Below are 288,358 nucleotides of genomic sequence, written 5' to 3' on the forward strand. Positions count from 1 at the left end.
GGCCGCTAACACGATGTAGGGACACGGCATTTCACGCATCGTCGCCGAACGCAATCTCGCCCGAATTAATGTTTTGTTCGCTCGAAACACGAATTCCGATTGGAGGTTTCCAATAACGTATTGGAATAGTTACTATAAATATAAAGTTTGTTTAAAATATACCAACCGACGGACCGGACGAGCGGTGGTAGCTCAGTCGGGTAAGCACCCGCTTCTCACGCCAGAGATGCGGGTTCGAATGGCGCAGACATGTACCAATGAGTTCTTTGAATTTAAGTACAATGTATACCATCGCTCTTACGGAGAAGGAAAACATCGTGAGGAAACCTGTATATCACATTTGGCACATCTAGATATGTGAACCCACCAACCCGCAGTGGACCAGCGTGGTGGGAAATGGTCCAAGCTTAGGAAGGCAGTTTAGACCTTGGAAATATGCACAAAGGTTCCACTCGAGAGAGCCAGGTGCAGGTACTTACACCCCAACAGAGAATAGAATAGAATATACCAACTGATGGAGCAGTTAAACAAAAAAGTAGGTACGTGGGTTTACGATTTTCAGTTTATTTCCTCTACAAACCTAACCTGGCTTTCTTCATACTGTCCTCATTGATTTCAACTCTGGGACCCTTTTAACTACAACTGCTCCTAATACCTAAGTCATCATCTCATCATCATCACCATCATCATCATCAGCCTATAGCAGTCCACTGCCTCTCCGAAAGCACGCCACTGGATGCGATCTTTAGCTTTCCGCATCCAATCATCAATCATGGTCATCTCATCATCATCACCGAAATTACGCTCTGTATCAATACGTTCGGAGTATGGTTTACTCTACAACTGAAGGGAGCCGGGAAAAACCCTCTTCGAGTGACGTATCAATATTTATACGTCTGACGCTTCTCGTTAGAGAAGTACTTAAATGTTCCTTGGTCTGACGTACCCTGGGCAGACAGCGATTGACTCCAATCTGACTGTCGGCCCTAACGCCATGGAGACAAAATACAGCTCTAATCTACCTATTATTACAAGGATGCACATAGACACATCAGTGCAACTTTCATAGTGAATCATCCGTAACTACAATGTTATACCTTCATCAAAAAACTTCTCTTATATTAATTTAGTTTTAATATTACAAAGATAAATATTTTTAATATTTACGACAGGTCCTGAAGATCTTGTTACTCTTGTTAGCACAATGTTTTGGTAGTTTTGTACACAATAATGCCTCCATCACTGGTCTAGAGATCCATATGCAACAAAACAGGAATTTCACAATAAAAACGTGAGTATCTTTAACTCTATAGCTCTGGGCAAAGTCGCTCGGTACTCGTTGTATCGTACTCACTGTATTTTGGTTCTAAACCAGTATGTGCTGGAGTTGTACCGACTGGACTGTGGGGTTTAACCCTGCCCGGTGACCTTTGAAGAGTTGGAGATATCTTATTGGAGTAATAATGGCGGTTTGTAACATTTTATATCTATTGAGTGTTCTGGGGTTACCTTATTGTTTCTGATCCTTTAAAACAACACACATGTCAAAAAATGATACTTATATAAATATGGGTTTACTGACAAGTAGTTAAAATTAATATTGAAATATAAATAATTAGCATTTCATTAGCATTTTTTATTTTTCTCATAATAAGTGGGCTATACAAAAAGTTATTTAAGTGTTTATTTATTATCTTCATCACTTCATCATGATTTTCATCTTTGTTAGTATTGCAAGATTCCTTACATTGTCAGCATGTGAACTTTACATAAACAACATAAACCTAATTCCAATAAGATAAGCTCCAAAACGACGTAAAAATGCACATTAATACTCCATCATGAAGAAAATTCATCATCAATAAAAAAAATTGAAGATATTTTCTAGACCTCAATAAGTCCCTTAAACCCAAGGTCCACCTCCTCAGCCCAAATCGGTCTCGAGCTCGAGCCCCGAGCGTTCACCCCTGACCTCTAACTCCCGTTGGTCATCTCGAAGCAGGTCCTCTCCCTCCCACACACCGGCCAGGGTATGATGCTGTCCCTCTCTCCTTACGGTGCACGATTCGATCGCGGCCGTAGGATCAGCCTGTGTAGAATGGCAATATGGAATGGCACAAAAATCGGGGTCACCCTAGTTGTAATTATTTTCTAGTTGGCTTCTGATTGCGCTAATCTGCGCTGGAGTGTCTTTGGATTTATTTGATATCTCCATTGTTTTCTTATTGTATTCTAATTGGTTTCACATAGGAATATATCGAATAAGTGGATTGGTGGATGAAAATACTTAAGTATATTCCTTTTGTCATGAAGTCATGATCATCATCATCATCATCGGCCAATAATCATCCACTGCTGGACATAGGCCTCTCCCAAGGAGCGCCACAACACTCGGTCCTCGGCCTTCCTCATCCAACCACTATCCGCCACCCGCCTAAGGTCGTCAGTCCAGCGGGCAGGAGGGCGTCCCACGCTGCGTTTGCCTCTTCGTGGTCTCCACTCGAGAACTCGTCTACCCCAACGGTTATCGGTTCTTCGGCAGATATGACCAGCCCACTGCCACTTCAGCTTGCATATTTTGACAGCTATGTCGGTAACCTTAGTTCTCTGACGGATAACCTCATTTCTGATACGATCCATCAGAGAAACCCCAAGCATAGCTCTCTCCATAGCACGCTGAGCGACTTTAAATCGGTGATGAAGTCATGATATGTTATTAATTATTATAGCATGGCTGCACTAAGACGTGTAAAATATGCACAGAAGTTCCAACGTTTACTTAAGTATCTATGGAAATACTCATTGATTAGACAGAATTATGATTGCGGTAGGTTATATCGGTTTCGTAAGTATAAGGCCACTTTATAGTATTAAGTTCACAAAGGGTACTAAGTTAGCATCTTATTCCACTGAACCTACAGGGTGTACAGGTTACCAGTCTAAGTTCTACCTGCTTTTATGCGCAGGCGCAACACTCACCTGTCACACAGCTCGCGCCATAGACACTATAGATTCAGATAAGCCCGGATACCCAGTTACTTATAGCCCTACACTAACTTTGTAAACCGTTGACCGGGAGTCTAGTCGGGCAGAGCGGCGTTGACTGTAGTGCCGAGGACTCCAGATTCAAATCCCGGCCGGGGCAGATATTTGTTTACACGCAGATATTTTTTCTCTAGATGTTCATGTTTGTGTCGTGTCAGTCGTGTGAATGTAAAAGAGTTCTTCATGTTCCACATTTTGCGAATGTTAATTTATTTATAAGCGAAGATTTGAGGCATGGCTTTTTCCAGTAAACTCAGCCGTCTGAAGGAACAATGTATACTTAGATAAATTGTTTCGCCTCAGAAACTGTTATCTTGCATTACCAGTTAGTTTAGATGTAAACCTAATCTCAAGAAATATATTCCTATAATTTAATGTAACCGCTAATTGGGTTTTAGATTTAAAAGTGCGTTTGAATACTAATAAACTACATAACATAACCATATAAATTATAACTTTGGTGTATTCCGAACGCATGAAAATAATAAGTTCCTTTTTAAATAAGGGTTGTGAAACAAGAGGGTGCCTACAAAAGGGTTTTATTATGATTTTTATGTGATTTTTCACGCACCAACGCTTTAGGACAACGGCAGATTATTATGTGATACTGTTTTAGACCATTTTAATGGACTTAGGCCTGTTTATTTAGTGGTAAACTTGGCGTTTTTTAATGTCCAACCGTAAACGTTATGAAAGCTTATAAAAAGAGGAATAAATAATATGAAAACTCATCCTTTCCCTAAGTAGATCTAAAAATATGGTAAGTACCTATTTGTACCAATAATGTTAGCTTTCGTATGGATTAACAGCTGTGATATAAAGTATAAGTACAGAGTTTTGAAAATTGTGTAGGTTAGATAGATCGAAAGGAGCTGACTCAGGAGGTCATACTGGAGAACTTTTGTTCCACCACTTTACAAAAATCACGAAAATAAATTATAAGTAATTACTTTCTTGCTATGGAGAGCCGAGTTTAATTTTCATGGCATGACGGAGAGTACCTACGTAATACAAGTATGTAAGTACATAGGAAAAATTCTATGGTAAAATTACCTACTTAGTACTTAAGTACATAAAAAATACTAATTGAAATTCCGGCATTGAACCTCAACTATTTTTTAAGCCGAATGTATTTGTATAGACGTCACTAAAGAGACTGTCGACAAGATTCCATCGAATGATCAAACCGACTGACCCCGCCCACTCCCACTCGCCTAGCCGCTGACGTCACGATAGCGACGACCAAACGTAAATTTCGCTGTCTCGTTCAACCGGGGATGTAACTCAGTGGTAGAGTGTCTGCTTCGCATGCTGAAAGTCCTGGGTTCAAATCCCAGCATCTCCAAATGGTATTTTTTTTACTTTTTGTTTTTTAATTCTGATAATAATTTAGTGAGTAGGTAATGTCAAAATATATTTATTTCATCTTATCTGAGTGGTTCGTATCGTAGTGATAGCTACATTTTAGTTCTATCCGAGTAGTGGTGTAGGTAGGCAAGGTAGTCAAGGTACTGTGAGTTGAATTATTATTATTAGGGCGGTATCAGATTTTTGTAAGTAGATTGATAATGATTACTTAAAGGTTCCTAATTATCAATAAGTACTTTATTATATCATTCACACCGTAATTTTCCACTTAAATCTATTCCCCCTCAGCAATAATATTTCAAGCAAACATCTTAATTAATTAAGGCTGGCCGCACACTGGCGCACTTGAGCGCCTGATGTCCGTGAGTTATGGCGCCTGTCACGCGATTTATAGTCGCCGGTGTGTTGCTGCCCTTACGATTAGCCGTATTAAGATAACGTTAATGCATTATGAATTATGAGTGGTTTGGCAAATTAGGATGCACTTACACTTAGAAAATTATCGCCGTGAAAGAGGCTACTTTCTCAAATAGAAAAGAAGACCTAAGTCACACACAATACAAGTTAAGAACGCTTCTTCTTAGCTTGACCGAACTTGTTACCTTTTCGAAATTAAGTCCCTGTACTTATTTAAACTTACACAGTTTCTAAAAGGAATATATATATATAGGTTAGTACTTAAGTAGGTAAGTACCTAGGCTACCTAAATAACTAGATACTTTCCTTTCATATGAAATCCAGAGTGATGATAATTCCATAAATATCACACAACAATCAAATCAGTCATGAAGTCATGGCGAGTCTTACAACATCCTAACACGAATTAGCCGAACTAGGACCAAAGAGCAAGCGACTGCGTCAAATAGTCTTAAATGAACCGAGCGTGCGCCCTTAATTGTTGCCCCAAATGTGCCCTGCACCTGCTCGCAGCACGATAGTACTTCGCCTTAACTAGCTCACTCTGTTGGTAATAGGTGTAATGGAGTAATGAGATGTTTCTATGAAGTGGCTTGATGATTGCACCCAGGAAATTATAAATTATCCTGTGGGTCATTTTAAATTATCATTGCGTTTAGGTAATTAAGTACTTATAAGTATTTGTAATCCGATAAAATTTCTTATTTTTTACATGACCGATAGTGAAAATAAGAAGTTCTAAGTACCTAACAAGAGTACCCATTTGATTACAAATGTTATGTCCTCTCTAGGCACTTTAGCTATGTTTTTATATTCAGGCGCTACTAATAATATTTATGTAAAAAAGTTACGCACACATAGATGCACAGATATTTTAAAATTATGTTATAGTTGTGCACTCGAGTGCGCGTTTTTCTATGTATTTAATGTATTAGACTAGCCTGAAATACTAATGGCCAGAAATAAAACACCGTAGGTAATACAATTCAATCTAAACAAGTTGATAATTCTGAAATAAGCTTTTCTGCTTGGTCAAAATAGCCGTCAATCTTTATAAGAATGAGTAGGTGGTTCGATAGTTTTACAAGGTACTTACTAACAAAAGGGTGAATTTCCCGCGGCCAAAATTTGCGTGGCATCAATGAAATCGGTACTAAAAAACAAAGTTCTAATTTTCTAATATTTTTTTCCGGTTATGTGGAATAGTAATCTATATGAAGCACTAAATATTTTATCAATAGGATTAATGGATACTTTACAAAAAAATATTAAACCTCCAAATCTTTCATTGCCGTGTTTGTCCCCAGGTCATCTCGTTTTGTATTATTCTTCATTGATGAAAAAATATTGAGTGTTTAGATTTAAACTTAGTTTCATTTGATACATTAATAGTTAAAGTATTGTTACGAAATACATTTATTCAAATAAATAAAGAATATAACGAACGGTAAGTGAAAATTCATGTGTCCCAGAACTACATTTCATCGCCGTGACCTAAACATGATCAAGGATATTGTTTTATCTATGAACTTGGGTCCCCCCCTCGGTGCGCTAATCGTTTTTTACAATTGTTGCCTAACTACTCGACGTGGAAAGAGGTACACAGGTGTCCACGTTTTCGCGCTATAGTGAAAATTATATTTGTTTTTGGTCACTGGACATTTTTTCTTTCATCGCCGTGGATAGATATAACTTCTATAAAATTAAGTTTGTCTTCTTGAGTAAGCATCCAAAAGAAAGCATTTTGAAAATATTCATCTTATAAAGTGTTTGTTTCTTCGAATAGTAAATACATTTTTTGTTATTTATATTTAATGGCTTGATTTTCATCGCCATGCTTTAATTTCCGTGGTTTCCGTGGCCAAAATTTGCTATGGCAATGAAAAAAAAGTCACGGCAATGAAAAAAATTTCATCGCCATGTCTTGTAAAATAATATGTATTCATTGCCGTGGCCTGGTTATTCATTTCCGTGGCCAGGTTATTCATTTCCGTGGCCAGGTTATTCATTTCCGTGACATATGTTTTTATCGCCATGGTATGTACGATTAGGCAAATAAAAATATATTTACCATCTTTTGTAATACAGTTAATAATATCGATCACTGAAATTACCTACAGGACTTGTCAAATTACCTTTTTTTGCAGTTCGATAAAACGGGCGCGTATCGCGATGTATAAAAACTAAATGTATAATTTATCATTAATAACAATCACAAAATAAGTATTATTATCGTCACAGGACTAAGGTTACCGACATAGCTGTCAAAATGTGCAAGCTTAGGCAGGTAGCCGGTAGTAGCTGGATTAGGAAGGCTGAGGACCGAGTGTTGTGGCGCTCCTTGGGAGAGACATATGTCCAGCAGTGGATGATTATAGGCTGATGATGATAAAATACATTTCATATTATTATATCAATTAAAATATACTTTCATTTAGCATAGAGCTCATAAAATATTATATCATATCACGTAATCTGTGTAAAATCCATCAACATCCACAACACCATCAAAACCCCTAGCACCAAAACCTTAAGATAGGTGCGATAACAAGGAAAGCGAGGAGGAGCGGTTAAGTGCACATGCTGCGCCCCACTTCGCTGTTGACGAACATGTGCACCTAACTGCACCTATCTTTAGGTTTTCGTGCTTTTGGTGGTTTGTTCGGTGATTTGTAATTCAGCACAGATCATGTCACATCATAATATATTTTAAAATTAACAGTTCGTATACTGTATAATATTATCATCATCATCATCCTCTCAGCCATAGGACGTCCACTGCTGAACATAGGCCTCCCCCAATGATTTCCACCTTGTCCGATCGGAGGCAGCCCGCATCCAGTGCTTCCCCGCGGCCGGTACGTGGTCTCCACTTGAGGACTCTTCTGCTCCACTGACCATCAGTCCTTCGAGCAATGTGTCCGGCCCACTGCCATTTCTGCCATTTGACTCGATAGGCCATGTCGGTTACTTTGGTTCTTCTACGGATCTCTTCATTTCTGATTCGATCACGTAGAGATACTCCGAGCATAGCCCTTTCCATAGCTCGCTGGGTGACTCCGAGCCTATTTAAGAGGCCTAAAGACCACGTCTCGGCACCGTAGGTCATCACTGGCAACATGTATAATATTATACTTTATGAAAATATAGATGTTATACTAGGTAAGGTTAATTATATGTTGTGAACGATATTAATGTGAAATTAAACATTTCGTTTTTATAAGTTGCAATACGAACCTCATAATACTACTTAAAGAATTCCATACTACATTCTTTATTATTTTATACATACTGTCGTTCTTTCTTTCGTTTCAATATCTATCCAAATATTTCTACCATACATAATCTGTCTACGTTTGCGTTTCCCTCACAGTTTTTTTTTTTATTGCAGTGGATTGATTCTTTCATATCCATAGCACAGTTCTTTCATTGCCGTGGACGTTAGTTTCATTGCCTTGGATGTTTTTTTCATTGCCGTGGACGCTTATTTCATTTCCGTGAACGCATGTGTCATCGCCGTGGCACGAAATTTTTGATCATCTGTATCTCGTAAAGTTTTTAACTTATCTGATAGCCATTAAGTAAGAACACTAACATTAACAAAAACTTTAATAAAAGCGCTTTTTCAATATAAAAAACCTAAAGATAAAAAAGTCCTCGGAAATGAAGATTTTTTAGGACTTGTTGAAATCCACCCAAAAGTGTAATCGCTGCCAACTTCTGAAGCAGAACAACGAAATTGTCTGAACCAAGCTGTACCTACCTTCTCAAGTATTTTTAATGTCTCTATCATAAAAATCATCGCTAAGCCGCGAATTTGACACGATTTGAAATAGTGTTCGCGGTTTGGGGGACAAATTGTGTGGACTCCGGGGAAATCTTCGGTTATTAGCTGTCAATCATGAGTGGCGCCCCCGCGCGGGGGATCGCGCAAACAAGAGTGGAGATTGCTGTACTATCGACAGATGCTGTCGAGAAATGAAGATGATGATTTTGGGGATAGAATACCTATATAAAATCTACCTACCGGAAAAAACTAAAGAACAGCATTAAACTAAAAGACTTTATTATTTTTCGAGAGTCTGCGGTGGATTTGGTTTAAAACAAATCTTAATTCATAAATACTAATAAGTAGTACTACGAATTAAGATAAAATTTAACCAAATCGACGACCGAATGGCGCAGTGGTTAGTGACCCTGACTACTGAGCCGAAGGTTCGATTCCCGGCTGGGGCAGATATTTGTTTAAAGACAAATATTTGTACTCGGGTCTTGGGTGTTGATATTTATATTTAATATGTATCTATCTATGTATTTGTGTAGATATATCAGCTGTCCGATACCCATAACACAGGCTCTGCCTAGCTTGGGGTCGGATGGCCGTGTGTGAAGATGTCCCCACATATTATTATTATTATTATAAATCCATCACAAGACAGAAGCTCAAAATGATGAACTTTTTTCTTCCACAATATTTTTCCTACTCGAATTTACCCTTCGGTGGTCATATGAAATATTGAGTAGTGCCTAATTCGTTGGAATAAAGTCGTGTTTCCGAGCTTCATTAAGTATTCGATTTGGCCTGACATTTTGGGCCGTTCCGTCCGATGCTGATCAACTATTCATTTGGCCCGACCGCCGTCTAATGGGGATTCTGGCTTTAAAAATACTAGTGCCCTTTTTGGGCACTATTAGTCTTCAATTATTACTAATTGTAGGCCTGTTGGCCTGAAAAATTATTACGTATGGCATCATGACTTTTCAATATAGGTTGTATAGCTGGGATATTATATTTCCCTAGTCAAGTAGCTGTAATGTACCTACATACCTACTTACTGTATGTGTAATGTGTATTCTGGCTACAGCAGATTTGTTGCCTATATCACGACTTCAGATCTCAACCTATTAAAAAAGGCACTTACAGTCTCAAAGGGCATTTGACAGCTCCCCGCATCTCGCTCCTGATTGGTCGGGAAATGAAGAGCCGGCTCCATTTCCACCAGACCCGAGAGTGGCGGAAATCTAAACAGATACGGGATCTTAAAACTCGAGTTTATTTTAAAGCTGAGCCTGAAAGGAGTAGTCGGTCTAGCGCTATGCGGTTTTTGTGTACTTACAGAGAGGAACATTGCACACTTGTGTGGTATAGGCCTTAGATACCGAATTCAATTTAAAGTACTTAGGTACCTCTTACCCCTTAGGTAAGTAATATAAAGTACCCCTTAGGTAGTAATATAAAATAAATAGTAAGTAATAAAGTAACTAATAAGGAGTTTAATTTAACTACAAACAAGTAGGACTTCAAACAAATTGATTGAAGTTAAACCCCATTACACCTATCGTGAAAAATACTCAGAGTTTGAGCTTTTTAAGTTTTGCAACCACATATCACAGAATAATAACTAGTACCATTAGTTACAATTCGTAGTACTTATGTCTTAGGGGGGTCACTCTATATCAAGAAAAACAAAGTTTCGGAGCGCTGCTGTGCCTCGACTATCTCGTTATATACTTATTAAGTACTAACTGTTCCCGCGCGCTTCGCTTCGCCTTAAAAAGTTTTCCCTTGGGAATTCCGGGATAAAAAGTAGCCTATGTTCTTTCTCAGGGTCTAGACCATATGAATACCAAATTTCATTCAAATCCGTTCAGTAGTTTTGTCGTGAAAGAGTAACAGACAGACAGACAGACACAGTTACTTTCGCATTTATAATATTAGTTAGCATATCGATTGAACGACCGACGCATTGCCAATTGCATGACACCTCTTGTTCGTTAGAGAAACCCCCCAGTTCTATATCAACCCAACATCGTCGTCAGGTAACAAACAATGCCGTGAAACGCTACCCTCTAACCGTGCGCTAATCATTACAACATATTAATTGGTGGCGTAATAACAAACCCCATAAAGCGGTAACATTTGATTGATGTTGGCGATACGCCTCCGGCTGACAATGTGTAAACGTATTGCCTTACACAAGCCATTAGGGATGGATGTTAGAATTTTAGGTAAGTACCTACACAATATTACGATATCATTGCACCAGACTCATAATTTTGCTGAACAAATTAGAGTGCTTGAATTTTGTAAATGGGCTTAAAAGATGGATACTCGCGGTTTTATCAGAAGCGAATAAGTTTAAAAAATAAGTTTGAATAAGGATTAAGAACTAAAAAACACACGTTAGAAAAAAAAATTGGCCACCCGAAAACTTCATGTACAGCTGTCTGGGTTCCGCTCATCTCGCATAATCTTTATTGACCAAAACTCATTTCGCATAACTCGTATGGTCTAAACTTTTTTGGCCGAACCATCACTTTGCCAAGACTTATGTGGCATAAGGCTCGTTTGGTCTAAAACTTTTTAGGCACAATCTTTAAACACCTAAGTTTCGTTTGCTCAAATTTATGTTCGTCTATACCTATGTATAATCTTGTTTCTCCTAATGTTATCTTAATAAATAATATATTAAGTATGTAGTAAATGTACAAATTGTGGTATTTTTCTCCTACATCCCGAAAATCACGATATTGTATGATCAAAAAATCGAAAGTTAAAGACCAATATCATTATTACAAACCCCATGAGATCGAAACCTAAAAATAGGTGCGACGACGAGCAAAGCGAGGAGGAGCGTGTTAGGTGCACGTGTTCATCAAACAAAACCAAAGCGGAGCGCAGCGAAGCGGAGCGGAGCGTTTTCCAAACAGCGGAAACAATACCGCATACACACTTTCCGGCACACACACACACACACACACACACACACACACACACACACACAAACACACTTTTTTATTTTATTTTCTAACATAATTATATCAAATTTATCCAAGATTGCACTGTATAAGTTTTATGTTCTTGTAAAGCCGTATTTAAATGGGTTAATTATGTGAGCCCCTTCGACACGACTCACAACTATTACGACTGCCGGATGGTACGAACTTAAAAGAAAACACCAATATTACTATCACTATTCACTTCGAGGATCTCTGGAGTTGTTCACTGTTCGAGCTTTCTTGATGTTTACTCTTCGAGTCTTACTATTAAACTGAACTTAATGTGCGCCGGACACTTCGCTTTATATAGGCCGGCGGGCGATCTTCCCGAAAGTTCCAGAGATACTCGAGGTCACACTATTTATTATTATTATTACTAAGTAGGTATAAACAATCCATACTTATCTGCTAACTATAAGTACCTAACTTAGCATCTAGAAAGTTCGCGGACGTTGTGGAACATTCCGTAACTATTGTTCTAGAAGCTTCCAGACTATTGTAGATCTATAGAATCCATACTAATCCTTCTAGAATTTTATCGAAACTACTGGAAAGTGATAGAATGTTCCAGAACCTTCGCGAGTTATCTACTCTATCTATCGATTGTCGCGAACATTACTCCCGCCGCAGCTCTTGTAGCTGAACTATCCGCGGTCGCGACATCTTCGTCGATGGGCAGCTCCTCGGTCATCTCCGTGGCAGGCAGCTGCAGGATTCATGACTCCGTCACGTCGCTGAGAGTCTCGCAGATATTTATTCATCCAACGTGTCCATAAGTTTCCTGTCAATCTCTTCTCTAGGAGATCCAGTCGTCTTACTGCTGAGTCACACTTGCTGTTGGACACTACTTTCCACAGCAGTTCGGTCTCTCCCGCCGGTATACCCTTGAGTTTGTCCGCCAGAAACGGCAGCGCATGCCGATCTATCTCACTATCTATCGGACTATCGAATTCTGTAGGGAGATGAACCGTTTTTATGGCACTCACACTCATCCTACGATTCTCTAGACTACGATCTTTGATCGTGTCTATGGATGGTGTGAGTGCTCCGACAACTTCAGCTGAGGGCGGCAGTGTAGGACCCTCACTTTCAGCACTGACTGGCTCACTTGTCGATGTTACACTATTTTCAGGAGCCACTCTATTTCCCTGCAGCGGTTTGTTCCGCTGTGGCTCCCGCCGGTTTTCACCGGCGACGACTACTTCCGCAGGTTCAGGCGTAACTCCGCTTGCAACGACATTTCCCACAGCTTCAGGCGGTAGAAGGCAGGGCAAGATTTCCACCACAGGTTGGCTGACGACAACTTCTTTCGCTTCAGGGTCAAAGGATAAGTCTCTTGACACATGGTTCACTTTTTCTCTCGTCGCCACTACTCTAACTGCGTTTACTTGCGATGTTACACTGTATGTTGTCTTCGCAGTGTCCGTGTGTAACATTGGGTGATGTGATGACTGGCACCCATTTTCATCACATTGCTTAAACTTGCATACGTGGCCGAACCGTCGAACTTTAAGACAGCGGAAGCAAAGCTTATGTGCTTTCGCCAGTTCCCATCTTTCTTGTACGCTGGCTTTCTTCATCATGTAACAATCTGTGATACTGTGTTCACGTTTGCAGACCGGACACAAAGTGTGCGCGTTAGACGCCGTTGACGTGTTTGTGACATGATGAATTCGCTGTGGTTTTCTTGAATGTAACTCCCGCCGGTCTTCCGCAGTAACAATTTCAGCTGAAGCAAATTCACCAACTTCAATGGATACAACTTTAAAGAAGTTGGTTAGCGTGATGAGGTTCGGCTGGTCTTTTGGTTGTTCTTTGTTGAACCTGTAGTATTGAAACTGTAAAGCAGACGGCATCTTTTCGACGACTGCTCGCACGACTTCCGCGTTATACAAATGATGAGGCTTTTCAAGTGCTCGTATAGTTGCCGTCACGTTCATAATTTTCGAGGCGAACACACAGATATCACTAGGGTTTGCGGATAACTTCGGTAAACTGCGCAACTTATTTAATTCAGCCATGGCGATTGCTTCTGGACGGCCGAATCTAAGTTCTAAAAGCTCCATGACTTCACGCGCAGTTGTTGCTCCAACAAAGAGACAATGCACTGCCTCTTTAGCAAGGCCTCGCAAACTCCTTCGCAATCTTGCCAGGTTCTCCTGTTCACTGAGTTGGTGCTCAGATTCCTCAAAGGCTCTTTTAAATGGCAACCAATCTGTTGACGCACCATTAAAGTATGGCAGTTCCACTATTCTCGAACTTGTATGCTGCATGGAACGTGCAACAGCAGAGCCTATGGCAGCAGCGAGCTCCTCGTAGTCGTGCTTCATGACAACAGGATCATTAGCCTTCACGCTAGTGGGCATCTCTGGCGCATGATATACGCTTCTTGATTCTTCTATCATGGCTGCTTGGGCAGCATGGAATCCTGGTCCCGCAGGTTCAGGCAGGACTTGGCACGCGACGACGTCTTGCGGTGAGAGTGCGGGTGTACTTCTCCGCACCCACTCGGATGTGCGCGCCACTTTGATGTTTTCATCCTCTTCTTCTATCTGCTCCTCTTCCGATTCCTCTTCTAGCACGGCCACCTTGGCTGCAGCCAATTCAACATCTAACATAGCTGCCTCAGCTTTAGCTATGGCCGCCTGTTTTCGTCGCTCGAGAAGTTCCAATCGAGCCTGGGCCAATTCTCTTCGCCGTGCACGAGAAGCAGTGGAGTGCGATGAACATGGAAGACGTGATCTTCCCGGATTTGTCGATGTTGACTCGACACTATCTATTGCAGCGCTGACTGCGGCGGTGGGGGCAACGGCAGTTGTGACACCGGCAACTATAGCGCAGGGTGGCAACAATGGAGGGGACAGCGTCTCCGTCGTCGGCTCTGACGGCGGTTGTGGACCTGGTGTACCTCCTGTGGTTGCACCCGATGCCGATGCGTACTGCGTTGCATCTGCAGACCTCGTCGTGGAGACGGCAGATTTCTCGTCCGTAGTCCTCTTCACTGCGTACGACTTCTGAGACCTCGTTACAGGCATCTTCTTTTCTTCCAATCCGGATGCACGAATGACCATAAATGTAAGGTCACTTCACGAACGAATGCCGGTTCGACTATAACTATCCGGCTCGAAGGACCATAAATGTGAGCCCCTTCGACACGACTCACAACTAACACGAATGCCGGGTGGTACTATATTCAAAAGAAAACACCAATATTACTATCACTATTCACTTCGAGGATCTCTGGAGTTGTTCACTGTTCGAGCTTTCTTGATGTTTACTCTTCGAGTCTTACTATTAAACTGAACTTAATGTGCGCCGGACACTTCGCTTTATATAGGCCGGCGGGCGATCTTCCCGAAAGTTCCAGAGATACTCGAGGTCACACTATTTATTATTATTATTACTAAGTAGGTATAAACAATCCATACTTATCTACTAACTATAAGTACCTAACTTAGCATCTAGAAAGTTCGCGGACGTTGTGGAACATTCCGTAACTATTGTTCTAGAAGCTTCCAGACTATTGTAGATCTATTGAATCCATACTAATCCTTCTAGAATTTTATCGAAACTACTGGAAAGTGATAGAATGTACCAGAACCTTCGCGAGTTATCTACTCTATCTATCGATTGTCGCGAACAAATTATTATCTCTATCCTCCACGGGACAGGCATTGCCTAGTGTGGGGGTCAGTACATTCACCATCTCTTGTATATTTTTAAAGGAAATAAACTTTTTTACTTTTACTTTACTTACTTTACTTCACCAGTTTGCGCTATGTAGGGAGACGCTCCGTCAAAGTTAAAGCCAAACGAATATTATTACTTTGTATAAACCTATGCCATAGCATTATTAGGCTATTCAACATTTGGCAATACCATTATTAGGCTAAACAATGTTATGCGAAATAACTTTTTACTAAACGAGATTTATGCCATACGATTTTCGGCGTAACGAGACTTTGACCAAACGTTACTATGCAATACGAGATTAGGCAAATAAATCTTATGCCAAAAAAGGTAGAACCACAGCTGTCTATTTAACCGACTTAAAAAAGTAGGAGGTTCCCATTTCGTCCTTATACCTACCTATTATGTAATAGGAAATTCAGTCTATAAGTCTTAGAGCGTTAGACAATACGTACAAATTAAGACCTCTCCGAAACACAAAGTATGACGACCCCCAGTGAGGGACTTTCCTAGAGTTAGAGTACACACCTGCCGGAGCGGGTGATGAATATGTGAGATATACCGATAAATTATTGCACGTATGATTACATCACCCTGTAGCTGGTGGTCGGCTAGGGTGGAACAGGACTTTTCAATTTAACCAAGGCCTGAAAAGAATGGGGATGTATTCGTCGTCTATAAGATAGAAAATACTTGATATTCAGCGCCATTATTTTGAGTTTTGCTACTTTTTCTGTGTCTGTGTATAATCTATGTAATTCTGTCTTTGCCACATCTTGGTGTCAATCGACTGTCAACACACTTTTCAGTTTTTGCGATCAAAATACCAAATCAAAACACAAAGTAATTTACTTTCACGTGCATTTTTAGATATCTATTTATTTTATAAGCGACTTTTCCTGTTAATATTAATACGTATAAATGAAAGCATACAGTTTGATATTTGTTCTTGTATGCGAAACGTTAGCTTTAGCGCCGTACCACCCAGTTCCTTATGGCACTGTTTTATTCTCTGCTCAAGACGTGAAGAAGACCAAGTGGCACAAGAAAGATCTGGGGATGTTGATCTCACGCTGGTACTTCCACCACATGATCCCCCCAACCAGCGTGGACATCCTGGCTGATGAAGATTACGTAAATAGACATGTGACCTTCTTTCAAAATGCTTTTCTAACCATCAACCGCGAGGCGAGGCGCGCTGAAGACGAGAAACTGATGACTGACGCCCTTTCAGATACAGTCGGCAGTTACCTGAAAGCGAAAGCACTACCAGCAGTAAAGTGCTCCTTCTACGCCGGCGCTCTCAAACATGCATCAGCTGTGAAACTCTTCAACCTTTACAATGATATAAAGCATTATCTGGGAACAAGCGGCCACAATTGGAAAAAAGTTTCAGTGGATTGCTCAGCATACAAAAACCTCACACCGAAAAGTCTAACTATTAGACAAGATTTAAGTGATCCATGCCAACAACTGGCTTCTATTCACAAGTTACCTGATGGGCAGATGGCTGTGCCAACACCAAAAATCCGATGGAAAGGACGAAACAGTGTGATAAGGCTGCCGCTTAGGAACCATTCGGTATACCCTCTGGGCTCGCCGAGATCGGCTGATGATCTCGTTCATTATTATGCTCTTGTACACGACTGCTTAGGACCACAACCAGCTGCTTTTCAAAGATTCAACAGAAAGTTTTCTAAGTGGTTTTACAGAGAAGTACAGCCGCACTTCAACGATGACAGATTGTACCCCGGCCTGAATGGCGTGCTTTATCTCGTAAACGGTGGACATAATATTAAACCTAGATATAAACCTATAATGATTTCTAAAAATAAAATCCCTCAAGCCGGCCTGTTAGCGAATCCGTTTCAAACCTCTGCTAACACCAACCTGATTGAAGACGACAAGTCTTGCCACTGGCTTTCGATGAGTATGGTTGTGATATTGATACTATTTTTAGAACTTGTATGGTGTATTCCTACTTGCATATGCATGTGGTGTTGCAGGTACAAAAAGAAAAACAAAAGAGAGGCAGGACCAACAGATACTAGCAGTGGAAGCGTTCTAGATGATCGTCCACGGAGACTACTCAGACTGAAACAACACTCCGAAGAAGCTGAGGCGGGTGCTTTAGAGTCCATTGAACAAATCATGAGCAATGTTGAAAGCCAACACACGAAAGGCTCGGAAACAGAGACAGAATTAAAACTAAAAAGAAGAAGATCTCAAAGAAGACGATCCCGTCAGAGGTACAGCAATGACCACATAAGTAAAATCAAATTTCTTACCATTTCCGAATCTAGTGGTAAGCTATATAAAGATTCAACAGTTCAAATGAATAGCGACATAATAAAACTAGCCAGAACCACAGATCGAGCTACTTGTGCAGATTATGAATGTGGAGATTGTGGCACGATCACTGAAGTCAAGGAGTTTATGACGGACAATGAGACTCACGTCAGTGAAGACTTTATTGAAGCTTCTAGTCGTGCAACAGCGATGGAAACATCTCCTAATGTATGCAGCAACGCTACACACATTGACAAAGAATTTTTATGTGATAATCCAATATCTACATATTTGTACAATAAAAAGGAAATTTACTTCAGCCAGGCTCCTGAAAAATCACATGCCGACACGAAAGCAGAACAAGTATCGATGGTTATTAGTAACTATGTAACTGATTCAAAGTCATGTGATTGTTCATTAGATTATGAAATGCCACAAATATTTGCTGTCGCAACTGCTGCATCTCAGCCGATCCCGTGTGAGCCCAAAACAGATGATATGGACTTGAACGTTTTATTTAGCTCGAAAGGATTAAATAAAAAAACGAACGAAGAAATTATTAGTTATAGCGAGGATCAATATTACATGGATGAAAAGCAATTAGATGCCTTTACGTTAGACATTTCTGACCATTTAATTAAAAAGACCTCCTCACATACCTCATCAAGTTTATCCCATAATACTTCAACGCCAAGAAATAAACACTGTGCTTACGAATCCCCACGAGTCAGTGTAGATTCTGCGAAATCGAAGTTGTCAGAGAAATCCGCTATCATCGAGAGAAGCGACTCCGGAGGTGCAGACATCAGAACTTGCAAAAGTTCCTATGAAATAGCTACAGTAGACATGTCAGCTTCGTGCACGTCGTACAAGACTACAGCCATGAAAACCTTCTCGGAGAAGTCGATGGTGATACAGGAACGTGGGACGTCAGCCGACACCATGTCACAAGAGACCGGCTACGAATGTACTCAACCACGGTCATCTACATTTTTATCTGAAGTCGGATCTCTTACACTAGATCTAGGAGACTTATCTGATCATCAAGATCCTCTCCCTGAAGCGAAAGCAGTTATTCCTGAAGATTTAGGGCATGTTGTTCCAGATTTAAGTGCCAAACACCGAGATAAGAGGAACATAGCTTGCCTTGAGATCCAGCTAGATGTCCCGACTAGCACAGAGGTTGTAGTTGAAGTAGCAAGTAAGAAGAATAGGCCTAGTAGAATACCGAAATTGAATTCAAAAGCGGCAAGGACCAAATCTTTAGATTTAAGAAGCACGAGCAATATTAGCAGCGGTGATACAGCCAGTGTGAAAAGTCATATTCCGATCTTAACGTCGAAGCCTAGGGACGATATTGCAGTGAATACGGCAACTACTGAAACAGATAGTAAAATTAACGTTACACTATGATAACATGTAGGTCGTTAATTAGGTATTCCTTGTATCACATACGTAGTTTCAATAAATGTTTAAATAATTTTACTTAATCTTCTTTCATTATGTGACCAACCCTGAAATTTCTGATTCTGAGTAGTTAAGTATTTTCGCGTATTCTCAGTTAAAAATATAATGAAAATGGGTCAGTATTGGTCAGGAGAACACAGCCTCTGCACCAATAGCTTCGCACTGCATTGCAGTAGATGCTAAAATGAAATTATTGAGGAGCTTGGTCCTCACAGTTCTCAGATATCTAAGGCGCTCCTCCCACTGCTTCATTCGAGGTGGCGTCGCGGTGACGTCACTTTAAGACGGAGGTAATTATGGCTCAATTACAATGTCTACCAATGTCGACTTCTCGCCTCGCCTGCAGCTCGGAAGCCTCGACTTCTTCAGTGTCCTTTGTAGCCGCCACTCTTGTGCAGTGAGCGGACCGCCTAAAGTCTGTTCCACACTAGTACCCGCTCCTGACTCGTCTAATCACTCTTGACGAATTTATTGGGGCCGAAACGTAGTGAATTATAAGCGGGGAGTTTCGGTGAGTTATGGCGGGCCGGCGCAGGTGGGAGAGCGGGAACCGCTAATCTGACATTACCAGAATATGCGACGGGTCAGAAACTGTAGGACAACGGGAACGTAGGTGGACTGAGTGGATGTAAAGTTGGTCAGAAAGATATGTATAATGTAAGATTAAGTAAGTATTCATGTCCCCTAGCATTAAAATCGTTTTCAGACTCCCAGGTTATATATGTATGTAGGTATACCTCAATATTCAAGTGAATCTCATGCATAATTTATTCTTCTTCTTCTTCTTTCGTGTAAATGCACTAAGCTAACTTCCTCCAGTGTTTTGCTACTCTTATTGCGAGATCATTAAAATTAATAAAATGCATAACCTCAACTTCAACCTGAAACAGAGCTGATTTTATCCATTTTAGTAGGTACTGGCTTTTCCGCGATCTTCGCTCCTCCTTATAAGGTTTTTTTGAGGGAATTCTGGGACTCATTTCACTAATTATGATCTCTCTATTAAAGAAACCGCATCAACATGCGTTTTTTTATTTGAAAAACCTAAGCATAAATACATAGATGATTTGGAAAGCGCTTTTGCTTTATACTTTGTAGTGAAAGTAATTTATACAAAATCTCCACCGAAATTAGCGGACAAATCCAACAGATGCTTTCAAAGTGAGGATGACCATAAATTGTGTAACTCTCGGGACAGTTAGGACCGCAATCTCTCTTCTAATCCCGTGTCAATCGCGGATTATCGGCACAATTGCTACTAATACCCGCAACAGACTGCCGAATTAGGACTGTCCACTATTTAGTGGGGCGTGGACGCCCTACTGATTAATTGAATCAGTTGTGTCTTGTATCTGAACTTCAATTGCTGTAAGTGATTTATTACCGTGATCTTCTGAAATGATTAAATTAAAAAAAAAAATCATTTTTTAATCAGTAACTTTCATATTTTATACTTATTTTTATCTCTTGTAGGTATATCTTCCTAGCTTTGCAATTAATTAATTAAAGCAAATTTTGTCTGATGATTACTAAATTTATAATTAAAATACAGGGTAAGTATTGCAAAAAGCCTATACTAAGCTGAAACCTACATGTGCAGCATGGTATATCTAAGCCTGAAAATGAAATCTGATTCTGTATAAAATTTCATAATTTCCTGCAAATAACATACTTACTAATTAATCAATTATTTCCACGGGTAACTTATTCAATTACAAAATTCCAAGACCAAACGAACCAATTTTTTAACACAAGTAATTTAAAATTTGAACAAAGTATATCATTATCGCTTTTAGTTGGTAATATCCTGATGCACTGTTCAATGTACTTCAATGTTGCAGAAAGCGTCATTAAAATTAAAAAACATCTAAATTTTCTCAGTGGAACCATTTCATAGCCCGTGAGTGTACTATATTATATTATTATGTTATAAGTACATAATATAATACAATACAATAGAACCCACGTAAAACCGCCACATAAGTACAGTCACGAAGACATGTGCACAGTGGCCGCACGGGGTCGGAGTTCGTGCATAATTTATTGGCCGCGACGGTACCCAGATTACTGCCAGAACCCCTGACAAATTGCTAGGACTGTCCGCCCATTTACATTTTTATGCTCACCCTACTTAGTTTACTAAATTGATAGCGAAATTACTGTAGACATTTATGAACAAATATTCGGCGTTGGCCTTTTTGATTGCACTATTCATCATTACAGTAAATTATGTTTAAAATAGCTAACAACAATATAAATAATGTGTAACGTTGTAGCTAGAACTGCTAGTACAATTTGCAAAAGGTGTCCAAAACGCCCATAAAATCCCTAGATAACCCTTAATATTACTAAAATCTACTTTAACTGTGTCGTCAACTTGTAAGAGTATAATTTAAACAATCTCCCCCTATTTGCATTGAAACCCAAGATTGTCTCCAGCTATCCAGCGGTGGAACCCTATCACACTAACTCCACAGCCTCAGCCAGCCAAATTAGTGAGAACGGTAAGTTTCCTCGCTTTGATAAGGTTCTAAGTGGGTGTTGAACAAATAGTCGGGTTTTCTTAATTGCGTCAGATAGGTGTGTAAGTAATTAAAGGAATATAACAAGGTCCCTGAGGATGTAATTTGTTCAACTGATATCTTCGTTCGTGGTACCTATCTATCTCTATACCTATACCCTTGCTTGTATAGATAGTTATTATCCCTGATTAAAATCGCAAGAACAAAATTGAGTAAGTATAACTTATGAAATTATGACATTAGAGCATTAGACGATCTTAGGTACACTAGGGATAAACCTACGATAAAAACAACGTTAAAAACCCCACAAAACGGAAATAACAGACAGATACCTACACAGAGAGACGTAACACTTATAACAACCAACCAACCCAACATGTCGTGGGTTAAAAAGTGAATAGACCAATGCACCACTGATTACCCCACAACCCGCAATGTTTTCTTAATTAATGAATGATGATAACAATTTTATTATTAGGAATATTATTTATTTTAGTAGGAAAAAAACACGACCTGGTAGGTCTGTTATCATTATTTATCAAAACAACATTAGTTTAAAGTTTGTTATTCGTAACGTACAATATTGCATCATTGTGAAGTAATCTTCACTAAATAAGAATCGTTGTTGTAGTAGCATTCACTATCGAATGACCGAATGTAAATATTTGCGCAACAAACGCTGCACGTACTTAAACAAAACTAAGTAATAAAAATATTTATAAAAATACTTTACCAAACTGTACAGAGGGCTGGAAAGAAATATAACCCCGTCTCGGTTGCAATGTCACTCTAAAAGCGTTAGGTTTCTGTGCAGGCCACAATAGGCAGTACAGTCAACATAGTATATTATAGCACTTTGACACAGTACCTACTTACTAGTATCTGGATATAATGACGAACAAAATATGTATACTCACTTACCATGGTATAAAAGATAAGTACACGAATAGCACTCATTTCATATAATTATATTTGTATAACAATCATTTCATTTCTGTCAATCAATAATTTAATGTAAGATAAACCGATTCGCTCAGCAAATACAGTAAAATAAACATCTTCAGTTAAAACCTCCAATATTGACTAACCCACCAATGTCACTAACTTAACAAGCTCGAATAAATCCAAGTCCATCATAACTTGACTCCCGCACCCACCCGTCGTCACTCCCACTGGTTCTGAAAAAGAATCTAAAGACAGATCTTTAAACTCTGGTTGTTGTTCAGCATTGTCACCACTGTACTTGGCCTCTGATTGGGTTGAGTTTTGTATGTATCCAGGGGTCATTAGGTGGTCGGTCTTAGTTACAAATTGTTCGTAAGGGGGATTAAACAAATTAATCTTGTGGTCCAATTTTGTGGAAAACAATGCGGTGAGGGGAGAGGGGTAAGGGTAGGGGGGAAGTATGCATCAGATTCCGCAACAATAGTGATACATGTATTATGTAAATTAAATAAATTATTTATACTCATGTCGTGTTGAAATTCAGGCAAATATAGTAAAGTTAAATGCATTTTTGTACATATTTATGTATGGAACAGCTGCTTTAAAATTTCTCGAAATTTCAGATTTAGACCCATAATTTTATTGTGACAAAAGCAAAGTTATCGTTTATATATACACATGATAAAATATATAATACACATGTAACTAGGTAGATATTTATCATTCTATGGCATAGAAGAAAGATAGTGTCCTTTAACCTGTCTTTTGAAGGATGTGTAAGGGCAGTGAGTTCTAAAGGCGTATGGCTTTAACAGTAAAGGAGTTGCTGTAGAATTCGGAACTGTGTGAAGGGAACTCTGATATAAATCTTTGTGAGGATCTCATCGGCCGACCATCTACATGGGCTTTAAAGATTAAACGTTCCTTCATGTAGGCCGGGATTGACGGATTGAATAGCACGGAGTAGAGAAGAAAAAAAAAGAATATGAGCTTTCCGGCAGATTTCTGCAAAATTGCTACCATCACGCACAAATAACTCTTAGTCACATCACATCACATGTTAACTAACAAACAAATCGACGACATCCTGCCTCGAACCCCTTCAATTTAAACTATTTGAGTTAACAAGAATGTTTGCCAACAAAAGATTTGGATCTAAACTTCAACACTCACGTTAACCGTTTACCCCGCACTTCATCTTCACCAACAAGCAACAAGGTACTTCCGCCTAGCAGTGGAGGTACAGTTACATATGTACATTTAATTTGTACATTAACACTACATTGTAGAAGTAAAATTTCATATTTACTTACCAACCACAACCAATGATCTGAATTTATAATTTGACAAATACCTAAGTTGAGTCGAGAGAATGATGTGATGGCGATGAGTTGATGACTGTACATCTACTATGTTTAACTACCGTAAAAGTCTAATTTACTTAATTTAAAGAATCATACCAATCGGTTCTTAGGGCTTCTTCAAATTAGTTGCAAATAGAAGCTTGAGTTAAATTGAAGGCGCCCGCCCTAATGTTAAAATGCTAAGGTGTGCCAATGTGACATATACTATATGTACACAAATACACCGAAAGCCGCTATATTTTGCTAACTCGGAACGTAGCCTAAAGCATAACATTATAAAATCTGTCAAAAGGACCTAATATTCCACTGTACGGTCCAACAAGCAACACCGGAACAACTGCAGCTGGGCACACAACACAGACCAATTTCGATTAAAAAATAACCAGACCGGAAGCTACGCACTATTTCCCTTCACTTCCGGCGTATTGCACCCCCATTGGTCAGCTCACCTTTGACCCCACCCTGTGTGAATACACCCTGTATATAGGATAGACAGGTATATGGGAGTGCGGGGTATGTTATGTACCCTTTGATGTGACTTCCCTTATGTGTTCGAGCGTGCGTGATTGTTTGGAACTCGATCTGATTGCTATAAGAATAAGTTGGAAGTGTTCATAGGTGTATTATGATATAATCATTAGATCTACGCTCTAGCTGTCGTCCCGGGTTCGATTTCCGGTCGAGTTTGATCCGGATTCGTAGTATAATTATTATGTTAGTGAAACTTAGACATGCAATCTTTAGGATTCATACAGGATTCACATAATTATGTTCGTAAGGATTCTAAATGCAGCTCGTGAGACATACGTAAGTACATCATACATAAATATTACTTACAGAATACTCTCCGCAACTGCTTCATCTAAATAAAATGAAAAATGGACATAAAACCATATCTTAGAAAACAGATTCAAAAGTGACCCCCTTGAAGTTGTAATTAGAAGATAAAGATAACGACAAAGCGAGATATCTTTAAAGCACTGATAATGTTGGTCTGGTACAACGAAGTGGCTATAAATTATGTATTCTTGTTCTTGAGGGTTGATAAACAAATTAGTAAAACACTGATAGTTGGGGGACCTGAAAATAGACGTTGAAACGTGCGCTCTACTTCTTAAAAGATTAATATTTTTAAGGGTCGTTGAATATTTTTTCATGCTTATTGTTGATTCCATAGTTAAGGCTTGTAATAATTATTCAATATGTGTGGATAGTATGATATTAATAAATTTTATAATTGATTCTTACTTACTTATTTTTTTGCTTCCATAGTTAGGGCTGTCGGTTTTAATCATTAAATATATGTGGATAGTATTATATTAATAAATCTTATAATTGATTCATGTTGATGAATAATGATTTAGATTAAACTAAAGTTTATTTGGATGGACGCAGAGAAGACGTTTGGATATTATTTTAATCAATTCGCTTCAAGAGTATCGTTATTTAGACACTTTACTTAAATAAACGCTACAAATAGTATAAGTACACCTCCATTTTACACCACCTCACCCACCCACAAAAAAGCACTTTTAAATTTCAAAACAACACAACGTTGAAACTTTTACGAAAAGCGGCAGTTTATTCCCAAACAGCTAACTTTTCTCATTTCCTAATTATTCATTTGTTCGGTCTCCGCTAGAGGGCGGTATTAAGTGATTCTCTCAGCGCGGACAATGGCAGGTGTAGCGGGCCCAGACGCGGATCTGCATACTGGTTTTAAGTAATTGGCCTCGAACAAGGGCTGTGTTTAATTTTATGAGGAATTTCAGAAAACTGACAGTGGAGGTCGCCTTTGCTACATAGTAAGTACTTATTTGATTTTGTAATTGCTTGACTACTGCTGAAGAACTGTACTGAACTGAACCGTAACGTAAATGAGTCGTCGGTGGAGTCTGCAGGCATGCAAAAGTAACACGGGACGCCCGAGAGCACTGAACATCAACACTCAACTAAGCAGCAGCAGTAACGTTGATAAAAACACTAGGACCTAGGAGTATGTTACTACGACAGCTCGAAAAGCTTTTTGTTTGAAGTACAGGAGATACTATTATTGAACAGTTGTTACGAAACACTACACGATAAACCCCATGTGGAAGGCTGGCAACCCTGGGTCGACCCGGGCGGGGAGGTCGTCCTCAATGGGAGGCTCGTCGCGAAGAGTGGCGCCTGCATTATTTACAAATGAACGCATAAATCTCTCGCGAAACGATTCTGTCGCCTTAATACGAGGTCGCTTCCTGTGCGACGCTGCTGAGCTTTGGTGCAGACGAGATTACCTATGGCACCAAGGCCGCGACTAGGCAAACGTGTGTGGGACGCCCTCCGGCTAGATGGGGTGACGACTTTCGAAAGGTGGCTGGTAATGATTGGATGCCGAAAGCCGCCCAATAGCTAAAGATCGCAACAAGTGGCGTGCTTTGGGAGATGCCAGCCTATAGCAGTGGACTGCTATAGGCTGATGATTACCAAGCCAGTATTGAAGATGAAAGAATAGTAGAATTATTGTCTTTATGTCGTGTCGGTGATAAACATAAAAGTTAGTATTAGCATTTGGTCACCGTGATGAAAGGTCAGTCAGGTTAGCGTCTGTCACTGACTGCACAGAGTACATAACTGGTGGCTAAAGAGTCTCAATTCTCACAAAATAAGTCTTGCGATTTTAATTATGGTATATTATGTGCCCCTGATAGGTAGATGTATCTAGAGGTAGGCACAAAATATTTCCTATGATAGCTTTCTTAACAAAGTAATTTCGAATTTAATGGAATCCGCTGTCCAAACCAATATTTTTGAGGATTTCTAGATCAGTTAGGAAACTCCTATCTAATCAAGACTGCAAATTATAGACTTATACATTCCTCTCCCTCCCATCCCATCTTTCACAGATTGGGAAGAAAGGGACAAAGCAAACGTATTGTTTTATAGCCGCTTCAATTACAGTATCAAGGCAGTATGTGTTTAAAGAAATTATTGGTCTTCAACATTTATGAGACAATTTAACCGTTACTGAAATGACTGTATTTCTGTTCAGTACTTGGCACAATGTGAATTTATTATGAATTAATGTGTCAGAATGTGTAATGGTACTTAATTGTAGTCTACGTTTAAGCTATTTTAAATACGTAGCCATGTGTGTATTAAGTGGCACTTATTAAAAACGAATATACTTACCTACTCCGGAGGAAATATTTATATGTTTAAACATTAATATAGTAACTTTCCTGCCAGGTTTTTCCTTCCTTTTCTTTACCGTTACTCCTCCGAGGTTTGGGACTGACACCAGGTTCTTCCATCCTTCTCTGCCGGTGGACAAGAAGTGGTCCTCTGGCCATAAATTTCCTTACTCTCGGACCTCGTTGTGTAACACTTCCAGGTGTTAATTTAATTGGTAGCCTTGAACCACCTGGGGTTTACATTCTTAGGCCACTTTCTGACTATGGATACCAGGTCTTCGAAACTTGTGGCCTAGTCATTGCCATTTTCGCTCTTGGATGGTGCGTAGTCATTCGAAGACCAGCAGTATGTGTGATATAAAGTGAAGTTTTTCCTGAAATACACATAGATAAGATGGTGTACTATTTGAAAACTTAGCAAATCACCTCACAAAGAATCATAATTTCGGTTCTTCATTTTCGCAGAAATGATCTGGTTATCCTAAGGAGGCTTTTATAGTAAGGTGCTCATAGACTTTTGAGCTGTATACTGTATAGAATTAAATAACAACAATAACTGCTGAACGGATCATGGGTGAATTTGAAATATATTCAGTAGGTAATGTAGGTATGTTCTCAAAATAATGCCATAGTTGAACCGCACTGGCCAACTGAAACCATTGAAACCATTGAAACCATATATTTATTGCGATTGTGGTCACAGGTGAGTTGCAGGTGTTAGACAAGTATACAATGTATAAAGTATACAAAAGATGAACAGGCACAATCTGCTTTAAACAAAGCGTACAATATCAAAATTTAAAAATCATAATATTAAAAGAAAATATAAATAAACATAAAGATGGTTACATTATTAATTTCAAATGACATTATTCTTCAAACAATAACATGCAAAAAAAAAATAGCTTAAATAATTATAATGGCACAAATAAAACAAAACAAATATATTATATTATTATACATTGCATCTGGCATCAAAAAATAGTAGGAATAAAACTTAAAATTAAAACATGTCAAAATATTATTTATCATTAAAAAATTCATCTAGATTATAATAGCATTTATTTATTAACCATGTGGACAGTGCCTGTTTGAATCGTCCCACTGCTAAAGACGTAATTTCCTTTGGTAGAGCATTATAAATCTTAACAGCCATTAGATATACACTCTTGTGTGTGGTAGCATTGCGAACAAAAGGGAGATCTAATTTGTTCTTGAATCTGTCTCTTAGTCGCCGGCTATAAGATTCCGGTTTTGGATTGAAAAGGCCAGTGTTCTTTTTTATAAATAACGTTATGTCTAATATGTACAATGAACACAAAGTGAGAAGTTTTAGCTTTTTAAAATATGGTCTACATGATACGGTAGAGTCGTTTATTCCACATAATGCTCTTAAGGCTTTTTTTTGTGCTACAAATACTAGATTTATATTAGTTGAATTGCCCCACAAAATTAATCCATAGCGCAGATTGGAGCATACATAACTATGGTAAGCCATTTTTCCTGCTTCTAGTGTGGAAATATTAACAATCCTTCTCAGGACAAACACATATTTATCAATTTTCGTGCACACCATTTGACAGTGTGCCTTCCAATTAACATGTTGGTCTAGTATTATACCCAAGAAAGAGATCTTTTCAACTCGTTCAATGAGTTGCCCCTCGTATACTATTTCTAATGGTTGTGCAGTCCCTTGTGGATAGAAAAACTGTACATACTTGGTTTTCTCTACATTTATATTTAAATTATTCATTTTTAGCCAAGTTCCCATCTGTACTAAATCTTTATTAACCTTGTCGGTAAAAGATGAAGCGTTTCCCTGTATAACTGCGACGCTGTCATCCGCAAACAAAATCATTGGATCTTCAATTGAATCAGGGAAGTCGTTAATGTAGAGCAAAAAGAGAAGGGGGCCCAGTATGCTGCCCTGGGGCACACCAAATAGATTTTTCCTGAAAGATGATCTACATTCTGTCAAAACTTTTGATTTTGCGTCTATGGTAGAGACGACCGCACACTGTAGCCTATCACTCAGGTAAGAATGTAACCACTGGTGGGCATTACCTCTTATTCCATACTTGTAGAGCTTATCCAGTAATATGCTATGCTCTACAAAGTCAAATGCCTTTGACATGTCCATGAAAAGCGCGCAAACGGGAATTTTACGGTCCATTGAATCCGTAACATACTTTATTAAGTTATATGCTGCTAATGTGGTAGATTTTTTATTTCTAAAGCCATATTGCTCAGGTTTCAAAATGTTATTACTCTCTAAAAAGTTAGAGAGCCTGGAGTACATAATTTTTTCGAAGATTTTTGATATTATCGGTATTAGTACTATTGGGCGGTATTTATTCATTTCTTTCTTATCTCCTTTTTTATGTAGAGGTTTCACCAAGGAAATCTTTAATTGCGTTGGGAAAATGCCCTGTTCAAGTGATAAGTTAATTATGTGGCAAAGTGGACTAGATATGTAGCACGCGCAAAGTTTCAAAATATTAGTAGATATGTTATCAATTCCTACTGCATTGGTATTATTCAAAGTGGCTATAGTTTTGATAACTTCAGTTACGCTGACTGGTTTTAGAAACATAGATTTGGAAATTTGAGTTTTTAGTGTTGATGTTGAACTGGCCGCAATAACTCACGGCCGACAATGGCCGCGACATTCTAATCAGACCCCTAATGAAATTCCCGGGAATCCCACGAGGCTATTTCATCCGGGGCTAGATCCCAAATAGCCATTCAAAAACAAACGAACTTAAACAGTCTAACGAAACCGTATTTCTAATAGATAGAGAGGTGATAATGAAATGGCAAGAGTGAGGGGCATCGGTGGTGCAGTGGTTGAACTAGGAATTTAATTGTAACAATTAACAGGTTTGTTTGGGAATCACCCGATGAATTAATTTGGGTTTTAGGATTTATGGATGTTTGGTTTTAGGTAGGAAGGTACCAATAGTGTGTGATAGAAAATTATATGGTAGGTAGATACTTGTACTTAAGTAAAGTAATACTTAAAAAAACATTTAGAGTTTTATGAGTTGCGTATTTACGTGAGTGAAAACCCCTTTTATGCTAAATCTATTAAAAACGCATACCGACAGATTGTTACATTACAATTCACAGTAAAAAATAAATAAAAAAGAACAAGATTTTTCGCTTTCCTTCTTTAAAAAAAATGGTGACAAGTCAACAGTGCCTAGCGATTACCTGCTGATTTGACTGGGAACGTTTACACTTTTTTATATATAAAATAAGTCATGGTTAGGTTGTAAAATGAAAATGTTGGCTGTGGGTAAACAAATTGAGATGAAAAAAATTATGAAGAGTCAAAAATGTGTAGAGAAAGTTAAGATGTAGGTATGTTTTGAAATTAAAATCTAATTTACTTAATTAAAAAAAAACTTGTTTTGTAGTTTTAAAGATCTAAGAATACATAGGTACAGACAGACGCAGGAAGCGACTTTGCATACTGAGTTTGTAGTGATTATAATTAATTCCACTATAATTTTCACCGCGAACATTGTTCGCTTATTTATCCGAGCATTCGATTCGTTGGTATGTTCGCAGGCTACATACTCCGCTAAGATGTTAAGGGGAGTGGGTACACGTAAACCGCATTAGATATGTTAAACCAGTCCCCCGGGCCGCCCCGACTTTTTACATTTTTATATTTTTTTATGCGTATCGCTTACTTCCCTGATTATTATTGTGCTGAGGTATTTGCATGAGATTTTGGGTGTTGCTGGATCGGGCGGTGTTGATACTTTCTATTGTTATTGTTATTACTGGAGAGCAATGCATTTATGTATTATGAGGTAATATTGTTATGATTTTACAGAGTACTTAAAACCTAACTAAAGTACATTTTATTAGTTGTTACTCCCAGTTTCATAGAGACTAATGTAATTTAATGAACCTAAATGGTTGTTATTCGGTACTCAAAATGCTACAATTATATACATTAGTAAGTAAATAGCTTTGTACCTATAATCTATAATCGTTAAGCTTAACCAGACAATTTATAAATACAAAAAAAGGTACAGATTAAACGTCATCTCCATATAAAATTCATGACAGATGTGTCAAAAGTCAACCACTACTCCCTGGTTATGCTCTAACCGACTATGGAGAAATTGGCACTAAAACGTCAGGCGTCCTGAAAAAAATACATCTAGGTAAATAAGGGAAGAATTAAGGCATTTGATAATAAAACAAAAACAACTTAAATGTATCAAAATCCTGTGGGATCACTGTAAGGGGAATTGATACACTTACCTCACTGCATTTCCTGAATTCAAATAGAAATGTGACACTTTAGTTGTAAGTAAAAGCACAGATTACATGAGCATGTAAGCACCCACGAGTTCTATGTAATGTCTTGGGTACCACGAGTCACTTTGCATACTATCTACCTACTGAACTTTGGAAAATGTTTATGTACTGACCTATTTCGATATGATATGTGACTGTGCCTTAACAAATAATCTTTCTGATATAAGTATTATACATGTGTAGATGTATTAGGTATTATCCGATCGTCTTGGTAAGGAGGGCGTTATTATTCTGAGCATTGTAGGGATTTCATAATCGTCGTACGCCCAGAGCCCCCAGAGGGCTTAGCTGTTCTTTTTACAATTTGAAATTACCTACAACTAACATATAAAACCATACATAATATACCTATTACTTATACATCTTCACAACAAACTCGCTCAGTATCTCCCATTCCTTTTCAAACAAACACGAGTCGCCATTCTGAATACAAACGCATTTCTAATCAGACAATCGTACAAAAAGACATTTGCCCTCCCCTCTCCCCTCCCCTGAACTCCTCAGGTTTTTGTGACGAGGTATCCGACCGCATAGATATTCACAGCTGAGTTGGTACTAGTGCAGGGTATGGGACGTACAGAGGGTTTTGTTCGTCTTCTGCCTTTCATTATCCTCTTTTTTTATTTATGTAAGACTGTAAGTATAGCATTCATATATTAAATGAGCTAGATTTCGAGCTTTCCGTGAAAAAGCTGGATCCTATGCCGCATGATAATAGTTCAATAAAATTTAACAACCCCTTTTCAAAAACCATAATAAAAATAAATTGAAAGTCAAATACAACAAGTCCCTTTTTCACTTTTTGAAACAAAAACCATTATAAAATTAGAAATTGAATTTGAATTGATTTCTGAAAATCTGTTTCATACTTAATTGGACCCCTCAAACTTAGATTTTATTTTGATCTGTCTATATAATATAATATTTATATTTAACATACACAGCAGCCCAGCTGCCATAACCTCACTGTATTTAAACTGCAGTACTCGTGTCACTCGCTGTGTTTCCCCAACTTACCCCTTTGTGGCGCAATCAGACCTGAGTGACTGCCAATTTGTTGAGCTACTCGCTTTATTAAACTCACTTCCAAAGGAAGAAGAATATCTTTAGTACTTAAGTAAAACAATAGCCTTTTAAAAATGACCAACTCTGAAAAGCGAAAAATACAGGATTAAGTAACACCTAAGAGTCAATAGCTGTTAGGACAGTAATGGAATACTTACCTGATGATTTTTGGCGATTTCAGAGTTGGCAAGATTATAAATTATGCTCAGTGTGTCGCTGAAAAAAGACCTGAAAATGGGAGAGGCACAGATCAAATTCCACCCTGTATAATGTAGGAAGTTTAGAAATCTGGAGGTCTCGGATCCGCTAAAGGGTTGGAGCGAAGTTGTAAATTAGATACGATAAGACCGCCTTGACATGGTCACAAAAACCTACATGGGGTCTTGTTACAGTTACGAAAAACCAATGATTAAGTACCTACTTAATTTAATTATAATTCAGTTTCTATAAGCTTAATAGAACTGGGTGTCATTCTAGACCTTCCCAATAAGTATTGGACCTAGAAGTAGTGGTCTAGACCAGCCTGCGCACTGCCAGCCATTGAACTAATATTATTATTTTTTGGTGCGGAGTTTCTACAGTACTTAATTAGATAGATAGATAGATAAAGCGTTTATTTGATCCACTTTCTTACATACACAACAAATCACAATGACAGATATACACATTTGTACTTATAAGTCTTATAACTAAATAGTAGCTATGATAAAGACAGGTTTGTACTTAGCAGGTTGTGTGTTGAAGCGGACCAAAAGGGTGAAGTAACTCAGCGTGGATGTTTACTCCAGGAGCAAACCGCTGATTTTCAGTTACCTCCCATTTAATTGTTCCAAGGGTGCCGAATTACATAAATTGTGAGCAAAATACTACTTAAAATATATTGTCTTGAAGAAAATTACCTATGTTAGTTTGATAATGTTGTAAAGGTGTGCAGCTAACCAGCAAGACACACAGGGTTGTACTCAGTGGATGACAGAGCACCCACCATAGTATTAATATTGCATGAATATATTTATTGTTAGACGATCTGCGCCGGATGTAACAGAAATATAGAAAATATGTAATGAATAAATAGTTACTGTAGATGGGTGAATTTCCCGCGGCCAAAAATTGCGTGGCATCAATGAAATCGGTACTAAAAAACCAAGTTATAATTTTCTAATATTTTTTTCCGGTTAAGTGAAATAGTTATCTATGTGTAGCACTAAATATTGTATTAATAGGATTAATGGATATTTTTGAATAAAATATTAAACCTCCAAATCTTTCATTGCCGTGTCTGTCCCCACGTAACCACGTTTTGTATTATTCTTCATTGATGAAAAAATATTGAGTATTGATAGTTAAACTTAGTTTCATTTGATACATTAATAGTTAAAGTATTGTCACGGAATACATTTATTGAAATATATAAAGAATATAACGAACGGTAAGTGAAAATTCATGTGTCCCAGAACTTCTATTCATCGCCGTGTCCTAAACATGATCAAGGATATTGTTTTACCTATGAACTTGGGTGCCCCTCTGAGTGCGCTAATCGTTTCTTACAAGTGTCGCCTAACTGCTAGACGTGGCAGGAGGTTCATCGGTGCCCGCGTTTTTGCGCAATAGTAAAAATCAGTAAAATTTTTGGGGACTGGACAATTTTTCTTTCATTGCCGTGGATAGATATAACTTCTATAAAATTAAGTTTGTCTTCTAGAATAAGCATTCAAAAGAAAGCTTTTTGAAAATATTTACCTTATAAAGTGTTTATTTCTTCGAATAGTTGTTACTTTTTTAGTTATTTATATTTAATGCCTTGGTTTTCATCGCCATGCTTTCATTTCCGTGGCTTCCGTGGCCAATATTTGCTATGGAAATGAAAAAAAAGCCACGGCAATGAAATAAATTTCATTGCCATGTCTTGTTAAATAATTTGTATTCATTGCCGTGGTTAGGTTATTCATTTCCGTGGCCAGGTTATTCATTTCCGTGACTTATGTTTTCATCGCCGTGGTATGTATGATTAGGCAAAGTAACATATCTTTACCATCTTTTACCTGTAATACAGGTAATACCGATCACTGACATTACCTACAGGACTAGTCAAATTACCTCTTTTTGCAGTGCGTTAAAACGGGTGCGTATCGCGATGTATAAAAACGAAATATATAATATTACATTAATAATAACAATCACAACATAATTATAATGAACGTTATGTATAAATAATATCGGTGGTAGCTCAGTCGGGTAAGCGCCCGCTCCCCACGCCAATGATGCGGGTGCAAATTCCGGCACTGACATGTATGTGTTCCTTTGAATTTAAATACAATGTATACCATCACTCTTACGGTGAAGGAAAACATCGTCAAGAATCCTGCATATATACCTATAGATTTAGCACATCTAGATAATATGTGAACCCACCAACCCGCTGTGGACCAGCGTGGTGGGAAATAGTCCAAGCTTAGAAAGGCAGCTTAGACCTTGGGGATATGCACATTGCACAAAGGTCCCATTCGAGAGCCAGGTGAAGGTACTTACACCTCCCACAGATAGTAGAATAGAATATAATAGAATAAACATCTCTGCAGGAACTCAGCTGGATGCTAAGTGGCCTTAATGCTGCTTGCACCGTGTAGGCCTCCGTATGAACTTGGGCAAGACAAAAGTCATGTAGAATGTTCACATAAAACCGGAGCCGGTGATCGTTCGTGAGACAACTATCGAAGTTGTGCAATAATATGACAACCTGAGGCAGACTATTCGGCTAGGCAGAAGCAACTTCGACAAGAAGGCTGAAAGGCGCATCCAACAGTCTTCAACCATTGCGCCCTGCCAGTTATGACATATGGTGCATATACGTGGACACTGATGGTGGGACTGGTCCACCGATTTAAAGTCACTCAGCGTGCTATGGAGAGAGCTATGCTTGTGGTTTCTCTAATGGATGGTATCAGAAAAGAGGTTATACGTCAGAGGACTAAGGTTACCAACATAGCTGTCAAAATATGCAAGCTTAGGCAGGTAGCCGGTAGTGGCTGGATTCGGAAGACCGAGGACCGAGTATTGTGGCGCTCCTTGGGAGAGGCCTATGTCCAGCATTGGATGAGTCAAAGTCAAAGTCAAAAAATTTTATTCATCGTACAAATATAAAATTTTCTGATGAACGTCAATTTTTACAAATTACTCTCCGTTCGGATAAGGGGGGGCTCTTTCTGTATGGATGATTATAGGCTGATGATGATAACATGTACATTTCATATTATTATACCAATTAAAATATACTATGATTAAGCATAAAGTTCATAAAATATTCTATCATATCACATAATCTGTTAAATTACACAACACCATCAAAACCTATAGCACCACAACCTAAAGATAGGTGCGATGACGAGAAAAGCGAGGAGGAGCGGTTAAGTGTACATGTTCACCAAAAGCGAAGCGGGGCTACATGGGGAGACGCTCTATGTTTAGGTTTTGGTGCAAGGAGTTTTGACTGCGTTATTATTATTGGCGCTATGTAGGGAGACGCTTAGCTGACCAACATGTGCACCTAACCGCACCTATCTTTATATTTTGGTGCTAGGTGTTTTGCCGGTGTTGTGTTATTCAGCACAGATTATGTCATATTATAGTATATTTTATGAATTTTACATAAAATGAACAGTATACGAATTGGATATTATACCTTATGAAAATATAGATGTTATAGATAAGGTTTATCATATGTTGTGATAGTTATTAGTGTGAAATGAAACATTTTGTTTTATACGTCGCAATACGGACCCTACTACTTAGAGAATTCCATACTATATTCTTATTTTTTTATACATACTGTCGTTCTTTCTTTCGTTCCAATATCTATCCAAATATTTCTGCCATACATACCTGTCTAAGTTTGCGTTTCCCACACAGTCTTTTTAAAAAATTGCAGTGGATTGATTCTTTCATTTCCATTGTATGCAGTTCTTTCATTGCCGTGGAAGTTTATTTCATTGCCGTGGGCCTTTGTTTCATTGCCGTGGACGCTTGTTTCATTGCCGTGAACGCATGTTTCATCGCCGTGGCGCGAAATTTTTAATCATCTGTATCTCATTCAGTTTCTAACTTATCTGCTACCCATTTAGTAAGAACACTAACATTAACAAAAACTTTAATAAAAGCGTTTTACTAATATAAAAAACCTTAAGATAAAAAAGTCCACGGAAATGAAGATTTTTTAGGACTTGTTGAAATCCACCCAGATAACTAAATTTACTTACATAGGTAGGTACTTAAGTAATATCATTCCTCATAAGCACATCGTCATTAATACTATAATAATGAAAGCTTTGTTGTAAAAAATAACTTAGAATTCTGAAACTATAAATATATGTATAGCCACTATTTATCCCTCAATAACTTAGTACCTACGCACGCACGGTGAAAAGCTCACGTGGAAAAGCTAAATATAGTACTATATTCAGCTTTTCCACAAACTCAAATTACAAAATCAATTCGACATGCAATACAATTTTGAAAGGACGCCGTATTTTCTGTCCTCAAGAACTAGGGATGGGCCGAAATCCGGTAGACATTCGGTTTAACCGAACTTCGGCACGTTTAACCGAACTTCGGTATTCGGCCGAAATTCGGTGTAAAATGCCGAACATTCGGCACACCTATTTCTATAATTTTGTATGAAATAAGTACAATGTACAATGTGGAATTTGGTCAGAGACGTTTTTGTTGTCTGGTACCGAGTCTACCTGTAAAGATTCGCACATATCAGTTTTGCTTCAGTGCCGGCGCAGTTCAGTGTCAGTGTTTCAGAGTTGCTTCAATGATAATTTTACGACCCTTCGGTGAAAACTTTTACGTCAACTAATTTTAATTTGTTTAAATAGAATTTCAAACCAATTGTTTATTTTTTTAAATACAAATAGCTTTGCATGCAATCATTTAGAAAAAAGTTTTTTTTGTTTTTAATTAAATTTCAAATAATTCGTATTCATATTTCTAGTCAATGTATACTTTGCGTGCGACAAACCATATAAAATACCACATTTTTACGAACCAATTCCATCAAACCATCATCCTCCATTTATGGATGGCGGATAGACATGTATGAAAGAATACTTATCACTGACACAGAAAATCGCCGCACCAGTGCGGGCCCTGAAGCAACACTGATCTGTGGAAATTGGCCTTAATGCTTTTTGAATGGCTCTGAAATCGCGAAAAAAACTACTGTTTCATAGTAAAGTTAAATACGTCATTAACAAACTTAAATTTATAGAACAACTGTATTCGTATTTTCGGGGTTTCATTGACAATTTATGAACCTGTTCAGTATTTATCGGCTACATTTCCTTGCCTTCGGGAGCTTTACTGCGGAAATTCCACCATGTATAATAGAATTACAAAGGCAACAAATTAAACCGAATGTTCGGCCGAAGCCGAACTTCAGTTCAATCCACATTCGGCCCATCACTATCAAGAACTGTATCACAGGTGCTCATAATTATCTGATGCCTGCCCCCACCAGAAGGGTTCTTTCAAGAACCATTCTCTAAGAAACACTCATACTTTTACCGACTCACTTACACAACCGCACTCTTATTACTGCACTTTAAAGTCCCTTTTCCCGTTCCCACCAATAAATGAAACCAATTGTGATCTTAAGACGCAACCAGCGTTGAGAGGTCTTCGGAAAGAGGAACAGTTTCATAGATACGATCTGGATTAGAAAGGGTTAACAGGGGGTGGCGGGTCATGGTATGGTGGTTGTTTTATGTGGCTTCTTACAGAGAATTAAAGTTAATGGCTGGAAGCGATGGTTCTAGCAATAATTGCGACACGATTTATAGAGATAATCCGGCTTTATTAGCAACCCAATAAAAGACTAAGAAACGTAGCGGTGGAACGCGAATTTGATATCATTAAGCTTTGAGGTTTAGAGATGGATTTTAATTTCCACTTCTGTTTTACTGGCATTTGAAGTAGGCTTTATGCTACGTTCAGTAATAAAAGTATATTTTATTTACACTTGATTCTCCTAATAAAATTTGTCTTAGAAACGCACATCTTTATTACAGGACCACCCTGCGCACCGACCATCAATGGCATCAATCAATGTCTGGCAGTTGTTAAGGTAAGCTGAAAACCCCTTATTTCACCAGCTATCGCATTTGGTCACCGCGCTGCGAGTTCTTGAGTTCTTCTCTTGTCCGTTCTTCAACGGTAACCTCATTACATATTACAGGTACCATAGACAACTAGATCATGCATGCAACACCAAGCCACTCCCGAGGGAGCAGCTACAAATACAAAGGTCATGGCATTTTGGTTATGAGTTCGCGACCTTTGCTTCGCCCCGATCCCTGCAAAGGGCATAGCATCCATAAAACTAGCTCGACTAACACTGGTGACATTTTTTTATAGACTTAGATGTCTTTAGGCTATCTTCACTAACATTATAAGTTGTGTATTATGTCTTTGCAGGTGAAAGAACATTGGTAAATGACTACAATAACTACATGGATGGATTTCAAACTTAAAAACATCACAAGAAGTACCTGATTGGTACCAAAACCAATGGCAACATTAAAAGACAAGACTGTAGTGAGCACCTATGTGGTTTCAAAATGGATTATGTGTATAATTCGAAATTTAAACTGTCCAATGACATCCCCCTCCGATGACGTATTGCCCCCGCGGGTGTGATCTGCCCCCGAAAGTTTAGCAAAAATCATACCGCCGCTGTTGGCGAGGGTTAGTCGCTGTGTGGCTATCTCATCCTGTACCTAATGCGGAGTTGACATTACTCACAGTAAATAAAAACTGAAATCAATAATTAGGTAAGTACCTACTTACCAAAAATTCAGGCAAGCCATTATTCTTCTTATTCTTATTTAGGTGCCTCTCCATTGACTGAGCCATTATTAGTGTCCTCAAATTGCATCCATTGGGAGGTCTGGTAATCTAAGTTTTACCAATTTTCCCTGACTTTGCAATGGTATATAATCATTCATCATCCTCATAGTCATATCCAAACTATTGTAAACAACCACATTCCAAACAAATGCGAAGCTAAGTGCCATTAGCAATCAGATGAAAAGTGGTCATTTCTAAACACCCCTGCTGGTTTACAGTATTCATCCTATTCCCTTCACTTAAGAGTGAATATTACCAGCTCGCAGGCATCTATATTAATGAATGTGTAAAGTGCAATAATAGTAATTAGAACGGGCACAATAATTGGATGGGTCGAAGCGGCAGATGAGTTCAGAGGGTCGTAATTCAATAAAACGTTTTGAGGTTATGATGGATCGCGCCAAAACAGACAAACATGGCGCGGAATGGGTTCGGAAATTACAACGATGGTGAAATGTGTTGCATAACATACCTATAATAGTCTATTTTCCCATGGTTTAGTAGTTCCAAAAAATATTATGCGCTAAAATGAATTCCGTCAACAGATTTTTCGTATTCCGCTCCGTTTCCGCAATGTCAAAATTTTTTAAACGATAAAAAGTGTTCGACAAAAACTCGTCCGACATTTGCCCGTTTTTTTACCCTCCATTTATAGTTCTTATGTGTGGGTGTTACAGTTTTAATTTAATTGTGCGACTGGAATCGTGAAAGTGGTGAAATAATACAGAATGTGTTCATGTGTGGGAGCGCCCTAGGTCTCTATTGTAAGCCCCCACGTGACAACTAAAGGGTTTTTTGGAGTGAGCTTTTCAATTTGCGACCGCAGAGTGGAATAGGGAAAACTGTGGTACAGTTTTGCGATGAGAAATATTTGGACGCAGTTTATTAAGATGTTTTTTAAAGTTGCTGTTTTCTATAGCTCAACAGATTATACGGAGAACTCTAGACTTTATAAAACTGTCGCGGCTATATTATGATGTCCATGGCCGATAGGGGATGATAGAGATACTAATGAGGCTACGGTGCGCGGTAAACTTATTTATTTATATTCGATCCTACTGAGTAATTACAGCATTTTGGTAATCTAGTAAGTATATTATGTATCTGTAGCAGTAAGCTAGTTAAATCTCTTTTTTGATTGAATCACTAGTTCGTTCATTGAATGACACTATACAATTGTATGACCAGACTACTTAGATTAAACAAGCCTCACTAAACTATCGACCAGATGACTGCGACATATCCATGATGAGTTGATGAGTTTTGTCGCTCAATCCAACGTACCAACTTAAACATTTTTTTTGAGGACTAAGTACTCCATTCATTTCACAGTTCCCGGTCAAATCAAGTCCGTGTAATAGTGAGACATTTTTCAATGTATGGTCTGTAAAAAAAGTTGGATCTCGAACGGAGGCGGAAATGAATCCGCACATATGTCGATGTCGATCCAATCACATTGAGCACTATTGTCACTCTCGTCTCTCATCCTAGTGGGTTGATAGATCTTTCCAAATGATTTAGAAAAGTGACTGGTAGACACCTAATCAGATAATAACGAGTCTTGAATGAAAATTTTAGATTTTCTCTGCCTAGAGAAATGCTTTATACCTATACAGGGTGTTGCTTAAAGGTTTTTTTTTTTAGCGAATTTCCAAATTCTGATTTCAGTTTCGGGCTTAGATATAACATGCTGCACATGTAGGTTTCGGCTTAGTATACCAATTTTGCAACACCCTGTATAGTAGGTAAGGTATTCAATTCTGAATATAGGTAAGGTCTTCAACCAATGTGTCCTACCGGTGAAGGAAGGAGTACTTACCACCGATCCACCGATGAAATAATTAAGTATGCTTGCGTTTTCAGTTCGTAAGAGAAGTAAGAGAACTACTAAGGTTACCGAAAAAGCTCTGACAATCTGCAAGTAGAGTCGAGTGGCAATGGGATGATAAGGTATAAGTAATAAACCGAGGTCTCGAGTCAAGTGAGAGTACACACAGGCAAACGTAGCGTGGGACGCCATGCAGCCCCCTGAACCGAGGACCTCTGGCATTGAAAAGGCCGATGACAGAGTGCTAGATATTGAGATGATGATGATGATAGTAAAACAAGGTAGATAATGTTTCCATATTTTCAGTTTCAGTTTCGTAGATAAATACGTAGGTAAATATTGTGCGTATCATAGAGGTAGGTATTCATAAAGGTAGGTAAATACGAAACTTTGTTCGCAATATTGAAACGAAAATATAAAAGTGCAAAACCCTTTTGCGAATTTGTTCCGTGTACGTGTTCGATTTTTATGAGCACAATTTTGTTTTGGTCTGATACTGCACGTGTCGTTTGAATATGTTGAGGTTTTTTTATTGGCTCAGGGTGCGTCCATGCGTGAAGTTAGCTGTCGCTTATAAAAGTTATAAAATTCAGCCCGACTGCGTATGAAAAGGTTCGTAGTTTATGCTAAAATTGTGTTGCTACAGAAGGAGTATGCATTCTGGTACTTAATGTTTACAGGGTGTTTGCCAATTGGGTATATTACCTGGATTACCTACCTAATCTACAAAACAAATGATTTAAGATGAATTGATGTATGCTTACATACATTAATGTAAAACTATTTCTTTATAATGTTATGAAATCCCGTTTATATATGATTTAGGGAGATAGGTAGGGACTTACAAAGCTTTTTAATAAAAACAACAAAGCAAATATACCTATCTTATAATTATTACTTACTTACTCAAAACATAGCTTGCTAAATTATGAGGCCTGGGGCACATCCAAGTTAAATGAGAAATTAGTAGAAAAAATTGGAACCGTCGACCGTAAATGAAAAATTAAAATCTACCGACTCCGGAAAAGGAAATGCCTCCATGTTTCTTATAAAACCAGCTTAATTACAAACGATGAGAAACAAACTGACAAAAATAATAAAGTTAACTCGGAGGGGTAAGATTTTGGTGATCAATAAAAGATTCTTTGTTTTCTCACGGCAAAGCAATTTAGTTGGAAACAAAAGCATAGGGGCGCCTAAAGCAAAGCATTAATTATAATTTTGTAATGTTAGTTAGGTATTAACTAATAGGTAACTTTGTTTGGGAAAACTGTGAGAATGTGACTAAAACTGTAGGCACTTATGTTATTCAACCATGTTCCTATTTGTCACGACACGACTGTAACCCAGGGCATAGTCAGAGGTAATTTATTATAAAAAAATAATTTAAATAAGTACCTAGGTATAGCAGCTTACAAGATTTGATGCATAACAATGTCATGAATATTTTTTCGGAACTTTAAATACTTTAATGTAGCAGTAATAAATAATACTTATAAGTACCTACCTACTTACTTACTATTTCTATAGTTTCCGCAACACTATGACTTCCGGTGCTTGGCACAACCCCGTCCTGCACTCAGCCATATCGCATCATGCCATAATGGATGTCACGGGCAACAACCCTAGAAGAGAACTGACTTCAGCACCAACTCACCTCTTCACCACTCACCTATAAAAACCTACTCTATAACCACGGCAGTAAGGGTGTCAAGAACGGCAAGAATATGTTGGTAGTTCGTAGATGGCGTGACACTGAAGAGTGCAGATACATTAGTGACACCTCTCGGAGAGCAACGAAATTACTGTCAAATTGCACGGCTCTTCGCAATTTGTAGTGCTGTGGATCCTCGACAGATATAGGGGGAAAGGAGATGATAGTTTCGAAAAAGACCCTGTAAAATATTGGAATGTTGTTAAATAGTAAGTACTCTTTGATTGGAATAATAATAAATAATAATAATAGTTTAAGAGCGATGTTACGCTAACCTTACGTTTGTAGTGAGTTAGTGACCCTCTAGTCTAGAGCTAATGTATCATAGATTTATAAATCTACCGTTCTATGAAGATCGTATAAAAAGGTAAAATATAAAATACTTAGTGGTTTATCGAAATACTGAATCTGGCAACTACCTAATTATTTTATCACAAACTATTTGTATAATCTATCATGGCAATGTACTAAACAGTGTGTTAATGGGCTTAATTTGGTCATAGACTAATACACTAATTTGGTCTATGATTTAGTGAATAAATATAGGTAGTTACTTAAGTACTTAATAGGTAGGTACATGCCATATCCTGCGAATGCACCTACTCAGCAGTATAGTAAGATTCAGCTAAGTACCTAAGTATACCTAGTTAACTCTTATTTGATCTGTGCCATAGGTGCAAGGTAGTATAATAGTACTTAGTATACTAACCCAACACATTCCTCCACGTACATTCTTACAACCTACCTGGTGCATCAGTAGACTGGCAGCATACATTTACTTGGGTACACAGATACTTACATAAACATAGCAGTTAAATATTTAGCAAATTAGAATCCAATCTAGGAGTGGCAGATCTAGGTACCATACCTGCATATTTTAAGTTTAATTAACTAACATAGAAATTGTATAAAGTAGGTATTAACTATGCTTAATTATATTTTAAACATATGTATGTAGGATTGATGTGTACTAGTTATGTATATGAGGTAATTTATATAAAAACACAGTCATTTCATTCAGTACTTTACTTTTATAGAGAGCAATAAAAATACAATTATCGTATAGGTAAGTAATTAATAACATAATTAAATTAAATTTAGTAGCGACTTATCCTACAACAGAATCTAATGGAAGTGAGTTTTACTTTCCGTCCTTCTCGTGAACGACTTGCGGCTTATAGTCCAGCTCGACGACCTTGCTCAGGCTCTCCACGTACATGGGCAGTCTCTGCGTCATGTAGTAGCAGCGCCGGTCGCGGATCTGCCGGTTCTGGTTGAGGTCCAGCACCCCGATCAGAAGGCCATCCTTGTTCCTCGACAGCCCCGGACACCGCACTCCGTCCGGGCCACAGAAGTAGCTCGACCCGTAGAATAAACCCAAGTCTTTGTGAGCTGGTTGACCATCCGCTGACGTGAATTCGTTCGGGAACTGCTCGTAGCCAACGCGGTTGATCGCGGCCGTGAAGTAGCAGTTGGTGATAGCGGCGTTTCTCGCTTCTATGTTCCACATGTACTCACTGCCGGCATCAGCAGCGATGGTCGCAGACGGGTTGAAGACGATATCGGCGCCGTTCAGCCCAAACATCATCCAGTTGAGCGGGTGGTGCCGGCCGAAGCAAATATTGACAGCGATCTTACCGTAGCGCGTAGCGAACACCGGGTGACCCGTGTTGCCCTCCATGTAGTAGTTCGACTCGTTGAAGTCGCCGACCCTGGGAATGTGGTTCTTGCGGTGCTTGCCGATAACGTTGCCGGTGTCGCTGATAACAACTGCAGTGTTCCACAGGATGTCTGCGTGCGCCTCGTCCCTCTCTAGAATAGAGGACACGATGACCATGGCGTACTTGACAGCGAGCTCACGTAAGAACCTGGTGGTCTGCCCCTCCTCAGCCGATTCAGCGAACTCGCACCATGGCTGCTTCTCCCGAGTGCAGAAGGCGAACGGCATGTTCCACAGCTCCTGGAAGCAGAGGATGTTGACGCCTTCTTGACCCGCCACGTCGATGATCTTCTTCACTTTCTCCAAGATAGCCGTCTTCTGTTCGTTGATTGGAAGGTCGGTCGGCGCGGGGATCGAGTGCTGGATGATGCCCACTTTGACTATCCTCGGTGGGCGGGTGTGTTCCTTCTTGGCGGGGAAGGCGTAGGCGGCGATCTCGAAGTTGGCCTCGCGAGCCGCGGCTGCTGAAGACTCCTTGACTCTGACCTCATGGTTGTCGCGTCTTCCGAAGTATATTCTGTTGAACTCTTCCAAATCTCTGCCGGACAGATTGTTGCTGATTAGCGTCTCAAAACTTTGAGTCTCCGAATCCATTTTTAGGTAAGTAATTTGTTAACTATGAGCAATTAGTTCAAAGTTTCGTCCTCTTCCGAAGACCTGTCGTTCGAGACTGGAGCTTCTGGAATGCTCGGGCGCTTAAATACTTTTCGTATTTACATAAATGCAATGACTTGTATTTATAATTGATTTATCTATGCGGCCCATGTCGCACAGACACACCGCACCGCAACCGGGCGGCCTTCGACCTACGATGATGATAAAATTTAAGAACAATCAGAGGGGGTAGGACACAAATAAGTGACTATTAGTTTTTGGGACTGACGATTCTGACGAAATATGAAAAAAGTATTATAAGCTGCCGATGCTATGTAGTTTGCTACCCTGTTCCTTTTGTAAGCTAGCAGAAATATTTAAAAGAAGTACTTACCTACTCAAGTAACTACCTACCTATTATTTATTAAGGTTTTTAGTGTTTATTTATAATACCTTTATGTAACTTAATGGTTTTAGAATTTAAAGGTACTTAAGTAGTTATATTTATTTATTTACCTATCCTCAGAATTATAAATGATCGATAAAGCCAAGTGCGAGTAGAATCTCGTGTCAAAAGTTTCAAAAAGCGCAAAAAAGCCACTACATCGAACGTTACGTCTTTGCTATGTGTTCCATACAAATAGGTAAGCCGGCTTGAATATTAACATGGTAATTCTACCCGTCGTACTTCTGACTTGTTACTTGACTTACCATATTTATCAAGCTGGGCGCTATATATGTTTACTAATACAACATTAACGTTACGTAACCAAACAAGGCAGCTGTATTCATTTAAATTCATTAATAACACATTGACAAACAACGTTATCTCGGGCTAATGTACTGAGGCGCGATATCTTCAACCAAGAACATGGAAAACAGAGAGCGCTCGATAAAAAATATTATTGAAGACAAACTAACTGGAGATCAGCTAAAGGAATTCAACCGCATTTACTACGGCAGAGAAGACCATTGTACGTTGAAACTAAACGATGAAGCTATTCGGAAAAGTGAAGAGGATGGCATCCAACTGGCCGGCTACTCCTTCAAGGCCGCAAATGAAGATACCAGACCACCGAGAGTCGTCAAACTTGGGTTAGTGCAACATTCAATTGTTTTAACAACCGATAATCCTGTGCACAGTCAACGCAACGCCATTTTCTACAAAGTGAAGAACCTCATAGAAATCGCTGCTTCAGAAGGCGTCAATATTTTGTGTTTGCAAGAGACATGGGCTATGCCGTTCTTCCTATGCACAGGAGATAAAGAAGCCTGGTCACAATTCGCTGAATCACCTACGAACGGCCCTAGCGTTTTATTCTTAGCTGAGTTGGCCAAAAAGCACGGGATGGTTATAATTTCACCCATTTTGGAAGACGATAATGGCACTTGGTGGAACACCGCAGTAGTTATCAACGAAGAAGGCAGAATCCTTGGGAAACATAGGAAGAACCATCTTCCTAGCGTAGGAAGCTTTAGTGAAACGGCATATTACTCTCCTGGGGACCTCGGCCATGCTGTGTTTGATACCAAATATGGCAGAATCGCTGTGAACATTTGCTACGGAAGACATCACGCCTTAAACTGGCTTATGTTTGGACTGAATGGTGCTGAGATGGTGTTCAATCCTTCCGCCACAGTTGCTGAATTTGGAGAGTCTTTTTGGGGGATAGAGGCAAGAAACGCTGCTGTAGCAAATGGCTATTTCACTTGCAGCATCAACAGAGTTGGCACTGAAGAATTTACTATAAAAACAGAGCCAGGGAAGTCAATATCACGGAACTTTTATGGTTCTAGCTACGTGACTGCACCTAATGGGTGTAGAACTCCAAGCTTATCAAGAGTTACTGATGGAATTCTGGTAGCCGAAGTTGATTTGAACTTATGCCGCCAGGTGAAGGACCAGTGGGGATTCAACATGACCTCTCGCCTGAATGAATATGCTGAAGAGCTTAATCAAGTGCTATTGCAAAAATAAATAAATACTTTTTCCAATTTTAATAAGTTATTTTATTTTTAAAACCTACCTATAGAACCTCCTCCTTCTTTTTTTTAGAAGTTATTTAACAAAAAGTTAACCAAATAGTAGTTGCGTGAATTGTAACGTATTAAACTTCACGTTTCGTTTCACGTATATTTTTGCCTGTTTAATAAAAACTTTGTATTACCAATTTATGTTTGAAGTTAATGAGGCACCTGTTTAAATTGATTCATTTGATTTAATCTACATAAAAGAAAAAAGTTACTGAAACTAAACCATCTAAATATTAAATTAAATGTTAAATTAAATTAATGTTTAATCCATTCCATTCGTCTGTTCAAATATCTAGAAATTGTAGAATGGAACGTCAAATCGCCGAATGATATGTCATTTTTGGCTTTTCGTGAAGTGTAATTTTAAAATATTTTCAGTGTTTCTTTCTGAAAGTATAATATAATACAGTTTTATAATTCAACAATATGGTAAGCTTTATACAATCCTTTCGTTTTACAACATAACCACCACCCAAATTTTAGTTTTGGTTATTTACCAAACAGGTTTGGTTATATTGGCGTCCCGAACATTACAAAGCAAAATTTCATGTTTTTCTTTATTTTCTATGATGTTTCTACTAATGTATCATTAGATTAAGATTTAGATTACACACTAAATCCTCGAATAATGCACGGAAAAGCCCAATGTCCTTGTCCTCTCATACCATCATTTAAACTAATTTACTTACATTTCAGTCGATCTTAGCGTACAATGGAGGTGCGGTAGTAGCTATGAAAGGGAAGGACTGCGTGGCCATCGCCACCGACAAGCGGTTCGGTATCCAGGCACAGACCGTGTCCACCAACTTCCCCAAAGTGTATCAAATGAGCCCCACCCTCTATGTGGGACTCCCGGGGCTCGCTACCGACACACAAACTGTGTTTCAAAGACTTAAGTTCAGGTATGTTAATCGAATATTACAGTTCATCTAACTATTTCTGTAGATAATGTGATAAAGGAATTATTCAGAGAACATGGCAAAGCTCTTCAGTTTGCGAACATAGTTATGGGGTACTATTACAATTTGTAGTATTGGAACTTATAACATTGCTTTGTGCTTTTTCAAACAGCAATACATTATTTACTCTGGTCACTAGTTCTGTGCTTTCTAATAAATTCTTTGTGCTTTCTTAACAAACAATATCTTACTTCCAGAATGAACCTGTATGAGCTAAAAGAGAACCGCACCATGACACCTAAAACCTTCTCAGCAATGTTATCCAATCTGTTGTATGAGAGGCGCTTTGGACCATACTTTGTGGAGCCAGTCATTGCGGGCTTGGACCCCATCACTGAGAAACCCTATGTCTGCAATATGGATCTGGTATGTTGATTGTGGGTGTAAGCCCCAAAGCTGTTGAAGATGCTATGGTGCCTGACTGATATTGTTCACCGCAAGCCATAAATACTATTATCAATGTATTCTTTGCTATGTCTAGATGACAAAATTTTCAAAGTTAACTTCAGGAGCATTAGCTATTTGCAAAATGGCCTGCCTTATGGACACACTAAATTTGTAACTCTAAAATAATATCCTTTAAAATGTCAACATACAGGGGGTTAATTTTTTTTTAGTTGGCTCTCTAAGTACACCTTGTCAAGCAAATTTTTGTTCACTATAGTACAATGTTATTGTAGTTTATAAAGAGCTTTCCTGTGATAATATTATGAGATGCCCATCTACAAATGTACATTACTGGTCGATAAATAAGATGATTCTAGTGCTGATTTCTTTGATATTATTATTATTATTAAACATTTATTTTCAGATATAACATCCTATATGTTACATATATTTAACCTAAAATTTAATAATAATATTACTTGAATGACTTTCCAGATTGGCTGCCCCAATGAGCCAGAAGACTTTGTTGTCTCTGGCACGTGTTCGGAACAGCTGTATGGAATGTGTGAGGCGCTGTGGGAGCCCAACCTAGGCCCTGATGACCTGTTTGAGACCATTTCACAGGTAAAACTTACACCTACAGAATTGTTAATTTTATCAATTTGTTATGAGCAAGCATAATTTTACTCTTCTGGTGCCTAAATTATGTTGAACTCACACTTTCTTAAAACTAACCATAAATTATAAAATTAAATCAGTTTACTTATTATAACGTTTTTAAACTAGGCTTGGGAGGTAAATGATCATCATCATAATCATCGCAATGGCGAATGGACAATCGACACTCTATTGTTCTAGTTGCCCTCCCCTATTTTATACCTTTAGATACCGAACACCCTGTATATCTCTAACTCGGTGTACACCCCCAGGCGCTGGTGAACGCGGCCGACCGCGACGCGATCTCCGGGTGGGGCGCCGTGGTCTACATCATAGAGAAGGACAAGATCACCGAGAAACACGTCAAGACACGGATGGACTAGGTTAACGTTATTATTTTATGTATTCGGCATTTTGTATTAAAAGTGGTTTAAGTATTTGGGTGTTTGTCTTTGTAGTATATTCCTACACTCGCGAATCACGAATGTTGTCGACTCAAGTCGATAGCAAGCCCCTGTCGGTAACGTTATAAACTAATAAAAGCATACAAACTCCAGTGACCCGACTAAATTCGTGATACGCATACTTACTGTCCTTTATCTCCATCATATAGACGACTATAGGCCAGGAATTATGAAGTTAGAAAGAGAAAGGGGCTCGGAATAAAAAACATAATTGCAGAAACTTTATAAACCAAATATTTAAAAAATTAAGTTTTATTTTATTTCCATACACATTTTTGTCTTTACAAGAGTAGGAGACTAGAGGATAACGTTTCAATCGTGTAGTTTATATGCCAATTTATTTATTTTCGTAGCGAAGCTATCTTATCATAGGTATTACTTATTACAAGTTAGTGGCGTGATTGGAAATATAGGCGGTGTGCTAATTCACACAAACCATCAGAACTTTACCTACTTACTATTTAAATATAATCTAGTATCCTAATTTATTATTGAAATAGTAAGGCAGTACAACCATTGCTCTTAGTAATGAGGCATTATAAGCCATAAAAGGCGCTAGAATCTCTCGCTTTGTAAAGATGGTCTAGTAATGACTCCACACAATTTCATCCGCATTTTTCCAGTCAAGCCGCCATCTTTTAAACTCATGGTGTCCATCACCGTTTAACAATAAAAAACTAAAATCAAAAGTAACACAATTAAAAATACACTACCCACCTAAACAATGGCAACACAGTATGACAAACTCGAATCATTTCATGACTAACATTGTTCAGATACACATGCGTACATCATCTTGGTAGCATTGTCACTCTGAAAAGGGGTCAGGTTTCTTTGCCCAGACTGTATATAATTCTTCAGGGATTGCAAGAAGCGCCCTTGTTAGTAGTTAACTTAGCCCGGGTATTGTGTGATCACTCTATTCTACCACTCACACCCTTTGTGCCCATTCATATTAACTAAACGCAACGTATAGGACGACGATAAAGAGTTTAGAAATCATGTATCTGACATCCAACATGTTCCTAAGAAGATTACGCTTGTTATGATGGTATCAACTAGTAGCCCGTTATTTGCACATGCAGATGGCAAAAATAGAGTGATCGAAGATTACAATAAATAAAAATCTTAATCCAAAAAAATATATTCTAAAAGTAAACAATATCTATCACAAAATGTATCCTTCGAAAGAAACATGAACTAATTAGAGATGGGCTGAACGAAATACTGTTTATTTATGAAATTTTGGCAAATAAGTAACCAATCAGCAATTTATTTAAGCCTCGCTTTGAGCCGAGTAGTTTTTTAACAGTTTTTTCTTCATAAAATAGTATATGATAAAAGTTGTCTCATTGCCACCCTGAGCTTCATGACTGAATGTATGGCCACTGTTCGTCATTCAATTTATAACTCCTGTTCCGTTCTGAGGGGTCAAAAATCAACTCAGCCTAGTTTATCTTACACAATTCACTGAGCATTGCTGAACTATTTCACTGAAAAGTGACAAGTTCAACTACATTCAATCCAAGGATTAAGAAACTAAAATATAAAATAGCTATAATCATAAGAAATTCGTCAAGTAATGTTCCCAATTATTTGCATCAACACATTCTTTTACCGGAAAAGATCACAAGACTTCATAACAATCCATGTCTTAGTCAATATAGAGAATAAATAACAAAATCTTACACCATAGATACTATAGTAAAATACTAATCTAGACAGAGACTAAGCAAATGATTTGGTTAGGCGCACATTAGGGAATATTGCGCATTTTAAATAAGTCCATTATTCATATTAATACATTTCCAATGACATCGCATTCCAATACATCTTTCGTAGAAGCAACGGATCTTGTAAGTAGTGTACACTGATTATTCGCCTACAAATTAATTTATTTTGGTCTCACGTTCCAATACCACATACAGTGCTCCAAAATTGATAATGCGCATAGAAATCTTTGACAGATCGGTTGTTTTCGATTATGTGACACATGATATTGACTCTTATTTCTTTCGAATAAGGTGCAAAATGCAAGTGTTTTTTTAAGGCTCTTACGATTTAATGATTCGGGTGTGAAGATCTGCATGTGCATTATTAATTTTGGACAAGTGTACATTGTGTTTGTATGGGGAAAGATGATATTGAAGAGTACCTAAGTCGGATGGCAGTCAATGGACGCATATTATCACTCGGTGCTCCCATGGAGAACAATAGCAATTAGTATTTCAGTATTTCTATTACCTAATGAACACCTAATCCGAAACTGTCCAAACGGCAATAAATGTTTTGCTTAGCTTAGTACCAACTGCACATTGGATATTATAACTAGAAAGATTATAATTTGTTAAAGTGTACTCTATCAATCTTAGTATACAACAGCCAAAACCCGTCATTCGACTTAAAATCGTATTTTTAATGTTTTAAACTTAAATTTTACAGTCAATTTCCACTTCTAATTGTGTTTATGCTAATTCAATGATATTTAAATTCAGTAACAATTTCCAATCAGTTTTAATCTAGACAGTAGCTGAACTTTATAAAAGCTAATAACGAGTTATCATGGAAATTATTGCAAAAATGTGCTCTTAAATAGTTTGTCAGTTCGAAAATGTGATAAGAAATGTGAAACTTAGTAGCTGGAAGTGTGCTTTAGTCATAAAAATAGCCCAAATTGTTACAAACATTATTTCGATTCACTGATGCGAGAACTTTCTAATAATTGAACATTGAATACATTCCAAACCTTAGGAGATCAAAACCGCCGGTCTACAGAAAGCCGAAAACTTATAAGCGCTTTCTTTTTCATACTTTTGCGAACCAGCGCTGATAAGCGCTAAATATCCATAGTAAAGTAAGCTGTAATAAGTTTCCAGCTTTATTTCTGTATAGTTGTACACGGCCCAAGACTGTAACTCCACGAGAAAAGATATCGAACGGGTTTTATACTTTGCAAAATCAAAAAAGTTTATCATCTGTCATAATTATTTAATTAAACTGTTTCTGTCAAAAGTTTCATGGTAGTTACCGATAGAGGCGCCACCAGAGAATGAGAATAGTTTAACTTTATTCTATAAAAAACTGTAGGTACTATTGGTAAGTACTGTTTTCTTCCATACAAAGTATCGCCTCAAGTAGTAAATTGAAATATTATTTTTTATGACAGAAATAAATTTTTTTTTTGACTACATATCATCGAGAGTAGCTTGCTGTACTAAGGGTACAGGATAGCTGAAAATTATATTAAAGAAAATTAAGATACAATATACTTATATCTCTTCTCATGTTATTCAGTATAGCGAGCCTGAAATTATAAAGTAAACGTATGGCCTTCGAATGAAAATGTTTAGCATTTTTAGTTCCTTGGACACAACGGCGTTGGTTAAATTTCCCAAAATTCTCGATGGCAATACGATAACTTTACGAAGTCAACCCGTGCTCCCACTACAGCATAATATTTTGGTTCACGCTACATTCAACACACGAATTAATTATTTGCATTTTAAGCTTTAATTCAAACTTACAATTTAAGGATTTCATGAACTTTTGTCTATGACAAGAATAACAACGACGATGCGGACGCGTCCCTCAGTTGTTCCGGTCGAGGTCTTAAATAGATATCACAAGATTCCAACTTCATAATACCAACCATAATACTAGGAAATGTCCAACTGGACTAAGATCAGAATAGAACCGCTAGAACGATATCTCGATACGAAAACTACTTTGGTACACCCCAACATTAAGTATTTTGAACAATTTAACGGCAACATCGTGAAATAGATTAATAAACCGACCTCTTTTCGAGTTCGCTCCAGGCGACTCCAACCTCTCGCTTTAACAACTGAAAGAGGCGTCGCTTCGTCTCTTTCCCGCTTAGTTTCCCTCGATGGCTTTGGCTACGAACTCTATGAATCGTTTTCCGTACTGTTCGGGGTCGCAGGTGGATATCCCGTCGACGTTGCTTCCGTACTTGACTGTTTTCGCTGCCTTTGCGGCCTGGAAGTCAGAGAAAATATTTTTATATGAGTGACTAAATAAGTTATAGATGGCGTCACCGTACAGCGGTGATAAAAACACAGCTATAACACATACACATACATAACCCGTAACAAATCTACTGTGGGACACTTGCCTCCTCGAAATTGGAGGGTTATCCCATAATCTGTACGCTTGGCTGACGGGTTGGTGATAGAAGAAACAAGTTTCTTAAATAAATAGACAAAAACAATAAATTGAATGAAATAAATAAGACGAATTTAAATGAATTACCTGTTTCTTGACTCCATAATGGGTTAGGACATCGATCAGTGCGACAAAGTAGATTTCTTTCTTGGGTGCACCTGTAAATTACACGGTTCGGTTAAATTAACTTCTACTAACAAATATTTATCTCTATTTAATTCTACATCTCACCCATAAGTCACCTAAAATTGTTTTGTACCCGAATTAATTTAAATCACCTTGTTGACAAAACCGAAAAGTCACCTAAAATGTTTTATACCTTGAATTAATTTAATACAGCTTATTGGCAAAATTCATCATCATCAGGCCGTATTTTTCTACTGCTGTGCATAGGAACAAAGAGCGCAACAATATTCTGAGGCCGTATCACGAAAAAAAATACATAAATTTGTCTATAGGTAACTCGATCGCAGTTCACCGGGATGCATTTTATTATTTATTTTTGAACATTACGGACACGTTGATCAAAATGTCATACGAATTCAGGTGAACCATTTATCGGCAAGTGATATAATTAGTTTCTAGATAAAAAAACAAATCAACTCACTGTCCTGGCTCGGTATGGCGTAGATGTCCAAGTCGGGGATGATGCCCTCGTAGCTGCGCTCGCTCTGCCGCGGGAAGCCGCGCGGGCTGTCCGGCGGCGTGTTGTAGCCCCACCTGTACATGTTGAAGCTGAACACTTATACTGACGTAGTGTAGGAATAGGGCCGACTGTACCGGAGGTCCGGATAAGTCAATGTAGGAATACGGTTCTGTCTGTACCGGAGGTGTCATTGTTGGAATAAGGTCCTGTACATGTGCGTCGTCGTTGTAAGAATACAGCTCTGACTATCCGGGTAAGTAATTATAGGAATATTTAGGCGGTTAAGTTTGTATTGCCTCGCTTCGCTCGGTTCTCTAAGCTTCAGCTCTGACTATCCGGGTAAGTAATTATAGGAATATTTAGGCGGTTAAGTTTGTATTGCCTCGCTTCGCTCGGTTCTCTAAGCTTCAGGGTATGTAGGGTTGAGATGAATGGCCTCGCTCCGCTCGGCTTTTTACGCTTTAGGGAATCCCGGTTAGGTTTGTGCTGCCTCGCTTCGCTCGGCACTCTAGGTTTTAGGAAATAAGGGATCGGGTTCAATGGCCTCGCTTCGCTCGGCTCTTTACGGTTTAGGAAATACCTGTTAAGTTTGTATTGCCTCACTTCGCGCGGCTCTCAAGGGTTTAGGAAATCGGGGTTGGTTTATATTAATATGGCGCTGATTGTACAGCATGAGAGGGTGTAATAATAGGGTTCAGTCTGTACATGTTTAAGGTCACTGTAGAAATATGGCGATGACTGTACCGGAGATCCTATTATAAGGTAAGCCCAACTTTGTGTACTTACTATCTCTAACTTTGTATTTTTTTTAAAATAATTTTGCTTTATTTTAAAATAGGAATACAGCCCTGAAAGTACACTTTGAAGGTGATGACTCTGTATACACAGCGAAGCTGATGCGTCATTGCCGGCTGCCTGGCGAGGCAATACCTTGTACAGTGCTCCAAAATTGATAATGCGCATAGAAATCATTGACAGATCGGTTGTTTTCGATTATGTGACACATGATATTGAGTCCTATTTCTTTCGAACAAGGTGCAAAATGCATGTGTTATTTTTAAGGCTCTTACGATTTAATGATTCGCATGTGAAGATCTGCATGTGCATTATTAATTTTGGACAAGTGTAATAGTGTATTCAGTAAAACAGTAGATGTGTCACCTCTCCGCGTGTCGGTTATCGGTGTCACTATCAGTGTCAGTATCTCCGCCTCGACCGGCTGCCTCGCGAGGCAATACCTAGTAATAAGCTTATAGTGATGTGGCGTGTGTCATGTCACCTCTGTGTATTGCCTTGCAAGCGAACATTTAGTCAATATTTTTTTACCACTATTTAAATATAGATATGTCACCTCTCAGCATGGTGTCGGTTGTCCGTGTCTCTGTCAGTGTCAGTATCCTCGCTCTCTGCCTCGGCCTCCGCCTCGCGAGGCAATACATGTGCCGTGTGTATTTATGTAACTGTAGATATGTCACCTCTCAGCATGGTGTCGGTTGTCAGTGTCACTCAATGCCTCAGTCTGGTGCCTCGCGAGGCAGTATCTATTAATATAGTATGAGCGTCACCTCTCAGCATGGTGTCGGTTGTCCGTATCACTATCAGTGTCAGTATCTTCGCTCTCTGCCTCGGCCGCCTGCCGCGCTGCCTCGGCCTCCGCCTCGCGAGGCAATATCTAGTAATAGTGTAAAACAGTAGATAGATATGTCACCTCTCAGCATGGTGTCGGTTGTCGGTGTCACTATCAGTGTCAGTAACCTGCTGCCTCGCGAGGCAATTCATATGGCGTTTGTCTACTGAAGGGGACTGCCTTTAGTCATAGTTTAATGTGCGCTAGTTAAATATAGATATGTCACCTCTCAGCATGGTGTCGATTATCAGTATCACTATCAGTGTCAGTATCCTCGCTTTCTGCCTCGGCCTGTTGCCTTACCACCTCGACCTGCTGCCTCGCGAGGCAATACATGTGGCGTGTGTCTACTGAAGCCACCCCTTTCTATTGCCTTGCAATGCAAGCCAATATTTAGTCGTAGTTTTTGGGGCACTATTTAAGCTGTATTTAAATTATAAATATAGATATGTCACCTCTCAGCATGGTGTCGGTTGTCCGTATCACTGTCAGTGTCAGTATCTTCGCTCTCTGCCTCGGCCGCTTGCCGCGCCGCCTCGGCCTCCGCCTCGCCGCGCCCGCACTCGTGTAGCCCGAGGAGTAAGGAGTAGTCCATGAGGTGGAGCTTTGTTAGGAACTGTTGGCGGAGAATAAAATATTTTTATACATAGTAATGCATAATTGTGTGGACTAAACAAATTTATCTAGCCTTACTTTGCCCAGCAGTTCGACATCATATAGGTAACATAAAAATACAGACTTTGTTAAATGTATTGAATATGCCGTAGGTATACCTAATTTAAGAGGTGTCCAAACATAGAGCGTCATGTCACATCCGGTTTTTTTTGGCAATAATTAGTCAATGAGCATACGAAAACGTGGGAGCCGCGTTATAATGCCGTGCTATGTTAAGACACGCCCTTAGAGTCATCGTTTCCATTGACCAACTTACAGTAAAATATGAAACCATACCTCAACATCAGCAGTAAGAGTCTCAAGCAGTTTCTCTTTAGCAGCATCCCCAATATCAATGCGCACTCCTTGCTTGATGAAGTCGTTGTCTTTGAGCGTCGGTAGCTCCTTCTCTAGCTCTTTCTCTGACGCCTCCCGGTCGACTGTTGAGCCTTTCAAGTCGTATTTCCTGAGGGGTAAGGGTTATAGTTAGTAAGTTATGTTTATTAAATACTTATACCTATTTGTTTGCCTCAAATACCTCACTCAGTGAGGCACCTCACAAATGCCTCATTATTTATTTATTTATCGTATGGCTTTACTGGTTACATAAAATAATTGCCTGTTTCACAATGTCTGGATAATGGCTAACTGTGGGATTTAATACATGTTACAGAGAGTTAGATCATAATTATCTTCTAGATAATCTAAATAGACAGGCCCTTAATAATTATATACAGGGTGATTGGTAAGTCGATGTATTCCTTTAAATGGGTTGTAGTCGAAGGCATTTCCAGTCGATTGAACCCCATAATGCGTTATCCGAAAGTCAACCATTTCTGAGTTATTTAAGTTTTAATTTTTTTAATAATTTTGCTGAAATTTATGTTTAAAAGCAAAATATTTCAAAAACTAACGATTTTTTAAATACTTTTTTGATTGTTTTGCATTGGTCAACTAATCATAATCATCAATTGCGAAATATTTAACTTAATTTAGACACCGTGCTTCAAAATAGATGAAACATTAAGAAAATGTTACGAAAGATGAAAACAAAAAAGCTAATTTAAAAAGCTTTAAAATGACATATTCCAATCTAAAATCGATTAAGGTATCGCCAAGATATAGCCAAATAACCGCATAGGCGGACAAATCTCAGTAGGGAAACAACCAAGATTTTGTTCCAATTTTAAGGTAAAAAGTATTGTTACTGGACTTTGTAGAGCTCCGAACCGTTTGCTAATTATTGTTCTCCGATAGTGCGGTTCCATAAAGGCACAGATCGACTACAAGGTTGCTTCACCGAAATAATGCTTGTCCGATAACACGGTTAGCCAAAAGTAATTTTCGATGATGATAGGTTCAACGATAGAATGCTTTTTCGACTGCCCAGTTTGTCAAATTGTTTAACCACCAAATTGCATCTCATGTCGCCACCATTGCTGTGCCTCATCGTTTAGCTAGCGAGATTCTTTCCGCCTTTTTTATACCCCTATCTTAAGAGTCGCACTCACTTGTGTATATTGAGATGGTTGGAGAACACGTTCCTGGTGGCCACCAGGTAGTGCTCGATGCCGTCCACCGTGAGCCGGTACATGCCGAGGTACTGCGGCAGGAGCGTCTTGCCGTGCCGCTCCACTATGTACTGGAATGAGATGGGTGTATGTTATGTTTGTGTGCTGGAAAGAGATGGGTATATAAGCAGGGTCTTGCCGTGGCGCTACACTATGTACTGGAATGAGAAAGTTATACATGAACATAAATGTTGTGTAGTGTAGTATTAAAAACGGCGATACGGATCGCGGCTTATAGTACACAGTACAGTCCAGCAATACGCACTAGGCCAGCGTGGTGGACTAGGCCTAGAACTCTTCCTTCATTGAAAGGAGACCCGAGCCCTAGCAGTAACCTAGTAATGGGTTGTGATATGTTTTACAGTTGCTGTTTTAGGAGGTAGAAAGATATAGGTTTGCTGTTGTTGTAGATAAGATGAGGAAAAATTATAGTAGGTGTTATTTCTGAATTGCTGTTTTACTCATTATGTGTATATGCTGCAAAAGAGACATCAATGAGTTTCACGGTTACAAAAAGAAATAGTGCGATTAATTTTCTCGTAATTTATCCAAGTAGGTATAGCTATGTATAGATTGTATAAGTATGTGTACTGAACAAAAATTCTAGGAATATTGGGAACCTATTTATCTTTGTGAAAACAATGTAGATCTTTCTGAGAAAGTATATGTACAGATATCATCATTTTTATTAATATTAAAGATAGAAATATCTTTTTATCAGACATTTACACGATAACATTTGATAAAATATTTCCATATTGTTATAATGACTCAGTTTCAACTTAACTTTTACTTCCTTTGTTCAAGTTTATCATGAAAATACATAAATGTTTACAGGATGGCATTTATCAGTGATCTCCCCGTAAGCAGCGGAAAGGTAGGTAGGATCGTTAAGCCTAGTCAGAGGCCTTCAGGCAGCTTGAAAACCTCTGTACCCGTATCACGAAAATTCGAGCTAACGAATAGAATCGAATGCGAGTGCGACTATTGTCAACTTGACAGCACTTTCGAACACTTTTTACCTTTCGAATGAGTCTCGAAAAGAATGACCACAGAGTACATAATATTATTCTGACAATGACCTATGGAATGATAGCTGTCAAACTTTCGCAAATCTATACACCGCCATTTTGTTGTTGACAGGTTGACAGCACTTTCGAATAGACTATCGAATAGAATATGCTGCGTTTTTTCCGGATCGCTCTACTGATATCAGCACAAGCTTGCTTGTGTTGGGGTCCACTAACCCGCTCTAGGCCCGCGTGGTGGACTAGGCCTAAAGCCTTCCTTCATTGGAACGAGACCCGTGCCCCAGCAGTGGGGACGTAATGGGTCGTGATGGATAAACTGTCCAGATTTAGTTCCACCGCGGCCGAAGGGCGTCCCACCAACTCACCGGATGATAATGCTTGAGGAACGAGTGCATCCGCTCCACCTCCTCCGACGTCAGGGTCTTCAGTATGAACAGGCGGTCGTAGCTCTGGTAGAACTTCGCGCCCGACTTGCCTGACGAGTCGTCGGGGATCGGCTGGGATCTGCGGACAATGTATGGTATTGTATGTTTGTAGGTGAAGATGTTGGTTGGTTGTGGGAAGTTTTCTTACGGGAAAAGATTTATTTATACCTATTTATTTATTGAGTGAGTATTTTAGTATTAGGTATACACTCAGGAGCAATGAACAATTTCGCTGTTTCAATCAATAACTCACTTATAATAAATAAATAAATAAATAAATTATCTTTATTTCCAGACCATAGGTCCAATAAAAAAAAAAAAAATGCACATCACAAAAAAAAAAAATATTACAAATAATTCACACACTAAAGATTAATAATAATAATAATACAATAAAAATAAAATTTAATTAAAAACAAGCACTCGGACACAAGTTATCAAAGGAATGACACATGATATTTCCTCCATGTATCGTGTAGTGGGCTCTCCGGCCACTGCCGGACCGCGCACAGTATGGGGTTGTCGGACGCGAAGATGACGGCGCGCGTGGACGCGGAGCGCCGGCGCAGCAGCGCGGCCCAGCCCGGCGCGCGCCCCGCCGCGAACATGCCGCTGGCGCTGCAGTGGTACGGCAGGCGGAACAGCGCGCGCCACGCGTGGTTGTACTGCACGCGCATGCGCCGCATCGTCTCCACCGTGTGCGAGCTCCACAGCTCCACCGTGTACACGCTGGTGCAGTACGTGAGGAACAGCTGGCGCTTCACCTCCCCGCTGCAGCGCTGGAAGCGCCGCGCCAGCATGTTAGCACGCACCGTCACGGCTCTTCGTTGGCGTTCAATGTCGGCATCATCTGAAAGTCTAGAATTAATAATGTGGCCTAGATATTTCACTTCTTCAGCCCGCCGTAATGTTTCTCCTTTCAGTATTAATGGGAGATCAGTTGTAGGTGTGTTCTCTGACTGGAAGATCATATACTCCGATTTGTCCGCGTTGTACTGCATATTGTGATCGTCTGCATACTTCTCACACACCGACAGAAGCTCGCGCATCGCGGAGATGGAGGGGGCCAGCAGGACCATGTCGTCCGCGTAACAGATATTGTTTACCATGGTCCCGTGCATGGAGCATCCGACTTGGGTCTGTGTGAGCTGCTTGTTCAGATCGTCCATGTACAGGTTGAACAGGACCGGGGACATGCTACCACCCTGTCTCACGCCGCAGCTCAATCCCACTGGCTCCGACAGTACACCATTCCATCGCACAACGTTTCTCTGTGCTTTATACCAGGCGCTTAGCACCTTTACAATGGCGGTAGGAGCGCCTCGATTTTCAATTTTATTCCATAGCTGTTCATGTGCTACACCAGTGTTTTTCAACCTTTTTCATGATGCGACCCCCCTGGTATAAAAAATTATTTCGCGACCCCCTTGACCCTTCGGTTTTTTATCATGTATGTGTTTGTTACAATATTACCAATATTCATTCCATACCACGTATTTATGGTCTCCATGATTAGGATTAGAATATAAGTTTTATCAAAATCCGTTTAGTTTTGGCTTAAAATGTTACAAGAAACCTACTTACAAACTTTCACGGAATATAATTTATCGTTATATAAGACGCTGCGAGATTGAAGTGCCAAAAGTACGGTCCGCTAATGGGCAGTTACATTTTTGCCCCCCTTGCTCTGGAGACCACGGGTGTGTGGGGAGTACAGGGCAAGGCCTTTGTAAAGGAAATAGGACGCCGCTTGAGGAACCGTGGTCTTGACTTCCGGTCTGGGGCATATCTCATGCAGAGGATCTCCTTGGCGGTTCAGCGTGGAAACGCTGCAAGCGTCTTGGGGACCTTTGGGTCGGATATGGCCCGAGTCGGATTGCTAGTGTAGGAATTTCATTGAAGAAATGACATTTAATCATATTTTTAAATTATTATTTTAGGTTAATGTTGACATTTATTTTAATTGTTTTTGTGACTTAGATTTAATATTATTTTTTGTTTTTATTTTGATGTATAATAAGTTTTAATTTGATTTTATTTAATTTTAATGTATTATTATTATCTTTTGCATGAATCAAATAAATAAATAAAGTATATGACAAAAAAAAAAAAAAAGAAAAAAAAAAAAATATCGTTATTTCACACATATGTTTTTCCCTGCAAACTCCCGTTCCCATGGAAATTTTGCAATATCCTATTGTAACTAAGCTTCAAGTTTACTAAGGTACCGGCATGCCAAATATTAATAGATTTTTCATAAAAAAGGATTTTACGCCTATAAATCTCCGTTCCCGTGACATTATTAACTAAAATCGATAATATTTTGTTCAAAATTTAAATGAGGGCATTTTGTGAATGGAACTTTTTCATTGCCCGTGAGTGTATTAAAACTATAGAAGTTTCATACAAACTTTGACACCCTTTGAACCATCTTAGAGGTTGAATTCCGAAAAATTTCGTCTTAGTTAGACTCCTACCACTTGTAGTTTCTCAGATTTCATGATGAGTCAGTGTATACGTGACCTTTCGCTTTTATAATTTTATAATTGTAAATATTTGAGTAAATTGTAATTAGTGTAATGTAAAATTTGCATGCAAAAGTTACTTTGCAAAACATGTGAAACCAAGCTTGTGTAACATCTTTATACCATGTTTTTTCGCAAATAAAGATTTATCTTATCTTATCTTATCTTATCTTATCTTATCTATAAAAAATATAGGAGATAGATTATCCTTTTGTTAAAATTCACCTATTAAGATATTTTACAGAAAGAGCCCATTATCCGAATGGAGAGTAGTTTGTAAAAATACGTTTATCAGAAAATTTTATATTTAGGTATACGATGAATAAAAACATTTGACTTTGACTTTTTAAGATACATAGAGCGGTGGTAGCTCAGTCGGGTAGAGCGGTGGTAGCTCAGTCGGGTAAGCGCCCGCTTCTCACGCCAGAGATGCGGGTTCGAATCCCGGCGCTGACATGTACCAATGAGTTCTTTTCTGAATTTAAGTACAATGTATACCATTGCTCTTACGGTGAAGGAAAACATCGTGAGGAAACCTGCATATCTAGATTTAGCACATCTAGATATGTGAACCCACCAACCCGCAGTGGACCAGCGTGGTGGGAAATGGTCCAAGCTTAGGAAGGCAGTTTAGACCTTGGGGATATGCACAAAGGTTCCATTCGAGAGAGCCAGGTGTAGGTACTGACACCCCCACAGAAAATAGAAATAGAAATAGAAATAGACTTTTTGAGATTAATTTTAAAATTTTCTTTATTGTTTTTTTTCTAAAGTATACCCAGTTTTTTCGACCTTTGGCGACCCCCCCACAGAAGCCTCGCGACCCCCCAGGGGGTCGCGACCCACAGGTTGAAAAACACTGTGCTACACGATCGAAAGCCTTGCTAAGATCTAAAAAGCAGGCGTAGATTGAGGTTTTTCGTTTTTTGTAGTAGCTGGCTATCTGTTTTAGCGTATACACACACGTTACAGTAGAGTGACTGTGTTTGAACCCCATTTGATTTGGCTCGGAAGTTAAGTATACCTCAGCCATAGAGTGCAATACCTTTTCTAGTAGTCGAGCGATGATGGAGGCCAGTGCTATAGGTCGATAATTGCCGGAGCTCGATTTATCCTTCTTTGCATTTTTGAGGATTGACACTTAAACTACACTAAAATGGGGACACCAAATGGCCCACATTTTTTAATAATCATATATACAGATGACTCTTGTGAGCGTGTTATACGTAATCGAAAGAGAGAAGCCGTAGCTATAAAAATCATAACCCTCCTTTTTACTTCGCCGTAGTCGGGTAAAAACAAGAAGTGATAGAACGCGTTACGTATAAATAACGCGCACTCCCATCAAAGGTGAGCGCGACGTAAAACTCATCACGTCTTGTCTTTAAGCTTTTTGACCAAAACAAAAAAAGCCGTAGCTATAAAAATCATAACCCTCCTTTTTACTTCGCCGTAGTCGGGTAAAAACAAGAAGTGATAGAACGCGTTACGTTCTCAAAATAATAAACTCCTAACTCTGATGTTACACTTTGACTACATCATGTAGGAATTAATTGTAATAGAAAACTCCATCTTGGGTATGTACAAAGTAGACAGACGGTAATAATGTGTGGTACTGTCATCTCATCATCGAAGAAACTGAGGTTGTCTTCGCCGACGCCCGTTTGTATTCTCTTCTACAGTTTGTCTACAAGACTATTCAGCATTGCATCGGCCCAATTTTTGCTCGTGACGAGATTTTCTTTTACTTATATATATAAATTATGTCTCAGTAAGGTTTCATATCATAACAATAATTACCTAATGTAAATAATATTGTGATGGTCTTATTTACAAAGTACTTATGTTAATTCAGTTTTGAGGATCTTTGTTCGCAAATAAAGAGTAATCTTGTGAATCAGCCATTTTCTATTGTTGAAGAATAATAGGTTAATAATAGTATACCTAGATAGACTAAAGATACTATACCTAGATACCATCAGCCAAGGTGCATAATACGGGTTAGTGTCGAGTCAATACAACTAATGAATGTACACAGTATAATAGACTATTAATAATGTTAATAGTGCTTAGTAAAGTGTTAAATTGTAGTGGCGATAGCGTGCGAGCTGCGTACCTATTAGGTAGTAGGTACAAAGTAACATTTACATATTAGAATATAATATGTAAGTAGATAGATACCCTGCACCAACCAATTACCTTTACTCCATAGAAATAATAGTTGACTGTTTATGATCAGTTTATTTTATACGAGTTTTAGCAGCGAGCTTCGAAGGTCTTTCTGTGGGAACTAAACTAAGGGATAAAAGTGGCCTAGATGGATTAATCCATGGTGTCAGCTTAATACATGCTAAACTTCGTAAAAAATGGTGCAACCGTTTTCCCGTGAAAGAGTAATGATCTTCCACCATCCGTCAATCCGTACATTACAAATTTCATGTAAGTATTTAATATTAGTAGGATGTGCGTGTTAGGTAGATGTAATTTATTTTTGGAGGTAATAAGGACATAACTAAGCAGTATACATAAACACCCATGCGTCTAGTAATGCGAGCTAAGTAGATAACATGAATAAGTAGGTATGTACACCATTTTTGCCGGTCTTATAATAGGTACGGTCATAGATAGGATCGATATATGTACTTCTCATTACATGTATTTAACACTTACGTTTTATGACGATTGTAATAATAATATACACCTACCTACATAATTAAATTATTACAAAACATATTTAATTATGTAAGTACGTATAACATATAGACATGTAAATTATATTATGTATATAATACTTATGTAGAAATAGTGCATTATTTTAATAGAGCGTAGCTGTGTAACTAGATTTAACATAAGTAAATATATCAAGTAGGTATTACAGTACCTATTATTGTTACTAGAAATTTCCACTTTTTATCTTAGATGACTTCATTTTGAAACGCACAAAATTAGATCTAGGTATTAACTTAAACCCTAAACAAACGTTCCAGTCATCATTTCAATTACTGTGACTGCCTCAATTAAGTATAACAGACGTGAGAATTGCTAATACTATACAAATAATGAATAATAATGATAAGATTATTTCATCTCACGCTATCTTCCGTAGCAACTAATACAATGGTCTTTAAATAATGTCGCAGATTACATTTTATTATTAATTATGATGAGGCAAGTTTTTTGGATCTATCCAGGTTCGGAAACGATCACGATTCTTTATACATTATTTCAAATCGCATTCGCATCTATACGTGTAAAGCTAATGTCGACTTATCTTAAAATAAGCATGACAGGAGTCATAAAATTTTATGAATTCTGTTAATAAACTGAGGCGCTGATGAATCATCAGTGTAAGTCACTGAAGTCACTTACAAGGCTGTAGTATTTCGTTCATCAATCATCATCAGCCAATAATTGTTCACGAAAGTAGTTCTACTCTCGCACTGTCCTTGGCTTTCTTATGAAGCCACTAAGTTTCCTGTCGGTGTTTCTGTATTTCTTAGATTACTGTTATGTTTGCATAGATATTTAAAAATCAGTCTTTATCCAGTAAAGTAGTAGAGCCAGTTTATATTAATATAAAAACCATACCAATCACCTTTTATGTAGTACAAATTCAGGTGCTAAGTTTGGATTGCATATAAGTTTTATTACAGTGTTGAATTTCATATGCGTGCATGAAAACCATAAAATAAATTGTTAGTGAAAAATAAAAAAATAAAATACAAAACAAAGGCGTTAGTGATATGAATGCGAAAGAAATATTTTACATAAACATAATACAAAATATGTAGATCCCAAAACGCAATTGCAGAGGTCAAGGATTTTGAGCACGATGGGCCAAGGCAAGGCCAAGGCCAACAAACTGTTTCAAACAAAGGAATAAAACTGATCGAATCCACGCAGCAAGTGTCTTAATGGGTGTTGAGGTGATGAGAATGTCCCATTAATTCTATTATTGCTTCAAACTGCCAACGAACATTAACACAAGAGACACACACTCAAAATATATTACGGCAAACAACACATCTGTGACCTTGACATTCACAGACCAATAAAAACAACTCACTTCCAATAGTCTTTTCAACAAGGGAGTACAATGGATGTGGAAACCATACAGCCAGGTGAACTGTGGGTGTGATGGTAATGAGAAATAAAAATGCTCAATACTGCAGTGTCAGTTGGGAGGCGCACTACAATACTGTTATAGAAATCTGCTGCTCTCACATCTGACCTCAGGCGTTTGATAGTCAGCCCCCGTTTGACGAACGCACTCGCATCGTGGAAGATGCTGTCCTGATGCTCATGTTTCATGTTGCCGACACCAGACGGCGCTGTCGCAGACCTCCGGAGCTTAGACTTCTCCCTCTTCTGTGCACATAGGTAGTTATCTGGCTTTCGAAACCTAAGGGCCGGGAAGGGAAGGGACCCCAGACCAAAAGTTTAGGGAAGAAAAATAAATGTAAATAAAATATTGGCTATGCTAAATAGATTTAAGAGAGAAATAAACATAATTAGCGTTTCACACGTGAGTTGAAGGATTGTAATAGCTATGTAATAGGTATTGGATTATGTATTCCTTAGGGTTTTCTAGGACTTACCTTGTGAGTGACTCCTTGTAGTCAAGGTCGTCAATTCCGAACCTTTCACGCAGATTCCTGAACACAAGGGGGCAGTATTCTTTCACCTTGAAATGTGACGGCATGTTTTCCCTGAAAGAGGATATTTTGCATTAGCAAAGACCCTACAACATGTGAATATCGTAAATGTTAGTGTGTTTTTGTTATGTAATTGTTATTAGCTATTATAATGGGATCTGCTACATTTTCCGAGTTACTTGATGATAGGGGTAGGTGAAAACCTAAAATTTTTGGAAGGCTTCTTAATGTTTTTGTGACTTATAGGTCTGTTGCAGACATATTGAATTGTAACCAAATTAACCATTATTGATGGCCAAAGTGCAAATACTCATTATATCAGTATTTTGTCATCATGAAACTAAAACTGAAAAGGAAATAGACAGGGGAAAACCGAGACAAATAGAATGTGTCAGAGTTAAATATAGAGTAAGTATGAATAATAATTACTTGTTGAACAAGTGATTGTCGACTTTGAGTTTGGAATATGCTCGGAAGTCATCGGGGAGCAGCATCACGGGGATAGACACATGACTTAGCTCATTTATCTGAAAACATAAATAAATTAAGACACATTTACATTATTCATAAAAAACATGATATATTTATTTATTAATTTATTGTACAAATATGGACACCACATTATTGTGGTGTCTTTATTGAAAAAATATACAAATTGTAAATTATATATCTTGTGTGAATTTGCCTTTAGTCTTTAGACTATATTTATTGACATTTAAGTTTCCACTTAGTTTTTTTTTGTTCAGGCAAAGTCACTGAGCTTAAATCCATACTTTCATATACTTCTTTTATATTATGTAGTTCAAAGTGAGTTAAATAAATATTCTTAGAGAGTACAATAAACAGGCAGCTCTCAAAATATTGATCCATGTACTTTTTCTATACATTTCTTTGTATTGATTTATACATACTGTTATTGGCAGAAGAAAAAGTTGATTGCAATAGGTATATGAATAGAATATTTAAATTAACAATTTAGTATTATAGGAATTTGTCTCTTGTTGCTTAAATTTATTGGGATTTGTATTGCCTTTACTGAATATCCAATACATGTAAGTAATAACTATTATCTGTCTTTTTAATCTCAGATAGGTACTTAATTGACAGATATAATGAGACATCACATAATTGCAGGACTGCAATGCTGAGTGCTGAAGCTGAAGAACTGTTTAGAATCTGTCAATTTAGTATCTGAGATTAAAAAACAGACTTTAACTAAATCATATTTTTTTTAAATAAGGAAGTAACAAAGTTTCCAGTCAGAAATTTTGGCATTGAAAAATGAGGTATAAAGAAACACTCATAGAGTTGATTTTTTAAGAAAATATTTAGGTATTTACATAGTCAAATTTATAATTGGTGTCTTCAGAATTGCTACCAATACCACAGTTAATTGCCAATGCTAGTGTGGCCCTTGAATAATATTGAGTATTATTTTTAGATTATTTGTGTAAGCTCAATGACAACAATGGCTGTGAAAACCATAACACATTGACAATGTGCCAGAAAAAACTACTACAAAGATAAATATTGAAAACTTGTAAACAGCACTTAAACAGACAACAACCTGAAGCACTGATAATGTATTATGTATAATCGTTATAGCAATGACATAATTGTAGGTTAATGCATCTATGAAATCCTATTAGACCAAAGCTTACAGTTAACATACAAAACCTACTATGAGAAAGAAATATTTGTATATTTACCGTGTGATTCACCCCCCACATGAACACCGACAGCAGCGGCTCATTTGCACGAAATAATTTAACTTTTTGGTGTTTCACACGAATATGTTTCTTTTTCAATTTGCTCAGTCCTGTGCTAGGAACGGACATTTTGGATCTGTTTACTAGAGTTCGGGGGAAAACAACTTGAAATTGTTCTAATCACAGTTACCGTATCAAACCATTTTCACCATACGAATAACCTTTATTGGCGGACAACGCCTATTGAATTTAAAAACTTGTATTATTTTAGAACGACACACGAACTGAATCAATTCATCAATAAAGCAAAACGGAGTTTTTTGGATTTTTGACAGCTTGAACACAGATTAAAAGTAAGTAAAACATAGAGCAAAGCATTAGTCAAGGCGCCGACACATTAGCGATGCGGTTGACAGCCGCGACTGATAGTGTGCACGGTCTTTTGGGACGAAAACTACCCTTATTCGAATGTAATAAGGGTCTTGGGCACGCTCTGTCCCAAAAGACCGTGCACACTATCAGTTGCGGCTGTCAGCCGCGTCCGCTAATGTGTGCGCCTTGAGCGTTGTTGAATTTTTTCGGACATAGCCCATTCTACAATAATAATCTGTGCTCTTTCCGTCATGTGGCTAAAATGGCAGTTGACATTAACAGCACACTTCACACTGACAGTTAAATGAAATGTTAAATTTTGTTTGTATTTGATAATTTTTTTGAAATATTAAACGTGGTTCCTGGTTTCTTTAACAATGAGGAACCTAGCAATATTTCAAACAAAAGTGACTAGATTTCAAGGAAGCCATGAAGAAAACTTCTTGGTGTGCCGCGGCAATAATTCGCGAACCGTCACGACCAGCGTAATTTCACATAACCTCTCTGTTAGTAACTTCGATGAGAATGGTGTGTTTAACTGGAGCAAGGATCTTTCCGAGTTGGTTTCCTCGGACAATAGTCCAGTGAACGTGACATATTTATCGCTGTCGGCGGGATGGTGCGCGGGCTTTGGCAATGGCGAGTTGTTTTATGTCAGTGAAGATGGTAGCAGCTGTGACTTAGTTGGTGCCTGTGAGGATGGCTTACTGGTGAGTAATATAGTATATTTCCGACTCTTCACAGCTGAGTATAACTATAAAAAGCATTTGCCAAGTCCAAAAAAGTTCATAATTTAAGTACCTAACTTAGTGTGAGGTGACCATTATCATGGCCACTGGGCCAGTGACTTTAGATGAGTTGTTTGTAGGTAAGGTGAGGACAGAGTATCTCTTTTGGAGATGCCTTTGTGCAGCAGTGGATTACTATTCTGTGATATTGAAGAATTATCAATAACTTGGTATTTGAAATAAATTATATTAATAAATCTGCAAATCTAACTATTTATTTTATTAAAATTTTCAGGCAATGGAATGGAGTCCAGATCAAGAGCTTCTAGTATTGGTGACAAAATCATTTAACACAATTCTGATGTCTTGTACCTATGATCCAATCAATGAAGTGAATCTACTTGACCAAGGATTTGGGGAAAAACAATTTATAACTGTAGGCTGGGGAAAGAAGGAAACACAGTTCCATGGATCCGAGGGGAAACAGGCTGCCAAAGCTAAAACTGAAGTTAATGCTGGTAAGAACTTTGTTTTAGACACTACACTTAGACATAAACATGTTTAGTTACCCAAAAGCTTGATCAATTTTCTTCTGTTGAAATGAATTCAACAAAAAAAATTTAGTAAATAATATGAAAATTGAGTCTGTTTCAAACACACAGTAAATTAATTATAATACATTTTACAGATCCCAATGCAGCTGACGAAATTGTAAAGATCACCTGGCGAGGAGACGGCCAATTATATGCTGTGGGATTCACTCAGGATGGTCTACGAAGGTTTAAAGTATTTGACAGAGAGGGACAGCTACAGTACACAAGTGAGAAACAACCCGGACTCCAGTCACAGCTCTGTTGGAGGCCCAGCGGTAATGTAATCACCACAACACAAAAGTTCCCTGATAAGTATGACATTTCTTTCTTTGAAAAGAATGGTTTGAAGCATGGAGGATTCACACTACCAATCAGTAACACTACTGAAGTAGAGGATATTACTTGGAATTCTGACTCAGAGATCTTGGCCATACAATGCTTTGACACAACAGATAATACACAGAGAATAATGCTGTACACAACTGGCAATTATCACTGGTACTTGAAACAAGTGCTGACATTCAACCCTGGGCAAAAAGTGTCCAAGATTATTTGGGATAATGACTTTGATGTGAATCATAATAAAACCTTGCATGTGTACCTTACATCTGGAGAACACTACTCATATTCTTGGATGTGGACCATTGATCACAGTGTTGGAACCAGTATTGATGACAATGCAGTTGTAGCAGTCATAGATGGAAACAAAATACTTGTAACTGGCTTCAGACAAACAGTTGTGCCTCCACCAATGGCAGCCTTTGAAATTGAATTAGACACTTTTGTCAATTCAATACATTTTGCGCCAAAACTGGGAGATACAGATCCTAATAGTTTTTTTGCCTGTACATGTGACAATAAGCTGGTATTTTACCAGCTGACTAATAAATTTCCCCTGCAATATAAAGTGAGCAAAACTATTGCAATAGACAAGTACAATTTTCCATTCCAAAAATATAGTTGGTTTTGGATGGCAGATGATACTGTTATGTGTGCAAGCTTAGACTATGCAGAAGATTTTACAAACAAACATAATTTGATAGAGTTTAAACTCTCGGACAGTCTTACTGTAACTAATACACAGGACTACTCTGCTGTTTCAATCACAGGAATACAATCGCATCCAACTGATAAGAAAGTTGTTTATGTTAATACAGATTCAAATGAAGTATTTACATACGTTTGTGGATTAGAAAAAAACTGTAATGAAATAGGAATTCAGTTATCCAATGAATTGTGTCCAAAATTCTCAGTGCTTGCTGTAGATGATGACCTACAATTTATTGGCCTTTCACTCAAAGGTAACCTGTACATAAATGACACAAAAGTCTTGAGCAATATCAGCTCATACTTTGTTCATAGCCATTTCCTTTTACTGACTACAACTCTGAAACACTTGCTACTTTGTGTTGAATTAAGTAAAGATGGTTTGGACGCTCTCAAGGACTATCAGAAAAATGATTCGCCTAAAGTATACAAAAGGAAAATTGAAACAGGAGCTAAATTAGTGATTGCAGTAGCACAAGACACGAGAACCGTTTTCCAATTACCTAGAGGTAATCTAGAAGCGATACAACCACGTCCGCTGTCTTTGAAGATCATTGGTGACTATTTGAGTGATTTGAAATACTTTGAAGCTTTTGACCTAATGAGGAAGCAAAGGATAAACTTGAATCTGATTTACGACCATGACCCTGAGAAATTCCTGAATAACATTCATGTATTCTTAAACAGCATAAAGAATAATTCTTGGTTGAGCCTCTTCTTATCAGACTTGGAAAATCTTGATGTAACCAAAACCATGTATGCTACTAGTTACAATAACGGCAAAACTACAAACGGATCTGATACCAAAATTCAAAGAATTTGTGATATTATTAGAACACATCTAGAAAACATACAAGATAAAGAGAACAAAATATTACCACTGATTACAACCTACGTTAAGAAAAACACTGTGGTAGATTTGGAGAATGCATTGTCAGTTGTAAAAAAGCTGAAGGAACAAGAATCAGCTGGTTCTAAACTACCAGTGGGTTCAGATGAAGCGCTCAAGTACCTACTATACATGGTTGATGTTAGTAATCTGTTTGACATTGCTCTCGGAATGTATGACTTCGACTTGGTGTTGTTAGTAGCCAACAAGTCTCAGAAAGACCCAAAAGAGTATATACCTATGCTTAACGAGCTTAATGAAATGGAAGAAAATTATAAAAGGTTTACTATTAATAAACGACTCAAGCGATTCGATAGAGCAGTAGATTGCTTAGCCGCCTGTGGACCAGACAAACACGAAGAATTAAGAAGTTTTGTAAAGTATCATAGCTTGTACAGAAAATGCTTAGAACTTTTCAAGCCAGAGGATGAGATATACAAGCAAGTGTCTGATGATTATGGATTATTCTTAAAACTAGAAAAACAATATACGGAAGCTGGCATAATTTATAGAAGATCGAAAAACTATGAGAAAGCAATTGAATGTTTCAAAGAAGATTTAGAATGGGAATTGGCAATCGAATTGACTGAAGACTGGCCTAAAGAACAGCGACTACAGTTGTGTCGGTATGTAATGTATATTTTTTGAGAAAGATAATCTTAAATATTGATTGATGACCCTATTAAAAACATCCATGAGTATATGCTAATAATTTCCTTTTATTTCAGTGAACTTTTTGAAGGATTGAAGGATAACAATAGAAGTCAAGAAGCACTAACTGTGCTAGAGCGATACACTGACGACCCTGAAGATACAATAAAACATGCAGTAACGTTTGGTTGTTACAAGACCGCTCTAAGGCTATGCTCTCAATTCGGAAAAGATAATTTGAAAAGTATGTATTTACTTTAGTATAGTTTATAAAATATATAAGTAAGCCTTTCTTCCTTCTATTTCTTAGCTTCTTAATTTGTTTCGAGGTTGTTAGCCTAAATTATTTTTAATTTTGATGACCATATTTTAGGCTCTTTATTCAACTTACCTATAGTATGTACTTACACGGTAACTTTAAACGGTAATTTAAACCATTTCAGACGAACTAATACTACCGGCAATAATGGCTGAATTCAACAATACGCAACAACAAATAGAATCCTACAAGACAACTTTTATAAAGCAAAGGGACAGGCTCCAAGTGGTTCGGGAGACAAAGAAACAAACGCCTTTCGAAGATTACGATGCCTCATACGCGAATAAGGACAGTGATTTGTATTCTGATGCGGGAAGCACTTTAGCATCGACTACATCTAGGAGTTCTAGGTAATTGCAGTTCCAAATGTTTATTAGATCTAGACAGTGGGTTTTATCAAATAGGTATTGTTATGATGATAATTTAGTTAAAATATACATTACATTAGCTAGTCAGTTCCTTCACAATAACTCGCTTGAAAATATAATAGAAAAGTAACAACAATCTCATCGTTTTTACAGTAATAAACAGCAAAACATACGACACATATTTTAACTGTACCTATACTTAGATGACATCACTATAATTTATTCTCATCTCACCAGTATTTGACATGCAGCATATAATATTGAATGAAATTGCATTTCAGTCGCACATTCCGATCCAGTAAGAACCGAAGGAAGCACGAAAGAAAAGTAGCCTCTTGCAAGGAAGGATCTCAGTATGAAGACGTGGGCTTGGTGATAGCTCTCCACAATCTGGTGAAATCTGCCTTCGACTTGAGACTTCAAGTGAGGGAGCTCTGCCTAGCACTCAGCTGTTTCGAGTGTGACAAGGAAACTTTTGTATTGCAGGTTAGTTTTTCAAAGTCTACTTTGAAATTCGAGACATAATCTTACCATCGTTTGCATTTGTATGCACCTTATATCATTACTTGCCTGTTAGCCAGTAGCTGCTCGAGACTAACAAATATTCTGCCTATAGTAATAGATATTCTTACACATCTCCTATTCCAGCCTCACCAATGATAACCAGATCTAGTTCAAACCCTGTATTTTTACATTTTCCACTTTTTATTTTCCAGAGAAGCTTGCAGAACCTCCTGAAAGACATGAAGGATAGTTTCAAGGACATATGGACGAGTGATCTGGTGCTGGAGGCCACGAATGCCGAGATAGCGGCGCGGAATGTTCCAGAGGGCTTCAGTGTTACGCCTCAAGGAATTGCTTCACTTGGTAAGAAACATTCTTAATTTTTTCCAACTGCTGTCGAAAAACTCTTCTTTTGATTATCCAACCATCGCGATTCAAAGCATTTCATTCTGGCAGATATTTGATATATAATAGTACATAGTTTATAGAATATTGCGTTTCGAATGTCCATAAATGGCCATGAAATAGAAAATAAACTTTAGGTACTTAGTACATATAAGAAACTACGGAAAACACCATGAAAAAAGAAACGTTTCTAAATGGTTATCTCATCTTCATTTTTATATTTTATATCAATATCGTAGTATGGAATTGAAAAGCTAATATGCGAAAGTAGTTAGATTATAATGCATTTTTTTTCTTTCAGATGCTCATCTCAGAATAGCGCCGGTGATCCCGGACGTCAAATGGGAATTGAAGGGCTTCAATTAATTTACTTATAAGAGCAATGTATATCGCAATAAATTTTATAAAATAAAGGTTTTATGTACATAAATAGCAGTCTTTATTTCATTTAACATATCACAAAACACACACTATACACCTTTAATAATTTTCGAATAACACTTCTGTGAGCAAAGGTAACATTCGAAGCTAACAGTGCTATTCCTATTGTTATCAAACACAACCATCCTAAAATAGTCTTTCAATTCAAATGACTTCCTTATAGATAAAATATCATTCACGACCGGGGCCCCACAAACGCACATATTCGCATTATCTAGAAACTCTACTAGAGTCCATGGGATTATATTTGGAGCATAGTAAAGTTTGTTTTTCAAAACCACTTTTGAAGAGACATGCACAAGGCTGTTAACGTAAAAGTCCCATGGGGAATGTTTGATGGCAGTTGGTATTTGTTCCTGATGATGAAAGTTGTTTGTGGAGAGGTCCAGGGATTCCAGTCTGCACTGGAGCAGGCTGCATGGAAGAGTTTCCAGCTCATTCCGAGATATTGTTAGGTATCTGAAATTATACAGTTAATGGGTTTGAGCTTCATCTTCTTCAAATATTTTGTATTGTAACCAAGATAATAGACAAACAATATAATTACTTTATGCCAGTAGAGACAAAAGAATTTAAGAATAACTAATTATGCAAGAAGGGAATTCATTTTGATCTAATGTTCCTTTTCTTTGCTATATAATCTGTCTGTACAACATGTTATACTTTGTGTATAAGCATTTTTTTTAATTACTTATTTACCTCAATGTATTTAAGCGACCCAGTGTAGCTGGCAGCTTTTTCAAAACATTATTATCCAGTTTCAGAGTTACTAATTTCTGTAGCTTCCATATAGCTTTTGGAAGGTGTCCTAATTTGTTTCCACTTATATCAAGCAGTTTCAGTGTCTTTGTTATCTGGAAAATAGAAGTTAGAACTATGTGATTAGTAATGAAGTGTTGAAGATTTTTTTCAAGCAGCCAAAACTAAATGTAGAGCTATTAAAAGTTAGTTAAATTAAGTATGACTGACTTAAGTAAAAACCCTTACCTATGTGCAAATATGGATTTGAATTAAAATTCTGTAATAACACAGCTCATGCAGTTCCAGCTAATAACTAAAATTTATATTTACCTGTGGACCCAACAGCCACTTCCAATCAACTTCTCCTTTGTTTCCAATTTGGTTGTTTGCCAAATACAATTCAGATAATCTGGGCATCCGGCCTGAAAGTAAGATAAGTAAACAAAATTAGGAATTATTTTAATAATCTAATTGATCATGCTCAGGTAAATGAAGCTGGACGGAGGCATATAAACAATAAACATAAAGACACCTCGACAGTGTTGTGTTGCTCTAGGGGCCTATGTGCAGAAGTAGACAATTGTGAGCTGGTGATGATGATATGCAGCACCAGAACTCAGACTTTCACCATTTATTATAAAATTAATTTCACCAAGCCTGGCTAACATGTTTCATATTTACAATCATGTGATTCTTACCAAATTCTGGAGGTATTTTCTCTATCTCATTGTTGCTGAGATCCAACACAACTAGCTGTCGCAGCAGCAGTATATCTCTCCTGAAGTTGCACAGCTTCAGATCACTCAGGTAGAGAGACTCCAGGGTCCGTGGGAGGCCCTTAGCGGGGAACTCACTCCGGTCTCGGACCACCAGTTTCGTCGGCGCCACATCTTTACCCGTCACGCTGATGTTCGACAAATTCGTTAGCTGCAAACCCTTTGTGTCTCCCGTGATACAAGACTTCAGTAACCTCATAAAACATTTCAACTGTATCACTTCACACTTGATACACAAGTCATGCGTTGGATCCTCGAAGCGGATAGTCGCTTTACCTTCATTCAAACACTTCACGAACACTTGCTTTATGCTTTTAACTTTGTATTTGAGCCCTGACTTGTTTACCGTTGAGAAGTGTATGATGAAATAGTCGGTCGCACATTTCGGTTCCTTTCCAAGAGCTAACGTGGATTTTAAGTACTTCCCACTGGATCGTATGTTTAAAGCTGTGTGTTGCCTATTCACTACTTCAACTAAACATTGCAATTTCATTGTTTTAAAATAAAATAAGAAATTTGTTTACGCTTTACGGACTACGGTTATACTTATAAGTTAGTTGCGCGCCAAAATAACGTAACAGCTGTTTTTGACAACTTCAGTCCATCGAGCTCGGGCCCGTTCATTGCCATTGAAAAACCACGCTAATGACATCATCATACCGATACTTCTTTGCCAGGCTGTTTTACTGTACTTACTACTTGCCTCTAAATGAGGCACTGGTAGTAGACACAGAATAGTCCGGCATTGATTGATTGCTGTCATTCAATTGAGTTTCCGGTTGCCATATTAGATTATCATTCGTTCATCAGTGTTTTCAAGTTTTCTACCGCTATCGTAAACGCAAACAAAAATAAAGGTTTTCGTGCTGTAAGAACTGAAACAACTCATAATAACAAGTTCCTGTTAGTATCTAAATTATTCCAATTATATTTTAGGTAGTTTGGCTGTATTATATCAACCAAAAGAAACAATTACTATCGTAACATACGGAACATTGCATTTTGTTTCCGATTAGTTTCTGATTATATTCTAACGAATTTCTTTTGTTCCGTCGCCCCTAAATTAATCGGATTCATCAAAGAATATGCATTATTTACTTACACAAAGTAATTTATCTACAGGTGATTTTACAGTTACAAAGTATCGAAAATGGCTGCTCTTGTGGTTCAGTCGAGGTTTGCCGGCTTGGTGATCGAGGATGACATTGAAGATCAGCCGCCGCAGGCCCAGAAATCTAAGAAAGCCAAGCCCAAAGCCGCCGCCGGCGCCTCCAAGAAGCCGGAAGCTAATGCTAAAAAGGCCAACACCGGCAATAAAGCTCCGGTAAGTTTACTCCTGTGTATGTAAACACTTCTTTTGTTGCCTTTTCTTATGAAAAAGTGCACATACATAAAAATGAAAATTTTGTTGCCTTCCCTCAAAACATAACACTTCGGACTTACATGAAATGCAAATGTGAATATTTCAAATGTAAAACTGTACAAAAGGCTATAGGTAGCCCTACAAACATAATTATGATTGAGGTAAAATGAGTGTGAGCCTTAACATAGGCATACAAGAGCTTGTGGGACTCTAACAAGGATCACTACCTACTATCTACCCTCTGGATTCTCTGATGGTCATTATTTGTTCATGCCTGAAGAGTGAACTGTGTTCTAGCTGGTCAACTACTTTGCAAACTCTACTTTAGACAAAGCTGAAGTGCTGTCATCAGGCAATTATTATCAGCAAGATACCATTTAACAATTTTTTTATTATCAATCATTTATTTATTTGTAGACTGCTGGTGCAAGCAAGAAGAAGAAGGGTAAGGGAAACCAGAAGCCCGCCGAGCAGTGGGAGCAGTGGAGACAGAAGGATGAACAACTGGTGGATGGTCACTACGAGGATGAACTGCAACAGGTGAGATATCTTTAGACCACCCACTAAACTTCTACTCTTTATTAGTCTCTAGACACTCTCAACACACCTCTGACCACCCATTTCACATGAGACTTAAATAATTTCATGTCATATTTGAAAGGTTTTCAACCTGATCGGCATATTTGTTTAGGACATTATTTTTTTTTTTAATATGATTTTGCAAACATGCGATCAGTACGTGTACTATGAGCAGTTGTGTTGAGAGAGTTATTTAAATTTCTAGGCTATACTGCTCTCCAAGCTTGATTTTGAGCAGAAGAAAGAAGTTTACAAGTTGTTTAAGAAGGAGGCTGAAACTCAGAAGAAAGATCAAGATAAGGCCGGCAACAAGAAGCAGAAGAAGAAGAATGTCATGAGTTTGGACCAGTTCAATGACATGGTGTCCGGAGAAGAGCCTAAAAGTGAGTCATTTTATTTAGATTAATAATTCAGATGAGTAAAGGTGCAGGCTGTAAAGAAAGTTGTATGTAATTAAAGAGTTTTAATCAAGAAATTGTTAATCTTTCAGTAAACCATGTGAATGAAAAGGACCCCACGGACACACCAAAATCTCCCGACAAAGACACAGAATTCTTTGAGAGAGTCAAGGATGAGACTAAGAATGAACTTTTGAAAGACAAAATTAATGACAGAGTGAGGAATTGCAAACCCCTGTCCAATGAAATAATCACAAGGGTACAATATGCTGAGGCCTTGGAGAAAAAAGACAAAGAAATAGCTGATCTGCATGAAGAAATTACCGTGCTGAAAACAGAACTTTTTACAGTTAAATCTAGGAATAAAAAACTCTGCAACATCTTAGGGCAAGGAGAAAGTAAGTTATACCTTCATATTTGTAATTTATATGTAGAGTTATTTATGCACTTACTGATTAACATGAGAACAAAGATAACAATTTATGTTAATATGTAATACCGGTAACTACCATTATGATTTAAATTTATGTTCAAAGTAGAATAGAAGGAAGATTCTTTGTAATGATTAACATTTAAGAGACTGGTGTAAGTTCAGCTCATACTTCTCAAAAACTGTGTCAGTTTATTGCACTACCCATCACTTTCTCCACAACGCTTTAGGTTTACTGGATGCTCATTTCATTCCTCTTCTACAACTTCACCATCTGGTTCCAGTGAAAGACATATGTCCCAGTAGGGTCCCTGTTCCGTAATTTCACCAATCTGCCTCCGCAATGGGGAGAAAAACTAAAAGCTAATTACAGATGGCGCCTTAGGCGACTGTGCCTAATTCCCCAGCTCTAATTGGTTGGTTCAGTCGCCATTTTTTCTCCCCCGTAATGTAATAGGTCAGAACCAAAAAGGCACACTGGTGCTGCCAAAGTTTCACTTGGTTTTCTTCCTCAATTCCAGTGAAAGACAAGGCGGAGGTGCTGATCGAGGTGGAGCGGCTGCGCGCAGTGCAAGGCGAGCTGACGGCCGAGCTGGCCGCGCTGCACACGGAGCTCGAGAAGTCGCGCTCCAAGAACGGAGACCACAGGAGCAAGGATAATAAGGTGGGTGGAGCGATTTTAGAACGGCTGCGAAAGTCCCTCTTAACGTCATGAAAAGGAAATGTCCTGCGCTGCTGCATTAAATGTCCTGCGACCGCTACACGGGTTCGTTATCGACGTCGATAAACACTTTTAATGTGCGTTCCACCAATCACAGCGCCGTATTTATGGCGAATAGAATATAGTGACTATCTATGTCGATAACGAACCCGTGTAACGGCAGCTTATTGCGTGACAGCTCTCGGCAACTTCGTACTCAGTAGCCCACATGGTGCGTATGACGATTAGCACGTTATGGTTAGACGTTCAATGCTGTGCATTTGTTTTATAAAAATATAATATTATCCATCCATTTAGCTATTGAATTACAGTTCTAATGTAATATTTCGCTACCGAAAAGACTTCTTACGCAAGCTAAGCAACTGAAAATAGTACATGAACTTTATATAACACTAACTATTGCATGTTTCATATTAATTACAGAAGAAAAAAGGCGCTAATGGTGAAAAAGAAAAGTAGTTTAGAACCTAAATAAGAATTAGCAGTTACAAGTAAGTTTAAGTTCATTAATTTTATATTTTTTTATTTTTATTCTATGAAGAAGAATTACTAAACGTGCGTTAACGCAATGAAAAGGTAAACTACCTATGTATACTTATTGTCGTCTCTATGTGATATATTTTTTATGTTCATTTGTGATGGAACTGTGAATGCGTTTTTGCAAACGCAAGGGGTTTAATTTAGATTTAAATCGGTCTATTTTAGCATGAATATATTGGACAAGATACATGGTGTCTGAGTATTTGGCCATTGCAGAAACAAACTGCATTTTAAATACATTTGGTGTCTATTGTGTAATGGTGATTAATTATAGTGATGTTGTGTAATTAAAATTAATGGCAGTATTATGTGAATCTCAAATTTTTGGCCCTTTTTGGTTTTATAAATTGGTCTCATTATTTTCTATGTGTCGAAGGAACTAGCATTTATATTGTCTAAGTCATACTTGTGCAATTTAAGAAAAACAATATATAACTTTAAATACCTATTTATGCATTTACTTTCAGTCCAGGATAACGTTTAGTACTTATAACAATCGAAATATTAGTTTGCTAAGAAAATTCCCACCTAGGTACATACATTCATAAAATATATATACTATAATGGGTGAGTATATGTGTTATTTGATAAGGTAAAATAAAACAGTATTTTTAAACAATGCACGATTTTATTGCCATATCGAATTTCATACACAATTTTATGCATAGTCACAATATTATACGAAGATTAAATATTTTTATACATATAAGCGAGGATAGAACTTAAAATTGTGTATCAATTGATTGACCCTATCTATCTGATGAGTCTTAGAACGGATTCATCAGTGAAGTTTATTTTACAAAATATTATTTTATAATATAAAAATAGGCATAAAAAATAATTTAAAATTATGCGTAATCACTTGTAGAACTATCAGAATCTTCAAATATATAAATTAAAACCAAACTTTGTTCCGGTTTCCCTCATTTTGAAAGTTGAGTGAGTAAAAAGAAAGTATATTTTTAAGTTTTCTACAGTAATATGTACGACAAATTTAATACCACGCTACAATACCACTAAATCTAATACTACATTGTTAGGTTTTGTCTAGCACTTGCTTTCTGAAGATTAAACAGTCAGAAATACAGAATTTATCGCACTATTTCATACCAAATGCAGATAATTAAAAGCAGGCTTAAACATAATTACGTTAGCCTATGGTCAGAACTGAGAACGTTATGTTAAACCATTCTTATTATACAAAGTGCTTCATTTTAACATACCATTGACTAGCTGATTTAATTGCAGTAAATAATAGTCTATACGTATTTAATGTTGATACAAATTTATACCTATTGGATAATAAATAGGATCTTTATTAAAGATCTTGTGTGTGCTCGAAATACAATTTATGTATAATTAAAAATGAGTTGTATATAAAAATGTTACGTAACTCTAGTGTGAATATTTTAAATTACTTACATAATACATGTCATATTGGCAGTAGTAATTATGGCAACGCGAATTTGAATTCTAAACATATTTTTGGTCCAAATTTTATTAGTACTTACAACGTAACTGCAGAGTTGCACATTTTCCAATAATTACATACACCGTACAGTAAAGTTAAAGTTAGATATTTGTGTTAAAAGCTAAGCGGGAACTACAGATACTAGGCATTACTTAATTATATGGCAGTATGTGGTAATAAAGAGCATTGAATTATGTATTTTGCGAGATTCGCGTATCACCACCGATTTACAATCGCCATGGACCAATGTTATGGTACTTTACTGGCAACCAACAAACTTATAACCATGGAAGTAATAATACAACAGGAATGCGCACTCACCAAAATGATGCAAACAAAAATAGACCTAACGAATTCACCTTAAGATTTATATTTGAAGTGAAAGAGGCCGCGAGCCGATAGAGAGGGTTACCACAGAGCCCTTCCTCTCTTTCTAACAATTGCCAGGATTTAGTTGTGTAATCTTTAGTAGATTTTGTACGAAGAGAGCTATGCAAAAAAATTATTAAATTAACTCATAGACTACTGTATATCATATCATTTTCAAAAACAAATTTATAATAAATCATTATAAACATGTAATTTTAATGAAATATTTGGTATTTGATTGAATAATAATTTCATAAAAAATATTGGTAGTTTTTCTAAATACTTTACGACAAGACCGAAGTTGTCAAGATGACGGATGACGTTTATACTGTTGTGAGAGACGTTATGGTTAGGGTGACCATTCATTCGTACTTTTGAATCACTTTCCATTAATTAGGACCTGTTTCATTCAACTTTTTGTTTTATTTTATACCTAAGTATCATTAGGTATTATTGTGGCTGTTATCTTATAAGGCTGGTAAAGAGTTATGAGCTGTTGATTTTTTTGGTGATAGATATGAGTATTATAAGATAATTTATCAAGCTTAAAACCGGCGGAAGCACTTAGGGTGAGATATTTTTTTTGAAATCTTATGATTTTCATCAACTAGACTATGTAAACGGAACACCCACAGAGTAAACACGTTTTAGGAACATAGTTGCGTTTAATGTTAAATACATTGTAGGTATTATACTTATTATAATAATGTGTGTTGTTTGATTTCGCTCATCTTATTATTTATGTCAATCCTAACTCTCTAATTATAACCAGTCCATCTTAGTAGAATTTGGTAAAAAGACAGATTGTTGTTGCTAGTTCAAACCTTGGGAATATCTAATTGATATGGGAAAAAAACATATCAATATTACATTGCAGTTTGCGCTGCAACAACACATCTATACAAGTTTTACCCTCACCCCATTTGTTTACTCAATTGTCATATCACCAAAATACATTCGTACCTACATTGCAATCGAATTATTCGAATAATAGTTGACTTGGAGACCATCGACACCTATTCGCGACATGATAGATTAGAAGTGATGTCTCATGAATTACCTAAAATTATGGTCACCAAAAATAAAAAGAGATGGAGGGCTCCGTGCTGACTATCTCTGTCGGCTCGTTTTTTTGGTGCAGTGCGCATTCCTGTTGTATTATTACTTCCATGCTTATAACATTCTAACAATGATTCGCATTGTCATCTGACACATCAATACCATTCCTAAAGAACCACCAGTAAATAGTGTACGTATATTGTAATGTATCTCTTTAAACCAGTAACATCTATCGATGGGTTATTTTTATTTCAAACAAACGACAATACAAAACAACACTTGCTCAATGCAGTCTCACATACATTCTTAATCGTCCGATTTCACAAAATGAGTGTCCGTATCACTTGAAATTCACTATCCGATCCACGTTCGATATAATCTTTTTGTGTTCTCCAGAGGGCTGTAGGTTTTTCTTAACCGATCGAGCAGTAAAAATCGATTTAAATTTGTATGGCGCGGAGCTAGTGCAGCTACGTACCGCTAGATGGCGACTCTCCCGCACCATATAAATTAGCGTTTACTCGCCTTCTTTTTTTCGAAGTCGGTTAAAAAATACACTCTCCATGCAGGAAGCTATAGATTCGAACGAATCGCGTAAGAAAGAGTGCTTAGTTCCTTCTATTGGTAACTTTTCCATATTGTAGGTTGATGGTTTGGTTGTCCTTAGCAAGGCGGGACGTCGGCACACTTGATGTTGGCGACTGGTCGCGTCTGTGCGTCGCATTCAGCGTCGTTGATGATCTTGTTCATACGTTTGTCTACGCAGTAAACGTTTCGTTGTTTCGTGGGCTCTTCTCCCTGGAAGGAAAAAATAGGTATGTAGTTAATAAAGTAAAATTCTATGATGGGGTGGAATTTATGTAATATATATTTATGTGTCCTTTATGTTATGGTAGCCCAATTATTTATTACACCGTAGAGTAAATAAACTATGTTTTAATACGAAGGTGGCCAGAAAGTTGTTGTCGAGGAACATAGATTTTGGAAAAAAAAATGCACAATGACCAGTCGAAATTTAGCTGTCAGTTCATCAGTGATAGTTTTTCATTATATTTAAATAAAATTCATAAAATCTAGTCATAAATCCTTGACACATACCGGCATCCGACAAGCCCTCGAGCACGCACTCCACGGCCCCACCCACCAGTAGCTGCCTCTAGTCTCCGGACACGCCGGCAGATGGCACTGCTCCATCATCGCCTCGTAGCGCGGAGGCTCCATGTGGTAGCATTGGGACTGGTCTACTACACCTGGGGATGGGAAATTGTGGTTAGTTATGTGAAGGTTTAGGGTCAAAGAGTATTGAGGCTATATATAAACTGCTGGATACAAGTCTTTCACGGAGCGCTAGGGAGCCGCCATTTTGTTTGTTAATCAAGTTTAACAAATAAAATGGCGACGAATGAACGAATCTTGTTGCACGAATGAACGAATGATAGGAGGATTTGGAGCTCGTTGCAGCAATAGACCAATAGCAGCCGAGCGGCATAGTGGCGACCAATGACGGCACTCGATATTGACCCTTTCCATCCGCACCTTCTAGGTGACCTTCAGTGACCTTGTTAGGTGTCTTCTGCACGGTCTTTTACTTGGCATGGGTTGAGTTCCATGATTTGTGGCGTAGCTTGTCTTTTGCCGGAATCCTATATAATGATATAAGAAACTAGTTCACATTCCACTCACGGTCATGCATATCGACGCACAGCAGATGCCTGGTGACCTTCCCCGTGCCGCAGGAGACTGAGCACGGCGACCAATCAGAGACCTTGTAGCGGTGCCGGCTGCGGCGCGGCTGCCGGTCCACCGTGTACTTGTACTGGACCACCGGGTTGCGGTTCTTGCCGCGGTATATGTGTTGCTGCGAGGAGAATGAAGGGTTATTTATAATGTTACGATGAAATTAGTCGGGTAGCCGGTAGTGGCTGGATGAGGATCGAGTGTTGTGGCGCTCCTGGGAGAGGCATATACAGGGTGTTGCAAAAAGGGTATACTAAGCCTATATGTCCAGTATGGCATGGTTTCGGCTTAGTATACCCTGTTGCAACACCCTGTATGTCCAGCAGTGGATGATTGTTGGTTGATGATGATGATAGGTTGACTTTTGGATCTAAAAACGTTGTTGGATTAAAAACGTATTAACTTTTCGAAAGCATGGACGTGGGTGATCATGGTGGAGGAAGGAGGGATGTTGTTGAATGAAAAGGATGTTAGTATTCTTGGCACTCAATTAATAGTTAAGAGTTCACATGGATGCCCTTGGGAGGATGCCTGCTTTATTAGTCCCCGAGGCATAAAAGTATTCTGTAGGATATATTTGTTGGATGTTTTACACAAATAACTTCAATCATAATGCTCACTGGATGCGTTACATACAGGTATTCAGGATACTAAATAAATAGTATATAATTAATTAGTGGTCGAACTTACATAAACTCTAAGGTCTTCCTTGATAGGTCCAAGTATTTTAACTTTTTCCCAATCTCTATCTCGCTCGTAGATGGCTTGTGAACCGGCCACGAAGTATTCCGTCACTGCTTGATTTCTGGAAATACCACAAAAGCTTTTAATCATTCTAAGAATAAATTGCGTTTTTTGGTACATGCCGCCATCGCTAATCTATATTTCCACCTATAATAGATGGCGCCACTAGTCATTATTGCACAAAGCTTAGTTGTCATTAATTGTTTATTTCCCTTAGCTCTCGAATAAAAGTATCAGTATCTTTATCGTAATTAGAGCCTTAAATATTTTAGTATGCAAATGCTGTTTTTACCTTGCTCCATTGATGTACAGTTTTTTCGTCTTCGCGCTTCTGATTGAGATGAAGTTTCCTGGGTTGACCTTCTCCTTGATATTGACATTTCTGGAGCCAGCCGGTATAACAGCTACCTGAGGGGCACAAAAACTATCAGGTCCTCTATTGCCAACACTACTAATTAGAAAAACAAAGGCTGTATGGACTTTAAAATGTACCTATAAGTACTTTTTACGTAAGTCCTATAACAGTTGGTTCAATATGGAGACTTGGAATCATGGCGGTTGATAAAATAATTATATTAAATTCATAGCCACAGGTATACCGATGACTGTTACTTAGTTTCATTACATTTTGGCACAATCTGTATAAAAGTATCTGCCAGATTCTAGACATCGATAGATAGCCATTGAAAGTAGTAATACATGAACACTAGCAAATAAAGAACGCATTCAGTACACTGCACAAACAAAAATTCACAAAAAACATAACCTCCAGTACTAACCTCACTAAACCCGTCCTGCTTGGTAGTCCCCTTATTATAAATCCCCTGCACGGTAGAACAAGCGGACCCGTTGCCTCCACACACGCCGCACACGTCCTCCTCAGTCTCCGAGTCCACCACCCAGTCGCAGCCCACCTTGTGGCATACACCTGTAGGGAGAAATGTGTTGGTTACTTACAAGAGGTTGGTACATATACACTCACGTGGACTGAAGAGGTTCCACCTGCCGTCACAATGTCGTTCCATATGTCACTGGAACTTTTTCATTGTTCGTGCGTGAATATATTAATGATGTTAAGGGGGAGCATGTAAGGAGCCTCTTTGAATGGTCGTGTCATCTATACCTTTGTATATCTACGTCAAGCTCAGGGCTAAACCTTTTAAGAACAAGTTGGTAGGTATAGTAAAGTGCGAATTAATCCATGCCAGTAAATAAATAAAACAATCAGTTAACAAGGTATCAACTATCAATTATTTGAATAGAGATGATGATTGAAGAGTGATTATAATCATTATTTACCCCTACCGGCGACGAATCTCATAGATTGTTATGACAACTAGTCAAAAATATTTGTACGCAAACTACATTCAACATAACATTCGCAGCTTTGTCACCAAGACTCCCCTGCAGACAGAACCCTTATTCAGCGTCACTCTACTCGTATCATTATCACTTTCACTTTATAAGGGGTCTTTACTATTATTTGGTTGGTGTTGTGTTGCTGTATCTTTGTACATATATCAGCTGTCGGACACCCATATTACATGCTCTGTTTAGTTTGGAGTTGTATAGCCGTGTGTGAGATGTCCTTACATGTTAATTTATTTATTTAAATTAAATTAAATATCTCCAAGTGACTTACCAGAAATGCACATATCTCTAGCGCCGTCGGTCTGTCGACACGGGGTGCCGTCGGCGACAAACCCGTCGTACTCCAGACGACTGTTGATGAGTGCACACATCAACTCGCACGGCTTGTCTGGAAGTGGGGTGTTGATGTTAGATGACTTGTTGAAGTCTATCTATCTATGCTGAATGTTGTATAGTGTGGAACGAAGATAGCTGACCCTTGAGTCAGACCCAGAACAGACCCAGAGTGACAAGGCTGCCTCAGAGGGATCAGGTTTCTTTCCAAGACTGTACATAAAGAGGAACGATTTGTTTGATTCTTTGTATTGAATAGGCTCTGAACCTTCTGGATAAATTTCTAACATATTTCCACCATTTAAAAGCTACATTATTCCTGAGTAGAGGAAACAATTTATCCCGAAATTCCAATTAGGGCGAAGCGATACTCGCAGGCATAGCTAATTATTAAATTATACCTAACGTAATAAATATCCTCATTTGTCTACAAATAGTAGAATCATAATTATTGATTGATAATAATTAACTGCCGGTCAAAGGGCACAGCAATAAATGTCTGTCTGAATCCATTCATTCACAACTTCAATGGCTGGTTAGTGATATTATTTTATTATGCGTGAATGTAACATATAAGATGCATGAATGAATTAACGCTAGCTACTTTAAGTGCCTCAACCATGAGATATACTACGCTACAACATTAGACTCACAATCCTTGAGCCTTTTAGTCATTGAATAAGTGGTAATTAATAGATTCACACATCATATTAAAATGCCCAGCCCTTTGACCTGTTATAATAATAAACGTGATCTTATGAGACAGTTCAAAGTGTAAAGGTGGGTACTGACCAACGTAACGAGGTGTAATGAAACATGTTACACAGCGAGCATTCGTGCAGCCAATACGTAGTGTTACAGGGAAACCAGCGAGCAAAGAGCCGCATTTAGAACACAGCGTTGCGTAACATGCTTGCTGGGAATGTTACATTACACCTCGTAACGTTGGCCAGTACCCACCTTAAAAGACTAATCATTATGATGTATTTAATTACCCTGATCGAAGTACGGCAACCACTCCTCGGACTCGTTCCTCGCGTACTTGCGGCACTGCACCTCCCTGAAGCTGGGCTCGCCGATCGGACACGGGTCTGTGTTGCAGATTTTGTATCTGTGGACGAAGATGATTTACCGTTTATTAGATACTTTTACCAACGGTGAGCAACGCTACAAGAGCTCTAGTGTTAGCCACTGACACGTTTAGAAGATGATACTAATCAGCAAACCTAGCAAGGCGCACATGACAAGAGGTGATAAAAGTTTGTCTGATTTAGGTGATAAGTATAAATTTTATGAATTAGTCAGATATACAGCGCTTTTATACATTACATGTTTCTCGCTAGTAGGAGATTTATTATTTTTTGTTTAATAACATCTTTTGTCACACCAAATCTACTGCTTCCATTTATGTACGTAGATAAATTGTTACATTAATCCATATACATTAACAGAGCCATCATAAATACGCTAGCTATAACTCACCGACTCCGCTCCCCAATGCAGTACCGCCCGTTGTTCTCTGGCGCGGGACTATCACACTCCCTCGTAGTCACTGACACCCCAGCGCCACAAGACCGCGAGCACTCGCTCCAGGGGCCCCAAGCGCCCCAGCCCCCGTGCACGGCGACTGGGCGAGGTTGCCGGTCCACGCAGCGCTGGTTTTGGCACCACTGTGGGGGGAAAACTGGGGGTCAATCTCTATTTGGTGTCATCAAATTATTGAATGGCGCTAAATATGTAATACACTGTGCTGTTACTAGTGATAATGAACTGCAGCGTTGAGGTGTAAGGCACTGTAAGGGAACAGGGCACGATTTGAGGTGGACCATTGATTCTGGACTAGGCATCGCATCATTTAAAATGAGAACGTTACCGCTGCAACGTAGAGCTTTGTGTAGCAGTTGGATGGGGAATGCGGACAGAGTGTTATGGAGATCTATGTCCATAAGCGGACGATTGGTGGCTGATGATGATGAGTAAAAAGTAGTAAAAACTCAATTGATTACAGATTCGGGAAGATCTCTTCTGTCGAATACTTGAAACCCAGCCAAGCAGAGCCAACAAGACCTACCAACCCTCCCTCCAACAGCAAAACCTCCTCACCTTATTCTCCCCACAAGTGGTCCCAGGCGCGGCCGGCCTCAACGTAGTCTTGCACGTATTATTCGAGTAGCACCACAGATGGTTGCACAGCTCGGCAGGGTCAGCACACACTGATGCGTCACTCCCAAACTGCAGGTGACACTGGGCGGCCGCGTCGAAGGTCACCCCGGCCGGGACCAGAGGGTACTCGTAGTCTTGGGATGGAGTGTCGCCGAGGCATTCGCCGGAACCCGTGCTGAAAAGTTGCGTGTTGTTAGAGAAGTGATAAGAGCACAAAATTAATGTGTATTGGCAAAGAGGTTGGTGACTTAATCGTCGTGGATTATATGCTGGCTATGGCTACAGATTGCATTTGGCTTGAGTTCTGTAGTTCTAAAAAAATGTTAATGATGTCTGTTTATGATAAGGACTAATGAATGGAACTAGTAGGCTTTAAAAGTTTAGGTACAATACTCGTAGTGTTACATGAGTCCTTATGCATTTCGGGAATGGAGAAATAGTGTTAGGATACGGCCATCATCGCCATCGGTTGATTTAAGGCACATTAACTGCCAATAGGTACTGCTGCTTCCGATCGAATTCCAATCTAAATAAACCTTGTATGGGTTGTAAACTTGTAAGGATTTTCAGATTACACTGTTCGCGTGTAATGTCTTGCGTAATACTCACTACAAAAATATAGTAACATTTGTAATTTTTGCAACGTTTCGTCTCGCCATTGAATTACAAATGCCTTATTTGTGCCATACGTAAAGGTAGTGAGTCTTTGTCAGGCGCAAGCGTCACAAATCAGCATTTGTATTATACAATATTATTGAGCATATTCAAAAAGTATACGTGCTTAGACTGCGTGAAGCTTCCTAGTTTTTAAATTACCTTATTATCTTAAAATATTTTATGAATGGGTCTCTGATAAGAATACCTATACGATACCAAGAAACAACTACAAGCCTTTGCGTGTGTTGCATAAGTTCTCACAATTTTACCTACCTTAGTACCTACCTACTAGTACCTTTGTACCACACATACTTAGATATAGATTTTATCTTCAAAAGGCAGCATACTCGTGGGAGATAAATTAATCTACGCAAGTTAATCTAGTCTTAAATAAAAACCTATAAGTACGTATGGTACCAACAACTAAATCAACATTTTAATTGGATTCCCCCTTAAATAATCGCCTAAAGTTCAAATCACTGTAGGCTCCAAACCTCCATATCCCCAACCAATAAGAGTTCCACTACGTCCAAAAGCCCACTTTTACTCCCAGAATATTGGTATCACCATGGCCCTTATTAACTGCCAATTAAAGCCCAATTAAACCCCACTTACTCCAAGAATATAGTAACATCCCGCTTGCTGCACCGCGACCAGGCGACCTGCACAGTATCCGCCTCGAAGATGGGCGTCATGATGTGCAGAGTGGAGCCCTCGCGCCGGTGGCAGCCGATCTTCTCCGTGTCGTGGTAGAGCCCGAAACTGTAAGGGGAATTGGGGATGTGAAAGAAGATAGAGAATACTTAGGACATATGGAAAACAACACACAAAATTGTATGTAATTTATGATATTTGTAATATGTAAGTAATTTATGATATTTGCGTAGGCAAGGGCGGTTATTATATTGTATAATAGTCAGTTTTCTTTGGCCCAGATTGTACGATATAAGAAATCTCTAACAGTTGGGTAGCTGCTCGCCAAGCCAAAACAACCTGTCTTGGTCGGACGATGCTCACTTTGCAGTGGGGATGCGCTACCTAAAATTACAATAAGTATTTCAGGGAGTTAAGGCTGTGTTATTTATACCTAAATTTATTAATATATAACTATTATATTGCCTAGCCTAAATGGATTTCAATACTAGATGGTATATATCTACATTCATCCAAATATAAAACAAAATTTAATTATTAATACTGCAGCATGCAAACAAATGAATAATGTGCCTAATCTGTAATCAATTAGCCAGATAACAATCATGTTACCTTATAAACTGCCTTTGTTCAACCATAACAACATTATTATAAAGAAACAATGGCGCTAACGAGTAGGAATAGATACATTTATCTAATTTATCTCACGATTATCTTGTCCATATGCATATGAATTATGGTAAAATAATACTTTATCTATGGTAAAATTACTACCTTGTCAATAACATGGAGCGTGGAAATATTATATGTAGGAACATACATATTATATCTGAGCATACTTACATAAATAATTATTTTATTTATCATGCTATTCTGTTATTATTTATTAGCTTATTTTGCCATCTACATAGGTAAATTTATTAAACTACCGTTAAATACCCGTGTATTAACCTTATGAATAATTAATAAACTGCAAGTAAACACTAACTAAATTTTGAAGATTGGCTTTTTAAACTTAGGTTCTTACTTCCTAAACGTACAGTAGTTAAGTACTTAGATTGCTTATGTGTAGGTTGTAGGTTATACGAGTTTATTATATACCAACCTACTTTATTTTGTGAAATGTAGGTAAATAGGTAGGAACTTAATGGGAAGAAAATTTAATATTCCAGATAATTAAGTTTCAAGAAACGAGCCAGTCAACTCAACAACACCTATTTAATATGTCCATATAAGTTTATAAGTACAGTACTTGTGTATAAAATAGATGCTTATCATAGGAGCGACGTTCTAATCTTAATAGCTTTATTACTGCGTGCAAAAATCACGATCTTATCTGTATGTTTTTAATATCTGCCTTTTCTAATTATATCATAACTCCATTAGCATAGGGGAGGATAGCCTGAAACTATAGATATATCGATGCCATTAGTACGGACGTATTGGACATTGATTTACGAGTTAAACGGTTGGTCTATGATTTAATAACACCAGACAAAGTAAGGTAGGTAGGTTTTCCTAAAACTGAAAGAGCTAATGGTTGTTTGTATGCAATATTAAATTAAATTTAATATCTATCTATATATTTGTGTCAATGAGTTTGATTCAAAAAATTCTACTAAGTATAAAAGTCGTAAAACTTTTGTCACATTCCCCCACATATGTAACCGATTATCATGGCTCGTAAAAGTCTGCACAAAAATGTCGTAAATTTTCGGCTAATTGATAAACACGCGCCATAAAATAGTTCGAATTTTAATTTTAACGAGCTGTTTGAACTAAAACTTATCTGTTGGCTGAATACAATTAGACCATTGTCTCTCGTGATATGTTCTTGAAAAAAAGTAAAAAGAAAATGGCGCGTGTGGGTGTAGTACCTAGTGAGACTGAAATAGTGGGTGGGATGATAATGAAAGATGAAAGTCAATGCACTTTGAGTATTGTACTATGGCTGGTTGTTGCATTCATTCATAAGGAGGTGAATGAAGGCCTTTGCTAGCGACCGACGCTGTAGGTATGAGTTATGTAAACTTGCGTTGTTTGTTTTGCGAAACCTCTGGTGAAATGTAAACAATGTTTTTTTAATAGTTAGTGTCGTCTATTGATGGTCTGTGTAGGTCGAGGTCAACGCAAGTGGTTATCATATGGTTACAACCTCAGTATCCTCCCTGTTTCTAATTCTGATTCTCTGTATCTGTACAAGTAGACACTCAAAATGAAGCTTTTTATAAAAAAAAAACTACTGATAAATAGGTTTAGCAAAGTAAGGTTCCCCAACAAACTATCAAGCTTTCAACACTTTTAGCAGTGTCTGGCCTGGCCACAGTTACTACCGTAAGTCTGGCGGCCTTGTAAAATACCTACCTGCCTAATCTACAAGGATGACTCACTTGACGAAAGGGTTAGCAATAAAGTTTGAGCCAAATCTTTATGAACTTGTTAGGCAAGTACCTATCTACTATTACAATACAATACAGTAAATCATTCGTTTATTTTCAAACGATAGTTACCTACTTTCCACTTATAAGAATATCTATAGCTTGTTAACGTATGTCACGTATGTGTTTTCTTTGATGAAAACAAAGTGTTAAGATGTGTAATATTACATTAGTAAAATTTATGATTTGGTTTGTTTAAAATAGATTTCTATCTAACGCAAAATGTTTGAATCGGTTGCCGCGCACACCAAATTTAAATTGTACAGTTTTCTTTCAGTTTCAGATAAGTACCTATTATCTTACGTACATGACGTACCTACAACTGGTGATATAGGTAGGTAATCGTAATTAGCGTTTTGCATAATTTAAATAGTATATAATCATAAGTTTGACGATCATGGTTACCTAAATTCCTGTAAAAAAGGTTAATTTAAATCAAAGTAACAACCTAACATTATTCTTCTCTGATGACTGAAGATAATGCTTGATCGTCAATCGAACCTTTCTCATTTGATCGCCTATTAAATCGTTCATGGGTCGTTAAATCTTTTATTATTATGTATTTCCTATGTAGATTTATAGATTTTATAGTTATACTACAAAGGTTTCTATTTTGGGAGGTACGGCATAATCTGCATATTAGATACATTTTGATTTATGATTAAGTAAAAATATTAACCTTAATTGCAATTGTACTTCCTGTAATAAAGGAGCTTCAGTGCTACACGTTTCGTTGCATTGCATTTACAACGCGGCACCGCAAAGATTTCGCCTTGTGATTTTGCAAAATCACTTTTTTCACTGCTCCCGGGAAACTACAGCAACTAAGATGCTTGCTGATACATAGTAAAATGGTGGTCTTCCAACAGGGGTAGGTACACACACTCTTTTTCATACACTCGAAATTCTGTAGCACACGAGATATCTCAGTAGATTTAGAGAAATATTTTAAGTAATATGTCGTGTGTTGACATGATGTAGAGAGAGCGAAATTCAAGGTGCAGGGCTATTAACGCTCTCTTGACATCATCATCACAATACCTCTACATTCGTGAGTTACATAAACAAAAAAAAAGCATTTATAAGTAGGTAAGACTCACTTGTGTCCCAGCTCGTGCGTGATGGTGTGCGCCAGCATGATGCCGTTGTCTTCGTTGACGGAGCAGGACCGGTCCGGCTTGCACATGCCGGCCACGTGCGCCACGCCCAATGTGCTGCGGACAGACGAGGGGTTAGTTAGGACTAATTATAACTATCTACATAGGATACGCCTAGTGTGCTGTGGGCAGACGAGGGGTTACTTAGAACCAGGGTTGGCAATCTGTGGGAAATTCCCCAAACTGCGGGGAATCTCAAGTTTTTTGGGGATTGGCATTATGTGGGGAAAATGCGGGGATTTTAATATCATAATCATTTCTCTATTATATCTGTTTTAAATCCATTAGAAGCTCAATAGATCTAACTTAGAACAGTACAGGATAACGCCCAGGGTACTGCTTAAAAATGTGACAAAAGTTTTGCATCGTGCTCACTCACATCGCGCGGCTTCGAGGGCGAGCGTGTCGGAGAACTTTTGTCACATCTTGCGCCCTGTGCTAGGTCTTTAAGAAGAGGACGGGATAATAATATACAGTAGATGTCTCTAACGCGTATCCTATATCACAGCCAGCTTTACAACGATGTTGTTAGAAATTAGTGCAGACTTATGAGCGATTGCCTCTTTAGATCATTTTGTCTAACTTTACCTAAGTATAATACTGATAATGTACACGGTTGGTATTGGGGAGTTAATGTACTTAGAGGGAATGTAAGGCTTATTGTTGGTCACTTCTTAAGCCTATCAGCTATTATTAATTAAGTTCCTATCAACGCATTAATTTTGGTAATTGCCCATTTATTTAACTTTGTATAAAAATATTTTTATAAGGTCGTGCGTGGTACAAGAATAATGAAGATGATTATAGGATTCCGACATTAATTTGTGTTTAAGCATTAACTTTTTACACCTCCACATGTAGGTACCAGTGAATAATAATTTAATAGCATGAATACACTCCCATTATTCTATTATAACTAAATTATGAGCCATCAATAACGTTGGTAATAATCCTAATAATGATATTAAACCTTTATCAACTCGTTTCCTTATCCTCATAACAAGTTATGATTTTGTATTGACAGCTCGACAGAGTAAGCAGTTAAGCCCCTATAATACCTAATACCCATAGGTATAAGAAATAGAATTTGCTTCTGATATATGCATTTTGCTATTAAACTATAAAGTTTATTACCTTACCTTACCTACATATATCGGAATATTCGGAATCTAATCGACCAAGTTAATCTTTTTAAGACGACTTGGTGTTGGTACGTACCTAATAAATATATAAGTCTTACTTAATATCTTACAGGTAGGTATATACGCACACGAGAAATAAAAATGTCCCACTTGCCAAATGTCGGCACCAAATGACCCCAATTTTGTAAGGGAATATTAGCTGATTAAAGGGGCACATCTACAAAGGTTCCTCTCGACAGAGCGAAGTCAACTTCTCTCCCTCCAAGAAAAATAGAATAAAAATCCAATAGGAACTTCGATTATCCACGCACCATGCCCAATACCTATAGTACGGTGAGTACTTCGCGAGTATCGCAGACGCTTACAGGAATAGTGTTCTATAAATAGTGGGGCGCTGCCGGCAGCTGACTCACGCCTCTACCGTCTGTTTCCATGTCTACCGGCCACAGAGTAGCTAACTATGTTGTACCTACCGGTCACAGAGTAGCTTAACTACAGAGTAGCTGACGCACAGATAAGAAGTTAAAAAGTCCGCGGTAAAATTTTGATGTTGACGACAAACATCGTTGTTTTGCTATCTCTAAATAGCGTTTTATTCTTAATTCTTTGATTGGTGGAGTGGTGGAATCTTCAGTCTTGGTTTCTACTTAGATTAAGCCTTCTGATTCGTGAGTGTGTGGATTTTCACGGGCATAACTATGGAAGTAAAAAGTTAAGTACTTATATCGCTAGCCTCACTTATATTTCCAATAGTTGAATCTCAACAGTAATTAATATACGAGTAAAAGTTATTGAATGTTTAATAAACGAGATCAATTATTAAAATTGGATAACGGCTTGTTGACATGCATAAATCTTAATTTGCATGATGTCATCGATATGTTAACAAAAAATATTAATTTAACTATGGTACCTAAAGGTTGCTCTCAACATTTTTATTCTGTAAAAAAATGACTGAAAATATTGAAATAGGTTTTAAATCACTGCAGAAGCAAGAACACTTCCTGGAAATTTTCCCTTCTTCATATAATAATACCAAAGTTCGAGCATGCCGTATTTACGATTATGTTTGAAAGCTACAAAAAGAGTATTAAGTTTCAATTTTATTTACGACGTAGACAACTAAAAGTGGTGTTAAAAATCCGGGTCGAGAACTGTACCCGAGACAATAATTATTTCCGAAGGATTTATTCACTGTCACCTCTGTTATGAAAGGACAAAATTGGGCAGTTCTTCTTTTTAACCTACATAATGGATAAAAAATTATCCCGAATTTGAAAAAAATAACTTTAGCTTTTTGGTGAACTCTTATAATTTTTATGATAGCTACATTTCTATTCTATCGAAAAAGGTGGTTGGCCGCGAAGTTTAAGTATTTTTTCAAGATTTTCAGAACATAATACGTGGATAAGGCAAAGAAAATTACACCTTCGTCACAGAATCTTTTATTTTATTTTAACGAAATAGTCTTCGTCGATTAAAATGAAACTTTTTTGATACGTTAATAAACAGAATACCATTTTAGAAAACATATGAAAGAATGGATTTTTAGTTATAACAAAATATGTATTAAGTAGTTATTACCACTCTGTCACAATTTCAGCTAAAATGAAGCTTGTTTTTGCTATAAAAATTTTTTCGCTACTAATTACAGTAAAAAATTAACAGCATAGACGTTAACATCAATGACTAAATTTAATATGATTTTTCCAAAGTTGAACTATTTATAACATAACATATAAACGACAAAAAATAAGTTGACTACCAGGAGACACCAATCGTTACAGAGTGGTAAACGATGTGACATAGTTGTTATTCTATTAAATATGCGGCAGCGTTTTGGAATAAAACAGTTTTATTTAAAAATATTAATTTAGTAAGTTACATATAAATCATTATGGTTTCAAGTTAGTCAAAAAATTTACTGGAGATATCTTTATTATTAGTATAACTAATGAAATCACGCTTGAGAACCTCTGGAGAGTGAAATATCCGTATTTCAGGAACTTAAAGGACAAATTTGTTCCAACTACATAAAATAATGTTTTTCTGCACAATTAATATTTTCGGCAACCTAAAATTTAAGTAACATAATGAAAATTACGTAATTTGTTAAAGTTTTAATCAGCCATATTTCGAAAATACAGCAGTGGCTCTTAGAACTTGAAAAAAATACTCTTTCCTTTTTTAATTACCTTAGAAGCTGGAAGGACTTTAATGTTATCATCAAACATCCGATAAATCATTCTCCACCATATTAAACAGTCTACCACATTCATCGTCTGTTCTTGAGAACAATAGCACGAAATTAGCTTTTTCACTAACGAAACTTTTTATTAATGAAGCGCAAGTGTATTGGACGTTCTTTTCGCTTCGTACTTTAACCAAAACGTGTAGTTTCTCTTCAATTTTTCTTTGATGAATATTCTCAGGTTAGAGTGTTTGGTAAGAATGTGACAGATTTGTCGTGTGACAGAGGGGTAAAATGTGTTGCAAAGTCGATTAGCATTTAAACAGTAACATAAAGTGTAATATTCACATGTTGATTTCAAAGTAATTGTTATTACCAATGAGTAAATAACAAAATAATAATTTCATTGTATTTTATTTTAACAATTACCTACGTGACGAAGCTGTCGCCGAATAAACACACGCACCTCCTGTCACACTTTGCGGGTGGCCGATACGCGGTGTCTGGATCTCAAAGGGGAAATCTTACCAAGGGGAAAAGGAGACCTTAAACTCAGATCGATGGCAATAAGGACGAGTGGCTCAAACAAATATTTTAAATGGCAACCTACGTGACAGAATGTTACTACTAAAACATTAGGTAGTAAGAGACAAATTTTCAACAATTTTTTTAAATATTTCAGAAATCATTTAAAAATATATATTTTGTTTTACTAAATAGGTAATATCTTCTGGAGTTTAAATAAATTTTTATATTTTATGTTGTCATATATATTTTTTGTAACATTATCGAATATGCGCAGGATGAAGTGGCGGGAGACAGCCAAGATTCGTATGAAATACTCCTCTGTCACGCGGATTTACCACTCTGTAACGTAATTTTAAATACAAAAATATAAATTTATATTTTTGTAAACGTGCACAGCCGTAGTGTTTTTTGTACAATGCACGCTGAAATATAAATAAATAAATAAATATTTGTAAAACTCATGATTTTTTCTTCACAACTGATGGAGACTAAGTTATGTAGGTTAAAAAGAAGAACTGCCCAATTAATGGCGATTTATTGATTGAAAAATAAATGAGGTTCGTCGCGAGGCGGCTACGCGTTGATGTCTTTTGTATGGTGATAAAATGCACGTTAAAGTGAATCGAGCTTTCGGTTTAAATTTACATGTAAATCTGCAGTTTAAATGACATATTGGCGGATTAACGTTCTTTTTAACATAACGTCGGACACCTCTAGATTTCATCGTCGGAATGAGGCGCGGTCGCGGTGGTCCTGAGAATTTATTGTTCGAATTTTGAATTTGGTCCGAAAAATGTCCATTAGCCGCGCTTGGCCCACTGCCGCCGGCGCCGTGGCGAATATCCAGTGAAATTATTATGACTTCGGACGTAATGCCGTTTAGAGTTGCCGCGGCACGCCTTCATTTCAAGCCACTTAAATGAAAGTAGGCACATTTCTTTATGGTCCTTCGCTTATAATATTGTGGCTCATGAAGGAAAATAACAAATATTTTTTGTAATCAACCGTAACCAATAAAATTATAGTTGATGTTTTAGTATCTGCACCAGGTAATTTCATATTGAACCTTTTTGCATCTCTCCACAGGTTTAAAGTGCCTTCCTTAACTTTGACCATTTCCCTCTACTCGAACATCACACATCTCTAGTAGCTGTACTGAAGCTGACCTTGAATTGAACCTATTTAACCCTTCTAAGATACCTACCGTCCTCTATCCCTGTTAATGGACTCACAAGTTCAAATCGCGAAGCTTGTAAAAGCCGCCTCTCCCGTCACAACACACTTGATAATTGCATTCCTCTGCAGAGCAGTCAAAGAACACATTTAAATACCGGAACTGATAACAGTCGCGCGACACTCGAGCCCGAGACGGCTTGGCGACCACGACAAAATTAATCGCTCTTTTTATTTTCATTATCTGCGTTATTACAACCCAACCTTTTTAACGAGCCGCCTTGATCGAGCCGCTTGCTGTAATGATAATGTTTTTGCTCACGACAAAAAGTAGGGTGTGAAGCGCGGTCGTTAATTAATGGCGCTTATTATTTATTCCAGGAACAAATTTTATTTTGAATCGAAAGTCATATTAAGGCGGATTGCTGTTGCAGTTCCCACAGACTCATTATCGAGGTCACGAGGTCGCTGGCTGGAAAATGTAACTCTACGTTTTTAAAAACTTCAGCGTTTTATGGTTCACTATGATCTTTATGTTATAAGGAGACTGTTTATTATATTCTATTCTGTATCTAAGCAGCTTCGTTATAAAACCTACATCTTACTTACATCTTTTTTATTTCTTTATTTTGATATATCTAGATGTGCTGATTTATTCTCCTTCATCTTAGTCGAGAGCAATACGTAATACATTAGTTAAATAAATTCCAAATAAATAATTATTAGGTACTTATCACGAAGGCCGGCATTTAAACCCTGAATTTTAGTTACCGTCGCTCTATATGGAGACCGTTATAAGAAATCAAAAATCGAATGTTCCAAAATTATGATGCAATGCATCACATACGGCCTGCGCCGTGCACCGTTGGCTCAGAGGTCTTCCTTATTAAAGTTTTTCTCACGTTCGCCTTCAAGGGCCGTGTATTTTCAGTGCGGTCCGTTAAGCTCATTGTTTTCCATCTCTTCTCAGAAGTGTCGCTAGGGATGGGTGGTCGAAAGTTATCGATATCGGTGTTCAGGTTGATTATACTCGTCGAAATATAATAGGCCCGTTTGGACAGCTCGAAAATGTATGGGATGACAGCTGCTGGTGTCAAATCTAAATCATAAAAAATCTAAACAATAAGTAACTTTTAGTGCTTCAATAGTTCTTTTTTCTTTCAGCCGTAAAAAAATAAGCCAGATTATGTGTCTTTTTATGTATTTCATCAAGTAAATAGGAAATTTGTGTAGCTGTCCAAACGGGCCTATTATATTTCGACGACTATAAGAACAAATTTTCTTCAATATATGCATTATGCACCTAAGTTTATGTGTCAGAGGCAAAAAAGTATTTGTAAACGTGACTACCGAGGTCTGCTTGATTCATAAGTAAAATTAGAGAATGGGCAAATATTTCCGTTCTTAAAAATCATATTTGCAATCGTATTTTTTGACGGGAAATATTTTTGGAAAGGAAGAATTACATATTTAGTCGCATCCCTACGAGTCGCCCGACTACCCGTTTGTACCGTTCCGTAAACAGTGAGCTTCTTAGTGGCAATTATTATTGATTTTCGGAAGAGTTAGTGCATTTTATGTGCATTGAACGTTAGTTGACCATCTGTTTTAATGTGGTTTATAATTTGCTGCTTAGTTAATTATATTCATTCAGCCAAAATATTGATTTAGGATTTCCCGCATATGGACAAGTACATCATACAAATAACACGCCCTCCAAGTTTTGGATATCTACAATCAGCGGTTTATACTTTGCAGTAAAGTTTCCTGGTAGGTATCATTATTAGACTTTTGATTATATTCTGTGGTCAAGCCTATAAATACAATACACCAATTAGTATAATAGCAGGTTATAAAAACTTATATTAAGAGACCAGGAAGTACGCAGTAAAAAGATAAAGTCGGATGCGTAAAAAGCTAGGCCGTTGCTTGGAACGTTCGTTCCTTTGAAACGTGCAGTTTTGTGTAAATAACCCCAAATTATACCTGTAATGTACCTACCTATCGTGTTGCGTAAGATGTGACGTTGACCAGGTGCGGTGTATATTTATACTATTAAGGATATTGATAGTTGTTGCCGTGTAGCCATTACGTAGCCGGGCGGGACGAAAGAAAAAATCTGTTTAATTTTCTTCAATGCACACCGCGTAATTAATAACGCGCCGAAAACGAGATTTGCCGCGTAATAATACGACGCTTTATGGGCACATGTTTTTTTAAATAATTCTCGACAAAAACTCGCATAATACAGTGCTACGTACGAGTTCATACACGGCATCTTTGATGAGCCTGCTTGAGCATATTGCCGTTAGCGCTTTGCAAATATTGAGCAAAAATTATAATGAGGAGTCAACCTTAAATGGCAATTTTATTCAAGACCCGCTTTGGGGAAACTTGCCCATAATGCGTTGACTGAAAGTAGGTACATTTTCGAGTGTAATTGCGAACAAATTAGCATTTGCGAATCTGGCGTGTTGCGTAGGAGATAAAGCACGCAATTAGCGCATATCGGCGCGAGTACATGATGCGATGCGGCATGCTCCGAGGGTCGAGATTCGGTTGCGCGCGCGCAGACGCGCGGGAGCCAGTCAGACACGTAATTCTGATAATTTGTTTTGACATATTGCTTCATCGGTCGGCGAAAATGTTTATAGTTAACCTAGCTAGGTGAAGTTAACAAAAAATGCAGGCATTTCTAATTTAATGAAATGCTGTTAGTGTTAAAATATATCGCTGAAATATGCATATTTTAGCATCCAAAAAATACTAGTCGTATAACCGATAGAGTTTCGTAATGCTATGTTTAATGCCTACCCGCCTAATACAAAAGGTAAAAATATTCCATGCGTGACTGTTTAACTAAGGTGCTTGCACCCAAATGAATTTCATGTAAAATTACCTAAGCACTTATTTGCTCGCCTGTAATGGCCACTTAGCCACTGCAGAAAAAAACAAACACGGCCGTTTGTTCGATATTCAAATACGGACGCAGCTCACAGACTAAATAAATACAGAACCTTCTGTTCTGCGTATGTCGAGTACCTAAGTATTTGTTTCTACATTGTTTAAACTTGTGTCCATTTCGATTGCAACATTTGCAACCTGAAACGGCTGCGTTTGTTTACTAAACCTAATTGTTTATGAAGAGGTGCCGTTAAATATTGACTAGCAAATGTTTTCAATGTGTGCAAACGAGTTAAGTAACCAGCGTGTATAGAGTACCTATGTGTATCTAGAAATCGAGAGCGAATGCATTAAAGTCTGGCCAGTTATAGTGGTTATCTTTGGACAGTTCTCCTAGGATCCAGTCTGGAAGAGATCTATTTTAGAATATATTGCTCATCTCGCCATTTTGTTTATACTCACTGCTCAGGTACTTGGAATAGTAGCAAGCTGAAAAGCTTCAGCCATTGACCTAACATCTTAAAATCTGGTGTTCGTGAAAATTTTACAGGTCATCTAAAATCTAAGCAAACAGACTTCCTTGAACTTTCATATTAGATGTTATTATTACAAATACTTAGGTACATAATGGCCAGACGATATAATAATATTATTAGGCAGCCATAACTTACGAAACGTTTATAAAGATACCGAATATGTCAAGATTCCTCTCAACATTTTAAACCGCGACTGCCAATTCGATGAAATATGTTTTCCGATCTGCGGCCGGCCGTGATCCAAAAGATTCCGAATTGATTCGTTTACATGGTCCCCGGTAAATTACGACCTGTCAAAATGCGATTGACGTTTGAAGAGTGCAATGATTAATCGGACCTCATCTAAATTGAGTCGGTTATTCTCGGTCGGCACGCCTACTGTTAAACGTGGTCCAATTTGTGGGAATATGGGTCAGATTGCTTCGTAAATTAACAGTCCGATTTCGGATTTGATTGGTTTTGTAACCTGTAAGGCGTTGTCTTATTTGTTTAGGCTAATTGATTCTTCGACCTTCACGATACTATTGTTAAATACTACTGATACTAAGATCAAAATTAAATAAGTAATCTATGGATGTCTTGTATTAAGCAGGCATAGCCTGCATTTCTCATCAAATCGATACATTATCACAGTATATCCAGATATGCGGATTTCTGATCTTGGCCAATCTTAATCTACGAAAGGCTGTATAATTTTAAAAAGCCAAAAATATAGTAAAATATACATTGCGTACCTACAAGGAGTGTCGTTCTGGCTGCAGATATTCTCTCTGGTCACCAAGATGGCGACGTCATGGTGGTGAGGATTCGCATCGTCATCGGGATTCAGCTGGTGTTGCCACTTGCAGAACGAAGCCAGCGTTGTATCCGCATTCGTAGATACATCCAGCTCTGGACTCAGGTTGTGCATGTCTTCCACTAACGTTATCTTGACCACCACCACTTTGATGTAGTTCCCGATCGAAGGGTCCATATAGAGTGATGACACCTGCGTGGAGAGAATCCTGGTTTAACAAATGAAGGTGATAGGCAATTGCCGAAGATGAAGATGGCTTGAATCCTCCCGTACAAGCGTTTATAAAGAGGATCTTGGAAAGACTTACCATATTCATAATGGTCAGCAGATAGGTCTCGATGCTGCCCTTGTCGTGGAAGTCTGTCATGGACTTGTCGGCCACGAGCAAGACCTCCACGTGGCGGGGCTTGCTCACGGACCTGGTCGAGCGCCGCGGCTCCTCGAACTCTGGTCGGTGCGATAGCACGTGGTGATGTGGACGATGGTGCGTCTGGAAGAAGAAGAGGCCTTTAGAGCTTACTACTATTGGTACCTAACCTAAAGGCATTGCACTTCAGAAGATCTTCTTACCTTATCTAAAGTTCTATTGTGAAGTCTTTCATATTCTCTCTCGTGTAAGATTTTCTCTATCGGGTAAGGAGGCTGCTTGGTCGCGCAGTTCTTCGACCTCCTTCGTCTCCTCCTTCGTAATCGGTTTCGCCGTCTCTGTTCTTTCGTTAGTCTCTTTCTATTTCTTCTTCTGTTCTCTAAAGATTTGCTGCCTTCTATCGAATTGCTCGTCGACGTTGACACTGATGAGTTGGTGTGTACTCTTCTTTGTGCTAAAATTTGTTTCATTCTTAATTGTTGCTGTATGCGTCTGTACTCAGCAGGGTTGTGCCGCAGCTCCTTCCTTCTAGCCTCTAAATGCTCTCGTCGTTGTCTGTCGATCATCTCTTTGTTGTCTCGGTTTCGTCTGTTGTTTAGCCTCCTTGAGTTTTGTTTGTCATTGTAGCTCCTTCTCTCCGGTGCGTTCTGGTTGGTCCGCTCAGCCACCGACCGCTTCGCTCTGTGCCACGCCGCCACCTTGTCCACTGCCGATCGCTTGAACACAACATGTGGTCTCCCCTGAGACTTGTCTTCAGGTATTTGATCGGAGGGCTCGATCCAGTACTCACCGTGCTCCGTCCGCAACAATCCCGCCTGCGAACAAAAAGGAAAAATGAAGCCGGACAAGCTACAACAAAACTTATTCACGATGTGTTTGGAATCGAATACAAAGAAATAACAAGGGCCGGGTCGGGCCATAAAACGAACACAACAGTGTTCCAGGACATTCGCGGAACTTTATGGGACGTGTGAGATGCAGGAACTAGTTATTCTATAGTTTTACCGAGAATATTGTGTTACACGTAGGTGGCTCGCTAGTGTAGGGTTACAACAGAGCTAGGCTCGTTATGTCGCTGATTTACTTTGCGTAGTTCAGGCGCGTTGACTATAACTAGGTTGGATTCCGTTTACGTTTGATGGAAATCGCGCTCATATTTTACTGTTAGTGAAACGGCACGGTCATAAAACGTAGTCAAAGTCAAAAGTCAAAGTCAAAATTTTTTATTCATCGTACAAATATAAAATTTTCTGATGAACGTCAATTTTTACAAATTACTCTCCGTTCGGATAAGGGGGGGCTCTTTCTGTCTAAGGGCGGATTCGGCCAACGTCGAGTAAATTTTACTCTCGAGTAAAGTACCAGTTACTCGCGAGTAAGCAGGATTTTGCATTCTACCAAACCTGAAACCAAGATAACTAGCTTATCCCAAGAATAAAATGTTATACCGCCAAAATTGACCGTGTAACGAGCTTATCCGAGAGTAATTTTGTAATGGCGGCAGCACATCAGCTGATTAGAAAACCGTCATAATGACATTTAAACACATCTGTCAAAACATAAACAAAAGTACGTTAAAAGGCAAAGTCTCAGAATAACAACAGCGAATAAAATATTAAAACATAAACAATTTCATACTTTTATAATCCATTCAAACTAAGTTGGCATGTCATTTCTATTGCATGCTTTGAAACGCAGCTATTTTTATTTTAGTTGCATTACAGTTTCGTTCCTCGTTCATTCAATTTAATCATGGTATAACTTGGTAGAATGCAAATGTACTTATCCTAGATATTTACTCGCGTATAATTTTAATTCCGGTATAGTTATTCTCGTGTAACGTGATGTTTGGACGAATCCACTCTAAGGAGAAGAACGGAGGCAAGAAACTCCTGAGCCATCTTTTCAAAAAAAGACTTAAAACTAGTTGGTATACAATACATATAAGCTTAATTATTATTATTATAATAATATAATGTAGCTCTATGATAGTGTTGGGACACCGGCTAGCTCGTTAGGCGGTGCGATGTGGTCTGGGCTATGGTTAATTGGCCTCAGCTCGCTGTCTGGTCGCGACACGCACAGGATATCTCCGCCGCTATCGGGGAGATCGTCCGATCGCTTGTTAGTTATGTTTCCTGCCCACCCTCGCAGTGATCGCTTCCTATCTGATCTATCGGTTGACAGATATTATAACCACGATTTACGATGTTGTTGCAATATCTCCTGTGCGTGGAGGTATCTGGAGTACTCGAGGAGATAGCGCCGTGAGTCATTCGGCAACTATTTATTTTCTACTTTTACAAATAGAATTTGAATGAATGACTTTCTTCGAATCTAACTGATTTTATAGCCGTACGATATAGCGTTTATTTTTGTTGTATGGTCTTTTTATAGCTGTGATTATAAAAATGTTTTTACTTATCCAATTAGCAGTCTTTACCGAGGCATTAGAAAATGTTCAGTTTCTAAACTAACATCACTTAAGTGTACCGGTTTTTTGGACTCAGCATAGGCTCTAAAAATAAGTATACTTTTATGTTTACTTGTACTACATATACCTACTTGTTAGACGGAAGGTGATTGATAATCCGGATATAATCTATAGATTTAAGTTATATTTATCTTATTTTATCGCTAAATGTTCCTTTCGTTTAAATAACCGGTAAAAGGAGATTAACCTTCAAGTGTTTTAATTCGATAAAACGTATTTACAGTTTCAATATTTGTTTTGGTTATAACAATACTTGCATGGTTTGTTTTACCTACTAATTCATTAACGTTTTAAGCAAACGTTAGTCGTATGCTATTGGAATATAAATTATCTGGTAATTGCATAAATAACAAATATTATTGCTCAGTTATTTTTTTAAATAACAACAACCTTAACCAATGAATCTTGTATGTTGTACGTAAGTGCAAACTTGGTATATTTTAGCGAAATACCACATGGAACGAAATCGTCGGTAAACTTTGGCTTACTAATTCAATAAGCACTGTGATATTTAAACCAACTCATCAAATGTGTACACAAGGTCGATAATTGAGAATACCCACCTAAATACTCGTACAGACTGTCGAACCAGTCGGTCTGTCGCCTCATGACTTGGTATGGTGGATTTATAATATCTTAAAGAACCAATAAATTTATTTAAAAATAAACTCATATTAAATACATTTCGCATAGGAATAATTAGTTATTACGTAAAGGGTGGGAAAGTAAAGGTGCGTACCTATTGAACATTTTCTTATGATTTGATTGCACCATTCTTACTAAAGCATTGGTCCTCTATTACGCTTCCCTGATAATCCCAGTAGCCCCTAGCATTTATATTGATAGACTAAATCAGAACCTAGTGCTTTTCATGTTAAAATTCTTCAGTAATGGAATCTTAGTAAAAAGTCAACTAAAGCTAACGAAACTATAAGCGAAGCCAACATAAGCATAAGCAAACCACACAACATTAAACTTCCATCCATCGGTAATCGTAAAATCTTTATTGAAATTACATAAACATTTCTCATCCGAACATATTACGCCCTTGAACTATCTTGCTGGGTTCGTGATCCCATTAAGTATTGTCAGTGAGGATTTGTCTTATGATTATGACTATTATGTACTGTGGAAGACGCAACCGTAGCAATTTGAACCGTCTCTATTTCGAGAGTTGTACGAGTTAATTTTGACTGTAACTAAAGGGTCAAGCCAGTGTATGACTGTACTCAGGCAACTACATTTCGAGATAGATTGAAACGCGAGATACATTAATTGACGATGTTATCGCGGTGCTTTGTAACTCTGTTCAATGGCTTCAGAATCCATTAAGATATATGGTCGGTAAACTAAAATGGACACCATAAAAACAACTTTGACCTATGAGGTAGGTTTGCGTAGATGAGATTGGGATGAGTAGGTATGTGTTTTTTGTTATTTTATGTTGTCACTGTAATTTGATTTAAATAATGTCCTCCTAGCCGAATTTCGACTACGGCGGCCAATCTCAATTGAGATCAGCCATCTACGCAGGAGTAGATTATAGTGCCCAAGTGTGTGCGCAGTACACAGGAGCACTCTCTGTTCCATCACTCTCATAGCCCAATGGGACGGATTGACCGACACGACTGGAGAGAGCTAGGCGCAGGACCGACTGCTTTACATGCCCATCCGACAGCATGGATCGTTTCACTGTTTCGGACAACAGGTGATCAGCCTTCTATGTCCTAACCAAACTTAGAACCACAATTTAGAAACACAAATTGATGGTCCCACCCGGGAATCGAACCCGGGACCTCTGGGTCATGAAGCGAAGCTTCTACCACTAGACCACAGAGGCAGTTTGATTTAAAGTCAACATACGACATTAAATTTTTAATAATGTGTGGCACTATAACGAAAATATGAGTATTGAGACTTCGTTTACGGCTAAGGTCGTCGTTCATACAGTTTGAAATCGTCAAAATGACGAAAACCTTTTTGTTTTGATGATGATGCACGGTTGACTACAAAAGTCATTTTTTTACTATCTTTCGGTATCGGTTCCAATTTCCTGTCATTTTTTTATTACATTTGTTTTCCTAATATTTTACTTTTTATTATTAGTAATAATTTATTACTTTCCTAATATTTGTTTTGGTAAAATGATGCATAGCTCCTGCATAAAGTTCTCCCGTAGAAAGTGAGTGTGTTTAATCTCTCGAGGTGAAGATGTAGTCAAGTGACTGTTTACATTAGACGAAGGAGTCAACTGGGGGGTCACTCTATATGACGAAAAATTAAGCTTAAGAGAGTTTCTGCGTGATCTACGACTCTATTGGTGGTATTAAAACGTCAATCATCACGACAGCTCTCGTTCGTTAATTTTTCGAATGTATACAGGTTGTTGCAAAAAGGGTATACTAAGCCGAAACCTACATGTGCAGCATGGTATATCTAAGCCCAAAACTGAAATCAGAATTTGGAAATTCGCAAAAAAATAAATAATTTTCCATAGTAAAAAGTCACGTGACCAACAAAGTTTCTATGGAAAATGAATTTTTTCTTCGCGAATTTTCAAATTCTGATTTCAGTTTCGGGCTTAGATATACCATGCTGCACATGCTGGTTTCGGCTTAGCATACCAATTTTGCAACACCCTGTAGAGTAAACCTCCTGGATCTCCTCCGTGTCAACTGCTAGGAGACTATTAGCTTATCGATGGGATGTATATTTTTTTGCGAAAGTTCGATTGTTTAGAATTTTCTAGTTCCGGACATAGTTCTGAGCTCTTCGTCTTTCACTTGCAGTAATTGATAAATAATTGATTGCCCGCATATTTGTGTTTTGCGAATATTGTTTAGGAGTTAGATCCTACTGTTTTATTTAGAATATTGACTTTTTTACAGCGTTTTTAAGCTAACACAGCATCTAGGTAGGTACTCCTATATGTATACAATCATATTTATTAGTAGTTATATCTACGCACAAATCTCTACTTATTTTTAGTTCCACTCTTGGATGCCCACCAGACTTCACCAACATAAAATATTTATTTGTGATTAATGCGTAAGATAATTTTCATTTAGTCTCGACATGGCTTTTAGCTACGGCAAGTAAATGAAAAATATAGAGTATTTATAACATATTAAAGACTAGTTGATTGCTTTTGAATTTTTAATGGAATATTGATCATCGCGGTATGGGGAATATTGGGGCTATAAAGTTACGCCGCAAAGCTTGTAATTACGTACCTATAACATTAATTAAGATTTGACTGTCATACGTAATAGAGAATATTAATAGAGAAACTACAGTTTTATGACGGCAATTTATATTTTATCAACATATCATAGGTATAACGTATGCAGTATAGTATAGGTATGTACGTACTTAGTTTTTTGGTAAGCACTATATATATTATGAAAAATATGCTGATAAGAAATGAATGCTGGAAGCTTTCGACCGCATCCAGTGGACTATGATGCAGATATTGTATATTATAGGACTGTACGAAACTTTATGACCTAAGTATCTATGGCCTATTTGAAAATGATTCTTAGAACTTAAATATCGTTTCATATTGGTTTCGAATTTACAGCAAAAAACTAAACATCGTCCGCCCACAAGCCAAGCCTATAGCAATATTTTGTAACAACTGCCATGTAAAAGCGTAACATATGAATTATAATAGTAACTGTTTGATTGATTGTGACTATAAAAATGTCTTCGGTCGGCTACCACTAATTAGTACATGTAGACCAAAACAAACAAGTTTGGTACTTGCTCTGACCATAGCTCACACCCACACCAAGTGTGCTTTTGGCATTATCTTATCTAACTATGTTAATTTTTGCAATATATCGCACCCGTGGCTTGAGCTATAGTTATAACTAGATGTCTTTTGTTCTTTTAACCATTTTTAATTAACAATTTTTTTGTCCTTGGAACAACTAACTAATCGCAAAAAAATGCATGAAGTTGCCTCTTTCGGCATAATAACACAACATTACAGGAATGATGTCCCATCATCATCAGCCCGTAATCATCTAATGCTGGACCTCTAAGGAGCGCCACAACACCAAAGCGCTCGCTATCGTTGTGGTCGGACGTGTTGCTGTTTCTTCGTCAATAATTCATTAACTTTAAAATAATTTTATAAAATACCTTCAATCAGTTTTGAGTCTTAATCTGTGCAAACTAAAGTGCAATCTCGCGTGAGATCTTTGTGATACGTTTTTCGTTCAACCATAGACCTATAAATCTCGTAGATACGCTACATCGGCAACATGATGCATTCTCCGAAAAAACACAGCTGCTCTGAAGCGGATCTGTTGAAGAAGCTGGCTGACCCGGAGAACACTAACCTGCGTAAACGAAAGCACGGAGATGATTTTTCTGAAGCTTTTAAAGATTTCTCGAAGGATCTAATGAACTCCCTTAACAGCTGGAAGACGGAATTGGAAATTAAGTTTGGTGAACTGAATAATAACGTCACTGATGTGCTGCAAAGAGATCTCTCGAAACTTACTGAGACAACGATGGAGTTAAAAAACGATCTGAACAGTGTTCGTGGTGAGTTCTCTTCAATTAAATCGTCGATTTATGAGCTAACCACAAAACACCATGAACTATCCAAGGAGGTCACCACTCTAAAACACTCTGTACAATTTAATGGCGATCAAATTGACACTTTTGATAAAAAAATAGTAGAATTGTCTCAAGATGTCAAGAAAACCACCAATATGAATGATGAACTTCAAGAGTTAAAGCACCAGAACAGGCTTATGAAGCTAGAAATCAATGATAACAATCAAAGAGACCGCCTACTTAATCTGGAAATAGTCGGTATCCCAGAGAATACAGGAGAAAACCTACCGAAGCTTACAATTGACTTGCTCACAAAAGTTGGCGCTGAAATCGGGACGAACGATATCATTCATGTGCATAGAGTGACACCTAGAATTAAAGTTCAAGGTCGCCCCAGGGTCGTCATCGCTAGACTAAGCTCACGTCTTTTGAAGGACACAATAATATCTAAGTCACGTAATCAATACTTTACTACCAAAGACCTGGGTATGCACGGTGAGCCTAAGCAGATCTTCATCAACGAGCAACTAACACATTCAAACAAACTTCTTCTTAAACAATGCAAAGAAATCGCGAAAAAGAACAAGTACCAATTTGCTTGGGCAAAAAACGGAATTATTCGTGTAAGAAAAAACGAAACTTCTCCTGCTATTACTATCAGGGACGAAGAGGACTTGAAGAAGTTAAAGTAAATCATATTGTACTATATAACTATTTCAGTTTATTGTTCACTTATGTTAACATTTCAACTTTATTAATGGGCAAGGAAATCGAAACAGGTATTTATTATAACATTGTAGTCATCAATTCTACACACCTTCTTAACTCTGTGCTATCTTATCTATTCCCCATACGCGACATACGGGTGCGAGTAGCTTGCAATCTTTTATCAAATTATCTCAACATATTACTTCCTATTATTAACTTGTTTGGCAAATATTTATCGTATACTAACATATTACTCAGTACATACATACATATACTGTGTTCACAAAATTTTAAAATACTACTTTAGGACACCTCACTCTGACAGAACTTACACATATGTACTCGTATACATCTACTTAAAGGAGATGCCTACTTGTTATCAGTTTGAAAGTAAATCTTATCAACCTGCATACGGTTACGCTATTTACTATATTGAGTTTAATCTCGTAACATCTACAAATATCGCACCCTTTTTTGCTGAACTGCTTTTAAAACATGATTCACTTGGCTGCGACCAGTGTCCGTCGTCAACAACTACCCGCCGTTATCAATGTGCGGAACACCTACTGTGGACATTGATTCGTTGCTTCCAATTTTATTTAACAAAATATTTTAGTATGGATGTTATTTATGTACCTATTATTCTGTTAGTGGCAATAAGTGATGTAGCTCACAATAAATTAACTATGGTACACTCACCAAGCGTGTTTTGTTACAATGACGGTTTTAGTTTAAGTTATCTTCATTTACTCTTTTATGTACGTTTTAGCTGTTTACATGAAAGGACGATCCTTACCACTATATTGTTATTATTACCTTTTAATATGCTTTATCGATATATAGAATTGTCCGGTACTTGTAACTACAAGATAATAACTGTTTACCTATTGCACGTATTACTATGTTATCAAATAAACACGCCAGGCACACACAAGTTGATTCTTTATTTCTGTTTATTTGTCTGCTACACCGAAATATTTTATGGCACTGACACTGCGAACATTTTCACTAACCTAATTAATTCTTACCTACTGCTCATTTTAGAAGTGATAGTAATCTTTAGGTGTTTTTATTCTGAATATAACTATACCCAAACAGATTTGCTCTGGTGTAATATAACTCCTAAACTATGACTCACAATAGTTTAACACTGTATTATCAAAACGTATGCAGCTTAAGATCTAAATGCCTACAGCTTCGTCTAAACATAATTAGTAACTCCTATGATATAATAGTACTGACTGAGAGCTGGCTGCATAGCGGGATCCTGGACAGTGAACTGTGCGATGATAGGTACGATGTGTTTCGGGCCGACCGCGACTTGGTGAACAGCGGCAAGTCGACGGGCGGCGGAGTGGTGATCCTCGCGCGGCGCGAGCTCGCGGCCGCACCGAGCGCCCCCCCCGCGCCCGCGCGCCTGCCGCCCGCCGCCCCCGACATGGAGATGCTGTGGGTGACCGTGCCGGCTCGAGCGCTCAGTTCTTCACAAAATCTACATATTGGCGTGGTTTACATGCCACCGGAAACACGTACTTTACCCAACAACATTAACAACTTATTAGATTCTACAAACGTCTTACTAAATTCCCATCCCAATGACAACTTCGTCTTACTCGGTGACTTCAATCTACCTTGCTTGCGTTGGCTTCCTGACGGACCATTATGTATTAAGCGTGGCCCGGTTGAAATACAGCAAACAGCTATACAGTTAATTGATGAAATGAGTTTCTTAGGCCTGTCTCAATATAACACCTTAACCAACCACGCAGGCAACACGCTAGACTTAACTTTTTCCAACCTGCCTCAGCTAGTTGACGTTTGTACCTCCCCACTTATTAAGGTAGACCGAGCGCACCCGGCTTTCACTTCGCAGATACAAGACGTATCCCTGAAATATCTTAAGGAAGCGGCTAAAGCAACTCCTTATTTCCGCAAAGGTAACTATACTTCCATAAATAATTATTTAAATGAAATCAACTGGTCTGATCAGTTATTGTCTTGCGACTTGGATGAAGCCGTTGGTAGGTTTTATGAGCATATTAATTATTGTATACAGGAATATATACCTATCAGAAACAATTCATTTAAAAATAAATTTCCCGTTTGGTACAGTCCAGCACTTCTAAAAATTATTAATGAAAAAAGAAAGGCCCATAAAAAATGGAAACGATATAATAATCCAAGAGATTACGACGAGTTTAGCCTACTACGCGCAAGGCAGACTCGAGTCCACAATCAGCTGTTCAAAGCCTACACATCTAAAATGGAGAACGCCATTAAACACAAACCTGCAGCCTTTTGGTCTTATGTAAAGTCGCTTAGAGGAGTATCCAGTTGCCCTAAGTCTGTCACATATGGTGATAATAGGTATACAGACGGTAAAGAAATATGTGACGCATTTAATAACTTTTTTCAAAGCGTATTCGGCGTGCCTTCTAGTAATGTCGCATCTCATGATGTTAGCTTGAGCCCTGATTGCCTCTCCGGTCTACAATTCTCCATGAGTACTATATCTGATACCCTCAAAAATCTAAATGACCAAAAAGGAGCCGGCAGTGATGGTATCCCTCCATTCTTTTGGAAGCATTGTGCAGACTCAATCTCGAATCCTATTACTTTAGTTTTTAACCGATCACTTAAAGAGGGTAAATTCCCTGCTATATGGAAAGTAGCTCTCATAGTTCCAGTGCACAAGAAGGGTACTAAAATCAAGGTAGAACATTATAGAGGCATTTCTATACTTAATACACTAGGTAAATTATTTGAGAAAATGGTATATAATCATCTTTACCCAGTTATTAGTAAAAGTCTCTCGGATAAACAGCACGGTTTCCTGCGTAAGCGTTCTACCACTACTAATTTGTCATCTTTCCTTGACTACACTCTTACTAATATGGATGGTGGAGGGCAGGTTGATGTGGTCTACACGGATTTCGAAAAAGCTTTCGACCGTGTGGACCACACCATCCTGCTCACTAAGCTCGAAAGACTGGGCATACACGGTGATTTGCTGCGCTGGATCAAATCCTATCTAACGAAGCGCTCTCAGGCAGTCGTACTGGGAGGTTACCGTTCCGACTACATAACCATACCGACCGGCGTCCCACAGGGTTCCCACTTAGGCCCACTTTTCTATTGCGCATATATATATGACATTACAGAATGCTTTAAATTTTCCAAACATCTTCTATATGCCGATGACAAAAAAGTTTTTTTCAAGGTTTCTAATGAACTTGATTGCTCGTTGATTCAGTCTGATCTGGATAGATTGTCTACATACTATAAAAACAACAACATAACGGTCAATATCTCTAAGTGCGAATGTATAAGCTTTACACGTAAACGGAATCCTATTCAGTACTCTTATAATTTCAACAACACACCAATAAAGAGGGTTGATGTTGTAAGAGACCTGGGTGTTTTGCTTGACAGTAAACTACTGTTTGATCAGCACATCGACGCTATCGCTGTTAAAGCTTTTAAAAATCTGGGCTTCGTACTGCGTACATGCCAACCGTTCAGTAACCCTCACACTATTAAAATAGTATATTACGCGTATGTGCGAAGCTTACTTGAATATGCGTGCCCCGTTTGGTCACCCCAGTACATAATCTATAAAAACAGACTTGAGCACATTCAACGGGTCTTTGTTAATCATTTAAATTACCGCTTCAGGAAATCTGTAAAATCTTACAACGACGGATGTAGACAAAATGGGCTACTAACTCTAAATCAACGACGTACAGTTCTCGACATGAGTCTGCTGTATGACATAGTTCGCAACGTGGTGGACAGCCCCGACCTGGTGCGTCGTGTGGCATACTGCACGCCGCGTCGCCGCACCCGACACACGCCTCTGTTTCAGGTCTCGTCTTGCTCCACTAACTACGCGGCCAACTCTGTGCTGACTAGGTTAACTCGAACGTACAACAAACTGTTTGCTAATATAGACATTTTCAACTGTTCCAAAACTACTTTCAAAAGTCTAATAATTAAATTGCTTGCTGAGGAAGATGAGTATGTGTGAGAGTTTTGTCGGAGCTGAGATGTCCTATTACAATTATCATTGTGTATATATGTATCAGTATTTATGTATTTCTACATATATGTACTTCATATTTATATATAGATATATTTATGAATAATTGTATAACCCACATCAAAGTGATTTATTTTTTAATTACGCCAAACAATCGCTTTATTATTCTTATCTCAATAGTTTTACACCTACTTCTATAACAAATAAGTTCTAAGTTACCTATGTTTAATATGTATCATGGTATTGGGTCGCTTATTAATTATTAATTTAACATACAGTTATGTACAATTACGGACATGCTTAATAAATCTTTTCGATTACTTTGCTCATCTTAATCTTAATTTAACTTAAATTTTCAGTTTGAATAATTATGTGCGGTCTTTGGCAATAGCTTATGGTGTGGCGTGTTACCTTGTTACAATGTGAACTATTCACCTATTAATTTATAGTAATCAGCTTCTGTTTATGATGTAAGTTGTGATGTAATTGTGACGGGGTGCTAAGCTGATGGTATGCTGATGCTTGTGCTTGAGTCTGCACTTATTTTTTATTTTGTTTTTATTTTTTGTTTGTATTTTTTTTATTATGTGTTAAAAGAAACAGCTGTATCTGACCTAAATGTATACTACAGTTTAAAATGTAAATCCTATTAGTGGCCTTATTATAACTAGCTATAAACATATTTATAAAAACTTGTAACGCTGTTGGATTTAAATAAATAAAAATAAAAAAAATAAAAAAACACCCTGCCGTCCTCATCCAGCCACTACCGCTGTCTAACGTCAGCATCAACCGGCCCAAGGGCGTCCCACAGTTATAAATCTGTCCACTGCAGCACGGGACGACCGGTTTTATAAACGGCTAAATAATATATTTGATAACTTTTTTGCTTGAACAAGTAAAAGTAAAACCATCCAGCCAGAACATTAGAAAGCGATAGTATTGTCTGCGAGTCCCCTGTAATTAATGAGGATTAGAAAATGAAACCAAAATCTAACGAATATAGTATTCATTGACTGCGTCTAATAAATCAGGCTTTGATAAATTGATTTGGTCGTTATCATAATCGATCGTGAATCCGATATTTATTAATTGCAATCGTGCAGGAGGAAGATATTACAGACGAGACAGTCTGTTAATAAAAGTTGTGTGCTTAAATGATAGAAAGTGAATGTGGTTAGACGGTAGGTAAACATTTAAGCTTACAAAAGCTGCTGTCACCATTTTTTTGAGGATATAGATTGAAAAAATTATCACTATTAGGTATCAATGACGGTAAGAACTTTTATGCCTTAACCTTTAATGTCGAGCTAACTAAACCTAACTAGGTAAATGGATATTCACATTATATTTAGTAGGTATTAGGTACTAGCAATTTGTAGAATGACTAGTAGGGAGTATTTTTTTTTTTATCCTGCATAAATTCGCCTATTCTGTTTGTTGCAAATATCAATAATCCCAATCACACGAATCCTAAATAAATAACTAATCCGAAAAACCCACCTACCTAATTAAACGCTATAAAGGACATAAATTGAAACCCCATACACGAATGCTGCCCATTTCCACTCGTGCGCACTCCGATAACCATCTCGACTCGAGAGGGTCGAAATAAACTCATTTACGGCCTAAGGACCACTGATGCTCGCCGTTTATGATGCAAAAAAGAGAAAAAAGTCCTGTAGAAACATGCGAGAGGAGGCTATTAATTTTTAATACAATAATTAAAACTGCGTTTGGTTTCTGCCTCGTTTTGTAATTAAAAGCGAATCGTGAGTTTGTCGAATGAATGGAGGATTTAGTTTGCGGGTTTTCCTATATTTATCTATGTCAATTAACTGTACGAAATTAATAGGCTCACCTTTTATGAATTTATTGTTATTACGGTCATATCCTTAATTATTACAGGTACAGTTCTAAATTGGATCTAAATGTCAGTATAACGTCTGTATCCATAATATTTGTTTTGCATAATTAGGACATAATTATGAAATGTCAGCCTAATTAACACATCATGACCATTTAAGTTAAATAATACCAGGGTTTACATAATGTTGATATCTTAAAACTGTAGTAGTATTATGAAACTAGTTCTCCTGCCTTTATAAACTTCCGTGAATTTTCGTGATCCGTATGTGGCGGACTCCTAGCCACTAGTTAAGACGAAGATCAACAGATGGCGCTCGAAACGCAATACAGAGAAGATGTATGGGAACTACGCAAATTACTATGAAAATCCTACATCGCGCATTCGAAGTTTCTCACCTACTCTGCAATATATAGAAATCCCCAACGCTAACCGTTGGGCAGCTGCCCGCCAGGCCACACCACCCGGCCTGGTCGGAGGATCCTCCCTTTGCATGGGGATGCTCTACCACCTCCAGCATCTCCATAGTGGTGACCCCGTGAAGAACATCAGCGCAGCCTTCTGAAGACCCGCAGAGCAGCCTCCACGCCATCTTCCATCGACTTTCTCTCCTCACCTCAACAGCCGTGCAGCAGAACTCTCAGCAAGCAGCCCCTGGAGCCAACCAGCCAGCATCCGGTCTCAAAGGGCATCATGACCACCAGCATGCAGCGAACGCGCAGGCCTGGTCACACCCTCGACCCACACCAGCAACTTGGCACAGCACACTGCACTTCGGCCGGTCAGCAAGCAGAGCCATCCTCTCCTGGTCGACGCAGCACTCTGCCACCATGCTCCACTGCAGGCTCATCCCGACTCACCGTGGACATCGCCACTGCAGCATCACCCCGACTCACTGGGGACTCCTCACCGCACTCACAGTCCCGACTCACTGCGGACTACGCGGCACTGGCTGGCAATCAAGACTCTCGGCTGCACTGAAGACTATCGCCCTCCGGTCTCGGTGGGGGAGTGATGTGGCGGACTCCTAGCCACTAGTTAAGACGAAGATCAACAGATGGCGCTCGAAACGCAATACAGAGAAGATGTATGGGAACTACGCAAATTACTATGAAAATCCTACACCGCGCATTCGAAGTTTCTCACCTACTCTGCAATATATAGAAATCCCCAACGCTAACCGTTGGGCAGCTGCCCGCCAGGCCACACCACCCGGCCTGGTCGGAGGATCCTCCCTTTGAATTCTACCACCTCCAGCATCTCCATACGTATATTCGAAGTATACCCTCTCCCTATTCGGATGACCTTGCGAGTGCTAAAATCCCAGATTTATCCGCACCTTCCTTTAGAACTGACAGTGACGGGTGGCGATCGCTGAACCAGAACGTACACTAGCAACCACGTAACTTGACCAACACTCCGTGTAAATTGATTTCAAGTCAGTGCAGTGCTCCAGTCACTGACCCTGCCTAAATCTGTATTATATCTTGCCAACGAATGATAAGGGATGATTAGGAGGTCGTCCTTGCCAAAAATCGCAATACTGTTTTGACACATTCCAGCCACGCCTTACCCCGCACCTCCGAGGAGATGTCTAAACGTTATTCCCGTGCAATAGTCAAGTTCCATAGTTCTTACTGTACACAGAACACGTACAGATACAGAAAACACATAAATTACATTTGCAGACGGTCAAGGTTATGCCGAGTGGCGCTTCAAATCCGCGTGTTTAGAGTTTGGAGAATGTTTGTACCGTTCTGTGTTGGAAGTCTACTCGTCTCGTACATATACATATGCTACTATTGTGAATCATGCGAAAGTGTGTTTGTTAGTCCTTCTTTTAAATTGTGACGGAACGACGACGCCGACATAAGGTATGATTTTCTCTCAAAAAATCATTTATTGACACTCAAAATACTTCTTTCGATAAGCCACTACCTAACATAAGGTGAACTAAGAGTTCGGCAACAGCCTTCCAAGCCACAACATTCGGCTTGGTTGGAGGAACCTCTCTTTTGACTGGCACTATACCTCTTCCTCCTTCGAACTTGTAACTTATTTTAAGGTTACAATATCTTACCAGTCCATCGCAAGCGGAGAGCGCGACGCGGGACGCGGGCTGGCCGCGCACGGCGCCGGTGTAATGGCACGCCGTGGCGCGCGCCCCGGCCCGGTGTCTGGTCCGACCGGCAGCCGTGTGGCGCTCCACTATCATGGCTGGTGTTATGAACGTCACTGACGGCCTGTGGACAAGGGGTGCATGATGATATATGAGGAGTAATATTGTAAAGGGGAATGTACATACATATAAAATGGTACAGGTAGAAAGGCGATTCGAAGGTCGTGCGGTAAAATAAAGTTTGAACCGCTGACGACCTTTAGATAGCTGGTTCTTAGGATGTTGGTGACAATACAAAAAATGGGCTAATACGGCGTCAAGCCGTAGTTAATAGATTGTCCAGTCATATTATTTACTAATATTGTACAACATTACAATCAGGTTCTGATATTTATACGATTGATGATTCACTTGCAGATGAATTAAAAATCTCTGGTCTACAAAATGTTTGCCTAGTAGGAGGAAAATGTTTACCATTAAATATACTCGATCTATCCTTTTGAAATTCCTACCAAAGTACTTGAAAAACGCGAATCCATAAACTATTGGTATTCTTTCGTCGGGGTCACTAACAAAGCGCATATTACAAAGAACCGCACATAAATCTACCAGCGTGCAGCAATTTATCCCTTCAGCTCCTCGCAACGACATGAGTGGGATTCCTCAGGGCATAACTCGACTGTCCCCATATATTACGGATAAATGGAGGAGCTAGGATTCTTGGAGAGGCTCGTAATTTAATTTGCTTGACATTCGACAAAAAGAATGATAATTGCAGATCGTCTCAGTGTGTGAGGATCGTTAATACGCATTTGCGAGCCTTTGCAAATAGCTAAACCTAGATAAAATATGTTCAGTTCAGTTAAATATATTTATTAATAATAAATCACACATTATATACACTGCCGGGCAATGAAATAGTTCCACTGATATATCATCAAATTACTCCTAAACGGAAAATGCTAGCTTAATAACGCCTTCTGCAATATTGAAGAATATTTAATTGCGCATCAGAATATTCCCATGTAAAAACTTAAATATTGTAATAAAAATTTAAATTAAATGTTTTTCAAAAAATGGGGCATTTGGCAAATAAAACAAAATCTGTAATTTATTTATTTATTTATTTATACTTTTATTGCACAATATACAGAAGTAAATATGTACAATGAGGTGGACTTAATGCTAAAAGCATTTTCTACCAGTCAACCTGCAGGAGGTACCGGGAGCAAATTGTATGGGAGTGCAAAAAAAAAAGAAAAAAGAACTTTACACGATTTTAGAGAGAAAAAAAAAAACAAATAAGTGCAACAAATAAATATAAAATCCTGCAACAATTTATACTTATGGAGTTTACTAATAGATAATATATAATCCTATATGCCTAATATATATATATATATATATAATACATAAATACATAAATAATATTATTATATAAACACACAACAATAGAGGTGCAAGAAAAGATGATCTTTCTTCTATCCTATCCTGCTGAGATAATGAGCCCGAACCAGTGATTTAAATACTGCTCGGCTGGGAGCCTTCCTGATAGACTCAGGGAGGTCATTCCACAGTCGGACAGCTGTAACGGAGAAGGAATTAAGCATAAAACCTGAATGATGTAGTGGTAAGGACAACAAAAGATTATGGGAGGAGCGGAGGTGCCTGTTATGCGTATCTGATAGAAAGTTGAACATAGATTTAAGGTAAGAAGGGGAATTAGGTTCAAAGAGGACAGAAAAAAGAAGGCAGAGAATACGTACATTCCTCCTATCTCGAATAGGAAGCCACTTTAGCTTAGCACGATAACTGGACACGTGATCATATTTTCGGAGACCGAAAATAAAACGTATACAGGTGTTCTGCAAGCGTTCCAGTTTATTAAGCAATGCCTCCGTCAGATCCAAGTAGCACACATCAGCATAGTCAAGAATGGGCAAGAGAAGAGAGGTTGCCAGAGAAAGTTTTGTCTTGAAAGGTAGAAAGTTTTTAAGGCGAATAAGAGAATGCATAGAGGCATAGATCCGACGAGACACATTGTCAATTTGTGGCACCCAACTCAGATGATCGTCGATAATCAATCCAAGATCTTTGACCGTGGACGAAAATGGAATACTGCAACCATCGAACACCAATGGCACCGAAGTTAGGTCATGGTTAGACATTAATTGAGAGCTGCCGACGATGATCGCTTGACATTTCGTAGGGTTTACCAAAATACCAAAGCTTTTTGACCACTCAAGGATACGTGTTAGGTCTTCATTAAGTTTATTGATAATCAAAGCCAAGTCATCAGGATGACCCTGACTGTAAAGTTGCAGATCATCAGCGTACAGATGGTAGGAACTGAGAAGATTAAATGAGACTAAATGAATAAACATAGAGAAAAGTAAAGGAGACAGAATACCGCCCTGAGGAACGCCAGCAGACAAATCGGACCAGTCAGATAATACCGAGCAGCTTCGGATCGCCTGCTGACGACCCCGAAGATAGGAAGAAAACCAGTTGACAGCAGGGAGGGAGATCTTGGATTTTTCCAAAACGGCTAATAGTAGGTCATGGTCCACAGCGTTAAACGCATTGCTAAAATCAATGAGGACAAGCACAGTAATCATTCTGTTCTCCATACCACACCTTATGTCCTCAGTGACTTTCAGCAAGGCAGTCGTAGTACTGTGCCCAGCCCGAAAACCCGACTGGTATGGATTGAGGAGACCACCATTTGATAAAAACGCGGTAAGCTGGCGGTGAACAATCGACTCGAGGACCTTGGACAGGAAGGGTAAAATTGAGATGGGACGGTAATGGTTGAGAGATGAGGGATTTGATATTTTAGGAAGTGGAATGACATAGGCTTTACGCCAGAGATCAGGAAAATGTCCAGAGGTAAGGGAATGGTTGATGATATGGGTGATGGCAGGGAGAAGGATGTCGAGAAGATTGTTCACCATAATGCGACCTATATTATCATGGCCTACCGCCTTCGATTTGATGGACAGGATAGTTTTCCTAATCTCCTCCGCTGATGCTGGTGCGAAATTAAAGGAGTCTATCTCTGTATCTGGCGTGGGTATATTTTGAATTTGATTGAGAGTAGAATTTTTTGTAAAAGAGTCGAGAGTAGAGGAAGAAGTGAAGTGTTTGTTGAGAGAATTAAGATCGAAAGGAATTTTATCGTCTTGTTTAGGTGGCTTACCCACGCCAAGAGACCTAAGGAATTTCCAAATGCCTGCAGGTGAAGATAGTTCAAGTTGCTCTGTGATGTATTGGCGTTTGGCGTTCCTACACATCTAATTATGCGTTTATTAGGTGTAAACCACGTCTCCACGTGCTCTCAATACAGCTTCTACGCGATTAGGCATGCTGAATACCAGATTCCTCAGCATATGCTGAGGAATGTTCTCCCATTCTTTGATGAGCGCGTCTTTCAAACCACGAAGTGTAATTGGAGGTGGAACTCGGTCTCTCACAGGTCTGTCAAGCTCGTCCCAAGCATGCTCAATGGGATTCAAACCGGGGCTCCTTGCTGGCCACTCCATTTTGTGGATTCCTACGTCATGAAGATACTCATTTACAACTTGAGCAGTGTGCGCCCGTGTATTATCGTGCATGAACATTGCATTCTCGCCCATATTGGCCAAAAACGGACCAGCATGTTCATTGAGGACCTCATTGGTGTATCTCACAGTAGTTTGGTTCCCGTTCTCGATTGGAACTAACGCTGTTCGACCATCTGCAGAGATGCCCGCCCGCACGCGAAAGCTGCCTCCGACGTGTGCCACTTTTTCTTCAAAACATACTTATGAAAAATGTTCTGCTGGTTGTCGGTATACTCTTTTCCTCCCATCACGATGGTACAGCATGAATTATGACTCATCTGAGAACATCACTCTGCCCCATTCGTCCTCACCCCATTCTGTATGATTATGGGCGTATCGCAATCGGACAACTTTATGATGCCGTTCCAGTTTTGAGGCATTTGCTGGCTTGTAATGCTTTAATCTTCTTTCGGCAAGACGTCTCCTGACTGTCCGCTCGCTTATTGGCTCCCTTCGAACTTGTAGAAGTTGTTGTTGAACGGCTACTCCCGTCTGATGTCGATTTCTTGAATCGTGAATCGATCTTTTCATACTGTTGTGCACCTTGGCTTGCCAGTACCTGGTCTTCTCAGGTTTAATCCAGTCTCCCTAAACCTTTAGATCACTCGTCGTACAGTAGTATGAGTCACGCCCATTATTCTGGCCGCATTTCTTTGGCTGGTTCCCATGTCCACCATGGTGATGATTCTCGCACAATCCTCGCGTGATACAGGCATGATTTATGGGTACGGGATCCGCAAGACTTTACAATTTCATAATTATTTCACAACGACAAAAAAAAAATAATGAAATAAAAAGCAAAACTAAAAACGAAGCAAATGTTTTCCTAAACTTTCAAACCCGAAAACTTTGCTTCTTATCTTTTTTTATCCATGGCTTCGAAAAAAACACTATTAAAAAGAGTACCTATACATTTAAAAATGTTTGCATAATAAACTATATTTCATTAAACTTTTTAATTCATGAAGCTAAGTTCTATATCTTAGGCGATATTAAGGTGTTTGTCGGCATTTTGTGGGTGGAACTATTTCATTGCCCGGCAGTGTATTAAGTAAAAATATTTTAGAACTGAATTTATTATATTATACAATACATGATAAAATTATAATTATTAATCCCTAACTAAAACTAACTAATATAAAATTTAAGTAAATTAAAATGTATTCTAGACATTCTTTGGCAGTAGCAGAAAAGGCCAGATTTGATCTCGAGGATTAAAGGATTGATTTCATTTAAATAGGTATATTTTTCAATAAGGAAATTTAGGTGAATTGTTACTTGACAGATTAATTTAAAGATGGTTCCCGTAATTTAGTTTAGGTTTTTGGTTTCTAAATGCCCATTCATTCGCCAAAACCTTCATTATATAGGTATTGTACACATAAGTACAGCTAACAGCTTCTAAAAATATAAAACTAGAAATTCAAGCCTACACGCATGATAATTATTTAAATCTAATTTTACACTATCATTGATCGGAACTTAGATCAAATATACAGTAAGTAATTAAAATATATATTTATGCAAACATAGAACAATATTATTGCATTTTAATATTCGCTGAACAGGTTAGTTCGCAGCAACTTACTGCAATAAAACTATGAAAGTAGTTAAAATTCTAGATAGCTCAGTACATAGACTATATAAATATATAGCTACTAATTTAATGTATTTATTTACTGTTAATACTAGATACCTTGGTTTTAGAAAATAGGGTTTATAATTTCGATTGGGAGACAAAAAAGTTACACATCCTTATTACCTATTTTCGAAGTATAAGTAATCAATAGATGTCAACAATTTAAGAAAAAAATGCTTTATCTCCTTACCACAATATTTAATAGGATTTTTTTGTCTAAACCAAAATTATATTTAGTTAATTTCGTAGAATACCTACCTACTCTAAATCATTACAATTATTTGCAAAACAAGCTGGCAATATTTTACTCTTTCTAATCTATGGCGGCCGATCAGTGTGATTTCGAGAAACTAACAAGGAAAAATCAACGATTGAATTATTTGTCAGCTGATGCTAATAAATCCAAGCTTCGACTTTAGTACATATCGGCCAAGGAATCGGGCCGGTATGGTGACGACCATAAAAAGTTAATTCCGACCGAGCAAAGAGATTTATTCACTATCAGACAACCTTAGACGATGCGACAAGTTGATTCAATTTATTGAATCGGCGAAATTGTTTATGGTCCAATACTGCAAACTTTGTTAGAACGAATTTAAATAAAAGTTAAATTTAGAAGTCGAATAATCAACTGAGCATTACAATTATCGTTTTTCATTCAGCCAGTATTATAATTATGGCAAAGAGGCCAAAACAGTTTCAACCAAAAAGGTTAGTTTAGTAACCTCGGTGTTGGGGCACTCGGTGCGCTTCCGTAAAACAATAAATCACGCCTTATCGAAGATGTCACTGGCCAGTGAAGATTTAGAATAAATTAATGTATGTTAAAAGGCCTTTTAGGTTTTTATAAAAGGAACGGCAGGCTAACCTCCTTGACATTACATTAGTAGCAGTATTTGTTCCGTCGCAGCGTGTTTGTTTAGTGTAAATGCTAAGAAGGTAGGCGCGTGCGCCGTTTAGGGTTGCCCACTCTGGATAAGAGACATATTATTTTATAAAACCTTCTACTTCTTTATCTTCTTTATATTAGCTATTTATATTTTTTCCATTAAAAATGGATTAAGTACACTTATTATTATTTCCCACTACATACTCTTTATACACGTATAAAGCTTATACAATGTCAAATAAATTATTATTTTATGCCCTGTTTCTCATTTGAGTAAATCTACCAAAGCACGAAATTCAGTACTGCTTATGCAGTGACAATCCAAATCCAGCCAAACAGCGCTGTATATTCAAGTTTTGCTCATCTTGACATCCTCAATTGTTACAGTGGGAATCAGACTTCTAAGCTGGCAACACTATTCATAAGCCCATTGATAGATTGTCGACAGTGTGTAACGAGTAACACTAGTAGAGTCTACCTAACACGTAGCGATAAAGCTCATTACACGTACAAGTGGGTGGGCAAGGCATTAGGTAGTAGATACTAGGCAGCCGTCCTACACTGTCCCAGTTGTATGGTTAGTGACTAGGCACCGGTACTTGACCTGATAGCATTATTGGTAGTAACTACCTAGTTTCATGATAATAAGTAGGTAGGTATGTACTAGGTACATAATTAGGTAAATATACAATAAATAAAAATATATTCACAGTCATGTTTTCTTCATCCAGAAATACTAAAACCAGACATTTTAAAGTGGGTTACTTTCCTATGCAATATCATCACTGCATAAAGCAAAGTAGTTTTTCGCATCTGTCTTTATACATAATTATATAATTATGTATGCTTAAAGGCGAAGCAAAGCTCTAAGGAAAAGCTAGTATTTGTACAATTTACTAGGTCTAGCCGGCGTTTTCGTGACATGTTTAGCTATAAACAATATTAGATTCTAATTAGCGAATAAACGCCATTCAACTTATCAGATTGTGGCATGAACATCTGTCTATCTTATACAGGAATTTAATGCCATTTTGTCTCAAGCTTCAGATAGGTAAACTTAATTGCCTACAATAAGCACTTTAGCTACCTAAGTATATGTATACCTACTTATTTATTATTATCTGTCTTCGGTTAACTTCGTAGGTTGTGGCGATTACGATATTTGTATTAAATAGTTACCAAAAGGTGGTATCTAGCGAGCTGTAACACTATGGACTAACTAAGTTCTGCTTTCAGAGTATTGTTTGCTTTAGTTTTGTCCGCTATAGACGCTATACATACTTTACTATACATTTTATGATTACGATTAAAACAGCTAAACTAGACTTAATTCGCGATGGCGGTCGTCGGATGTTCTTACCATCAACACCCTAACAATGACAGGAACGCGAGTGAAAATGGCATACGATCGCCAACGCCATGGAATCCACCAGTAAGTAATAAGGACAAATTGCTTCATTAAATGGCAATGGCAATCTCCGTTTACTATGTCAGGCTCAATAAGCCCGTGTTATTCGCGATTATAACACCACAAGTTGTTAGTACGAGTATGTTATTAGCTAACCACTTTGGTGGTGTTATAATTTTACACGGCGATAGACCACTTACAGCCATATTTGGTGCCAGACTTGTAGAGTTGTGTGATTGAGCGTTTGACCTGTGCAGTATTTATTCTTTGATAACTGTGCTATTTAATCGATTCTAGAGAGTATGACAGTCAAATGCGGCAATGTGGGTACTTATTAAATAATTTATAGTCCTGTTTCTGTCGTATAAATGGTATTGAATGGCTTAATTAAATACCGTAGGAGTTCTTGAGAGCGAAAATATTTAACCTCTTTATAGGGAATTTTTATGAAGCTGTAAATATTTCCTACGCAAAAGTAATATTCCGGGCTTTACTAGTTCGTGAAGAAAGACCATGAGAAAAGAAAGTTGGAAACTGAAAACTCATAATTCCCTCTTTACTTGTGAAAAATTGTTTTCGGCGATAGGGCTCGCGTGACTCGCGTCCTACCATGCCATGTTAGCAAAAATGTATAGTGAAAAGCGGGTAGTTCGCTTGCACGTCACCTCTGACTATCCTTTCAGGGATTATACTTAGTAATTATAGATAGAATTTGTACGTAGGTAATTTTAATGGTTTTTTTACCTGTATATGATATGTCCCGGGAAGACTACATTGTATGTAAACTCGAAGTAAATCATCCAACAAGATGTAATTCAGTGGTGGCTGAACGACAGGCCTTCCGTTTTATTGTTATTGTTCGAATGAGCTTTACGGGGCTTTTGAACTTACGCCTTTACATCTTTAAAACTTTTCCTGTTTTGAAACTGTCATTCTGTCACTGATAACTGGGATGAAATGAAATGAAAAGCTACGTTTTTTAAAGGAAGCGATTAGGTACCTACCTTTTTAGGGTTCCGTAGCCAAAATGGCAAAAACGGAACCCTTATAGTTTCGTCATGTCCGTCTGTCAGTCTGTCCGTCTGTCCGTCTGTCACAGCCGATTTACTCGGAAACTATAAGTACTACAGTGATGAAATTTGATGGGAATATGTGTTGTATGAACCGCTACAAAAATATGACACTAAATAGTAAAAAAAAGAATTGGGGGTGGGGCCCCCCATACATGTAACTGAGGGATGAAATTTTTTTTTTCGATGTACATACCCGTGTGGGGTATCAATGGAAAGGTCTTTTAAAATGATATAAAGTTTTCTAAAAAACATTTTTCTTAAAGTGAACGGTTTTTGAGATATCAGCTCTCAAAGTCGTAAAAAGTATGTCCCCCCCCCTCTATTTTTATAACTACGTAGTATAAAATTCTAAAAAAAATAGAAGTGATGCATGCTAATTAACTCTTTCAACGATTTTTGGTTTGATCAAAGTATCTCTTATAGTTTTTGAGATAGGTTGATTTAACTGTAATATTATATTTGCTGCTACGGAACCCTTTGTGCGCGAGCCCGACTCGCACTTGGCCGGTTTTTTCCTACTGCTGTGACTTCGATACTTATCAGAAGATTTTGAGATCATTATGTCAATGCGTTCTTTTTTGGCCATAATCGTTTTATTATTGTGCAATTTGTGCACCCACCTCTAGTGATACCAAAGCCTTTAAAAAGCCAAAGGACCAATTTTAATATCATTAGAGCTCGCAAATTGCCGCGTATTTTATTCAATAACCAATTTGGATATCATTAGTGCATTTTGGTGCGAATTTTATCGCACTTAGGTTTCAGGTTAAATCGTAAAACATGTAATTACATGGAGGTTGTCTTAATAAGTGAATGGTCAAGAATTTAACAGGCCAATGGTGCAATGGTCATCTTGCGACCAGCTGGGATGCCAACGTTGGAATGAGAAATATGTTGGTTCTAACTAGTGCTCGGTACGCTATTCCTTAATAAGACTAAAACAACTATAAACTAGGAAAACTCTTGTAAGAACAATTAAAGTTTCGTGAAGCTTTCAAAAAATTGATTGAAATTTTTCGAAAGAATATCAATATTTTTCGTTCATCGAGTACATAATAGAACCGGTTTCCATAGGAATTCAGATTTCGACCTATGCGTTAAAAAATAATTTCGGATAGCTGTGAAAATCAATGTGTTTTTCAGAACTGATAGTTATAACATTGAGACTTATCTGTATAATTTTTACTTGTCGTATTCAATAAACATGAAGTTATTCCAATTACGTAATACAATACTGCTTACATCTTCATATCATCATCTCTGTATATGGCGCACCGGAAACACTGGGGCATTAAGAAATTAATTTTCCAAAACAAAAAAAAGTATGAAGGATTTCTGTGTTCCATATTCAGGTATACCGCTATGGGGCTGGGTATGATGCCTGCAATATTCATCGTTCATTGTATTACAATAAATTGCCCATACATATGTATGAGGTATGAGTATGCGAGGTCCATACTTTCGTGTTTCGAGTTTTTGTCCCGAGTGTCCTAGTTTCTTGAAGGGAATCAGGGGGGTTACTCCATACTGACGAAAATCGAACGAACGAGAGCTACATCGAGATAAAGTCGTGGCTCATGCAACAGCGCTCCGAAACTTAGTTTTTCGTGTTATAGAGTGACCCCTCTGAAACTGTGGGGCGGCGTCTTTCGTCTCTCGATACGTGAAGTAACTGTTAACTGCAAGTGTCTTTGCCATGGTCTTGGGCAATTTCGGAATATCTTTTTTATCAACTAAGATAAGTTTGTACCTACCTACCTACACCTAGTAGTGACAATATAGGTAGCTCTGCTCATGCCCACATGATTTAATTTTACTTATAGACCATGTCAAGAATAATTTGAATTAGCGCTCTTATTTCAGGATAGTTAATTCCGTAAGGCAAGAATAGCAGTGAATTTTCACTTTCAGTCTCACACATAAAGCATATTCCCTGCACACGTCGGTATAAAGTTGTGAATCCAATAATATGCAGAACACATGTGAGCACAATTTGTTTTCAGTGACGGAAACTGTTGCCGACGTGCCGTCTGATGCAGTATGTATGATACATCTAATTAGATAAAACGAGTTTTAGCAACGTAGCGTAGGTATGTGTGTGAAGTATTACACAACCTCTTTTAACTGAAGTTGACAAACTCGGTATTTATAAGATCATCACTTTTAAAAGGCAGTATCGATTTGGATAAAACAATAAAGGTAGGTATTATAATTATTTGGTTTGTAAGTAAGTAGGTATTTTCGTTTTATTGTGTAGATGAAAAATAAAGATGTTGCTAAATATAGTAAATATATTTCTTACAATGGAAAGAGGCCTACGTAGTTACATACAAAAGTCAGAGGATGATGATGTTGATAATTACAAAGTTTTACTGTCAATTTCCCTCGGTTTACTGAGGTACATACAACAGGAGAATCACTATTAGCATTTTAGGTGCCTCATGATTCCCTACTAGAACGGATCTAGTTGTAAAATAATACTTTGCTCTAGAGCAACCACAATCACAAATTGCAAACATCTAATAATAATGAAGTGGCGCTAAAATTGCCGAGCGTACGCAAGCAATCGACAACTCATAATAATACAATAACGCAAGCACGTTCCGAAACCTCGGCGCCTATTATCAGAACCGTTCGTTCGCCTACAAAGAGTGCACGAGTGGCTTCCCGGTACGTGCGTCCGATGTTCACACGAGGGAGATAGCGATTCTTCCGAGAAACGATTGCAGCGCGAAACTTCCGCGGTGTAACTTTGATCAACTGCAGCGAGTGCCCACAGACAAGGCAGACGTAAACAAGCTGTTCCATTTATGAAATTTCACTGGCTGAATAATTGTGTCGGACAAAAAAACAAAAAGCGATCGTAAAAGGTTGTGAGAAAAACGCGGCGAACGACCGTGCGTTTTGAAAGCTTTTCTTTCAGCGAATGTAGAGTAAAAGCTGGCCTGAAAGCTCATAAAAACTGTAGTTCTTGGCAGATGGCTTAGTATGTTAATTTGCACTCAACCAATATTTTCTTATGAACACCATTTTGAGTCCGGATATGATCTACCACAAACGTGTAATGTTTCTGTGTTGATTCTGATTGTACTGACGTCTGTGTCTAGATAAAGTTTACTATACTTTAACTTACATAAAGTAATTGCAAAACTTTAATTCCTTAGTTTAATAAGATGTAAAACACCACGAACCTTGTACTTAAGTAAAAGTTACTGCCTAGTATACTATTTAGAAAGTTTCCTTTTAAGCCACATTGCGTAAAGATATCTTAAACATTTAGCGAGACCAATAATGGTGTTATACTATCAGCAGTACGGAGTTATCTACAAAGGCAGCCATTGTTAAATTAATGAACACTAATTCATGTTGATACAAATCGTAGTTTCGGTATGTTTACATCTAATCGTTGGAGTTGATCAAATTCCTTAGCTCAGGTTTATCTTAATTAAATTAACTAGTATTGTTGTAACATGTATAGAATAGAATAGTATAGAATAGTCAACATATTCCTATACATTTATAACCGACTTCCTAAAATATAGGAACCGTATTAATAACGCCCGCAATAGTTTGCTTGGCATCTTGGCAACCTAAAGTTATTTAAGTCCTATCAAGCTACCTGAAAAATACTCATGAAAGTTGTAACTTGGATAGTTATTTTATTTTATCTACAAATGTTTCTAATTATTTTATTTATAAATTACATTTCCTATATTATTATTATGTATTCTGAAAGTCTTTTATACATTGTAGAATTTTAACAATGGCATTCTTGACAACCGGTGAATTAACCCATCATACTGATAAAAACATTAGCTGTTTCATAGTTGAGTTAAACACCTACCGATCCGAAATGTATGGGACAGCTTTTACTTCAGAGTTTGTTTCATAAAGAAAGTGGCTTAGTATGATGGGTACATTCACCATCCAACGAGAATGCCACTGCAAAATCTCCACCCTGTATAGGTAGATTAGGTAGCCTAAGCAAGACCTATCGATAATGTCCAGTGTTTAGATAAGTTATTCGCGCCATTCGGTCCAGGAATGCAGCTACAACAACCGATCAGCTGTTTGCTGATTCATTAAATTACTAGCTCCACAAACGCTAGTAAAGCTAAATAGATGTTTTGTAATCTGGGAGTTTAGTTGCAGTAAGGATATATAAATGAGTTTTGGGGAAGTTTTGGTCAATCAATTCCATTTTGGATTACAGTAGGTACCTTGGTAGGTTTAATTAAATACTATGTTTAGTCTTGTCTGTAAATCAAATAAAAACAATCCACTTGAAATAAGTTCGCATGTTTGAGGTCCTGAGAAATGACTAGATAGCGCACTGGTTAGTAAAGCTAACTGATCGATCCGGAACTCGATCCTGACCGAGACAAATACACAGGTAAGTGGTTCTTGGCCAAAGGATAGCAATAAGGCTAACTTGGGTGCTAAAAGTCGGTGCAACAATGTCCTTCTGCCTACCTCATAGGGGCAACAGTAGTACAACGCGTGAGTATGTGCTTTATACGTGTAGTATAGTAAGTTGCTGAATTAGCTACTCATAACGGCACGCGCCTTATTAATTTATAAGGCAAACATAATTTTATTACTTAAATATTATTATCCAGCAAATTGCCTAGGAACGGGTCTAGATGTTCTTGTGCTTGTGCACTAAAAAGTCTATATCGGACGCTATTTGATATAAAATAGAACTTACAGGATAAGTGCTAACGTGAATCACGAACGTATAGTGGTGGAAAATGTAGAGAATGTCCATAGTACTGTAAAATGGTTCTGTAGCCTAAAGCTTAACAGTCGATTTATAATTTCCTCCCTGCATCCATAAGCTTACCTTGTTTTGTTTTCATAATATTTTTTGCGCAGAATATACTTTCATAATTTATTTTTCATTTTTGAACTTACATTGGCGAATATGATAAACTAATTCTAATTGACTGTATACTTGTAAGTATATTTATAAGTAGTCACAGAATCCGTGCTATAAATCAACCTGGTGCAAATAAATAACAGCAAATGAACATGGAATATAGCAGGAAATAGCTTTCCCGGTGTTTCGACGGAACCCTAGCGACTACGGAAATATACTTGGAAATTTATTAGCTAAAGTAAGTAGTGTGTGTAGTTTTAGGCGCTCGGCCAAACTCTTGTCGGGATTAATATCGTCTTGTGTATCTGAAAAAATAATGGACGACATAAATGGCTGCTCCTGTTTGTTTTTTTTTTGTTTGTTAAGTAATAGTCTGTTTTGCAATATATCGCTGTTTATTTTATTTTTTCATCTATGTATCTGGGTACCTGGTAGTACGAGTAGTATGTAATACCAAATTTTAATTAATATAGCGAATTTTATTTTCCGTAAGTAATTCCGCAGCTTTGCCACACAGGTAAGAATAAAACTTTTTAATCCAAACTACGGAACCATAAACTCTCAGCTCTACTTTTATATCTGTATAGCTCTACATTAGGCGTGGCCGACTCTATTTTTTCTCTGCGTAGCTCTACATTAGACTCTATTTGTGTCCGGAAACGAAATGTCCGACCTTGGTTGAGTTGTTGAGGACGAGAATAGGTACACTTGTGAGTAGGGTAGGTACAATTTGGCGTGGAGAGTGCGTAGGTAATTAAAAGGGAGAGTTTTGCTAATTAGGTACGAGACACTGACGTAAATTGCCTGGTGGAAAATGCTAGATATTTATGGATTGCTATTTCTGGATTTGAGTGCCACCCTAACAGCCAGTTTCAATAACTCTATCTACTGATGACTGGTAGTTACTTTCATACGATTTTGACACATCAAAAGTTACAATCTGTCAAAATCGTATGAAAGTATCTACCAGTCATCGGTAGATAGAGTATTGAAACTGGCAGTTGATCAACGTTACACACGATCATTATAATAATTGTGTTTAGCTCGACAGACGTGGCACATACACCTCACATCTTGGAGTAGCACTATAACATTAATATTCATCGATGAGCCTTCGATGATTTTTTACAGAATGACCTAGCAATTCTGTTTTATTTTGAATAGAATAAAACCTCCGTGCAAATTGAATAAAATATAGGTGGCTGAGTTATTTTATGGCTATTCTGCGTACTGGCTTTTATGACGACTGCACTCGATAAAATATGTAACCTATGTACGTAATAATATATTCAGCATCTCGCTGGCTGCTGGGAGGATATCAATCGTCAATCACATTACTCACTCATAATGTGTAATCCTTTGAACTGCTTTATGGAAATCATAAAACGAATAATATTAAAATGATGAACTTTGAAGTACAAACAAATTGTTGAAATAAGTAAGTAAGTATACTTATACAAAAAATAAAAATTGGTCCTCTATTTTTTTTGTAATATTTCCAAAAAAATAAATCAATGATAGACAGGGAAAAATAAATAAATGATATCCATCGAATACTTCCATAATTTTGCTACCCCAGTTTTTATAAACATGAAATAAGAAACAGAAGCCTAATAAAAAAAAATACTTATTTCGATGCTAACTTCTCGATACATAAGTATTACGTTCCTTTGATACTAAACAACAAAACCAAAATGAACCGGAAAATTAAACTACCTTGACAAGACTGACAAATGAACATCATAATCTGTGTACATTTAACTGTAGATTTATTTGCTCCTAATTCTCGGAAAACGGACGGATAAATCAGACAGCACAGAATAGCTGATGTGCGTCTGTCATGATACAGTTTGTTTACGATCGAAGACGCGGTTGATGCAACTGTATCATCTATGCATCACTGGTTCAAAAATAAAATCAAGCAAGCAAATCATACAACTTTCGGAAGAATTATGTCATTTGATGTAAAAATCAGTTATCAGAAAACATAATTAAAGAGACTGTGGTTGTTGACAGTACTGTGATACATTATTTATCCCAAATAGGTATTATTAGATAAGTGAAGACATTAAAACATCACTAATGCCATTTCTTCTAACATTGTAACGTAACGACCACAGTAACGACGTCGCTGAATGATATCTAACAAAAAGAGTTTACACTATTAGCGATAACACTCACAGATGTCTGAGAAACGTTAAAAATAAAACTAAATTTTGTATGCTTAATTACAGCGACATAGTAGATAATGATGCCAAGTTCAAATATTAGCTAAGGTCGGTGGCGCCACTGGCTGATAGTAAAACATTGATAAAATTATGTCAGGCGGCGGAGAAAACGTAATTTGGTAGATCACCTTTTTCCTGAACTGAAAGTTGACTTTGAATATCATCGTCGTCATCATTATCAGTTCGTAGCTTCAATGTGCTGTCGTCAGAATTGTTTCATTGTGCTGGATATAGGCCTTTCTCAAACTATTTCATTACTCCAGGTGATGCCCTTTTTAACTTTATTACTTCTTAACATTACCGGCGCTGGATTTCAAATAGATATGACCTAAAGCTTTTGCACTTGTACCTACATAGAAAACTTCCGAATAAAAAAAAACTTGTTACTAACTTGACAAAAAACAACATTTGATCAACCGTGTCGTAACGCATTCAAAACCAGTCAAAATACTTTCGCTTCGCAATGTTTACACAGAATTGAGTGGATAAGTGTGAATCACAGTTAGCTAGATCATTGGCCGACTAACACAGAGATTTTGCACGCACTTGTGACGAGCGTAGGACTTACAAATTGAAAGTATTTCTGTACGCTAGACGTTCTTTGTTTATGAGCATCTGATATTTAACACGTTGCAGGAGTCAGTACAGCTAACGTACCACCACCGACACTATTCTATTCTATTCTATTCTGGTAGGGGGTGAAGTTCCTGTACGTGGCTCTCTCGAGTGGAACCTTTGTAGGTACATACCACCGACACTAATGCCACCGCTAATGTTCGGTGGTGGTAACTACCCCCAGGAGACTGCAGCAAAATTAAAATTCTCTCCTTTTAGGCATCGGTAGCAACACGCATTGGCTGATTTAGAGGGTGTAGTCAGGTACAATTTTTCTGCTAGATATTCTGTACATAGAACTTGTGGATAGTCTTGGTAATGAATGGGCTATCGCATTCTATTATGTCTATCTCTTGTCGCTACTATAGTTACTTAACTAGTAAGTACTTAGATAACGGGTAAGTATTATCTTTAAGGTCTGGGTCGAGCATAAATCGTGATAAATTTGTGGAACTAGCGCCATTTAATGTACGGTTTTATGTTATCGTTATCGCGCGATGGTAGTTCAAAGTGTTATTTCCGTTTTGTTGCAGTGTAATGATCATTCAGATCAATGATACCTTCTTTCCTGCATAGGGTCATTCAGAGGTACTTGTGAACTTCAGAATAAATAATACTTCAGTAGGCAGGTGGCACTTAATTTATAATGGTTAAATAGCTTCCTTCCCACGTGCGTTATTTATATCCGGCGCATCCTGGGCAGACAGTGGATGATGCTATTATGACTGCCCAATATACTCGCAACCGCAACCCTAATACTTAACGTGACCAACTCTAGAGCGCACCTACCGAGTAGAGTGGCCGAGACAGTATCCTCGGCCGATACTCGGCCAATGAGCTGCTAGCAATTGACCGAGTACACGGCCGAGGGTACTGTCTCGGCCACTCTACTCGGTAGGTGTAATCTGGATATAAGGAGAAGGGTTGCAGAGGGTTCTAATAATGGGGAAGAAAACCAAGTGAAATTTTGGCAGCACAATCGAGTATGCATTTAATGTTCTGACCAATGACATTGTTGGGGAGAAAAAATGGCGACTGAAGCAACCAATTAGGACTTGGAAATAAGGCACAGTCACCTAAGGCGCCATCTGTAATTAGCTTTTAGTTTTTCTCCCAATTATATCATTATAGAAAGCCACTCACCGCAGATCCAGCCGCAACTCCCTGCCATCCACCGTCAAGTTATAATGCACGACGTGGTCCAGCTCGTGCTCTCGCCCGTGCAAGTCTCTCCTTGCGCGCGCGTGACCGTGCGCGTGCTCGTGCGCCACCTCGCGTGAGATCAGCGCGCCGCGTGACGTCACCTTCACCGGGTACGCGACCTGCGCGCGCGACGGGTCCAGGTGCTTGTGCGAGTAGATGCCTGTTGGGGGGGATGGGGGTTAATGGGGTGGTCAAAAGAAGCTAATGAAAACTTATTCAAACAGGACTAAGTTCACAGTTCATAATCATGATTAGTCAGTATCCTCCGAATGCTGGCCTCACGCTCGCCCGTGTGACTTATATAACTATAACTAAGCAATTAAAATAGTGAAGCCAGCCTACGTTGTAAGGACCAAGAGGGCTACACTTTCTTGCTGGAATAGGTACTAAGATTGCCGCTACGCCACGACTCAATCACTAAACGTACCGGCTATGTCCAAAGCTCCTTTATTTATATTATCCTAATTCAATTTTGATCTTATTACCTATGCCACAAAAATAATTAAAACTAATTTGCTGCCTGCCCCTTGGCTCACAGATGACATAAAGAGGCTCATGTCCAAACGTGATCACGCCAGATTTCGCTACAAGAAGCAACCCACTGAGGAGCACGAGCGGATGTACAAGGAGCTGAGAAATCGATGCAATAGAGTGTGTAGGGATGCGAAACGCCGACATATCCACAATACTATAGAAAACTGTGATAATTCACAGTTATGGAACTTCCTCAAATCTTTGGGCATAGGGAAAACCAAGGCAACTTCAAACATCAATACTGACCTTTCTGCTCTCAACAAGCATTTTTCAACTCCCCCTCTGGTTCTAAATGATCACATTAAAGCCACAACTCTAAATCATCTTTCTGCTATGCCTTTCCCTGACTGCCCTTCGTTCAACTTCAAACTTGTTTCTGGCCGTGACGTTAAGAGATGTATTTCGGCGATAACCAGCAAAGCAGTAGGCATTGATGACATCAGTGCCTCCATGGTAATTCCAATATTGGACGTTATTTTGCCCCACATAACCAATCTCATGAACCTTTCTCTCCTGTCCAAATCCTTTCCAAGCTTATGGAAGAATGCATTTATTCTTCCACTGCCAAAAGTCCCAAATCCTACGTCTTTGTCACAATTTCGACCAATTTCTATTTTACCTTTCCTCTCAAAAGTCCTCGAACGTCTCGTCTTTGAACAGTTTTCCAGTTTCCTTTCCAACAACGATCTCCTTAACCCTCTCCAATCCGGCTTTCGTCCAGGCCACAGTACAGTTAGCGCCCTAATCAAAGTGACCGATGATATTCGTAGTAACATAGACAAGCAAAACGTTACTGTCCTCGCGTTGCTGGACTTTAGTAACGCATTTAATACGGTCGACTTTGATCTACTCCTCGGTATTTTACACACTCTTAACGTATCTCCGGCAGTCACTAGTTGGTTCGAGTCTTATCTCAAGGGACGCAAGCAGTGTGTACGTACCGACAGTGAGAGTTCCACTTGGTGTCCATTACTTGCGGGCGTCCCTCAAGGCGGCGTTCTTTCTCCTTTGCTTTTTTCCTTGTTTATTAACATCTTAGCCAATAAACTCACTTCTCTCTACCATCTATACGCGGATGATCTCCAGCTCTACACTAGTGCACCTTCCGAAAATCTCAACTCTGCTGTTAGTCTCATCAACACCAACTTAGAGATTATCTCCAAGTGGGTGAAATCTTTTGGTCTGCTGCTAAACCCCACAAAGTCTCAAGCGATCGTTTTTGGCAGCTCCAGAATGCTACGCAAGATTGACTTTGCAACAGCGATGAGAGTCAGGTATGACCAATCGGACATACAATATGTGGCTTCAGTCAAAAATCTCGGCGTGATCATGGACAGCACTCTCTCTTGGGTTCCCCAAGTTGATGCTGTGAGCAGGAAGCTTTTTGCATCTTTCCACTCTCTTAAACGCTTGCAGTATTTCCTACCGCTTAATACTAAAATTACGTTGGCACAGTCTCTACTGCTCCCAATTCTCGATTACGCTGACGTAAGCTATCTTGACCTCACTGAAGAGCTACTCAATAAACTCGAACGTCTCCAGAACTTATGTATCCGATTCATTTTTGGATTACGTAAGTATGATCACATTTCAGAGTATCGTGCTCAATTGAAGTGGCTCCCAATTCGCCTTCGCCGGAATACTCACATTCTTAACATGTTATTCAATGTTTTGAATAACCCTTCTTCCCCACAATATCTTAAATCTAAGTTTTCATTTCTCTGCTCCCACGGCCGAGCGTTGAGATCTACAGAGAACAAGATGTTGAGTGTGCCTGACCGCAACGCTGCTTCATATAGCGACTCGTTCGCTGTGAAGGCGGCGTGCCTGTGGAACACCTTGCCCGTGAACGTGCGACTATCACCTTCGCTTGCTACTTTTAAAAAGAGCGTAAAGGATCATTATCATCAAACCTTAGGTTGGTAAATTATATTTATTTATGTATATAATATATTATATATGTATGTATTAACATAGTTAGTCGGTATATATTAAGTAGGTATTTTTTGTCTTTTAGTTTTTTTTTTTTATATGTGTATCTGTATGTATTATTATTATTTAAGTAGGTTAAATAAATAGGCATTAGTCATTCTAATTTATAGGTATATTTTGGACATGTTAGTCGTTAGTATAGTTCTATGTCTAGTTTAAATTGTTTTTTATTTTATTTTTATTATTGTATAAAAGAGTTTCGTGTGAATATCACTTTAGTTTTCCACCAACCAAGGGTTGGCTGGAAGAAATTGCTTCTTGGCAATAAGCCCGCCTTTGTGTACTTCTTACTTTTTCTGTCTTCATGTTTTTGTCTTTGTTTTGTGTATACAATAAAGTGTCTATAAATAAATAAATAAATAATTTGCTCTACATTTTTATGCTGATTGTCCAAACCATTTCCTTTACAGTTTCCGAGAATTTTCTCCATTTTAATGACTTACCTAGTAGGTAAGTAGTAAGGTAGTATAAATCGCTTTAAATTCTGTATAATTTCTTATTGTTTTCGTATCATACAACACATAATTCTCAGAATGGCGGAAACAGCGTTACAACCACCGCGTCTGCGCTTTGTGTGGACTCATAGAAATGCTGTCGCTGCAAATACTCTGTGATTATGATAACATTGTTAGCACGTGGTTCTATTGTATAATATATATAATATATAGGAATTAAATTTAACTAATTGATAATATGCTATATAATTGATAGCTGTCACCTGATGAGACTGTGTAATAAAGTCTAGTCACTTTTCTGTAGAGATAATATTTCAAATATGCTGCAGTCGAAAATAACAAAAGAACCTTCTTAAAAATCTTAGATGTTAACTTAAACCAGGGATGCACAGACCGCGGCCCGCGGGCCGCATGCGGCCCGCCGATCGAATACTAGTGGCCCGCCAACAGCAAAAATAATACTCTCGTACATTCGAAAAATATTTGATTCTAAATAGATATGTTCGAAAAGTACTCAATCACAGGTAATTCAAACCACTCCTTGATGACATCGAAAGCGAATATTGTATTATACAGTAAGTATAGTATGTATTATACTATAAGTCCTGAATTGACACTGGAACGATCTCTTAATTTAATAAGTACATATATTAGTTATTTGATTTTTTCTGACAGAAAAGCAAAGGGATGTCCAGGAACTTAAAAGTCCTGATAATGCAGTTAAAAATTATCAACATTCAAAACGACCAAGATTTACGCAACAAATTTCACGAAAGAAAAATGCTGAACTAAAAATACGTACAAAGAGTTGGGTATAAACTCTGCTCTGAAAATGTGCCAGCTTATTTGGTTGTACCTATAATATGTGACTAAACTACTAAATTTTCAATACGAAATCGTCAAAAAATCGAAAACGCCTTGCAAACGAATGTTCGGAAGCAGTTTTACATGAAAATTTAAGCCGAATAAATAAAAAAAAGATTGTAAGCACTATGCCACGCTTCAAAATAAATCAATTATTTTTCAATTTTAACATTATTATCAATTATTTTTTGTCTTTAATTACCTATACTTCTGGCGGCCCGCCATCAGTTCATAATTTGTCCGAGCGGCCCCTAGTCTTGATAAGTCTGTGCATCCCTGACTTAAACCATCTCCGTTTACCATAACCAAATTAAGATGCCTATCTAACCCCATCCCAGCCTTCTTTTGAAATTCTAATCTGTGTTCCCATCGCCCAAACGGCGGGATAACAAGGCGTAATCTGTGACCGAGCGTAGGTCAAACCAGGCGACGCGACCGGCGCCGCTCACTTGACGCCTGGCGCCATACCACAGATAATTTTAGGCCGTGCCTGCCTACTAAGAAATAAAAATCCATCAGGTGCCCATATCTATGTAAAGGAGAACACAAAACAAGGTCTAATCATTTCTACAAGTCAGTTGCCAACAAGTGTTATCTATGCCTATGATAATATCGACATCAAATGACAGATATTCTGCGAAACGGCGTTAGTTATTATAATATGATGCTAGATTCCTAGACTGACATTAGCAATCAACTATGGCTAACGCTAGGCAATAGACAGATCATGAAAGTGATAAAATGTTCCTTCATCGATTTATATGACAGCTCCCATGTTTTCGCACTCCTTATTGGTTGAAAGTCTTCCATCAAAGAGGGCCACTAGTCTGACCATCCGTCCTCCATAGTCGAAGAGGCATTAATGGGAGTAAAAAGCGAAGTAAGTGAACCTATCAGTCGCTGTCGTTCGCACTAAATAAGGTGGAATTTTATAAGGGAATTACTCGATGGAAGTGCAATGTACAACCGTCATTATGAATATGAGGTGGTAGACAAACTTCAATGGTGAGCAATTAATATTTTAAATGATTTTTATAATTAATTTTTAGTAAATTTATCGATTGGTATTTAATAACCTCCTTTCGTGTTAGTCTCAAATGAAATCCCACTCAGTATTTACGCCCGATAGATTTAGTATGTGGGATTTTTTACAGTGTAGGAGTTCATGGAACATTTTTACCACTCTGTTTATTTGCGGGTCGTTACGGGTTATGGACGACTGTAAATATTTGAACCTCCCTGTGAATTATGATTATTTATAATACCCACTATAGCTCTTACCGTTTCTAGACGTTCAAATATGTATTTGATTTACCCGGCTAGGTTTTTAGTTATCTTTACACTGCCACACAGTTCATCTATTTTTTTTTATTTTATTGGGAATACTTTTATCAATACCTACTTATAAAAGATCAAATATGATTGCTTATTTTTTGTAGGTCGTTATTAATTCTACTCATTCAAGGGCGTTAGGTCATGGTTCAAATAATTAGGTACCTACCTCAATCATTAGACTTTGTGATTAGACTTTGCCTTTGACATTTGATTACCAGAAAAATCTATCAAAATGAGTTTCGCACCGCAGGGTGTCTGTCTGAAGTAACTATGTATAAATAAATAATAGGTTCTAGGAATTAAAGTTACGTATTTTGAATTAATAAGATTATAATTGAATTTATTAGGTATTTTGATTGGCGATGGAGGTTTAGCCCAAAGATCCGTGTTATTATTTAGGCTCTACAAAGTATCAAAAAAATATGCTCATACATTTTTTTTGCGTAGTTACTTAACTATGAAACAGCGGTTTTTCCTAACCCATAACCTATGAAAGTTACTTAATATGTCGGGTATATTGACCTATTGGCGGAAAGATCACTCATCAAATTCGACTCTGATCGAATGTAAACTAAATCATTACATAGATTATTAAATTTTATAACTCATTAATACGACGTGGTACTATAGAGGTAGATACAAGTATGGGCTACTTCATTTCTCAAAAACTACCTTTAGAATATCCTTAACTCCTACACCACAGAAGTTACTTTAGAATCTCAAACCTTAAGTGCTCTTACGAAGACTAGTTTCTCTTTATTAAGGCTCCCCGTGGCTTAAGTAAATTAACCAGATTAAATTATTCATCAATTATTTATTCTCAATAATAGGTTACCACCTACTGTAAAGTTACGTAGTAGCCATGTCTTTCGATATTATTGCTTCATTTACTATTAATAATTGCCGTCGTAGTTAGGTCTTAGTTGTCGAATACAGCGTGATTTAGTTTTCATAATCTATACGTATGCCTGCCTTTGGAGCTTTTCAGTGGGCTGAAATTCAGCGGTGTGCTGAGTTAAATGGTGATTATTAACTTAGGTATTAAAAAAAAGAACTGTACCTTATAAAACGTGTCATAATATGTAGAGGGTACCTATCTATTTTTAAACATGTCCCTGACAAACACTAGAGCAAAAGAAGATGGTTAATAAGCGTATTTGATTTGATAGTCTACCTAAGAAAGATTTAAATGTGTATTGTATAATGTCCATAAAGTTTTTAACGTTTGCAAGTCATTTTAAATTCAAGATAAGATTATAAAATATAACACTTGTACCTAGACCTACCTATAAGGAAAGCAACCGCCGTCATTATTTAGTTTTCATATAACACATGTGAAGTCATAAGTAAATAGCCGTATCTCCACTATCACAGAACCGTAAGTCAAACTCTGATGTAACAAGAAACTACGGCGGATGTTTTGAGTGGATTCGTGACTATTATGTGCTGTTTATAACACCCATGACAACTAGGTAAATGGTATGCCTATTATTATGAATCACCCATTCATTGCACTAAGAGCCTAGGTAGGTATATGAGTTTTAAGTGGTCTCTCCTAAACCAAGGTTCACGTGTGGAACTATGACTAAATTGGATTAAATTTTTCAATAAGTTTGCATTGGCTGGCTCATCACGCACACTTTATAGTACGTTAGTAATTTTGTATCTACTTATATGATCATCACGAATCTAATCTAACTGTATCTCAGACGAAGTAAAACCCTTATGTAAAAGTTTCCATTTAACCCAGTTAAATATAGTTTCTTATATGTATACTTAGATATTATTACATATAAGTACATACTACTTACAGTGGTTTTTGAATATGATAATCATCGTTAGACTATAGCCAAATAATTGTCCATTACTGGATATAACATATCCTATGTTTCATAGGTTTCTCTCTCCCAAGGAGCATGAATAGCATGATAGCACTTTTACTATACTACGTTTTTTTGAGATTTCAGCAGAATATCAGCGCTCAGTTAACATTATTTGGTGCAGCATGTAAAGCTGGGCAAAACAACTTTTTCTATACCAGTTTGTTGTGTATACTTTGTGTGTACTTGGTGAAATTTTGGTATGGAAATAATGAATGACTATACTGTACTTTAACATTACTTTGTCCACGCCTCTCCTACTCCAACCACTACCGGCTACCAGCCAAAGGTCGTCGACTGCGACTGCTGCCTATAGGCTATCCATCATCAGCCAATAATCATCCACTGCTGGACATAGGGCTCTCCCAAGGAGCGCCACAACACTCGGTTCTCGGCCTTTCTCATCCAACCACTACCGGCTACCCGCCCAAGGTCGTCAGTCCAGCGGGCAGGAGGGCGTCCCATGCTGCGTTTGCCTGTTCGTAGTCTCCACTCGAGAACTCGTCTACCATAGGCTATCCATAACTAGATAATTTATAAATAATTATAACCCAAATCTGTTCAATCGTGACGTCACAGCGCGCGTCACACGTCACGATAAGCCTACTTTTTGCACGAAACCTCGAGATTGGCACAGTCAATATTGTCCCAGCGATAACGGAATAAGATCATTACACTTTCCCGCGATAACGTGTTGATAAGGCCTCCGTTACTCTAATTTAATTTGGAGGATGTGAGATGATAACGTTGCGGTGTCAGGTAACGATTGTTGAGCCGTTGTTCCGTTTTAGTGCAGCTTCCTGCCAGCTTGTTTCAGCCTAGGGTTTGCGAAGTATTGATGTAGTAGGTACTTAGTTGTTTTTTTGGCTTCTTATGTGTACCACTGACTGCTGGTCGAATGATTTATTTTATATTTGGTTAATCGCTACAAAATAACATGTATACCTATATTATGTATTTAAATAAAATATTAATATTCCTAAAATCAAAATACATGCGCCATTGTCATTTCCTCTATTCAATAAAATTTAGCAGACTTCGTTTATAAAATTAATTAATTACGCAATTAATAACTTGTGGGACCTAAGCAAGCAAACCGAACGTCGGTTCATTGACTTGTGTAAATCAAGTTCGAAAAATACACACAACAAAACAAAACACAACACAAACTCTTGTTTCATAAATCCCGTCAACACACATCGATTGGAATTTAACGACTAACCGAATGATTTAGAGGTGCGGACACACTGGCAGGAAATAATTGCATTCACAAAACGTAATTGCATTTACATTGATATTTAACAAATTCGCAGTGTTTATTACACTACTACAGAGAAACAGCACGGAGAGCTATGAATTTGAGCCTCATTTATTCTATGCTTGTCCTTTGAACATCATTAACTGTAAATTGATCCTATTATCTCCTGCTTATTTAATAGGTGATATCTTTAAAAAAGTTATGGTTTGAAATTTTATCTTTTTTATATTTTATTTTATTTAAATTCTTACTTGTGTACGAGTAGTCACAAACAATAATCGAGCGGCTCTGAAGTTGCTAAATAACGCTATGAACAACGCTATGCTAAATAACGTTTATTGAATATTTTATGGAAAATGTCTGAAATGCAAAATAGACGGCTTATTTACGGTGCGAATTTAAACCTATGTGGCCTATAAATTGTATATAGACGTATCTGAACTACCTACACTACATAACAGTTCAAACTGAGCTTACATTACACCCCGCTATTTTCGGATCTTTATTGAAATTACAAGTCGTTCTGAACTCGATCACTTCATAGTTTAACACACCTGCCTTGCAAAAATAGATTTTCATGTTTAATAGATCAATATTTAGTCTGCCATGCATATACATGATCCTCTTTTTGTACAGGATAAATATACTGTTCGATTATAATGATAACATTGATAACCATGAGACATGCTGTCACTGTTTAAAACCTAAAAACAGTAACAGCATGTCTTTTTATCCCACAGGTAGCCATTATCCAGACAATGTGAAACATGCCCTTAGGAATACAATCTCTAGGAAGTCATGAAGAATTCCCGACATAGCATTTACTGGCGGCCAAAAAAAGCCTTACAATACCTGGCCGCATCGGAATTTTGCCTTCAGACCGGTGAAACATAACACCAAAAAGAACGCAATCTGAAATACAACGCCTAAGGGGTTAAATTACTCGGATATCTTTTTTTATTTATGCAACAGTAGCATTGAGACTTTGAGACTAAACTTATTGCTCCTCAACATTACAGTGTGTTTGTTTTCTTTACTTATATAGTAATTGAAATGCACACCAATTCGTTTAGTTATTTATATTGAAACTTTTTTGAATGGTATTCATGAACTAATTAATATTTTTAATAAAATATTCTACACGAAACGACTGGATTTTATTAAACCAACCGTGTGTATAAAATATATTTTAATACAAAATTAGTTATACCATTCTGCTATGAAGATGAACTGAGACGTATCATAAAGGCATGTATCCAATTATCTAAAGCTCGAATTCAGAGTGACAAGCTTGACAAATAAGTGACAAGTGCAAAACAACAGTCGTTGCATCTGCGAGAGATTGCACTTTGAAATCTCACAATAGACCCTTGTCATATGTCGAATTAATTGTTTTTGTCGTGATCCCATTTTTATTAATTTAAACCTGACAGGTCTGGGAATTATCATTCATATTTCTTTTACACTTTGATGATCCGGGCGCGGACGGCCGAATGCATTCGTTTCGTTTTTGCAATGCTAATGCTATTTTAATTTAACATGATTCACGTTAGACTGCATAATTATTTTTTAAGTTCGGACCTGTTTCACCTTACATAAAAAAAACAAAAAAAAACGAAAATGGACTTACCATTGTGCACAAGTTGTCTGATGCTATTCTGGATATCTTCCTCCACATCGGCAGGATATTGGACGTGGACGTTGTCAATGCTCATGCCGCCACACCACGTCACAAACATTTGAAATAGTAACAGTTTGAATATAGAACACCTCACATCCATTTTTCGCAGCACCCGAATGTCACTTCCACAAATTGTCACCATTTTAACTAATTGTAAAACCGCCCTTATTATGCTACGGATATTGTTGTTGCATAGCAACTACTACCGATTCATTTTAGATAATTAATCCTATGATTATAAGTACTTGATTATATGTTCAAGCAACGAATAAACACTGTTACGATATTTTGTGCTTGTAATTTGATATTGATAACGAATATATTTGTCTTCGGCTCTGATGAATTCTCATGTTAGTGGACCTGCAACAAAGAAAAAAATGTTAATAGGACTAAATTAAAAATAAACAAAAAACTACGGAATTGTTAACATGATTATTACCTTCACATTTTATCCAATTAATTGTTAAATAAGAGCAAATTTAAAAATAACTAACTTAATTCTAATAATATGAAATTTATAACTTAAATAAATAACTAATCACTAAAAGACACTGGCCGTTCAGAAGTTAAAACCTCAGGCATGAATAAAAATAGATTAAAAAGTTAAAACTCTTTTCACGACCCGCAAGGAGCAATGGTTTCCCGCCAACAGTCGACCATCGTCTGGCGAAAGCACAGACTCCTCTCCTCATTACGTAATTCCCATCTTTAATCTGTGCCCAAATAGACGCATCCAAGTACCTTATCGCCAAGTTTTATTTCCTCTCTGATAACGCCTTTTTGACAAGGTGTAATAATAATTACTGGGTAGAACGTTTAACTTTTGTTCTGTTGCCTGAAAGGTGGTATAAAAAATAATAATATGCTCTAATACAATGAAATTAAACCACGTTTAACGGTTTTTTTTTACGAAGTTTGGCGCATTGATTTGTTATCGTCAGCCTCTTGACAGCGTTTAGCATGTGTATGCTGTTAAAAAATTACCTACAGTGCTACGTACATAGCTACGTTTGTACTAGACCATTATATGGACATTCGAAGTACTTACTACAGTCATACAGTTGTGCTTAATGGGTGGCTTTGATTGTCCGCGCTATAAATTCATTGAAATTTAGGTTTGTGCGTTTGATACGGTACAGACATGACTGTTTACCTGGTAATGCACTTGACTGTACCTACTGCATGTACTGCAGGGCACAAGTCACTAACTCGTTATCGAACAGTCGGCGACATTCTCAGTGGCGGATTTACCTATAGGCCAAAAAGGCCAGTGCCTAGGGCGGCAGATTTAGAGGGGCGGCAAATTTAGCATTTTTTATTTTACAGATTTTTTAAATATAAATTTACGTGTACACAATCTACATATAAATATACACACTGTCATATAATCAGTATGTACCTATATTTTTTGAATTTAGTGGCAACTGAGGCTGCTGAATCATGCTCAGAAGGGCTAGTACGGGGCGCATTTAAGTCGTGACAAAAGTTCTACGTCGTCGCGCTCGCTCTTGAGGCTGCGCGATGTGAGTGAGCGCGATGCATAACTTATGTCACGTCTTAAACTAGCCAAGATTGACGCTTTTTCATGCTGCTTCAGGAATTTTTTTTTGTAAACTCGACACAACGCTGGCTTAAATAAATGAGTGAAATCGGGAAAGGCAAAACCCGGAATAGAGTGAATTTGAGACGATGGTCAGAAGAAAAGAAGCATGTAAGAGATTCTTGGCATATTCTTTGAAATCAATCAAATATGATATTACTAAAAAGCCTGTAACGCGACAAGAAGCGGCGGGAATACTTTCAAATTTGGAGAAACTGGAAACGGCTGTAATGGTAGTTATAATATGTGGATAATGTGGAAATTTGTCATATGTACTAAGTACATCAGTGATATTTTTGGACCATACAGTCACTTGAGTCTACCAAGAATTCGCAGTTTCAAGCTTAATATTTCGCAAACCAACTGAATAAAAAAATGGTTTGAGAAGACCTTTGATATTTTTGAAAGACCTTTACAATACCTTACACCAACGAAAAAAATCATCCCCATTTTACATGTATGGAAGGTAACTTTTTTTTTTCATTAATTTATTTTACCAGTTTGTCGATGCCGTACATTTGTACAAGGTCAAATCAAAAGAAGTCATCCTATATTGATTGGCTCAAATTTTTTTCTAAATGAAAAACTTCGATTCTGTTTTTTTATTAACTATGTTTATTTGAACATTTAAAATTTTATTGGTAAAGTCTAGAAGATGATATTGGCCAAATGGGCGCCGTCACAATTGATTGCCCTATGGGCTCCTTTTATGGCATTTCTCATCAATTCAGCGAGACCTTCGGGCGAGAGATTCTCGCACTCGTGTCGAATGTTGTCCTTAAGGGCTTCCAGAGACACGGGCTTATTCACATTAACACGGGTCTTGAAAAAACACCCACAAAAACTGTCTGAAACGTTAAATCGGGCGATATTGCGGGGAAAAATGACATATAAAACGAAAAAAAGGCGACCCGAAAACTGAATATACAAAATTATTTGGCGTTCTTGGGAAGTGTGGCTTCCATGGCTTGTCAACTTGTATTCTGCATTTGTCTAGTCCACCAATATCAAAACAAATTTGAAATTGGCGGCCATTTGTACAAATGAGAGCAATTTCCAATAGGGTGATTACTTTTGGCCCACCTTGTATATCTTTGCGAAATGTCAGCTTTGATATTTTTACCCGTTTCTGAGAAAAAGACAGCCGGACAACAAAGTGATCCTATAAGGGTTTCTTTTTCCTTTTGAGGTACGGAACCTTAAATAAGATTTGATGAAACATTTGAAGTTGGTGACAGATAGACATAGAAATATCCACATCATTAAGTTCACAATCATACTAATAACGGGATTAAACTAACAAATTGAATTTCGGAAGTCAGTAGGGGCGGCAAAAATTGAATGGCCTACGGGCGGCAAATTTGTAAATCCGCCACTGGACATTCTTCTTTAAATGGAGACGCTTTCTTCTGTAGATTTGCGCCAAATCGGGCTTTGATTGACAGCTGCGTTCAAGAACGTCAATTTGCCATAAAAGACGCGTTTCCATATAAAATCGTATTATTTAAAACGTGGCACCGATTCTCTACAGTTGTTTATTGTTTACATAACCGTGCGTAGTAAATTAAGGTTCGATAAAAGGAAAGTAGACAGGAACGTAACGGTAAGGTCGCCTGCCCTTTAGGACACATTAGGAATAATCAACATGATTAGAAAATTTGTACTTACATTAATATCACAGTTTGTATTATTGTCCTGTATTGTATATGTATAGTCTATCCAGAAAGTCGCTTAGGCAAGCGTAAGCTTCAGATATTATGTACACTGTACAGCATGTTTTTTGTGTACCTACTACTACTCATGTCCTTACCCTATTTCCTCCATCAAAAGTCAACGTCCGACCACAGCCTATTCTGACGGATGTCAGTCAAAAGTCCGGGAATCCCTCCCTACAAGATTACATCACGGGAAGCTATACCTGCTTGGGAGTGAGACACCTAAAACCCCCACGTGCCACGGCGGTGATAAGGCTGGCGCCACCCGAGGCACGTCGATTATTCTGTTTGTTTTTTTATTTGTCTATGGTCCCTTTCTGGCGCCGTATCATTAAATTTAATGCCTGTTAACATTTATGAACTCCCTGTAAACGTTTTATGAGCGGGAACCAAAGAGGCTGCCCCATTATCTTGAGTAATTGTTAACGAGCGAAGGCAACAGGCTTTGAGACTTACATATAGTTTTTTTTTCTCATTCTTGTCTGTGATTCTCTGTAAAAAGGTATTTAGCATTTCATTGGCTGAATTTAAACGTTGTTCTACGATTTAAACGTGTGTGGTGGTATCGGTCCTGAGTCCTGACTTAAGCATGCCGATTGCATGATAGCTTTCGTAAGTACCTACCTATGATTAAAAACAAAATGAAACGGTAAGTTAAAGTTTCAATAAGGTAAAATAAATATCACAAGATCATGTCAAGATGTTGAAAATATATGTCAAAATTAAATACGCCTACGCTAATTAGGCTATGTGCATAATTATAATAATTCTGTACATGTACGTAATAATAATAACTCCGTATGTCAACACTGTAAAAGTTGATCAAGAACTTGACAAATTATAGTGCTCGGTTCTTTTGCTACAGAGGGTCACTTTAGCTAACGAAAAATTGAGTTTCGCAGCGCTCTATCTCGAACCACGACTCTATGTGGTTGTATTAAACGTGTCGATTGCATGACAGCTCTCGTTCGTTTGTTTTTGTAAAGCTAAAATGACCCTTCAGTGGCTGGTTTGCCAAAATTTCATATCGACTACTAGGTAGGCATTTTACGGTATCTACTTATTGAAAGTGTGACCGAGTGCCGAATACACTTGAGCAAATACAAACTGTATCTGCCGATATTATTGACACACTTGTGCAAATTATAATTACATGTGAATGAAAATTAAAACTATTAAAGATCGAATGTAAGGAAGAAGTCAAAGATCTATGAGTGGGTTGGTGGATATACCTAGATCTGGAGTGTTTCTTTGTGAGTGATCCTTTCGGGCTCAAATCTATTTTTTACCATCCTGTATATTTATGGACAATCATCAACATCTTTAATCTTTACGGCCTATGCAGATTGGCCGATAAAACACAAACTTTTATCTAATATTCTGACATGATAAGTGTAAAATTAAGATTAATCCTCCAACCGATCTTATAACACCTCAAACTATCGCTACAAATGGATGGCGATACCTTTCTCTCTCTAGTCGTAGAGAAGAAAAGAGACACATGTAGCTGTAAAGTCTTACTTTTTCACTGTGTTAATAAGATGATGTATGACCTAGACTTCACTACGGTCTTATTCAAACATAAGATAATGAAGATTTAGAGCATTAAGGCTATCCAACTATCCATATAACAAACTCCTAGTCTAGTACATGGCATTGAATAATTAGGTATTATGTAGATACTAGTTTAATGAATCGATTTTGAAGCATAAGTCGTAGATTCAAATTCTGAAATAAATTTTACGATAAAATTAAAAGTATTCTTGGATCTAGACAGCTGCCAACATCTTGATAAAACTATATTTTTGATGTTAACCCATATAGTTAATCTTTGCTACGATATCTTTATGAGATATGCACTGATTTATTGCGGTTATGTAAACATGAAAATAATCAATATTCTGTGTTGATATTATGAAATGCATCCGGATATAAAGATTATCATTTACATGGGAACGCAGAGTAAATTCATCCTACACCTATCCTATCATCCTTCACAGAAATGCCAATAAGGTTAAAAGGTTTGACGCGCGATTTTCAACTGTTATTTAACAGGGCGCCTACACACATAGGTGTGCAACTCTACACACTGCACAGTGCGTCGGAGGCCGCTCACCCGGCCTACCGGTCCACACAATGCGCCGCACACAATGCCCCCGCGGCCCGCACCCGACAGTAAACGCCACTAACTACTACATAATGACGGGGAATAGCTCGGCCTCATTGTGAAAGAGGAACCTAGCAACGCAATATTCAAAAAAGTTCCACCAAAGAGTATGTAATCGCTAGCCCATAAAAGCGGACTTTCAAATCGAGATGATGAGACTGGCCAGCAATAAAAGAAAAAGAAGATGATTACTACAATACGATCAATCTTCCGAGAACTACAGATATCTTAAGCGTTCTCTTTTTGGATCTATTTGCAGTGCGTGTTCCTTCTTCTGAGACCATAAATCCAGTTTCCTTCGCAACATCGTAAGTATTTCTGGTACTTGTTAAAGAGCTATTTTCATAACAGAGAAATACGTTTGTTTTTACACGGTTCGTACGTTCGTAGTATGAATAATTGCAGTTGGCGCCACCTATATTAAGAGTACAATGTAAATATCTGACCACTTTTTATGTCACAGCAATTTGTCTTTGCGATGATAGGCGCGAATTGTTCTGTGAAAATAATTACACGCAGTCCAGAGCGAGTTGGAGGCGCAATTTTATCTTCGTAGTCGTCTTAGTTTAGCCAATGCATGCTATAAATCCGCAAGTGTGTTGGACTGTCCTTTTATGGTCGCTATGGTGACATGGGCTAGATACCTACTCTTCACTCTGGCTAAAAAAGGTGGAGACGATAGCTCGCTGTCAGAAGCTATAGCGTTCAATAACTATGGATAGAAGATGAACAACTAAACGAATGGTCATCGTACAAAAACCATCCACCTCCATAAGGAAATCCATATTATGATACACACTATAGTAGGTCTACCTAGTAAGGTAGCTGGATATGCCTGGTCACGAACCAAGGACCTAATTCGGAGGCTCAGCTCCTCAACTGGGCTTGCTCATTATGAATATCTCCCGACTAACTTTGTCAAATACTTCGTTTCATTATTATGTGGTTTCATTTACCTTTACTCATGGTTATTCAAGTGTTCCCTTGCGTTGCGACCCTTCGGTCAATGAATGCAAGGCAAGAATGCGTGGGCGCCTATATTCTGTATTCTAACCATTACCTATACCATAGTTTTCTTCGTTCTTTCTTACTTTCTAGTATAAAGCTGAAGCGATCTTCTATGGTCGAAGCAAGCTTATTTTCTTAGGTTTCTAGCCTTAGGTTTTCCATAGAAATTCAGGGATACACCTACAATCTGACCCTCCGCTCGCAAAAACAAGGATTTGTACAAGTTAATCTTTTTCAGTACTCAACCCATTGTGTAACACCATTCGCCACCTTTCCTTCACCTTCATTCTATATTTAGTGGGTGCTGAAAGTATCACGTACAGTTTCCGGCTCCGCCTAGGGAATCCCTGGTATGTCGCGAACGCAGACGCGTCCGTCTATATTTAGCCGGTATTGTCTCTGGTTTGCGCGGCAACTTTGACAGCTGTCATTAGTAATGGCGGGAGACTAATCGCTCTGTCTCTCTGAGCTATTGAAGTGATTTGGATGAAATGGATCGGCACGTCACTATTTTGAAGGTTGGGCGCACGCGGTTAACTTGCCATTTGTTACGAGATTGGATAATAATAGAAAAAATAGCTATATAAGTATACATATTATCTGCTGTAACTTTCAGATAAGTACGTTTATTTTCTGGCAGTATCATTTTCAATGGTGATGTAACTGAAAAAGCGTAAACGTAATTTAATATGTAGGTATAAAATAAATTTTACATAATGTGAATACAGGTGTTTTGTTAAAACTGAATTTGAGTGAAGTCTTTCTATGTCACGATCAAGCTCAATGTCACTGAATTGAGATTATCTTTTTCACTGTATGAAACTGTTGATACTTAATACATAATTATTTCAAAATAAAGTATTGTACTGTACACATTACATAAATAATTAAGTAAATAAATACGTAAGTAATGTTTTCATAAGCGAAAGTGCACAAACGAAATGACACGTGTACTCTAATGAATCACTATGTTTCCAATAACGTAACACCGACGACTATAGGACGTATACTATAACACTAACATAACATTTTATAAATAAAACATGTGAAACTCACTTGTCTCGGACTTAGCATTAGCAGAGTTTAATGACCCGCGAAATATGATGAATTGGTGTATAAAAAACTTGTTTGTTCAGTAATATTGATGGACAGATGAATGAAACTCGATGCCAAAGGTATTCTGTGACACCCAAATAAGTGAGAGGCTCTTCTTAGATTTGAGGCTTCGCAGAAATACGGCTTGTTCTCTAACAGTGAATTGAGTGCAGCTTCAAGCTATCCTTGCAAGAGTAGAACCTCAATTTATAAACATTTGTTAGAAATTAACAGTGGATTGTTAAAAAACAAAATATTCGCATTTTATGAGATATTTAATCCATATACGACGAGATGTAAAAAATTTGGTGCTTTACATTGTTTTGGTTAGTAAGTATGTATAACCACTAACCACGTCACAACAGAATTTTACTAAGCAAGGTAAGTGAACCAAAATCATAAGATTCTTACCAGTTTCCGTGAATCTTTTTCGTTATTTTACATTGCGTAAGTAATTGTGTAATATCTTGTTTTCAATTCGTACTTTTATTGAGGAAAATCGTTTTCCCCCTGCGTTTACCCAAAATAGCGTAATTTAAGCAGTTCCAAATTTAAATCTGTCGAAGTTTGATACTAACAAAAGTATATTTTAAACAAAATAATGAGAACGACCAACTTACAATATTGAGTTGTTGAAATAAACAGACCATTTCGATAATTTTATGTTGGAGTTTCGAAGCATGACCCATAAAGTTTGGGTTTTACTACTAGATTTCATTATTCCGGCATAAATTCTAGAAGACTTCGTTAATAAAAAATAACTACTTTTTTGTTCTTTAAAATAGTAACAGTAACTGAAAATAAGTTTACCTAAGTAACATATTTTATATGATAAATATTTCAAGCAAGAACCAAAGTCGATAATTATGATCTCTATTTTTTCCCAATATACTTATCTTTATTGCTTGTACATTAGAGTTAAGCAGACAAATGGCACGCGTCCACCGTCCAGTCACTTATCTCTGCTTATTATAATGCCAGATTCATCTATATTCTAATGAGCCAGACACTTGGTGATTTGACTGCGTTTATCAGTGGAATGACCACTGAGATTAACTTTATGTATTTACTGAGGTGACATGATCCGGCTCCCTATCGCGAACTTGTTATGGCAACGATTTTTGGATTCAAATTGTATTGAATTTGACTTCAAGATATGTCCCAGGATCAGAATCCATACTTTCTTATAATTATGTTGCGTAGGCAGCAAAATAGACACTAACTGGCTAAATGGTATGTAGGAGGTACATACTATATAATTTATAATTTTAGAATCTTATTGTATATATGCTTAAGTTTGCTGCATGTTCATATCTTACTTATGTACAAATGTCTCAGTAGTTAAAACTAATTCGATATAACTAACTCTTTCTTAAAGGGGCCTTGAATTGAAACTCTTTTATAAATCACCACATTAGAAGCTGTCGCACAAAATTAATCACCTCAAACCTGCTAACGGCTAATTAAGACAAGTGGGCCTCAAAACTCTTACAAGTCGTGGGCAGCCGAGCCAGAATAGACACGAGACTATATTAATTAAAGGTGTTAATACCCAAGTAGCAAAAATATGTGCAATAAAGGTAACGGCCACGTTCCTGTTTTGCTAATATGTGCTGTAAAAGTCCCGTAATTAGTCGAATAATGGTCACGGCAGCGCTGTCTCGACGCGAAAAGGGCACAAATTATACAGCAATTCAGTGCTATGAAAGTCGAGTGATTGTAACCAAGAAGCTTATATAGTAGGTTAAAAGTCGAGTAAAAGTAAACTGTACCCAATTTAGGGTTGTCATAGCAATTTTGTTGCAGCTTCTACACTAAGGGTGCAGTAACAGCGATGTGGTGCTCATTAATCGACTAATAAGTAGAATAATAGCTGTCGAGTTGCTACAACTCTTCATTTTTGTGGGATAAATGCAACAAAATTACTTTTTCCCCACTATTTAGCTGAATTTTAGTCACACTGTTGCAGAAAAATATATGGAAGAAAATCTGTGGATTATTGTGACTGATCTATCGTAATGACTGATTACAAAAGCATAAAGGTAAGTAAGTCTCCATTAATAACTAAATGAGTTATTACTAGTGCAATTTCTATTGTTGCATTTTACACATTCGTATACGAAAAATCTTAGGCGCATTTAACCTTATCGATAAAGTAATAGGAATTCTTTAACATATGTTTAAGGGCTACGTTAAATCTTTCTTAAAAAATAGTAAATATGGTCAAAATTAATTAAATAAATTATAAAAATAAAATAATAGCCATGTTTGTTCGTATATCGCTATTACAGCACTATTAATCGATTTTTGATGCAATAATAGTTACAATGTTGCACTAATAGCAAAACCAGCGGCCATCATGAAATAAATTTAGGGTTCCTCAATGCAAAATCCTTAGCTTGACTAACCCGAGTTGGGGTGAATGTCATTTGATGTATTTTATTAAATGTAATTAATTAACGATTGGTTCATATTTGCTTCATTTCATACTTAATGATAAATTAGCAACTATATAATTATAAAAAAAAACTTCATTTTCTTCACACGATGAAAAATTTATTACATTGATTTTCAGAATAGAATATAGCAAACATTTAAAAGTGATTGATTGATTGCAAAGCAAGCAAGTATACAACTTGAATAAAGCAGAAAAGATACTAATCACGCTTTTTTTCCAGAATGGTTTTCAAGATTGTGCAGACAATTGAGAAGGGAGGATATGTTTTATGGACCGAGACACCAGGCCCACGATTTCTTCAGTTGTTTTCTGTGGAACAACGGAACCACTTGACGTTTCGGCCATCGCACTTGACGAATTTTGAGACAAATACTTTGTTTGAACCTTAGTTTGAATTTTTCCGTATCTTTGTTTTAATTTTCTTTTTTAATTTCCATGACTTGTAATCCATTTTATCACGTAATAAAAAAATGAATGTGCAATAGAATTATTTATTTGCTTGTCACATTAAAATACTATAAACTGTATAAACGTAACCAAAATGCTGTTACTGAATTATTTATCGAATTAATGTGCCATAAGAGCATTTCAAATAGTATGTGAGCTATTACAGTTATTTGAAAGCTTTTATTCGAAATGTCGATTAATGAAGCTATAAGAGTTACAATGATGCAGTATAGTAAAATAAAATCTTTTATTCAGCAAATTAGATCCAAATAATACAATGATGAGTAATAGTTCTATAATAGCAACCTGAACAATCAATAAGCGAATTAATAACTCTTAAAGCTCTCTTTCAGCACTAATGTGTGCGTTAAATAAAATAAAGCAGCTTTTATAGAAATGTCGAATAAACGGGCTATATAGGTCGAATATAGGTCGAGTAGATGTGTATTCGACATTGTTACAGCGCAAATTAGATAAAAATGCTTATTAATAGCTGTACCACTTTTATGGCACAATCTAGTAAAATTTCAGCCATTAATCAATACTTATTCGATTTTAAGTGCTATAAATGGGCCCTTATTCGACCATTTTGCTTGTTGGGTAGTGATGTCGGGTGCAATAACATTTGCATACGGATCCAAGCGGGAAGCGACCGACCAGTCCGACGACCGGTCGACCGACGGTGTGCGTAAGGACGACCGCTAGTGATGGGGACTTGGGGACTGTTATCTGATCAAGATTCTTTGACACCTAGACCTATGAGATAAAGAAATGCTTTTGTTGCCGACCATACCTAGACACCTTTTGCAAAGCGAGAAATTTGTACGAATTTGATAGATTAGATCGAGCAGAATCAGCCTGGGACTGCAATTGGTAAAGTTCTGACTACCACCTGATGCAGTTGCAACTGCTTGACCGGCCGTGTCTGTTGTACTTATATATAATACCTACGTAGGTACCTATATGAAGATGACATAATAGTAGTCTATCATGTATTGCATGTGGGAGCCCTTACAATTTCTCACAGAGTCCAGACCAATTAAGTCCAATCATGGTGTATTTTTGCGGGTTGTGTACAAATAGTAACAAACAATAAATAGTTAAAATAGTTCTTACCTATATTTTTCTTCGAGTATTGAGTAATTCGTCTATTTGAGCTAATGGGGATGGAAAGCACATCTCTACGTCCAATTCTCAGTAGGTAGAGTCGCGTCAGGTGGCAGTAAGGCCCGGGTCTCCTATTTACGCCGCAGGTCGAGTCCAGCGTCACGCCGTAGGCCGCGTCACGATACTCACTACATCTACGCGCCAACGTCGGCGTGTGAGGGCGACCGCATCAGTACATTTCTATAGTGAGCATCGTGATGCGGCCTACGGCGTGACTCTGGACGCGACCTACGGCGTAAATAGGAGACCAAGGCCTAATGAAATGTCTGTGACAGCCTACGCCTGTTGCGCGAGCTCTACATTGCGAATTTGATAGATATCCTCGATACTAGCACGCTAATTTGGTACAGATTGGTTTACTTGTAAACGAAGGTGGGTGGTTAAGGAAAATGGCCTGTAGTAAATAGTAATACTAGGAATAACAATAAAAATATTTACATTTTAGAAATATTTTGTGTTACTTTACTTTAATATGAAAATAATTTACAGAAGCCTAATAATAATTAAACTAAAGGGAATAGAAATAAGAACAGATTGAACATTCACATTATGATTATGTACCTATATCTACTAATTACTTTTGTAGTCATTGTTGAACCTACATCTAAGATAGAGACTGAAATACAGAAACTAGGTCGGTTAAAAACAGGATTAATTTTTCACAACAACAATCGCAGTTAAATCTTCCCGCTCTACCCACAGCCCACAGCTAATGTCCTACATATTGTGAGGCTCAACCAGCTTATACCAACAACAAATCTCTATACTTCAGACAAGAAACGTCACAACCTACGATTTATAGCGAGCTCCGCAAATGCACAAAGGCTCATAGCTCTGAATCCTACGCGGGTAATAAAAAACTCGAGAGAGGTGGTGTGGGCCGAACAACACAACATTAATATGTCTTCACTATTGTCATTGTCCGGTGAAACTTGTTAAATGAGCCGAAACGATAGTCTTGTATGTTGTTCACCTACTCGTGAGTTTATTTTGATGACAAAATGCGAGAACGAGAATATTTAATACGGTACGGTAATTGGGATTTAGCAATACACTGTACATGTACAATGTACAAGACTAGCTGACTGCTGCCGGCATAATTTCTTTTTAAAAGTACCTACTTTATGTGATCTAAGTTGAAGATTTAAGCTTAAGCTACTTTTCCAACCGTGCCTGACTTATCATCCCACCCTGTCTATGTATTTTTTTTTAATACCTACCTAAGTAGCATATGCTGAGCTGGTGCCGTTTTGACACTCTGGACAGCAACCTTTATTTGTTTTGTTTGTTCTATATTAAGTATTCTCTTTATTTTGTTGTTGTTTCTTTTTCTTTTTTTGGCTTATTATTCTGTCTCAGTGTGTCAAATAAATGTATCTTTCTTTCTTTCTTTCTTTCTTTCTAAGTGCTACAATACCTCTGATAATAACTACATAATAATAAGATTATACATAATAGTAAATTTATTACATCTAACCGTTATTCCGTCTGCAAAGCTTTAATTTCGGATCGGATGGTTTTATTATCAATGGTTTATGGTTTTCCTACATTAGCACAATCATTTGCGAAATAGTATATTTTACGAGTTTCTCGGGTGTTTGTTAAAAAGCTACCGTTTAAAATTTGTAGGTCAAAGTATGTGTAAGAATATTATTATTGGTTTGAAGTACTTATGCATATTAGCCTTGTCAAATATTTTGATTTCTGAAAGTAAGTAAATCATCATCATGAAAAAAGTTTGGATTTAAATCGCCGACATTTTGATGTGATTAGTTCATAAGGCTTCCGTCATTAATTTGACTCAGACCTTTTAGTTTTTATGATACCATTACCATCCCTATTGGGTAATATCTGATGTCATCGATCAATCTAAATTTTATATCTTTAAAAGCTAAACACGAAGATATGAATTGAAATTTAATTATTGACTTTGTTGGCTTGAATATTGATTCGATGGTATTAGGGGGAGGTATGAAGATGAAGTTATCGATTTTCAGAAACAGAAACTTTAAATATACATAAAATCTTTATAATGCTAGGTTTATACGTATTTAATCAATATAAAGTAAGTATTAATATAAATATGTAATATTTTTGTATTCATCTAGTTATGCTTCAGCCAAAAAGTAAGAATCTTCGAAAAATGGCATCAGTTTTGAAAATGTTCTCTCTAAAATATCTTATACCTAATATTGACGCAATGTGGCAGATAAATAATAATATGGTTCATAACAACTTTACGATTGGAAAGAGTGGCGATAATGAGCGCTATGTACTGCTATGACTATGAAATCCTTTTGTAAACGGAGGTACTATAAAATCTCCCTCCTAAATTTCCTCTATTTTTCTTCACATAGGGATAGACAGCGGCGGCGGGAAGCGTTTTTGTTTTATACTATGTTTATACTAGTGACGAATAAAACGAATGACATGAAGCAAGGTATTCAATGCACAAATAATTAAAAAGTTAGCGAAAATGATAAAGTTTATAGGCTGTAAACCGCACGTGAGCTATAAAACACCAGCATTGAGTATACAACTGTACAAGAGGGTTACTCTACCTCACGGATTCACAGACCGCGGCCCGCGGGCCGCATGCGGCCCGCCGGTCGAATACTAGTGGCCCGCCGACGGCAAAAATAATAGTTACCCTCGTATATTCGAAAAATATTATTTCTAAAAACAATGTTCAAAAAGTAGTTAATCACAGGCAATTCAAACAATTTCTTGATGACATTGAAAGCGAATATAGAGATTTATTGTATTAAGGATACAGAAATAAGATGGCTAGGTCGTGGATTGACACTGGAACGATTTCTTAATTTAATAAGAAGAAGAAATTCGATTTTTTCTGGCAGAAAAGCAAAGGGATGTCCAGGAACTTAAAAATCCTGATCAATGCAGTTAGAAATTATCGACATTCAAAACGACCAAGATTTACGCAGCTAATCCAACGAAAGAAAATTACTGAACTTTTACCACTGCATTGATAAAAATACGTACAAAGAGTTGCCTATAAACTCTGCTCTAAAAATATGCCAGCTTTTTGGTTGTACCTATACCTATGTATATGTGAACAAAACTTTTCAATACTAAATCGACAAAAAAATCGAAACCGCCTTGCAAAGGAATGTTTGGAAGCAGTTTTACGTGTAAATTGAAGCCAAATAAATAAATAAAAGATTATTAAGCCCTGCCACGCTTCAAAATAAATCAATTATTTTTAAATTTTAACATTAAGTACTTATTTTCAATTCTTGATTGTCTTTAATTACCTATAAGTACTTCTGGCGGCCCGCCATCAGTTCATAATTTGTCCGAGTGGCCCCTAGTCTTGATAAGTCTGTGCATCCCTGCTCTACCTAGACAAAACATGAACGAACGAGAGCTGCCTTGCAATATGAAGAGAAGGAGTCGAGGTTATATGGAATATTCGTTTTTCATAAGCAAGAGTGACCCCACCGTTTCGACAGGACATGATGACCGATTACGGATATGTTTTATGGCGAGCTGGAAGGAGGAAAGTGGAAAGTTTCCAGGCAGTAAGTACATTTTATGGAGGTAATTCGTCAGAAAACTAAGGTTACCGGCATAATTCTTAGAATCTACCAGCTGAAAACAGTGCGCCGTTTATTATTATTCAGTCGAATAAACTACACCCATTGGGGTATTCATTACTTGTAGGTACGTTTAGTACGTAGGTATGGGGTATGGGTCCATATTTTTATATTTGAAACCGTCCCATATTAGGTTAACATTCCTTGTTATGTACATAGGTATAAAATAACTTTCTTCTTTCGGCAAGAAGTGAGTGCAGAAAATCCCAGAAATAGGTAAATGAATCTCGCATTTGGCCAGTCTAGACTTGGAAATGTATGCAAACGAACTAATCAGTAATCACCTTTACGGCACTCCAGACAACTATGTCCTAACAGGTCATTGACCTGTGTTAATTGTGCAGTAAAATTATGATTTATGTCTAACCAGTAACTACTTCAGAACCATTGAGTTGGGATAACACAGTAGAGCGTTATGGTTTGAAATTGCTCAAGATTTTGGGAGTAAGCCTAGAACGAGTCTTCTCGTTTGTAAATGAATAATTAGAGTATTTTTGAATACTGATATTCAGCGAATTTTTATTAATTTATTTATTTTATATTAATATAGTTTAACGGGCTTCAAACGGTTGTAATATTAGTCGAACTCTACTGAAGTAGGACCCTTACATAACAAGCCAGTGGTAGGAGTGTTTACTCATTGATAAGGAAGCTCGCCTTTCTAACGTTCGATACTCTGCAAGAGTTTAGTTTACGAATACTGCTCTCACATCGATTAATATTTATACAGGGTGTTGCAAAAAGGGTATACTAAGCCGAAACCAGCATGTGCAGCATGTTATCTAAGTCCGAAACTGAAATCAGAATTTCAATATTCGCGAAAAAAAATATTAATTCTCCATAGTAAAAAGTCACGTGACCAACTAAGTTTTTATGAAAAGTGAATATATATCTATATCTAGTTCTTTTTAGTTTTTTTCGAAATTCTGATTTCAGTTTCGGATTTAGTTATAACATGCTGCACATGCTGGTTTCGGCTTAGTATACCAATTTTGCAACACCCTGTATTGTAAGTGACATTTTAAATCGTATTAGATGAAAAAAAATCACATTGTTAAGAAAAGGATAAAATTAATATTAAAGGAATTACAGTATGCGAAACGAAGCAAAATGTAATAATAACGAAACAATCTCTGGTTCAAGCTATGTGTTTTGCGAAAGCCTAGCTAGAGCATTCCAAAACAATGTTTTGCAGGAGGAAATCGATTGAAATTGGCCAGTTTCTCACTTGAGTTAATTCCAAACAATGAACTTTAACTGTGGGTCATAATTAAATATTGCCTTAAGTTGTGAAGCCTACGGTAAGAGTTCATAATTACGTACCTACACATAAACACAACCAATATCGTACACATCGATTAAAAGTAAATTACACACGTACAAATAGTTGGCCATAAATTATCAAAAGATAATAAGTACTGATTTATTTTTATCATTGACCTGAGGGTCGACAGAACTATGTTTCATTACAAAATGCAATCCGAAGACAACCGAGACATTAGAATTGAATATATTATTTATATTAACTAAGTTATATTATTACTTACGTTTGTAAAGTAACAATATCATAATCGTATGTATATTTTTAGAACTTTTTTTAACACAGCAGCAATTTGAATAATCCTCTGTTCCAGCAATGACATTATCAGGTAGGGGAATGCTAAAATTAATTAGGCCACTTTAAAAAAATAATTGGAATTTAGTTGCATTTAAAAACATAATATAATAATAATAATTCTGAAAAGAGTGTCTGGATGAATGGCTAGCCAGATAATTAACTCAATAATCGGCTCATGCAAGTTCAAGGACTCTAGAATCAGATAAAACGATCAAATTCTGTCTCATTCAAATGTCATCAATCATAGTTACAGCACCGACTACCAAATATACTAAAAATGGGCGGTCCAAATATCATACTGTATGAATATGATGGATGTGATCGATAAATCGAACGATCATAGAATATATTCTACTGGTTACATGAGGCGCACTCTAGTTTAACAAAAAACAAAATAATGGGAGCTGTCGTGCAATCGGTACGTTTAATTTTAACGATTATAACGAAGGTCCAATATACATATACAGGGTGTTGCAAAAAGGGTATACTAAGCCGAAACCTACATGTGCAGCATGGTAAATTATGCAACAATAATAAATAATATACAAATAATTTTTGCAACACCCTGTATATAAGAGCACAGCAGCGCTCCAAAATTGCACTTTGCTGTTCCTAAGCTCCTGTTGTGAGCAAACTCCTTAGCATTGACTAAAATACTTAACTTATAGGTCTATGCTGTAGGTATTGTTAGTCTATGCTCCTTAGGTGACTATTCAGATTGGTAATTAATATAATAGTTAAAAATCCGATGGCGATTGAACAAAAATAGGTTTAAATTAAGGAGATCAACAGTGCTCTAAACTCCTGAATTTTTCAGAGAACACTAGGCTACGTATTTTAAAAAACCTGCTAAATTATGTTTTTTTCCACAAAACAATACTGAATACCTACATAAAATAATCATGAAATCAGGAAACAAACCCACTGTAATGTCTACTCCAAGCATTAGTTCTAAAACACGATGCTCAGAGATAGGATAAAAAGTAATCTGTTAGTTTTTTATCTCGAGATCGCGCGGTCTATCGACCTTGTGAAGGCCAAATTACATAATGCTTTTTGCCTGCGGTCATTTTCTATGTGTGTTTGCTTTAACTGTAATTTATGTAGATGTATTAATTGTTTTGTGTGTTCTCTGAATGAATGAATATGCAAAAATCAATCGTCTGTTTCGTTTTTTTTAAATATCGGCTTAATTCGATTGATCGTGTTGGAATTTTGAAGTCATTTATAGTTACTTTTGTTAGGTCGTTGTCCTTTTAGGTAATATTATTTTATGCCAATTAAACTTTTTTTAGCACGACCTATGGCTGGTTTCCGTTTGCGGGGTTCGAAACATTACAAGCACTTTACTGGAACAAGTACCTTTATTTAATATTTATACACAAATACCGGTTCGTATCATGTACATAAGATAATTTATCTAATTCAAATTAAGTAAAATAACATAGGTACTTATTACTTTATCAAATACTTGTAAAATGGCGATAAGTTTGAACTCTACCTACCTACTTCATGTCTCATTCATAACGTTATTTTAAGTTAGAAGGTCACCGATATCCGACTAGCTTATGAATGAAATTATAAAACGAACTTACTTATTGTAAATTTAAATTACACCGCATATCTTATTCTAGACAGTAGATACATTGGCATTGTGAATTTTAAATGTAGTGAATATCATCATCATCATCAGCCAATAATCATCCACTGCTGGACATAGGCCTCTCCCAAGGAGCGCCACAACACTCGGTCCTCGGCCTTCCTCATCCAACCACTACCCGCCACCCGCCTAAGGTCGTCAGTCCAGCGAGCAGGAGGGCATCCCACGCTGCGTTTGCCTATTCGTGGTCTCCACTCGAGAACTCGTCTACCCCAACGGTTATCGGTTCTTCGTAGTGAATATAGTACTAATCTAATGATAAACATCTGCCTTAACATTGCTTAAGAATATACCTATTTCTGCACCTACTTTTTCTAGTTATATTATGTTATGTAGGTGGAGATTTTAGTTTTTCCTGCACAGCCCAAACCCGAGAACAATATTTTATAATTTCAGAGATAGGTAGGTAATACCTATATACGTAAAGATTAGCTCACTCCAATTCGATACTGCTCAATGTTTTTGTGCAATGTGATCTGAAAATCATGATGTTGTTTATGTAACAAACAAAGCAATGTTTTCTTGAAACTACAATCATCTTTCCTTATCTTGTTGCGCCCCTAATTATTAGCAGTTAACAGTCAACATACTGATACTGTTTTACAATAATAAATTTAAATGGCTATTTTGATGATAAGCTTTACAATTTTTACAATACTGTAGAAGTAATTACTCAGGTGTCTTGAAGTGGCTGATTTGCCTGCTTTTACTTTTAAAACACCCACTCGCAGATAATGCGTTTAGCATTAAGTCGACCCTTTGTAATTTTATTTGTAATATTTGTACAATAAAGAGTTAAATAAATAAACTTTGAAAACATCTCCACGTCTTTTTCCAGAGTTGTCAATCGCATGATATCCAGTAGATACCTACTTCATAATATGCTTGTGTGTATAAATAAACTGTTTTATCGCAGTTTTTTGGCTCAACGCTCCCGCCATGTGTTTCTTGCCGTGACTTCGGACAAGTTCAGGGAAAATCGACATTTTGATTGATCTCCAAGAAATAGGTCAGCAGAGTTTGTTCACTGGGGAACTAACGAAAGCTTTTACGTATATTTTTATTTTCTATAACTACCGGATTTTCTTACAGATACTTAGGATGTATTTCCCTAGTCTTATTGAAACAATGAATGGTTGCACATTGCACACAGAAGTGTACTAGCAAATAAGTCAAATCAATTAAATATTATATTATAACCTACAAAAATGCCGGCCGGTGAACGCTTAAAGCGATTTTTCGTGGCTACCTAGTTAACGACTAAAGCTGAAAAATATGTGAAAGTAAGTAAATAATTTCCTATGTAATCGTTGAATATCTTCTCTTTTTACCTTCCAGGAAGAATAATAGTTAAATAGGCCGTGTGTAAAAGCAGTCCAAAATTATAATCGTAGGATAAATGTTTACCGCGCAATCGGGGCAAATATGGCCGCCGGTGTTAGTTTAAACAAGAAATTTGGGTTAGTTTAACAGACATTTCCCGATTTAGCTCCAAATGACACACATTACTTGTCGGGATCACACCATAATCACGTACGGCCCAAATGTGTACAGATTCAATCGCATGTCACATCTGGCTATGACGTGTCCTATTTGTCGAATCTATGACGGTTTTGTGTAAATTGATACAATATTTTAGTGAAGAGAATTTCTAGAATTTTGAATATGGAATGGTTGGTACCTAGATGAAATCAGGTCACAGATCTCGTTTGTTAGTGTTAGTGTTAGACTTGTGAATAGGTACAACCTGTTTACATCCAGTTGGTTACTTTGGTAAAACGTTTAGACTACGGTACGTTGACTCGTGTCTACACATCCATCCATTTGTGTGTATCATCGGAAATCAGTGAAAATTGTAAAATTTTGGTCGTTTTGAGCTATCAAAAATTTGTATTTGTCCAATTAATTTGTAACTAGGTACCTATATATATTCTACGTTCCGATTTACAAATCTATTTTGCTATTTTTCTTTTTCAATAATAATCAAAAGATAGACTGATAACTTTGGTTCGATTGTTATAATAATAGGTTAGCGTCAGACAATAGTCGGTAGACATAGACAGTCGGTCTGGCAATACTGTCACGTATTATGGCGTAAGTACAACAATTTTATTTAACTAACCTAATATTTAGATATTAGGTTAGGTGAGATGCAGTCTAAAATAATGTTCTAGACTTCATGGCTGCATCTCATTGACACTGTGTGTTGTATCATAAATATTACGAAGCTCTGGGTTTTTTTTTCAAATTTATTGTTGTTTTCCTCTTCTTCTTCTACCGTATCTTCACTACTCTCTGTGGGGGTGTATCCACTGCGGGTTCAGGCTTCTAGAGTGTTCAACCTACCTACCAAGACATGCAGGTTCTCTCACAATGTTTTCTGCCACCGTAAAAGCGATTAGATTGCGTTGCGCTTAAATTCAAAAGAACTTCTTTCTAAATGTCAAAATCAAAAAAAGTGTTTTGTGAGTGTGTGATTTCTTAATTATTTTGAGACTGAAGAACTATTATTAATAAGGAAATAATTTAATCATTAACTTACCGCTGCTGCCCTAAAATTTACTTACTGCACTAAATTAATATACCTAAGTATATCATTATTAATATACAGACACTTACTTACATTGATTCTTCTACTTAAGCATAAGTATTATTAATATGTATTATTATTATTTATAGTGATCTATCTATAAATATATATATATATATATATATATATATATATATATATATATACATATATATATATATAAATCCATATACATTTATTTATTATTATTATTATCTATATTTTAGTTTAGCTATATTCCATAAAATGTTTGGTTAACTACATATTACTCCATACCCAATACCCAACAATACATATTTTATTACTCAGTCGATTTATGTTTATAAATAAGAATGCATGTTTCTTTGTTTTTAAATACCAAAATGGTTAATTTTTTGTTTAGAAGTTATTTTAATTTAATTTAATTTTATTTTGTTACTAATGAATATAAGTCAACGAAAAATGATTAGTCTTAGTAATTTAAACATTGTTTACATTTGTTTTTACTGTAAGTGCTACCTACCTTCTTTGTTAATATTATACCTTTTATAACCGGTACACCGGCATCCACGACACAGGCCGAGCCTAGTGTGGAAGCCACCAAAACTAGTAAATTTACTAACTCACACACTTCCAATTTAATTTCATAATATTGTACTTACTCATTTAAATTCATAGGTGTTTAAATAAATATTTTTGATTTTGATTTTGATTTTGAGTGGAACTTTTGCGGCGGGATTCGAACCCGTAATTTTTAGGTGGCCAACAGAACATCACCTGATTCTGCATGATACGTATGTAATATTGATTTCTGTGGTGTCAGCAAAACTCACTCACTTGCGATTGACCCTGTTTTACGGTAATTCTCAGAATTAATCATAAACATAATTATTATGATTTTGCATTTAGCACAGTATTAGTGGGGCAACGAGCTAAAAATATAAATAAAAAAAACAAATGTAAGTAACTACCTATTATGTATACTTTCGTAAAATAGAAGTAGAGATCTAGATATATTATTAGCAGCCTGTCTAGCTAGACGCCATTGACCATGTATTTTCAACTTGGCTGCATTGCGTGGAGTTTATATACAAATAACATAGTTTTATATTTTTTAACTGCAAAATTTGCACATCACTTTTGGGGTTTAGATACTCATTTATCTATAAATAGATACCTACTTCTATTTTTTATAATCAGCATAATTTTCAACAGCTACTGTAATTCTATTTTTATTCATAAGATTCTATCACAAATAACTTATTTCTTTCGCCTCGTCAATTCTATAGGAACGTAATATTAATTATAAATCAATACATAACAATATGTTACTAATTAAAATTATATACCTCTCCTTAGCTTTTTTTATGTCGCAGTTCTATGTAAGTGTGTTTTTTATCTGTCTGTTTTCTTCTGATGATGATAATGAAAAGAAAAAAATAGAAAGATATAATGCTTCATAAAGGATAATAATATAAGTACTTATACATTTTATTCTTCCAACGTTAGATTGATATAACAATGGATTTTTTTACAAATAGGTACATATTATAAAGTACCAATATAGATTATTCAATTAGTCGAATTGTCTGGAATTCGATCAAGCTTAAAATAATAATTAATTACCTACCACTAGCCAACACTATCAATATTATTTTTTACAGATCGAAATAAAATAATTACCTAATTAGTCAACATAGAATTCAATACAATACTAGTAGCAACCCTAACGATCCTCTATTATTATGTGTTGGTACTCTACCTACAGTGGATAAGATTATGAGTGAAGATCATTAACACGGGGTCATCGACCTCTTATCAGTGTTACACTAGCTCCTTCCACTGTAACTCTACTTGCTAACCTAAGTAGTAGGATAACACTTAACACAATGGCGCGAAAGTACACTTTCATTCGGATAATTCAGGACTTTCTTAGGCTCTAGCGCAGTTGAACTCAGTTACGGAAAAGTTGTTATTTGATTAATAGGTACTTAAACCTCCATAAAATTATCGAAATGTTTGTCAACCATAACTTATAAGTACGATACGACTCTACATTCTACATAGAGTGCCAAAGAAATATTTTTTGAAAACTGAAATCGACAACAGCAACTTTTGGTCATTGAAGTTTTAAATTTTGAAAATCCATGCTATTCATTTTATTCAGACAACGCAAAGAGTGTATGTAGTATGTATAAAATAAATAGCATGGATTTTCGAAATTTAAAACTCTAATGACCAAAAGTTGTTGTTGTCATATGTATGCAGAAAAACTAAGATGTCCCTAATTGTTTGCACTGCAGTGTATTTGTAACTAAAGTGGGTGCTTTCTTACTATGCACTCAGGATGTGGCACTTGCTTACTACAAAGGGGTCTTATTTCAAGGCCTTTCTTCATACGACATTGATCCCGTGTATTGTAGATAGGGTTTCGATGTTAGTGTTTTATTTATGGAACTTATGATGAGTAAGTGTGTTCTGTAACATAATAATATAATGTAGGTAAGTATAAGTAATGGTAGCAGTTCTGAAGGCACTAAATTTCATCACGACCCATCACGTCCCCACTGCTGGGGCACGGGTCTCCTTCCAATGAAGGAAGGGTTTTAGGCCTAGTCCACCACGCTGGCCAAGTGCGGGTTGGTGGACCGTTCGGGTTGGTGGACAGTGCGGGTGGGTGGACTATTTGTTTGAATTATTTGTAAAAAAACACTTCACTAAATTTAAATTTAACCCAAAATTATTTGTAAAAAACACGCTACTATCGAGTGTTCGCGTAAACCTTATTTGACACTGGCTTAGTTTGACATTGCTAAAATTAAATTTGGTGCCTATAGAATCGATATCAGTTAGAAGTCATGGACAATAATAAAATTATTAAAGCATTTCTATTTGCGCTTGTATAAAGTATTAAATTGTGCTAAAATAATGTTGTGAGAGGTAAATGTACGAGTTTTTTTTTATTCTGTAAGATAAATAATTGCAGCTACAGAATACGTATGTACGCAATTACATAAAGTACCTAGTTATGTAACTAAAACCTATGTGCATAGGTTAGTTACAGAATACAGTAACATAAAAACCCGCCTAACCTACGTTTCCCGGCCCGAATAAAACCGCCTATCTTATCTCGTAGTCGTAAAAAAGCAATTGTAGTATTCAATAGGAGATTACATCTGTCTGAAAGCCATAGACAGTTTTGGATGTTCGACCTTCGCAGAGGCCGCGTGCGATCGACAAAGGCATCGGCATCGGTTCACGGTTATGGTCACCGCCTGGAACTATAACACTCAAAATAAGGAATTTTGTGTCATAAACACGGTTATGATCTTAATCTTTAAAAATGATTTGATTTTTTTATGTTAGGTATTTTATATTAATAATTAATCATTTTATTTTAATAAATTTTATTGCATTGTATATAGGTAGCTAGGAACAGTTATAACAATTTGAACTATGTTGATTTAAACCAAAAAATATGATTGACCAAGAGAGCTCACGCTATTTTATCGCGAATAAAGCCTGATGTCTGTAGACGCTTACAGTTTAAAGACTTAAACAATTTTATTATAATATATCTGCCCCAGTCGGGGATCGAACCCGGGGCTCTTAGGTCAGCGGTCCGAGTAACCACAGCGCCATCCGGTCCCATAACGCGTGCAGATAGAGAAAAAAATATTATGAGACAGAAAACTTTTTGATAATCGTAACTACGAATTTATTACTAAAATAACTAAACATACGATTACATGAGTCCACCCGGTATTTACTCGCGTTAACGTAAACTTTTACAAAAAAATAATATATTGCATGTTTTTTTAAAAAAGTACTTACCTACAGCTTAATAAAATTATTAGTGTTAGAAGGCGTAACGCGAGCGCGTACTAGTTTAATACATTTTACTAGTGTCATTAAAGTGACCTTTCTAGCAAATTTTAGCCACATAAAGATGGTACTTAGTTTAATTATAATGGACTGCCATAGAGCATCTACTAAGTAATTAATAAAAGATAAAGTGTAGTTCACACTCGCAGGGTCAAACGCGATGACTGGACGCTGCCTTATTCTGAGGCCCAAAACTAGAGACGTATGGCGTAGCCAGTGCGAAAATTAACAAAACGACAATTTAATTGATATAAACTATTGTAAGTATTTGTAACGAGGTCATATCTATAGTTTTTTAGTACTTTTATTCAATATTCGTACAGTATAATTAGGGTTCCGTAGCCAAAATGGCAAAAACGGAACCCTTATAGTTTCGTCATGTCCGTCTGTCCGTCTGTCCGTCTGTCACAGCCGATTTACTCGGAAACTATAAGTACTACAGTGATGAAATTTGATGGGAATATGTGTTGTATGAACCGCTACAAAAATATGACACTAAATAGTAAAAAAAAGAATTGGGGGTGGGGCCCCCCATACATGTAACTGAGGGATGAAATTTTTTTTTTCGATGTACATACCCGTGTGGGGTATCAATGGAAAGGTCTTTTAAAATGATATAAAGTTTTCTAAAAAACATTTTTCTTAAAGTGAACGGTTTTTGAGATATCAGCTCTCAAAGTCGTAAAAAGTATGTCCCCCCCCCTCTATTTTTATAACTACGGGGTATAAAATTCTAAAAAAAATAGAGGTGATGCATGCTAATTAACTCTTTCAACGATTTTTGGTTTGATCAAAGTATCTCTTATAGTTTTTGAGATAGGTTGATTTAACTGTAATTTTGGTAATTATATTTGCTGCTACGGAACCCTTTGTGCGCGAGCCCGACTCGCACTTGGCCGGTTTTTAAATTAATTAATATCACTTCTGTGCTTTTTTTGACATTTTAAGTACATAAATATGTACTTATGTGCATATGTAATATAATATACAATATACATAGGTTTACATATATTTTGGAAACAAAGGTCTTAACCGTGACTTAAGTAAAATTAATTGATAAACTATGAAAATGTTTGCTAAAAATGTCCAATGTATAAAAACCTGTTCATTTAGAATAATAAGAAAGCCATTTGGACATTTTTATCAGGTCTCGATCCGGCTATTTACATAGAATCATAATTATTTTTTTCGACAACTTATTAAATTTTGTGCTTATATTTTTAGATCATTTTATGGTTAACATATTCATTAAAAAGTAATAGGTTAATAGGTTAGCTCGCCCATATCTTGTAAAGGTTTGACCTTTTGGAATGTTTATGTACACAATAGGTATTTTTTTGTATGCTTACCTAGCTATAACTAAGTATGCTGAATTAAATAATATACTTTTAAATAATTTATTAAATAATTAAAATATATATACCTTACTAGGTAATTTTATAAGTTTTCTGACTTAATGACCTAATAAAAATAACTGCAGTTCAATAAAAACTGAATGGAAAAATGGTGAACCAAATAGCTGGACTGCTAATTAGAGGCACAACGGGGAAAATTATCACCTTTTCTTACTGACTAACAAGGTCGTTCACCTCCACACTTGGACTTCATCATCATTCATCAGCTAGTGTTCGTCCATTGTTGGATATGGGCCTCTCCCAAGCGCCACAACACTCGATCCTAGACCTTCCTCAACCAGCCACTACCGGCCACCATGATGTGTCCCACAATATGGGACTTGGGTGGGATATCGAAATTATCGAAGCACCATTTTTTTAAAACAAATATTTGGTTGAAATTTTGAAGACGAGAACTTTGGTATTACAGAACAGAACTGCAGACAAGGAACATTAATTTCACTATAAAATTTAAGGTTAGGTAGATACTTGCATGTATGATTATATCAAATGTCATAGTTCAAGTAGTTTACGATTAGGCTTATTTCTGTGCTTTCCCACATTTATCACGCAATAGGTGTATTAAAATATTTACAAGCTATCGCATGGTTATGAAACCAACTCCATGGAGATATTTAAGTACATTAAAACATGTTTAATGTAATAAGTAAGTCTATACATACCTAGTTAGTGAAGTCTCTAACATATCAAGATCTTAATTATTTTTTAACAGGGATGAAACTAATATTTTTATTTCAATATTAATTAATCACGTTCATGAAGCTAACTAAGTTAATATTTACAGAAAAAAATCTTAAACATACTTACCTAAATTTTCATAGCGTAAAGAAAGTCATTTTGGTCTATTCTTTTCACGGCCTTGATCGCGACTGAATCGTTACAAGAACATACATTTTGAACATTTTCATGATTTTATATCTTATAAAGAAGTCAGTATAGTACCAAGTACCAACACATAACCTATTTGTATAGGTTAGCACGTCTGGTAGCATACCTACTGGCATTATAATTATTATGTCTTTATCATACATTATTCAGTGTCACTATTTCATTCATGCTTAAGCCGCTATTTTGTTCCTACCTAGCTTACTCTTGCTGCTTATAAATTTTTTTGAAACGTGAAATATTCACACATTTTCTTTGTATGAGCGACTAGCAAAATATACCGGCCGGCTACTTGACTAAGCTAAGGTACGAATATTTAAACAGTTGCTGGATCCACGTTACGTTCATGTTTGCACAATTTTACCTAATCGATAATTAATGCAGCACACCCTTCTATTGGCTTAGCCTAATCACATAGACACCTACATTTCGAACACGAACCATCGAAAATTTGGAATAACGTAATCCACACATCTTTACAACCGGCGGAATAAATTAACACTCCTTCATTTATAATTCGCACACACGTGACTGTAAGTATTTTACCAAACTACTCGCATGCAGAATAAATCAACCCTATACTGTCTATGTTTGACGCTAAATTAAATCTGATAAAAAGAGGTACTCACGTGTAATCAGTAGTCCATTTTCCAGCACTCGGCAGAATTCACGACAGACTTTTCTCCGTTAAAAAGTGAAATTACAATTTAGTGGCGGGAAAACACTCGGCGGGAAAAACGTGGTTCAACACAGCGAACGCGACACGCGAGTTTGAAAATGGAAGACAACAGAAAAGAGTTCGGTAGTTTTTTCTTTTTTAGAAAAAATATAGGGTGTTGTTTGTGATGTGAGCGGCGGAGAGGAGCGCGCGAGTCGGCGGCTGGCGAGCCACTGCGGCGCGCGCGCAACACACGCTTCCAATTTTAAATGTATCCGAGATGTAAAGTGCGTCCGACGGCGAAGTCGGCAGTCGCGGCCCAACTTCTGCGATCCTCATGCACGTCTACTGCTACTTGCAGCCTGTATGTACAGCTTCCAGTTATTTAGGGTTCCTCCTGAAAACGATCTGTTTATGAAACGTTCGCGATAGCCCCGCTGCTCGCATCTGGCGTGGCGCCGCTGTAACTCGATCTGCTCGTTACACAAAGGGCTGCTCGGTAGCAATAACCATTTGTTTAACATAAACTGTCAAGTAGTTAAACATGGCAATATTTCACTGACAGACTAATGAAACTGATTTGAACATGTGTAAAAATAAACGGTACAGTTTTCCCAGGAGTTCAGTGACACAGTTCTGGCAGGATCAATAATCTAGACTTAGACTAGAACGCACATGTGTTTGTGTTAATTAAAAGTTTTAGTGCTGAGAATAATGGGCACTAGTTATATAGGCGTGAGATGCGTACGCTATTTTAAACCATTGTAAAGTTAAAAATAAAAGCTTTGCTAATAAGACAGTGCGAGCTTTTGTACTCGTATTTTATCTTTATTGAAACGGAAAATCTAACGAGTTGGAAATAAAAGCTGAAATTTATATCTTTAAACTCTATATCTTAAAATGATTGATAACATGTTAAGCTCAAGATACGTACAATATTTTCAGAACTACTACCTACCCAAACATACGGTTTCTAACAGGTGACTTCCGTCCTACATCACTACAGCCTTGAGAATAGGCCCCAGCCCTGTAGGTTCGTAACATCAGTGTCTAAACCCAGCGATGACACACTTCTCCACTTCACTCCAAGACTCTCCCATGGGGGACTATTTCGGCGCCGCGTGACATCACCAGCCATAGACCATTGATTTATCGGTCACACCCCAGACGGAATAACAAATGGGTTGGTAACTTGTTAATAGAGATTTTTTTCAGCACGATTATTTTTATTTATATCGTACTTCCGCGTTTTTGCGCTAAATGTTGAACAGATGATTTGCTGTTGAATATTGTGTGGTTGGAGGGGTGATCTTGTACCAATATTGGGTCACTGTTGGACATAGGATTTTCTGATATAAGGTGTTGCAAAAGTGGTACAGTCAGCAAAAAGGAGACGACTAAGCTGGCCAATCGGAACAAGTAAAACGTTACGTCAGTAACAAAGTTTATATGGAGAAAAAGTTTCAACACCTCTAATTTAAATAAATCCTTCAGCCAAAACAGTTCCTAGTTTATTTAGCACCACTAATTAGTAGTTTCACGTTACACTGGACATGTGAAGGCTGCTGAGACCACCGAAGCTTCGTCGGAGCTTGCAAAGCTCTAGTTGTGTGGTCTATAATCCGTCTGGTACCTTCTGTGGGTCGTCAGCACGGCGGCTCGCGTCTTGCTGTCAACACACTTGATGGCCCGTCAGCCGTGCTAGGGCCCTTGGCGCTTCGGTAACGAAGTGTTACGGTACGGTGCCTTTCCCACCACCAGTAGAGCTTTAAAGCCGCATCAAATGTAGATCATACAGGATCAAAAGTGTTTCGGTACCCGTCCTCTTATCCTGGACATGTTCTTCGATTCGAATGGAGCGCTGCAACTCTCTGTCCTCGGCCTTCCTCATCCAGCCACTACTGGCTACCTGTATAAGGTCGTCAGTCCCGCTGTTCAAATTAAAACTTGAAATTAGAAATCACCCTTTGAAATTCAATACAATCGTCATAATATAATTAATAGGTACCTACTTCAACACTGGCGAAAAGTGGGTGCAGCAATGCACCTCTGCCTACCCCGCAAGGGAGGACATTAGTACAAGGTGTGAGTGTTTATAAAAAAAAATATAAAAAAGGTAGGTACCTACTTCCCGCCAAAAACTTTTATATAGATGTTCAAAAATAATCTCTATAACAAAATGTTCCATCATGGAAGTATGGGAAGAATGAAAAGCTTTAACTTTTAGGCATGGCGCAATAGTATGCCGAGATGAAACTAAGCCCAATCTATAAGAACACCAATTCGGTCTTCGTTCTAAGAAACGCTTAAATATTTATTATAAAATGATATCACGATCGAGCCGCAAAAAGTGCTCAAACCAGTCTTTCAGATGACAAGTATATCTATTAATTTTAAGACAACGCACATACACACCTATTACTGAATGACATACTGTCAAAATACATTTAAATTGGTTATATAACTTATACAGGGTGATACTATATCATTGATCAGCTCAATGATACAGGGTGACACTATATCATTGATCAGCTCAATGACATTGTCAGCTTCTAGTGTCAGATATAAATATTGTATAGTATGTTTACGTGTAATTATCCCGTAAACTGTACACGTCACTGTCATTTGTTTCAGTCATGAAATTTACCGTAGCTGGCTCTGTAAGTTAGAAATCGGTAAACGTTATATTTTAATAACATTTAACTTTATAACTTTCTAAACGTTTTGTATTGAAATAGCTTTTTACCATTGGTATGTAAAATAAACAGTTTGTTATCAATAATAGCTAACAACTTTCTCTATGTGGACAAAAACATTACAATGAAAATGAAGGGCCTAAATGCCAATTTTATTTACACTCGCGAGCAATGAAAAAGTTCCATATTTTTTAACATTAACTTTTAGTGGAAATACTCAGTTACCAAAATCATACAGTAAGTAGGTACCTATATAACTGCACGAAAATAAATCACGATAACATTTCGGTATTGAGTTAGTTAGACAATGGTGGCAAGAAGTCAGAAAAACCAAGTTCTGTCCACGGAACTCTAAAAGATGAAAGATATCATTTTCCCCCGCATTTGAGTCAGAACTTCCGTTGACATAGTTGTAAAAAACTAAATCACGGAACATGAATAAAAACATCACAGCAAAAAGCCAAAAGAAAATTAGCTTGGATTTATTTTATCTTGGAAATTCATAATTTCGTGGCATGTATATTATCCAGGCACCTAATTATTGAATATAAGCTACTGCCTAGGTCGTCCATCAGTCTTGATGTTTTAAGCTTCGTTTCTTCATAGTATTCATTCATGTTTGTAACTAACATAAGTATCTGCATAGGTTTTTGCATAATCAGACCTATTGTATTGAGATGAGATACTCATTGGTTCCATTCTGATTCCGTTTTATATCATTTTATAATAACTAAACGGCAGGGACAACAGGATTATCATCCCCGGAGAGGAAGCCAGAGGTATTATATGTTATTTTAAGTGTTTTAGGTATGTACAATAAAGTTATACTACTACTACTGGCAAGTAAGACATGCAACCCACCCACCTTTCGTTGTACATTTGTATATAATAGTCACTGGATATGGATAGGCCACGAGCCTTATCGCCGTTATGGAATGAGAACAATGTTGTCAGGGTACGTGGAGTCTAGATGTGTAGATTTCCTCTCGATATTTTCCTTCACCGTAAGAGGAAGTGGTATCAACTGTACTTACATCCTTTTTAATTATTATACATAAATTATGTAATTGGTGCAATGTAGGATGATCTCTCTTCATGCTCCATCCTTTAAAGTGTACTCTGTACATAGCTAAAACATTAGAAACGTTACACGGAACCCTCAAAGTAATTATTTTCTATGACTGCATGAATGTCGTCTACTCTGCGTCGCAGTAAACTCGCCCAGTTTATTTGTTATGAGTACTGTAAAGCTTCTGAAATATTATTACAGCCTTAGAGACGAGCTGGATAATTGTGTGCTATATTTATACGTTTTACAGATACTGTCTGAGGACCCTATTTATATTATTTGGCACTTATCATTAAGCAACAGTTACTAGTTGAATAATATTATGTTCAGTAATGAGTCAATAAAAATAGACACGTTAAGTAAAAGAACATTTTGTTCTAGGTGGAAAGTAATATGGTTTTATATTGTTATTGTTAGTAAACATTGATTCTGGATATGCTGTTGTAGCTGAAAACTAAAAGTTTTAAGGCAAAATTATTATATTTCTGGAGATACATACTAAAATTATGTTTATGATCTAAGTAGTTATATCTATGTACTAATTACTTTTCTCTTATGTCTACTAGAGCTAGTGGAGAAGGGCGTTTTGCCAAATAGTTTGATTTACTGTGACGACAGGCGCCACTAGCAACGCTGGGCCAGGCGTTGGAAATAGAAGCGGTGTACAGTCAGTGCACTGTACAGTGGGGTTCACTAAACGTTGCTATAAAGTGATATTAAACACTCCCAAGCAATGAAAAAGTCCAGCTAGCTTCAGTGATCGTAACTGATCTAGATGGGTGACCAATTTCAAGTGGTGGTTTTCTGGGCGCTTCCGTGCTTCGGATTTCACTTTAAGCCGTGGGTCCCGGTTGCTGTTTCGGCAGCAGTCGGAAAGCCTAGTCAGCGGCCTTCAGGCAGCTTGAAAACATCTGACGCAGTTGGGTTGCCCACTTACCCGACAACTCTCTCAGCACAAGCTTGCTTGTGTTGGAGTCCACCAACCCGCACTGGGCCCGCTTGTGATGATGATGATGGATGCGAAGGCTGCGTTTTTGATGAAGCAGGAGGAGAATCATTTAAAATGAAATTGTATTGTAAGCGCTGGGGGTGGATATGACGTATTTATATGTATATTTCTCTAACTGTACCTATTTTAAACTTAATCTTTGTTGTACTTCGCACACTATTAAATAGGTATTAAACCAGAGATAAATAGAAAAACTAAGACATCTCATTAATTAATGAATAGCCAAGAACTGTCATGTTGTTTGGACTGAGCGTTGGTCTTCCTTTAATTATTATAACTTCTTCTCAAACATATAAATACCCATTCAGTGCTTTCTTAATAAACGGTATTAAAATACATAATGGCTTAATAAAGAAAACTTTTGGTTAAATATGTAAGTAATGTCAATAAATCAGCGAATACCAGTGAACACCTTTGTTGTTTAACTATGAGGTGGATATAAACTTTGGCTGGTATTCAAATCTTTTGTTATTTCATTTATCTAAGTGTTACACCTATGAAGAAATATATTTATTTTTGTTTCATAAAAGAATGTGTAGAATGTGCGCTTGATTCCGTACCATTTCTGCCCTACTCTGGAATCGAACCCAGCACTTTGCCCTCTTCGAACTAATAAAGCTATTGATAGTTCGAACAATAATAAAATGACCAGTTTCTATAACGTACCAATAAACCCTGAACTGGTCTATACTAGGGCGCCACCTTGCCCGCTATACAGGGTCCTAGGCTACACCATTTTTAGAAATAACACATTCTTATATTACGGACCTACCTAAGTTTATGTTTTTTTCTACTCTTTATAGAAGTACTTCTACCTGTAATAAAATAACGGACTATCAAAAGAAAAAGAAGGATCGAATCAGAAGAAAATTCGACAGAGAATTAAGTTAAATTAACATAGCTTTTAAACTACACTCACTGGCGAATAAGTTCCATTACAAAATGTCGACATCAAAGAACCCCAATTTTTTCAAACATTTCATTTAAAGTTTTAATACAATATTGATGTTTTTATATAATAATATTGCAGACGGCGTCATCAAGCTAGCTTTTTCCGTTTAGGAGTAATTTGGTCCTACGACACTGGAACTTTTGTTTATACAAATATCTGGCCCCGGCCGTCAATCGAACGTAGGACCTTCGACATAGCAGTCAGATTCACCTACCAAATGAACGTTAGGTACTTACAAACATTTCAGGATTATTGGTACCAGGGCTACATACTCCTTCAAGACGTAGACAAGGAGTTTACTACCATAAATCTCCACATTTAGCCCAATCTGCGGAGTCCCGGCGTCCGACCCGGCGACCCTGTTCCCGAGACCGCAGAGCGTTCACCCTGTGAGCTCACTGGACCAAAATAAAAGTTCATGTGTTTATATCAATTGATTTTGTTTATGGTACATTTTCGCGCTAACAGCTAGACGGCCTACTTGCTGCGTCTGAAAACTTTTTGGTGTTAGATGAGTCATGCTGAAAAGAAAAGCTTTTTTTTAAGCACTCTAAATTTCAGTTCCTTTTTGTTTCAGTTTCATAAATAAGTACCTAATCTTCTGAATGTCTTAAAATACGCTGCTGTCTGGATCTGGTCTGCTTGTAATGATTGTATATTCGTATTGTACAAGTGTACTATTTCGCCCGGGCTAATCATATCATTTCAATTTAGAGAGGGGCCTCATGATATCACTGACAAAGTACATTAATTATCACAATTAGATCTATTTACCGCTTCCAGACCGCTTTTAGCCAACAGACAACATATTTAATCACTATCATGAAACAGGTGAAGGTACTTATATTTCTGAAATTCAAGTCACTTACTGTTTCCCGTTAAGCAAACTATAGCTAAAACCTCTTCATAATAAGAAGCTATATGTATAAGTACACTTTGATTGATTCTTGTCAAGCAAACCTTCAATGTTATAAAAGATGAATAACTTGGTTTGTGAGTTTAACATGGTACAAAAGTGTATTGCAACTTGTTTGCTGACTGTATCTCTACTTCAGGTTAGCGACCTGATTTTCAGCAGACTGCTAGACGCTGAGTACCTATCTTTGATCGATCTGTTAGACGATCTATTAACACGTACAATGTATCAGGAAATAGTTTCAGAAATCTTGTTTGACTGGTAATGGGTATAGACAATCATCAAAATATGTGATAGTTACACATCAAGAATCTAGATGTGCAGCAGTACGTAATGAAATTTATTATTTCTAAACAAGTTATTGGTATAGGCACATGCCGGGATTCGAACCCACGGCCTCACAATTGAGAGCCGAGACCTTATCCGTTACCCCACCACAACTCCGGCTAAAGTATAACTACTGTGTCAAATATACTTCAATGGTTATTTTATTTCACACGTCAATTCAATGAGTCCTTCAATTAATTTGACTACGAGTTCGACTATAAAATTTAACATATTTTAACAGGCACAATCCACGCTAAGCGCCTAACGCAATAAAACTTTGACACATAAAAATATTAATATAATTCAATGCAATAAAGACAAATGGTTACGAACTAAATCTTTTTAGGGACCAAGCTGCAGCGGCCAAAGGGTAAATTATTATTTTATTATACAAGGTCCAGTCTATAGTTTAAATTAGTTAGATATTTCGTATAGGCACTTCCAAGTACTAGTTATGAATTATGAAGGGATTACAGGGATTATATATATACAATTTTACTGCTTCTGACTCTGTTGTTCTTAACCTTGTAGCATAAGATTTTTGCAACGTGCTTACATTTCCTGCCTGCACATCAACACAGTTTCATCAAAATCTGTTCAGTTATTTTTTCATGAAAGTTCAACAAACACTCTCAAACTTTTACATTTAAGTATAACATATATATTTTTATCATGGATTTAATGAACTTGTTTAGTGTGGCTGAGGAGTGACTTTGCGGTTTCAATAATGAAATAATTACATACTTAATGTCATACATTTACTATCTACATGTATAGGTATGTAGTACCTACTTTAAAATTATTTTGTGAAGCTGAAATAAAATTGATCGTATTCCCATAAGATTCGAGGCTAGACAACACTACATCTAAAACTACTGAGCACTTTGAAAGAATAACATTATCGGTGTAGCAGAAATAAATAACACCAGTAAACCTTGGATAAGGATAAGTTTACGTAAATTTAGTTTTAAACCGAGTTGTTTACACAAAACGCACGCAAACCCATCACGAGCTTACATTGTACTATCGAGAAACTCAGCTAATCATACTACCCTCTTCTATTCCCTTGAAAATAAAAGGGAATTTCCAATCTCATAATTATTTTTTTCCCTGAAGGTACCTTTGGTAAGAGTAGTTACTAAGTCAGATGAGAAATAAATTCTACGTTACGTTTTACGTTAGCTTTTATGTCTGAAGAAAAATAACTATCTATGTTTCGTATTATATACTAGTAACGTACTATGTAGGTCCAGTTGTTTTTTTTGACAGGTTTCTAGTTTTTATGAATTTCAGTTCGGCCTCCCCGATAGTATTAGACATTGGTACTTAGCAAAAATGGTAAAGTTTGTATGTATATAAAAAGTTTGCAGTCGTTGTTCTATCATTTAACACAGTTGATCTAGAATTCTAGATTATAAATCTCAATTGATACGCAGCGATGAAGCTGAGTAACCTGTCTGATGGTATAAATTGGCTAATGGACCCATTTTGCAAATTAATGTTCATTTTTAAAGCAATTGCAATAGTAGGCACTTGTGCAATTCGAAGAGCTTTCATATAAATATCTTATCTATCACTCGTGATTATAAATCGTCATTCGATTCGATAGAAAAATATATTTAAGTAGGTACTTAAGTATCATATTTTTAACAATCAATAGGAAAATATTTCTTACACAGAGAGACATCAAATATTATTCGTGGAACATATTAAAGAAACAACTAAGCCATCTAGGTACTTACGTACCTGCCTATTTAATTATGTTATGTATGACTTTATGTCCTAGGAGTTATAGTTGACTTAGCTTGGCTCTACCTATGTACATGAAATGAAACTAGGCCAAATTTTAAAAGGAACCGTTTTTCATGGGATACTTATAATTATTGTAAGTACAGTGGCCTGCGCCTAAAAGTATGCAGGCACGGTCCGCACAGTGATGCCATCTAGTATAAACCTTGTAACTACAACGTATTGGACGTGTGTTTTGATGAGTGCATGTTGTTGTTCTATAAGAGAGTGTTTGAGCAGTACGATATGGTTTATATTCGCTGTTTTTACTACTGTGTATATTAGGTAGTTAATTTCATACAATTTCGTCATAGTCACTGTGGCGTAGTTGTTAAGGCGTGGCGCGGCGGTGCCGCATGAGTTACCTATTACGAATTTGTTGATACTTACTTCGCATCCTGTTATTGTTTTTTGTGACTTTAAAGATCATATGATAGAAGTGTCCTTTACTTTCTTTTTTAATTTTTAAATTCGATTAAGGGTTTGTTATTATTTAAAACCAAATTTAAAAAAAAGTTTTTATTAAAATATTAAAACATGAATATTACTTAGTTGACTTTAATTAACATGCTTGAGTTAAATATAAATACTAACTATAATCGAACCACAATTACTCTGCTACAAAATAAAAACTACTAAAAAAATGTTTAGATTGAAATACTGATTAATATAATATTTATTGAAATTGACAACTATGAGATTAACATTTAGACTATGTTCTTTTCCATATTTGAAAATGTCACGGTGAATGACAAAACGTAGCATATAAAAACAAGTCAGTTAGGTTTTTCACAATCTTTACCACCCTTCCGCCTGTGCAATTAACAATTTACTACACATGACAATAATATTGTATACTTATTGAGTTACCTAATCAATAATTTGAGTATGGCCGATTTATAACTTGTGCAGAGATAACATGGTTCATATATACTTATATAGTTAAGTGAAGTGAATCAACATGTTACATATTGTAACAATAACATCACTCACTTTCTATAACCAAACGAAACCCAACGAACTTAACGCAAAATAAAGTAAATAGGAGAATAAATAGAAGAATAATAATAATTAAATGCTTAATAGCGAGTTGCTGCACCCTCCTGGTTCATGACTTCTTGCAGCCGTCTCGACATGCCTGTCACCATATTCCAGCACATATCACGGCCGCGATATGACTCCCACGTTGACGTCACTAGTTTTTCTAAGTTTATCTTAGTTCTTACTTCGGATGGGTCCCAGTTAAGCACCATTTGGCCCCACAAATTTTCAATGGGATTGATATCGGGGCTTTTAGAGGGCCAGTCAATAATAGTAATATTTGATTGTGTCCTTAACCAGTCACGAACAACTTGAGCACGGTGAACTGCACAGTTATCATGCACGAAGTAAATGTGATGTGGTTCAGGATACACATTGCGCACCGAGGGTAACATTACATCTCGTAACAATTCTAAATATTTGAGACCAGTCATACGGCCCCCTACTTCAACCAACTCGCCGGGACCCATCGAGGACATCCAGCCCCAGTAGCCGAGAGTAATCCTGCCGCTGGTTCTGCATGGAAGCGTGTTAACTTCATTGTAACGTGTTCCTGTTGTTCTCCACAAAAAAATTCTACCATCTTTGTCTGATTTAAAACATTTTTCGTCAGTAAATATGACTATGTTATCCTGCCAGTTAAAATTTAAATATTGGCGAGCGAATTCTATTCTTGCTTGACGATGGGCTGGTGATAGCGCTATTTTCTTCGCTGGTCGATAACAATGAATGCCGCCTGCATGCAGATGTCGGCGCACCACATCCATGGATACTCCATGCTGAAGGGCAGTCGCACGAGTCGTGGCAAATGGATTTGCTGTATGAGCTGCTATAATATCTCGGTGGCGGGCATTAGCTTCGGTATACGTGATAGATTTCCGACCACGTTTTAAATTATCTATCTCCCCTGTAGAAGCATACCGCCTTATCCATAATTGGACGGTTTTCCTCTGTAAAATAAACATAAATTAAGCATAAAGACTTTAATTATTTTCGCCTACTGTGTCATTAGAAGTCACAGAATAGTATTTGGATGATTAAAACATTGGACATACCGTTATTAGCAATCGGCGAGCTATCTCACTAATGCTCACATTTTCTTCATGCAAAACAATGATCCTTGCCTTCATAATCACCGTTAAATGATGCATTGCGAAACAAAATAAAATTTCAAAGCTGATTGTTAATCAATAACACTTGATAGGGATCAATAATCAACAATAGTTAGTAGCAGTCAGGTGCAATGTAGCGGACGACTAACTAAAACTTCTTCTTTTTATTTATTGAGTTGTCATAAGATTGAGGGTAGAACTATACAATATATTATATGTGATCATGACTCCCAACGCTTCTTTGAGACAATACAACACTTACGTTCCACTCAACGTTTTATAAATCGCTTTGGCTACTAAATATTACTTATCGGTGCTTACTACTGATATCAAGAATGTTAAAAGGCATTTAAAAATAAAAACTAATAGTTTTACTATTTAGTGGAGGACTTGAACCCAGGGACCTTATGCCGCCGCATCAATTGATGAATGCTTAACCAATCAGACTATCACCGACCATGATTGCGTTGTCTAAATATGCTATCAGTTATTATTACCACCACCGCCCCGCAACTTATATTTACAAGCTGGTTACTAGATGGCATTACTGTTTGCAATTCGCCTGATTACTTTTAGGCGCAGGCCACCGTACATTAGCGATGCGCGATTATAAATGATACTACATTAATTATTCGATTATTACAATCATTCGATTATTCGATTATCATTTTAGAGTATTACTAATCATTTACCACTACTTTTGTATCGCTACTTATTCGTCGCTACTTTTTCATTTACTATTTATTCATCGCTACTTTTGCATTTACTAATCATTTACCACTACTTTTGTATCGCTACTTCTATTCTATTCTATTCTATTCTCTGTGGGGGTGTAAGTACCTGCACCTGGCTCTCTCGAGTGGAACCTTTGTGCATATCCCCAAGGTCTAAACTGCCTTCCTAAGCTTGGACCATTTCCCACCACGCTGGTCCACTGCGGGTTGGTGGGTTCACATATCTAGATGTGCTAGATCTAGATATGCAGGTTTCCTCACGATGTTTTCCTTCACCGTAAGAGCGATGGTATACATTGTACTTAAGTTAAAAGAACTCATTGGTACATGTCAGCGCCGGGATTCGAACCCGCATCTCTTGATTGAGAAGCGGGCGCTCACCCGACTGAGCTACCACCGCTCTCGCTACTTATTCATCGCTACTTTTTCATTTACTACTTATTCATCGCTACTTTTGCATTTACTGCTAATCATTTACCACTACTTTTGTATCGCTACTTATTCGTCGCTACGTCGTACTGTTCTCTTTTGAAGTTGGTGCCATATTTCTTCAGATTAACTACTTTGTCACCGCACCAATATCAAAAAAGAACAGTACCTGCTTAGGTATATTTATACTGTGACCTAGGATTGGTCTAAACCTTAAATTATTTCTTACGTTTTAGTGGTTTTTTGAAGTCGGTTTTTATTTAATTTTAATTATTTACATGTAACATCATTGATTCAGTATACCTACTGTGCCAAATTATGGTAGGAAAGTTGTTTTTAGGAATAGATGAATGAACTAACTAAGTACTTACCGGTATAAACCATGCTTATTTTGACATTTTGTAAATAGTCCGATTAAAAAAACTAAATCAATAGTAGGTAATTACATAGGTATATTATATTTATAAAGAAAAAAACTAGGTAATTAATATATAATATAACACTGCTAAAAACATCCCTTAGGTACCTAGGTACTTTCACAGATTTATAATGGTTTAAAAACCAAACTAGTTGTTATTCGATATTCCCACCCCTAGTAGTGTCCGTTAGACACCCCGTCTTAGCGGCGCCCTGGTAGATGGCGCCATAGCTGACCGTCGCCGGCGCGTCTGTGTTCAACTCGCCGCGCCCGCGCCCCTTTCATACGTCTTACTCATCATTACATTGTTGCAAATAATCGAATCGGTCATCCACCGCTACTTTTGCATTTACGAATACAAGTAGCGGTCAAGTTAGAATCGATAATCGAAGTAGTGGTGCTTATTCGATTATTGCAATAAGTATATCGCTACTTTGATATTCGATTATGGAGAGTAGCGGTAGTGGTGTATTCGATTATTGATATAAGTGATAATCGCGCATCGCTACCGTACATATACTGTTAAAACAGAGACTTCTTTAAATTAATAAAGCGCATATTATTGTATTTATTAACACATTTGTAGCAATTTTAAAATGTTTAACTTATTTCCGCAGGCCAGTGTAGTGGTTGCAGACAGAAGGATCATATCAGATGGTGGTGTCTCTCCACTTGGCAGGCATCACAAGAAACCTCGCTTTGAACCTCGCACCTATACCAAAGGCCAAGTTCGAGGAATCGATGCTACGTGTTTACACTTAGACTAACAATATACAGACAAGATGGTGTGTGGAGCGGTGGTAGCTTAGTCGGGTAAGCGCCCGACCGCTTCTCACGTAAGAGATTCGGGTTCGAATCCCGGCGCTGACATGTACCAATGAGTTCTTTTAACTTAAGTACAAAGTATACCATCGCTCTTACGGTGAAGGAAAACATCGTGAGGAAACCTGCATATCTAGATTTAGCACATCTAGATATGTAAACTCACCAACCCGCAGTGGACCAGCGTGGTGGGAAAATGGTCCAAGCTTAGGAAGGCAGTTTAGACCTTGGGGATATGCACAAAGGTTCCACTCGAGAGAGCCAGGTGCAGGTACTTACACCCCCATAGAGAAGAGAATAGAAACCATTTTAAGCTCAACTTCATAACAACCATTGTATCAATGAACAAAGTCACAGCTCTTATATTATAACCAAAATTATTCAAAATAATAACAGCTCGGTGGTAGAAGCGGAGTGTTATTTGTCGAGACGTTACTTCTGCACTGACACTCCATCTAGTTGGTATTGAAAATATCGTTGTATTTACATGTTGAGAGCTGAACAGAGCAGCACTATTGGCGTTCTGAGAACAGTTGTGGGTAATGAGGGCTTACTTACAGATGTGTAAGGTGTTGTACATATAGGTAATTAGGTAGCAGTAAGCATGAGGTATAAAGTAAAAATAAGATCTCCCCTAAAAAAATCAAGTAAACGGAATTCTACGGAGAAGCAAATTTATTTTCGCGAATTTTTAAAAATCGTAGAACAAAAGTTGTTCAGCGATCCTCTGAGTCATCTTCTTTGGGCTTACAATAAGTACCCTTTTTGTAATTCCATGGAATTACAAAAAGGAACTTATACATGTATAAGGACCACGTGATACCTGTCGCTCAAGGATAAAAAATAAGGACTCATGGGACGATTTAGGTAGGTAAGAATAACTAGCAGAATAGGGGAACCCGGGGTAAGATGGGGTCGCGGGGTAAGACAGGGCCCCCCACTTATATGCAAAACTATACATCTTAGGAATCTGAGTAATGAGCCAATAGAAAGGCTTAAATGATTGACCTTTAGTGCACCAGTGACACCAGGTGTGAGCGCATGCGTTTTTTGTGTGAGCTCAATTGTTTGTTTTTGCGTAGTGTCCATGTTATTTTTGACCGGTAGAAACAACGTCACAATACAGTAAGTAAAACAGTGGCATTTTTGGTAATTGTGTGTTTTTATTTAATGTTTGGTACGCTTTGTTTAAGTATGTGCAAAATTACTTTAACATTGAAAGTATTTTTTTTATGAATTATTTATATAAAAAATATAACGTGGGGCAAGACGGGGTATTTTTGGAGAGGCAAGATAGGGTACGGATCTAGCTTGGTTAAGTTTTTTTTTTCTCCAACCCGATATTTGACATTGTAGAAGGGCTCTAAAAGGGCTACAGGGAAGTTGGCTAAAAAGACAAAGCAGATACTGTCTACGAAGAAGAATAACAACGAAGATGACTGTCTCTACCTCTACTGTGAGGATATCAACAGTCCTACTTTAAATCTAAGGAAAACTGGGTCGGATGTCAAAGGTGCATGCGTTGGGCTCGCACTGCAGGTGCTGGTGTTGACGATAAAAACGCAGAAGAAATGTTGTTTGCCTGTTTTGTGCCCCACATAGTATACCTACCCCATCTTACCCCGTACATGGGGCAAGATGGTTTATTTCCCATTTTTTACATTTAAAAAAATAAGTAAATTGTAATTATTACTTTTTTGGCAAAACCTGTGCCAAAGTGTTCGTCATTAAGTTCCTAATGGGCCATAAATATTTGATAACGTTGTGGTTATAAATACCTGTTGTTTTTTTATTTTCCCTTAGCGACCCCGTCTTACCCCGCGCTTAAATCTATATATTTAGTCATCTCAATTTACAATGGCTGGCTTCAGATCCTCCTTAGCCAATAAATCAGTTTTGGAAGACACTATACTTAAATACAAATAATTCCATATACTTACCACACAGTAAAACTACTGCTAACAATTCAAAACTCAACAAAATTCATAATTTAATCCATTAGTGAGGCACTCACTATCCACTACTTCCAACCACTTATTATTCGTCGTACGAACTATGCAACTACAAATCAATCCGAGGAAGGATTCCGGATATGAATCTACATTTATAATAAATCCTCTCTACTACTCGTAATGTCATAAACGCAATAGTTGGTAATCACTAAAGAAAAAGTAGGTAAGTTACTTTTTCACGTAAAAACTGCTGAACGGATTTTGATTCCTTTATACTCACAAAATGCCGATACCAATGTTCTGATGGGCTGTAATGAGTACTTCAGCATTGCAGACTACCGTTTAGGAGTAATTTGGTGATTTTGTCACTAAAACTTTTTCATTTCTCGCTAGAGTGTCGCTTTCCAAATTTCAGAACCGTATGTTATCTTTATTCTTTCTATGATCTTGTGTGGTCTGCCCATAGCTACTTGTGGTCAGTTAGTATTCACGTCGCGTAGTTTAGTCGAAGACCGACAAAGTCAAACTACATTGGGAAGCTCAGAATAGCGCATCTATGGTACCGACCCACTGTGCGTCAGTACGTAATACAGGGTGTTGCAAAATGGAGTGGACGCCAAAATGGTCTTAACACCTTTTGTTCTACGACTTTTGGAAACTCAAGTACCAACCCAACCCCACCCAGTAATATTTATTTTAATATGAGCGAACTTCTTTCGGCTTACTAATACCACTTTTGCAACGCCCTGTATACGTTGACACTCGGTACATGCGGAGCAGGGAATACCAAACGTTGATTTCTAAGTAAGTCTTCTCCTTTTACGAAATACTTATGCTTGTCGAAAAGTGTGACCAATAACAAAGAACCTCCTTTTTTCGGTGAAAATGCCGCATTATGTCACTTAAGCCTCGTATTCACTAGGCGACAAATTGTCGCAGAACCTGTCTAGGCACATGTCGTCTACATGTCGCCGCGACGTCGCGCTCTGTTCTGCGACGTCGCACGCGACTATAAAGCGACATCTACGTGTCGCAGAACAGGTTCCGTGTTTTGGCTCGCGAGACAGAACTTCCTGCGACATCAGTCTAGCGCATAGAGTATGTTTTTTTTACTAGGTCTAGCGACCGCTGTTGCAGAGTGTGGACTGGTCTCAGAACTTGTGCCCTAGTGAATTCCAGGCTTTATTTTTCTAGCCCAAGAACCAATGAAGCTTTTGTACATTATTAATTTATGACCTTTTCCTTGAAATATGCAAATTTTGAATGCAGTCATGAAACAAGTATCCCTATCAATTGTATTCTAAAAGTGGGGTGTCGTGGTGTGTTTAGTAGTAGTACCTTTACAGAACTACCGGTCGACTTGCTTTGCTTTGCTTTCCTTCTTCTGGCCTGCTTTGCTTTGCTAGTGGTGGTTGCTGACTGGACTACAAACCACCATAATCTCTTCGCTGGTGGCTCCAAGTAGCTGTCGTGCACGCAGCGGCCACACCCCGGTAAACCGCGTCGACCCGCGGGCTAAACCTAGTGAAGGGGACTGTGCACACTTCGGTGGACATAGTTACCGACGGGTGATCCCCCGTTTAGTGCATGAAGACTGCTCCGGTGTAGGAGGCGGGCCCTGTCAATATGACAAACAATCCGGCTACTACAGCGGTGTAGCCTCGCAATGTGACAAGCGTAGGGCGCTTGTCTGGATCTTTTTAAAGACTTGTGGCCTGTCACTGCATCCTGTCATCCTTTCCAGCCGTATCGGTTTACCGCTCCGTTGGGACAAGGGAGGGCCGGACGAGAGAGGGGATATGCAACTGCGCAACTGTTTATCCACTAAAAATTTTCACGCGCTGATGACACCAAGCTAGAACCTGGACTATGAGCACAAGCCCTACGGCGATGGATTTGTTGGCGGGAGGAACGTGAATAGGTGATTTCAGTTTCTAGTCTGCAATCTGCACGTAGGCGGTCAGATGAGAGTGGTCGCTCCTTGAATCGACAGAGGCAGGATTAGAGGTTCGGCAGCACATCTGACGACAAAGCAGGCCTATTTAGGATCACTCTGCTTTCCCCAATCCGGGGAGGGGCCTAGAAAAGGTGGCCTAAAAATTGTCTGTCTCACCGTAACCCAGTTGGCAGGCCGTGGTCTTCTGGGCACCAACCAAATATCGCGGTCGAAAAACACATAAAAACACGATTTACATTGCTACCTGAAATGTCAGGACTTTACTGGATAATCCGAACAACCTTTGTCCTGAAAGAAAAACGGCTTGGATAGCCCGTGAACTATCTCGCTATAATGTTGATATTGCGGCAATAAGCGAGACGCACCTTGCAGATAGCGGAAAGTTGTGTGAGGAGCTTGGTGGCTATACCTACTACTGGAGCGGAAAGCCTGCTAGTGAGAGCTCAGCTAGTGGCGTTGGGTTTGCCATAAAGAACTCGATTGCAAGATCCTTGATGGAGCCACCTAAAAGTATCAATGACCGGCTTATGACACTTCGTCTCCATACGGCCAAAGATAAATTCCTCCACCTGATCAGTGTTTATGCGCCTACTCTTCCCTCATCAGAGGACGTCAAACAAAAATTCTACGACGAGCTTAGAAACGTACTGGCAAAGATTCCAACCACCGATAAAATCATCCTGCTTGGCGACTTCAATGCGAGAGTTGGCACTGAACATGAAGCATGGACAGATGTTCTTGGTCGGCATGGAGTGGGCAACTGCAATACAAATGGCTTTGCACTACTTCAAGTCTGTGCTGAATTTAATCTTTGTATCACGAACACTTTCTTCCGCTTGCCAAATAAGTTAAAAACGTCATGGATGCACCCCCGCTCTAAACATTGGCACCTTCTAGATTACGTGATCGTTCGAAGAAGTGATATTAAAGATGTCCTCATAACAAGAGCTATGCGAGGTGCTGAGGGATGGACTGACCACAGACTTATTCGCTCACAAATGAGATTGCACTACAAACCTCCACGCAGAGCACAACATAAAATCTCACCAAAGTTGGCATTCGCTACATTAAGTCAGGACCATGAGTTGCGGCATAAACTGGATACTCATTTTGGCACTGCGTTTCCATCAGTTGACAGGAGCGTGTCAGCGGGCGAAAGTTGGCGTACGTACGCGGATTCTTTACGAGAAGTCTCCCAACGAGTAGTTGGCAAACCACAAAAGAGAAACCAAGATTGGTTCGACGAATGTGATGTGGAACTTCAGAAACTCGTTGAAGACTCCAGACGCGCACTAAAAACCACCACAAATGCCTTACAACGCCGAAATATACAGCAAGAGCTAAAAGCTAAAGTGCGTGAACAAAAAAACCGCTGGTGGCGCTCCAAGTCCGAGGAACTACAGAATTTCGCCGACTCTAACCAAACGGCAAAGTTTTTCGAAGGTTTGAAAGCTACGAGTATCTTTGGACCAAAACAACATCTGACGGCCCCGATCTACTCACGCGACAAGTCAAAGCGCCTAACAGATCCTGATGAGGTCCTCGCACGATGGGCGGAGTATTTTTGTGAAGTTCTGAATCCCAGCAGTCAGGGAGCTGACCTTTCATACATCAACCAACTTGAGAATCTGCCTATAGCTCCGGATCTGGATAATCCGCCCTCTTTCCAAGAATTTCATCAGGCAATAAAGCGACTTAAAAATGGAAAAGCGTCTGGTTCGGATAATTTACCGGCTGAAGTATTTAAGTATGGCGGCCCAAATATAAAGAACAGACTGTTCGAGCTAGTGCTGCAAATATGGGAGACTGAATATATACCACAGGAGTGGAAGGATGCAAACCTGTGCAAGTTGTACAAAGGCAAAGGCAGAATGTCAGATTGCGGATCGTACAGAGGCATAGCTCTTCTTTCTTCTGCTGGAAAAGTCCTGTCGCACATCATCAACGGGCGACTAAACCAGCTCGCAGAGAATTACCTTCCAGAAAGCCAGTGTGGATTTCGTCCCTTTAGAGGCACAGTCGACGCTATATTTGTCGTCAAGCAGCTACAGGAGAAACATCTGGAACAATACCGTGACCTCTACCTGTGCTTTGTGGACCTAGAAAAGGCCTTTGATAGAGTACCGAGAACTGCACTCTGGGCTGTTCTTGAGAAGATTGGTTGCCCTGTGAAATTTACCAACTTAATACGCCAATTCCACGATGGCATGTTGGCCAGAGTCCAGCATGAGAACAATTTCACAGACCAATTTCCTGTTACCAGTGGTGTCAAGCAAGGCTGCGTAATGGCCCCAACGCTCTTTGCCATTTACTTCGCTGCAACGATGAACGATGCGCTAGCAAAATGCAACAACCCAATAACGCTTAACGTCCGATCAGACAAAAGCGTCTTTAATATTTCACGCTTTAAAGCAAGAAGCAAAGTCCAGAAACTACCTGTACTCGAGATATTATATGCTGATGACGTCTGTTTGGTAGCAGATAGCGCAGAAAACTTGCAGCTGTACTTGGACAACTTAGACGAATCGTGTCGCAAATTCGGACTGGTAATAAGCGTGTCGAAAACACAGATCCTGAAACAACCTGCAAGGGGAACATCTGCAAATGAGACCGCGATTTATCTGGACAGAAAACAATTAGAGGAGGTCCAATGCTTTCGTTACCTTGGAATCCTAATTCGCAGTGACAATCGCCTCGAGTCTGAGCTCTCTGCTCGTATTGCCAGTGCTGCTGCTGCCTTCGGAAGGCTCAATCGAAGAGTATGGGACTCACATGACCTACAGCTCCAAACAAAACTAAGCGTCTACAAAGCAATAATATTACCACTGCTCCTCTATTCCTCGGAGACCTGGTGCCTTTATAGAGGTGATATTAGACGATTGGATGTGTTCCACATGAGGTGCCTACGATCAGTTCTGCGAGTCACCTGGGAGGATCGTGTGCCTAACTCGGAGATTCTTCGTCGCGCCAACATGACCGGCATGGAGTGCCTACTTATGAAAGGACAGCTAAGATGGTGTGGCCACCTGGTGCGGATGGACGACTCCAGATTGCCAAAGTCTGTCTTTTACTCTGAGCTGTCGAATGGGAAACGGAGAGTCGGAGGCCAGCACTTACGGTACAAGGACGTACTAAAGCGTCACCTGGTATCGTGCGACATATCTTGTGAGACGTGGGAGGAACTGGCCCAGAACAGACGCGAATGGCGAAATGCAGTCATGAAAGGCACGGTCAATTTTGAACACGCCCGGCTCCAAGACCTTGACACCAAACGCCAGCATCGGAAAGCTCGCCCAAAGCCCACCTACGACTACACATACAACTCAAGTGGCCAGCTCTTCTGCTACACCTGCCGAAGAGTATTCAAAACAAAGTTCGGGTTCGCCAGCCACTGCCGAGCACACGCCCGGAACTAGCTCGGTGTCGCCGTCGACGGATACGTCGTGGAGGACATCATCATCATTCTAAAAGTAAAAATATATCATCCAATTCTAATAATATAACATCCAATCTATGACAGCCAAAAAATATGCAATTTAATTGCTTGAACGTAGGTACTTATTCGTTTGCTATCTTTCCCCCGAACCGCACAGTTGCATATTCCTCGGTAGAAAGCTGCGTCCTCCACAAGCGCTGCAGAGCGTCCCGGATGACGTCACGAGTGGCGGACCCTCGGGCAGACAGTATTATGATCATTGTTCAGTTATTTACAGTCCGCAGTCCACGGACTAGCGGGGTATTCAGGATACTATAGTCTTTCTTAAGCGATCAATACATACTCGGGATTTTTTTTCTGTAAAAAACGAATACATGTCATGCAAGAGCTATCCCCAGGGGTACTTAGGTAAATGAGTGGGTAGGGCAGATGTATGAATAAGTAACCAATTTCGCCTTCTATTGACTGGAATTGGTAGCGAATATTCATATAAATAATTTGATTAGAAATATAGTCTAATCTTGCTAATCCGGGCCCCGGCTTATTCGTTGATCGCGGTAATCCCGACGAAAAATACTGGCGAGGCAAGGAACATTCGCCACCGCCATCATGCTAGTCTATGATCTAACGACCTAGCTGATATAACTAGGTACCTAACTCCGTAACGGAGATGCGTGTTTTGAAACTATACAAGGCCAGAACGCACCCATAGTGTACTAGCACTGTATAGTTTCAAGTGAAAAAAATAAATATTTTACTTGAAAATATACACGATTTGTGCGTACTAATCGCGTATACTTTCAAGTTGGGATTTACTGAATCGTACTTGAAAATATACATTGCTATTACGCATATTGCTTGATTGGCGTACTTGTCGCATATAATTTATACCTACATGCTGATTCTAATTTACTTAACTATTTCGGTAAATGTAAATTTTGTAAATGACTACAATTGACTTGTTCTGCCTGTCATACCTATAAAATGATAATAAATGAAGATGAACAAGCTCTAATTTGATTGATAAATTGATATTTATAGCAATCATACTTGCAAGTAAGCATACCTACTAATATCTTATTATTTAAATGAATTAAGAGTAATACCTACTTCACTCCTGAACGGATAAGACTAGCTTAATGACGCCGTCGGCAATATTAAAGTGCATTTAACAGCGCATCAAAATATTATTATAATCAACTAAAATAGTAAATTTTGATCAAAATTTAAATTTAATGGTTAAAAAAAATTAGGGTCATTTGGTGTTGACTTTTTGCTACTTGGTCTTATTCATTGCTCGTGAGTGTAGTAGGTATTACCCTATTATACCCTTAGACCTATTATAGACATATTTTTCATCAAGTTTTGAATTCACCGTAATTATCTTTATGAATTGTTCTACACCCTCTTATGAGATAATTTTTACTATTAACAACAGTTCTACAGTTTAATATCAAATTACTTTTTAACTTACGGTGTAAACAAAAAACACGTTACGAAATTAATGATGATGATACGAAACGAATGATGATGCAATGTTTAGAAAGCAATAGACTTATTACTATTTCGCATGAAAGAAAGAGAGAGCAACAATTCAAAAGGGCTACCTGGTAACTAATCACGTATAGTTTCAAGTGCTCGCATTGCCGCTTGGCGCTTGAAAATATACACGATTAGTACGCAGTGGTAACTGCTACAGTATATTTTCAAGCCATAATTTTGGTCCAACTTACTTGAAAATATACGCGATTAGTGCGTAATGGCCTTGTATACTTTCAAGTAAATCATGGCACCATTTTAATTTGAAAATATACGCGAGCAGTCCCAACCTCTGCGTTCTGGCCTTGTATAGTTTCAAAACACGCAACGGAGATAGGATAGGATTATTTTTGGCCAGTCCGGATTAGGGAAGTCCTACTGTAGTTTTACTTCCGAGAATAGGGCTTCAAGTCCGCACCCATGACACAATCATTACACGCTCCATTACTTCAGTATGAGTTGGATTTGAGTTTGTATCTATCTTTAATTTACGATGGTTTATAGACTTTATAGGATACCTTTTCAAACAATACTAACCTCGCACCGGACGGAATTTTATTTGTGATATTTGTGTGTATCCATTTTTCCATGAAAGAGTATCAAACATCCATCCATCCATATTAGGTATACCTACTTAGAAAGATAAACTTTCGCGTTTATAATTTTAAAGAAGCAGGACTTTTTCAGGAATTCCATACATACCTATACAGAACTTACCTACTATTAATCCAAGAATGGAAGCTAAATGTACAGGAAAGGAAAGGAGACGGTAAGTAAAATATGATGGAGCTGCATCTCCATCGATCAATCAGAAGTGGCGCCAAGTCTGACTGAAAAAATACAACACACAACAAAGGTAGAAGTGAAATGTGTAAGTAGGTATAGCCGTTAGCGTTAGATTCTTTATTATAATCAAAATTATTTTAAAATCAGTGAAAGTTTAATTTTGTACACTTGCATGTATCCATTGCATTAATAATTTGTTAAGTTAGTACCGCAAGTCAGCAGTTAGTGTTGAAGTTATTGATAAGCCTATAGATTACCTATTCGTTATTATTCGATAGAAACAATATTAAAACATGATGGCTATTGATAATAAAGGTTACAGCAACGTCACTTCTCCCTCAATACATTCGTCATTAAACCAACGAGTTCCCAGGATCAAAGTGGTCTACAATCTATAAACATCCAACTACATTGTGTGGCGCCGTCCGAGCGATTTCGTTTAGGGATCAATTGTTCCATAATAGTTCATCAGAGGGTCACACTTCCGCCACGGCCGAGTCAATGATCTGTGAACGGTATAGAGGGACCAGTAGCTCTTCTTTAGATGTACTATGTACTACATAGGGAGGTACTTGCTACGTAATTGGAGATTCATTAGCTCGGCGCGTTATTTTTTAAACTATTCATTAGCACTGGTTTATAATTTCACCACGGTGACAAACCCCATTCCAGACCAGCTCTAGTGTGCAGTCAGATTAGTAGTCAGTCGCTCATTCGCCCACTATTACATATACACTTACCTTTGCTTATTCCGCAAGGGAGTAGCAAGGAATGATAGTGTATACCTAAGTATTGTACATATCTTACGTGTGTAAGGTTTAATTAAAAGTCTATAAGGATAAAGGTAAGTAATTAAGTATAATAATAGGTATTTAATATTTAACAGTGCTTGACACGCTACCCCGTGTCTAAATAAACAATACTGATTTTCACTGACAATGTTTTTAATTAAAATCATCTACAATATACTGTAACACCTAAATCGCGTCGAATAAATCTGCAAAGCATTATTATCAAACTTTACTTATAGCTAAGTGCGTTTGATCATAAAATATTTGAAGATATTAGCATGAAGATGCAATACTGTTCCGCTAAGTCCAGCGAGCTACTGAGTTGTATTGAGTATGACAGATCGATCTATTGATCGCCGTAATTCGATTGAGTGTCTGTATCGTATCGTATCGATGTCACAGTCAATAAAATGCATTGTGATTTATGATTGGACTTTGTGGTTAGATAGTATGCAGATTTAAACTAATGTAAACTGATCAGTTGGTTAATCTTCCGAACGGGTTGTCCTAGGTTCGATTTCCAGGACGAAGAAGTTATCAAAAGGACTTGGATTGCTTGCTTGGAGTTTGGAATTAGTTCATGATCCTGAAGAAACTTCCTTCAAGAAGCTTTGATAATATTCCAGCCTGTAGGCACTTAGAAAATTTATAAGCATTTCTATTTTTCGCCATAATTTCGGCAGGTTTAAAATAAAATTAATAATAATATGTTGCTTCAGAATTGATTATATATTATTTCAGCCATCCCTTTTCAAGGCAACTGTAATGATGTGTAACGCCTGTCTGTCTGTCTGTCACACATCCGCCATGACACGATTTGTCAGCAGAAATCGACTGAATCTGCTGTCAAAAACACTGAAATATTTAATGAGGTTGTTCCCCCATCTTAACTATGGAGTTATGTACTTCGTACCTACTTAAAATTGGATTGGAAATAACAGGTCATTAAATTAAAAAAATAATATTAGGTAGTTACCTATCATAATTTTTAAGCAGATGTTTCCGTTTTAACCTCCTACAAAAAAAAATAGTCTTATAAGTTCGTTAAGTTTGTAAGGGTAGCATAATCATAATACCAGCATTGTTAGCAACATCTTAGTGCCTAGTTAAATTATGACTCTAATGTTCATGTCTGTAAATTAAATAACCCTTAACTGGCAAAACATTTCACCGTATTAGGACATGTTACATTACAATGTGTACCTAGCTAGACTATAATTAAAATCTATGACGTCCAAGGGTTTCTTTTGGCAAAGCTTCGTACGTCATCATAACTGGATGATGGCACTTAAAAAGAGTGGAAGAGCGTTTGAAACCCTTGTTAGGAACTTGTACTGCCTTTTGTTAAACTATGGCAAGACATGGGCAGACATTCATACTCGTATACTTACCTACTAACTTAGTGAGGGTAACATTGATAGTCAACTCTAAATAATTAGTAGGTGGTGCAGTAATGCGGACAGTTTTTACTTTGTTTTTGTATGTGACACTGTGACACACAACTTGTTCGTAAGTATATTATTTTAATATTAGTACCTAAGTAACTCAATGAACTTTTCCTAGTTTACAGCTGTATTTATAAATCAGATGCTGGCTAATGATTTTCTATAGTTGAAGAAACGGATAAGTTTAACTTTTAGTGTTACCTACCTACTATAAACTCTTGACTGAAAAGTAGTCCTTGCAAAGAAGAACTTCGTGTCTAACTCATTGGAATCAACAATCAACATAGCTTCAGAGCTAGATCCTGACATATTTCCCATACTAATTCCTAATACAAGACTTACTAATGTGGTTATTGGCGCCTCCAGTCATTAATATTCATAGCACAGTCGATTGTCATGACCTGCATGACAGAAGTCACAATGATACCCATCTTAGTCAATCATAGAGTCCCTGCATCTGGTGATTTCATCAATAATAATCGTTATTTACCAAAGTCCGTTCAGAATACTTATAATGTTTGATGATGAAAGTGACTACTTTAATTTAATTATGTAATTAAATTAAAATTCAGTAGGTAAGTAAGTAAGTATATTAAATACCTATACGTTAGGTCCTTAATACTTATGCTTCCCTAAAAGTTATAACTTTTAGCATTTCCTTTAGAGGGGTTAATATTAGATAATTACTTAACAGATACAATTTATATACGGATGGTAGAAGCGTAGACGTAATTTTTTTCGATCGTATGAATTGGTGAAGCACATTTGGCTACCCCCACCCCACCATAGATAATTATATATACCTACACTCCTGCAAAGAAAGAAGTTAGTTTGGAATACTTACAGGAACTTCCCATTAAATTAATATATTTACCAATTTCGTATTGATTTGTTCGTTTGAACCCATAAGAAAGCAATTTGTACTTATTGTGATTCGTTGCGTCTATCTAATTTAAGTCAATAAAACGAAGTTGTATCATCTCGGGTACTACATGGATGGTACCTACCTATATTACATATTGTAATGAAGATTTTTAGACTAAATAAAAGGCCCTAGTTCTAGTGCTCTTGCAATTTAGATATAAGAATATTATATACAATTATAACCCAATAACTTTTTGCACTCATCTTAGATGCTGCTAAAGATAATAGGTATTAGTAATACCTATTCAATTTAACTCTTATCCATCAACGGCTGAAACCGACCCCAGACTGCAGACATATAAATTAAACCTCTTATGTTCTACCCACTCAAGTATACTGCAGAACAACTTTATCTTGTTGATCCAATGTCTGCCAGTTTCACACTTGGCAATTAAAGTGTGCGATGACGACTGAAGATGGAGCTAAGCGTCCGGCGGAGCGTGCTCATAAAGATAACATCAGCACAAATTAGGGACGGCTAGATTGACAGGACCCCGTATGAGATGATGTAGAGACTCGCTCGAGCATCTCGGGAGAACTGTGGTGCATTGCCGCTTCGGTAAATGAAGGGAACAGTTTTGTTTGAAAAGAAAGGAAGAAAACATTTTTATTTGTCGTAGGTAAAATGCATACTTACATTTCTTGACGAAGAATGCGAGGGACCCTAGCAACAGTACGTAATCCTGAACGTGTAGACTTCATGATGCCGAGAAACCCAGAAAACTGACTATGACGGAAGATGGTAACATTTTATTGCTCTAGCCAGGTACTAATTTGGGCTCTCCTGCACTCAATATTCTGCCACATTTTACCTACGTACATCAAAAAGTTATATGCTAAAGTACCTATAGTGTCTAATCTTCGACACAAAAAAAATAGAAGCTAGAAAGTACCCATCGTATCATACTATTATTCTCAAATCAACGTCTCAACTCACGCTTCCGGAGTCATCATCACCTTGTTTTTCTCAATCAAGCAATGTAAATTAAAGTGGTCGATTTAAAAGCCACATGTCGATCCGTTTAGAATGCGTCGCGGCCGCGGTGACATCAGCCCCAGGCGCCACTGCGGCCCAATTGTCGACAATTGACGCGTGCTAACTCACTAGCTCCTTACTAGGTAGAGAGAGCGGGTTTGTGGGCTATATAGTTACTGAATTACCAATAGTTTAAGTCGAGCTAGTGTACATTCATCTTAAACGGCGAGATATTCCTTCGATTCATACCAACTATCAATATTCTAACTCAAAAACTGAGCGAGTAACAGCGAAATCATTTGTAAAAAATCCTTAAGGTGTCCATTACTGGTGCCGTTACGTTAATGGAAGGATGTGGAACAGGCAAATAGGGTTACTTCTTAAAGTCCAAATTTAATGATCGGCAGATTTCGGTGCTGGGGTTAGGTTTTTCAAAAACCTGTCCATGGCTTTTCTCATGTAGCCTGCTCCCGTTCTGAGATCATTGGACCTGGGCGGGAGGCGCCATTATGGTAAACAGTTCCTGGTCTACGCTTTCTATTGTCACGGCTAGGATTTGAGCTCGCATCTCTGATGGTTCACGCTACAAACATGTTTTATTATAGTGTCTTATAGTTACCTAAGTGGTTGTACCTACATCTACTTAAATTCACTAAGTTCATCGTTCTGTCCTGTACAATTACTAATTAAGATGTATGAAATCCGATCCATGACAGCCAGGCGAGCCCCTTTACGTTAATAGGAAGGATACACTTTGCTTGACCCATGTTTGACCATTTTACTTACTCTGATCAACTCTTGTGTGTTTAAGGATATTACCTAGTTCGATCCTTTTCAGTCGTATTTCCAAAAAATACTTCGAGTAGGTACTTACCTACCTAAAAGTAACGTTATATTCTTATTTTGGTAAGTAAGTATACCTAGTTAGTTAATTTTAAAAAACCTATGCATCGTGCTGTAGTTTAATTAATGTCACTTATCATTTCAGGTACTACGCATGCTCCAGTCATAATGTGCCCCATCATCTTGTGCACACGGTGTGATTTTTAGGGAGATTAGTAAATTATAACACCGCCCTGTTACAGTTTGCTCATCTTATTTCTACAGGAGCTACATTGACGTAATCTTATCACACAAGGGACTAAACGGCGGAGGCGCACATGAAGTGTTGGATGCGTATCATGCTCTAGCCTCATCCGTGTATGCGGTTTATTTGCGTTTTAATGTTTCTCTATAGTTTTAATTGTTTTATGTAAGTAAAGGTATTAGCAGTCCAACACTGTGGATAGTCTCAAACCACTGAACGCCGTAGATGCTGTAAGTGAGTCGAACTATCAGCATCTCGACCCTATTTATTTACGACTATCTATTTACAAAATATAATTCTCCGAATAATCATTTAATCGGAATTCTTTGCCATACACATTTTTCCTTTGCTTACCTATTTATGATTTAAAAAGTAAAATATTTCTCTTTGGTTGTTTTCTTGTTGTTGATTGGCTAAGCAAGTAATGACGTCTGAAGATACTCGTCTCTGATTGGCAGAGTAGCTGTCAAAATTTGTAAACAACCAATAACCATGACGTATTTTGTAAACGGAAGCTAGCCATGTGTGGTAACATGGCGAATTTTCGTCATCTTTCCTTGCAAGTCGTTTGTTAATTATTGCGTGGCTGTTATGGGAATTTTCTTGGACAGTGCAAAATTTCTATTTTTTGATATATTTTCATTCGTTTGCTCACTATAATTACAACTCTTTAGAATGAGCGTCGACGCTTACGGACCGAGCTCCCAAACCCTCACGTTTCTTGATACTGAAGAAGCTGATCTTATCGGAGCTGATACCCAGGGCTCGGAGTTTGAGTTTACCGACTTCACACTCCCGTCCCAGAGCCAAACACAGGCCTCGCAGCACGACCATGGCCTGTCGACCATCAACCAGGTGAGTTTTTGCCACCAAAATAACCTCAACGATTGCGTATTTTGATTTGCATTTCTAACCTACTAACTGCATAAATTTCCACTCTTGTCGCATTGTGACGTATTTGTCTATGTTGTAGGTGAACGGGGTGGGGCGTCTGGACCTGACGGCGAAGTTGTCGAGCACCACCAATGCCATAGCGGAGTTGCAGTTCGAGGAGGAAGATGAGGCTCTGTACAGCAACAAGGAGCTGCCGGAGCACGCGTGCAAGTACTGCGGCATCCACGACCCCGCCACCGTCGTCATGTGCAACATCTGTAACAAGTGGTCAGTTGCTCAGTTTGTCTGTTAGATAATAATGATGATAATGCAATAGCCAGTGTTTACATGGTTGCAAGTGACAAGTAGAAGTATCTTACTTACATGACCGGATGGCTTCTAATATGTTACAACCTAGCCTATGAATATACTTCAACATAACATGAGCAAAGTATTTGCTACCAAGCCTGTATACCTGTGTCTTATGTTACTCGGCAGGTTCCAATGAGAATGTTAGCACTTAGTTTTTTTGGTACTAATCATTGTAGGACAATATTTATTAGGTAGTATAAACTGTTGGTTCATTGAAATGATGATTAAAAGCAAGTGAAAGGAATAAGAATGTATACGAACATGATAATATTATGTAAGATATAATATGTAAACAGCTAGCAGTTGGAAAAATACATTTATTTACATGTGCCAACTTCTTGCACCTATAATAACAATACTGCTTAACTAACTCATAATCATATTTGGAAAATTTTGAAAGAGGACAGAGTTGTGTATGTAAAAAATTTACTAAAAATTACTGAATCTGGTGCAAAATTCTCAATGGTAGATTTATACTGAGTGCTGCAGGCTACTTTTAGAACAGAATTCCAATACAAACCAGAACACAATGCTTTTCCTATTGCATTCTAACATTTTAACACCAACCTTTTATGGTATTCATTTATCAAGATAAAGATTTGATACCTAGTATGTAATCAACTAATCATAGCTAAATAGTGGTAGTACTCATTAAAATGATGACTAAACTAGGCTATTAATAAGTCATATTATTTTCTACATCAGTCTTACTGTTCATCCTTATCAGCTTATGTATGTTGCATGTGGTAATAAAATGCATTTTCATGATTTTGCATATTTGCCTGTAGATTCATAAGTAGCTACTGATAAGAATTTGTAAAGCTAAGTTTCATTGCATGATGCTCATTAGGCAGGTTGAAATTGAAGACAAGTTTTAGGTCAAGTCACAAGATTTGGTTTGCCAAATTCGCCTACACACAAACCTTAGAAATCCTCAAAAAATTATTGATCATCTGAGTATATCAACCTGTGTAATTTACTAGCAGTACATAAGTCCTTATCTTCCCCTTACAGGTTCTGCAACGGCCGCGGGAACACCTCAGGCTCGCACATCATCAACCACCTGGTCCGTGCTAAGCACAAGGAGGCGGCCCTGCACCGCGACGGCCCACTCGGGGAGACCCTACTGGAGTGCTACTCGTGCGGGGCCCGGAACGTGTTTGTGCTGGGATTCATACCCGCTAAGGCTGACTCCGTTGTTGTTCTGCTGTGCCGGTATGTTTTATTTAACTTTATCGAAAAATTATGATGTAATGGTGACCTTAGTTAAATTTAAAAGTATAGGAATGAAAGACCAGCTAGATTAATTAAATTTCATTGTATAGTAATTTGTGGTATATTTAAGTACATAATAGTGTTATCACAGTTCTATGCAACAACAATACAATCTTTGCTTATCAACAAAAGTGACCTACATTCATTGCATGAGTCAATGAACTCCTAATATTGCTATTGTAGGTATTATGCTATTCTGTTCTGATGTTGATCAATTGTTATTTATGATTGATGGCAAAATGTACCTCATAAACCAGCTACTGTAGCCTGTTGTTCAACCTACGTAATATAATAAAATAAACAGTAAATATATTTAAATTTCAGTCAACCTTGTGCTGCACAGAGTTCACTGAAGGACATGAACTGGGATCAGGAACAATGGAAGCCTTTGATATGTAAGTACAAGTTCATTTAATAATTACTTAGAAACTGCTTTGAAATTATGATTATTTAAAATAACTTCTTATGGCTTCATAAACTTTCCAACCGTTGAATTTATTTCGGTACTAGGTACCATACCGATTGTCCCCTGACGGAAAATTACGGTGGTTCTTAGTTTTTGTCTATAGGTGAAATAGATGTGGACTTTCTGAATTAGTCTTTTTGATTTTGATTAGTGTGATGATGAATTTATGATGTTATTTATTAATGTTTTCAGCCGATCGTGCTTTCCTGTCCTGGTTGGTGAAGGTGCCATCGGAAGCTGAGCAAATGAGGGCTCGTCAAGTAAGTTGTTGTCTACATTCATTTTAAGGTTCGCGTACATTATGTCTGGGCACAGCGTGGCGGGCCACATTGCAATTGTGTTTTATAGGAAAATGCGGCCGTCACAATGTGAGCGAACCTATACTCATCATCATAATCATAAAATATAACTAATGTATGTACAATTGTACACTTATATTTTGACATAAAGGCACAACTCTGCACAGAATGTGGAGGTCGTTTTCTCTTGTAAGTTAGTAGTCCATTTTCTGGATACATGTAGCTCTAATTTTAACAATGTTTACAGGTGACCCCGCAACAGATCGGGCGGCTCGAGGAGCTGTGGCGCGACAACGTGGACGCCACGTTCCAGGACCTGGAGCGCCCCGGCGTGGACGAGGAGCCGCACCAGGTGCTGCTCAGGTAATTTATTTATTTAACATAAGGATCACCAGCAGTTAACACAACAGACATACTTAACAGAAAATTTAACATAATAGAAATTTCGTTGTGAAAACCATTATAGGCGATCACGGCATTATCAAATAATACTAGGTAATAAATACGTATAAATAAATATAAATATGTGGGGACATCTCACACACAAGCTAGGTAGAACCTGTGTTAAGGCCTCTACACACCAAAGCCGCTGACCCGGCGGCATAGCCCGGCGGCCTAGTGCCGGCGGGTTAACATAGTACAAAATGAGGCCGGCGTGAGCCGCCGGGTCAGCGGCTTTGGTGTGTAGAGGCCTTTATGGGTGTCGGACAGCTGATATATCTACACAGATACATAGATACGTATTAAATAGATAAACGACAACCAGACACAAGGCAAACACAAGTGCTGATCACACAAATGTTTGCCCTGGGCGGGATTCGCAAGCAGCTTCACTACCGCCTAAGCTACGGTGCCGTCTGCAACAGAGATGTGTACAGGTACAGTCTGCAACAGAGACACGTTCCAGGACCTGGAGCGCCCCGGCGTGGACGAGGAGCCGCACCAGGTGCTATTGAGGTATATCCATGATATATCCGCAAAGTGTTCGGTATCCGGCCACCATCCAGTATCTAGTTGGATGGCTTCTTCTTAGCGTGATGGTGACAAAATTGGTTACACGAGGTGAAAAGATTAGCCAGTCAGATTAGCGTCAGTTGCTGACTGTCCAGGCCAGACCCATTATGTACTTACCCGGGTTTTTCGCAACTAGACACAGACCTTCCCAAGGAATGACATTGCACTTCTTGAGCGTGGCTATTTTTGACGTGGGGCAACAATATGATTTCCCACTGTTACAAAAACAAACCTTACCTTATTTATAATGTAGACTATATTTCGTATTTCCAAAAGACCCATAGTAACTCCATGTCTAACTTTACCATTCCAGATACGAGGACGGCTACCAATACCAGAACATCTTCGGTCCCCTTGTCAAGTTAGAAGCGGACTATGACAAGCGTCTCAAGGAGTCCCAGACCCAAGAGGGTATTGAAGTGCGCTGGGACGTTGGCCTGAACAAGAAGACCATCGCGTACTTTACGTTAGCCAAGACTGACGGGGATATGAAGCTCATGCATGGGGACGAGCTTAGACTCAGGTTAGTGCGCTTTTTATGAATATCTAAGTTGGAAGTAAAAAACAATAACGTGGATTCATACCACAAACTGTTTGGAAATCATATTTTACAAGCCTGTTTCGTACTGTCAAGCTGTCTTTCTACAAATTGGGTAACAAAACTATAGCTCGGGGTTTGTCACTGTGGTGAAAGTATTGGCCAGAGATTAGCGTCTTTCAAAGCAGCGTTTTTTGACAATAAATTTTAGTTGCGCGGTTGATGTCATCCAGCTTTTGTTATCCTTGGTTAACGACCCATTATGTGCGATGGTGAACGGTAAATTATTTGTCACTAAATTTCTTACTAATCTTGTTCCCTCCGCAGATACGTAGGCGAGCTCCACAAGGCGTGGTCGGGCGTGGGCCACGTGATCAAGGTGCCGGACAACTTCGGCGACGACGTGGGGCTCGAGCTGAAGAGCGGGGCCGGCGCGCCGCAGGACGCCACCACCAACTATGTGGTCGACTTTATATGGAAGAGCACCAGTTTTGACCGGTTAGTACCCTTTAGGCTTCCTACGTACGTCCGGCTCGAATTATGTCGATAGTTTTGATTAGAGATGCCACGAATATTCGGCAACTATTCGGTATTCGGCCTATTCGGCCAGTTTTTTCAGTATTCGGTATTCGGCCGAATAGTGCGTACTATTCGGGCCGAATACCGAATAGTAAATCATGTAAAAAATGACTTGTTATTTTAATCAAAATTGTGTATTTATTTCCAAATCACAACATTTTAGTACTTAAAATTAATCAGTAGTAAGTTGTGCTGGATAAAAACGAGCATTTCAGCATTTTTTGGTAGCCCACGATTGCGCTTTTCATTGTAACCATCCTCAGAAAATAACCTCTCACTATAAACGCTACTTCCAGGTGAACAAAGATAAGTTTTTGCAAATTTCAAAAGGTATTGTTTTTTGTTTGCTGACCACCACTTGTAAGGATCGGACATCCGATCTAGGCGAACTATTATCAAATAAAAATTCAACTCGTTTGCCACATTCTGCCTCCTAATAATGAGCATTTCTCATATAATCTGTAGCGACTTCTTCAAAGCAGTTTCAGGAACAAAAAAAACAGGTTATAGCGCCGAATATTCGGCGGCCGAATATTCGGCGCTTCGGCCGGCAGCGTCGCCGAATATTCGGTATTCGGCCAATTCACTATTCGTGGCAACACTAGTTTTGATAGGTCAGTAAGTTATATAGTGACAAAACGATCGATGCGGCAACCATCTATACGCCCAATTTTACGGTTCCTATCAGGTAAAAGTGCCTAAATCCTATAGATTCAGCTTCAGACAGTAATAATAGTTGGGAGCGTCGCTGGGACAGGTCGGTAGACGACGTGGGGCTCGAGCTGAAGAGCGGGGCCGGCGCGCCGCAGGACGCCGCCACCAACTATGTGGTCGACTTTATATGGAAGAGCACGAGTTTTGATAGGTTAGTGGGTTATATAGTGACAAAACACTAGGGTTATCGATGCAGCAACCCTCTTTAAATCCTAAAGATCCAGCTTCACTGACGCATTGACGGTAACTTTAGTTAGAAGCGTCAGTGAGACGACGTCTTTATATGGAAGAGCGACAGCTTTGATAGTTCATTCAGTGGGTTATACAGTCACAAAACGCTAGGGTTATCGAAGCGGCAACCATCTTTACACTCAATTTTAGGCTTCCTATACCAAGAAAAAGAGCGAAAATCCAAAAGATTCACCTTCATACATTAGCATTAGTTGGGAGAGTCACTGGGACAGGTCGGTGCGACGACGTGGGGCTCGAGCTGAAGAGCGGGGCCGGCGCGCCGCAGGACGCCGCCACCAACTATGTGGTCGACTTTATATGGAAGAGCACGAGTTTTGATAGGTTAGTGGATTGTAATATTTGATGCTTCTTTCTCTAGAAAACCGCGAGTAGACACTAATCGACGGGCCCTACTGAAAGCAGGAAGGTAATGTGACGTCAACGTGACGCAAGTGCGTGGCTGGGTTTTTAAAATAGGTACATAGAGTGCCATATGACTTACATGGTACTACGCTAGTATATCTAGAACGCCACAGGTCGACTTTATATGGAAGAGCACCAGTTTTGATAGGTTAGTATTGTTTATACGCATGCGTTATCGCTGCGGCAACCATCTCTAAAGATTCAGCGTCAGACAGTAGCTTTAGTCAACTTTGATAGGTCAATGGGTTATACAGTAACCAAAAGCAAGTTTGATCGTTGCGGCAACCATCAGGATTCCTATACCAAGAAAATTTTGTAAATCCTAAAGATTCAGCTTCAGACAGTAGCATTAGTTGGGAGAGTCACTGGGAAAGGTCGGTGCGACGACGTGGGGCTCGAGCTGAAGAGCGGGGCCGGCGCGCCGCAGGACGCCGCCACCAACTTTGTGGTTGATTTTATATGGAAGAGCACCAGCTTTGACAGGTTAGTAGCCGCATTATAATAAACATAGCGTTAGTTACCTTTATAACAACGGATTTACGCAAATTTACGAAGCAATGACTTAGGAATGCTGATAAAAATGCAATGTCGACTGCCGATCTATCGACGCAAGCCTTTTAAAGCACACCCCCAATAAGGGCGACTATGGCGACACTGTCGCATCGACAGTAGCTTTAGTTAGCAGCGTCAGTGAGACAGCTCTCGAGCTGAAGAGCGGGGCCGGCGCGCCGCAGGACGCCACCACCAACTATGTCATCGATTTTATATAAAAGAGCACCAGCTTTGATAGGTTAGTATCCTTTTTAGGCTTCCTACCAACTTCCACCAGCTTTGATAGGTCAGTGGGTTATACAGTCACAAAACGCTCGAGTTACGCCCAATTTTAGGGTTCCTACCAAGACAAAGTGCGTAAATCCTAAAGAATAAAGTATTGCAGAGTACGATCTTTGATAGGTCAGTAGATTGTGTACCTTAATTAAAATAGAGCTTTACATAGTTATCGTTGCCGCAACCATTTTGAGGCTTCCTTCATAAGAAAGCTGAATAGCATTTAATACGTGACAAAAGTTTAGCATCACCCTCACTCACATCGCGCTGCCTCAAGACCAAGCGCGATGGATTCAACCGATTCAAGCTCCACTCGCGATTGTTCTCCCCCTGAAAACGATAGCATTGAAGCGAAAGACGTTACTTCAACACTAACCACCCCCTTCCCCCCACAGGATGCAACTAGCGCTCCGCAAGTTCGCCGTGGACGACTCCTCCGTATCCGGCTACATCTACCGGCGGCTGCTCGGCCACGAGGTCGACGACCTGCTGTTCCGCGTGCACCTGCCCAAGCACTTCAGTGCGCCCAACCTGCCCGACCTCAACAGATCCCAGGTGAGGCTTTGTGGGTATAGTGGTAGAGGTGGTTATTAAATGGAGTTTTTGGCGGTCTGAAGTTTCTAGATCTGGCAGATTGATAGATTGGCATGGCTACACGGGTTTGTTATTGACGTCGATAAACTTGATTAATGCGCGTTTCATTAATCACAGCACCGTATTTATGGCGAATCGTGATATAGAAGATTATCGACTTCGATAATGAAAATGAAAAACGTTTATTTGCCATAACTAGGTATACATTTTGGTTCCTGGCTCCCAAACTAGGATACCCTGTGCTATGGGTAGCCAGGCATCTTTCGTGTAAGTACTTAGGGTAAACTGTTAAAATGAATATAAGTTTCATACAGGCTAAGTAAGTAGGTACATAACATTACGTAGCACATAACAGTAAGTAGGTACATATTCACCAACTAAACCAACTAAAAGCAAGTAAAAAATAACTGATTATCATAAAAAGTCTTAGCAAAATCGCATTCATTGATGTCAGGGCTTTATAGCTTGACCGTAAGTAACCGATAGTGATAAAGCACCCGTGTAGCGGCAGCTGGCGAGATAATAAAAACCTTAAGACCATAGTGATAGAAGCGGTTTTTGAATGGGGAATCTTCAGCGTTTCGTAATTAAATTAAATTTATAATCTGAAATTATTATTATTCTTATATTTTTTAAAATTGTATTTAATCCTGAATTTATGTATTAATTTGATTTATGATAAATTGTACCTATTTATGTTAATTCTTGTGCTTGTTAATTGTATTGTTTTTTGTTTATTGAATTTTATGACATGTACCTACTGAATATGGATCAAGTTATCTGAAATAAATGAATTTAATTAATTAAAAAGTTTCGCTTCAGACCTCAACTGATCGCAGGAAACTTCATAAAGTAAGCACATTATTCCGGCCATAAAATTATGTCACATCTAAATGATTGTATTTGAAGGTGACAGCAAAAAAATATCCCTCAGGTATTTTTTGTCTGACTATAGACAAATCAGTCCTAAAATAACCACAAAAATTCATAAACCATTTTCCATTACTTCCAGGTGTACGCAGTAAAACACGCTCTGCAGCGCCCCCTGTCGCTCATCCAGGGCCCGCCCGGCACCGGCAAGACCGTCACCTCCGCCACCATCGTCTACCAACTAGTCCGGCAGAACGGGGGCCCGGTCCTCGTCTGTGCACCCTCCAACACCGCTGTCGACCAACTGACTGAGAAGATTCATAGAACTGGGCTGAAGGTAGTCAGACTCTGTGCAAAGTCCAGGGAAGCCATGGAGTCTTCGGTGTCTTTCTTGGCGCTTCACGAACAAGCCAGGGCGTTAGGATCAGCTGATAGTGAGCTGAGAAAGCTGACGCGACTGAAGGAAGAGGCGGGGGAGCTGTCAGCGGCTGACGAACGAAGATACAGGGCGTTAAGACGAGCGGCAGAAAGAAGGTTGTTGGATGCGGCAGATGTGGTCTGCACTACGTGTGTGGGAGCTGGTGACCCGAGAGTGGCCAGGATGAGGTTCCAGTCGATCCTGATCGACGAAGGCATGCAGTCGACGGAACCCGAGTGTATGGTGCCCGTAGTGCTCGGCGCTAGACAGCTGATATTAGTCGGAGATCATTGCCAGTTGGGACCCGTCGTTATGTGCAAGAAGGCTGCCAAAGCTGGGCTGAGCCAGAGTCTGTTTGAGAGATTGGTGGTGCTGGGAATCAGGCCGTTCCGTCTTGAAGTTCAATACCGAATGCATCCGGAGCTATCTCGCTTCCCGTCTGACTTCTTCTACGAAGGATCCCTGCAGAATGGAGTCAGTGCAGAGGAGAGGCGTCTGCACAAAATCGACTTCCCCTGGCCGAGGCCCGATCGTCCGATGTTCTTCTACGTCACGCAAGGACAGGAGGAAATAGCCGGGTCCGGAACGTCTTACCTGAACAGGACTGAAGCGGCCAATGTCGAGAAGCTAACGACGAGATTCTTGAAAGCTGGAGTGAGGCCCGAACAGATTGGCATCATCACTCCGTATGAAGGCCAAAGGTCTTATTTGGTACAGCACATGCAATACCAGGGAAGTCTTCACGCGAAGTTGTACCAAGAGATAGAAGTGGCGAGTGTGGACGCGTTCCAAGGCAGAGAGAAAGACATCATTATAATGTCGTGCGTGCGTTCTAACGAACACCAGGGCATAGGGTTCTTGAGTGACCCGCGTCGGCTGAACGTCGCTTTGACTCGCGCAAAATACGGGCTTATTGTCGTTGGCAACCCTAAGGTACTCAGCAAGCAGCCTCTATGGAACCATCTGTTAGCTTTCTATAAAGAACGCCGTGTGTTAACCGAAGGCCCGCTGTCTAACCTCAAAGAGTCTGGTATACAGTTCGCGAAGCCGAAGAAATTAGTCAACGCCCAGAACCCGGGCTCCCACTTCATGTCGACTTCAATGTTCGACGCTCGCGAGGCGATGGTCCCGGGTTCGGTGTACGACCGCGCCAGACCTTTACGAGACCCGTTGGCTTACGTCGGGCCCGAACGAGCTGCGTTGTTACACGCACCCGTCCCTCCAGCCGCCTTCCCGATGATGAACCGATTAGCCCGCCCGCTCACCCAGCGAGGAACCAAGAAGCGACCTCCCAGGCTATCCCAAGAGCCGCTATCCCAACAGCCGCCATTATCGCTGTCTCAGGGAGCTTCACAGCCGGACTTCAGCCAGGAGTCGGCGGCACCGGACTGCCCCTCGCAGCCGGACGGACTGCTCTCCCAGGACTCTACCTACCAGGGCGGGTTCCGTAACAGATGCAGCCAGTACTGAGGGCCGGGACCGGCCGACTTCGTCAGCTACCGACCCGGAGGGGGGCACAAAATCGCAAGTTCCACGTGGGGCCGCCAGGCGACGTTGTTTGCGGACGTGCAAACGAACTCAATCCGATCGGAATCCAAATTTAACGTTACGAGCCATTACTGTTGAAAGAGACGAGGGCGACAACATGAGAAGAATTTAGAGTTTCAGAAAGCTTTTTTTTTTGTGGAATGGCTTGAGTTTAGAGAGCGCATGTTCGTTTCATTGTTATCGTGCGACAGTTCCATATAATCCTCATCGCTATTTGAATCGGATCATCTGTGTAGGTCTTTCGAGTGATTGGTTTGCCGGTATCTGGTGAAAAGAACGCGTGGGCTAGGAGCTATCCAAATAATGGTTATGCAGCGATAATACTTTAACATGAGAATTTGGTCATTCCATCGTGGCTCAATTGTTATATGAATAACTTATATTTATTTCGATCATGTCCCCTTTTTCCGTCAATTATTTAAAAACAAGGATGTATTCATCCTGGAGATATTGAAAAGTTAAGAAATTATTTATCATTCTCTGCGGTCGAGTTTAACTCATTCACTCTGAAGTTAACCAAAATTTAACGAATGCTCAGTTAATGAAAATTCTATGAGCAAATAATCCTCCTATTGGTAAACCAATTACTTGGCGGACCGTATAAGTAGCAAATTAGGAAACTTACATAAAATTATGATTTACTAATTTATTGATTTTCCTTCTACAAAAAAACCTATCAAGAAACTGCTGCCTATATTTTGTTGAAATCATTGGGTTTCTTTAATTTCATAATAAGAGTTTTAGATACTCATTAGTCTTCAGAAACATAAAATAAAAAAGGCATGTAATAAAAGAAACTATTTTAAATATTATGTTTGCAAAAAAGTGTCTCAAAGAGAAAAAACAAAAAAAAAATATATTAAAAAACACTTGTGCAATTTTCGAAAATAACAAAACAAAAACTGTTTTTTGCCATTGTACCTATAATTTTTTGTGACATAATTATATCATAATGGGATCCATGGGAATGGGATTAGTGCAGCTGTGACAGGTAGATTTTAATACATAACATTAGAGCATGTACCCAATAATAATGTTTGAAACATTACATCATAAACAGTCCATTAAAAATATGATATTTCCACTAGTAAGTAACAAAGAAAATGGACACTTTCCGAAGCTCACTTCGGATTCTGACTGTACTACCACAAAACACTTTAAACACTGTTTAACTAGTGTTTAAAACGAAATTTGACAGATTTTGTAGGCGTTTGACAGCGCTAAACATCTGTTTATAAGTTTTTGTGGTTAGGCCCTGAGAGCTTTGCGTATTTCAATGACAGATCTACCCTTGTAAAGTATCTGAATATAAATGTTGTACCCTTGTAAAGTATCTGATCTATTGTTGACCCATCCTACAAAAACTCTGTAAAATTCAAATGATACATTATTGTAAGTGTTAAAAGGAATAATAGATAACCAGTTGGATAAATGTTGTTGATTGTAATAACAATAATAGAAGAAAAACGTTTTCATATACATGTATACCGATAATAGACCCATATAAAGTTGTAAAATAAGTTGAAAATTCAATATTATGTTTTCGTTGTATAAAATCAGTGTTACACTATGTTGTTCAATTATTATGTGAAGGAAAACCAATAAATATTATGTCATGAAGTTTGTTGTATTATTTCTAAAGGATAGGGGTAATTTTTAGGGCGAGGCCCCATTAGTGCGTCGCGTCCGCGCTGCGTAGTTTTCCATTTATTTTTAATTATATGCCTCATTGCCCTGCCGATGCGACACAAGCAACGCAGCGCAACGCACCAATGGGACCCCACCCTTACAGATGCTAATATTATTGAAGGAAAAAACCTTACATACAATTTATAAATACTTACATTTATTAAGCCCACAACCACAAGGTTTCATTTTTACAGGGTGGAATTACATAATATATTTTAAAATTTGCAAATAATAATTATAAATGTCTTACATAGGTACACATTATATTTTAAGGTAGGGTACATAGGATAGGGTTACTACGCCACAACCATTGACAAAATTCCACCCTGTAGAGATAAAAAAAATACAGATCATAGAAATAGGACGGTTACACCTAAGGCTAGGTTCACACGGCATTGTCCTGCACGTTTTTTTGCAGTATACGTCTTAACGTATAAATAGTGACCATACAATGTACATAGATCCATTCACACGGCGATTGTACTGCAAAAAAACGTATACCGCTTATACGTTGGAACGCATACTCAACGGACTTGTCAAGCAAATCGAATGAACTTTAACGTATTCGGTTCGTAGTGGCATATGATATAGCTTTGTCTCCTTCACACGACACGATGTTGTACGTTTTTTATCGAATAGCAAACGAAGAAACGTTTAGTGTGATCCATCACTGACGTCTACTCGCTGTGACAACTGTGTAGAAACTGCAGCTATTCGTTCTTTACACGCTACGTGAAAAAAAACGAATACAGAAAAACGTGCAGGACAATGCCGTGTGAACCTAGCCTGAAGTATTCGTTAAAAAAACGAATACAGAAAAACGTGCAGGACAATGCCGTGTGAACGAAGCCTAAAGCTTACATTTATAAACTACACAATAGTTTGTGCGACAGATTCATAAAATAATTTTGTTCGAATTTTTCATTTTTAACACTTATAACGTTATGCGTATTTGGTTACATTACATAGACTTACCTTCTAATTCAAATACATTTTTTTGTTTAACCTACGACACAACTTGGCCACAAAAGTTAAATGCATTTATTAAATAACTAAGCGCAGATTTTTCAATAGTCAGTTAAATCTAGCAGAGGAATACCTACCTTTAGTTTGCTGCTATAACATCAAAATTAAGTATTCCTTATGAAAATGTAACCGTCTATTGAAAAAAACAGCCCTATTGCATACAAAAAGCCCGTAGAATATGCGTCCAAAAGTAGAAATGCTGTTGGTAGACATTGAAGGAAGAATTGACGAAAATTCTATCATATAATAATATATCTTTGGCGTTAGTAGGTAAATTTCACATTGATTATAACATTCCATGTCTACATTTAAGGTTAGTACATTTAACACATAAAATACAATAACATAGATGTGTTTTTACCTTAATATACTAATATAATACTTTGCAAAAGCAAAACTGTCTTTCAAACACATCTCAATAGGTAGGTAACGGTGAGAGAAAAGTAGCATGAAGTTATACCTTGTTGTCATACATTAATTCAATTTCTAAACATACTTTTTAGCTCAGAGGATTTACAGAATTGGCGGAAGATTGCCGAAGGGGAAATATGTCCCATACATGAGGTTCCCGTACGTAGAAATATTTTATATTCAAAAAGGGATTACAACCTTTGGAAGTTTTACGAAAGTTAAAAATCTGTTTCATACATTGACTTGTAAGTATACATAAGCTCGTTGGAGGTTACATTAATAGAATACAGAGGTTTCCGAACGCAGATCCATTTTTCTTTTTTTTTACTGAGGCAAAGGAGGTGGCAGAACAGCCGCGTAGGTCGGATAGAACGGCGCGAAATTGTTAGCGTTCGCGATCTGAGTGTAGTTTGTGTCCGTCTTGTCTTGCAGAGTCCTGGCCGAGTAGTTGCCTTCTTTGTACACGGGGTCCGCTGTATGGGAGTAATATAAGCTATTAGTTGGTTGATAAAGCCAGCGTATAGGCTACAGAGCAGAAACCAGAGGGCCAAGCTTAGTGTAGGATTTTCTTAACCGATCGAGCAGTGAAAATCGACTCAAATTATATTTGTATGGCGCAGAGCTAGTGTAGCGCGTATACCGCTAGGCGGCGACTCTCCCGCGCCATATAGTTCAACTGTACAAGATTCTAAAACGGTGTAGAAACTCGGTCTCCCCATGCAGGACTGAACATAATATTTATTTATTTTTATTAGAGAAGAAATATCTAAAAACTAAAGCTTTTAAATTATGTTTACTCACTAAGAGAGGGGTACAGCGACTGGTATGGCGGTGCGGATGGAGCCACCCAGCCCGGACCAACGGCATCACCCTGTGAACGTTATACATAAATTAGACAAATTAATGAAAGAGTAACCTTTAAATGGCCCAGTCGGTAGGATACGATGACGATATGTGCATGGATCCCAGTGCTCATATGAAATAAGAGTTCGTCAGTCAAGAAATAACCGATACATACTATTAATGTAGTTAGTAAACTATTATTAGCTGATCATGATGATATTTTTTTAATTATCTTTATCTTAAGACTAATCCCTGTGTGTAATCTTACCGCGTGCAGCACGGCAGGCTGGCTGGGCGAGGGCGGGGCGCCCCCCACCAGTGGAACAGTTCCGATAGTCACGTACTTCTTGTCTTTGAGGTTGAAGTGCATTCCGGACACTGCGCATTCCACCTGCGAAATGAATTGTCATGTGAGACAAGAGGGTCTATCACGGGCTAACGTGGCAATTCGATACTATTTTCGATACTATACAAATATGGAAAAAGAACAGCGCCAACGTAGTCACTTCTGGAACTAAAAAAATTGCGTGTGAATTGACAGTGACAGTTGACGATACGCAACGTAAACGGAGGTTCGAAAATCTTGTAATCGCACAAGAAGAAGAAAGTATTGGTTTTCGTAAGTCTCGCAAACGGCTGCACCGATATACCTAGGTAGCTTGTTTTAGTTTTATAGAATAACATACTTTAGGAATTCAGGGAACATTGAAAGGATGGAAAAACGGCGTGCGAAATTAACTGAAAGAAAAATGAAGTCACCTCAGATTTGTTTAATTTATTTCTTTACCGCAAAATTGGTCTTAGCGATAATGACATTTTAACCAATAACAGTGCAGTGAACGATAGCGGGCTGATTGTGATGATCTCGTGTCTCATGGTTATATTCGAAGGTGTTATTCGTAGGTAACCTTGTCAAACTGCTTTGACCACTACTGGTAATTGATAACAAATAGTGTTAAACTTTATCTGCGGTCACTGACTACACATTAACTGTAAGAACGCATTTTAATGTATATGTTTGAATTGAATTAAAACATATCAGTAAACTTGTTTTGTCATGAATCAAAATATCATTAAATTTGTCTGAACATCTACAATCCAAGTAGCCTTTCCAATCGAATTTAACCGCTTGAATCCCCTGAAATAAAATCGTCAGGCGCGATATATTTTTCAGGACCAAAGGTTAATTTACCATGGGAAAAATAAATTACATTTACAAAAGTAAATCAAAACCTCATTAAACATACCTTAATATCATAATCCAGATCAATGATGCTGCAATTAACCAGGTTGGAGGGCGGTATCGGGGGCACCTCCAGCTTCAAATTAAACTGCTTGGAGCCGCCGGCCACCACCGGACCCTCTTGTATCGTCACTACGATGTCTTTCGTCTTCTTTATGGATGTGCTGGCTGAGGTGTTTGTCGCACGGTAGGTTACTAGCTGGAGGATGGATAGTTTGGTTGGATCAGTGATTCATAGTTTCGAATGGTAATGATTAGGACAATGTAACTGATAAATAGTAATTAATTTTTTTGTACTTAAAATTATGTGAAAGCTATTGAGATCATTCATTTATTGTTGTACTTAACTGCATTACCAAATTGCAACACTAATCATGTATCATCGTTAACATACCATGTTTGTTAGAGGTGCAATTAACAAATAAAATGAAATAATTGATATTGAAATAGAATTTACTAGGGTATACCTTAAAATTTTATTTATTAACGTTTTTATATAAATAAGAATAGAAGATGATATTTATAAGCTTCCCCATCAGCACAAAACAACTACAACCACTGGATGTATACCTATATTATCTTTAACTAATATATACGTAAACAAATATTCCAATTACCTTCCTCAAGAAGACTTTAATTAAATGCAGTTGAACATTGCTCTTGTTCTCCACATCGAGCTGTATCGGTATGGCCTGCCCGGGGCAGTAGCCGGTGACCGGGGCCTGCAGGTCTACGGATAGCGGGGCGGAGGCGCAGCACAGGCAACAGAAGGTCTTCTCCATTTGTAGGCGCAGCGGAGCCTGGAGTAAAAGGTTGAAGTTGAATCAATTCTGTTTCTATTCTCTGAACTTGTTTATGAATCAGGTGGTTTAAATCCCTGCTTACTAGAGATACAGGACCTGATGAATAGAATGTTTTCTCCATTTGTAGTAGAGGAGCCTGGAGTAAAAGGAATTAGTTGGTTATGAAGTTAGGCGTTATAAAGGTGTACAATAGTCTTTCTTGGGCCTTCCTCATCCAGCCAATACCAAAGATGGTTGGTTCAGGGCCAGAGGCATAGTAATTTTGAGAATGCTTGCATGTTTATGGTCTCTTGAGGACTTGTTAAAGTCAAATAGGCTAGGTAGTATACACAAGAGCTCTAGAAAATTCGCAGTCTATTTTAATGCAAATGTAGAAATTAGAATATGTTTTGCACAAACACATTACATAAATACATTTGACTATTCCTTTTGTTACAATATCTGAGATTGCATTCATGATATTCTTATGTTAATAGCTAAAAGGGATAACATCTCTGCCTTTTAATAGAGGTTGGAGATTTGATCCCCAACATGATATAACATGCTTTGTAAGTAAATATCAGCACATTATGCACATCTATTAGGCATATTTATGATAACCATTGTGTAAATTTTACATGCATTGTACTAGCTTGAAAACTATCAGGATTGATTATCTATTTGAGATTTCATTTCATTTATTCGGAAAATCAACAGCGATTACAAAATCGAAAAATTACATACTATATGAAACTAAAAATAAGGCCAGTAACAGATTTTCTCAAAGAATATTAAAAAGTAAGACGTATGAGTAGAGAACTTCTCATTTACATTTTTTCTGCAAGTTTCAGTAAAATAAAGAAATAAAATTAAAAAAACTTAGAAATAAAGGAATTAAAATTAAAATAATCTATGCATGCATTGTGCTGAAGGCACGTGTTTCCGCTCACATTTTATTTTATTTTATTTATTACAAAATGAGATTACAATTTTGTAGGATCATAAGATCGCAGTAAGTTGTCTGCACACTTCACTAGGCAGGCCCGTGCTGAAGTGTGAAGGTTCTGTTCCGTTCCTCATTATGCTTTCAATTTTATTAATGAATGTTTTGAACATATTATTATTAAACAAAAACTAGGTAAATTATATTTTATTTTGCCTACTGTATTAAACAAACTAATTAGTTTAAATATATAATACGTATATAAATAGGATAATTTAACATAAATATATTAAACCTGGCCTGGGTAGAATACCTAAAATATAATATTTTATATATTATACATAACATATGATATATATATATAGGGAAAGTAATGTATACCTCAATATAATTTCACATATAATAGGTTAATAATGTGTGTGACAATAAGTATAAGTAACTAGAAAAAATCTCATTTATTGATGTGTTTTAATAGTATTTCTGAGTCCACAATACCAATACTATTTATCCACCTTTTACATGCCCTTTTATTACGCTCTAAGTGAGATTTTACATCGGCTGGTATTTTGCTATACAGTCGCGGGCCAAGCCAATAGTAAAATCTCTGCCCAAAAGCAGTATTTGTAGCATCTACCAGTAACTTACCTACGTGTGCGGATCGAGTAACAACTCGAGTATTCAGTTTGTGTAGATGTTTATTGTTGTGGTAATAATTACACAGCCTGTACATATACTGTTGTCGAATATTAAGGACACCTGCTTCTTTATAGAGATCCTCATTATGATAGCGTGAAGGTTTTTTGTTTATCACACGAATTATACTATTTTGGGCAGGTTGAGCCAAACTAAGCGTAGTGGCGCAAGCACCTCCATATGCTAAAATGCCGTAGTCAATGACGGAATGTGCAAGAGCATAGTAGACACTCCACATTAAGTACTACACATACCAGTAGAATTATGGGATAAAAACGAAGAACAAGAAAAAAAAAGGGGGGGGGGAGTCAACAATAGGTCGACTTTAATCTTCTTTTGATTTTAATGTTTCAAGAACAGATCTTCTAAAAGACAATTTAGAGGTACAAAAAGGATCAATCATTGAGAATTGTTTATTGTAATTGCTCGCCAGGCGTGATAAAACGGAATTTTTTGTATAGTTAGAACCATGCAGAGGGACATAGAACAATTTTGTATGACGAGTGCGTTTTTTTGGCACGCAATAACCAACCTCTGACAGGAGTGATGGACAATTGAGTTGGCCGTCGAGGATATCAAACAAAAGCATCATATCAATCATAGTTCGCCGCTCACTTAATGTTAGTAAGTTGTTAGTAAATGGGACTCGCATATTCAAGGATGCTTCGAACATAAGCATTATAAATAACTTTGATGGAGATTGAAAACACTTACTTTGTAAGACGGGTTGAGATTCAAGTCCAGTGGATTGATGACAGTGAATGCTATCTTGGTTTCCTGGTCAAACTTCCATGGGCGGTCAAGTGTCACCTTGATGGTGTAGCGGATGTATCCAAACTGACCCTCGAATGATGACGGCAGCACCGGGGGCAGCGTGCAGGTGAAGTTGTACACCTGACGGCCAGCCGGGATCTCAATCTCATTGCCTGGAAATGATACATGATCTCTGAATACATACACATATTTGGGAGGAGGCCAGGAGTGAAAATATTTTTGTTTGTTTGGTTTCTCACTCATACAATAGGAGGATATTCTGCAACTTGTACCTATAGTATTTATTTTGATACTTGAATAAATTAAAACATCTTTTTTTAACAAACTGTTGCAAGTATGTTTAAAAAATAGCATCAAATCTTAAATAGAGCTTAATTTCAACACACCTATTTAAGATCAATTTTCTTTCTGTTCTCTGAGCTTGTTTATAAATCAGGTGGTTTAAATCCCTGCTAACTAGATAAATTGCCTGATGATGATGAAGAAAAACTAAGATCCTAATCTTTACCAGAGTTGCTTCCCAGCAAATAGTAGTTGATGTTGAAGTATTCTTCATGTCCCGAGATGGTCTCATCCACATCCTCGGTCTTCCCGTCGGACGTGTCTTGCCGCCGGCTCTCGCTCCAGGACGTGTGGGCTTCACCCTTGATCTTTACGTGAATACCTGTTGAATCATTACAAGAGAGTTTTTAGGAAATATTGTGTGCCATATGTGCAGGCAGAAGGGAACTATTAGGCCATTATGTATGGTAACAAAGAGCCGCTTGGGAACTCAATTAGAGGTTGTCCTAGCTTTGATGACTCATTTCGAGATTATATTTGATATTATGAGCTCACCTCGAACTTTTTTCGGCGAATCGAAAACATATTCAACTCTTCCATTTACAGTTTGCCCGGGGAAGTAGGTGTTGAACTGATTGTCTAATACAATGTTGGCTTCCTTCAGCCCCATCGTGAGACGAAATTGAGGACTTTTCCGCTGAACTGCACAAACTTTAATAAAATAAAAATATTTTTCCCAAAACGCACAGAAATGGACGACTGACGAGGAAAATTGATTGACAGACTGACAGTGACAGTGACACGTGACAGATGAGCTGTCAACTAACTGAAGGTGACACTGTCAAAACTGACAGTTTGTACAGATTAATATTTATTATGTTCTGTTGATTTGAATCAGAATAATAGTTCACCTCTCAACCCACACGATTATGCCGAATGTCGAACCGGACAGCATCAGCATCAGCATGAGTATTTTATTTATTTATTTATTGAATACAATAGCCAACAGGCGTACACTAAACTAATAATACAAAAAAACTTAACCAAAAATAATAGTGTAAACCCAATTACAGGCTATCACAGCATGCATTGATATGACTTAACCTAATAACTTATTTAGTATTTAAATTTACAAAATAAACCTACAAAAATAATCAAAAATAGCTTATAAATGATCTAAAACAAACTGTGTGAGAATTTTCTTATACTTAGCTAATGAGCTAGATAACACATCCAAAGTCTGGTCTTGGTGAAACAGTTCATTGTGGTTTCGACAAATACGAGCTATGACATTGTTAGCACCGGTGTTGGTTTTGTAAAAATTTACACTAAATGTATGCTGCATGTCAAGCCTCACTAGGCGACATGTCGCTTATGCAAGCTTGCAACCGGTCAACCCACAATCTCATGTCGTCCTCCGTCAATTTGCACATTTAACCCGTCAGTCGCTGCCCTATATCTTTTATGACCGTACTTTTGGGACGATGCAATACAACCAATACAACGCACTATAGGATATAAGAGCTTCACCCTAAATCAACAGGTACAGTATGTAAACCGCCTTAGATGGCTTAAGTATTTATGATCATTCCGGGCGGCTCAGCTCTTACTGTGGAATGTTTTGTTTACAGGCTGTAGGGTAACGTAACGTACCTAGGGACATTTTCGACTACCCCAACTTTGAATCAAGCTATTGCAGCGTACAACTAAGATATTAATGCGAAATTTTCTTTATTCGGTAGGATATATAATCTAGTATCACTAGTATTTGTGCTAAAGCTTTAGTGTGGCCAGATTTCCGATTCGATTTCGTTCGATTCCCGGCTGGGGCAGATATTTGTTTAAACACAGATATTTGTTCTCGGGTCTTGGGTGTTGATATTTATATTTAGTATCTATCTATCTATGTATTTGTGTAGATATATCAGCTGTCCGACACCCATAACACAGGTTCTGCCTAGCTTGGGGTCGGATGGCCGTGTGTGAGATGTCCCCACATATTTTAATATTTTAAATTTTTTTTATTAAATTAAGATAAAAGTAAAAATGCTTGTTTTGACCCAAGGTACGTTACACGTTTGTACCTAGGGAGGTTTGTACATACCTAAGGTGACCATACGTCCCGCTTTCGGCGGGACAGTCCCGCTTTCAAGCTGTCTGTCCCGCTGTCCCCGGCGAGGGCAAAAATGTCCCGCTTTCATAAACATGCCAAACGATAATTTAAATTACCTACATTTTGCATTTATCACTTGAGACAGCTATATATCTTCTTACCTCTCACATAGACTTAGGGAATGCAATCTCGTCCTTCCGAGTTCCCGAACTCGAGAGATCCCGGCCATATTTAACGAGATTGAAACTCGTTAAATTTCGTACGAGATTTCGCGAGATAACGAGATCGACAAATGTAGCGTGACGACGTGTATTTCATGCAAAATCAAAAGTCGTCTATCAGATGATTCTCTCGACATGATGAGTTTTTTGAGAAGCTAATGATGTCGATTCGAAAGGCAGAAATTCTAATTTTAACGCTGTCAAACTATAAATTTTGCTAAAAATCAGAAAAAAATGACAATTACGGAAACACACGAAATAGAGTCGAATTTTAAACAAATACAATAAGGTTTTGACAGCTCTAAAATTAGAATATGTCTTCAGAATCGAAATAATTTTCACAAAAATTAACTTGCCTTTCCGTACCTTGATAACTTGATCTAACCTCTCTTTTGAACTTCTTTTATTTGATTAATACGATCTCGCAACATTTATTTAAGAACTTGTGAAGTTAAGCTTTTGTTTTTATTTACAACGAGCTGTTCCCGGGAGCTTTGCTTCGCCTTAAAAAGTTTTCCCGCGGGAATTCCGGGATAAAAAGTAGCCTATGTTCTTTCTCAGGGTCTAGACCATCTGTATATCAAATTTCATTCAAATCCGTTCAGTAGTTTTGGTGTGAAAGAGTTACAGATAGACAGACAGACACAGTTACTTTCGCATTTATAATATTAGTTAGGATTAGGATAACTAATGTTCCTATTACTCCTAATTGTTGGAAGTAAAGTAATAAATTTACAAAATACTAAATATAGATAATGTTTTTTTTTACCAATAATGCATAAATTTGAACTGATTAGCCGTAATAGGTGTATTAATTATAGACATAAATATTTTATTTATTGAAGTTAGAGACAAAATAATATTTTCATTTTTTTTTAAATAAAAGTCACTTTATTTTTATAACTAAGCAACATTATGTCAGTTACTAGTACCTACTAAAAATAAGCATTTGCATTTATGTTTTTATAGCGATTCTTCCAATCTCGCGAGATCCCGTAATTTGCCAGGTCTCGCGAGATCTCGCTAGGTGGAAATCTCGTACGAGATTTCATTCCCTACATAGACTACATCAAAATTGTAATAGAATTTCTATTCTATTACAATTTTGATGTAGTATTTTCTGAATAAATATTCTATTCTATTCTATTCTTAGAATAGAATAGAATATTTATTCAGAAAATACTTAATGCTAAATGTGATTTACAATAATAGGTCAACTCTTAATGCTAAAGGTAGTTTAAAATGCTGATCTGAACTAGGAAATAACAGAGTTTTTCCTGTATTTCAGATGGAAAAGCTCTAAATTAAACAATTTTAGAATCTAAATTAAATAATCTTAGAACAGAAAATATTAAGTAATCTTACTTTCTAAATGTTTTATGTTAGATTTATTATAAACAAGGCAATTTATGTTAGGTGTAGGTAATTATATAGGTTAAAAGTATTGTTTAGTTATACATTAATAATAATAAGTTAAATTAAACGGTAACAATTCTCACTTGACAATCCTAACTAATATTATAAATGCGAAAGTAACTGTGTCTGTCTGTCTGTCTGTCTGTCTGTCTGTCTGTCTGTCTGTCTGTCTGTTACTCTTTCACGCCAAAACTACTGAACGGATTTGAATGAAATTTGGTATGCATACGATCTTGACCCTGGGAAAGAACATAGGCTACTTTTTATCCCGGAATTCAAACGGGAAAACTTTTTAAGGCGAAGCGAAGCGCGCGGGAACAGCTAGTAGTTAATAAGTTCTCTGTATCTTCGTAGGACATCTTTTGTAGAGATTTCTGGAGAACGTTCTTACACTTGGTGTAAGTTAACGGGTAAAGGACCAATTTAGCATTTAACCTATTGTAAAGGATTGGCCCCAAGAACAAGTAAAACCTAGATGTTAACGCATGTTTGGTTGTGTTTATTGTGCAAACTTTATCTACTCTCCTTTTGTTTGTTAATTCTGGGCTGTAGGGAAGTGCCGTGTGCTGTTTTAAAACTGTACTTGAAATAAATAACTGGCGGACTGTTAGTACTTTGCATGATTCATATAGAAGTTTCGTCGGATAACGGAAAGGGCGAAATGTTGAGACTTTAAGAACTGCTCTTTGAGCTCTTTCGATCCTCAATAATAAGGTTTTAGCCGAGCCACCCCACGAAATGATACAGTATGTTAATACTGATTGGCACAGCGCAAAGTAGACTTGTCTGATAATTTTGGAATCTGATATAAAACGAAGCTTTTTAAATACAAATATTAATTTACGAACTCTGCTGCTTAGAGCTTCTATATGTTGCTTGAATGATAGAGTTTCGTCGATGATAATACCCAGATATTTAGTTTTGTTTGTGTTAGTAATTGTAGGACAGGTGCAGGGATAGCCCAGAGATTTACAATAGTGAGCGTATACGTTTGGAATTTTTAATTGTGATTTGGGTTTTTGTTTTGAAAATTCAATAAAGTTTGTTTTCTCGGCATTAAGTGTAAGTAGGTGATGCTGAAGCCAGCGGTTAACAATATTGAAACCTCTTTGTGCATAATCGTAAACTAGATTTTTGTTTTCCGCGTTAGCAGAAAAAAGTAGAGCAGTGTCATCAGCGTACGACAGAATAATGCCGTTTTCTAGTTTAAGGTTGCAAAGATCGTTTATATATATTAGAAATAAAGTAGGGCCCAGAATACTTCCTTGAGGAACTCCAAAACCGGTATTTTCCTGATCAGAGCTGACGACATTGCCTATCTTCACGCACTGAGTGCGCTCGGTCAGATAATTTTCAAATAGTTTCAGCTGGGTACCTCTTATACCTAACATTTCGAGTTTATGTAATAAAATCGGGATAGATACTGTATCGAAGGCTTTGGAAAGATCTAAGAATATCCCTATTGTCTGATTACCTTTATCCAGATTTTGGGCTAAGTAGTCAGTTAACTCATGTACAGCATCGGCCGCTGATGACTTAGGCCTAAAACCAAATTGTGTTCTAGATAAAAAAGAGTTTTTGTTTAGAAATTGCATTAATCTGTTGTTTATGATTTTTTCTAATATTTTAGACACAGCTGGTAAAAGAGAAATGGGTCGGTAATTCGTCACCTCTGTTTTATCGCCAGATTTATAAATGGGCACAACCACTGCTTTTTTAAAACATTCAGGAAAAACTCCACAGGAAAGACATAGTTGGAAAATATATGTCAGTGGTGGTATGAATATATGTTTGAATTTCTTTAAGATTTTATTAGATATATTATCCCAACCAACTGCGCAATCGTCTTTTAAACTCATGATAATTTTTTCTACCTCTTCCATGTCAGTATTTATTAACACAAATGAGTTTAGTGGGGCGTTGTCAGTAGGGAAAGTATTAGAACCAGGTGTTAGTTTTTCAATTTTTTCTGCTAGTCTTTTTCCTATATTGGCAAAGAAGTTGTTTACATTGTTTGCCGATACTAAATGGGGTGCTTGGGGGTGTAATAGAGCTGAGGGAGATTCATGTTGTTTTGACAAATAAGTGAAACTTTTAATGTGCTTTCAGATTTTTTTGCTGTTGTTTCCCGCCTTTTCTAATTCACTTTTTTCGTACTCGATTTTAACTTTTTTAAGTATTTTATTACAAAAATTTCGGTACCTTTTGTATGATAGTTGTAAGACAGCGTTATCTGGGTTAGATTTAGCCGTTTTAGTAATGAATATCAATAATTATTTTTTTTGCAACATTAATCCGCAGGTGTCCCGCTTTGACAAAAAAAATAAATGGTCACGTTATACATACCTAACAGACACTTTAGCCAGTTCCTACTACCTAACTTTATCACACACTCCATAAGTAGGACAATGTCACAATATGAAGTTTTTTGGAGTCAAAAGTGAATGATTAGATGAGTAAATTAAAGTACGTAGGTACGTATACAAATACAATGTCAAAATTTTCATTTTCATTTCATTTCATTCATTTCATTTCATTTCATTTTTCATTAAAAGTAGCTTTTGTATAGTTTTTTGTGTTGCTTTATCTCATTGAGGCATGCTCAAAATATAGACATGGATGTCACGTATAACTTTTCAGTTATTTAATTTTATGACATGGCAATTATCTGAAAGATTCCTAAATTAAAAATAAAGATATTTAAATTTTGGTTAAATATTGCTTTTTTGTACCTTGGGACACGATTAAATTTGTACCTTGGGACACTGTTTCCTATAGCTTTGTAATATGGAAAATGCAAACTTCTAAATAACGCCTTATATCTCTGTTCTTATTGATTTACTGCATCTCTCTTCTGTCTAGTTTCACTCTGGCACTCATAAGAACAGAGATATACGGCGTTATTTAGATGTTTGCATTTTCCATAGTACAAAGCCATAGGAAACAGTGTCCCAAGGTACAAATTTAATCGTGTCCCAAGGTACAAAAAAGCAATATTTAACCAAAATTTAAATAGGTATCTTTATTTTTAATTTAGGAATCTTTCAGATAATTGCCATGTCATAAAATTAAATAACTGAAAAGTTATACGTGACATCCATGTCTATATTTTGAGCATGCCTCAATGAGATAAAGCAACACAAAAAACTATACAAAAGCTACTTTTAACTCCAAAAAACTTCATATTGTGACATTGTCCTACTTATGGAGTGTGTGATAAAGTTAGGTAGTAGGAACTGGCTAAAGTGTCTGTTAAGAAAAAAATAATAGTTGCTTAATTATAATTAAGTATCACTTATTGGCTAAACTAACGTACCTACTTACCTAGAAGCGAATTGGATTATTATTATCATTGGCTTGGCACTCATTGCTACTTGACCAGCATTTCAAAGTTCCCCAACCACCCTCTAGAACTGTGTCCAATTACTCTCTTGACATTGTATTTGTATACGTACCTACGTACTTTAATTTAGTCCATGCAGGTCTCAATACCAGGAACGCAGGGACCCAGCACAGTCGTGTTTAGTCGCGCGTACCTACCGTAGCTACAATAGTTACCTGATCGAAGTACCAGGGTCGCATAAGTCGGTAGTGGTGTCTGATCTCGCACGCATGGCGCATATAACTGTGTTCTTATTGGTCTGCGCGGTGGTAGCTTGTGTATTGACCAATCCCGCGCCCCCTCGCCGCCCCGCGCCTGAAAAAAGTGAAGTTAAATATTTGGGTAAGTTTATTTTTTTACGGTAAGCAATAAGATAAAATGAATACGAAAAGGTGCATGTTTTCAGTGTAAGTACTTACTAAATTCACTTCGAAAGGTACACAAAGCAACTTTCATTATGGGACTAGCCTCTCTGAAAGAGCTGATTCAGGATTTTAGAAAGAGTTCATAAAAAAACTCTTAAACTGCGAATGATTTATTTATTAATTTCTTATTTTTTTATTATAATAAGATATACATAGTTAAATTGAAATTGTCTGGCTTTTCGGAAACCTAACAAACATACTTAATATTAATTTCATAGAATTGATAGGTATCCGTAGGTCCATACAGTGCGATTCAAACTCTAGCAAACAATAGTAGATGCCAATTTAAATATTTTTATTCAAAATCAGTTAATCAGTGTTTTGGAATAGTGATTTGGTGACCCTTTTCAGTGCTACGTCCCTACAGGTACATGCTTTAAACTGATAAAACTAATATTTTACGTGAAATCATCATTCACGTGGCCTGCTTCCATTTCAAATCTGAATCAAGTGCAGGTCCACCTCAAACAACTACAAAGAGTCCACTTAATTTAAAAACCACATTGGCGCGGCGGTATGAGTGCCGAATTACCTAATCCCAGTAACAGAATCAAGCCCCCACCAAATATAAGCAGGTCAGCAAGGCATTCGTCCAGGAGGGTCACTCTATACTGACTAAATACGAACGAACGAGAGCTGTCGTGCAATCGGCACGTTTAATACAACGAGATAAGGGTACTGACCAACGTAACGAGGTGTAATGTAACATGTTACACAGCGAGCATTCGTGCAGTCAGTACGTAGTGTTACGGGGAAACCAGTGTACTGACTGCACGAATGCTCGCTGCGTAACATGTCACGTTACACCTCGTAACGTTGGTCAGTACCCATCTATATAGGGTGTTGCAAAAAGGGTATACTAAGCCGAAACCTACATACATACTACATACCTACCGAAACTATGTTGGTCACGTGACTATTTTTACTATAGAGAATGACTTTTATTTTTTGAGAATTTTGAAATTCTGATTGCATTTTCGGGCTTCGATATACTATGCTGCACATGTAGGTTTCGTGTAGGTAGAGTGACCCCTCAGACTCCGCGACCGTTCATCGCATTCCGGCCGACTTATCGCATTGGGGTCACATAACACGCTGCGTTCTTTCTTTTGCTTATTATGGTTGGTAGAAGTTAGGTCTTCAGTTTTGTAAATGGCGAATTATCGTTTCAGAATCAATTTCAGGGAAAAGGTTTGATTTTTTTATATCTAGGTATGATGGACAATCAACGACGGCGATGCTTAAAATTAAGCATGGGATGGGACGATACTCAGGCTCTAGCAATTTTCTTTAGTATAGCCTTTAGTACGTTTGTACTAAAGTTGTTTTAGTTAGTATGTTTTACATAGGTACCTGCTTATCTTTACTTTACGTTAGTTCCCTAAGTTAAGCAGGTGCTTTTATCAAACCGAGATATTAAACCAGGTACCTACCTCTATTTCGCCACATCAACTGTTTCCCTTGCACCGTGTCTAGAGACACCCTACAATAAAACAATCACAATCAAACACCTCTAGTACGCTGACACAGTCTGAATTGGTGTCAGTAATCGGCTCTTGAGTGTCAACGATCCTTACCTTTGATGCGCCGCGGCTCGCGACCTACTTAGGGTCAGCAATCGCTCTAGGCCAGGATGTTGCCAACTGATTTGAGAGTATTTTTAACGCCTACTTGGTGGTCTGCTACGTGGGAAACGATCTTGTAAACTATTTCGGGGCGTTCTTTGTTTTTTTCTGGTTATTTTCACTAAATAAACTCTCAGCACTTCGGTTAGGTATTTTATATACAATTTTAGCACCAAACTTAAAATGAACTTAACTAAGTATCTAATTCATTAATATTCAACGAAAATGAAGCCAGTAGCAATAGCAGCGACTTCGACCATTAACATAATCAAAGAGCAGCGACTACATTCCATACTGTGTGAAACTGAAAGTTAGTATAAACTGAACAAATATTTTTATTTAGACTGATGACTACTTACAGTATTGGATATTTTTTATTGATCTTTCATTTACTTGCATCCTGCATGCCACCAAGTTACTGGATAAATTCATAGGTCAAAGTCAAAGCACAATGTTTACAATTTGTATAGTCATAAATGTTTATTTGGTTCTCAATTGTCGTCCCTTCTATACGAATGTCCTGCAGTGATGCGGTTCCCAAGTGAATGTTTACGATCTCTAATAAGCCAATAAGCAGAGCGCCCTTCCTTACATTTATTATAGTTTAGGTAGGTCAGGCTTCGTATTACTTGTCACTTTCAATGAGAATGCATTGTTCAAACCCATTTTAGCACCGGGAGACAGAATCATTGTACTTTATTTTTTGTTCACCATAGCTTTTTCACAATAGGATTTCATAATGGGTATGCATTAATTAAGTATAATTACATACATATTTATATCCTTAATGAAAATTAAATAATCGACCCTCTATACACGCTGACCAAAATTCTGAAGGAATTGCACAGTTGAAGACATGATAAGCTGTAAAACTCTAGAAGTACTGACTTCAATACTTATATAACATAATACATGTAACTAGCATAATAGCAACAACATAGTTGCCGCAACCTTGAATTCTGCATGGAATGCTCCAGGTCTCTTCTGCCTTCCTGGTACAAACAGTTCCTAGTTCATCCATTTACTATGTTTATTATCAGTTAATATGAGCCCTTCCGCGACCGCGTTCCACCGAGTTTTATTTATCTAACTGATTGTAATCGTTTAACGTTTAGTTCCTTATTGGTGCTGGTAGCCTGGTGTTTTAGTTTTTTGCTCTCTATACAGGAAGACAAGGTTTTGAAAATTCAGGTAGGTTACACATACATACACCATCATTTGTACAATGTTTGCCTATTGCTATGAAGGTGAAAGTAGCTTCCCTTGCTTAACACCCATGACCCATGACGTAATGCAATCTTATTGAAACTTCAACTGAAAACCAACCCAAGATTACGTAATTTCAGCCTATTTACGTAGGTGGCCTGCCATCTGCCACCTAGTTGTCTCAATAGGAATTTATGCACATAATCATGTTGAATGAAAAAATAGTGATTTCCTACACGCTACAAGGAAGCATGCTTGGACCAACGTGTCTAGTGTATATATAACTGTATATTTATTGCATTCGAGTTGAAAATAGTCCGCGTGGAGCGTTCACGTTGATTTGTTTATTGACAATTTGTACATTGTATAGAGGTAGTGTCCGACAAAGCTAACTTTACAACAGAAATAAGTGGGTCACAAAAAATACGGCTAAATAAAAAATGTACGTATTCACTTTTCAGTAAGTAGGTATTCATTAATTTATGGGTGCCAGTAAAATATCCAAAAATAGGTATCCCCCATATTTTACCCGTTGCAAAGTTGGCGCTGTCGTACTTTACAGTTTTATTGATGACATCTTTATGAACGTTAATAGTATGACTACCTGAACGATGTACAGCGCACAATTTCCGTATTGAGTTAGATCAGCTCAGTGGTCATAATCATAATTATATACACTGTATACAGGGTGACCCATCAATAGAACAGAAAAGGGAGAAATACCTATTTCGGTTGGTCCACTATTTACGGGACAACCTCTATATTGTCACCACCGCGTGGTCAGTTGTCCACTGCTGGGGACATGAGCTCAGCTTCCTTCATCAAATCAGGCAACTGTCTTATATCAGCGGAATGTGTCTTATGAGCAAGTTTATGGTTTCAAAACTATAGTCTAGGTAACATCTACCCCAATAATTTAGTGATAACAGGGTGTTGTTAGGAGAGAGAGGCCTATTTATTGATTTATATTCACACTATAATACCACCATAAGATTACAGTAAAAAATGCTGCATACTCATATTATGTCAAACAGTGCGCGAATAATTGTACAAATGATTGATATTTATAAATGAAGAGGTGCTCTTTTGTTTCAGATCCCAGAGACAGATACAGAGAGACGATCATCGTGAAGAAGATGCACGTCCGCGGGTACCCATACCTGTACAGCCTGTGGCCCATACCCAGGCAGGCCCGGCCCGACTTCGGTAAGAACATCAGTTCTTAAAAGGTTCTATTTTATTCTCTGTGGGAGTCAAGTACCAGGGGCTCTATCAGAAGTCAAACGAAATAACATTTACGAAGTACCTAATTATAGGGTCAAATTCAATACAGTATTTTGAATCCGAAAATGATTGTCGAAAGAAGTTGCAGTGTAGCACCTGGCTTCCTATAATGGAATATTTGAAAATAAGCTCAGGTTTTAATACCCGTACTCGTAGCTAATTAGGTATAATTCAAATACCTACATAAACTATGCAATTTTTATTGTTCAGAGAAACATTGGTCTACTTATTTTTTATGTATTTACTTATGTTTGTTTTACTTTACTTGAATTTCAGGGTCGGATGAGTTTTACCTACGGAAACAGTTGGAATATTTTGATAAAATAGGATAAGTACCACCACCACAGTTCTATTTACTTACTTTTAGGAAGCTTATTATTTTTATATTGATAGTGTATAATTTTGTTGTGTTAATAACTAAGTCTATGTTTTATTTCATAAATAAAATATGAACTTATATTTGTTTATTTGTTAAATACCCAATATACATATTAAGTACACTCGTAAGTAAGTACCTACCTACCTCCTAATTTCCAGTACAATATATCTAACAAATAAAATATTATAAACACTGTACAAAAGCGAAGAAAAGTAGTAGACAGTGCCATCTATTGATATCGCTGGAAACTAAACGCACATACAAGCTGTGAAACTGCTACGCGCTGCTACGAAGGAACGTAGCATTTGCTACGACGCGTCGTAGCACCGTTGCTACGCCAGCGCTACAACGACCAATCTTGATTTTCATTCGTTCGTCCATAAAATGAATCTTATCACAATGGAATACAGCTCATGGGCATAAAATGTCCCTGAAAACGTAAATTGGTGCAGGAAATGCTGAAGGAAAGTGGGAGAGTATTGATTTCGCATGCGCGTATCTTTCTAGTCATCTCTAGGGTGTAAGCAGCATCTGAATTTTGTAAACATGTGCTAATGTTTTAAAAATAAACACAAAAATGAAGTGGGACATATTGTTTATGTGGATGGTCTTCTCCTTCACCAGGATTTGTTCAGGTCAGTAAACAATACCTATAAGTAGTTACTTAAAATTATTGTTACTTGATTATGCGCTGATTTTTTAGCAGACGTAAATGTTATGAGATGATCAAATGTGTTGCTGTCACTTTCTAATAAGTAGATACTGACAACCAGACCGAAAATAAAGGTTAATTTCTAGAAGAAAATTAAAGTGAATTAGAGAGAAGATGAGATGATAAATAAATAAATAAAAAACTTGTAATATTGCAGTTTTGCACCAGTTATCGCATTGCACACAAATTACAAATTATATAATTTTCCTAAAGGTTGCCTGGAATAGATCGCTTTTAGCGATAATGCCGCCTATTGTGCTAACTCTTTCTTTGTAACGTAATTTATGTTGTGTGTTGTCAATATACCTAGTTTGCATTGTACAACTTTCACATAACCACCTCGCACCCCTAAATTCCAGGCGTAAAGCTCCTCGAAGCGAACCCGGATGTAAAACGCCTCTACGACGACCTGCTCAGCAACTACAACCGGCTGATCCGGCCCGTGACCAACGTGAGCGACATCCTGACCGTGCGGCTCGGGCTCAAGCTGTCGCAGCTCATGGAGGTCAATCTCAAGAACCAGGTCATGACCACCAACCTGTGGGTGGAGCAGGTAAGATATAATGCCGTCTAAGAATTCCGTTGGTCTCAGCTAAGTAGTCTATTACTAATTATTATGTCCTCAGAGACTCTAAGGGATTTTATAAATTGTATACTACGGATAAACAGAAAGAGATAAATAATATAAAGATAATTGATATACATAATATAATTTTATAGAAGTAAAATTAGTCATAAAAAGCTACCCATTATGATGATAACTATCTAAATATTATAACTAACTAAACAATAAATTATAACTGAACATTTCTGAACCACACTGGCAACAACAAGGAATAAAGGTAGTAATATTAAACATATGAAAATAAAATGTTTCAGACCAGTCTCAATGTAACTTCAGCTCAGCTGACGCTCAGCATGTGCTGTAGACAATTCAATCAAGACATTAAAAACCCGGTCCCCTCCACAGAAATGGTTCGACTACAAGCTGCAGTGGAACCCGGAGGACTACGGCGGCGTGGAGATGCTGTACGTGCCCTCCGAGCACATCTGGCTGCCCGACATCGTGTTGTACAATAACTGGGATGGGAACTACGAGGTAAGAGCCAGATTTGTTTGACTACACAGTGCCTGGGGATAAGGGTCCAGTTTCTTTACCCGAGAGTGCAAACTTTGAATAATTTATAAAATAACTTAATAGCGGCAGTCAGGTACCTACATGCATATCTCTAGCATTGATGAAAGAATGATAAGGAAGGATAGGAGCACTTCCTTGCCGAAATAGAAGTATAACGATCGATTGAGGCTGCGCGCATTTTGGTCAAAGCGCCAAAGGCAAAGTTTTGAACCTGAACTGAAAATGCCTTCTGGAATTATAAATACCCCGACAACCTTACATAATTCATATGGTACTGCCGGTGATGTCTTATGTTAATCATATTTAATTAAATATATATGATCTTAATTACTTCCAGGTAACCCTAATGACGAAAGCAACCCTCAAATACACTGGTGAAGTGAACTGGAAGCCTCCCGCCATCTACAAGTCATCGTGTGAGATCAATGTCGAATACTTCCCGTTTGATGAGCAGACCTGCTTCATGAAGTTTGGCTCTTGGACCTATAATGGTGCTCAGGTATGAGTTATGATAATTTTATTATCATTATCATTATTTAATCATTGACTACTGGAAATAGAGGCCTCTAGCAAGGAACACCATAGCTTTCTGCCCTCGGCCATCCTCATCCAACCAAATATCTACACGGTATTTGGTATCCAAGCTACATATCGTCTGTACCAATAGAAAACGGTGTAAATGATGATGGGCACCAATATATGGAAGCTGGGACCAGCACCAATAGAAATGAGTGATACGTCGTTCAAAAGGTATTTTTTTGCAGAATATGAATAACGGAAGCGCTAGTCTTGATTTACTGTCCAATTAGAATAATCAAACCTTGACAGTTTTTATATTTTATTTCTGTAATTTCAATGTTTTTGTTAGTTTTTTCACATTCATTTTTAATTTTTATAACGAAATGATCATATTTCATATAATATTATATTTGTTTATTATCTCAGAAAATAAAACCAGTTGAAAGTAATTTCTCCAATTTCAATAATACGTGTTTACGTGTATTACGCCCTAACTGTCATCAGGAGAGAAAGTGCAATGCCATAGAAAAATACTTCCTTCCGACGAATATATTTCAAAATGGACAACTTATACGGATTTGTCGTCATAATACTTTTTTGCTCACTTAAAAAGAGCTATCCAACGATGTATGTCTCATCTTTATTGGACATAGGTCCCAAAACGCCCATTGTCATTTTCTACATCCTTCTGTTATAAGATTATTCGAAAATGGAGCCAACAATATGATTAACATTATTATTATATTCTTAGGTATCAAGTACACTATTGTATACTAGGAACCTCGTAACACTATGCCACTCGGCACTCCGTATTGAGATAGATGAATAGGCATTCATCTATCAGTACGGACGTACTCAGGATGTTGTTTATAAAAAAAACATCATGCGCAGATCGGCCTTATCGTTCATGACGTAGTGTAGTTAGTAGAGTATCTTAGAACACTTTCTAACCCTTCACCACCACCCACAGGTGGACCTAAAACACATGGACCAGTCCTCCGGCAGCAGCCTCGTCCACGTGGGCATCGACCTCAGCGAGTTCTACCTGTCCGTGGAGTGGGACATCCTGGAGGTGCCGGCCACCAGGAACGAGGAGTACTACCCGTGCTGCCCGGAGCCTTTCTCTGGTAATTAGGATCAGTCACGATTTGTATTAAGTATGTAGATCGATGGCAGTAAAAAAATCATGACTAATGGTGAAAGAAATATCCAAATCGGACAAGAAATGACGAAGATACAGCGATTTAACTGCAGAAGTTAAAAAAAGGCTTGCCAGTACCAGCCGCGAGCGCATTGTAACGCATGTATTACTTTGTACATAGTTAGTGGATGACAAAGGCCGTTGTAGGAGTCCTGTGACGCTCCTTAGATAAGGTATATATATGTGCTGCAATGGGTGATTACTTGGGTTGATAAAGTAGAAGTCAAACGGTTACTAGCCTCGTTGAGATCAACTTTCCAGCAGTGGATTATAGTGCCCTAGGATTTGGTTAGGACAGTTAATTAATGCCTATTCCACAGCATGGATTGGTAAGGGTTTCAGATTGCTCATCATCAGCCAATAATCATCCACTGCTGGACATAGGCCTCTCCCAAGGAGCGCCACAACACTCGGTCCTCGGCCTTCCTCATCCAACCACTACCCGCCACCCGCCTAAGGTCGTCAGTCCAGCGGGCAGGAGGGCGTCCCACGCCGCGTTTGCCTGTTCGTGGTCTCCACTCGAGAACTCGTCTACCCCAACGGTTATCGGTTCTTCGGCAGATATGATCAGCTCACTGCCACTTCAGCTTGCATATTTTGACAGCTATGTCGGTAACCTTAGTCCTCTGACGGATAACCTCATTTCTGATACGATCCATCAGAGAAACCCCAAGCATAGCTCTCTCCATAGCACGCTGAGCGACTTTAAATCGGTGGACCAGACCTACCGTCAGTGTCCACGTCTCTGCACCATACGTCATCACTGGCAGGACGCACTGGTTGAAGACTTTTGTCTTCAGGCTCTGAGGAATGGCCGAGGAGAATATGTGACGAAGTTTCCCGAATGCAGCCCAACCCAGTTGAATGCGCCTTGCAGCCTCCTTGTCGAAGTTGCTTCTGCCTAGCCGAATAGTCTGCCCGAGGTAGACATATTCTTGCACAACTTCGATTGTTGCCTCACCAACGGCGACCGGCTCCGGTTTGATGTGAGCATTGTACATGACTTTCGTCTTGTCCAAGTTCATACCGAGGCCTACACGTCGGGAAGCAGCATTTAGGCCACTTAGCATCCAGCTGAGTTCCTGCAGAGATTCTGCCATAATAACGATGTCGTCCGCGAAGCGGAGGTGTGACATGTACTCGCCATTTATACATATGCCATGTCCTTTCCAGTCCAAAAGACATCTTCCAATGCATTGGTGAACAGTTTCGGAGATATCACATCCCCCTGTCTCACTCCACGTTGCAGTTGGATAGGTCTTGTCTTGTGGTCCTGTACTTGGATAGTCATAGTAGCGGCATTGTACAGACATTTCAACACTTCGATATAGCGCCAATCGATTTGGCATTCGATTCAGATTGCTCGTTATAATTATTCGATTCGTCAGAATTATTCGATGAGGATAGATAGCTAATTGAGTCCCTCGTCGTCGTCGTCGGAAGCAGCCTGGTGCACGAGGGCATCGACCTCAGCGAGTTCTACCTGTCCGTGGAGTGGGACATCCTGGAGGTGCCGGCCACCAGGAACGAAGAGTACTACCCGTGCTGCCTGGAGCCTTTCTCTGGTAATTGTGGAATACGGTCAGCTTCATAAGTAGCCGTACACTATTGTATTGTACCTGGTCAGAATACCTACTTGCTAGAAAATCGGCAGTTTGTGAGTTTGTCAACGTACGACATTGTAAAACTTCTTATAAAACTGATATAAATATACCAGCTGCTAGAGGCTAAATGAGGAAGGCATATGACAGAATGTTGTTCCGCTTCTTTGAGAATTATTTAAGGCCTATATATGTGCTGCTGCAGATGATTACGGGCTGATGATATTGAAGCTAAAGTCAAAATACCTACCAAAGCATCACGTCAATGTGGCCAAGCTTGAAATGAGTTAAGTGTGCAGAAGTTAATTACTGTTTTTGTTTCAGATATAACGTTCAAGCTGACAATGCGTCGAAAAACCCTATTCTACACTGTGAACCTCATCATCCCGTGCGTCGGACTCACGTTCCTGACTGTGCTCGTGTTCTACTTGCCCTCTGATTCTGGTGAAAAGGTTAGTCAGAAACAAACCTAATATCATAAATCGCCGAACTAAAGTTAAAGGACTGTGTTATGCCAAATTATTAGCAGCCGCTTAGACGAGTCTCGAATGGAGACCAGAAAAGGCAAATGTATCGTTAATCATTCTCTGATCCGAAAATGTCGTGGTGAAATATAAATACATTCTGAACATCACAGAACTTATGGACTGCACATTCTGTTTAACTATATCACCATTGTAGGACTTAAATAATATTATTTAATTAATTAATATTAATTAAAAATAAATTAATATTATTATTATATTTTTTTCAAAGAGCCTGCGTTGTGTCCCATTAATATTAAACAAATTAATATTAATAGGAATGTATTATACATTTAAGCAAATAGTTTCATCACATCTCTCGCCCCCAGATCTCACTCTGCATCTCGATCCTGGTGTCGCTCACGGTGTTCTTCCTGGGGCTGGCGGAGATCATCCCGCCGACGTCGCTCGCCATCCCGCTGCTGGGGAAGTACCTGCTCTTCACCATGATCCTGGTGTCGCTGTCCGTCTGGATGACTGTGTGCATACTTAATGTGCATTTCAGGTGAGGTTAGGTTAGATTTAGTAGCTTAATTTACAGGATGCAACGGACCTATTTAGCTAAATACAAGAGCGCACCTAAAAATATCGTCTTGTTATTAAGAAAATTCGCTTTTTTGACTGCCAAAATTAGCTGAAATCCACAAAACAGTATTTAACAGGTGTTTAGCGCTGTCAAACGCCTAAAAATCTGTGAAATTTCTTTCTTTTTAATCACTTGTTAAACAGTGTTTAAAGCTTATTGTGGTAGTACAGTTTGCGTTGTACCAAATCACTTGTTTTTCACTCAAATCTCACTCTTCATCTCGATTCTGGTCTCCCTTAGACATTTAGTTAGTTAAAATCACGTAAAATCTTTGCGGTGTGCCAAATCACTCGTTTCTCATCCAAATCTCACCTGCATCTCGATCCTGGTGTCGCTCACGGTGTTCTTCCTGGGGCTGGCGGAGATCATCCCGCCGACGTCGCTCGCCATCCCGCTGCTGGGGAAGTACCTGCTCTTCACCATGATCCTGGTGTCGCTGTCCGTCTGGATGACTGTGTGCATACTTAATGTGCATTTTAGGTGAGCTTAGGTTAGATTTAGTAGCTTATTTTACAGGTATTCAATCCATGGAGCTACGACACTGCACCGCACCTAAAAGAATCCCGTTGTAATTAAGTAAAATCGCCATTTTAACTGTAAAAATTCTAGAATATAATACGACTTTATTGACTTAACATAAACAGGACGCAAATAACAATTTATAATACAGTGTACACAGCGCAATAGGCGGCCTTATCGCTAAAAGCGGTCTCTTCTATGTCAGTATCTTTGCGGTGTGTCAAATCACTTGGTTTTCACCAAAATCTCGCCGTGCATCTCGATCCTGGTGTCGCTCACGGTGTTCTTCCTGGGGCTGGCGGAGATCATCCCGCCGACGTCGCTCGCCATCCCGCTGCTGGGGAAGTACCTGCTCTTCACCATGATCCTGGTGTCGCTGTCCGTCTGGATGACTGTGTGCATACTTAATGTGCATTTTAGGTGAGCTTAGGTTGGATTTAGTAGCTTAATTCACAGGATGCAAAGGATTTTTAGGTAAATATAAAAAAGCATCTAAAAACGTCTTGTAATTTTGAAAAATCGCCAGTAAGAGCCATTTGTACTAAAATATTAAATCTAGATTTAATGTTCAATCTCGATTTAAGCCATAAATTTATATGAACTGACGTTTCTTAAATCGAAATTAGACACTAAATCTAGATTTAAGATGTCGGTGCTAGTCGCCCTAAGACACTTCCTGGGGCTGGCGGAGATCATCCCGCCGACGTCGCTCGCCATCCCGCTGCTGGGGAAGTACCTGCTCTTCACCATGATCCTGGTGTCGCTGTCCGTCTGGATGACTGTGTGCATACTTAATGTGCATTTCAGGTGAGTTTAGGTTGGATTCAGTCGCTTAGTGCACAGGATGCAAAGGACCTATTGATTGATTGATTTGAAAAGGTCTTTATTTGCACATAATGTTAGTTACACAGCTTGCTTACTTTCTAGTGTTAGTTTTTATCCTAGAAGAAACTACTTTAAGCGGAATGTTTTTTCAGACAAGACAATGCCTATATAAACAATATTGCATAAACAACTAATTAAATAACATAAATATATATATATTTTTTTCTAATACGTTAAGTATAAAGTGAGTTTGATGTTTTCATCTACAGATACACACTTTAGTGTAGTGTGTATTAACAACATAAGTATTGTGACAGTTAACACCTAATAAGAAAGAACGAAATCTTTAATTAGGTACCTAACAATAATGTTTATAACATTAACATAAAAGTTCAGTTTTAATCATTCTAACTCGGTACATAATGTAAAAAATATTGTGGGTAAATTCACAAATCACGCCTCGGCTCGGGCGAATGTGCCGGCCGCGCACTGTGCGCTTGAACATAAGGGCGATATTCGCAGCGGGCAGCAAGACGGTCGCGCGGTGACTCAAGCGTCATCGCTAAGCACGTAGTGATGGGGTAGCTTGTAAGTTTTATACCTGTCGGCATAACTCAAATTATGTAATCGGCTTAAACCAATTGCAGCGATTAAAGTGTTGAAGTGGTTAGGATTCTTAAATAAGTAAAAGTTACGTGTTAGTTTTAGAATATACTCGAGTAAAGAGGGAAACTTAATTATTTTGTGTAATTGTTTTAAATTTGTACGATACGGACAATTGTATGCTATCTTAAGGGCTTTGTTTTGTACAACTTGTAATTTTTTATGGTTGGACTGACAGGTACTGCTCCATACAGGGCAAGCGTAGGATATTGTTGGTCTAATCAAAGTCGTGTAAATATTTAGTTTCGTGGTGGAACTGAGAGGACATTTTCTATTAAGCACTGGGCTAAGGGCATTGAGTGCTTTGATACCTTTAGTTCGTATGTGGGCTACATGATGGGTCCAGTTGAGTTTATGGTCAAGCACTACCCCTAAGTACTTGACCGTTTTTTTCCATTCAATGGGATGGGCATTTATTTTAAGACTACGACATGGAAGCTCTCGCCGTCTAGTAAAAAGGATTGCTTCAGTTTTTGCTTCGTTCAGTTTCAATTTCCAGATAGTAAAGAAATTATAGATGAGGTCTATTGAAAGTTGCAGTCTATCAATGATGAGGTCAACGTCATCCGATGATGTAAAGCATGCTGTGTCGTCGGCAAAACATGCCAAGTTAGTGCGGGGCTGCTTAGGCATGTCATTTAGAAAAATGAGGAAGAGGTACGGCCCGAGTATGGACCCTTGGGGGACTCCGGCAGGGATGGAATGAAGTTCCGACTGAGTGCCATTAACATAAACAAAGAAACTTCTCTTATTAAGATACGACTGGATTAGATTTACAAGTGGAAATGGAACCCGGAGTTTTATTAATTTGTGAATAAGCCCTCGGTGCCAAACAGTATCGAAGGCCTTTTCTACGTCTAGGAGAAACATTCCAGTCGACTGGTTTAGGTTAAGTTGATGAGAAGCATGTTCCGCAACGCGTGCCAGCTGTTGGGTTGTCGAGTGGCAACTACGGAAGCCAAATTGTTCCTCAATCAGATGGTTTTTGGTTGCTTTGAGGAGGCGGCAGTAAATAATTTTTTCAAACAGCTTTCCTAGAGTTGGAAGAAGGCTGATAGGGCGATATCCCGAGGGAGATGAGTCTTCCTTGCCTGGCTTTTTAATCGCAATCATCTTCGCAGTTTTCCAACTTAGAGGAAAGTAATTTAACGCTAAGCATGAATTAAATATTTTGGTGACGAGGACAATCGCTTTTTGGGGTAGATTTTTTATAGCGGAGTTATTAATATCATCGTAACCTGGAGCTTTTAAGGACCTATTAAGGTAACTACTAGAGCACAAGCAACTAAGCGCCGCCGCGCCGCACTTTAAAGAATCCCGTTGTAATTTATAAAAATCGCCATTTTGATAGTCAGGATTACCTAAAATTTATTTTTGTGGTGTGCCACATCATTGGATTTTCACTCAAATCTCACTTTTCATCTCGATCCTGGTCTCCTTAACGGTCGGTAACTGTCTTAGTGTCTAAGGACACTAAGGCAGTTAAAATCATGTAAAATATTGCAATGTGCCAAATCACTTGTTTTTCACCCAAATCTCACGTGCATCTCGATCCTGGTGTCGCTCACGGTGTTCTTCCTGGGGCTGGCGGAGATCATCCCGCCGACGTCGCTCGCCATCCCGCTGCTGGGGAAGTACCTGCTCTTCACCATGATCCTGGTGTCGCTGTCCGTCTGGATGACTGTGTGCATACTTAATGTGCATTTCAGGTGAGCTTAGGTTGGATTCAGTAGCTTATTATACAGGTATTTAGCACGTGTCGCCATATTAGGTAGTTTTGGCTGTCGAAATTAACTAAATTGACACAAACTTACCATAAAACTTAGACAGAATTTAACAGGTGTTTAGCGCTGTCAAACGCCTAAAAAATCTGTCAAATTTCGTTTTAAACACTTGTTAAACTGTGTTTTAAGTTTATTATGGTAGTACAGTTTGCGTTGTGCCACATCACTCATTTTTCACTCAAATCTCACCTGCATTTCGATCCTGGTGTCGCTCACGGTGTTCTTCCTGGGGCTGGCGGAGATCATCCCGCCGACGTCGCTCGCCATCCCGCTGCTGGGGAAGTACCTGCTCTTCACCATGATCCTGGTGTCGCTGTCCGTCTGGATGACTGTGTGCATACTTAATGTGCATTTTAGGTGAGTTTAGGTTCGATTTAGTAGCTTACTTTACAGGTACCTATTTAACAAATGGAGCTATACTTCACAGGATGCAAAGGACTTTTCTTATTTCGGTACAAAAGCATACTAAGCGCCACTGCGTCGGACCTAAAAAAATCGCGTTGTAATTTAGAAAAATGGCCATTTTGACTCTTGAAATTACCTAAAATCTTTGCGGTGTTACACATCGCTTGTTTTTTACTTAAATTTCACTGTGCATCTTGATCCTGGTCTCCCTTAGACAATTAGACAGTTGAAATCTTGTAAAATCTATGCGGTGAGCCACATCACTTGTTTCTCACCCAAATCTCACCTGCATCTCGATCCTGGTGTCGCTCACGGTGTTCTTCCTGGGGCTGGCGGAGATCATCCCGCCGACGTCGCTCGCCATCCCGCTGCTGGGGAAGTACCTGCTCTTCACCATGATCCTGGTGTCGCTGTCCGTCTGGATGACTGTGTGCATACTTAATGTGCATTTCAGGTGAGGTTAGGTTAGATTTAGTAGCTTAATTTACAGGATGCAACGGACCTATTTAGCTAAATACAAGAGCGCACCTAAAAATATCGTCTTGTTATTAAGAAAATTCGCTTTTTTGACTGCCAAAATTAGCTGAAATCCACAAAACAGTATTTAACAGGTGTTTAGCGCTGTCAAACGCCTAAAAATCTGTGAAATTTCTTTCTTTTTAATCACTTGTTAAACAGTGTTTAAAGCTTATTGTGGTAGTACAGTTTGCGTTGTACCAAATCACTTGTTTTTCACTCAAATCTCACTCTTCATCTCGATTCTGGTCTCCCTTAGACATTTAGTTAGTTAAAATCACGTAAAATCTTTGCGGTGTGCCAAATCACTCGTTTCTCATCCAAATCTCACCTGCATCTCGATCCTGGTGTCGCTCACGGTGTTCTTCCTGGGGCTGGCGGAGATCATCCCGCCGACGTCGCTCGCCATCCCGCTGCTGGGGAAGTACCTGCTCTTCACCATGATCCTGGTGTCGCTGTCCGTCTGGATGACTGTGTGCATACTTAATGTGCATTTCAGGTGAGTTTAGGTTAGATTCGTAGTAGCTTACTTCAAAAGATGCAACGGACCTATTTAGGTAGGTACGAAAACGCACGGTGCTATGCGCCACGCACCAAAAAATCGCCTGGTAATTCAGAAAAATCGCCATTTATATACATACTGTACTGCAACAAAAGACTTTAAACATTGTTTAACAAGTGTTTAAAACTAAATTTGACAGATTTTGTAGGCGTTTGACAGCGCTTAACATCTGTTATATACTGTATAAGTTTTTGTGCTAAGGTCCATAAAATCCTTGCAGTGTGCCAAATCACTTGTTTTTCCCCCAAATCTCGCCTGCATCTCGATCCTGGTGTCGCTCACGGTGTTCTTCCTGGGGCTGGCGGAGATCATCCCGCCGACGTCGCTCGCCATCCCGCTGCTGGGGAAGTACCTGCTCTTCACCATGATCCTGGTGTCGCTGTCCGTCTGGATGACTGTGTGCATACTTAATGTGCATTTTTAGTAGCTTAATTACAGGATGCAACAGACCTATTCACGATAGCACATACACCTAAAAAAATGCTTGTAATTTTGTAGAATCGCCATTTTGACTGTCAAGATTATGCGGTGTGCCTGTTTTTCACTAAAATCTCACTGTGCATCTAGATTCAGTCGTTTACTTTACAAGATGCAGTTCATGCAACTGACATATTTTGGTAAGTACGAGAGCACACACAACTATGCACCACGTCTAGAAAAGTCGTTTTCTAATTTGAAAAATTGGTGGCGAATCTGAAGATAAATGTTATTACATGAATGCATGAGCGCTCTTTCATTATCAGAGTCACCCACTTCCATCTGCTTCTGCTTCTGAGAGTTTCCGTAAAAACTAGTAGCGCTGAAAAAAGTAGCTTTTTCGTCGTGGTGGAAGGATACACTTTGATTGGCGTCAGTCGCTGATTTCGTAGGATGCACCCCGGTAATATTTGGGTAAGTATGGGACTACGGTGAAGTAAATGAGTTTTCGAGTGAAGACAACGTACGGGCGTAGTGTCTTGACAGGTAGACGGTAGTGGCTGGCATAGGGTTGTGACGCTCACCGCCTTCGGATACGGATGATTACGGGCTGATGATGATGTGGTCATCATCGAACTCTCGGTGGTGATTTCCAAGATAAATATTATCATATATTATGTATGAGCACCCTACAAACAATATAACTGCGTACGGAACGAGTGTGTAATTGTATATCTAAATGATTTATTTTGATAGACAAATCTAGACTCGTTTGTGTAAACTATTAAAACATACGATATAGATACTTACCACAATAAATAAACATTTGTTAAATAAACCAACACTATCACTGGCACACAATATTCACCCAGGAATAAAGTAGAGATGCAAATAAATAAGTACTTCCATAATATACACTCAACCGTATAGATAGGGTACAGACACACGAATCATTTCATAAATCTTTGAGCCTCATTGTTATAATGTCATTGTGATAGCGGCACAATGCCGGCTAGTAAAATATTGCATGAACACAACACATCTTGTACTGTACGTATAGGAATATTTATCGAAATTCTTTTCATTGTTCGGTACCACGATAATGGAGCTGACTGTACTTCATTATTTCCATAGAGAGTCAACGGATTTATTGAATGATAATGATATTGGTTGGTCTTGGTCACGAAATATGACCACATTTGTAATCAAAATTAAGTCTAACACAGCATAATGAGTAATAAAGTTTTATAATGAAAACGTTAACGTAAGGGCACAGAGTAATAATTATTATTATTCAGATTAAAAAGTTACAAGTAACCATGAAAATGAAAAAAGCACCCCTGTCTCGATAATCCCAAAGTTAATAAATATTACTGACAAAATACGTTTTGAATTTCGAATATTATAACACCATTTACGACACCTCCATAACCGGTGAAAAAACATCCTGCTAGTATATTCCTTAAAATGACAACCAGCTAATTATGCTTTTCGGTAAAATTTTCAACCCTACTATAAATACCTAATCATTATTATTGAAATCGGCCAAATTCGGAGTGATTATTACAATTGAAATTAATTAACGTGCGATAAATCACACGGCCTAATCCGCTAAACTCCGGTGCAACGGCACTACCTTATTGATTTCCACGACTATGAAACAAACATTTCATTATAACCGGCGATAAATTCCAGCTATACGTGGCAATAAAATATTTCGAATATACACTGTTGTAGTGGCAACAAAATAACGGCATAAATCAGCAAGCCTCATTGTAATTTAGCAACAGTATAGAACAATGTGCGGGATAAGTTATGGGGCTGCAGATCGGGAGATAAAACTTATTGGAGGCCTAATTTGTGAACTACGCGACCAATTTACATGTCGCTGAGTTACTGTGCCGGGTATACGCGTTGATAACGTGGTATGTTTCAGGAGGCTCGGTCTTGAACTTAAAATGTGTTCCGTAAACTGACACTTGTGTAAAGATAAGTCGCAAAGTTGCAGTTTCCTTCTACTTTAGGGTTTAAATAAAAACACTTTGACTATGTGACATGATGGACTTACGCCCAGTTTTTTGATCCGTAGTCAACTTTAACCATTAGTCAAATCACGTGTCAAGCATGACATCTGCATACGAATTTCGTTGGTTTTTAACTAATGGTAGCCATTTTTGACCAAGGGTTGAGTTAACTAGGGATCAAAAAACTGGCCCTTAGTTGGAACTAGAATTGAACGAAGGGTCGATTTCAGGTATTAGATAGAAACCTACAAACACAGAAATCTGTTTTCAAATATATACTCACGTGCGAAGAAACAGTTCGACTTACAAAATGCTGACATCAATTGCCCCTATTTTTTTTTAACATTTATTGAGAAATATGAAAAAAATATTTTTGTTTTAAATTGGTAATATTCGGAGGCACCGTTATATTATGTACTTTTAAATATTGCAGAAAGCGTAATTAAATTAGTTTTATCCGTTTAGGAGTTATTTGGCACTTTTCTCAAATGCCCGTGAGTGTAACTTTTTAGCCCTTTCAACGATTACAGAACACTGCCATATAGGCGAATTATCACCCCATTTTGGCTCTATAATATTGGTATTGGTAACCATAATATACCTATTATAGATACGTGTCACGAGCGGAATTTCAACTAACTTATCCGTACCCCCTTCTAACCTGACACCTCATTCCCAGGTCCCCATCAACGCACACCATGTCCCCGTGGATGAAGAAGGTGTTCCTGCAGTGTATGCCGAAGCTACTGATGATGCGGAGGACCAAGTACTCGCTGCCCGACTATGATGATACCTTCGTCTCTAACGGGTACACCAATGAGCTGGAGATGAGGTTAGTTGACTTTGGTTTACCCGGTTTTTAAAAACCCAATAATTATACAGGGTATTGAAAAGGTGGTATACATACTAAGCTGAAAGAAGGTGAGGGGAAGGTTAGGGGGTCCATTATATTCTATTCTGAGAGGGAGCGTTCCTGTTAAGACTTAGGGGGTCATTCTGAACAACTTTTGGAAATGGAGATAAGGTTTTTTTTACTATTATATTAGTGATGTTATTGTTTTCAGTCCTCACTGCACGGGTACATTATCGATGTAGGTAAAGAGGTCATTGGTGCACATGGTGGAGTGTACATTAAACGACTTTATCGATCGAATCTTATTATATTTAATAAAAACAAAACAAGTAAAAAGCTGGCACATAGCTTTAAAGACTCCAATATTATGAGTCTTCAATCTAGCACAATCCTCATTTACTTAACCTGTTCAATAATCAGCAACCTTCGATCTCTATGCCGAGATCAACTTCGAATTTCCTTTCAGAAACTAGCCGTAAGGGAACTCAGTAAATTGCTTACACAAAACGCGATCCGAATTCCTGCCAGGCTTCCTAGTCGAGTCTAGACCACGAGGGACACAAAGATGAATGTTTAGAGCTAAATTTATGTCCGCAGGATCTCCCCAGACTGAAATCTCTCATGCACATAGACACGAAATTTAATTTATAGTGTGTATAGGGCCTAATCCTTTGTGCATGCATGGCGGTAGCATTTTGGCGAGGACCGGTACTTTATCTTTGAGGCGGATAACGGATAAGACTGGTGAGGCACATTATTTTGATACAGACTAAGTTATTTGATCCCTTTTTCTTTAGTAATGACGGTATCTATAGATAAGTCGTGAAGGAGCTATCACTGTAGGTAAATTAAGCATAAGCCATAAGCATACCTACTTACGAGTATATAATAAAGTATAGGTAGTAGTGGTAGTAGCAGTTTAATTGATACATAGATTTTAATACCATACCTTGTTTTCACATTACAAGGTGTTTATTTGTCTATGTTTTTCAGTTTACTGTACAATAGTATAGCAATATACCTACCGTATATCATATAGAGTATACTTAGAGGCTACTTCTATCTCAGAATGCCCACGGGAAAACCACTTCAAAACGCGCTTTCAAAAGCCCACATTGATTTATGAGGTTCGGTACACTCACCGGCATACCGTACCCGGTACAAGTATGTCATTGAAAATGCAGTTTTCGTACGAAGCCACTGCCGGCCACGAGCCTGCGTTAATTCCAGTTCAATCCAGATAATACCGGAATAGCCATTAATTCAGGCGCGTCGTACCGGTTTAATACCGGTAATATTGGCGCTGACAAGCGAACCACTCAGGTGCAGTTGGTATCTTGTTGGTATCACAGTTTTGGGATACTGTAACTATGTAGAACTGTTAGAACTTATGGTGTGTATAGTATTTTTGGTGCTACTTATGCGTATTAGAAGATAGGTCTTCTTTTTAATAATTAAGCTATACATTGAAATTATGAACAGGTAGGTTGTATATAGAGTGTGTAAATATTTATTTGATACAATCTTCAAAATATTTGATGATTTAGCTATATTTCCTTTCCAAATTCAATGCTATAAAGTAAAATTCCGTATTTCGTATTTTTTCGTGTTTGAATAATAATAATGTTTACTTTGATGTTTCAAAAGTATTTTTTCAGTTGTGTATCAGATAATCAGATATAATCAACTTTCATAGTAATTCTTACCTTAAAAACTCAAAACCCTTATAGGATCAGTTAGTTGTCCGTCCGTCTGTTTATCTGGCAAGAGCTTTATCTCGGAACCCGCAATACATAATATAGAGTTGAAAACTAAAAAAAACGGAAGAAACTACAGCTTTCTGTATACAGTTTACAAAATGCTTATAACAATAAGTCCACCTCTTTTGGTACTTTGAAATAAAATATTAAACATAAAAAAATGGGGTTGTTGTCGTAGACATTCGTAGCATTTGCTACAGCTGCTACGGCGTAGCATGTAGCACATGGCTACGACAGCGCGTAGCATACTATATCTATGTTACAATATGGCACTACTGTGGTCAATTTCTAAACACACATTACTTGTTTACCAGCCGGGACAGTCTGACGGATGCGTTCGGGAACAGCAAGGAGGACAGTGGAGACTACCGCAAGTCTCCAGCACCTGAGGACGACATGGTGGGAGCCGGCGCGTATCAGAGGCCCTCGGGTGAGTGGAAAGAGCAGTATAAGTACACTAGAAATAAGTTACAGACATAAAAGTAAAATTCAATTCAAAAAAATTAAAATTCAAAAAGCACCTCCTTGCCGAATGGTTATGACCATGACATAAAATTCCTTAAATTCCTACACCTCACATCGCACCTACAAGGGCACTGACAATGGTCTTATATGCATTCTTAGAGATTCTGTAGTATTACTATAACATCACTATAGAGTAAAAAGTACCAGGCAATCATAACATCAAGCTGTTGTTTCAGTCACGGAGTCTGAGAACATGCTGCCCCGCCACCTGTCGCCCGAGGTCGCGGCCGCGCTGCAGAGTGTGCGCTTCATCGCTCAACATATCAAGGACGCTGACAAGGACAATGAGGTATGTTGGCAAGATGATGCTTCTGTGTTTTCTGCTGTCCTGGTAACTGGTGATGAATTTTATAGGTGGCCGATGAGGGACTGGGAACTCGTAATCATTTTTCTTTTGTGCTTTAGGTTCACTACAGAATTATGTTTATTCAAAGTCTTTTTTTATAATGTTTGCTACCCTAAAGCGTTTTCTTTAGTTATGCCTTTATTCGTTATGTCTAATACCGAATTAAAAAATTCTATACCTACTATATCTTGGAAACAACTTAATTCGCAAACAACATATTAATTAAAATTAAGAAAGTTACAAAAAACTTATATGTATGTATGTAACTATTATATTTATTATTTAATATTAAATCAGTATAACATAGAAAACAATTGCTCAATAGAACTCGAATTTAGTCCAACTATAGACTAATAATAGTCCATGGCCCAACTATTTCCACTATCCGCCGTCAAAGGCAGTGTGTCGCGAACATTCCCCGAATTTCCTTTCAAAGACGCAAAACAGCCGGATAATTTCCGACAATATTTCTGAACAACCCAAATCCCTTATGACGAGAGTTATAAAAGCAATTTAAATATTCAGTAGGTATTAACGACAAGACAAAGCATTTAAATATGTCATCTAATAATCTGGAGATGTCTTGCGGCGTTGCTGTTAATATAAAATTAAGACTATGCTAATTTTACTGTCGTAAGTCATAACCTTAACACACTGGGGTACCACGGTGCTTTCCGAGTCGTAAGAATAAAGGCTTACTTTGTACTTTGCTTATTAGTCAATTATAAATGGTAAATTCATCTCAGGTCGTATCTTTGTTGCGGCTTAATCTGGCTAACCGTATATACACTCCCGGGCAATGAAAAAGTTCCACTCACAAAATGTCGACACAAAACAACCTCAATTTATTCAAATATTTCATTTGAAATTTGAACAAAATATTACCGTTTTTGGTTGGTAATATCCTGATGCTCTGTTAAATGTACTTCAATGCTGCAAAAGGCGTTATTAAGGTAGCCTTTTCCGTTTCGGAGTAATTTGGTGCTTTTCTCAGTGGAACCTTTTAATTGCCCGTGAGTGTATTTTTCGATCTTTCATCATACCTATTTATTTTTATGATTACTTCATTCTTTATTGCTCAAATATAAACATAAGTGGACTTAATGCTATAATCATTTTGTACCAGTCAATCCACAGGAGAATTAATACGAGTATTAGTAATAATAATTTATCTCCAAATTCCAACTTCAAAAACCCCACCATTCCAACTAGTCACAAAAAGTCATTTCAACAAAAACTAGTCCCGAAGCCATTTTTAACCTTTGAACGTTTCGCAATTTCCGCCGCTGGTTTGATCTCTCCACTAACGAGCTAACGACCAATTTTTATAGGGACAGAAAAAGTAGTCACACAACTCACAAAATAACATCGACACACCCTAGTGCCGTGACGTTCGCGCGAGTGGTGCAGGGCGTGCTCTGAACATTCATATCTCTAATGAGCTGAACTTAGCTGCGGGTGCGGCCGCGTTTGCTGGGGCGAGTGGACTGGAAGAGGAAATTAGATTAGAGTTTGTAGGGATGGTTCTAGGGCGAGATGTCTTATACATAAGGTTGGACTTTGTCATTGAGTTGACGGCTCAACCATCAATCCATATTCGTTTATAGTAGAGTAGCTGTTCCCGCGCGCTTCGCTTCGCCATAAAAAGTTTTCCCGTGGGAATTCCGGGATAAAAGGTAGCCTATGTTCTTTCCCAGGGTCTAGACCGTATGTATACCAAATTCATTCATTCAAATCCGTTCAGTAGTTTTGGCGTGAAAGAGTAACAGACAGACAGACAGAAAGACAGACAGACACAGTTACTTTCGCATTTATAATATTAGTTAGGATTAGGATTTGATTTTGGAGATAAAAGTAAACAACATAAAATTCAGCCCTTTTTCTGGCAGATGGAGACCTTAACATCTTGATCACATTAAACAATTACTATGACAGTATGAAGTCGGTGGTACTTTATTTTTCCTTCAGTTCTTTAAACACTAATAAGTACATATTATTTTATTTATTTATTTTATGAAAGTTGATTACAGATATAAATTGACTTGCTTCTTCTGATTGCTAGGCGTAAACGAGGCTTACCCTATCCCCAGAGACGAGTGGGAGACGAGTGGATGAATATTGCTCTGTATGTGTGTGTGTGTGTGTGTGTGTGTGTGTGTGTGGGCGGGTGTGAGGATGTGTTGGTGTAAAGTATCGCAACCAACATTTAGTATAACAAGTTGATCGTAAACTAGCAGGTTTTAAGACTTCAGCGGTCTCACCTGAGCGTCTGTGTGTATGTGTGTGTGATAGAGGTGTTGGTAAGCGGCTACTTGTCTTTGACTTCATATGTAGCTGGATGTAGTAACAACTAATCAGTGATGCCCAATGGATAGCATGCCTGCTTCATGGAAAACTGATGCGGTTTTGAATTTATAACATGAACTTAATTATAACCTATTTTATCCAACCTGGTGCCTGTCTAAGGGCTGATTTTTCAATAGTCACATAAGTGTTTTCTGAGGAATAAAATTGTTGCTGTTACATCTGAATGTTTGTATAAGACAATGACAGCAACAATTTTATTCCTCAGAAAACACTTATCTGACTATTGAAAAATCAGCCCTTAGACAGGCACCAGGTTGGATAAAATAGGGTAATGAAAACGTGTTGCGATGTTGATGATTGTTGTCTGATGGTGATAATAAATGAACGAAATAAACCTTATTACACAAACGAGCAATCAAGCAAACAGTTTATCATAATTACCTCTAGTCTCTACATGTGCATAGCAAAGCACCTTACTGGGTACATACACATAAGTGGCTATTATTGTAACTCTCCTATGATACGCTTGTTCTGGGCTGGCAGCTGGTACATAATATTATAATATGGTCAGCGTAAACTTAAAGTATGAGTTAAATGCGAACAGGTGCCAATAATAGATATATCACTTTTATTTACAAAAAATATTGAAAACTACTGTTTATATACTGCCATTTAAACCAGAAACTGAAGTGTTGTTTGTTTTTTTTTATATAAACGCAAGTTTGATTCGTACATACCTTTTTGTGAGTACATAAGTGAACGCCATTGAAACGAATTTGAATCGGATTCCATTTTTCAGCGATCTGTATCCGAGCCTAAATCCCTTTTAATGGCTATCAAAAGATCTTTAAACTTGATTACAGTTTGATCAAGTTTCGCGGCCTCCAGAACTAGCGGTATTCATAACCGCCCAAAATATTAGGCCGCACTTTATAATTACAAGCAATAAAGTTTGAGGCCCACACGAGAGTTGCCTTCCCAACCCCGACACCGAAGTCTTGAAACTTTCCAAATTCATTATTAATTGAAACAAGGAAAAACTTGCGGTTCAGTACAAGCCACCCTCGTTCAGGCAAATCCTTGAGAATTACAACCGGAGCAGGTATAGCAGACACAGATATAAAAGTATAAAACTTTGCTCAAGTCAATTTGTAGAGGTCCGGCACTTCGGGAACGTTGGGCGTTGACAACGTTGCAACGGCAACGGTAACGACAACGTTGACACGTTGTTTTAAAAAGGCTGTTATTGTGTTTTCTAAAGCCACCAATTTATATACATTTTGTATTATTACTTTTTGGAAATCGCTATTATAAAATACTCGTAAGTATGAAGCTTCGAGAACTTCTAAATGTCTTAGAACAAAAATTGTTCAGATGTACCTTCTGACTCACCCCCTTTCGGATTAGTATACCACTATTGCAACACCCTGTATATTCTTACAATGGTGGCATCCCAAAATGTAACCCGTGATTCTACAAACAACCAAAAAACGATACAACGTTATTTTTGTACCAAAGCGTTTTCAAAAATGTCCAGCTCTAGTCCCTGAATTTTATCCTGAATGCAACATTGTAATGCCGAAGTGGCGCCGGCTGGCACAATAGATTCAGCTGTAAAAATCTAGATGCTGGAAACTTCAGACACACTAGAGTATGGACGTTTTACTGACACATTTAAACTGGTTCTTTTCTTATGAGATCGGGGGTGATTCATTTAACCAGAGAGTTTTAGTAATCGTACTTTATTAAAATGGAAGTTTAAACCGAAAGAGAGTCGGTACCAGCAATTCTGAACAAAGCCAAAGAAAAAAATACACGTAAATTTACCTACCTACAAGTTTATTTGTGCTTAAATAGAAATGTGACATGTACCTATAGATGAAACTGTGCTCCATGAGCACATACGGTTAAAAAGACACAGGTACCAAACTAATAACACGTCTTTTTTTCCGAAAGAGGTTTAAAAGGTACTAAATGAGCATGACTCATTCCCCGTAGACGAATGTTTACATTGACACAAACTTGAGCGAAAATTTTGCTCACAACTTCGCTCGTTAGTGCACTGTGTGTTTATCATTTAATTTGTTATTGTTATTTAATTTGTAACTAGGCAAGCTGTGTTGCTTTTTGAAGTTTTCAGGTATATACTGCAGTGTATATGTAATTGCAGTTTATACAATTACATAAATCCATATATTTATTATGTTTATCAAGAGCTCATGAATTGTAGTGACAGATGACGGACTTGTTAGGTTTTACCACCTTTTTTAGCGCTACAATACAATTAAAATAATATACATATTTTGTAATGAAATAAAAATATATAATTATTAACCTCTATTAAAAATATATTTTTAACGAAAAAGGAAGGAAGAAATTGATTTTTCCATAATTCTCAACGAGGAGGATAAAATTGTTCATGCAAATTGAATTATTACATTCCTTTCTTACAATTCCTTCTGATACTTCGCTCGTCATATTTACATAGAAACTCTTTCATCATTTGATTACTGTGAAAAAAATTACAATATTCTGTTACACACACCGACATAGTTACTTTAATCAACCTTGGCCGTTCGATCTGTAGGGAGTCGCTTAGTATACAACTTGTGCAATACCATTGAATATTAAGTTCCTGTTGCACAATGTCTGGATAAAGTGCCGCAGAGTCGCGTAGCCGGTTGCCCATGTGTGACATATAAAACATCCTGGAGATTCGAACTGATGACCTAGTGGGTGTTTTTATTTCTCTAATCGTAAACAAATCTCCCACTGTACGATCTCCGCCTTAAAACCTCTGAAGGAAGTTCAATTATTCCGGATAACAATAATTAATTAATTATATTATTTTGTAACACCTAAAATAAATTCTTTACCCAAAAACCCACCGGCCTCCTTTCTGAACGCTCTTTAGAATTGTCACCAAGTCAAATTCAAATTTGGAACGATTTACTTAATTACTTTTAATTATTGAGCTCTGAGCTTCATTTGCTATTCGTTTCCTTTAGACCCATCCTTAGAGTGCGATTTGGGGAATGGAGACGGATAATTAAACCTTAAAGATTACTCCATCCACTGGTTATTAAGCTGGGGTAGGATGAATTAAAATTCTGGGTCATTTCAGAGTTAGTACCTACGTGTGAAGATCTCTGTAAGATCAGAATATACCTATACAACTTTTATCTAACTAAATAATGTCTTAAATGCACGTAGAAGCTAAAGCTTTCGGTTATGTCAATATTTTTATTACTCTTCTACGCAATCTAGAAAGCAAAGAAAGAGTTGAAAATGTACATAAAAAAACAAAAAAACTACATCAACAGTTAGAGCATGCAAAATTATACGTAAAAAACACAGTAACTCTCTCGAACCGGCAGAATAACACATTACACCGCGATGAACACGAGATAAAATAAAAGAAGATCTCAGAACAATAATAAACACGCGTCACCTCCGCGACAAACACGACATATCACATTCCCTGTCTCGAAAGAAATACCCACCGCATCGGCCGCAAATATTTAATAATAACGAGCGAAGAATGAGAATGCCCGTTTTTACTTGTTTTTATTTACGGGGTCGTGTTTTAAATATTCATGTTTTCGTGTACACCGCGTAATGGTTCTTTCGAACAGTGAAAATAATGGCGGGGCGTCGACTACCGCAGCTCGCGATCAAGCGAATATAGCCTCTAATGCAGAATAACTGAGAGGTGCTGTTAACACCAAAAATGTCGAAGAGCGTTTCTACATAGAAGCAGTCTGGCCTGTTAGGTTTTTTTTTTCAAATAATAAAGAAGTTTGTGAAAAATGAGAGGAATGCCAGTTAATTTTGTTGATGTTTTGGCGCGGAGTGATAGATGTAAATAATTGATTTTGGAACGCAGATAGTACCTGGGTATAGTACCTGTACTACAGGTCCATAGGTACGGTATATGGATAGGTCCATATACTAGACCCGGAGCTTGGGACTAGGTATATTTATAAAAAAATTGTATAGTATAATATATAGTATAATATAGAAAAATATCACAATCTTTATTAGACACGCCGATGTATATGTTTAGTAGGATTATCGAACGAATTTAGCTGGAAATCGATTATATTTAACTTGATAAAAGACCTACAAGCTGACACAACAATATCAAAATAAACGCCAAAAATTGCGAATGCGAATAATACATGCAATAATTGCAAACTTTGGAAATGCTGTATGAGTTATGACTGACTCCCGGACTAGAGAAACGACAAACAACCTTTCGTTCAGTACGTACCTACAATCAGAACCACAAAATACATACTGGCTCTACTATTAGTTATTCTGTGTTACTAGCTAGATTAATATTGGTAATGGGCTTCGGTGCTAAGAACGAATGAATTGGTCTTGTGGGGATTCATTCTCGGATGAATGAACGAACTAATGAGGGGCAACCCTAGCGTAGGGGTGGCGATTACTATGATTAGCTGAGGCTGAAAGCATGTTGAAAGTTGAAAAAGTTTTTTTGTTGTTGATATTTTTACAATAATTATGTTCAATGTATTTGGAATAACTGGTACTTAATCTATTGTCAAATCAGAGATATTGGGAAATTAAGGTTAATTTTTAAGCGAATACCTAAATTTATCAGTGTTAGGAGTAGCCATTTACCAGTTATCATTTAATGCAAACATAAGAAATGTAGATTGTTAAATAAATCGTATTCCTAAACGCTCACTATTCTTCGTAAAACATTTAATTACATAAGATAAGACTAATTTTATTTTAGAGCTGAAATTACAGCCCTTTTCAGTTAGTTTTGCAGTTGACGTGGTCTTGCTTTGCTCTTTGATGTTCAGATGTCGCCGCCACCGCCGCCGCCACTGCCGCTGTTTTACAATGCAAAAGTGGTTGAGATTAGATGTTCTGATAAGAATGATAATCTTTCTGAAACGGTTTGAAGAATTAAAGCCAACAGTGGCATGAGCAAAGCAAGATTCATTTCTTTAATATTTTATTTTATTTCTAAAATTATACTTATCATGACTCATAAGGGTTAAATTTTAATAAACACCCAATTTACGATTTTCTATTTTTAAAACCAATTTGTAGGCACGTGTTGGTACCTAATAAATTTTAAAAATTCCAGTGGAAGCACAACAATGTTGTATGTATTTTCTTTCTTGAAGTTAGTATTCTCTCTCCTTTGTTATGAAACCAACCAACTGTAAATGGGGTAAAGCGATTTTCCTATACTAAGACGTTTGCAGCTTCCATAATACAAATTACGGCAGTAAAGAAAGGCGAATTTAACTAATAACAACAAAAAGTCGTCCGCGAACGAGCAATATCTTTGAGCCATTTTAAAATTCACGGGACACATTTGCGGTTCAGAACTGGCGTCCTAGGAGAGAACTTTATCCAGAAAGGGGATTCAGTAGAATCCCGCTCATTTCCCGTGGGTCTCAGAATACGGAATCGATAACTAGCAATTTGCTTGTGCCGATTTCGCGATTTCGAATCGGGTCGTAATGAAACTTAGCGCCCGGAATTAGGCAGAGCTATGGGACGCGGGGGTTCATTGTGAAGCGACGCGACGGCTGGTTGACAAATTTATGTCTTGTGACCGTGGAATTAAGTGGGGTTTTCCGCGGCTTTAACTGAATCTAGACTGCTTAGAAATATAATTACAGTAGAGTAACATAATTAGGTATAACTTTTAATTTGTTTATAATCCATACGTAGCTAATAGCCGAAGTAGCCGAAACACAAGATAAACTTGTTAGCCAAATAGCTCTATTAAGTTCGTGGACGCGACTAGTGACTATGAAAGTTTCAGAAGATGCCACTTGGGGGTGATATTTTGAAGTATTGCAACTGCAAGATTTACGTTCCGAAGTTGTTCGTGTGAACACATACATTTATGTATACACACACATGTGGCGGACGCTGTAGCTTCAGAAATGAAATATGTTGCCCTGTACATAGGTTTCCGCAGTGGTGAGGTTACTCTATACTGACTAAAAAGGAACGGATAAGAGCTGTCGAGCCATCGGCACGTTTAATACAGTGAGATAGAGTCGCGGCTCGCGCAGCAGCGCTCCGATACTTCGTTTTTCATAATATAGAGTGACCCCAATGGAAAGAAAACGCATTAGCTATTTGACATCGACAGCCGTCCAGCAGTAATGGTATTTGTCGATGTGTCGGCACCTACTTCGGAAAGGGATTTCTAACATTGGATTTATTTTTAAACTGTGTAATTTCTCGTATTTTCAGTAAGTACCTACCTATAATAATTTTGTACAAACTTACTTAGAAACACATATAAGAATATTTTGTAAAATATCTATGGTATGAATGTTATTTTAGCTGTGGTGGTATCTCTCTCAAACAAATAATTGCATACTTTCATAACTTTCAAACAAACGAAGACAACAAACTTCTTAAAAATTCATAACAATGTAACTTAACCAACTGAAAAATAACCTCGACCGTTGAAATTATAAGTTTTCTACAGCGAGATTTATTAAAAAGTTATCCTCTGCCTCTACGTCTACGGTCAGCGCTACATCGCTTCATGTAATATTGCTTGCAGCGCTTTCAACTTCGACCTCCTTGAGCTTGAAAAGGCTACTATTTGGTTCTATTAATGTAATATCATTACAACACATATAGGTACTTTGAATCGATCTCCTAAGTCTCCTATATTTAGTCCACGCATATTTAATCTTACAATGAATGCTTAGGGTTTATCTTCTAATTCATGCGGACTGAAAACCTGAAAACCTCCCACGAAATGACTTTTTCAAATCACATACAGGTGCTACCGTGCTAAAAAGTCCAGTGTTGTTTTCGCGGGCACGCCATAGCTTGCGTGCTTAGTCCCGCCGGCTGCACCCGCGAGACGCCATAAACTTGCAATGTAACACACATACGTGCGGTTTCGAGATTTCCCCGAGCAAATAGAATTACCGGGATAGGGGCGCTCTGTACGATGTAGCCTTGTTCGGAGGTTTGTTTACACCGATTTGCAGCGCTCTGGCCTGTGGGGGCCGGGTTATATTTTTAGCTCGATACACGGATTTTAGACGTTCCATTGTGCGGGGCATTGAACTGCAGAAAATGTGGTGATGCAGGCTTCAGTAATGGCGTTTGCTACTTATATCCTTGCCTGTTACTGTGTATTTCTCAGCTGGTTGGATACAACTTGTAGATATAGGTAATATCTATCTCCGTTCTACTGTTAAATTGTTCCAAGAATCACAACTAAATTTAACTCAAACCCACTCGTACAATATCTAATCAATGCCGCGGGAAGCAAATTGAACTGATGACGTCATCCGATTGACCACAGCTCGATATAACGCAGAAGTTTAAATTCCCGCTGCTTTTAAGACCAACTTGAGCGCCAACTTAAATTGGATTTGGCATCCCCGATTCAGAGTCATTGGGCCGCCGCTGATTCGATATCGGATTCTTAGCGCGCCCGGGACTGCTTTCAAGGTGGTTTCTGCTTTGTGAAAACATGCAGCCTTTTATTACCTAGAGGTACGGAAATGTGTAAGCGTTTAGTTCGCAGTTATAGTATGAGTTGTAGGAATTTCGGTAATACGTGACGTTATTAAATAACCAAAGTGCCAGTGCAAGGATAATTCACTTTTGATGTTTGGACGGTACGTGTTTCTAGGTTTTTCAGATCCAGTTTCTATTTACCACGGTGACAAAGGTTTGTAACTGTCATGCCAAGAAAAAGTTCAGAAACTGCAATGGTCCCTAGACAATACATTATAGTGAGCGCTATGAAACCTAACCTGTCACAATGTCCTTGGAGGTAATTCTCGGCGGATGACTAGCCAGTAAACGGAAACGGAAGTGGATATTGTAAGTCTGCACACGTCTCAACGTCTTCCAGATAACCACAGTTCATTTTTGAAACAACGACGAATGGTTCCCTCAGGCTGAATAAATTTTAAACCAACCCAGTTTCCGAACACCGATTATGTAGATGTGTTTGTAAAATATGTATTCTGTTTGCTGCTTTTAAAATTGCCGCTGTCAGATTTCTAAGAAGTTATTCTTCAAGGGTATTTTTTCACGAGAAGTGTTTTTTGCGGTTTGTATTTATGGGACCTAAAATCTCAATCAATTAAAACTCAGCACATCATTCTGAACCACTTTTATATTAATCAGGAACTGTTGAAATTCGTAAGTAAATAAAAAAATCCACAACAAAGTTACAAATACATAATAAAATTTAAATGTTTCATGCTGAGTCAGAGCCATTTTACTGACATAATACACACCACAATTATTGTTATTCATTATGCCACTGTACCTACATTGTTGTTTTGTATTTGTGATGTGTATTTTGTGAGTGAATAAACGATGTGTCTATGTCTATGTCTATGTCTATGTCTATGTCTATGTCTATGGATCGTTGTTAATCTTACATCCGTAGATGCTTACAAGATGTAGGTACTCATAATATAATAGGTATATGTATATACTTATTAGTTCAAAAGCTGCCTGTAATGGAGTGCCATATAAAGAAAGAACTAGAACGTCTCCCTACAATTAGATTAAATACGGTTCAAAGACTCAGGAAATACGTAATTAAATGTATTTCTCCTTTCCTCCATCCAGTGTCCTCTAAATTAGCTTTGTTGCTATTTTTGTAAAGTTTTGTTTTAATTATAACAAATTAATCAGTTGGAGAGGTTTGCTTTGAGTTTGTATCAAGAAAAAGGTAACTTTTGATTAGTCCAATCAGAAACTCCCAAGGCCATGTCCCTGTAAGTCTCATAAAAGCGGGTGTCTCATTTACATTTGGATGTAATAACTTTGGATATCTCGATGTACGTAAAAATACACAGTCATGTTTTAAATACTGATGTGGTTTAATCAATCTGTGGGTTACAGTAACAAAACAACACAACACACGCACTCACGCCTTGTACTAATGTACTCCCTTGCGGGGTAGGCAGAGGTGCATTGCTGCACCCACTTTTCGCCAGAGTGTTATGTTAGTCCCAATGTAATAGGGGGCGGGCCTATTACCATTTTACGGGCACATCCAAGACCCGAGAACAAATATTTGTGTTTAAACAAATATCTGCCCCAGCCGGCAATCGAACCCGGGACCATCGGCTCAGTAGTCAGGGCCACTAACCACTACGCCATTCGGTCGTCATTACAGTAACAAGTAGCAGTATATGCTTTAAGTGTGCTGCAGTATATATCAGTTAAATAGTGTAATGCATTTAATGTAGAGACACTACTTATGGACTTCTATTAGATTAGTGATTGACGATGAAAAGCTGCAAAACAGATTACAGAAAACATTATTGGTTCTTTGAAGGTAAAATGATACTGTCACAGTCTTTGCTCACCGGCGACGTTCTCAAAAGGGGAAAAAATGGCGTCGTAAATATATTCCGGGAACGCAAGCCGTTATCTGAATAGTCTTTATCTATTACGGATATCGACACAATATTTCAACCTTTCACAACCTGACAGATGAGATCCGCGGCCATCAATATCACACAAAACCGATTATACAGGGTGGTGCTTTATCTGCGCTCGAGCCACACACAGGTCTAGTCTAAGATATTTAATAGTATCAGAGCCGCGAGCTCAGGATTCGATACTATTTTCGAATCTACACAAACATATTGAAAAAGATTGAAAAAGAACAACTGTCACTATTTTCGAATCTACACAAACATATGGAAAAAACAAATGCCACTTTTCGAACTAACAAATTAGCCGTACATTTTGACAGTGACGGAAATTACCTAGATATTACCGATTAAATTTTGATAATTTCTAAGCAACATTCGGAATAAATAGCATACAGCTCTCAAAAAATAACGTTTCAAAATCGTCAAAGTGTACTTATATTTTAAAAAATACTTATATATACTGTATACCTAAAATAAAGGGCTCTCCGTTAGGGTAAGCTCTTATAAGCCACTGAAAATAAACCACCCTGTGAAGGAACCTGACGGTTTGGAGTTCCGTTGCTGTAGACCTTGCTATATCCAATTATTAAAACAAACAATTAATTTGAGATCCTTAAATAATTCACTTTACCTAATTTTGAGGTTCACTAGTTATAGGTTATAGTTAGAAAGATTATCAAATAATTATCAAATCTTACTCTTGTAGGCGTAAAAAAAATTTATCCAGGTACACTGGAGATTATGGGTGTGGTGTGAATGTTTTAAATAACAGAAAGTGACTCCTCTCCTCTTTGTATATTTCCAACTGTCCTACATAATCATTATCACCTTGTTTACAAACAAATTGACTTTTCGAGCACTTTTCTCAAATTCTAAGGGACATTTTGAGGAAAAACTTAATTTGCACTTGACTTATTTAGAAACAGTTCATTCACTTTTGTTTGAGAGGCGTCGCTCCTCGCCTATATTAATGGACCCCCGCCTTATCTTAACACACCGAGCGGCGCGAGAATACCGAATTTCAGGATTAATGGAATAAATAAATTGGCATTTTATCCACTGCCGAAATAAGTTAGCGGTGTAGCGTCCCGACTTGGAAGGGGATAAATGGAGGTTGCAACTTGTCGGAAACTGTGTCATATGCAGAATGGTTCTTAGAAGTAATGCTTCCTACGTACTAGCTTTTACCAACATAGTAATGAGCCAGAATTATTTGTTGATTGATAAGGTTCCACTGAAAAATACACCAAATTACTACTAAACGCAAAAGGCTAGCTTAATGACGCCTTCTGCAACATTGGAGTACATTTAACAAAGCATCACGATATCACCAACTAAAAACGGTAATATTTTGTTTAGATTTTAAATGAAATGTTTGAAAAAACCGGGGTCGTGTGGTGTTTTTGTGGGTAGAACTTTTTCATTGCCCGTGAGTGTAATTATAACAACTAAGTAAATACTTACATAAATAGCTTCTGATAACAAATGGGAACCCGAATCCAGTATTTTCTTCTTTTTATAGTTTCATTCCTTATTCTTACGTTTACTGTTGATTTACCTACCTAACTATCTGTTCTCTTCCAAACGCATCGCGCGGTCACAGTTCGCTTGCAAAAGGCTGTCGCAACCTTAGACGAACCATAACGTTATTCTAAAGTCCGAAATTGCTCTGAGTGCACCTCACTCTGGGGATCGCCCGGCTACATTATGTTGGCAAGATATATGGTTTGTACTGCTGTGGATAAAATGAATACGTTTTGAGCCATGTCCCACTGCTGCAGACCTAATTTTTAATGCTGTGACATTTCGAAGGCTTGTTTTTGCGCAGCGCTTAGATTAATAATATACGGAGAAGATGGTGTGTCATGTTCAAAATAAAGCAAAAAACTATGCTCATTCTGTTTACGTCAAATCGTTGTAAGTTCAATCTAATGACAACATTGTACCAATGAATGAGGTCACAAATTTTCTAACTGAAATAATTCAAAATCAGAACTCAGTTTATGTCACTGAGTGGGGTGTTATTCATCGAGACGTTTCCTTTGCACTGACACTCTATCTAGTTCGTATTAAAATATAGGTAGTTGGCTGTGACATTTCGAAGGCTTTTTTTACGCAGCGTATCCTCATGTTCGTTATGATAACTTTGTTTACGGATGTCCTTTTATGGCAGTTTGTGTATGTGGTATTTATGTACTAGGTGGTACGAGTGAAGGGTTAACTTATAGTCTAATATTAGGGATAACTCTTGTTTACCAGTGAGAACAACGATACAAGTTAATGTTACGTATGCTTTATGTTTTGAAAAACTTCATCTCAATTCTTAAAATAGTCAAAGTTTTGAGTAATAATAATAATGACATAAACCTCAGGTTTTCGTAATTCAAAGCTTTCAGGCTGAAGCCTCCTAACTCGAAAGTCCTTTAATGTTTATTGTTGACAAGCGTCTCTAATCTCTAAACGGAAATTGTTCCTTGATACGTTTTCATTATTCTTCACTTAAGAGCTTTCACTCTGAGGAAAATAATGAAAAATGTCTTTTAAAAACTTTACATTGTTCTGAGAAAGGGGGCCAATTAAACCAGCCTTCTTTGTAGACGGTAAATAGCCTGCGCCGAAGTCAAATCGTGTCTTTTTTGTAATTGGCCTCGATAGCCAAACTTTTAAAGGAAGCTTAGGAATATTGCTTCACATAGAAAGGGTTTGGAAAAGGTTTTTTCTAAAAATAACTTTCAGGGGTTCAAAAGAAGCATTGTTGGCAAGTTTTGAGCGAAGACATCATGAAATCTACCTGCTTTATGTTGTTCCAATATACATTTTGGTTGAAAATAAATTATTACGGGCCTTACTTAGTAGGTATAAATAATCTGTACCTTATCGGTAAAAAGCAGTTAAGTATTTTTTAACCCCCCACCTTACACCACAGCAAAATGTCAATGTGTTTTTTCTTTGAAAAGCACTTTACCTTGATTTACACTTTCTTCTGATTCGTATTTCAGAAGTACCAGGCTCACAGAGAACAGAGATCATTCTAACCAACATTCCCTTATTGTCCGCAGGTGGTTGAAGACTGGAAATTCATGTCGATGGTTCTGGACCGATTCTTCCTGTGGCTGTTCACTATCGCCTGCTTCGTGGGTACTTTCGGCATCATATTCCAGTCACCATCACTCTACGATACCAGGGTCCCAGTGGACCAGCAGATCTCTTCTATACCAATGCGGAAGAACAACTTCTTCTACCCGAAGGATATCGAGACCATTGGGATTATCAGTTAAATTTGGTTCCTATGTCTGTCACATACATAATAGATTAAGAATCCTCTGGAACCGAAATTTTTATGTATGAATATTCAGCTAGATCTAATATTTTCGAATGGATTTGATTTGCTTGCTATAAAGACGAAGTTGTTAATTTTAATATTCATAAAATAAGTAACTTATGAAAATATAATATCAAGTAATTATAAATTTAAATATATTATAGAAACAGGTATATTTATTCGTATGTAATATGCCCATGTCGCTGTTATTTAATAAGGTGTAGATTGTAATAAATATTTGAATTATTAATTCCTTTTTCAAAAATGGACGAGCTCAATTTTATACACAAACTATGGTTACTTTTTTAGTTTTAAAACTCCAACAACGCAAAATAATTATGTATTATAAAAAATCACTCTCATTAATGATCTTATGGCTGTGAATTTGTTTTAAAATTAACTGTAAAATTGAAGTGAATATAGATTATTCAAATATGAAATAAAATGCACAATAAATTAATATCATTAATTGAATTAAGTGTTTTCATTGCTGCAACTGTTGACTGCCCAGTCCAGATATTAAATCGTTTTCGTAGCGAAGTGAGATGAATATTCTATCATGAAAAATTTTCAGTTTTTTGTTAGTTACTATAAAAATGTATATAATCATATTTACACCCTAGGCTGCGTTTGCGTAAGCAAACTGCTCACTTGTTACTAGACCACGTAAAACTCCAAATAGGTATAAGTCATGCCACTTATATTTAATATGAAATTCCGCATACAACTGTATACTCAGTATCGGCGGCAAACAAGTTTCCTAGTTATCAACGTCACCTTCTTCATCTTCACGACAAGAAGAAGAAGAAAATTATTGATTTATCTCAATTTTACCGATAGTCACTTCAGACATAGAACAACGCGGACTTGACTGTAGAACACCTTTCTTAAAATATTTTCGAAAAAAAAATAACACCATAAAATCCCAATAATTTATTTACTAAGCACAAAACACCTCAGGTATGTTTAAACTCCACAATCCTAGTAATCAAGTCAAACAAGCCAACGGGACACAGTTCCTCGTACCGGGCGCAGCTGCCCGCCCTGCCTGACGCCTCCGCCTCGTAGTACTCGTCGTCTAGGCCTTCCTCCGCTGATGATGACGGCCTGTGGAGGGGTGGAAGTTCATTAGGTTAAGGCAAGGAGCATAAGTACTTCTCTAACAAGAAGGGTAAGGTGTAAGTATTTCAAGTGTGGGGGTTTGATAGTTAACGGAAATGATGTTTGTTGCCATTATCAATGTAAGTGGGACTCATAAAACTGGCTAAAATTATAGAGTTTTATTTTATTTTTATTTTATTTTATTTATTAACAGAAATCCACAGCATCTTAATTAACATAGTTTGCTAACATTGTTTATAAATAAGGCCATTAATGGATTTTACTATGTTAACTTAATATATAGTAATTTATTAGAACTAGAACTTAAACTAGGTAATTATTCAGGTTACAAAAGCAGACATGTTTTGTGTGTGTGTTCGTGTGTGTGTGTGTGTGTGTGTGTGTGTGTGTGTGTGTGTGTGTGTGTGTGTGTGTGTGTGTGTGTGTGTGTGTGTGTGTGTGTGTGTGTGTGTGTGTGTGTGTGTGTGTGTGAGTTCCACCATATAACGCGCCCTATTTCAAATAAAAGCAGACTAGAATGAAATATTTATTATAATCATGGTATTTTCAAAATATTTCATGAATAAAATGAAATAAATGAAATTAAAATACACAGTTTAGTTACATCGAGACCTCAGTTAACTAAGTATAAACTTTTGAAGTGAAAAACATAAGCCATGTGATCTAAACCACTAGCGAATGTAAACTCAAGGAGGTGTAAACTCAAAAGTTATAGTTTTCATTATAACTTGTTGCGAAAATGTGTGTTACGTCGGAAACTTTCATTCTTTGGCGGGAATTTATAGTCTGTGTTCCAGACAAGTTAATCTTCGTGAAATATAGAACGGTAAGTACTGTTTTCAATTTACAAAACTTGTCTCATTAAATTTAATGATCTTTAACCACTGACTGACAAAAAAGATTTTGTGAAGGTTTTATTTATGCGTGTATCTGTAGGTAAATTTTAATTCAAAATGGATGGATTGATTTTATTCGATTCACTTAGGACTTAATTGAAATTGTTCTTGGCTATGTTTAGTTCAAATTGGATTAGATATTCAATATGGACATAGGTAATTAAGATAATATATGCCATTTGTGGATGATTACTGGCCTGATGATGATGATGATTTGTCATCACCTTGCAATCAGAGGTTAGATAACTTTATACCTAGTGAGTAAGTTATAGTTAAGACATGAAAAACGTGTGAATGGCGTAGCATTGAAAAATCAGAACTAAAGAAAAACTTCGTTGGCCAATTTTGACACCAAACAACTCATTTACAACTCAATTGTAACTCAACAGCAACTCACGTGAACACAATGTGCATGATGTGGCCAAGCAGGCCGTTGTGGTGCAGCGGCGTCTCGGCGGCCTCGCAGATGTTGCGCAGCAGGCACTCCCGCCCGCCCAGACCGTGTCTGAGGGCGGGAAGGGTTGTAGGGTTAGCAAAACAGATCACTTTAATGTTCGAAGGGCACATTTAAGACGTGACAAAAGTTTTGCATCGCGCTCACTCACATCTCGCAGCCTGAAGAGTGACCGTGACGGAGAACTTTTGTCACGTCTTCATTGCGCACCGTGCTATATAGCCTTTCAGATTCACATATTCGTCACATAGGTGAAATAAAAAATACTTAACCGAGCTGTAAGTACAATTAGCTTTTTATCCTTCAGGGGCACCTCAAATACTTTTCTATTTCGACTACTTTCCCTTTGTATCGTCGGGGGTGGATCTTAATATTTTTTGTTGACTGTAGCTCCACTTTAACGATACGAGTACACTCTTGTAGCTTGTCAAACTCACAAACGGCTTTTATTTCATTCAAATTGACGGTGTACGTCTTCCTTTGGCATCGTTGCTCCGGAACAGTGATTCACATATTTTGTGACATGTGATCTATTACACTGACTAAAAGTGGGTAGGTATAGCAACTCGTAGGGAAGTACATTAGTTAGTACAAGGTATGAATGTAAATGTAATGATATGAACTAGAACGATGAGCATGGTGACTTACTCTTTAAATTTTGTCTCGAGAACAGTGTAGGCGAGCTCCCTTGTGATGCTGCGGCTATGCCTCGCCGTCACCACCTGCAAATTACAAAATAATGATTTGTAATATTACTATCATCAATATTCGTAGTCCACTGTCGGTTGGACCTGTGAAATGTATCAAAGCCGAGCTACGCTCCTATGCTATTGGTATGCGCTATGCTGCTCAGCCGCTATTGGTCTATCATAGCACGCCATTGATGCGAGCTATGCCGCTCGGCCGCTATTGCTCTGTTGCTTCACGCCATTGGTGCACACTATGCCGCTCGGTCGCTATTGGACGTAAGTGCGGGTCAGAAATGTCAGAATCCTCGCTTCAACAAATTAAATTTGGCCACACTTACCGGTAGATTAGGGAACAGCACTTCGTCGATCTCGGTGATGTTGTTGAGCGTGCTGTAGTTGGACTCGAAGTTGTACGACACGAACACGTTCTTGTCCGGGATGTCTATAGGTACAGCTATGGCCAAGAACGTCTGGGGAGATTAAAGATTATGTAGAGAAACTTGTTGCCGCTAGTGAAGCTGGTAACATCGGGACATGAGGGGGAGCGCGGGGAGCAGCGACGCAACATATAAATACACGTCATCTTCGGTTGTTTGGACTCTTCTCTTTCGGATGCTCCATCATTCCATACATATAAATATTGAAATATTATACCTATATATATATATATGTATATATATATATATATATATATATATATACATTAAAAATTCACTTAAACAAGATAGAGTCGTGATTAGCACTGCAGATTTGATTTTCCAAAGTTTTGGAGCGCTGCGCCAACTATAAATAAATAAATATGTGGGGACATCTCACACACGGCCATCCGACCCCAAGCTAGGCAGAACCTGTGTTATGGGTATCGGACAACTGATATATCTACACAAATACATAGATAGATACATATTAAATATAAATATCAACACCCAAGACCCGAGTACAAATATCTGTCTTTAAACATATATTTGCCCCAGCCGGGAATCGAACCCGGGACCTTCGGCATAGCAGTCGACTAACTACTACGCCATTCGACCGTCCAAACTATGGATCTATCTCATTACACAAAGCGTGCCGATTGCGTTCTTGTTTCTTTCGTTCGTCGACTGAGAGTGACCCCCTAGGTAAATTAGCATTATCACGCTGTTTAAGTTATGCCTCTTTGTCCAACAGTATTATTATTAGCTGCTGACGGTTTTATTATAATTAGTGACTTACCCCATAAAGACTGGTGGGTGGAAATATAAGACCTCGCTTTTCTCTGCTGATGCCCATTGCCCCTGACAGAGTTAAGGCACTGAAAGTAAATATCAATATAAAGTTAAATTGCAAAGAATGCTACCTCAGATGATGACATGTGTGCTTATTAAGTAAATTACTATAATAGTTTTAAGTCAGAATTATGTTGTGTTAGATTATAAATAACGATTTTCACTACCTTAAGTTTTTTTTAAAGTAAGTTCATCAATTTACTCATGGAGTTTTATGTAGTTCTCTATCTAACGCATCGACATAACGACAGTCACATTGATTGAGTAGTCGACAGACTGACTGTGTTTAATGTCGTATGTCCTACGTGCCGTCACATGTCCGTTCCTATTTCACCTGCATTTGAACACTTTGAGCCGTAGCGATGCGGGTAGTGTGTTGTACACCTACTACACTCACGGGCAATGAAAAAGTTGCACTCACAAAATGCCGACACTAATTCTATTCTATTCTATTCTATTCTGGTAGGGGGTGAAGTTCCTGTACGTGTCTCTCTCGAGTGGAACCTTTGTACATATCCCCTTGATTTCAGCTCAGCCAGCCTAGCTCCCGAGTAAACTGGAGTAGCAAGCCTGGGTGTTCCAATAGCTGAGATAGGCGCTCTGTTGGTCCAAGAATAGATAATCTTGTTTCTGTAGTAGGTGGACAAGCTAACAGAATGTGTTCAACCGTCTCATCTACTTCCTTACATGTCCTGCCTGCATGCCGACACCAAACAACCCCAATTTTTTCAAACATTTAATGTATAATTTAAACAAAATATTAAAGTTTTTAGTTTATAATATCCTGATTCTCCGTGAAATGCAGAAGGCGTCATTAAGCTCGCCTATTCCGTTATGGAGAAATTTGGTGCTTTTCTCAGTGGGACGTTTTCATTGCCCGTGAGTGTATATTACTTCATCATTATAGAACTCATTATACTTTTCATTTGTACTGAGTACCATAGTCAAAAAATAAAAACTAGCTTATCTTATCACATTTATTTTAAATTATTAAAAATGGTAAATATTTACATCAAAAGCACTTTCTTGATAAACTGCATTATATCTAAAACACCACACGTAATAATATAAAACACTTCAAAACCTCACTTACAAACACACAATGTCCGATTGTCTAAAACAATAAACATATAAGAGCACTATAATACACGCGGTAACATTTTTAAGTATGAATTTTAGCTGGTACTGGTGACAAATCTGAAACACTGGTTAACAGCTCCCAAGTCGCTAAAAGAAGGTTGTAATAACTGTACAATGAATTAGAGTGCGAGTTACAAACTTCAAATTGAGTGCCTATGTGCCTATTTAGCTCAGGGAAGGACGTTGGTTATGTTAGTGAGTTTGTATTAATATTTTTCTATTGCTTCGACATTTTTATGCACTTAGTACCTACATTATATAGATTTCATAGTGCTTTCAATATGTAACCTATCCTATTACGATTGCTGAAAATTTAGCATTGGAAGTATCTACCCTAGCAAAACTAAAAATCGCGTCGATTAAAGCTGCTCGTACTTATAATAATTAGCATTAAGCCCACCTTTTTTACATTTATTATATATTTGTGTAATAAAGAATTAAATAAATAAATAAAATAATGGATCGAACTTCGTTTACAGGTACGTACCTAAGTTCGTTTGATCACAAATTACAGTCTACTTCTATCCTACTAAAAAACTGAATTTTTGTCTCGCACTTGATTTGAGCGTATGTGGTTTAACTGTAGGCAGTGTCCGTTATGTGAGAAGGCTACAAATCGTGCCAGTTAAGGAAGCGATAATTGGTCCAGTTGTGTGAAAATACAGCCTTATGCTCCTAAGTCATTAAGGCTATTTTAGAGTGAACAGTGAAAGTTTTTGTGGAATATTTTAGAACATTTTAAAACTATTTGCACTTTTAAATTGTCAATATAATCCATAAACGGCCTAATTATAATAACGGCATAATTTCACTACATTGTTTTACTATGTGGTAAGTACCTGATGAAAAGCGTCCGTAGTCGAGCGGGCTTCAGTGATCGTAACTGATCGCTGATTTTAAGCAACAACTGGCACGGTCAGCCATTGGATGGGTGACCAATTTCAAGTGGTTCTTTTCTGGACGCTTCCGTGCTTCGGACGGCACGTTAAGCCGTGGGTCCCGGTTGCTGCTTCGGCAGCAGTCGTTAAGCCTAGTCAGAGGCCTTCGGGCGGCTTGAAAACATCTGACAGTCGGGTTGCCCACTTACCTGACAACTCTCTCAGCAAAAGCTTGCTTGTGTTGAGGTCCACCAACCCGCACTAGGCCAGCGTGGTGGACTAGGCTTAAAAAACCCTTCCTTCATTGGAAGGAGACCCGTGCCCCAGCAGTGGGGACGTAATGGGTCGTGATGAAGTACCTACTTTTTTAACATACGCACTCACGACTGTAATCCCCGAAGGGGTAGTCAGAGGTGGCTCACAAGCGAGCCACCCACTTTTTGCAGCACATTTGTACTCACGTGATAGGTTGCGAGCCATATCACCGTTTTGGGATGTACAATGCACTTAGGATACACATCTAGAATCTAGAATCTAGATGTGCAGGTTTCCTCACGATGTTTTCCATCACCGTAAGAGCATGTGGTATTATTGTACTTAAACTCCTTTAATTGAAAACACAATTGAAAGAATTCATTGGTACAGGCCAGGATTTGAACCCACGGCATCTCGATTGAGAGGACGAGGCCTTATCCATTACGCCACCACCGCTCTTTTTTAAACTTTAATTTAAAAAATATATCCATTTCATTAAGCTACTTACATACTAATTGTTAATACTTTTTATTAACAACCTCCCAATAGTCCCAATCAAAGGACACACAGCCAAAGAAAACCTCATTCCCATTGCGCATTTTAAATGACATAATAAAAATAAATGTAACGCAAATGAACTTGTAAAAGGAATGCAAAAAAAAACATATTCAATTTATTTACGCCAACCATCGACAATATCTACACGTTCCGCTTTTTTTAACGATGCAAATCGTTAATTAACTGTCAGAAATAAAGCAAACGCTCAAATTGTTGCCGCCGCCTGTCCGGGCGGGGGGTGTATTCGGGACAACTTAACGATTTCAAAACGATAGTGAAGGCTATCATAATCACAGCAGCCATAGGATGTCCACAGCTGAACATAGGCCTCCCCTAATGTTTGTCAGCTTGTCTGATCGGAGGCGGCCCGCATCCAGCGTTTCCCCGCGGACTTGAATAGATCGTCCGTTTTCCAGGCGGCCGCCCAACGTACGTAAATTTTAAGTGATGCTGTTTGAAAAGCATTAAGGACTTAATCAATTATGGAATGAAAATGCTTTGAGTTTGTCATAGGAAACAGGGATTCTCACTTTTTGCTCCACGTCATGCTAAGCATTAGAAGATAAATTACAGAGGCAAATGATGTTAAAATTACAACCATTCATTTATTTGACAACTTTTAAAGATTAAACAAAATATGATAAGTTTCGATAAACATATATTATTATAATATAAGTAGGTACCTATATTTACTAAATTTACTGTTAACCTAAACTTAAACTATTTAACTAAACTTAAATTATTATTATTATTTTTTTAAAGTGTTAACGTATGTAGTGTGAGTTAATTTAATATTAGTGTACCTATCTTTGTATGGAACTCCATGTCTATTTACAAAAATGTTTGTAAAATTATATGTAAGTGACTGTTTGTTTCCTGAATACAATAAATAAAATAAATAAATACTTTTAGGGCGTCTTGCACAACAAAGTTAAATAAAATTAAATAGTTTGTCTCTTGCTCTGACAGTATAATGTCAGAGCAAGAGGTCATAGATTTAATTTTATTTAACTTTGTTGTGCAAGACGCCCTTAGTGAGCTCTGTGCATCTGAAAATCTATATATGCTACGAATTGATCGCCATGGAACCGCGAATTTCAACTGAATAGGGAATCAGGAACGAGCCTTCTGTTTACAATATTCTGCGCTGAATCTGCATTTGAATATTGCGAAAAATGCACAGGAAATTGTTTAAATTACCCACTTCGTGATAAAAAGTTTAACAAACTTTTCGTCACTGTCTTTGGAGTGTACCTATTTGTTTACTGTTAATACTACAGTAGTATAAAAAACCGGCCAAGTGCGAGTCGGGCTCGCGCACAAAGGGTTCCGTAGTAAGCACAATAACTTAACCAAAATTACAGTTAAATCAACCTATCTCAAAAACTATAAGAGATACTTTGATCAAACCAAAAATCGTTGAAAGAGTTAATTAGCATGCATCACCTCTATTTTTTTTAGAATTTTATACCCCGTAGTTATAAAAATAGAGGGGGGGGGACATACTTTTTACGACTTTGAGAGCTGATATCTCAAAAACCGTTCACTTTAAGAAAAATGTTTTTTAGAAAACTTTATATCATTTTAAAAGACCTTTCCATTGATACCCCACACGGGTATGTACGGTGGCCTGCGCCTAAAAGTATACAGGCGGAGTTTTTAAAATAGCGATCCCTGATGATGAAGGGACCAGCTACATCTGTTATAAATCCGGGGACGTGTTGTGTGTGATGTGTGTAGCAGTGGTGTTTTTGTGGATGTGCTTGAGCAGCATGTGAGCTTGAGATCGCTATTTTAAAAACTCCGCCTGTATACTTTTAGGCGCAGGCCACCGTACATCGAAAAAAAAAATTTCATCCCTCAGTTACATGTATGGGGGGCCCCACCCCCAATTCTTTTTTTTACTATTTAGTGTCATATTTTTGTAGCGGTTCATACAACACATATTCCCATCAAATTTCATCACTGTAGTACTTATAGTTTCCGAGTAAATCGGCTGTGACAGACGGACAGACGGACAGACGGACAGACGGACATGACGAAACTATAAGGGTTCCGTTTTTGCCATTTTGGCTACGGAACCCTAAAAATGCCTGTATGCTGAAGTAAGTACCTAAGTATTACTGGTATGATATAATAATAATATAAGTAACTAATTTGTACCTACCTTATTTTATTATATTATATTGGATTCAATCCACATTTTTAAAAGCTGGAAACTACCCCCCTCCAGAAAAAATATTAGTTTAACTTGCATAGCAGTAGGTATTTCGGTAAACTTTACCCAACTTGTATTGAGGGCGCCACCGTCCTACGAGCAAGTTGAACTTTTTACGTCAGTCTTTGTAAACAATAATTTTAATTATAAAAACATCATTAATCCCAGTAAAAGTTATTGAAAATCATTTATTGTCATATAAATAATAAGTGATAGTGTTTGCAAGATATATATCCCACAGTTTCTATATAAAAAAACAAAAACAAGTGAGCAATAACAATCAGTGATTTATTAGCTAAAATCTTCATAATGGTTTGCTAAAGGCACAATTACTGTAAAGTGAGTGTTTTAACTGTTAATCTAAAGCAATTTAAAACAGTGAATGAATGCAAAAGTGTTAGTTAATTTTGTGTTCGGTGTCTTCGGTTCAAAGTCCATTAACGTTCATTATCGCAAACATAAGTACAAATGCAAGAACAAGATTGTAATTTTCACTACATCATCTAATGTTTCTATGGTGCAGCGGATAAGGCGCCAGATATACGTTGAACCTGATGGTCGCAGGATCGAGACCTGAGACTGGACTTGTCTTTTTGTAATTAATAACAAACTATATTAATTCAATTGAACATCCATTACGCCGTTACAAGGTTCAAATCCCCGAAAAAGACAAAAAGACAGTAAAATATTCTAAATAACGAGAAATATGAGTTTCATGGATACAATTACTTTCCGACGCCGACGCCCTCTATCGGAGTCACAGACAAATGAAAGAGACGAATCAATAAATAGCTCAAAGATTACTCTAGATGGCACTGCTCAAAGTTTACCAACATTATCGGATGATGAAGATGAACAATTGAAAGAACTAAGAGAAAAAAACCAACGCCTCACCTTAGAATTGGAGATGGCACACAAAGAAATATGCAATCTTAACCTCGAAAACTCAGAGCTCAAAACAAAAAATGGTACACTGCAGAAAGAAAATGAAATATTAAAAAAAAACTTAGTCAAACCTCAAACAATAAGCTCTTAACTCCAAGGAAGAAGAAAGGGACGCCTTCAAAACAAATCCCGATTGAGAAAACTTCACTAACAGAACAGCAGAAATATAAAAAGTTTATTCCTTCAGCAAGTACATCATCATCCAATATAGAAAAGACGGAACATTCTGAGAAAAAACAGTCTATACCTTGCACCGGTACGCAAAATAGTCAAAAACATGCCACAAAAAGCAAACATGTGAACCCTACAAAAACGACACCAACAGAACCAAAATCAAGATAAAGAAAAATATGTATAATCAGTACTAATAAAACTAATGACATCCTATCAATAGGGAAGCAAACTTTTACAGAAAAAAGTGAAATACTGCACTATGTTACTCCCGGTGTTAGTGCACGCCAGCTTTTATCAGGAATCGAAAGAAAGTTGAGCGGGTACACGATGAACGATTTCTGCATTCTACTAATCGGTGAATGTGATTTCAAGACGACTAGGGATTACGTAGATTTGGTTCTATACATAAGAGAAACATTATCGAAACTAAAGCATACAAACATTATTATTTGTGCTCCGACATACAACTGTGGACAAAATACAAACATGTTTAATTGGAGAGTGGAGACATTTAATAAATTACTCTATTTAGATATATTATCACATGAGCATGCTTATTTTCTGGACTCTAACCTAAACCTCTCTTACGATGTTGATATGTTCTATGGCCGCAGCGGCATGATCAATGACAATGGCATGAGCGTAGTATTTAAGGATTTACACACACTTTTACAATCATTGATATGTAACAACAATGACTTGTGTGAACAACAAAATTGCCTAATTAATAACTTTGACCTTGACAATACCACTGAAAAACAAAATAGTAAATGTGATTTTTTTCGTTTATAATAGCATGTGTGTACTACACCAAAATATCGATGGTCTAATAAGTAAATCGGACTTATTATCAGTAAATATAGATGAATTAGCTCAAAAAGGAACTACAGTAGATGTTCTCTGTATAACTGAACACAATATGCTAGATGAGGACACTCATCAACTTGTTATTCCTAACTTTAAGCTTGCTGCAATGTCTTCAAGGGATACTAGACATGGTGGCACTTGTATACTCGTAAAAAACATTCATAAATGTAGGCCACTGAAGTGCATTGATACATTCAATGTTCCAGATTGTGTTGAATTATGCGGTATTGAACTTACAGAGCACAATATAAATATTATTTGCATATACAGAACTACAAAATACTCTGTTAAAGCATATGATCTATTCTTAAAAACGCTTGATGATATTCTAGACACGTATTGCCTACATACAGACAAAAAGTTGATCATATGCGGTGACTTCAACATTGACTTACTAAAAAATAATACACCAGCACACAGCTTTGAAAACTTACTATTAAACTATAATCTTAAGATACAATTTAGGGAGCCTACGCGTCCTATTAGTAAAACCTGTTTAGATAATATCATACATAACTTCCGAAAATGTAAAAGTGAAATCTCTGAACTGTCTTTGTCGGACCATACAGCTCAAATTGTTCAGTTTCCGGTTAAGAAAACTTGTTCAGTACCATTTTGGTACACAATGAAAAGAGATTTCTCTGATAATAACATAGAAAAGTTTAAATCAGCATTCGATAAACTTACCTTTTCGGATATTTACGAGATATCGGATCCAAGAGAGGCCTTTACAGAATTCTACAATATGTTTAAGCTCATATTCGATCTGTGTTTCCCACTCATAAAGGTAAAAGTAAACGTTCTAAAGAGACCAAAATGGATATCAAACGGTATAAAACTATGTAGTAAACGGAAAAGGAACTTGTTATGGGAATACAGAAGATCCCCAAATTGCAGAAATAAAACCTTATATGTGTTCATAATATATTTAAGTATTATTGTATGTAGGTATTTACACATTGTTCATAGTAATTATGTTGTATTTTCTCTTGTCTTGTCACACGTTACCCCTTTCTTTATACTTTATATTTCCTTTCAATGTGGTTGTCTGGAAGAGATTACTTTTAGTAATAAGGCCGCCAATTGTACCATTTTTCTTTTCTATGTTTGTGAAACTGTTTCTGTTTGTGTGCAATAAAGTGTATTTTATCTTTATCTTTATCTTATTGAAAACATACACTAGAAGACTGAAAACAATAATAAAACTAACAAAAAAGTCACAAAATAATTACTACATAAATAATTCACAAAATAAATCAAAGGCTACCTGGAAAATTATTAATGACAATAAGTGTACACTCCCTAAATCCTCCATAGAAAACATTAAAGTGGATGGGCAAACTGTATCGAATCCATTAGAAATAGCTCAAAAATTTAACGACCACTTCGTAGACCAGACCAATGAAAATATTAGCAGTGACATCGAATCGAATAATAAATCATATAAATATAAATCACTTTTGAGATGCAAACATAGCAACTCATTATTCATTAAACCAACGACACCAGATGAAATTTACTCTACCATACAATCCTTAAGAAATTGTAGCAGCACGGGGTATGATAGCATAACAACTAAAGCGATCAAAAGCGTGGCATCAGCTATATCTACTGTTCTCAGTTACATTATTAACATGTGTATAGAGCACGGAGAATTCCCAGCTGAGCTCAAAACCTCAATCATTATTCCTGTTTTCAAAAAAGAAGATAGAGAAAACATGAACTATTATCGTCCAATAGCCCTCATACCGATTTTCTCAAAAATATTTGAAAAAGTGTTGAATAAAAATCTATATTCTTACTTTGAAAGAATGTCTGTTATAGCTCATGAACAAAACGGGTTTCGTAAAAACAGAACGATTAATTTAGCTATTTACAACTTCCTTCAAAATATAATGTCTAAGATTGACAGTAAAAAGTGCACTTCCGCTGTATACATGGACCTGACGAAGGCATTTGATTTCGTAAATCATGAAATCCTGCTTGAAAAATTAGAAGCATATGGAGTGAGAGGTAACGCACTTTCATTTATTAAATCGTATTTAACCGGTAGAACTCAAATAACAGAAATTAAAAAAATATGTCCAAAAACTAAGTCTGAGAAAGTCTATCAATCTAGTCCACGCGAGGTAAATCACGGTGTTCCACAGGGTAGTGTAATGGGTCCTCTACTATTTTTAATGTACATTAATGACTTTCCAAATATCACTCACCATTCTATGACTTTGTTTGCAGACGATAGCACAGTTGTCTTTACAGAAAACAATATAATTAGTTATGAAGATGACATTAATAATACACTTGAACATATAATTAAATGGTTAACTGCAAATAAATTGACATTAAATATTGAAAAGACTAAATATATGAATTTTTGTAATAGTAACTCTGACATTGATTTAAATATAAATATAACAGGACGAAAAATTGAAGGAATAGACGAAACAAAATTTTTGGGACTTTTAATTGACAAAAAATTGACATGGAAAAATCATGCTAGTAAAGTTTGTAAAAAATTAAATCAGTTCGCTTTTGCCCTATTCAAATTATCCAAAATTGTAAATCAACCTGCAGTCATGGCTGCCTATCACGGCTACGTCACTTCCACACTAAGATACGGCATTATATTCTGGGGTAATTCAGTAAACAGGGAGGACGTTTTCAAAGCCCAAAAAAAGTGTCTACGCGCAATATGTAGTCTACGAAAGATCGACAGTTGTAAAGAACAATTTATTAATCTAAATATTTTGACATTTCCGTGCCTATATATATATGAGGTAGCAATATTCGTCAAAAGTTATCCTCACTTATTTGAAAAATTAAGCAGACGCAGCAACAAAATAAAAACACTAACGCATAAAACCGCTTTTTTTAGTAAAAGTATATTCGGAATGGTATCCAAGATATATAACAAGCTACCTGATGATCTACGTGACATCGGAAATATTTTGACTTTTAAAAAACACCTACATAAGTTCCTTATTAATAAAAATTACTACAAAGTTTCTGAATATCTTGAGGAGTATAAATATTAGTTATTACCTACTTAACTTAACTTTGAGTCCGATTAATTTGTTGGTCAAATCGATATCTAGGACTTAACTTATTTTGTATCTGATTAATGTAATGTGTGATTTTCTAGGTGTATTGTGCATGCTATGTCCTGCTTGTATCATTCAATTTTTTTATATTTTATTTTATATTTTTGTGTATATGCATTGAAAAATTTGTACGTCTTACGACATAACATAGAGAAACACTGTAAAAAAACTGTATCAAGACCTACCTACCTATGTTATACAAATAAAGAATTTTGAATTTGAATTTGAATTTGAATATTTATTTACAATAATTTCTGCTGCATTGCTCCTCTTTTGTGTTCGTGCCAAATCGGGCACCAGTCGTTTAGTTTCCGTTAGCAGCATGCTTCGAGAATTACCCCCTTTAACCCTAGAGTGCTCGCGCTATGAGCATTTTGCCGCGCTCAGCAAAGAATGTTTAATATTTTGTGAACTATGCACTCCTCAGGGTCCAGCGCCTATGTAGCTGCCCTCTCGGTCATCTCCTACATGTAACGTAAATTTGGAGAAATTCAGTGCACAGGTTACAGCAGGAAGAGAGAATTGAAGAGAGTGTGTCGCACGGGGCGGCAAAATGCTCACTGCGCGAGCACTCGCGTCAGTAAAATTAAAGTTATTTTCTTTACAATTTTTATGAAATATTATAAGTTTTTCAGTGTTTTTTGGTAATAATAATGTAAATGTAATGTAGGTATGTATCTATTTCAGTTTACATTCGATTTACGATATAACTTTGTTAATTTACTAACCAGTTAATTTTACGAAGAATTTACCTGAAAGAAATAGCTCTGCCCATAATACACCACGTATAACAATAAAATCTTACATATGGACAGTACATAAGTGTTTTTTGTTGGTCCGGTGGTACAAATCTCCCGTTTTGTACCACCGAACCAACAAAAAACACCCTAAAGAAGAGAGGGTACATGCCTATAACTATGCCCATATAAGAAAAATAGCAGGTCAAAAAAGGGTGCAATACATGAAGAAAGTTACTGTGCAACGAACACTTTATGTTCATGTTTCAGGATTGTATTGCTGAAATAAATGCTGCAGATGACAATAACTTCTAATTTTTTAAATAATTTTGAGATTTGTTGATTTTGTGTGGCTTAAGACGCATTTATACCTAAAAGATCAGAAATTTTCCCAAAGCATGAACGATAGCTCATATAGTGAATAATTATAATATTAAAACTATAAATATTACGTTTTCTAATACCATATGATTCATTTTATTCAAATTATATACATTTATAAGATATCGTAATTATTAAGTGTCCAAAAAATACATTTTAATATGGGCGGCAAAATGCTCCCCACGCGAGCACTCGCGTCACACAAAAAGGCGCGACTACTCTAGGGTTAATAGATTTCCATCGGTGTTGGATACTTACCAATTGCAATTGAAGTTTTTTGGGCGATAAAATCTTGAAGATCCCATTTCTTTGGACGCAGTCGTATCTATCAGAATGTAGGTGAGTCATTTGAAACGCAATGCGCAATTCTGGTGAAAATATATTTGCGCCCAGTGAAAAAGTTCCAGCTTCATACCACTTTTACTCTTCAACAGAAATAGCTACGCCGTCTGCAATATTGAAGTGGGTACATTTACAGCGCATGAGAATATTACCAACTAAACGCGTAAATATTATGTCCCAATTTTAAATGAAATGTTTGAAAAAATTAGGCTATTTGGTGACTGGATTTTGTAAGTGGAACTTTTTCATTGCGAGTGATCTACATTAACAAATTTGTCCCAATAGATGTCATGTTTCTCCCTTCCGGTAAAATCGACAGGTTTATAAAAGACCTGGACATGGAGAGTGAGATTTGACTCGGCAAGGGAGTCACAATAGATCTTTTAGGTCGCAGTGGCGAATTGGCACTGGTTGCCCTCCCCTTTTCTATACCTATAACCTATATTATACATTAAAGTTAACCCGTAACTTACACATTACAACCCAGTGCAAACATGCACAGCATAAGCTATCTGCGGCTCGGTAAACATACAGAGGTGGGTTCGCATGCAAAATGCCGCGGTCCGAGCGATGCGATTGAAAATCACAACATCTGCACGTAATAATGTTTGGGTTGTCCGAACAAGAGTCGAGAGAAGAGATTTTTTAGCCTAGACGCAGCTTTAGAGCAATCCTTTATGGGCCCAGCCCTATGCCAAGGGCTTTCCAAAAGTAGAATAAAATAGATAAAAGTGAAACGAGTGTGCTATGAACCAGCACCGAAATCCATCAGCTGAGTAGGCTGCACCCTCGTCCAGCATACAAGCAGATGAATTTAATTAAAACAGTCAGTAATAAACAAGTCTAGTCTCTAAGGGTCCACTCTGTAAGGGGTGTAATTGAAATGATGACCAAAGTATTCATTATTTTCGCCATGCCAAATTTAATGACCCATAATTTACGATAGGTTATTTTTATCCCAATATTCCCACGGGAAACCCGAGTGAAGTTTAACCGAAGGATGATACCACACTATAGTTTATTTTAAAGATAGGATCTATGTCACTTCTCTATAGGATGTGTTCAGTAGTTTGAGTTATTTGATCCAGTGATAGTGCAGACATGCGCTATTTGAATTTGATGCCAGGATGATAATTCTGCCGATTTAGGTCGGCTACGTCATCGGGAATCATCTCATTATATCGGCCATGTTGACGTCACGTTTGAGACACCTTTCGTGTTTAGTCAGATTATAGGTAGTCATCATCTGGTTCACGGAAGGAGGCTCGCCGATTTACGAATCAACTGGGGCGTCAGCAACTGACAAATAAACTGACTGGCTACAGTGCCATAAACTTGTCTGTTCCGGTGAGAGCTCACGTAAATGTCTAATAATTGATTAATGTTGAATATTTATGTATTCTTTAAGATTTTAAGTTTGTCCGTTGTGGTATAATACATCCTTGCGGTTGTAATAAGCCCATCTAATCTACGAGTATATCAATATATTATAATTCATTAGTAAGTAATGAGATATGGATCAACTTAGTTCGCTGTCACCGGAACAGATCAGTTTGTCGCACTATAATCCATTTACCACGATGACAAACGCTAGTCCAACTATAGTTTTTGTCACCGAACGACCAAGGCCGATCGTTATGTAGGGTAAGTTTACACAATCAAGGTTATATAGGGACATTTTATACAATACAATACACTTTATTTACACCAACAACAAAAAATAAATAAATAAAACAGTACAAGGAGGCGGCCTTATTGCTTATAGCAATCTCTACCAGACAACCTTTGGATGGAAGAGTCTGGATGGAGAGATGGTCTATATATGATTATGAGGTACATAGTTGTGGTGCATGTAGGTATATAGATAAAAATATACTATTTAAACAGTACATACACTAAGGGCGTCTTTCACAACAAAGTTAAATAAAATTAAATATTTTTCTCTCTCAATTAAATCTATGACCTCTTGCTCTGACATTATACTGTCAGATTTAATTTTGATTAACTTTGTTGTGCAAGACACCCTAAATAAATAAAACAACAAATACACTCCCGGGCAATGAAAAAGTTCCACTCACAAAATTTTGATTCCAAACGACCCCGATTTTTTCAAAGATTTAATTTAAAATTTGAACAAAATATTACCGTTTTTAGTTGGTAATATCCCGAGGCTCTGTTAAATGTTGCAGATCACGTTATTAAGTTACCCTTTTCCGTTTAGAAGTAATTTAGTGCTTTTCTGAGTGGAACCTTTTCATTGCCCGTGAGTGTATCTAATAGCTATATGTATAATAATTATACTTACATAAATAATACACTTTACATTAATATTATATTCAACTAGTTAGTCAGTGACTGTAGGTAGTGCAATTTGACCCTTTCATTGAAAGAAGCCACAGAAGGTGCACGTCTAATTACTTCAGGAAGAACGTTCCAGAGGGCCACTGATTTCGTCGTAAAGGAATCACCATAGAAGTCGGTTTATTATAGGGACATTTCTATGATTTTTGAACGTTTCTGATATTTCTTTCATTTTACTTGGGCTATTTTTATCTCCTAATAGGTATTATTATCTTATCGTATTAGTAAACGTGAAAAAAAGTACACGAAAAGTGTAAGGATTACATACGTACCTATTTCAATAAAAAAGCGGGAAAATTACTCCATAGATTATATTATTGTTTAAATATACTATGTATTTTTTTGTTAAGTATGTTCACATTATAGTTTGTTTATATCATCTTCCACATGGATAGATATAAGTTCCAGTGGACTAATGGGGCAATCCTCTAAGTAGTAGTCACAGAGTTCAAGCTCTCCCCAATATTCTGCTTCATAGAAACAATCTTCTATGTCTTCTTCCGGTTCCGAAGTGGAAGGCCTGAAAAATACAGGAAAATGATTTCAATCAATTCAGTCAATTTCTCCATTCTCGGTTAGAGCATAACCAGGGAGTAGTGGTTAACTTTTGACACATCTGTCATGAATTTTATATGGAAATGACGTTTAATTTATAAATCCATCCCTGTCGGTTAGATAACCGACAATGGAGAAATTGGCACTTAACCTTAGTTTTTATCGAACCTGGGAATGTAGCTAAGTATATAAAGTTACATAACTTGGGCATCTTTCTACCATTTTTACATAGTAACCTTCCCTCTTGCTATGCCTTAGGGCCGTTAGCTTGATACGTGGTTATCTTTAACCATTAGTTAAGTTACGTGTCGAGCAGATGCAAACAAATTTAGTTACTAATGGTTACCGTTTTTATACCAATGGATTAGTTAATTACAAATAAAAAATGACCGTTAGTAAATAGTAGTTGACAGTAGCAGATGTAGGCTAGTTATTGTACCTATAATCCCGGGAAATAAGCAATAGAGTTAGTCATTGGGTAGTAAACAGTAGGAAAGTATTCTCACGTGAGTACAAGGTGTAGAAGGTCGCCGACGACCCCGTTGTGCAGAAGATGACGGGTGGAACTTTCGCAGATTGCACGCAGTAGGCAGGCGCGCCCGGAGAAGCCATGCCTGAAATATTATTGTCTTTAAACAAATATCTATAAGCCATAAGACCGCCATTTGTACCCTAGTTAAGTTCTGATGTGAAATTTAAAATTATTACTCTATCTATCTATCTATCTGCCCGGGCCGGGAATCGAACCCGGAGGATCGAATTAGCAACGACATAGAGCCAGTACTTAATCCAAAATTTTAGAGTATTCCCCCTGATCACTCTACACCGCGGAAATCATGTTATAAAAATGAAGAAGAATGAAGTCTGTTACCCAATAAATTTCTTATTTCTTATTCTTATTCTTAATAATTAACTAACAATTTTCTTTGTTTTAATTAGGATATTTTAATTTAGCCATATTTATTCTGACTGCTCTTATTCATAAGACACGCGTTTCCTTTGACTCACATCATTACTGAGGTTCACTGTTTTATGCTCATTACGAGTATTTCGTCTTCTGTGCCGCTCTGTAAATTTACTGTACCTATACATAGTAGGTATTGGTAAGTATATAAATACAATACACCTGCCTTCCATGTTTTTATTAGTTATTTTAAAAGTTTATATACATTTTGACAATGTTTTTATATATATTCT

At 37.8% G+C, this 288,358-nt stretch overlaps 14 protein-coding genes, 1 long non-coding RNA gene and 1 other non-coding gene across 23 annotated transcripts in view; 9 read left to right on the plus strand and 7 right to left on the minus strand.

Annotated features, from left to right (window-relative positions):
• Window positions 1-4,318: 4,318 nt before the first annotated feature.
• On the plus strand, window positions 4,319-4,390 carry Trnaa-cgc. Its single transcript has one exon. It is a non-coding gene; the product is annotated as a tRNA-Ala (tRNA).
• An 11,704-nt stretch (window positions 4,391-16,094) lies between these two features.
• Window positions 16,095-19,074, plus strand: LOC105385401. Of its 2 annotated transcripts, none has more exons than XM_011555777.3 (2): window positions 16,095-17,230; window positions 17,307-17,435. In XM_011555777.3, the coding sequence occupies exons 1-2, from the start codon at window positions 16,222-16,224 to the stop codon at window positions 17,366-17,368; spliced, it is 1,071 nt and encodes a 356-aa protein (XP_011554079.3). In that variant the 5' UTR covers window positions 16,095-16,221; the 3' UTR covers window positions 17,369-17,435. The 2 variants fall into 2 exon arrangements, with proteins under 2 accessions (XP_011554079.3, XP_037971994.2); XM_038116066.2 differs by having other exon boundaries at window positions 17,109-17,230; window positions 17,307-19,074.
• A 24,848-nt stretch (window positions 19,075-43,922) lies between these two features.
• Window positions 43,923-45,339, minus strand: LOC105385402 (beta-ureidopropionase). The gene has a single exon (XM_038115959.2). The coding sequence runs from the start codon at window positions 45,226-45,228 to the stop codon at window positions 44,056-44,058; it is 1,173 nt and encodes a 390-aa protein (XP_037971887.2). The 5' UTR covers window positions 45,229-45,339; the 3' UTR covers window positions 43,923-44,055.
• Window positions 45,340-45,942: 603 nt separating this feature from the next.
• On the plus strand, window positions 45,943-47,229 carry LOC105385403 (beta-ureidopropionase-like). The gene has a single exon (XM_038115960.2). It carries the CDS (start codon window positions 46,100-46,102, stop codon window positions 47,204-47,206), a length of 1,107 nt encoding a protein of 368 aa, XP_037971888.2. The 5' UTR covers window positions 45,943-46,099; the 3' UTR covers window positions 47,207-47,229.
• A 301-nt stretch (window positions 47,230-47,530) lies between these two features.
• LOC105385404 (proteasome subunit beta type-3) lies at window positions 47,531-49,702 on the plus strand. Its single transcript, XM_048628611.1, has 5 exons — window positions 47,531-47,691; window positions 47,959-48,164; window positions 48,419-48,587; window positions 49,104-49,232; window positions 49,538-49,702. The coding sequence occupies exons 1-5, from the start codon at window positions 47,689-47,691 to the stop codon at window positions 49,646-49,648; spliced, it is 618 nt and encodes a 205-aa protein (XP_048484568.1). The 5' UTR covers window positions 47,531-47,688; the 3' UTR covers window positions 49,649-49,702.
• A 2,374-nt stretch (window positions 49,703-52,076) lies between these two features.
• LOC105385405 (phosphatidylinositol 5-phosphate 4-kinase type-2 alpha) lies at window positions 52,077-69,099 on the minus strand. Of its 6 annotated transcripts, none has more exons than XM_048628501.1 (12): window positions 68,758-69,099; window positions 67,478-67,575; window positions 66,992-67,102; window positions 66,625-66,795; window positions 59,809-59,947; window positions 58,353-58,483; window positions 57,139-57,307; window positions 56,711-56,803; window positions 56,126-56,193; window positions 54,522-54,649; window positions 54,002-54,072; window positions 52,077-53,728 (listed from the first exon to the last, which is right to left on the minus strand). In XM_048628501.1, exons 1-12 carry the CDS (start codon window positions 68,884-68,886, stop codon window positions 53,606-53,608), a joined length of 1,431 nt encoding a protein of 476 aa, XP_048484458.1. In that variant the 5' UTR covers window positions 68,887-69,099; the 3' UTR covers window positions 52,077-53,605. The 6 variants fall into 6 exon arrangements, with proteins under 6 accessions (XP_048484458.1, XP_048484461.1, XP_048484457.1 ...); XM_048628504.1 differs by having other exon boundaries at window positions 54,522-54,634; window positions 68,758-69,098; XM_048628500.1 differs by lacking the exon at window positions 56,126-56,193 and having other exon boundaries at window positions 56,643-56,803; window positions 68,758-69,098.
• Window positions 69,100-69,414: 315 nt separating this feature from the next.
• On the plus strand, window positions 69,415-75,063 carry LOC105385407 (putative elongator complex protein 1). Its single transcript, XM_011555783.3, has 8 exons — window positions 69,415-69,839; window positions 70,153-70,375; window positions 70,546-73,012; window positions 73,115-73,281; window positions 73,481-73,706; window positions 74,006-74,210; window positions 74,441-74,591; window positions 74,935-75,063. Exons 1-8 carry the CDS (start codon window positions 69,507-69,509, stop codon window positions 74,997-74,999), a joined length of 3,837 nt encoding a protein of 1,278 aa, XP_011554085.3. The 5' UTR covers window positions 69,415-69,506; the 3' UTR covers window positions 75,000-75,063.
• LOC105385408 (leucine-rich repeat protein soc-2 homolog) lies at window positions 75,055-77,720 on the minus strand. The gene is made up of 4 exons (XM_011555784.3): window positions 76,514-77,720; window positions 76,146-76,237; window positions 75,774-75,928; window positions 75,055-75,533 (listed from the first exon to the last, which is right to left on the minus strand). The coding sequence occupies exons 1-4, from the start codon at window positions 77,082-77,084 to the stop codon at window positions 75,104-75,106; spliced, it is 1,248 nt and encodes a 415-aa protein (XP_011554086.3). The 5' UTR covers window positions 77,085-77,720; the 3' UTR covers window positions 75,055-75,103.
• Window positions 77,395-81,070, plus strand: LOC105385409 (G kinase-anchoring protein 1). The gene is made up of 7 exons (XM_011555787.3): window positions 77,395-77,494; window positions 77,726-77,915; window positions 78,372-78,494; window positions 78,739-78,916; window positions 79,024-79,329; window positions 79,883-80,025; window positions 80,506-81,070. The coding sequence occupies exons 2-7, from the start codon at window positions 77,742-77,744 to the stop codon at window positions 80,539-80,541; spliced, it is 960 nt and encodes a 319-aa protein (XP_011554089.1). The 5' UTR covers window positions 77,395-77,494; window positions 77,726-77,741; the 3' UTR covers window positions 80,542-81,070.
• A 2,572-nt stretch (window positions 81,071-83,642) lies between these two features.
• On the minus strand, window positions 83,643-176,020 carry LOC105385429 (A disintegrin and metalloproteinase with thrombospondin motifs 7). Of its 2 annotated transcripts, none has more exons than XM_048628605.1 (19): window positions 175,658-176,020; window positions 147,693-148,103; window positions 137,685-137,904; window positions 120,170-120,332; window positions 104,616-105,227; window positions 104,353-104,535; window positions 103,984-104,237; window positions 94,719-94,832; window positions 91,142-91,288; window positions 89,810-90,044; window positions 89,189-89,376; window positions 88,702-88,817; window positions 87,645-87,761; window positions 86,782-86,930; window positions 86,295-86,410; window positions 85,949-86,063; window positions 85,205-85,379; window positions 84,620-84,771; window positions 83,643-84,319 (listed from the first exon to the last, which is right to left on the minus strand). In XM_048628605.1, the coding sequence occupies exons 2-19, from the start codon at window positions 147,883-147,885 to the stop codon at window positions 84,185-84,187; spliced, it is 3,384 nt and encodes a 1,127-aa protein (XP_048484562.1). In that variant the 5' UTR covers window positions 147,886-148,103; window positions 175,658-176,020; the 3' UTR covers window positions 83,643-84,184. The 2 variants fall into 2 exon arrangements, with proteins under 2 accessions (XP_048484562.1, XP_048484563.1); XM_048628606.1 differs by lacking the exon at window positions 175,658-176,020 and adding an exon at window positions 148,183-148,404.
• LOC125490170 lies at window positions 156,875-158,268 on the plus strand. Its single transcript, XR_007267520.1, has 2 exons — window positions 156,875-157,370; window positions 158,007-158,268. It is a non-coding gene; the product is annotated as an uncharacterized LOC125490170 (long non-coding RNA).
• A 28,381-nt stretch (window positions 176,021-204,401) lies between the features above and the next one.
• Window positions 204,402-215,577, plus strand: LOC105385411 (regulator of nonsense transcripts 1). Its single transcript, XM_048628484.1, has 10 exons — window positions 204,402-204,747; window positions 204,866-205,053; window positions 206,152-206,352; window positions 206,737-206,807; window positions 207,071-207,138; window positions 207,425-207,540; window positions 208,505-208,714; window positions 209,057-209,227; window positions 211,900-212,059; window positions 213,111-215,577. Exons 1-10 carry the CDS (start codon window positions 204,568-204,570, stop codon window positions 214,854-214,856), a joined length of 3,111 nt encoding a protein of 1,036 aa, XP_048484441.1. The 5' UTR covers window positions 204,402-204,567; the 3' UTR covers window positions 214,857-215,577.
• A 1,970-nt stretch (window positions 215,578-217,547) lies between these two features.
• On the minus strand, window positions 217,548-224,389 carry LOC105385412 (arrestin domain-containing protein 3). The gene is made up of 8 exons (XM_048628483.1): window positions 224,176-224,389; window positions 223,847-224,002; window positions 223,279-223,490; window positions 220,764-220,946; window positions 220,151-220,345; window positions 219,172-219,294; window positions 218,862-218,931; window positions 217,548-218,533 (listed from the first exon to the last, which is right to left on the minus strand). The coding sequence occupies exons 1-8, from the start codon at window positions 224,288-224,290 to the stop codon at window positions 218,385-218,387; spliced, it is 1,203 nt and encodes a 400-aa protein (XP_048484440.1). The 5' UTR covers window positions 224,291-224,389; the 3' UTR covers window positions 217,548-218,384.
• An 11,503-nt stretch (window positions 224,390-235,892) lies between these two features.
• On the plus strand, window positions 235,893-268,664 carry LOC105385413 (acetylcholine receptor subunit beta-like 2). Its single transcript, XM_048628561.1, has 11 exons — window positions 235,893-236,306; window positions 236,743-236,936; window positions 237,354-237,482; window positions 237,859-238,020; window positions 239,011-239,167; window positions 241,167-241,294; window positions 241,696-241,871; window positions 250,347-250,499; window positions 252,595-252,710; window positions 252,982-253,094; window positions 267,958-268,664. The coding sequence occupies exons 1-11, from the start codon at window positions 236,249-236,251 to the stop codon at window positions 268,174-268,176; spliced, it is 1,605 nt and encodes a 534-aa protein (XP_048484518.1). The 5' UTR covers window positions 235,893-236,248; the 3' UTR covers window positions 268,177-268,664.
• A 476-nt stretch (window positions 268,665-269,140) lies between these two features.
• Window positions 269,141-273,797, minus strand: LOC105396605. Its single transcript, XM_011568611.3, has 6 exons — window positions 273,661-273,797; window positions 272,597-272,675; window positions 271,720-271,851; window positions 271,341-271,414; window positions 270,636-270,743; window positions 269,141-269,327 (listed from the first exon to the last, which is right to left on the minus strand). Exons 1-6 carry the CDS (start codon window positions 273,687-273,689, stop codon window positions 269,177-269,179), a joined length of 573 nt encoding a protein of 190 aa, XP_011566913.1. The 5' UTR covers window positions 273,690-273,797; the 3' UTR covers window positions 269,141-269,176.
• A 13,169-nt stretch (window positions 273,798-286,966) lies between these two features.
• LOC105385430 overlaps window positions 286,967-288,358 on the minus strand; it is a 3,769-nt gene continuing 2,377 nt past the window's right edge. The window contains exons 5-6 of the mRNA XM_038115904.2: window positions 287,668-287,775; window positions 286,967-287,126 (exon numbers count right to left, since the gene is read on the minus strand). Of these exons, the coding sequence (XP_037971832.2) occupies window positions 286,967-287,126; window positions 287,668-287,775 (268 nt within the window). The remainder of the gene's footprint in view (window positions 287,127-287,667; window positions 287,776-288,358) is intronic.

This window comes from Plutella xylostella, chromosome 21 (assembly GCF_932276165.1).
Source record: "Plutella xylostella chromosome 21, ilPluXylo3.1, whole genome shotgun sequence".
Classification (NCBI taxonomy): Eukaryota; Metazoa; Arthropoda; class Insecta; order Lepidoptera; family Plutellidae; genus Plutella; species Plutella xylostella.

Excerpts from the sequence above, each read along its gene's own strand:
- LOC105385429 (XM_048628605.1), bottom strand. The coding sequence starts at position 147,885 with ATGGTGACAATTTGTGGAAGTGACATTCGGGTGCTGCGAAAAATGGAT. Across the intron at positions 87,762-88,701 it reads GTTGCCGTACTTCGATCAGG|ACAAGCCGTGCGAGTTGATG; the intron begins GTAATTAAATAC and ends CCCCACTTCCAG. Across the intron at positions 84,772-85,204 it reads GTGCGTCGATATGCATGACC|GTGTAGTAGACCAGTCCCAA; the intron begins GTGAGTGGAATG and ends TCCCATCCCCAG.
- LOC105385401 (XM_038116066.2), top strand. The coding sequence starts at position 17,452 with ATGAGCAATGTTGAAAGCCAACACACGAAAGGCTCGGAAACAGAGACA.
- LOC105396605 (XM_011568611.3), bottom strand. The coding sequence starts at position 273,689 with ATGCAGTTTATCAAGAAAGTGCTTTTGAT. Across the intron at positions 272,676-273,660 it reads ATCAAGAAAGTGCTTTTGAT|TGCCTTAACTCTGTCAGGGG; the intron begins GTAAATATTTAC and ends ATTTACTTTCAG. Across the intron at positions 270,744-271,340 it reads CTCGAGACAAAATTTAAAGA|ACACGGTCTGGGCGGGCGGG; the intron begins GTAAGTCACCAT and ends TCCCGCCCTCAG.
- LOC105385403 (XM_038115960.2), top strand. The coding sequence starts at position 46,100 with ATGGAAAACAGAGAGCGCTCGATAAAAAATATTATTGAAGACAAACTA.
- LOC105385408 (XM_011555784.3), bottom strand. The coding sequence starts at position 77,084 with ATGAAATTGCAATGTTTAGTTGAAGTAGTGAATAGGCAACACACAGCT. Across the intron at positions 75,929-76,145 it reads AGTGGCTGTTGGGTCCACAG|ATAACAAAGACACTGAAACT; the intron begins GTAAATATAAAT and ends TCTATTTTCCAG. Across the intron at positions 75,534-75,773 it reads GGTCGCTTAAATACATTGAG|ATACCTAACAATATCTCGGA; the intron begins GTAAATAAGTAA and ends GTATAATTTCAG.
- LOC105385413 (XM_048628561.1), top strand. The coding sequence starts at position 236,249 with ATGAAGTGGGACATATTGTTTATGTGGATGGTCTTCTCCTTCACCAGG. Across the intron at positions 236,307-236,742 it reads CTTCACCAGGATTTGTTCAG|GCGTAAAGCTCCTCGAAGCG; the intron begins GTCAGTAAACAA and ends CCTAAATTCCAG. Across the intron at positions 252,711-252,981 it reads CGCGTATCAGAGGCCCTCGG|TCACGGAGTCTGAGAACATG; the intron begins GTGAGTGGAAAG and ends CTGTTGTTTCAG.
- LOC105385411 (XM_048628484.1), top strand. The coding sequence starts at position 204,568 with ATGAGCGTCGACGCTTACGGACCGAGCTCCCAAACCCTCACGTTTCTT. Across the intron at positions 204,748-204,865 it reads GCCTGTCGACCATCAACCAG|GTGAACGGGGTGGGGCGTCT; the intron begins GTGAGTTTTTGC and ends TCTATGTTGTAG. Across the intron at positions 205,054-206,151 it reads TGCAACATCTGTAACAAGTG|GTTCTGCAACGGCCGCGGGA; the intron begins GTCAGTTGCTCA and ends TTCCCCTTACAG.
- LOC105385404 (XM_048628611.1), top strand. Across the intron at positions 48,165-48,418 it reads TTTCAAAGACTTAAGTTCAG|AATGAACCTGTATGAGCTAA; the intron begins GTATGTTAATCG and ends TCTTACTTCCAG. Across the intron at positions 48,588-49,103 it reads ATGTCTGCAATATGGATCTG|ATTGGCTGCCCCAATGAGCC; the intron begins GTATGTTGATTG and ends ATGACTTTCCAG.
- LOC105385412 (XM_048628483.1), bottom strand. The coding sequence starts at position 224,290 with ATGGGGCTGAAGGAAGCCAACATTGTATTAGACAATCAGTTCAACACC. Across the intron at positions 220,346-220,763 it reads TTAAAGTCTTCTTGAGGAAG|CTAGTAACCTACCGTGCGAC; the intron begins GTAATTGGAATA and ends TCCATCCTCCAG. Across the intron at positions 218,932-219,171 it reads AGCCTGCCGTGCTGCACGCG|GGTGATGCCGTTGGTCCGGG; the intron begins GTAAGATTACAC and ends TAACGTTCACAG.
- LOC105385407 (XM_011555783.3), top strand. The coding sequence starts at position 69,507 with ATGAGGAACCTAGCAATATTTCAAACAAAAGTGACTAGATTTCAAGGA. Across the intron at positions 70,376-70,545 it reads TAAAACTGAAGTTAATGCTG|ATCCCAATGCAGCTGACGAA; the intron begins GTAAGAACTTTG and ends TACATTTTACAG. Across the intron at positions 74,592-74,934 it reads TCAAGGAATTGCTTCACTTG|ATGCTCATCTCAGAATAGCG; the intron begins GTAAGAAACATT and ends TTTTTCTTTCAG.
- LOC105385409 (XM_011555787.3), top strand. The coding sequence starts at position 77,742 with ATGGCTGCTCTTGTGGTTCAGTCGAGGTTTGCCGGCTTGGTGATCGAG. Across the intron at positions 78,917-79,023 it reads GTCCGGAGAAGAGCCTAAAA|TAAACCATGTGAATGAAAAG; the intron begins GTGAGTCATTTT and ends TTAATCTTTCAG. Across the intron at positions 80,026-80,505 it reads ACAGGAGCAAGGATAATAAG|AAGAAAAAAGGCGCTAATGG; the intron begins GTGGGTGGAGCG and ends TATTAATTACAG.
- LOC105385402 (XM_038115959.2), bottom strand. The coding sequence starts at position 45,228 with ATGGATTCGGAGACTCAAAGTTTTGAGACGCTAATCAGCAACAATCTG.
- LOC105385405 (XM_048628501.1), bottom strand. The coding sequence starts at position 68,886 with ATGTCCGTTCCTAGCACAGGACTGAGCAAATTGAAAAAGAAACATATT. Across the intron at positions 58,484-59,808 it reads TCCTCAAGCATTATCATCCG|TACATAGTGGAGCGGCACGG; the intron begins GTGAGTTGGTGG and ends ATCTCATTCCAG. Across the intron at positions 53,729-54,001 it reads ATTATGGAGTCAAGAAACAG|GCCGCAAAGGCAGCGAAAAC; the intron begins GTAATTCATTTA and ends TCTGACTTCCAG.